This window comes from Sturnira hondurensis, unplaced genomic scaffold (assembly GCF_014824575.4).
Source record: "Sturnira hondurensis isolate 20B ecotype Veracruz unplaced genomic scaffold, ASM1482457v3 Scaffold0018728, whole genome shotgun sequence".
Lineage (NCBI taxonomy): Eukaryota > Metazoa > Chordata > Mammalia > Chiroptera > Phyllostomidae > Sturnira > Sturnira hondurensis.
The window spans coordinates 4,084,496-4,372,853 of record NW_028091359.1 but is presented as its reverse complement, the minus strand read 5'-3'; the positions used below and the strand labels follow the sequence as shown (position 1 = coordinate 4,372,853).

General features: G+C 46.6%; 3 protein-coding genes across 4 annotated transcripts; 2 read left to right on the top strand and 1 right to left on the bottom strand.

Annotated features, from left to right (window-relative positions):
• The first annotated feature begins 50,511 nt into the window (after positions 1-50,511).
• NSF (N-ethylmaleimide sensitive factor, vesicle fusing ATPase) lies at positions 50,512-189,903 on the top strand. Of its 2 annotated transcripts, none has more exons than XM_037069717.1 (21): positions 50,512-50,615; positions 70,378-70,463; positions 72,297-72,396; positions 75,497-75,536; positions 79,945-80,111; positions 83,569-83,676; positions 84,214-84,289; positions 87,091-87,246; positions 122,355-122,554; positions 134,353-134,518; positions 135,323-135,397; positions 135,600-135,787; positions 143,436-143,531; positions 147,310-147,466; positions 150,312-150,445; positions 160,544-160,610; positions 162,837-162,916; positions 184,001-184,135; positions 185,228-185,341; positions 188,416-188,471; positions 188,921-189,903. In XM_037069717.1, the coding sequence occupies exons 1-21, from the start codon at positions 50,604-50,606 to the stop codon at positions 188,964-188,966; spliced, it is 2,259 nt and encodes a 752-aa protein (XP_036925612.1). In that variant the 5' UTR covers positions 50,512-50,603; the 3' UTR covers positions 188,967-189,903. The 2 variants fall into 2 exon arrangements, with proteins under 2 accessions (XP_036925612.1, XP_036925613.1); XM_037069718.1 differs by having other exon boundaries at positions 188,416-188,475.
• A 4,559-nt stretch (positions 189,904-194,462) lies between these two features.
• WNT3 (Wnt family member 3) lies at positions 194,463-204,942 on the bottom strand. Its single transcript, XM_037070025.1, has 5 exons — positions 204,935-204,942; positions 204,476-204,717; positions 200,772-201,037; positions 199,696-200,183; positions 194,463-196,359 (listed from the first exon to the last, which is right to left on the bottom strand). The coding sequence occupies exons 1-4, from the start codon at positions 204,940-204,942 to the stop codon at positions 199,704-199,706; spliced, it is 996 nt and encodes a 331-aa protein (XP_036925920.1). The 3' UTR covers positions 194,463-196,359; positions 199,696-199,703.
• Positions 204,943-265,191: 60,249 nt separating this feature from the next.
• Positions 265,192-287,856, top strand: WNT9B (Wnt family member 9B). The gene is made up of 4 exons (XM_037070162.1): positions 265,192-265,304; positions 281,904-282,160; positions 283,554-283,819; positions 284,614-287,856. Exons 1-4 carry the CDS (start codon positions 265,225-265,227, stop codon positions 285,085-285,087), a joined length of 1,077 nt encoding a protein of 358 aa, XP_036926057.1. The 5' UTR covers positions 265,192-265,224; the 3' UTR covers positions 285,088-287,856.
• Positions 287,857-288,358: the final 502 nt, after the last annotated feature.

Here is a 288,358-nt window from a genome sequence, read left to right as displayed (position 1 = left end):
AGTCAGGAGCTTCAGAGGAATACCAGGGAAATAAAAGGCATTTTGATATATAAGCAATTCAGGTCAAAGCACTTAGTGTTGCCATAGCCTCTGCACTCACCCACCAGCTATGTGGCTCCAGGCAAGTCACCAGACCCCCTGAGTCTCCCAGGTGTGCTCAGGGGCTGAGGTGAGCATTCTGCAAGATGTGATCTGGGAATGCATTTGCACAGTTTAAAGTGCTCTGACGTTGTGGCCTGTCATAGGTTCCAGGGATCCATCTGAATCCTCTGACAATGTGCACAGTCAAAATCAAAGCTATACTACCTCCCTTGAGGGTGCAACAAGGAGCAAGGAAGTGGTACCTCAGACTCCACGTCCTCAGACTCTCCCAGAGCCTGTTTGGGCCTGTTTCCTCACCTGAGAAATGAGAGTGCTGGCCTGTTTCTCCAAGTTTCCTTCCTGCACAAGGGCCTCACAGGCCCGAGATTGTAGGACAACAGCCAAGGGGAAGAGGCTGGGGCCCTTGAGTAGCCTGCACTCTGCCAGGGTGGGCACTGTCTTTGCCTGGGCCAAGGCCGGGGCCCGCACCCTCCTCTAACCCAGCTGCCTACTCCAGCTCAGCCTCCAGCTCTGCCATTCTGGGGCACCACCGTTAAAGTGGGGGCACTGCTCCATACAAGAACCCAGATGCTGGAAATGAGCTCCATCCCCAAAAAGAGAGAGCTGAGGGAAAAAAGATCTGCCATCTTTCTCAAAATAAAAACAGAAGCAGATGGCTGGGAGGGTTTCTATGGTTAATTAAACATGCTTTAGTCTCTAAGTTAATTATAAAATGATTCCTGCAGGGGGAAGCTCTGCTTTGCATGGAGTGAGTTCAGGTGAATGCCCCGGGGAGGCTGCAGGACCCCCTTTACATTGCTCCTCAGCATAGATAAAGACCCTCCAGTCCGTGGCTCTGAGTGGCAAAGGCCACCCATCTGGGGTGGGGGCTTGGGAGCGGACAGGAGCCACTCACTTCCCCAGGCACCTGTAAGGAGAGAGGTACCACACAGCAGATCTGAGACTCTGCGATTTCCCTTCTGTGAACTGCTCCTCTGAAAATTATCAGAAACCCAGATAAAGATTTCCTGGGTTTAAATAAAGACAAGAATACTCACTGCAGCCTCATTTAGAATCACAAAAAAGTACAAAACTGCCTAAAAAAACTCTGGTACAACCAGACAATGAAATATTATATAGTCACCAAAATGGAGTTTTGGGAGAATAACTAATGACATAGGAAAATGCTCTGGGTATAAACTGGAAAAAGGAAGAAAAAAATGTACATAAAGCACAACTAATTTTATGAATACTTGCACACAGAAAAGGGCACATCCAATGTTAATAGTAACTTTTCAGAGCTAAGATTCTATGAGATTGTATTTCTTTCTACGTACCTTTCTGTATTTTTTTTGATTCTTTGGAATGAACGTGTATTACTCTCATAAGCAGGAAAATAATAAGAAAAAATTTTTAAATGCCAGAACCCCACATAATGGATTTCTGAGTAGGCCTCAACAATTTTAGTATACCTCCTTTGAAGTAAATTAACTTACTGAAATATGAGCTTCTGGGATTAACCAAGATAGGCAGTAACCTACTTTCTAGAACTGTGGAGTTAAGCACAGAAGATGTTAACTGTCCACCCCCACTGGTGACGTGTGACATGGCACCGTGCTCTGTCAGCTATGACAACTGTACAGGACTCCGGGAGGGAGGAGGTCGGCATGAGTTCCTGGGGTCACCTAATCGGAGAACGTGGTGAGACCTGAATGCTAACGAGGGGTGCGTAGCCTTCCAAGGTGGGAGAACCCTCACAGCCAGAAGGGACGAAAGGACAACCAGGTTGACAGCAAAATCCCATTGTGGTCGAGCCATAGAACTGGACCCTTCTTGGCCTCTGAAGTCTCCCTGGAGTCCCCAGAATCGTGTAGGGATGGAGGCAGCCAGGCTGATCTAAAAGGCACGACTGACCTCCCATGACACATAAATTGCCACCGTGGGAAAGTCTGTCCCATCAGCACCAGGCCTCTCTCCCTGTTTCGGTGCCAGACATGTGGCTTAGCCACCAAACCAGGAAGAACAGCAAGATGACATCAACTCTGACTGTAGAGACAGCAAGGAAGTCCAACGCTGCCCAACCCGCCCCAGCCACCAAAGGAGACGAAGACATGTGGGATAAAGAAATGGAAATATCAGGGAGAGTTATCAGCTATAATGCAAAATGGTCTGTAGGAGACCAGAAGTGGGGAGGGGTCCAGGCCACACTGGAGAGACAGCCTTTTCATGTCTGCGGCCTTTCAGAACGTCTCAAGCAAAGTTCACAGCAGAACTCCCCGCCACTGCATTTAGGAATCTCCCCCTTTCCAGCTTCTGCTGCAGGAAGGAGCAGCAATGACAAGAAGTGCCCTCTGGTCTCTCTCACCACAGTCCCAGCAGGACACGGACTTGGCCTTTTCACCAAAATCTTTCAAAGCCGTTCATTTTCCTGTAGAAGGCCATCTGAATTTCATAGTAGAATCTGAAAAATGTTTATGACTCATGTTTTCTTAGAACATAGCTGGCTTCCTTGCAACGGATCTGCTGTCCACGTACAGGATGCCTGTCCCCAACTTCATGGTGACAAGTTGTTCTTTCAACAAGCAGATCATGACTTGAACCCAGAAATGTGTCCCAGCCTCAATGGTCTTTGGCTTTTGAACCATCACCACCCTTGTACATTGGTCTGTGACGTTCTTAAATTGGTTTCTCCCCACCAGATTTGGGCATGGGCACATCCACTGACAGACACATTGAGATGTCCTGAGACACCAGCCAACAGTCCCGTTCTTGGGACATTGCCACTCCCCTGGGCCAGCACCGTGTGGCATGGTGGTGCAACTGTTTGAATACGTTGTCGTGCTTATTAATGGGGAAAAAATGAGCAAAAACAGAAAGATGAAAGTGTAGGAATTATGAATAAGAAATAAAAGTTTTTATGAACTTAATAGAATTGAAACTAAGGTAAAAACCCTTGGGATGCTACAAGCAACAAATCTTGGCTTCCATCAAGCATTCACTGGTCTCGAGCTGGTTGATCAGACTCACTCACGAGGGAAAGAAAACAACAAAACCTTAGAAATGAATTGTCATCGTTTGTGTCTTAGAGACAAAATATAATGAGGAGTCAGTTACTTTCTTCAGCTCTCTGAGTCTAGAATCTGCCTTAAAGTATATAATAATCATGAACTAGTGCTTTAAGTATATTAAATCACTTAATTCACACAAGAACCCTATGAGGTAGTGACTATTCTATTCCCATTTTTAAAAACTCGAGGTGCAGAGAGGCATCTCAGTCATACACCAAGAAGCGGCAGATTCATGCTCGTGCCACGCAGGTCCTTGTCCGTGTCCTTAACCGCTTGGCACACTGCCTCTTGTGTGGTGTGAGGTCATCCTTCATCTTTGATACGTTTAATAATTGTAGACATTTTCAGCAACTTATTACATGTAAAACTACGATCAAGTTCCACTGACACAATCCTTGAGGGAACCTCCTCTTTTGTTGCTTTTATCTTTCATGAGCAGGCTCTGGTCAGCATTCAGGCCCAAGTTAAAGCAGGATTGGGGAGGAATTTAGGCAAGACCAAGGCAGGAGGCATTTTCATTATGATCAAGGCCCTCAGCACATGAACAACCCTGTTTGTATTTAGGAAGCCAAGTTCAGCTCCATTTATAGTGTACAAGATGCACACACGAAAACTCCTCTATAAGAAGTGGCCCGTGCATTTCAAATAAAAAATGTAAAAGCCTTTGGGAAGGGGCTGTTGAAACGTAGGATGTCCACGTGGGGCAAATGATTCCCCTGTCACTGGGAACACTCCCTGTAGCCTGGGGTATGGCTGTCACCTGAGGCTGGTCCACCTTTAGGTGCAGGGAAACTGAGGTCTGCCTGGGAGAAAGAAAAGGCTAGAGGATGCACTTGCCTGCAGGTCAGATCTCAGAGCTCGTTCAAAGTGAAGGGGTGAGCACTTCTTCAGGGTGAATCCTTGAAGCCCTTGAATTTGGAAACCAGATTTTGTGGAAGTAAACATCCTCGTGAGTCCAGTTTGGATAACCTGGTACCAAGTTATACCCTTTTATGGGTCCCAGGCCCCTTTGAGAAGCTGCAGACACTCCAGGAAAAAAAATGCACACGAATACATGCCCACATAATTCAACATACACAGTTCTCCTGAGAACACGCTCCCCAGACAAATCCACGACCCCTCCGCAGATTAAAGAGTGCCTGCAGAGTGTAGGGGCATTTGGGACGGAAGCCAGAAGGCTCAAAGAGCAGAACAACTTGGGTCATGTGACTTGTCCTCTGGCTGAATGCCAGGTCCAGAAGGTTACAAAAGGTCTCTTCAGTGCCCATCAGAGCCCCTTGCAAGCTGTTCTCATTCACACTCTCAGCATCTCTGTGAGAGGCATGGGGCGGCGACCTCATTCCTCCCGTGGCCATTCAGGAACGGGGAGAGCTGGATGTCTTGTCCATCTGTCCATCCTGGGGCCTGCCCTATTTGCCTGTCCACACACCTTGCCCCTCAAGCTGTGCAGACACCCCTACTCCATCTGCCTTTATGCCTAGGGTAGGAGATGGTGCAGGGGAGTGGGGGTGTCTACAAAAGGGTCTGTTGAAGGGGACAGTGCAGACTCGGGGAAGAGTTTGGAGGCCTTCAGTAGCAGAAGAAGGCCAAGCTTCTCAGAGTGAGCACCAAGGGGTTCTTCAGGAAGGTGAGGCAGGGCAAGAGTGGGGCTGCAGGGAGCTCCCTGGGGTGGCACAGTCACCTGTGAGCAGGATCTAATGGGGGCTGTCAGGAGGAAGTGTGTGACCTGAGGGGAAGGCACTGAGGCGGGGCTGGGGTCACGGCTAGGGCAGAACCCACAGCTTCCACAATCAGAGAGATGTAGCTGAGGAGCATTCCCTCAAATGTCTGAATGGGGCTGTGGAGGAGGGGTCCTCAGAGGGTGTCTGTCCTCGCCTGCAGGAGAGTTCAGAGGCCACAAGTGATGGAAAAGAACACAGACTTCTGGTGATTACTAAGCAGCCAACTCCCCAAGATTTTTCCAGGTCCTGGTTTCTGGCCCTGTGCTCCTGAGGTGACTTTCCAGGAAGGACACCAGCTGGGTGTGCTACCATTTAACCCAATTCCAACACTATCTGCCTGGAGATAATGTCAGATCTCGTAGGTTAAAAACTCAGTCCCACAAGACTACCCCCACTTCCAGATGACAATTGGCGGTCTCACGCTGTCACCTGTACTTCTGACCAACTGGCTATAGCTGAGGTTCCCACAAACCCTTTCTTGGCTTCCATAATTTTCTAGACTTGCTCTCAGAACTCAGGAAAACACATTTGCTAGGATATTATGTCATAAAGCACATGAAAGACACAGAGAACAGCCAGATGAAGAGAAGTGTAAGATGAGGTCTTGAAGGGTCTGGTACTCTGGAGCTTCTTTTCCCATGGATTTGGGGTGTACCGCCCTGTTGGCACGTGGATGTATTCACCTAACTGGAAGCTCTCCAAACCCCGTATTTTGGGGCTTTTCATGGAGTCTCCATCATGTAGGCACGGCCAATCATGAAGTCAATTTCAGCCCCTCTTCCTTTCCCAGAGGATGGGGGTAGGGCCGAAAGTTTCAAGCTTCTAATCATGGCTTGGTCTTTCTGGTGACCAGCCCCCTAAAACTACCCAGGAGCACACCAAGAGTCACTTTATTTGAACAAAAGACATTGCTCTTACACATGAAAATTCCAAGGGATTTAGAGCTCTGCGTGAGGAACTAGGGACAAAGAACAAATGTTAGAATAAAAGATGTCCCTGGTGTTCTTATCACTTAGGAAATTTTGTAAGAGTTATAGGAAACTTAGAGCTCTGTACCAGGACCTGGGAGCAGAGATCAATACATTTTTTCTATGATTTCATAACAACAAACACTTACTATCTTACAACTTCTGCGAGTTAGAAATTCAGAAGCAGCTTGGCTGGAGTTCTGGCTCAGGCTCTCTGATGGGCTGTGGACAAAGCGTTGGCCAGGGCTGCGACCATCTGAAGGCTTGACTGGGGCCGGTGGGATCCACTTCCATGATGGCTTAGTCACATGGCTATGGGCCAAAGGCCTCACTTCTTTGGGAGCTATTGGCAGGAGGCCTCAGTTTCTCAACACATGAGAGTTCCAGACCATCTCTTCACCGGGTTTCTTGGGCACCCTCAAAACCCAGCAGCTGGCTTGCCCTTACCGTGAATAATTCCAGAAAGAGAAGACAAGCACAGCACCTTTTAGGACCTAGTCCTCGAAGTCAAGTGTGCTATTTCCGCTTATTCCTTGCATTAGAAAGGAGTCACTAAGCGTACCCACACTCGGAGGGAGGGGAAGCAGGCTCTCCCTCTCCAGGATGGAGTGGCAGAGAATCCACGTATGTATGTGAGACGACCACACCTGAAAATAACTCCCCTTCCAGTGCCTTTTGGCTCTTCCTACTGAGACCAGAAACAAATCGGTGAGAGATGGTTAGCAAGTGGGAAGCTCCTCAGCACCTGGAGGCTTTGGCTGAATGGGAACAAGATATTTGTGTATCTGAGGACACTTGAGAGATCTCTGATGGTTTTAGCAAATATTCCCTGGACGACACGGGTGAAGGCACCAACCTGCCACCCTACTGGCCCCTTCCTGATTTCCTGAGTTGGGTTGGGAGGGAAATGTTGCTACATGAGCAGCCAAACCCACAAGACCCAGACAAGTTTCAGGGACAGTTGTTACAGTTTGGGGCTTAGCTGACACGGAGCCAGCCAGAGTTTTGCCCCTGCTATGAGAGAGAATCCCTGCACCCATTAGGGACCCTCCTTGCCAGTATTTCCCATCATCCCTGGTGGTGAGAATCACTTGGGTTACCTGCTTAACAGGCAGATCCCTGGGCCCTAGCTCCCACCTACAGCATGAGAGTGTTCAGATCAGAGGACTAGTAATCTAGATAGTTGACAAGTCCCCCAGGTGACTCTTATCACCAGGGACATTTGGGACATTGTGGGACTGACAGAAAGAGGACAGTCGATGAGGGTCGCAGCTAGCTTCAATGACTGAATCCATGCAATGGGAATAACCAGGCTTCCCACAACTGCTTAGAGGCAAGCCTGGAATGAATGGCTTCTTGGGGCTCATTTCAGCCCAGAGCTGAGAGGAGGTAAGAGAGAGATTTCAGTAACTGGAATCAGTAAACTCCTTGGGGAAAAAAGATTGTCCTTAAGGCAGATAAAACATGCCTGCCTGCCTTTGCCTTGGGTGCTGGGACTCATGGAGGAGTTGATGTCATGGGGCCCCCGGATCCCCCCAGGGCTGCCCACCCACTCCGCAGTTTTGACAGGGGAAAGAAAGAAAACTCAGCTGGGTTTGGCAGCTTTCCCAGCACCAACCCAAGATGCCTCTGAACAGAAATAAAGTCTGCCTTCTCCCTCCAGAGACTGGACTCTCCTGCTCCTCTGAGTTAGCCACACATGTGTGGACCAAGAATATGCTGGGTGGACAGATGGAGGAAAGATGAGAGGGGAACCCAAACCAGGCTGTGGGGCAAACAGTGACCCTTGGACCAGATCCAGTCAATGGCTGTTTTTGTAAATACAGTTTTATCGAAACAGAGCCACACCCATTCATTTGCATATTGTCTGTGGCTGTTTTGTGATACAAGAGAGTTGCATAGTAAGGATAGAGACCACATGCCTGGCATAGTCTAAAATGCTCACTATCTGGCTCATCACAGAGAAGTTTGCCAACCCTGCAGCGTGGGGAAGAAAGGGAACTGGACTTTACTGAAGGGACCCTCGAAGCCACAGAGGGCAGGATCCTGGGTCCCTGAGAAACTGCCTGGAGTGGTGTTTTCTTACTGGCCTGGGGCTGTTATACGAGAATGAAATAAACGCCAGCATTCTTTAAGCTGCTGCATGTCAAGGCCTCTTTATAGTAGCTCAGCTTCAGCTACATTTTAAATCCTGGCTCCAGCACTTCCTGGCTTCGAGATGACCTCTCTAAGGCTCAGTTTTCCTATCTGTAAAACATGAACACTGACCTTATGGGTTATTGGAAGGATTAAATAAAATATAAACCCTGGCTCAGAGTAGGGGCTCAAGAAATCCTAGTTTTCTTATTCGCTACCCACTTCAGGTGTCCACAGTTTGAGAGAGAACATCATTCCTTCCCCTTAAGAACTCCACCTGCTCAGGAAAAGCAGGTCACATCCTGAGATGCCAGAGAAAGTTGCTAAAACCTCTAGCTGCTTGTTTTGCTCTTAAACCCAAAAACCTGTTTTCCGGCTCCCACCCCCTGCTGCAGATGAATACAGTTTTCTTTTATTTGGAGGCTGGCACAGCTGTTCACTTGCAGAAGTGTCCTTCTCAACTCCAATGAGCCGATCTTAGAGCTACTTTAAAATAATAATCTCTCCGGGTGGGGAACCCTCTGGCTGGGCTGGAGGTTGAGGAAACCAGCTAAAGTGGCCACCCACCGCTCGGAGGGGCTGAACACAAGCACTTCATACCAAGGTCAGTAATTATAGGTTCCTTCTTGGCTTCATCTAGTGCCAGCTGTGGAGTGGGGCGGCCTCTTCCCCCTACTGGCAAAGAGTAGGTTGGTTAGTTCAAAAGCATGTTTTGACCATCTGCTGAATATTGAATTCTGTGCTAAGGAGCTGGGGAGGAAGGAAGGAAGGGGAGTGGACACAATAAGAAATGGACCAAGAAATGCCTCTAGCAGCAGCTCCCTGTAGGGCTCAGCTGTCAGCTTAGGGGTAACTGGGTTCTGAAGGTTTAGGGCTGCCAGGGGCCCTTCATTAAAGCCCTTTCCACAGCTGGCTGATCACCCTGTCACCTGGACAGATGTTACATGTACAGATTCTTAGCTCTGCCCCGGGCCCACTGAAGCAGATTCCCTGGGGTGGGGACCCAGGACTCTGTATTTTCAGCATGTTCCCTGAGTGATTCTGGGGGTGCCACTGCCTGGCACTGGTCTGAGGATGAATTTTGAACAAACACGACTCTGTGTAATAAGAGGAAGGACTGTGTCAGCCACAAATCTAGGTTTGAATTCTAGGTCCAAGGCACAAAAAAGACAGTGTAAAGGAAAAAATTGGTAAGGTGAACAATATAAAAATGAAAAATATTTGTTCTTCAAGAGATACTATTATTAAAATAGACAAGCTACATTCTTTTTTAAAAAGACTTTATTTATTTATCTTTAGAGGAGAAGGTAAGGAGAGAGGGAGAGAAATATCAATGTATGGTTGCCTCTCGTGCATTGCCTGCCAGGAACTGGCCTGCAACCCAGGCATGTGCCCTGACTGGGAATCGAACTGTGATCCTTTGGTCCTCAGGCCCATGCTCAATTCACTGAGCTAAACCAGACAGGGCAACAAGCTACATTCTTATAGAAAATACTTGCAAAGCATACGTCTGATAAAAGACTGATGTCCAGAATATAAAAAGAGCATTTAGAACTCAATAACAAACCAGTCCAACCCAACAGACAAGGACTTTTTTAGGTGGACAAAAATTCACCAGAGAAGAGATACAGGTGGCAAATGAGGAGATGTTCCATGTTAGGAAATTGTAATCTGAAACCACAAGATACCACCAGACATCTATGAGAATGGCTTAAATCAAACCCTGGCTCTACTGAATACTGTCTGTAAAAGCTCTAGCAAAGTGCTGGACCACCCCATGTCTCAGTTCAAGAGCATTTTGAGAGAGGGGTAATGCCCACTCTGAGGGGTTGTGAAAATTTTATGAAATGATCGTGTCTGGTTTATAGCAAATACTGAGTACATTTAGTTCCCTTCCTTTGCCCTAACTTTTCTTCTCATACAAGGGACCTGGATCATTTACTCAGTTTCTAACTCTTCATTTAGATTCAATCTAAAGCCTAATTATGTTGTTCACTTTCAAAAGAAAGGAGCTGCTAAAATAAGTCCATGATGGCAGAGGGAAAGGAGAGCCAAGGCAAAGAAGGTATACCCACTCTCATTCATTCGTTCGTTCATTCGACCTACCAAGCCCAGTTTCCTGAGCACCTGATGCCTGCAGGCACCCTACTTGGACCTTCATGAAGGAGGTAACTTCAGAAGCTCGAGGAGCTTATGTTCCTGTGGCAGACACGGAAACATTCTATTAGCCAGTGCTCTCACGGTTGCAAGTAACAGAACCCCGGTTCACACCAGCCTCAGGACACTTACTGCCTGGGTTCCTGGGGAGGTTTCTGAGGAACAGCAACAGGAACTGGAACCTCAGGAGCTCACACTAGGGGATCAAATACTCAAGACTGTCTCCAGCTGTGTCTCATCTCTGCTTGTTTCCTCTTTCTTTACCAGGGCTTGGCTCTCTTGCACAGCAGATCGGCATTCTCTACAGGCTGGGCGACTGCACCTGGCAACACCTTTGCAGGTCCCACAAAGGAGAGCTTCTGGGTCTCCCAGGGGAGGATTCTGATGGGCCCAAATGAGTGAGTCACACACCCATCTTTAAAACCAATCACTTTTGCCAAGACAGGTAGTCATGTGCTCTCTGTGTTTGGGGTCCCCAGAAAGCAAAGCCAGAGACAACTTGCATATGAGTATTAATTTGGTTGGTGACTGCAGGAAGTAAGAGTGAGGAGAGGAAAATGGGTGATGGAAAAGCTAGGGAAGGGTGACTTACCCAAGCTGGTTAGCCCTGGAAGCTGTGTGAAGTACACCACAGGACTGACCCTTGAAGGGCAGAGGCTGGGGCATGCGCTTCTCCCCCATTCTTGTCCCCCAGTGGTTGAGGATTGCTCCTTCCATTCCCCTACCCTTCCAGGCTGCCCTCATGCAGGGATCGAACCAGCTTCCTAGGCTTCAAGGCCTGGTGGCAGCCACTGCAGATGGAAGGAACTGTCCAACAGGGCTGTGGCTGAATCAGAAGTGGGCCAAAGAGATGAGATGTGAGACACGGGGGCATGTGTCCCAGGTGGCCAGGAAAGCAAAGTCTGATCAATGAAGAAGGTGTGGGAAGGTTTTGGGGGGCAGATCCAATCAGTTTCCCCCACAAACTAGCACACCCCTCTACCAAGAGGTTGCATTACAATACAACAAATAAGATAATAGTACAAAGTACCAGGGGGGAGGAGAAGTTCAGATTCTCTCTCTCTCTCTCTCTCTCTCTGTCTGTCTGTCTTCTTATCCATGGATATGCTTACTGATTTTTGAGGGAGAGACAGAGAGAGAAACATTGATGCAAGAGAAACATCGAAGAACCACCTCATACGTGCCCTGACCGGGCACCAAACCTGCAACCCAGACATGTACCCTGACTGGGAATCGAACCCACAACCTTTCAGTTTATGGGATAATATTCCAACCAACTGAACCACACTGGCTAAGGCTCAGAGATTCAACTATGGAGATACTGCCCAGGCCAGGGTCAGCAGAACCCAGATCATGTTTCTCACTCAGCCCTTCTTAAACCACTCTATCTCCATCTGCCTCTCCTCCCACCCCTCCACCAACAGCTGCCTGACTAGTGTCTTCTCACCTTCAGCTGCCCCGGCTCCTAGACTTTAAGCAGTGATGACAGGTTACCCATCTGCACCTGCTCTTCCCATTCTTGTGCAGGGTAATGGAAAGGAGACATATCCCAGCTGGATATTGTTTTTTTCTAGTACCTCCTGGGAGGGGAGATGAGTGTCTCTGACATCACTAAGAGAAAAGAAGCAGATGCTCAGAATTTTGAAGCAGGGTCCAGACCTGCCTTCAGCCTGACCCAAAAGTCCAGGGTGAGTTGTGTCTATGCGGCTTGAATCCAAGCATGTAGGGGTGGGCCTTAAAAGGATGACGTCTAGGTTCTGCCTTACCTGGTTTCGCCTTTCCAGGCTCCAGAATCTTGGCTCTCTAAGTCGGGCAGGGCCCACCTAGAAGTGTTTCTGAACTTGGACTTCATGAAAAGTAGCAAGAATTGATATTTCAAATGACTGAACCCTTCCAGACTTAGGATGAGAGGCCAATATAATTAATTATGCAGAAAACATTTTGATATCATTATTGGCCAATACTTACACAACATCTCCTGTGTTCCAGACCCCCTTCTGAGGGCTTATTTAATCATCACAACCTTATGATACGTAAAATCATTATCTCCCTTTACCGATGAGGAAATCAGGTTCCAGCAAGGTTAAGTGGGTTGCCTGCGGGTACACAGTGAAAAAATGGCCCAGCTCATCGCCAATACCCTCTTTTGCCTCTCAGGTGTAATGAGCAACCATGGTAGCTAATAAAAAACCCATGGTCAGGATTCTGTTGGAAGTATATTTTGTTCTTTATTTTGTGGGCCCTGGGCCTCCTGTTGGAGACCCATGCTGTTTTCACAGTACAGAAAGATGGGGCTTTAGTGTTATCTCCAGACCTTTGTTGCTATTTGCAGGTTGGCTCATCCTCGGTCTGCAGGGGCTCAGAGTTCACCAGAGCACAGGTACTTTATCGACAACATTCCAGAGAGGTTGGTGCCAAGTGGGTGCCCCACAGTCTGCATAAAGCCAGCTCCTGATGCATGTGGGCCAGGGGCATCCTTCTTGGTGCATCGCTCAGCTCTTTGACCTGGGTGCCCTGTGATGGCACTGCCCACATGAGACCACGTGCCCACCCTCCCTTCAGCAGTAAGTGAGCATGAGAGGGGACTGATCTTTGGACAGCAAGAGAAACTTCCTGATCCAAATAGATCCTCCACTAGACAGAAATGTAAATGTCTCAACTCCTCCTGATTGGCATCATTAATCATCCTCCAGCTTCAACAGCCCAAGAGTGTTTATATTTAACCTCCTGCCTTAACCAAGACCTGGTGGGGAGTGTCATCAGTCAGAAAGGTGAGGAGGAGTGATTGAATCAGACCTCTGGGGTCTTCATAATTGCATGAGCAGCAGCCAGCTGGGAGGGGTCCTAAGGGCTGAGTGAGAAAAGCAGGCCAGGTAAGCGGGTCGTACTATGGAGGAGCAGTTCAGAACCACCACCTCCAGGACTTCCTGTGAGTCCGGCCCCATGAAGAGTAGCGAAGGAGGGAGGAAGATGGAGGGAGAACTTAAACCTCAGCAGCAGCAGCAACTTATCCTTCTCATCCAAGGGGCGAAAATATTCTGGAGCTACTGAGCCTTTCCAGAAAGGGTTTTAAGGTTTGATTATGTCCCCACTGTGAGCACCTGCTGTATCTACATCTTGTTCCAAGACAGAATCTGGCTGGGAGACAAGGACGTGCACACCTCCACCCCCCACCCGAACACACTCCCCACCCACCACCTACCTGGCAAAGTCCTGCCCACCCATCAAGACTAGCTCAAGCAACAGGGCTCCCTGGAGCATCCTCACCCACCAAAACTGTACCTGGCAACCCTGATGTCCAGGTCAAGGACAAAGGTCAACTTGGTAGTGCCTGATATGGCTACAGGTGTGGGAAGCAAAGGACAATGAAAGGATTCACCTGGAAACGTCCTATCTTAAGTAATTATTCTTCCTATCAGGTCTCTTACTGAGTAGGAGGCATGTCCTGTCATCAGGTAAATGTAGCAACGTTTTTCTGTTATAAAATCTAAAAGCATCCCCTCACAATGTCACACCCTCTATATTTGGCTGATCCGAGGCAAAGCTCTGGTTGTCTGAGTTCCATCCCTGCCAATCACTGCCCACCAGGAGACGAGCGTTTCCCATGCGCTCTGAGGCCCCTGTGCGTTCTGCCGTGAGCACAAGCACTCTGTGTTTAGCCTCGAGCCTCCCCTGGCCCCAGGGCAGCCAGCTTCCCGAGGGCAGGGGGTATCATCTCCAGACCTCCAGGACATAGCCCAGGGCCTGGCACAGGGCTGGAGCAGGGTCTGAGCTGACCAGATGTGCTGAGGGTCGGGGGTTATGTCGAGGAAACCACAGGCTCAGATAGAGGACGAACCAAGAGGTGACCAAGACATGGTCAGTTACCACTCATGACGGATGAGGCTGGAGGCCACATATGAGTCAGCCAGAGAGAAAAGAAGGTGACAGGCCTCTAAATAGCCGTCCTGATTCGGAGCAAAGCCATGTGTCTCTGGGAGGCAAAGGGGCCCTGAGCCCCACTCTGAGGGCTTATTTAATCATCACAACCTTATGATATGTAAAATCATTGTCTCCCTTTACCGATGAGGGAATCAGGTTCCCGTCACGCGGGTTCCAGATCCAGGCCCCGTCTGCTCAGATGAGCATCTCCTCACGGCATGCCAGCAGATGCCTCATCCAGGAGACAAACTGTAGAAAAATTATAACCCCTTGTTGGGATTTCTCCCACGGCACTAAAAACAGCACAGCAGTCCCACGCTCTCTGTATCCAGATGGACTCCACATCCTCTCCACCCCACGGGGGCCCGAGGGTGGAGCGGACACTAGCCTGGGAGAGAGTCCCCAGGGAAGGACAAGCCTTGAAGCTGGGGGATGAGTGGAACCTCCAGGCTGGGTTGCAGCCGTGGAGCAAGATCGCAGTGTGCTCTCTGTGCCACCGCCGGGCCACCCCAATCCCAGGGAGAGCTAGGGGACAGGGGCCTCTGCCCTTGTATGTTGATGGGATGGGTCAGGCATGGGTAGATTAGGGCACATCAGCACCAGCCGAGAAGCCAACACCTTTTCCCCAGGTGGCCCAGCTAGGAAAAGATGTCTGAACCCTGAGAAAGTAAGTAGAGAGGCTAAGAGCACGGCTTGAGAAGCCGGACTGAGATAAATCACAGGAAAGCACTTGGTCAACACTACTATGCCGTGTTATTACAGATGCAAAGGGTGGCATCAGGATTCTGGATGCAGTTATGACACCTGTGACTTAGTTAGGGGGACCCCAACTTGATCTCTTGACCCCCTGGCTCTCCCATTGCTGAGTCCAACATGCAAGGACACAGAGGAGCCCTTGCCTCTCCCTAGCCTGTCTCCTCCTCCCCACCTCCTCCCTGGGCCGTGGGCAGGCTGCCCAGCCCATCAGGCAGAGTGCCCGCCACACTGTCAGACACCTTGGGTCCAGGGCTGGCAGTAAGGGAGAGGATGGAGCGCATGCTCTGGGGGACACGCTGCTGCATGCGAGACTCACGTGGAAGGGTGACAGTGATGGGCAGGGAGCACAGCCATCCCAGCCACACTGACACACCTCTCCTCCCAGAGCAGCTGGCTGCAGGGCCGAGGGGCACAGGCTCCCCAGGAATCCCTGGGAGGGTCTTGTTCACAAGTCCCAGCTGGGCCGACCACAGCTTCCTGTTTCCCACTAAGTTAAATGGAAGCTTCTTAGCCTTCCTGCCATGCCCTCCCACCCCCGTCTCTCTTCAGTGTTTATTAGAAGTCACTTTCTTTTCAGTATGACTGGCAGTACCTACTGTATGCCACCCAGGGTCCTATGCACCCAATGCTTAGGCCCCACCCCCTGAAAGTCTGATAAAACTGGTCTGGGGTGGAGCCCAGACATAGGTATTGTTGGAAAACTTAACAGTGATTTTAGTGTGCAGCCATGGTTGGAAATCCCTGGTCTCTGAGCCCTTCCCAGTTATGTGCTTCTCCAGGAGTCTACCCCACGCGGGCCTCTCTTTATAAATAAAGTTTTATTAGAACACAGCCACACACATTATTTACATCTTGTCTGTGGCTGCTTTCAGGCTACACCGGCAGAGCTGAGTAGCTAATATAAAGACCCGAGAGCCCTCAGTCCTAAAATACTTCCTATCTGAACTTCTACAGTTGCAATGGCAACACTAGTTCTCATTTTCCAGCAGGGATAGGAGGGAGCAAGAAGGGTCAGGATCTGCTGTCCATGAAAGCCAGGTCTTTTCTACTGCTGTTTCCTCAGTGCCTGGTACAGTGTCTCCTACACAGGAGATACACAAATGATCTGTTGGATGAATGGGTGGGTGGGTAGGTAGATGGGTGGGTGGGTGGACAAATGAACTCAGACCAACCTTTCCTGGAACCTCACACCCGCACAAGCACCCTAGTCATGCCTCCACCTCAGAGAAACTGCAAGCACCGTACAAGAAGGCTGAGTTGAAGCAAGACTGGGCTCCCCTGGTGAGGCCCAGGACCTAGAAAGGTGCTTCAACCTGAAGACCCCCCTCCCTCCAGCCCCGAGCATCCCTCACTACCAGCAGCCCTGTCTGCAAATCATGAAAACGTCAGCAGTCTTCTCAGCCAGGCACTCTCCCCTCGGTATCTTTGGCACTGCACTGCAGGCTGCTGGCTCCCCGCCCCCGCCCCCCCCCCCCCCCCGCACCTCTTTCACAGGAGCAATCCCTTCGCACCCCTCCCTTCCTCCTTCCCACAATTTATGGCACATCCCAGGAGTGTGATACAACTCGTAATACATTCCAGCCTGAGAAGCTTCCGGTCATGGCTTCGGGGGGAGTCTGTAAATGATCTAGAGCAACGGTTTTCAACTGGTGTGCCACAAGGATTTGCAAAACACGCAATACCTGACTATTTAGAGAAGGGCACTGACCTCTTTTCCCTTAGATTGTCAAATACAAAGAACACAGCCAACATAACAATAGCCATCTAGTGTGAATGAATCAAAATCACACCTATTTTTGTTCACATAGGCAAAATATACATTTTTTTAGCGTGCCACAGAATTTTAGTAATTACTTTATCCGTGCCACAAGAGGAAAAAGATTTAAAATTGCTGACTTAGGGACCTACCTCTCCCTTCCTGTAAAGCCAGAACCCTGTGCGCCACGTTTCCTGGGGGAGGGTGCGGGCATGGGAGCCTGATCACAAACCCCCCTGGTCCACCCACTGCAGTCCCTCCTCATTTAATCACAGGCACCCACAAATGTATAAATTAGTGCATTATCAAATAAAGAATTGCTGAGTCATTGAATCCACATGCTGCTGGACCATCAAAAGTGAGTCTCTCCAAGCCACAGCGTAGAAGTTTTGCTGAGTCAGCACGAAGTCCCCCCCACCCCCCACTGGGCCATGCCTCCTCCGACGCTGCCCTTGCTACTCCCGGACCTTCCCCAAAGCCGAATACCACTCTCACGTCCAATCCATGGGTGTGCGGTGTGAACCTGATTTTATCAGACTCTCCTCACACTCTTTGAATAGTTATCACTATATTGTACCGAAGTGGAAAGGGAAGTTCTCAGGGGTCCCATCGCCTGACTCGCACCCCAGTGTTTTTGACCAGAAGGCTCATTCGACCTCCTTCTGGATGGCCTTCCAACCTCTGGAACGAGCTAACCTTTTCTCCCTTGGTGCAGCTAGACCTTCCTTTTTTACCTTCCTTTCATAGGACTCTCTATGGGCACCTAATCCCCTAGACTAGAGGTTCCACACAGGTCGATAAAAACTGTGTCTAATCTTCCTCACATCCCCCTGCACCCAGCACAGTGTCAGGCTCATTGTAGGTGCCAAATGGGGGCTTTGAGTGAGTCCATCCACAGAAGGTTCTTGCTACTTGCCAGGGAGCATGACCACCGCAAGGGCCGTCCTCATAAAGGCAAGTGCATTCTGAGATCCAAGTTTCCATCTCCTTTTGGGTACCTACCTCACTCTAAAGATGGGGGTGGCCCACATTCCCCACCCTGCCAGTGGTCCAGCTGCAGTCATGGGCTGCCCACCTTACCCTGCCCCTAGCCTGGTCCAGAGCGAGGATTTTTGTTCCGGGTCCTGAACCCATCAGAGAATCATATGAAAACTCAGGCTCCTTTCCCCAGAAATAATTGGAAGCCTGGACACATGACATTTTTTCACACATGTGAAATTTAGCATTTATCGGTGAATTTGGTTGTTTCCCAAAGTTCATCAATAAAGTGCTTGAAGGTATTTAGACCTCAAATTAGAGAATGGTCTGAGAAGTTTGGGAAGCAACTAGTGTAAATAGCAGAGGGCGGGGCACTGGGGTTTGGGGGTAGAAATGGGTCATAGTGAACCCCAGAGGGAAGTCCAAGCCAGACCTCCCAGACCTCCTCTGGCCACCCTTCCTCCCTCAGCCCAACTTCTCTGGCCGAGAAAGCCTCCACCCTCCCTGACAAACGCTCTCTGCCAAGGAGGTTTATCTAACGTGAGTTGTTTTGCATTTGCTTCATTAAAAAGCCTTTTAAAATTCATTTTCGGGTCTATGTGTTCAGTACAGTGTGTCTCCATGTAAAAATTTTCAAGTAAATCACTTTAAGGAGGTTGATTATTTCTCCTTCTGCCCAGGCTTGCCACCCCCCGCCCCCCCCCCCCCCCNCGCCCCCCCCCCCCCCCCCCCCCCCCCCCCCCCCGTCAGTGCAAACTGCGTGAGCACATCATAAACCATAAAGCCAATTCAGGGCTCCCAAGACCCCAGACCTGCCTAGTTCTCTCTGTCACACCTAAGTGGTTGGGACCCCTGGTTAGTATCTGCACAGCTCAACTGGAGACGTCAGTGTCCAACCTCGCCCCCAGACCCATTCCCTGCTGACCTTGACCACAGCGACAAAAATCGCCCTTCACAGGGGTTATTTTTTCAACTTTATAGATGGGGGAAAAGAAGCCCAGAGAGATAAAGGTGTCCTGCAAAGTCACTCAGCAAACCCATGGCCTGGTTTTACAACTAGACGAGAGGGGCCTCAGGAACCTCTGCAGGTTTGTGGTTTTCTGCTGCTTAAAAATTCTAGGAGAAAAGAAAACTGTCAGAGGTGGTGTGCAGAACCTAGCATTGGTCTGGATTTTTCCAGACACTGCAGTTCCGTCAGCTCCCAAAGGCCCAGACAGTGCTGGGGACAACTGTGGGGACAGGGCTGACAGCTGGGCTCCAGACCAAGCGTTCAAGTGCAAGCTGCTGACTCTGCACAGTGAGTCGACCTCAGCCCCGTGAGAGGAGTGATGTGTCTGAGGGAAGAGCTGCGGCCAACAGCCGAGCCTTCTGTTGCCCAGCAGGCTCCTGCGCAGCTTCTGCAGGAAGACGTCCTTTGAAGCAAGACAGAGAGCCGCACAGATTTCTTTTCTGAGCACAGGGGTTTGATGTCCACCGATGACCACCTGTGTCTTCAGGTCACACACGGCCCCGGGCTCCCATCTGGCTTTCTGTGCCCATTCTCCATCTCTTCCTTTGCCCTGAGGCTGCCTATGTGGGCTCAGGAGCTCCTAGTCAGGATCAGCTGCTTAAAGGTCACAATCAACTGCTCGTGACCTAGTCAGGTACCAGCTCCCTGGGCTGATATCAAGCTTAGCCTCTGAGAGGCTGGTAATGAAAGGCCCAGCCCTGTGCCTTGCACATGATAACCATTCAACAACTTTTCGATGCGTTAAAGAGTAGGAAAAACTCACAAGGGTGATCTAGAATCTAGATAAGCAAGTCTGTTGGAGAAGATGCTTTGGGACTTACTGGTTCCAAACGCTCAATGGGCCCACCCCGGCCAGAGGAGGAAGCCAATGAGTTCATGACTGAGGTTCTCCACTTGCAAGTCCCCTTTCAAGCCTTGGACCTACTTTTGTGTCCATAATTTGGAATTATTTTTCTTACAGAAGGTACCTGACGTAGTATAAGCTTCGGGCTCCACAAAATCTGGATCCACCCCTGGTCCTGGCCCTCTAGCTTTGCCAACACTGAGGCCTGAGTATCAGAAAGTTGAATTCTAGAGTCTACTCTAGGTAGATTCTCAAAGATGGGACCAGAAAGATGATCTGGTTCATCCCTCAAGCAGGTAGATCCATCAATTCCCAGGGACCGTTTTCTGAGGGATCTGCAAGGGCAGATAGATGTCACCTCTGAATTGTCTGTGCATGTATTTGACTCCTTTAAAGTCAAGAAATTCCTTTTTATGTACAACTGTTGTTTCCTACATCAGTAGAACAGTATTTCCTCTTGGCCAGGTATTGTGCATATGGAGACCATATTGCCTCTCCTCTGAGAATATTGCCATCTCCCTCAGAAAACCCGGTAGACAGATGGCTGAAACAAAGCAGTATCCTTACCACGCTGTATCCTCCTTCAGACCTCACAGGAGGACCACATTTCCCATCCTACCTTGCAGGTGATTTGGGACCACGTGACCGAGTTCTGGCCAATGGATGTGGGTAGAAGTGATATAAACCACCTTCTGCCTTGGCCTTAGATCTTGCATGATCTTCCAGTTCTCTCTCCCCTTTGGCAGAACTTTGGAAAGCCTTGTGTTTCAGATAGGTCAGCTTGGAGATGGATGTAGACTGGGTGCTGTGGTTACCTCTTGGAGGGAGCTACCAAGCAACAATAAGATGATGTAATGAGGGAAGAAAGAAACGTAGCCGTGTTAAGACACTGACATGTCAGTGTTTGTTACTGCAGCGTAGCCTAACCCACCCTGGTGCATACAGTCTTAGTCTCTCTCCTCCCCTCCTCTCCCTCAAGGTTCAGATGCCTCTTCTGTGGCAACTTAGAAGTTCATACCCACACAAAATAGGACAGTTGGGGATACATCAGTACAAAAATCACTTTTTTAAAAAAGACTTTATTTATTTAAATTTAGAGGGGAAGGGAAGGAGAGAGGGAGAGAAACATCAATGTATGGTTGCCTCTCATGCATCCCCTGCTGGGAGTTGGCCTTCAGGGAACTGGCCTGCAACCCAGGCATGTGCCCTGACTAGGAATTGAACCACGATCGTCTGATTCACAGGCCTGAGCTCAATCCACTGAGCTACACCAGCCAGGGCACAAAAATCACTTTAAAGAAAATTAATTTGGATGCATCACTAAACCATCCCTGAGCTTCCTCTCCCAGTCAAACAGCATCAACACTTTCAGACTTTCCCCTGGATCCGAGGTCCATCTCTTTGATCATCTCAGGCTCCATTCTTAGGATGTCCTTCAGTTTCCCACATCTCTTTTAAGAAGCAGTGACCCAGGCTAGAGGATCTGTCTGATAAGAAGAGAACCCATAACATACTTAGTATAGAGTACAGGAGAACTCCTCTGGGCCCTCCTCACGTCTATAGCTGCAAAAATCACAATAGAGCTTGAAAAGTCACATTTCAGGTTAAACCTGGCAAACTAAGTACACAGATTTCTCCTTGTAGAAATTTTATTTTTCAATTACAGTTTGCATTCAATATTGTTTTGTATTAGTTTCAGATGTACAACAAAATGATTAGACCATCATATACTTTACAAAGTATTCCCCTGATGTTTCCAGTACCCACCTGGCACCACACATGCTCATTACAGTGTATTTCAGTGTATCATACAGTGTATGCTCATTGACTGTATTTCCGATGCTGTACTTGACGTCCCTGTGACTGGTCTGTAACTGCCAATCTGAACTTCTCACTCCCCTCACCTTTTTCGCCCACTCCCCTGACATCCCTCCCCTCCGGCAACCAGCGGTCTGTTCTCTGTATCTATGAGTCTGTTTTTGTTTCTGTTTCTGTTTTGTTTGTTTGTTTATACTGTTCTTTAGATTCCACATATAAGTGAAATCATATCATTGCTTTTTTCCTGAAATTCCACTAAGATATGAGTTAAGGAGTAAAAAAGGTATACACCCACAAGAATGAAAAGAACGAGAAAAAAACCCCAGCATAAAACAAAAAGTGTCAACAAATTTGGGGGAGATAGAAAGCAGGTGGAGGAATGATCGGAGCTGAGAAATCTGAACGCCATGTGCCGAACGCCATGTGCCTGCACAGGGGGCTGGTAATGAGAACAGAGGCAACTCAGCTGCCGAATCTTGGCCAGACACTGGGACTGCAGGCGCCGGGGACTGCAAAGACAAGGACGACTCCCAGGACTGGAGACTGGGCAGCTGAGGCCTAACCGGAAACCAGGGGATCCGTAGAAAAATGTTCCAAGTTCCTGCCCGTCTTCAGTACAGTCAAGTGAACACCGCTCCCCTATCCTGGCAAGGCATTTATTCAGTAGAGAAACTGAGGGTCCAAGACCAGATCAACAGGAACAGTGGGAGAGAGAGGCATCAGATGGAGAATTAAAGGAAAGTCTAGCTACACACGGTCGTTCCCTCAGGCTCCTGTGCTATACATCTACCTCCAAGGTTCTTAGCAACCAGGTCTGCACTATCCCACCCAACTCATCCGTCCCACCCAGAGAGGAGGCTGGTGGATTCTTCTCTGGAGGAACTGAATGGCCCCTGGAAAGATACCAGGCGTCTGACATTTGGGGAACCCCCAAAAAATGGACCTCATATAACTCCTACGGTGAAGCTTATTGATTGACAAATGATACCTATGCACACAGAGTATCCAGACAATGGGTTTTTAATAATATTTTACTCTTAAATAATAGTGGAGCACAAAGGAAAACCAAGAACTTTTGTATCTCTGATACAAAAGACAGAAACAACCCAGCTGACCAACAATCAAAGAGATGACTTTGGAGGAAAGAAAACGTCAAAGAAATGGTCATTAACATCTGTGGAGACATAAGGGAAGACACCGTATTTCACCCACGAAACTAGGGCAAAGGGCTATACAAGAAGGAGCAAACCAAACTGGACTGTGATATTGGTGCCACATCTCTGAACATTTACTACAAATTGTTGAACCATACACTTCAAGTGGATGAATTTTACAGTATGTAAATTGTGTCTAGAAAACTGTCTTTTAAAAAAAAGAATAATCCAAAAAAGAGGAGTAGGCCCTAGGATATTGAAAATATCCTACCAGAAATAAAATAGTCGGTAGAAGGGTTTGAAAGGTAAGGTCAAGGAAATCCTTCAGAAAGGGGAAAAACATAAAGACATAGAAAATATGAGAGGGGAAAAAATAGAGAAAGTAGAAAACCCACCTTGGAGATCCGGCAAAAGGGCCAGAGGACAGAGAAAGCGAAAGGGAGTCATTATCAAAGGGGTGGTACAAAAAGAGTTTTCACGACTGAAAGACCTGCATTTCCAGATTTTAAAAGCCTGTGGAGCACCCAGTGCCATGAATGAGCAAAAGCCCACCCTGATTTCGTGGTGATGTGTATAAAAAACAAAGACCTTAAAAGTTTATAGAGGGGGTAAAAAACAGATTGTGAAAAAAAAAAGAATGATCAATACCGAGAATGCCCTCAGACTTCTCACTGACTTTCATTCTAGAATCAGAAAACCAGGGAGAAGCAAGTGAAACGTTACCCCTCTAGCCTGGTAGAAACAACAGATAAACAAAAACACGTCTTTGATGAGACCAAAAAGTGTGTTTCTACATTCATTTCTTCCACCTGTCCCAAAGACCCCCGCCCCCCCCCTAATTTCATGTAATCATTTATGCATCCTGCTTTCCTTCCTTCCCCTAACACTTCCTGTTCTCTCGGCCCAGTTGTCTCTCTTTCTTAACTGGCCTTCACAGAGAACAAAAAGAATTTTCTTCCTAATTACTTCCCTCATTTGTTAAGCTGTTTTTGTGTTCCCTGTTCTTCATTTCGGAAGGAAACATGTGGAACACTTCATGTGCCTGCATTACAAAATCGAATTTGAACCACTATTTTGTTTTGCCCCTTCTGCAGTCGGGGAGGCCTCTCCCTGTGTTCCTGCCTGTGAAGCCCTGCCTCACTGCCTCACTGCCACCTCTGGGGGGCGCAGTTCACACGCCACGGCTCACCTGAGACGGGAAGAAGAGGAGGCCTAACTAGTTCTGAGCTCAAACTCATCATGTCTATGTACAGACAATTCCGAACTGCTCTCTCCAGTTCATTAGGAAAAAAGAACTTCGATTTGTCCTCGGTAGGAAAAGGCCTCCTCATTCTAGATCCTTCTAAACCCTGGCCTCCCGCAGAAGCAGGTCTGCTGCTCCAGGCCAGGCATCAGCAGGGGGTGGATCCTGCTGGCTGCCAAGGCTTGTGTGCAGGCGGTCGGTGACAGCAGACAGCCCATTCTCCAGCGCACGTTAGCTGAGTGTCAGCCATGTGCTCGGCCCTAGGTCTAAACAAAAACTTATCCTTCACTGTGTCCACTGTGGTAGTAAATGCACGAACTTGGCCTCCGAGCAGCGTGGGGAAAGGGGTGGGGAATTTCTCCCATCAGGAGGAGGTGACCTGGGAGTTGAGTCTTGAAGGACACACGAGACACTGTCAGATGAAGAAGGTCTGAGGCAGAGGAGGGCAGGCTCTGCAGGAGGGATGACCTGTGCAAAGGCACCGAGGTGTGTAAGAACGTTCCTGGGTGACTCTGGTGGATGGGATATGATGGGGGCAAGGGTATCTCAATTGTTCCCTCAGAGCTCCCCAGGCCCCCATGACATCTGTCACCCTGTCTGGGGCGAGACAGCAAGTGTCTGATTCTGCACAATTCCACAGTGAGTGACAGCTCTGTCATTAGCAGGGCAGAGGCACGCTGTCCCTGAATGAGGAGCTCCTGGATTGGAGAGCTGTGCTGTCAGCCACCAGCCCCACTCACTCCCAGACTGACTCTGGCCTTCGCTGCCCCTCCCCCACAATCACCAGCTCTCTCTGTCTGGAGGCTGAGGGCAGTAACGGCTGTCTTTTGTGGGGGATGGGAGGCCAGCTCCGTCGTAGCTACAGTAAAGCAGCAGTGTGAATAGATCACAGCACTGACAAGCTGTGCAGCCTCAGAGAGTCCACGCAGGGCTCACTGTATATTCCATCTCTGTGCCCTCAATACCCTTGCCACCTCCCAGAGGCCTGACATATGGCAGGCATGTCATACAGGTTTGTTGAATAAATTCTATGCTTAAGAGAAGAAAAAGGAGCCCTGGCTACTGTAGCTCAGTGGATTGAGTGTGGGCTGCAAACCAAAGGGTCTCTGGTTTGATCCCTGGTCAGGGCACATGCCTGGGTTACAGGCCAGGTCCTCAGTAGGACCCACCTGAGAGGCAACCACACACTGATGTTTCTCCCCCTCTCTTTCTTTTTTCCTCCTCCTCACTCTAAAGTAAATGAATAAAATCTTTTTTAAAAAAGCTACTGAAAAATACATATGTTTAAAAAGACAGAGAAGAGAAAGGAAAGTAAGAGAAAGAGACAGAGATTGACTGATTTTTAAAAGGGAGAGAAAGAGATGGGACGCTGGGGCACCAGCACAAAGCAGTGGCAGATCGCGCCCTTGGAGCCTGTGGTAGACGCCAGTCCTTACATGCAAGCGCCGTACCTGCACTAACTCGATGAACCCTTACAAGAACTCCACTTGGCAGTTGTGAAACTGCGGCTCAGGAAGTTGCCTGTGGCCACATCTGGGAACCGGTGTGACCCCAGGCAGTCCGCCTCAGAAGCTGGAGTGAGATAAATACCGAAGCTGGCAGGGAAGGGTCTTCAGAGGACACTGAGGAGATATGGAGTCACCGACGAGGAGGGAGACACGGTCCCAGTCCCCTCGTTTGCTCAACGCAGGCTCTGGCCCTCAGGCCTCTGCACTGGCTTCCTGGAGACCAGATCCTACACTCACCGGCTATTGCAGATACTGGCCTGAAAACTGCTGGTCAGGGGCGTGGTAGTCTCCAGTGTGGTCTCCAGGAGGCCTCGGCCTCCACTGCCAGTTGCAGGTCAAAGGAGCTTGGCTCTCAGAGCCTCTGACACCATCTATTTTTTTAATTTTTATTTATTCGTGTTTAGAGAGAGGGGAAGGGAGGGTGAAAGAAAGGGAAACATCGATGTGAGAGAAATATAGATAGGTTGCCTCTCACATGCACCCCGACCAAGGACGAAACCCACAACCTGGGCATGTGCCCTGACCGGGAATCGAACCCATGAGCTTTTACTTTGGGGGACGATGCCTGACCGACTGAGCCACACCAGTCAGGGCTGACACCCTCTATTTTTGCTGTAAAACAGTAAAACAGCTGGCCAGGTGGTTGGCTTACTTCACCTGGTGCCCAGATTCCTGCCAGCACAGCTGCCCAGGAGGGTGGCAGAGTAAGGCTGGGCTTTCAAGCCTTACTTTCCTGTTCCCACAGGGCTTTCAAGAGTCACCAAGGAGCCCTCCTCTCCAGAGCCCCCCATCACTCCCCTCCCACAGGCCTCCCTCACTAGCTGTCCTAGTCTTCTCCCTGGTCGGATATCTGCTGCTCCACTTCAGTCTCACTGTCTACCAGGCACTCTGCCAAGCTGCCACGTGACTCATTTCAGTTAGTCTTCACCGCTGCGCCCTAGAGGGCAAGTGTCATTCTCTTCTTGTTGGGACCTCTCTTCACTCCCTGGTCCCCTACCCCACTGGTCACGAACGTGCTGGAGGTGGGGCTGGGATTGTGACCTGGCTGTGCTGGAGCCAAGATCGGCCCGTCAGCCTGGGCCTTTATCTTCTGAGCGCCACGAGGGGATCCTGGGGCCTACTGTCTTTTAGCAATGGTTTAGGTCCTCTCTCAGTGCCTAGTTTCATTCTAGAAGGGAAACAAAGTTAGAACAAGGATGGCCTCTGGCCTCCCTTCTGTCCCAGGTGGGTGTGCTAAGATGCTTCCAAGGAGGTGTGCTTGAAAGGATTGTAGACACACCTCCTGCTGCAGTGGTTCCTACAAGTCAGAGGTCACAGCCAGGCAGGAGAAGCCAGGGCAGGAGAGACCTGAGCAGGAGGCCAGTGAGCCCACTGCTCTATCCACTGGAGAGGGCAGAAAAGGAGAAATAGAGGATCACTGATTCGGCAGGTAAACTGGCCCTATGAGAAACCAAACTTGACAGTGGGGACCTTTCTGGGGGCAGACACCCAGGACAAACAGGGAGTGGAAACCCAGGCTAGACTCACCTATTGCAAACTCTCAAGTTCAGTCCCCCCCCACCCCACCCCCAGCAGATTAGTCCCTAGGAGCATTCTGTGGGCCACAGCGCCACCTGCAGGGCAGCCACGCAACAACCTAGAGGGTACTGGAGCTGGTCCTAAAAGCTATTTCAAATTCGATCAAGAGGCATTCCTGGTAGGGTTGTGGGTGACAAAACAGCAACACATACAGTTGTTGAACGTGCAGGGCACTCGTGTAGACACCCCTTTCCAGCAGCCTTCTAACTGACCCAGGTCGATAGGCTTGTACCTATTCTGTCAAACGAGAAACTGGGCCTCAGAAAGTTAGAATCTCCTAACCAATCTTTGGTAGAGCCTGGCAGGATTCCAGCCCAGGCTCTTTGACAAAAACAAAAACAAAAACAAAAACAAACAAAAAAAACACCCCACCTCTGTGCTCTGTAGCTCTATGGCTGTCGCTCCTGTAGCAGAAGAAAGAGAAGGTGTGAGGATGCTGGAAGATGAAGCAAAAATCCGCAGGTTGGAAGGGTCGAGATGCAGAATTTGTGTCTTAGCTCTGCCCGCCCCCCGAGATGACTGTTCCCCTCAGGTGTGTCAACAGTCCACTGAGCTGCTTAAAGGGGATTACCAAGGGCGGATGTGGGTTTTCACGCATCTCAATAACTGGGGAGGTAACTGAGATGTTTTTCTCTCTTTAGTGCCCATCCCAGCAGTAAGCCCTTCTCAACCAGAAACAGGAGGCTAAGGCAGTTCACCCTACTGAGGAGATGCTTAAGTTGTCTAAATTCATCATTTTTTTTGAAATTTGGTTGGCCTCCAAATTCTTGAGCCTGTGTTTACGGAATGAATACGTGTAAGACATTTAGCAGTGCCTAAAACATGTAAGTATCTAATAAATATTAGTTGGTATTATTATTATTATTATTATTGAATCCCTGAAAGTCAAGGGTTTGTAATAAAGTATAAATATAACAAAGGCAGGCTTGAAAGGCTGTATGTTTCAGTGCAAGAACACCAGGGCAGATACAGACCCACTGATTAAGGCCCATGACATAAGGTTAATAAAAGACTGAAATCAGTTAAAGCCTTTTTGGCCTAATCTCCTTCCGCTTCCTTTGTTAAAGAGAATGACCTTCAACCCGGAAAGGTTAACAAACATGACTGTGAGGTCATCAGGACCCAGGACAGGTGATGCAGTGCTCGGGGGAGCCCTGCTGCTGCACAGGAGCTCTGCCCTCCTCATGCCACCTAAGCTCATCTGAGACCTTAGATGTGATCGAGGGACCCCTCTGTTAAATATCCTGAGAGAACAGGAAGCTGAGTCGGGGGGCGGGGGGTGGCGCGGAGGAGAATTAGTTATGGGAGATGTTCGAGAAATCACACATCGGTGCGTCTGATGCTGACCTGTGGTCAGATAGATTTTCAGCTCAGAGCCCGAGGCAGCAGTTTGCTGTGGAAGGATCTGGGCCCAGGTGCCCAGAGCTGCATTTGAATCGCGGGCATGTGGCCTCCATCAAGTCACTTTATCTTCTGGAAACTTGTTTCCCCTTTGCAAAGTAGATGTAATACGTGTGTGTACAGATTAGAGATGATGTGTACAAAGTGCCTAGAATGGTGCTCAGCATGCTCGGTAAATAGTGGCGATTACTGCTCTACGGCTGTGGTTATTGCCGCCTGTATCGTTACTGGCCCTCCCCAGTCCACTGCTTTGGGTGCCTACTTTGCCTTTCTCTTCCAGGCCTATCATTGGCTGTAGTCCCTGTTTCCTGAGTCGCCCTGTTTCCTGAGTCGGGGGTGAACCCCCCCCCAGCCCCGCCCAGGCCCACCCCAGCCAGGGCTGCGCCTAGGTCCGTGGCATGGAGCAGCAGCACCACCCAGTGGCGAGCTGGTTAGTGGCCTCCATGGTAGCTGGTCTGAAGACCGGACACCTTGGGGGCCACCCAGTTCAGGGCTCCGTCCAGTGCGTTCCTGTGCCACAGCATCCTCCTAAGGCTTCCCCATGACGTGCATTGGAGTAAAAGAGAAATGAAATGCAAATCGGACAAAAGTTCTGCCATGCTGCTCCTCAGAGACCACAAGGTGACACGAGAGCAGAGTTTAAAAAGTGTCCCACGGAGCCAGAAAGGAGATCAGAGGTTAGTGGTTGTCTAGGATGGGAGAGTATGAGAGAAACTGGGGAGTGACTTCTACAGGGCACAGGGTTTCTTTCTGGGGTGATGCAAATGTTCTAACAATCGACCACGGTGATGGTTGCACAAATCTGTGAGTTTGCTAGAAACCACTAACCCGTGCACTTTGAAATGAGTGGGCTGTATGGTATGTGAGTTATACCCCAATGAAGCTGCTGCTGAAAAAGGTGAAACAAATATCAGATTGTCAAAGGAAAAATATCATCAGATATTTTTGGTGAAATGCTTGGCAACCTCTCTACCAGATACCTGTGGACCAAGGACCCAGGTCACGATGGGTGTCCGTCACACCTCACTTGAAACCTACCTCAACAGGAAAAATATAAACCCTCCATCCTGAGTAACTCACACGTAAATATTCTCGGCCCTGCTAAGACATTATTTAAAATATATTAAAGTACATGATCTACAATATATAGATCATGTAATTTGATCTCACAATTTGTAATTTGTCACCACAATTGACTCACAGAGTCCCCCTACCATTACCCCATATTCTTGGTATCCACACAGAGCTATGCCCCAGGTAAGCCTGGGAACTTCCTGTCCAGGTGAGGAAACCAGAGGTCAGAGGTTCAGGAGTCTGACCGAATCCAGCTAGTGGATGGGCAGAGCCCTCATTTCAGCCTCAGCCTTTGATCCCAGACTCAGAACTCTGGCCATTTTGGTGGGTGACCATACACCCCACTTTACACCCATTGTCCCTGCGTGATTATTAGTGTGTTACTGGTAGCAGTCCTCTCCCTCTTGAGATAATAAATTTCACGGTGGCTTAACTGTGGGGCAGTCCGTAACTCAACTGCTGCCCCGGAACTGATGCCGTGGTCAGCACAGCAGCCCCTCAACCCCTCCTGAAGCACCCGCCCAGAATAGACGCTCCACAGAAACAGAGAGCAGGCTAGTGGTTGCTGGGGGTCTGGGGGAAGAGAGAAATGGGGGTGGATGCCAATGGGTCCAGGGCTTCTTTGGGGGGGATAAAAATGGTTGAAAATGAGTAGCAGGGGTTGCACAACTTTGTGAATATACTGGCCACCACAGACTTTTCAAAAGAAAAGGGGTAAGGACGGGACACAGCAATGTGCTCTTCTAAACAAGCATCCCACCTTGTCTAATTCGCACTCACCATGGTTACAACAGGACAGCAGGGAGCAGGGTCAGGTGAATAGAGATTAAACATAGCCACCCCCCCTCCCACTTCTCCTATAAACAGTGCTGATCCAGTTGCGGTCAGCCCTGCTGTTTGCACCTGGGCACCGAGGTAGCCCAGAGCAGGGCACACAGAGGTCTGAGTCATTTAGTCCCCACAGCCCTCTGAAGTAGCATTAGCCTTATTTGACAGTGAAGCAAACTGAGGCTCAGAGACAAGGAGGTTTAGAGTAACTGGCCTGAGGCCAGCAGCTAGTGGGGGCCACAGCTGGGATGTGACTGTGGCTTTCAAGGGGGAGCCAAGCTTCTGCTCAAAACCACTACACTAAAATGTCCCCCCTTATCCCAATTCACCAGCCCCAAAATCACAGAAAGAGAAAGAGTGTAGTTGGAAGTGTCATGGAAGTACCGGTGAGGAGTACCGCCAAAGGCCTAGGGCTGGGGTGGTGCCCCTGTGGTTGTCTTTTGTACCAGCGTCCTGTGAGTTTTTAACAGGAAGTCAGCTAAGATAGATAAGGAAAGGGATTTTAAAGTAGTTCAAAACACTCAGAAAAACATGGCTGCCTTCTCTTCCTTTCAAAGCAAGTTCTTTATTGTTCAACCAGTCAGCAAGAGTTCAGTGGAGCTTAATGCTGTATTACGTACACTGTAATAAGCTTAAGTAAAGCATAAGACACAGTTCCAGCCCATTTAAGCATAGAATCTAAATATTTCTCAGAAATCACTCCATGGGTAAACATGCAAGTCTGGACTGACTTGCCTGTATTGCAGTGAACGTTCCTTAAAGTCAATATTTTAAAGAAAAACATTACATCCCACATTTGTCGTGGCAGGCAAGTTCTTCCCAGCAATGTCAACTTCATTGTTATCCATACACAAGATTTACGTTTGTGAAAACTCACCTTTGTTAAAATTCACCTCGGTAATTTCAATAGACTTTTTAAAGAAAATTTAAAAGGTAGAGTAGTAGAAACATGTACAAATTCAGTAACAGCTGTCCAAACAAAGGACTTGAGATTACTGAGAGAAACTAGCTCATCTCCAGGCCATTTTTTTAGTGGAAATGAGATAGCAAGTTTATTTATTTATTTTTAAACCACTTAAGAATTGTTATTCATTACAGTTGTCCCAATGTTTCCCCTTTGCCCTCCTCCACCCATGTCACTGCCCCCCGGTCAATTCCCGCACTGTTGTCCATGTCCGAGGGGCATCCATACACGTTCTCTGTCAGTTCCTTTCTGTTCTTCCACCACTATCCGGTCCCTCCTCCCTGCTGGTCACTTGCATTTCTGCGCCTGACATTTTGACGCCATAAGCATGTTTCCAGGTGGGACATTACCGCCATCCAGAGGGTGTCAGTACCATGGACAGCGGACCAGACTGGCCGTCACAGCACAATTTTGCACCGACTCAGGGACAGTATGTTGGGAGCGGAGGTGGGGGTTGCTGGGAATTTTGTCCCCCAAATTAGCCCCTTGATTCTCTCACACACCCTCAGAACTCACAGGTGTGTTGTTCTGAACAGAAACTAACCGAAACCGTAAGTTGGACTGAGATGCTCTACACAGTAACAATTCTGTCCCAGGAGCAAACCTCCTGCTTGGAGTGGAACACTCAGCACAGAGCAGAGAGGCGGGAGCAGCAGGCTCAGGAGGCTGAAACCAGAGGCGGTGACGCTAGGACACAAGCATGACTGTCACCTTGCTTCCTTTACCAGACCCTTTGCTCGACCAGTGGCCCCAGTAAAGAGCTTCAGCCTCATGCTGGGTTACTACCCCAAATGGTCTCTCTTCTGGCAAATAAGAGGCAAATTTGGGAAGGAACTAGCACAAGGGTTGGACTGCACAATTTTCTGCTGTTCATAGGTCCTGGATACTCTAATGAGAAAAGACCACGGATTCCTTGAAATAAAGCATGTTAAACCAGGAAGTCTGGGCTAGAATATAACTTAAGGGAAAAGTTCAAATCTGAACTTCACACTTGCAGTGAGCAACTGGCTTTTCTCTCTTGATGATCCTTTGCTTTAAAGCGCTGAGAAGTGAGCTGCTGGCTCTGGCAGTGACGGGAAAGAATGACAGCTCCTTCCTTCTCACAGACACCACGGTAATGGGACCCCAGGTGAGCAGACACCAGATCCAGGGCTGCACAGCGGAACTCGGTCCCCACGCCAGCTCTCCTCTTTTCCACCATGGAGGTCACTCTGGCTATCGTGCATCCAGTAAGCCCTGAGGATTCCTCCATCAACTGTAGGAATGATCACTGAAGCTATTAAAATCAGAGGTAGTGTTAAAGGTAACGCTGGGTTTTTTTGTTTTTGGGGGGTTTTTTGTAAAATGTAAGGCTGGGTTTCTATAGCATGTATAAGGCATGATATGAGAAAGCTGCCCCCACCTCTAGCCACACATGCACACTTGGCTTCTCATGCACATGCACACCCACGCACATGGAAGAGGCCAGCTGATTTCGCCACAATGCACGGGGACTGAACTGCTTCCAGTCACTTCTGGGTTTTGAGCTGGTTGGGAGCCAGTCCAAGGCTTCGTGAAGCCCAGCTCCACTGATGGTGCAAGAAGCCGGGATGTACCTGCAGAGGGAATGTGAGCCAAGCTTGTCCGTTATCTCTGCTGTGTTCATAGCACAGCACTGAGAATATCCTTGAAAGAAAATATTCAAGAGTCAGTTTATCATGTTATGACCATGTAGTGAAATATTACACTCTTCTCTCAAAACTGCCCCAATTCACAGTCTTATCTCAGCCGGTTGCAACTCTGGCCTTCCAGATGCTCAGGCCCCAAACCTTGAAATCATCCTTACTTTTTCTCTCTCTGGCAACTCTCACAGCTCCACATTAGGAAGTCCTACAGGCTCTACCATCTAGTCTCAGAATCTGACCTTTCCTCTCCGTCTTCACACTACACCCTAATCCCACCACCATCGTCTCTCACTTGGGCTGCTGACATAACTTCCTAACTGGTCTCCCTGCTTCTGCTCTGGCTCCCCTAAAGTCTATTCTCAACCTTGCAGTCAGTCAAGGAAATCAGGTCAAGTCGTTCTTCTATCAGAATCCTGCAACGGCTCTGTCTCTCAGGGTCAGGGTTGGAGTCCTTATGACGGTCTGTAAGGCCTTCACAACCTGAGTTCCTGTGACTTCTCCAAGTTGTCCTGCTTAATCTTTTTAAATACAGTGCTCAGCACACATTACTGTATTATAACATCTACTTATTTAGCATGCTTTTTATTATCCATCTCCCCTAGTTAGAATACAAACTTCACGAGGGCAAGAATCTCTATCATGTTCTCTGACGTATCCCAAGTGCCTAGGACTGTGCCTGGCACTTAGTAAGCTTACACTAAGTTTGAATAAATTAGTATTAAAGAACAAGGTAGATCTGATATATGGATATGAAAGGACCATCAAAGATACGCTAAGTGAAAAGGCAGGTTGCAAAACAGAATGCGGAATATGATCTCCACAATTTAAATATGAGTATAACCATTTCACTGCTTAAAAAGGCAGAGAAAGTCATACCTCTGCAAAGAGGCAAGAAATTTAACAATGTTTTATCCTGATGAACGGGGCTAAATATTTCACTTCACTCAACATCCTGAACTGTTTGCATATTTATAGCATGAACGTATTCTGCTTTTATAACTTAAAAATTGGTTATTTCCCCTTTTTTGGAAAGTCTACTATGTTCACTAGTGAGAATCTGGACTGACATCAAACTTAACAATAGGGTAATGATTGAGTAAATGATGAATCCAATCGCCCCTTGAAATCAGGTTTACAAAGAAATGGATGAAAAGAGAAAATGCTTTCAATGAATCTGAAGTGAGTGAACAGTTTGGTTTCAGTTGTATAATGCATTTATTTGTGGAGGAGAGTGGAATGAAACATCAGAACATAACCAGCATTGTCTCAGGCTGGTACATTCCTCATGATCCTACCAGTTCCTCCAACTGAGGGTGGTTCTGCACTTGGCTCTCCTCCTGCTCTTTCACTGCTTATATTACATTTCCTCCTCCATGACAGGCCCCAGGTGATCTAATCATTTCCCCTCACTGACTCCCAACTCTGTGTCAGTGCTGCCTGCCGTCCCTAGGACCGTGTGGCTCCCCTCCTGCTGGACTTCAGGTCTCTGTTCAGATGGCATCTTATGAGAGAGGATCCTGGCCCTTCCCCATCCATTCTGCCTCCTTCTCTGCTTTACCTTCCTCCACAACACTTCCACCAGACACAGTACGTATTCGTAACTGACTGACTCTCCTCCAACAAGGATGTCAACTCCACAAACACAGGGACTTTTGTCTGTTTTGTCCACTGATAAGTCAGCAAAATTTCAGTCCCAGTATTCAGAAAGCTGACAACACAACTCTTTATTTGCAAACACCTAGAAGAAACTGCATCCTTGAGCTCACAGTCCATCAACATTATATTTAGTTCTCGGGCCTCACTGATCCAGTCTCTGTCATTAACTGTCAACCACAAAAATCACACGTGCAAAGAAATCATGAGCATGTTAGTAACCTGAACCTGAAAGTGGCAGTTGTTTATATGTCCTGACAGCGTTTCCCTGCTCACATGTGTGGTTTCACAGACAGCAATCATGGGTGAAGGCCAGGGGAAGGGGTGGGGGCCGGGCAGAGGTTGTCAAAGGCAGGAAATGGGGGACCCCTTCAATTGTGTCGATAATTTTTCTAAAAGCAATCACACGGAAGGATAGATAATCCCAAGACTTAGGAAGCCGACTGTACACTCCACTAAAACCCATCTTTTTCAGAAGTATCATAGCCTTTCCCCTGATTATATAAAATATGCAGAGAAATGGCTTTTAATCACTCATTTTTGATCACTTCATTTCTATATCATGCCTGCATAATACTAAAGTTCCAGTAAAAACTCTGGACAACCCTGGCTGGGTAGCTCATTTGGTTTGATCTCAGGCCAGGGCTCATATGAGCAACAACCAATGAATGAACGCATTAGTAAGTGGAACAACACCTCTACCTTTATATGGATCCTTATCTGAGGAAGGAAAGAACCTAGCATCAGACTGACTGCATTTCTTAACTAAAAGAACGTGGGCAAGGTAAATTGACAAATGAATAGTACACTGTGATTTGTTTATTAAAGGGGGGAGGAATATATATCTACACCTTGCATTGCATGAAATATCTTTGGGAAGATATACAAGAAATAAAAGTTTCTGCCTACAGGAGGAGAGCTGTTTACTATATACTTTTCTTGTTAAATTTTGAACCATGGAAGTGTATTGCCATTTAACAAATTAAAATAACCTGGAAGCAAAGAAAAATCTTTCCATGTGAGAACTAACAGACTATTTTGTGCTTTCGATGTGATATAATCAACTAAGAAGTCACATAATACTTCAAATTCTAATCCACACAGGTGAAACCTATACACAGTTAAGTGTCCTAATACAACGCTAAGAACTTTCATTAAGTCTCTTATTTACCATGCTTATAAAGAAGGAAATTTAAATTTAAAAAGACAGCCTGACCTTTGATAAATTGGCAGAAAAAATGGGGACGACATCCAAGACTGCTCCTGTCTGAGACATCTAGACCCACCACAGACAGCACGTTCATTCTTCAAATAGTCCCCATTTGCTAATTTCTTAAAGAGTTTAAGTAACCCACCCCACAGTTCTAGAATATGGCCAGATCCCTACCACCAAAGCAATAGTTACTGAAATTCAGTAAAATTGGGTTTATTATAAGTAGAGGATGATTGAAAGCAAAAAGAGATTTCTACTTGGTGATTTAATGAGCCAAATATGCATAAGGTAGGCAAAAGGAGTCCTGATGGGAAATGAAAACCTCTAACATTTAGGCCCTGTGAAAGTTAATTTTGTGTGCCAACTTGCCTGGACCACTGGGTGACCAGATATTTGGTTAAACATTACTCTGGGTGTGTCTGTGAAGGTGGTCTGGATGACATTAATGTTTGAATCAGTGGACTGAGTAAAGCAGACCGCCCTCCCCAAGGTGGGTGGGCCTCATCCAATCCACCGAAGGCCGGGAGAGAGCAAAAAGGAGGAACAAGCGAGAGCTCGCTCCAGAACTGACTGTTTGGGGCTGGGACGGTGGCCTCCTGTCTTTGAGATGGAGCTCACGCCGGCAGCTCCTCTGAGTCTCCAGCTCGCCAACTGCAGATCCTGTGGCTACTCAGACTCCGTAACCATGAGAGCCAATTTCTTGTAATAAATAGGTACTGAAGGACTGGGTACTAAATATGACAGAATTATTAATTTTGGAGGTGTGATAATGGCATGGTGATTATGTTTGGAAAAAAAAACACAAAATGCCGTATCAGCTAGAAACAACCCCTGAAGAATGTCTGAGTCCAAAGCTTCACGTCTGGGGTTTCCTGGGATGTACTCTGGGCCAAACGGCAATCAACGGCTGTTGAAGTTGGGTGATGGGTACAGGGTTGGGGGGCGGTTATTTATCCTTTATCTCTTATTTGTTTTACATTTCCCACTAACAAAAGTTAAAAAAGATAAATGCACTCTTTGAGGAAAGGCATTCTAAAATCTTTAAGCTGAGAAAATAACTACCGCTAAGTGCTGAAGCTAATAGCCAATATAATGATTTAAGATATAGCTGACTTGGGTATCGGGTCTGAAAAGACCAAAAATATATCTTTACTATGAAACACAAGCAGTGAAAACACCACAAGCAATACAAACTTAGAAATTAAATGACTCCATTTAGATTCTAAAACGTAATTTGTAGATGCCATATGATTATGATCGTACATGAGAATCAGGGTCCAAAAAATATGTGAATAGTTTATGAACAGCTTGACAGGCAATATTCTGTGAGGTACCCATTATCCAAAATATGATCAATGAAAAAAATTCAAATGGGATGATAGGGTGTGGTGGGGGTGGGGAGAGAGACACATTAGAACCCCATCTGTAAGAAACCAATGATAAGGAAATACAGGAACAATCTGGGATGTTCATGCCTATTCCTGTGCTTGCAGAACAACAGAATAGCAGGGAGAAACTGCGACCACACAGGATGCCGGGATTTTGGATCTGGGGTCGCAGCCAACGCTGTTCCTCTCTTGCCTTCCAGAGGCATGATTTTTAGACGTTCTCCATCATTGAAAAGAGTGTACTGAATTCAAAATCTTCAAAAGCTGGTACCTCATCTAAGGCACACATACCTCTCAAACAAATAGTGACATTCATCAGGATAATGATTTTCCAACCATTTCTGGATTAAGAGAGGTTCCCTATGTAGGACATTAAAGCCCCAGTACTTTCTCTAGAAATGCAGGAACCATTTCCCCAAAAGAAACCTCCCCAGGAAGTGTAAGTGGGCCACCTAACGGAAGGAGTGGCCGAGGGTCTAAATAAAGCAGAGCACCGCCAGGTCTTGCTTCCGGCAGCCATCTGCAGACACATTTAACATAAACGATTCCTTACCTTTGGTGTCCTTTGTGGAAATAATGTCTCCACAAAGGTCTGGTTTTGTAATGGCTACAAAATGACATCCCGAGCTGTGAGGCTGATATTTTTTTATATTCCGCCGTTTCCGCATTGAAACCTACATTGAGAAAATGTGTAATGATGACTTTTGCCGGTTGAACAATTCAAAATAACTTCAGCTAACATTTGGCCAGCTTTAACATTTGGACTTTTTATTTCCAAAGCAGCTTGCTAGTCAACGATCTGTAGCTTCCCAACAGAACGTGTTAGTCAGCTCGCTCTCCCACTCACCATGACAGGTGTCTCTCTCAAACCTTCCCTACCCTCTCCAATCTCCCAACTCGCGGTTTCCCTCCTTCACTAGGCAGAAGATCTTACCGTATGTTTCAGAGCAAAGAGAAGCCTTTGATGCGGCTGACTTCCACTTTCCACGACACAATGTAGAGACTTCCTACATCTTTTCTCTCGGAACAGAAGGGGGCAGCTATTCTGATGCTAATCCCCGTCCACCTATGTGCTGGGTCCAACCCGCTCACACATTGTTTGGAACGTTTCACTGTTGTTTTCTCTCCCACTGTCCAACTATCTCCAACCTGTTCTTCTCTGTGTGCTTAAGTCTTTTATATCTTTCAAAAAAAAACCCTTCCTGGACCCCATATTGTCCTTCACCTTCTACCAACCTCTATTTTCCCCTTTTCAAACTTCTCTAAGTTTAGCTACATTCACTGCTTTGTCACCCCTCACCCAATAGCACCTTAATTCTGCTTCGTCGTGTTCCACAGCTGGTCTCGCCAAGGTCAGCAGTGATCACCACGTCAATAAATCCAACAAGTGTCCTCAGTTCTTTTGTAATTTGATTTTATATCTGACACTACTGCTCACACCCACCTTGAGACTTCCTTGGCTGGTCATTTTCCTTCTATTTCCGTGGAGGCACCTTCTCAGTCTCCTTAGTAAGATCAGCCACATTTAACTGATCCTTAAATGGTGGCGTTCCCATGACTCTGTCCTGCCCCAACTGTTCTCCTCTCTCCACACCCCCCATTCGTTGGTATTCAATTCATTCACCAAACATTGACATGTGCTGGCCAATTACCATGAGCCCGGCATTTGCTAGGCACTGGGGTCAGGGTTGAGCAAGACAGACATGATTTCTCCTCCTATTTACGCTGTTGGGAGGAAGAGAGGCAGTGAGTAAGTGACAAAAAATGTGCTCGGAGTTACTTAAAAGTTCTGGTTGCTACTGAAATTTATAAAAGGGGAAAATGAGTCCGAGGAATTAGAAAAGGTGTCCCTGAGCAATAATGTTTAAATTGAGACTAAAAGAATGAGCTGGCATTAGCTTGATAAGGGGGAGGGAACTAAGGAAGGGGGCAGGAAAGCATTCCACAGAAAGAAAATGCATAAAAAGAGGTCCAAACCCTTTGTCTAATGCAAAGTAAGTTGTGTCATGGATGTGATTTTACAAAGGTATTCACCAAAATTGTAATAGAGTGTTTTTAAAACTTGTTTATATTTTTCTACGTGTATGAAATTATGGAAGCATGAAGTATTTTTGCAACTGGAGAAGACCGAGCAATGGTGCTATTTGCATTTGAACTACTAACATTTTAAAAATTGTGTTAACAATTTCTCCATCTGGTTTCCTCCTTCTTCAAATGTTGCAATCGCTGAAGCTCCTGCCCACATTGGAAGCTGATCATTTGGTTCTTGTGTCTAATCCAACATTCAGAATACTCTGACATTCTGTGCCATTCTATGGAGCCTATTCTCACTCAGGGATTTGGATCTAGAGGTTGTTCTTAAAGCAAAGATTACGTTCTGTCAAAACTGCCTTTGCAAAGCCCTTAAATAGCCCACAAAACACAGCTGTTCCGTAGGAAGACGGGTCTACAGCATTGGAACAAATCGGATTCTTCAGTTGGACACCAGCTCAAGCAGTTAGCTTGAACCAGAGTGAAGAAGGAAAAAATCACACTGCATTTTTAAACACTAAGAGCATACACGGAGTTGAGAGGTGGTGCTTCCACTTAGAAAGGCCAGCGGAACAAAGAATGACTGAGTAGATAACAGCAGATTCCCAGCAACCATCTCAGGCTTAGGCTGGGATACGTGCTAACTGAGAGGAAAGGAGGGCATGCCTGCCCTCACTGTTTTAATCATTATCATCTTTTTCTTTTTTGCCAAACAACTAGGGTTAAATCTGCTCAACCAAACTGTGTTCACATGACTCCCCTGCAAACCTAGGAATGTGCTAGAGATGTTGGGGATCAATTAGTTCCAATTATTAGAACAATTAGTTCTAATTAGTTCCAATTAGTTCCAACAATACTGCTTGATTTTTGAGCTCTAAGAGTTTACACTCTCAGGCAAACACAATTTTCGGGAAGAAACATTCAATACCATAAGCAGCATGTAAGAGCAAGCTAAACTGTAAATTGGTTTTGCCCCAGGTCGCTAACACACCTATTGCAGGGATGGGAGTCACGGTCTCTCCCAGCTTCGACTTATACAAGATGGTAGTTTTTCCTGCTCCATCCAAACCCAGCGTAAGAATCCACATCTCCTTTTGCCCAAGCAGACTTTTGAACAGTTTTTCGAAAACATTCCCCATTGTAATTGAATTCAGTTACCTGAATGAAAAGAAAAGAAAGCCAAGTCAAATCATTATTCTTTGCGGAGATCTACAAACAACATATGTAAAATACAAGTCTCTGTTAGAAGTGGCTCCTAGTAAAATTTTTAAATCATTTTTAATTTTTCAGTTACAGTTGACACACAATATTGTATTAGTTTGAGGTGTACACTGCAGTGAGTAGACATTACATAACTTACTAAGTGATCATCCCGATAAATCTCACACCCATCTGACACCATACATAGTTGTTACGTGAGTTGATTATATTCCCTATGCTATAATTTACATTCTCAGGACTATTTCTTAACTACCAATTTGCACTTCTCAGTCCCTTCACCTTTCTCACCCATGCTCCCATCTGGCAACTGTCAAAAGGTTCTCTGTATTAGTCTGTTTCTGTTCTGCTTGTTCTTTTATTTTGCTCTTTAGATTCAATTTAAACAATCTTAAGTACAATTTGGCCAATAAGGAGTCATATGCCCCCCCGCCAAAGGGAAACTCAACTGAGCCTTTTGATGCCTTACCAGAAAGTTTTCTTCTCTACCGCAGCATCTAAGTGGGGTAGGGAGCCGCTGGTCTCAGTGCCACCACTGCAGCGGCAAGCATCAGTCACCCTGAGTACCGAAGCACTGCCACAATAGACACGTCTACACGCTCTTGAAATGAGAGCTTATGGAGCAGAGAACTAGTTTGTTTTATACGTGTGAAGCAGAGTCCTTAAGTAGTTGCCTTTGGCTAGCAGACAATATCAATAGCCAGAAAAGAACCTAAAATTTTTATTTTAAAGATTTTATTTATTTTTAGACAGAGGGGAAGGGAGAGAGGAAGAGAGGGAGACAAACATTAATGTGTGGTTGCCTCTGGCCCACCCCCTACTGGGGACCTGACTTGCAACCCGGGCATGCGCCCTACACAGGGAATCAGACCAGCAACCCTTTGGTTCCCAGGCTGGCACAATTCACTGAGCCATACCAGCCAGGGCAGAACCTAACATTTTTCGGAGGCGTGGAGATACAGCATTGGGAAACTGCACTGACAACAGGGAAATCAACTAGGGAAGAGTTGAGGCCATACGGTAGCATCTGGTGTTGACCATCACCTTACTCTCAACCAGTTTAAAACCAATTTATTGAAATATAATTTATATACAGATACAAACATATGTGATAGCTGTACAGTTTAATAAAATGCCATGAACCAGATCAAAAAGATGACTACCAGTGGCCCAGATCTCTTTGTACTCCTTCTCAGGCATTACCTTCCATCGCTGTACTGATTTCCAAAAGCAAAATTAGTGCAGGATAGATTCTACAAAGGAAAGCAGAATAAAGAAAGATAGCTTTGCAGAAATTTACAGTCTTTTAACAGATCAGCCTATTTGCAATGTGAACTTGATATTCTGATTAAAGTCTTAAAACTAGTACTGTGTTCACACTTCTAACCAAGATCCTTGAAGGCTACAAAGATTCTTCAAGAAGAAAGTAACAAACATCCTTGCTCTAACTAATAGGATTTTCCTAACCAAAGGAAAGCTTTATTCCTGGGCAGAGCAGAGGGAAGAGGCAACAGGGACAGCCAGTCTCCCATTCATCTGGCCCCCAGTGACCTCAGAGGGGTGGTCACCCAATTCCAGAGGTCCTACTTCTGAAAGCAGAGGTTTTCTACAGTAATACAACATCATGGATGAGGTCCAAGCACAGGCCATTCTATTCCACGACCAGAGAAAAGGAACACAGCTCTTACAACGTATATAAATGAGGTATAGATAAACCACTGCAGCCAAACAATGATGCATGCTTTAATCGTTCATAGAAGGTCCACATAGAAAGTATATGAAAGTCCAGGGCATGGCAGCACTCCAAATCCTGTTGGGCGGTAAAACTAGAGATTGCTTGTGTTCCATTCTGACAGGAAGACAAATCTCACAGACAAGAAAAACCCGTAAGGAGCATGCTGTGAGAAGGAGGGCACTCCCCACTTAAATTTCCTGAGAGGCAACTACTCATGCCGGGTTCCCCCTCCCAACTATACATGGTACACCTCCTAGGTTCTCTCCCTCCTGCTTCTCTTTTTCTCTTCCTACTCATCCTCGAAAGGCGCCCAGACCGCGCCGCGCGGAAAGAGACCCTCGGGAGGAAGACGTTGCCCACCCCGGCGCCCCTTTGGCACGTTCAAACCCCACGCACTAACTGTCCCACAGACAGACACAGCGGCGAGACCTCCAGGGCACCAGGTGCGCGCCGAGTCCCCAGGGAAGGCCTCCAAATGCCCTTTCTGCCCTGCTACCAAGCAGCTGCCTCTCAATCTGACCACCATCGGGAAAGCGGAGGGCCCCTAGAAGATGCTCCAAGCCTCTCTCGGATCCCCGCAGCCCCCGCCCTACAGAGGACGCCAAAGGGACGGGGAGCCCAAGTCCTTTCCGCGGGCTATACGCTGCTCTCTAGGTGCCCTGCCGCAGACGGTGCGGAAATGCATCGAGGCCTTGAGTGCTGCGGGCCCTTCTCCCTGCCTGGGCCTCCGTCGCGGTCACTGATCGCTGCTACCTGCCCCAGAGCCCTTAAGATTTCCGCTCCAGTCCGCTACGTGGTGCGTGAATGGGGGGGGGGGGGGGGGGGGGCGGGGGTCGCCAACAGCAACCAGTACGCCTCTTGGAGCTTTCGCACCAATGACCTCGGAGTTTCGTGAGTGACGACAGGTCTGGCCAATGCAAAGGACAATGAGAGGCTGGCGGAATGAGGCCCGCCCCTCGCACCTTAGCAACCGCCTAAAGGTCTGGAAAAGCCGGATTCACCTTCCAGTGACAGCTCCTTGCATCCAAGTGAGACAAGCTCACGTGCCCTGCCCCAAAGCTGTGTCAGACCAATCAGAAAAGAAAAGGCATTTCCTGATTGTTCTGTCAATCAACTCGGAAAAATCTTAAGGATTGAACCCTTGGAGCGTTCCGGCCAACCGGGTGGGAACATATGGGCGGTACCAAGTTCTTCATGCTATTTAAAGAACTTTGCTGGGGTGCAGCTAAAAGTCGAAGCTAGTTTGGGGCGACGTTTTGTGCAGGAAACACCCAGACACTGACACCGAGGTTAGGCATAAGGAAGGCTTCCTAGTCAATCTGAAGCTAGACTGCAGCCCTGCCTCTAAACAGATTTCAACAGTTGGGGGAAATATGATACTAGCCACCTGCACCTTCCTTCACATGTTGCACAACCACGGCCCTCACTTCCTGAGAAATTGTCTCAATAACTCATCCCTTAAACACCAACTTGGCTAGCTAAAAAGGTCACAAACTCCTGTAAATGGTACATGTGAATGGGAAAGGGGCCACACACTAAACTTGACAAGCTGCAGGGGTATGGGAGAGGGGCGGGCAGTGCATGGCGTGCCTTACAAACTGGGAGACCAAAAGCAACCACAGAGGATGGTGTGAATACAACAATTCTTAACTAAAAGCAGGTCATGGTGGTCAGTTGCCTGTAGCTTCCTTGGCAAAGGTTAATCTTTACCTTAAGTGAGCCTGTCTATTGTCTTTGTGCATTTAGGATTGCATACCTTTGCAATGTCAGGGTAATTGTATTTTCCAGACTTCTGCTGCTCCAAAGCACCAGACCACAAAACCCCTCATTATTGTCTTGTCACCCCATGCCACCTCTGGGTACTGTAGATGTTAAGTATTAACTATCTTGCACCCACCAATGTGGAATTGTGTGTCTCTTTATGTTAATTTTACCCAGTCCTAGAGGTTTCCCTGCTTGGATTTCTTCGGCTCCTTTAATGTACCGCCCTTAGATTTTATGTAATCCTCCTTATGTGTCTTCCTTTCATTCTAAGGCATTAAATAAGCTGCAAAACTGCCATTCTTTGGAGCATTTTCTCAATTCATTTCAATTTTTCCTCCAGGTATGACCTCAAAAGTCGGCTCAGATAAACTCTTACAAGACTTTACTATCAGCTGGACATTCTTTCACTGACACACAAAACTGAGATAATAAAAAAAAACTAACATCCATTGAATACACAATCCTCATATGTGCAGGCAACTATGTCAAGGTGTTTACAGCATAATCACAATGCCCCGTCACTCAGAAACTATCATTCCATTTTAAAAGAGGAAAATTAAGTATCCGGACAGAGATTCAAACCTTGGTCTGTCTGACACTTTAATCTTATTTTTTTAAATTTCTTTTTAGAGAGAGGAAGGGAGGAAAAAAAGAGGTAGAGCAACAGCAACATGTGGTTGCCTCTCTCACACCCCTACTGGGACCTGGCCCACAACCCAGTCCCTAGACTGGGGTTTGAACCAGTGACCCTTTGGTTCCCAGGCTACAATCCACACCAGCCAGGGCTAATGCCTTAATCTTTTTAGCCAAAAACTTTTATTTTTGATCACAGTGATCATATATATGAGGGTAAATGTAAGTACATCTGAGAGGTTTTTCTACACAGTTCCTTAAAAATTAAAGTAATATTTTTTCTGACTACAAAACATTAAACAAAGTCATTTTTATGCTCTTATGTTTAAAAAGAGGGGATTACATAGTTCTTTGGACTTTTCAGTTTTAACAAGCTGTGCCCTGAGACTCCTGCTGAACGACAGTGCCCGGATTCAGTGAGACACTTGAGTGGCACCGAATCTCGCCACAGTCATCTCCCTTCTGTATGTGTGTTCTATCTGCGATCAGACTTCATTTATTCTCACATACACATTGCATGGGAGTGTGCAACAAGTATTTTCTTCATGATACACAGCTTCCAGCTCTTTTCCATTTACGGTAACTAAACAATGAAATATATCAATAATGATTTGGTCTCCCGTATGTCTGATAAGGTGGTCCAATTTTCTTTTGTCTGCACAAAATAAATTCTTTTGACTCTGCATAGACTGATTCTTCTTGTCCAAGCCTAGCTTAACGCTAACCCAGAGAGGACTTGAGGGCTCATTAGTCACAGAAAAGATATTAACAGTAATGATGAGAGGTACTGCAGGTGTCAATCCCTATCACTCTCCCATAGGTCTTCACCTGCAAGGTAAAAACAGGCATCCTCAGCATGATCAGGTAATTCCAAAACAGGACTGTATTCAAGTTATAGGCCTCAGTTGTAACCTTGGCTGGTACAGGCACCGAGGACAGCTCCAGATCCGCAAGCACTCATCCCAGCCTGGCTAGCAGCCTGCGCAATGAGGAGAACCACACTGATCCAGATGGACTCAGGGTGCGCCCTGAGCAGCTGCAAGTGGCCCCCGGTGCGCCCTCTGGCCTCAGGCACAAAGTCATTTTTTTTGATATATGAAGGAAAGGCAGTGAGAGAGGGAGAAGGAGGACAAAATTAAAAAATCACTCATTACACTATCATCCAAGGGCAATCACTGTTACCATCTATCTGGTTTATTTCTTTGCAGTCATTTTTCTATACAATTTTTACATAGTTCAGGTTATGAATAATTTTTTATATTTTTATTTATTTATTTTTAGAGAGAGGAAAGGAGGGAGAAAAAGAGAAAGAAACATCAATGTGTGGTTGCCCCTCATGTGGCCCCCACTGGGGACCTGGCCCACAACCCAGGCATGTGCCCTGACTGGGAATCGAACCAGCAACTCTTTGGTTCACAGCCTGCGCTCAATCCACTGAGCTATGCCAGCCAGGGCCAATTTTGTTTTTTTAGTTAATACTTTAATTTGAGCATTTCCACATTACTTAACATTTTTCTTCAGTATTTTTGATAGCTGTCTATATTCCATCATGTGGATATCCCCTGATGTATTTAACCATTTTCATGTAATTCAACATTTAGATTATTTTAAAGTTTTTCTATTATGGATAGTGTTGTAGTGGGGATCTTTTTTTTTAGGAATAAATTTTAAAAGTGGAATCACTGGGTCAAAACATGAAGATGTTGAAGGCCCTTGATACGTATTACATTGCCGAAGTGTTTTCTGAATAGATTATAAAATTTACCTTCCCATCAACCAAGTGAAAGTCATGCTTCCCTTTGGTAGACTCTAAAAAGAGGGTTATTAGTGTTCATTTGCTATATTGATAACCAAAAGAAAAAGTATCTCATGTTAAATTGTTATTTCTTTGATTATTTATTTTTTCCAAATGCTTACTAGTATTTTTATTTCTTTTAGTACAAATGATCTATTCATGCTTTTCTGCTAACTTCCAAGGCAAAAATGTAAAGTTGTTTTGGCAGCAACTATGAAGGTTGTTTGAATGGATTCATCCTAACCTGAAGAAAAGGAGAAATAGCAAAGATAAGATTTTTATCTACCATTGTCTGTACCTACAGAAGGAATATTGATGCTGATAATAGGGCTTTATCCTTCCACCCCTCACAACCTGAGAATATGCGTTACTTTCCCAAGACATGCATTTTGCCTATAAATAAAACAAAGCCCCTGCCCACATGGCATTCAATTGTTAAAGGATTACAACCATATAGATACACACACATTTTATATACATATATGTTTTATACATACATTTCATATTTTAAATAATAATGTGCATGGAGAATATGGAGGAAGGCTAAAAGAAAATAAAGCTAATGTATTAGTGATCATATTCAGGAGGTAGGCTTGTAATTTCCTTTAAGAGAAAATGTTGTACTAATTTTATAATGTAAAACTCAACTAACTTTCTTAAAAACACAAAATTCTGCCCATTAGGAAGGAAGTTTAATTGAAATTATAATAGCTCCTCATGGGAAGTTTATGAAGCTCAACTGTGGTAACTCATAAAGGTAAATTGCTCATGATGATATTGATTCAGTAAGATTTTTCTCTTAATAGAAAACACTCCTGGTCAATAGAACATTATTTGTCTAGCATGGAAAGTACAAAGTGCTCTTAGAAGAAGCAGTGAGATCATTTCAGGCTGAGCAACATCTTATCTGGAGACAGCTCCCCATCTCTAAGTTAGAATTTAAAACTGGTTAATAGTGTTCTCGGTGTTAGTTACACAGTTCTTGGCCGTGGTAACTGCTGAGCCGGGTGTTGAATGTATTAGCTACTCCACGATAATTATCACATCCAATTCTCATGTGAAAACATTGAAGTTTAGAGAATTTAAATGTCACACAGTATACCCAGGCCATCTTCACCCAAGTATCACTTAGTTTACCCCCCTATTCCGGTCACACTTCTGCTCGAGGGATATCTTCTCTCTCTCTTAGGAAGCCCTAGAAACAGCCCTCCAGGAAACTCCCCCTTAGGAGAAACCTGAAGACACACCTTCACTTTTTCTCAGGGGCCCTCCAGAGAAGCAACACAGGGGAGCTAACACAGTCATCCCAATCAACCGCGGTTTGTGGGCCTCTAATGTCTTAAAGTTCTGGGAAACACAGCCCCTCCCAGGAGAACTCTGACTTCCTTTTCTCAATACTCATCATGGTTTCTTCAGACCAATATCTGAACAAGCCCCTGCCAAAGAGATGCAGGCAGCTCTCGGGATCCACAGTGTTAAGACGCAAGGTTAGGCAGCCTGGCAAGTGCACGGGGGTTCACCCTAAAGGATGGTCTGGTTTCCATGGCAACATTCATTCCCTTCCATGAAGAATTCTATCATCTCTCCTGCCCACTCAGATTTTCTAGAATGAACTGATTTTCGTAACTATAGGTGCTTGTTCTTTATCTTCCAAAGAGAAAAGGCATACTCATCTGAAAGAAAAAAGAAAAAGCAAAGACACTGACTGCAGCTAGAATGCTGCATTGCATCAGCTGGTCCTCCTTTCTTTTAAATTCCACGGCCTTTCTCCATTTTGCTCTGTTCTCTAGCCTTATCCACCATTTTTGGGAAACAGGTTTTCTCTGACAGAAAACAAACAGATGGCAACTCTGTCTTCCTAAAACTTGCTATGATGGGGCTGAAAAATGAAGTTTTCAACAAGACTCTCTGAAAGCCTGGGCTTAGGCTGGGTATGGCTAACCTGTGGGTTATGAGTGGAGGGGCGAGAATAAGGGCTGCTGTCCACATACAGCTCCCCGCAAAGAAGTCACAGTCTCTGAAGTTTTGCCATTAGAGATCTGTTTCCTTAGGTTAGGCATTGCTCTCCCAGGCAGCATTCCTTCAATCGCATAGACTACTGTGAAGAGTAACTATTAGGTTACTAATGTTGAAAGAACTTAAAGAGAGGAGGTGGTGCAGAGGGAAGGCTATGAAGGGGGCTCTGAAGACCACGTTTGTCTGTTTCACAATGACATTTCCAAGAGGGGCAGTGCAGGCCCTTGCCTGGGTTCTTGCTCCTTCCTGGGCCAGGGTACCTTGTCTAATGATGCATTGAAGGCTGTGTGAACTGGGGGAGTTGTGACCAGAAAAAGGGGACAGCAAACATTTGTTGTTTATTGACTGTCTCTGCAAGGATTGCTTAGAAGATGATGCCAAGTCAGCTCCATTCTGAGATGACCTTGAATGAGTGCAGCACAGATGGGATGCAGAGACACGTGACAACCTAGAGCAGTTTCTCCAAATCTTCCCCTCCAGCTGGATGCTGAGCATTTTAAGTACCAGAGCTCATGTCTGCCTACAATTTCTTTGGTAGACCCTGCAGGGCTATGCACATCATTTTATTTTATCGCATGTGTACAATTCATGAGAGGATACAAAAGGCCCCTTATTATGGGTAGATATGCTCATAAATTGACACACTGGAACCTCCAGTGTGTCATGACAATCCCATGACAATTTCTTAAAGATAGGACATTTGCATGTGTGCTTAAGTCTGTGCAAACATTCAAATATTCTAGCAAAAATAATCGGGATAGCACATCCTTATCCCCTAATGTCCGCAGTTAATGTTTCTCTCTAACTCCTGGTTAGAGAGATTAAATACATTTTCCCTTGTAATATAACTTGCCTATTAAACTCTGATTCACCTGTGATTTAGTTAATATCTGATTTCTCCAACAAAGCACTGTGGTTCTCAGGTACAGCACGAGAGTTTATGAAACTGGCTTGAACTTTTCTTTTGTCCCTAGCCTATCTTCAGGTCACTTTTTGATTTTATTAGTTCTTAATTTTATTTATTTATTTTTTCCTGTTTTTAAATTTAATTCTTGTTCAAGTACAGTTTTTCTGTCTTGTATTCCCAGCCCTGCCCCCCCAGTGCTCCCCACCTCCCTCCCATTTCCACCCCCCACCTTAGTTATTGTCCATGTGTCCTTTATACTTGTTCATGTGAGTCCTTCCCCTTTTCCCCTGTGATTCTCTCCCCTCTCCCTTATTAGTTCTTAATTTTAAATCACTAAGCATGCCCAAGTCTTCTAATTCTTTTTTCTTTCCTTTCTTGTGTTGGAGAAAATATTTTTTCTAATTAACGGTGAAATAACAAATCCTATCATTTCTTATTGTCTTTTATAAATGTAAGATAGCAGAGGCAACAAAAAGCATCCGAGAACCTATTTGGCAGAATCGATTTTCTTGCAGGGTCCCATTATTATTATCATCTATTCTGAGGAGGACGATAGGGATTCCAGTGAGGAAATGGAACTGCAGAAAGGAAACAACATTAAAGTTTTTTTAAAAGGATGGAATATAGGGCATATTATCATACATTCAAATTCCACCATTTAGACCATCTAGAACAAAACGACACTGAGGAATGACAAAGGTTGTCAAAAACACAAATCACTTTATAAAAAATTACTTTTAGAGAGAGAGGGAGAGAAACACCATGTGATAAACATCGGTCGGTTGCCTCTGGTACAAGCCAGAGGTACTCTCAACCTAGGCATGGGCCCGGACACGGCATCCAACAAGGGACCTACCACTTTGCAGGGCGATGTTCAACCAACTGAGCCATGCCAGTTAGGGCACGAATTACTTTTATAAATGAAAATAAATATAAAATATTTAATAAAGTAATATATTAAAATATGGAAATAATTCACTTTTAAATTAGAAGAAAATATTAACTTTAGTTTTTCAGGCTATACATAAGCTAAAAATAAATGCCAACTTCCAGGAGCTAGGAAAACAAGTCCGGTTACAGAGAAAAGCCTGAATTCACGCAGAAAATTTGAATTCAGAGCCAACCGCTCATTAGTGATCTTCTCTGGGTAGGACTAGAACCCACGCTGGGAGTTCATATACATTTCCACATTTCAGTGGGTCTAGAAGTATCAAGCTAAAGGCCATTAAAGGGCAAAGTGCAGCTGTCAAAACGATAAGCAAGGGCTCCGGGACGAAAGTCTCAGAAACCTTGCTGCAAAGTTCGGCGCATACCGCCAGCTGTGATGAGATTAGGAAAAGCCCTGCAGAAGCTCGCTGGCGGACACGTACACCCTAGAAATACCACTCTCAAATAACCTGAAATTCAAAATGGCGCCCGCGCCCCGCCCTCCCACTGAAGCCCATGAGCCCGCACGCGCCCTGCGGGGTGGGAACTCCAGGGCGGGGACGAGCCGGGCGCGTGCGCGGTCTCTCAGCGGCTGCGCGCCTGCGCGAGGGCGGGAGGCAGACGGGGGCGAGCGCGGCGGGGGCGGGCTCTGCTAAGCGCCTAGGAGGACCTTAGGAGCTGGACGTGTCCGCGAAGATGGCGGGCCGGGTGAGTGCCGGTCCGGGAACCGCAGCACAAGGCGGGGGTGCTGGGCTTGCCGGCACTCCGATGTCCGGACGGCCCAAGGGTGGGGAAATGGGTCTGAGCAAATGGGGCATTGGAGGGGGCAGCAGGCCAGAGCAGGGCTTGAGATTGAGAAGGGGGAGCGGTGGCAGGGGAATAGCCCTTCTCAGACTCCATCCCCCTAGGAGAGCTCGAGGGGAGGTGAACCCCTGGCTTCCAGGGTTTCCTGGGTCTCCTTTAAGTTCCCTTTTCCATACTTTGGGGCTGTACCCCTCGCCCCTGAAGGCAGCCGCAGGGTTGTGGACGTCCCATCCCCGTCTGATGGACTCTGGGGGGTTCTCCGCACCCCATTGCGAGGGCTTATTAGGTGCAGCCTCCGGAGTAACTGCGGAGGATCCGTCTGCTGCATTGGGACGAGAGCTGTGGGAAGGGGCATTAAGAACCCATTTCTGGTTCTTCATAGTGAGAGGTCTTGGGAAAGGAGGAAGGAGTGCAAATGACTAGTGTTAAAACCCCGGCTGTGTGGGGGACCCGTCACTGCCGGATCATGCACTGTCTTTAGCGTGGATGTCTTTAGCTTGGTCTGGGGGTTTAGGGTATCGCATTTTGCTTTTACGACTGCTAGTCGCGTCAAATGCAGCAGAATGTGTTGTAGTTTCAGGGTTTTTAATTTTACTTCCTCCTCTAACCTCTAAGATCGCAGTGTAATATGGGTTTGGCGAGGGGAGGTAGAGCTGGTTCTGTGCTGTATTGCAGAGTGCGTTGAGCTGTAAGCTTTCCGAGGGATGGATCCTGCCTAGAGATTACACTGATCATAAACCTGGGAACATTAACTGCGTCATTAGGGGATAAGGATGTGCTATCCCCTGATTATTTTTGCTAGAATATTTGAATGTTTGCATAGACTTAAGCACACATGCAAATGTCCTATCTTTAAGAAATTGTCATGACTGTAAAGGTCATTTAATTCTCTCTTTCTCTTCCTTTCCCCCATAGCCTCTCCTTTTTATCTGTGGCTACTCTGTCCACCTATGTTTCAGATTCTGTCTTTCCAACCCCAGGAACCCCATTTTAAAATACTCAAGCTCTCCTATCTCAAAACAAACCCTCCCTCCACCTCCACACTTGTCACCTTTTCTCTTTCCACTTTACAGCCAGAAATCGTGAGTAGAATTGTCAGCATTTATTGTCTCCCATTTTTTTTACCACCTGCTTACCCCTCAGCCCACTGCAGTCAGATTCTGGCTGTGTCATTCCGCTGAAATGTGTCCCTAAACTTAATTGACATTTTTCATTTCTCGTCTTGCTTCATGTCTCAAAAGCATGTGGCATTGTTGACTGACCATTGCCTCTTTCATGGAAAACGCTCTTCTTGTGGCTTCTGTGAAGCCTTGCTTTTGCAGACTCACCCTCCTCTGCCCTGTTATTCAGTGCATATGTTCCTCAAGGCTCTCTTCTCACTCTCTATTTTCTCCTTGGCCAGTTTCTTCTAAGCCAACAGCTTCAAATTCTATCTATATGTCAGTGATTTTCAATATTTTACTCCCAGTCTAGAACTGTCTTTTAAGTTCCAGATCAATATGTCAAACTAGCTAGTTTGACAAAACTAGGCACCTCAAATTTAACTTGTTGAAATGCAAACCCACTATCTTAGCCCACCAATTAGTACTTTTCCTGTGTTTCCTATTTCAGGGAGTGGCACTACCATACATGCATTTATATAGGCCAAAAACCTGGGGTGGGGGTATGGATGTCATCCTTTATACCTATTCTCTTTCACCACATCCTTCAAACTGACTGAGTTCTATCTGCACCTGCCCACTGCCCCAAAATGTATTAGGACCAAAGAATGTGGCTTGGGGCATTGTTGCTTTACATTATACCCAAATCACCCACTGGACTGGTCATATGAGTTCTGTCATTTTAGCATCCTATAAATTTCTTCAGTCTCTACCTCTCCATCATCTTCAGTTTTCACCTTCTTTTCCTGAACTACTGTCATTTCTGGTCTGAACTGTTGCAGCCAGCTCTGAAGTGGTCTCCTCAGGTCATTCTCCACATTGATTGTTTCCTTCTGTGCCTATTCAACCCCACCTTTGATGGCATCTCATTACTTTTGGGAGAAGACCACATCTGTAATTAGGCCTGTAAGGTCTTTTGTGGTTCTGCTCCTGCTTCTCTCCACTGCCCTCCTCACTCTGTATGCTCGGGTTATATAAGCCTTTCAGTCCTTTGAGCCCACAGTGGCTTCTCTCACCACGAGGTGTTTGCAGGTGCTGTTCCCTTTCTTCCTCATGTTGTGCTCCCAGCCATTTCCCTCCCACTCAGATGGCTCAGCCCCTCAAAGGAAACCTGTTCCAGCCCCACACTTCCGGTCATGATCCTTTGCTGTATGCTCTTGAGAAACTGTATTCCTTTCCTTGGAGATTTATTTGTTTGTTATTTTAAATTTATCAGTGTGATTGTTTGCCTCTTCCATTAGACTTTACCTTCCATTAAACTACGTTGGGTTTTTACACAGTTTGCACACTGTCTGGGACCTAGGTGCTCAATACATATTTTTTAAAACGTGAACCTAATTTCTCTGTGAATATACTAGGGATAGAGGGCAAAAAGCTAGCCCATTTTACTGACATGTTAAAAAGATTTTTCTTTATATCGAGTTCCATGTAAATTATATGCATAGATATTATTTCTGCTGCTTAGAGCTACATAGAACTAAACAACTTATTTTTCATATGATAGCTCTTCAGATATTTAAAGACAGTTTACATGTTTCCTCAGATTTTCTCTTTTGCAAGTTAAATATCCTTAATTCCTCCCATATTCTATGTTCCAAACTCTTCATCTTTCAGGCCACCTTCCTTCAGAAACACTCTGTCGTATCATTGTTTCTTCTCGAATGTGCCGCATGCAACATAGTGATCAGTGGGGAATACACTTGAGCTGTGTATGTTCTCTTGAGCTGGACAGTACTATTAGTAACACAGGGTAAAATTGTGTTTGCTTTTTTTCTCCAGTAAATCACAACTTTTGGCTCCTACTGAGCTTATAGTCCACTAAAATACTAATATTTTTTAAAATCAGCACCCCCTCCCCTATTGTAGGTATTATACGGTTGTTTGGTTGAACCAAAATGTAAGGCCTTACATTTATCCCCTTTACAATTCATTGTTTTAGGTCAGGGAATATCTGCTACTTGTTGAAGGTCTTCTTCAGTTTTAATTCTTTCCTGTTATGAAACACAGTAGCTTTCCTTTCCAGTTTACTAGTAGTGATTCCCATGTCTACATTCAAGTCCTTGATAAAAGGTCCTTGAAATAGCCCTTGACCATGGTGTTAGAGACCCTCTGCTAGGATGACACACATCAGTGCACTCTTGATAATGTACTTTACCTAGAACTTTTTGGAGATTGCTGTCAAAGTGTAATTTTCAAAAACCATCATATTTTGGAAAATCTGAACACCTTTGGTCCATCTCCGATTGTCTTATTTCTTCTGATAGGTATAATTTTCTAGTAAGGACCTGTCAGTGTTTAGCAAATAGAGAGTTAGCCTTGTAATACCTTTAAAATGGGTTCTATGTTTCTTTTTTGTGTGAGAAAAAGGTATTTTGAATTATTGCTTTTGCTTAGTTTAGTTAATTTTGGCATTCCAACATCATCCTGTAAATGGCATTTGTATTCACTATGCCGTCAAACTTCTGTGTCTGTGTTGTGTCGCTGTAACACTGTATCACTGGTTTTTGCTTTAATAGGGTTACTTGCCTGTGGTATATCTTGTCCTTTGCCTTTTCTGGCCGGAAAAGAAAGCATCCTATTTAGTTAATCTGGGAAATGGGCTGCAGAATAAAATGTGTGATGATACAGCATTGAGAACATCAGAACTTGATTAATCCCTAAAATATCGTGAAGTCCATAATCTGAAAAAAGAGTCTAAAAGAAAAGAATTTTTATCATTATTGTTCTAGTGTATTTATTATATAAGAAAAATGTGGAATGATAAGTTGGATACATTTTATAATAAAATGATCAGTTGACTTAAATTTACCTGCTTTCCTTTAGCCTTTCAAAAATGTTCAATTAAGTAATAAGTTCTCTCAGCTATTTTAAAATTTTGCTACTAATAACACAGATTCTAAAGGTATAATTATTACTACTTACATTGAATGTGGATACTTTAAGATGAGCTCCACATTCAGACAGTTACTACTGCCCCAGGCCTCCGCACCATCTTTTAGAATTCCCATGCTCTGGAATCATGGAATCAGAAGTAAAGAAAGACTCTGAAACACAGCCTTAATAGTTTAGGAGAGCTGCCTCTAGGTAAGGCGAGGCTCCTTAGTAAAGCTTCTCTATGTGGTGTTGCTTTCTAGGCCTCTTATATTACCACCACCACCCCACTACTGAAAAAAAAAAAAAGAAGAGGAGAAGAAAGGCTTTTCCCATTGTTCTCTGTAATCATCTTTTCAAATTGCTAGGAATCTCACTTACTGGAGATCCAGCAGTTCCTTTCTAAAAGTATACGTGCATTAATGCAAATAAACCAGTGGATCACTTTCTTCCTCACCTGGTTGAGGTGATTTGTTGTAAAGAAATAGACTATGATGAATGTTGAATAGGCCTCTAAGGGAGAGAACTCGCCTAGGAGTAGAAAGGTGTGTAGAAAGATGCTAGAGGTAAAATTTACCTAATGCAACATTTTGGCTACACAGGTTAGTGTAATAGTGTCAGTTAGTATTTTGAAGCAGGTTTTGTAGCCTAGTCCAGGAACCTACCCACTTAGGCTTTATGGGTGAGTGATATCTTTACCAAATAACCGACCTTCAAGTGAAGTTTTGGAGCGCAAGTTATAAGTTGGAGAGAGCTCATGTACAATACCACAAGTCAAAACAAATCATATAAAATGTTTCTTAGTCCCATTCTCTAAATCAGTGTTTTGCTAGCCAAAGAGTATCAACTTTCTGCAATTTTATATGCAGTAGTTACTGCTTTTATACAGGGTCCGGCACAAATAATGCCCCTTTCTTATGAGCTGGTAATCTATACCAAATCTTTTATTACAAAATCATAAGCACGTAACTCTGTAACATAACAATATCACACTCAAGCACACCATAGGGCATTTTAGGTGACATGTTCAAATTGCTGTCCATCTCGTGCGAGATGTTCATGTACCAACCACACTCAGCTTAGTCGCTTCTACCGGACCCTGTATATTACTTCAGTGGAGATTGTAAAAACTGTCTTCAAGTGCTCTACATTTTAGAGAAAAATTGGAATCTTACTATTAAATAGCTGCTTCTTTCTGAAACCCAGAGGAATGTGTGCTTAAGATGGATGTGTTCTTTTTTCCCCCAAGTATTTAAATCAAGATGCAAAGGTATAAAGTGAAAATATATTTATTGTTCTACTGTTAAAAATTCCTGAATTGGCAGAACAGTAACCGCTGCAAACGTCTATATTGACAGTACCCTAGATACTTGCAGTAATGCTGTTCTTAAGGGTCCACACCCCAGGCATGGTGTTTTAGACAGTAGTCTCTCAACAAGATCCCTTTTCATACTGCAGAATTAATGTCCTTGGATGGGCTCTGAGGCCTGACTTACATGGCCTTCAGTTTTCTAGTGATTTAATCTCTAATGTCTAACCTGTTTTGTTATGATGAAAACTAAATATTCCTCATGTGATTATAACTTTCTATAAGCTCTGTGCATTTCAGAGAAATATACTTTATATACATTTTAAGAGATTTCAAACATGCTAAGTACGGAAAATGACATAACATATATATCCTTGTGCTCACTCTCCAGATTTAAGTGTTAAGATGCTTTGATATTTGCTTTAGATTTTTAAATTTTTAGAAATTAAAATGTTACAGTTCCAATTGAATCCCTTTTGTATCCCTTCTTTTTTTCTTTCTTTTAGAACCTGTTATTTTTGGGATTTAATTTGATTCTTTCATCACATAAATAATATGAAATTTAATTTCATATCAGTCGGCTGGGAAGAAATCTGAAATGTTTACTATGTCTGATTCCTCCCTCCCTCCCTTCCTTCCTGTAGACCCTATGTATCCCTTCTTTATTCCACTAACCTTTCCCAGAAATAGCCACTGTCCGAAAGTCAGTATAGATCCATCCTCTTTATGTCTACGTATGTGTGTGCCCATAAAAATACATTTTATGTGTATATAAAATGTATATAATGGTGTTATACTCTGTATTTCCTTCTGCAACCTGCATCTTTTCATTTAAAAGGACACTTGAGACTTAGTCATGTTGATATAGAGAGAGCCAGTTCATTCTGTTTAACTACTGTGTCCCGTTCTATTCTGTGAATATACCACAATGATCTGTTTCCTCAGCAGAGGGAAACTTAGGTGGTTTCAAAGTTTATTTTTCTAGAGTGCACATTATACATGTCTCTTAACATATATATGTAAGAGTTTCTTTAGGATATATGCCTAGAGATGTACACATATGCATTCTTACCAGCAGTATAGGAGTTTCTGTTACTTATGTCCTCCCCAGCACTTAATATTATAGACATTTTTTTTTTAAAGATTTTATTTATTACTTATTTTTAGAGAGGGGGGGAGAAACATCAATGTGTGGTTGCCTCTCACACATCCGCAGCTGGGGACCTGGCCTGCAACCCAGGCATGTGCCCTGACTGGGAATCGAATCAGCGACCCTTTGATTCTCAGGCTAGTGCTCAACCCACTGAGCCACACCAGCCAGGGTGACATTTTAATTTATACAGTATGATAGGTGTAAAACAATCCTGTTATTTAAATTTGCATCTTTTCTGGTTACTAGTGAAATTGAGCATTTTTCATATTGATCTTTGGGATTTCCCCTTCTGTAGGTTACCTTTGTATGTTCTTTGCCCATTTGAGCTATTAGCATTTTTAAAAAACTGATTTGTGGAGCTTTTCATTTTGCAGGGTGTAAGGGTTGCTTGGATTCTCATCCTTTGTTAGTTGCAAATAGCTTCTCTCAGGGTGATTATTTTACGTTTATAGTTTTAGATTTAAATTTTATTACAGTTACAGTTACCTGTTTTTTCCCCTCTATGATTAGTATGTTTTTAAATAACTTTTTTCACACATTGAAGTCAGAACAATTTTTTTCTAAAAGGTTTAAAAGTTTGCTTTTCACATTCTGGTGTTTAATTCACCCGGAATTTATTTTTGTGTTTGGTGTGAATGAGGAGCTAATTTTATCTTTTCTGTATGTAGAGTCATTTGTCCCAATATCACTTACTGAGTCTGTCCATTCCCCCACGGATCTGTACGCCAGCTCTGTTTCATATCCAATCTATCTGGACGCTGTTCTGTTTCATTCTTCTGTTTATCCAAACCACTGCTTTAATTACCATAGCTTTAAAAAATATTTTTCAATTACAGTTTACATTCAGTATTATTTTGTATTAGTTTCAGGTGTACAGCATGGTGGCTGGACAATCATATACTTTACAAAGTGGTCCCCGCGATATTTCCCATACCCACCTGGGAACCACACATAGTTAGTTATTACAGTCTTCTTGTCTGTATTTCTTATGCTGTACAATCACCATAGATTTAAAATTATTCTTGCTCCCTCCTTATTTTTCTTCATTTGGCATTTCTTGGCCCTTTTTCATAAGACTTTTAGGAGCAGCTTACTCCTTCCTCTTTTAAAAAATTATCTTTATCTTTAAATTTAATTTCTCTTTATCTATTATTATTGATTTTGACCTACTTTTTTTTATATTAAGCCAAAAAGTGCTAATAATTTACCACAGCTTTGGGCTCCATAGACTCAAAACCAAATGCATTTGCATCAGCTGTTTATGAGTAATGCAGGGTATTTTGGTCTTTTGCTAAATTCAGAATGAAGTGCTAAGTTCTGATGTATTTTGCACTAAACATATAGATCTTTGGTAATGGATAAAATGGGGAAATTATTAATTTAAGATAAGAAATAACCTGTCATTTTTTAGATCCAACATTTACTTATTTTTAAATCACTGAATAATGAAGAGTAGAGTTACACTGGTGGGTTGTTTAATTGTAGGTGTTTTTAGTGTGACGTGTATGTGAACAAACAGTTTCTTGGCTTGACATGCAATGAAAATAGTAATTATTACTAATTCTTGGTCTTCCAAAGAAAATCTGTTAGGGGATTTAAAATTTGTAGTTATCATAGTTACTTTTCTCCTAGAGAATAATATTAACAAAATTTTGTGAGAAGAGAGCAGATTTAATTCCCTCTGTTTGAACAGAACGTATCATGGAAGTATGAATAATTTTTGAATTCATGGATGAACATGTATTTCTGAATACCTTAATAAATAATCATTTGGTCAATGTCTGTAATTTGAATTTTAATGTTATATTCTCTGCTAAGGTATTGAATACTCCACTGGTGTTTATTCTGTTATGTAAATCATTAATAAGATAGCGTAGATAAAACTTTAAACAGCTACTGGACTCAGACGCAGTCTTTCCTTCACCTACAGATACAATCTGATAACTATTTTTTTTGTGTGTATAGCCTTCTAATCAATTTACTACTTATCAAGCATCAAAATAAACTAAATTATATTTACCAAGTTAAATGATAAAATTGACTCAAGAGCATTACTCAAGTCACTTTTCCACATATTTTCTCTCTATTGTAGAAGGGAGTGAACCTGTATGTCTGTTTTTATGAAGTTTATTTCTCCTTAATTAGTACAATGATTTCTCAAAGTGGAGCCAGTTAGTATCACTCGAGAACTTGTTCAGAATGCAGATTCTCAGGCCTGGCCTCGGGCTGATTAAATTGGAAGCTCTGGAGCGGGGGAGCCCTGCAATCTTTTAGGAGTTCTCCAGGTGATTCTGACGTCTGGACTGAAGCTGAGAACCGTGGACATAGTGCAGTATTTTGAGCACTCCGATTTAGTTCCTTATAAATTGTTGGAGATTTTTTTCCAGATTTCTTTACAAATGTATACTCCAGCTTATTTCTAGATTTCCAATTACTGTCTTTTCTTCCCTTCAATACCTTCTATATCCAATTTTCAAACATTTAACAAAGCTTAATTATTTCTTGCAGTATAGTAGATGTTGTACCCTTTTTGACCTTCCCATAGAAACAATTTAAAATGCTAACTATAGTTAATAATGTATACTTGAAATTTGCTGGCAGAATAGCAAATGAAAAAAGCAAATGTTCTCTTAAGTGTTCTCACCACACACCCGCACACAGAATGGTAACTCTGTAACTTGACTGTAGTAATCATTATACAACATACACTTATATCACAACACCACACTGTATGCTTTAGGCAGAACTCCCTAAAGCTGAACATATGCTGTGTATGTTTATGTCCCCGCAATTCTACTCGAGGCCGGGTAGTGTGAGGTGGGAATGTATTCAAAATACATACATATATTATTCAAAGACATGTACACACATGTTAATAACAACAGTATTCATAATTAAAAACTAGAAGCAACTTAAATGGATAAATAATGGTGGTATATTCATATAATTATATACTATAGGGAGCGATGAAAATGAATGAACTATTGCCACATGCAACAACATGGATGAGTATTATAATATTGAGGGGTAGAAGTCAGACACGAAATAATGCGTGATGTATGGTTCCATTTGCATAAAGTTTTCAAAAACAGGCAAAACTGAATCTCTCATTTCTCTCGGGTGATAGGAACGAGGTAGTGCTTATCTGTGGTTGGGGTGAAGGTCTAGTGAGTGCAGGGCAGCATGGAATGCCGGCAAGGGCTCTCTTGTACCGGGTGCTGGTTACCTTGGGTGTGTTCATTTTGTAGAAATTCATTGAGCCAAACACTTACAATGTATTTACTTTTCTGAATGTATTGTTTTTCTTCAATAAAAAGTTGAATTAAAGAAGTGGTAATGTTTTTTTTTCTTAAACTGTGTGGTAGCTACATGGTGTTTGTTTCATGGTGTTTGATATCTTACACACCTTTAATAAATACCTTATTCTTATTTAGTATTCAAAAACTGTAAAAAGTAACCACTGCTTCATTGTTAATGTGTATCTATAATGCCCCAGACACTGTGTTTCGAGCATGTGCACAGAGCATAGTGCCTGGGACATTGTCAATATATGTTAACTAAGCATTCTGCTGAGTAGAATTAGGCTAGTAATTCCTTTTTGCCTTCTAGCAACCAATTTTGACTCAGTTATTGGTAAATAATTACTTGTAGATAATAACGTTATAAATAATGCCAATATATTGTGCTTATTTTTGGTATTATCAAGCTGAATTTGTTAAACTGTTGAAAAACTTGTCAATATTATGGCATGAGCACTAACCATCATGAATTGTTAGTATGTTGTTTTTAAATGTGCCTCAGATGAACATAATCAATTTAAATAAGTATAGTACAGACTTATAGATAGACGAAAGTCAATAGATTTTGTAGCTTTGAAGATGTGAAATTTATTCGACCTAGTTTTCAGGTGTCTTGATTTTTTTTTTATTTGCTTCTGAACAACTAGAGTCACAGCTAACTTTGACATTAAATCTTGTGTTCTTTCCTTTGTACCATGCGGCCTCTTGCTTCTCTCCTGTACCTTCACTTTCTGCTTTCCCGACATGCAATGCCCTGCGTCTTGCTGAGGGAAGAGTCCTCGGGTGTGACACACAGGGGTTGGGACTGGGGGGAGGCTCTAGACTTTGGCTCTTAGTTCTGATTCCTTCTCCAAGGATTCTTCTTCTCCTCTTCACCCTTCAAAAGAACATTGGTGGCAAATTTTCACCAGGATGTTGGGAATTAAAAAAAAAACTTCATAAACATTGTTTTAATTTCTTTAACAACATTTGGAGTAAACTTTTCTGAGAGCACTAAGTTACTAAATAAGGATATTTGAAATTGAATGGTATTTTACTGTTTTGAAAACACCTTCACAGATCTTTTCTCACTAGGTTCTCAGAACAACCTTATGAGCTGTTCAGAAAATTTAGTTCAACTAACAGAAAAATCCACAGCTAACATCTTACTCGTGAACACTGAAAACTTCCTCTTGAAGATCAAGGACGGGATGAGGACATCTGCTCTCGCCTCTGCAGTTCAGCGCTCTGTTGCAGGTTCTGGGTAGGGCAGTTGAGGAGGAAAAAGGCATCAGATTGAAAAGAAATAAAATTATTTGTGGATGACATGACCTTGTATATAGAAAATTCTAAAGAATTTACTGAAAAAAAAACTGTTAGAGCTAGTAAATGAATTCAGCAAAGTTGCAGGATACAAGTCCCATGTACAAAAATAAGTGCATTTCTATTCACTGGCAGTGAACATCTGGAAATGAAATTAAGAAAACAGTTTAATTTACAATAGCATCAAAAGAATAAAATAGAAATAAATTTAGCCAGGGAAGTGCAAGACTTATACACTGAAAACTATAAAGCATGCTGAAGAAGTTAAAGATCTAAATAAATGGAGAAATGTGTTCATGGATTGTAAGACATAATATTGTTAATATAAGATGACTCCCCAACTTGATCAATAAATTCAATGCAATGCCTATGAAAATCCTAACTGTTTTTTCCAGAAATGGACAAGCTGATTCTAAACTTCCGATAGAATTGCAAAGCCACTTTAGCCACAGCAGTCTTGGAGAAGAAGAACAAGGTTGAAGGACACACTTTCTAATTACAAAACTTACTACAAAGCTGGAGTAACCAAGATGTTGTGGCAGTGGCATGAGGACAGTCATGTAAACCAGTGGAATAGCATTGAAAGTTCACAGATAAACCCATCTACTTATGATCTACCAATTTTCAATGAGGGTGCCAAGGTCGTTCCATGGGGGAAAAGTATTTCTAACAAATGATGCTGGAACAACTGGATATCGACATGCAAAAGAATGAATTCAGACCCCTGTCTTACACCAGATACACAAATTAACTCAATGGGTTAAAGATCTAAATCTATAAAATTCTTTTTTTTAAAATATTTTATTTATTTATTTTCAGAAAGGGGAAAGGAAGGAGAGAGGGAGAGAAATATCGATGTATGGTTGCCTCTTGTGAGTCCCCTGCTGGGAACTGGCCTGCAACCCAGGCATGTGCCCTGACTGGGAATCGAACTGCGATCCTTTGCTTCACAGGCCCGCACTCAATCCACTGAGCTACACCAGCCAGGAAAAATTCTTAAAAGGAAATGTGAAAATCCATAGAACCTTGGATTAAACAGTGATTTTTTTTGAGTTACACAATATATAAGCAATCCAAGAATAAATAGATAAATCAGACTTCATCAAAATTTAACACTTTCCTGTATCAAAGGATCCTATCAAGAAAGCGAAGACGGCCCACAAAATGAAAGAAAATATTTGTAAATTATATGTCTCTGATAAGGTCTGGTATCCAGAATACATAAAGAACCCTTACAACTCAACAGTAAAAAAACAACTCGATTTTAAAATGGACAAAGGATTTGAAGAGACATTGTTCCAAAAAAGATGGGCAACTAACAAGCACTTGAAAAGATGCTTAACATTCTAGTCATTAGGGAAGTGCACATCAAAACCACAGCGAGATACAACGTGACTCCCGGTAGTGTGCTGCAGTTAAGGCAGTGTTGGTGACAATGTAGAGCAATGGGCGCCCTCCTTCACTGCTCCTGGGGGTGTGAAATGGTGCGGCCATTGTGGGAAACAGTTTGGCAGTTCTTCAAAAACTTGGAATGACCCAACAGTTCTACTCATAGGTATATAACCAAGTGAGTTGAAAATACATGTTCATATATAAACTTGTACATGGATATTCATAGCATCATTATTGATAATAACCACAGAGTGGGATTAGTCCAGTGTCCATCGACTGGTGAATGAACACATGATACATCCATGCAGTGGAATATGATCCAGCCATGAAAAGGATGAAGCACTGTCACATGCTACAACTTGATGCTACGTGAAAGAAGCCGATCGGTCAGAAAGAACAGATCGTACGATTGTATTTATATGAAATGCTCAGAGCAGGCAAATCGGAGAGACAGAAAGTAGATTAGCGGTTGCCGGGGCATGACAGGAGTCAGGAATTGGGACCAACCGCTGACAGATACCCAGTTTCTTTGTGGAGTGCTGGGAATGTTCTGGAATTGGTGGTGATGATTGTGCTACATAGTGAATATACGGAAAAGCATGGAGTGTACATTTTAAAATAATGAATTGTATGTTATACAAGGTGCGGCAAAAGTAGGTTTACAGTTCACATGGAAAAAGACTTGCAGGTTATGATTATTACAATAGCTTTATTAACTCAGTTTTGCATGCTCACACTGTAAACCTACTTTTGCCCCACCCTGTTTTAATACATAAAATTACATTGTCTCAGTCTGTTTGGGCAGCTGTAGCGAAATGCCTGAAACTAGGTTGCTTATACACAACAGAAATTTATTTTTCATGGTTCTGGAGGCTGGAAGTCTTCTGAGGATGCTGGCACGGTTGAGTGTGGGTCCTGTGCTGGATCACAGACTTCTCGCTGTGTCCTCTCTTGATGGAAGGGATGAGCTAGCTCTCTGGGGCCTCTTTGACAAGGATACTAATCCCACTCATGAAGGTTCTGCCTTTATGGCCTAATCACCTCCAAAAGGCCTCACCTCATAATGTTACTACCTTGGGCACTAGGTTTTCAACATATGAATTTTGGGAAGACACAGACCATAGCAGAGCTCTATTTCAAAAAAGGCTAATAGCAAGTTCAACTGCTCTGGCTGGGTAGCTCAGTTGGTTAGAGCATTGTCCCCATAGGCCAAGGTTGCAGGTTCGATCCCTGGTCAGGCCACATACGAGGATCAACCAATGAATGCATGAATATGTGGAGCAACAAATCGATGTTTCTCTCTGTCTCTCCCTTCCTCTCTCTAAAATCAACAACAAAAAGTTCAACTAATGTGTATTGCGTGTTCATTGGGTGGACAGGCATGCCAGAGCTTAAAATGATGGTGTTTAACTACATAGTGTAAGATAGATAGTGATAAATAGTGAGAAAACTGTTGAAGAAGCACAAATAAAGGAAATATAGGAACCAGGGAGTTTCACACATGACTTTGCAAGATGGGTAAATGGAAGGCGTTTGGAATAGGGAGTTGAAGCAAGAAGAATAGTGTGAACAGAGGCGTGGAGTTGGGAATATGAAGCACATAGGGTCGGCGGGGGGGGCATTGAGGTAGATGATGCAGAAAAACAGGGGTAGATCCTGCTCAGGAGTTTTGGTTTTATTATTTAGAAATCGCATTTTTAATTTTAGGTCTTGTCTGGTGGCAGAGAGAAGACCAAATTGGAGAAAAGAAATTAGAGTCAGGGAAACCAATTAGGTTATTGAGCAGGGGCGGTGGGGGGGGCTTGTCTGTGTTTTTAACTTTTTATTATTTATTATTTATTTCTTAGGAGAGAGGTAATATGGGCTGAACTAGACCAGCAGTCATGAAGGTGGAAGGGAGGACTGAAATGCAAGTGACAGCATAGAAGCAGATTACTAAGTCTTGCCCCCTCCCCCCCCCCCCACTGTGGAGCAAGAGGTTAGGCGGTGAAGGAAAGAATGACCCTGAAATTGTGAATTTGAGTGACTTGAAAGGATTAATGATGGTATTAACAGAGAGCCAGCAGATGGTGAGAGAAACAAAAGAGTGAACAGTGTGGAGAGGAGGCACCGCTGAACTTGGCAATTAGAAAGTCATCGGTGACTTGGAAGACAGCAGTTGAGGTGAGTTGTTGCTGGACTAAATTTTGAATGATAGTTACGGAAGATTGCTGTAGGAGAAGAAAATGGGAGGCGAGAGAGGGAGACTTGAGAAGCTTCATTGTGAAGTGAAGAGAAAAAAGGTTGATAATTTGAGGTAACAGGTGAGTTAAGGGAATTTTGCTTTTTAAGTCACTGTGAGAGGTGCAGACATGCCTCTAGGAGGAGAGAGACCTGCGGCAGTGACCAGGATGCACAGGAGAAAGGACTGGTGGGTTGGGACCAGACCTGCAGGTGAAGAAGGGTTTGCCTCCCCTGTATTTGCATCCGTCTTCAGTCATTCAACATTATTTGATTTTACCCGTGTTGTATGTATAGGTAGCTAGTTTCTTTTTAGTTGCTGGATACTGTTCCTTTGTGTGGACTCTACCGCAGTTCGTTTATCCATTCACCTGCTGGTAGGCATTTGTGTTATTTCCAACTCGGGGTTATTGTGAGTAAAGCTGCTGTGAGCATTTGGGTGCAGCTGTGGCTCTGCTTGCGTTTCTTCTGACTGACTACTTCATATCTTTGCCAGTATTTAATGTTGTCAGCCTTTTACAGTTCTCTTCTCTTCTCTTTCCCAAAAGACCAGCATGGGAAGTCGCTTTCATCTTTAAGTTTGTAAGGGAAGTTGAAGGCCCTGGGGGTATGAGGAGGCTCATCTCTGTGAACAGCTGGGTGATGGTCTGAGGTCGGTGATGCGAAGGGTATCTCTAGAGGCTCTTTGAGAGAGAGCTATAGGACATAAAAAGTTTAATTACTCCTACCCCATCATGTCTAGTCCCTCATGACTTCAACATTTGAACAGAAATAATTATTATAGGAGTCTATAGCCCAGAGCGACCCCGCAGGCCTGGAGACAGGGGTTACTGACGGCCTTCCGCCCCTTGCTCGGCACCGGCACCGGCACCGGCACCGGCACTGTCCAGCAAAACCCAATGCAGCAACAGCCACTAGCCACGCGTGGCGCTCGAAACGCGGCAGGTGCAAGTGAAGAATTTTTAATTCTAATTAATTTTAATTTTGTCTATGTGTCTGTTGGTCACTTTATTGAACAATGCAGTTCTAAAGTGTTATTTTTCAGGAAAGATGGTCTTACAAGAAATATACTCATTGAGTGGGATTTGTCAGCTGAGCTGGCTCTGGGGCAAGTTTGCGTGTTCCCTCCCACGTCCCTGTCGTGTGGGGAGTTTGCGTGTCTCTGGAGAGCCGTCCCCAAGGCCTGCAGACCCCAGACAGAGGGAGAACTGGTGGACTCAGGACTGCCGCAGTGCGGGCAGGGGCAGGTTAGTTGGTAACCAGCTCTCCAGGTCAGGTACTGTGGGTTTTTTCTGCTGAATTTGCCCCACTAAATTCTTTAGTGAACGGGAAAGCATATACTTTATCCAGTTTTTAAAGTGAATCTTTGGACAAAATTATGTCACTTAAATTCAAAAGCTGTATATAGTGTCACCCAGAGGAGTCCTGGTTAAATCCCCAATTTTTCAAAGAAGAGAAACAAATTCTCTTTCTGTCTTTTAAAAGCTCTCAAATAAATAGTGATATAATCACTTCCACTAAAGTTTCATTCTTTTGAGTGGGAATGAATTAATAATTTTTTACATTTCAAATTGTTAATGAAAACATTTTACAGCCTTCCGACAGCTAAATGTTCTAGTCACTCAGATTACTAAACTTGTATAAAATTGCTCATCAGTTTGTATTTTCGTTTCTTAGTAGCTGCATGGGTCTAGTGGCTGGGCTCTTAGATTATTCATTCCTAGAGGCAAGGTCAGTGTCAGAAAAACAGGAATTTTCCCTTGGCATTACTGTGGTAAGTAAACAGCTACTATTTTGGGGACTTACGTTGTGATGAGAAAATGAGATACCCTGCTTGGCTTACCATAAAAACACAGATGCTTCTAGATTCCAGCAGGGAGGCCTTTTGCTCACAGCATCTGTTTTAGTTGGCCAGATGGATGACTTCTAAAGAGTTTTTCACTGTTTTTTGAAGGACACCACCTCTTTGACAAGTAAACAAGTTTACAAATGGAAAGGTTAACTTAGCATCTTGTAATTTTTGTATTACTTTGGCCATATCAGTTCTCTGTCATTTTGGGCTATTAGATAGTTAAGTTATATCACTTCCTAAGTAACCTTGACATGTTCTTTGTATGCATTATTCTTTGACTTGTTTACTTTGCAGTTGAGATCGCTTTGTGTTGGTCCATAAGTTCATTTATTCACACACGTTTGATGAGCACTGACTGTGTGCCAGGCCCTGTACTGCCCCTGGAACCGCAAACTGGGGCAGAACTCAGTCGCAGGTCTTGAGAAGCATACTGTCTTTTAAGCAGTGCAAACGTGTGAACAGACAGGAAGGTAAAAATGCAGGTAGGTGCCTCCACTAGAAGTTTATTCGGTCAGTTTTGTGGGGAAGGCAAGGTCAGAGTGGTTGCCTGAAACTGCAAATAGTACCAAACCCTGTACATACTGTGTTTTTCCCTATACAGACACACCCAGGATAAAGTGGGTGCAGTAAGAGATTAACAGTAACTAATAATAAGACAAACAATTACAACAATAGACTGTAATAAAAGCGACGTGAGTGTGGTCTCTGTGGGTTTAACTGAGACAGCTCAGGGGTGTCTGACGAGCAGGTGGCAAGTGTGGTGCGGACGCACTGGGCAGCGGGAACCGTTCAGGTCCTGGGCAGGCCAGAGGGGGCCGCACAAGATTCCATCACGCTGCTCAGAGTGGCACACAATTTAAGACTTAGGAACTGTGTTTTCCTGGAATTTCCCATTGAATAGTTTTGGACTGCCATTGACTGTGGGTAACTGAACCTGCTGAAGGCAACATGCGGACGAGGGAGGACTGCTGTAAAAGAAAGCTTTGTAGGTGAAGGGGTCCCCAGGGTGGGTGGGAAATGGAAAAGCTGGGCACGTTTTGGTCAGGGGGTTGGCCCAGCCGCCACCACGGGCAGGAATACCGTCTCATTCAGAAAGCAAACTTACGGCCTAGACTTCATTCATCGCCTGTTCTGAATTAGTGGTTTCCAAACAGTTTACTGTGTATCCCCTAAGCAAGGAAATGTGTTGGTCATGATATCACACGTATGTATATATATTTATAACATATACTAATAAGTTATATACATAATAAAACATATGCCAAAAGAAATAAAGAGGGTGAGCCCAAGATGAAAAATATACTCTTGTTTTTTCTTTTTTTATTAATAATAAGGAAAGCAAAGTGATGCTTCATTTTCTCTTCATTATTCTAGTATTTTGTGATCAGTTTCTGAATTCAGTTTATTTTATCTTGCACACCCTTCGGTTGCACGTACTCCCACCTCAGAGACCACTGTTCTAGACAACTGGGACGACTAGATCAGAACTGGCCCTTAGTGGAGGGGTGTCAGACTCATTTTCACCGGGGGCCACACCAGCCTCGCAGTTGCCTTTCAAGGGCCGAGTGTAATTTTAGGGCTGGGTGAAGGTAACTGCTCCTTAACAGTTAAGGGAGAGCTCGGTGCTACTGCAGGGTAGAAACAAGGTGCCGAGCCGGATAAAAGAAGGTGGAGGGCCGGATTCGGCCAGTAGGCCTTGCATTTTCCACCTGTGCCTTAGTTAAAACAAAAGCAAGGCAAAAAGTAATTTATTTTCCTCCATAAATTTGTGCTTGGGAAACAAATTGTAGATTCTGTGAGCAAAGAATCAGCTTTGGCTTGAGATTTGAAGAAGGGGCACTTTAGTCATGAACTGACTATGGGTGTCATATTTTACTAACTAGGAAACTTTAGGGAATGGTGGAGGGTTATTGGTTAAATATAGTATATGGAGGAATGTTTTGCTAGTTAGTGTCTGTTGATCAAAAATTGTTACTTGCTTTTTAAAAGATATATACCCTGTAATTGTCTTTGTGGAGAGGTATTTGGAAGATGGTTTTCTCAGTCTGCAGGAGATATGGTTCATAGCCACTTGGGATCTCTTATAAAGAGATAGTTTTTAATAGCCAACTGCTGGAAACAGCATAAGTGCCCATCAGTAAGTGAGTGGATCAAAAAACTGGTACATTTACATGATGGAATGTTAAGCAACAGGAAGAAAGAAGGAGCCCCTACCCTATGTGACAGCATGGGTGGAGCTGGAGAGCATTATGCTAAGTGAAATAAGCCAGGTGGTGAAAGACAAATACTATATGATCTCTTCTGTAAGTGGAACCTAATCAACAAAACAAACAAGCAAAAATAACCAGAGACATGGAAATAAAGAACAAAATGACAGTACCAGAGTGGAGCAGGAAGGGGGATAACAGGGCAAAGAAGGGGAAAGGTCATCGAGGAACATGTATAAAGGACCCACCAACAAAGACAGTGCGGGGTGGAGAGGATTGAATGTGGGAGGTGGGGGTGGGTAGGGCGAGAGAGTAATGGGGGGAATGGGCCCAACCATTGAAAAAAGAGTAAAGAAAAAAGATAGTTTTCATGATGCACTTTATCAAATTTCTTAATTTACTTCATTGTGTTTGAATCAGTCAAAATTCTTCTCTTTGAAGAGATGGAAAACCAACTCAAATAAAGCTTGAGCAAAAAAAGAGAATTTCTTGGCTTAGAACCAATGTTCAGGACTCAAGACCTTTACCTTGGTTGTCAGGTCTGTGTTGCCTTTGCTTTCTCTGCGATAGTTGATCCTCTCTCAGAGCAGGAAGTCTTCCTCCACGTGGTAGTGAGGTTCGGGAGGATGCCTTTCCTCCGTCACCGGTCTGCGTGCCGTCCCACGGGTGGAATGAGACTCTGTGTGGCCGTGTGCGCTGTGACCGGCACACCCACAGAGCACGTGGAATGAGGAAGGAACTGTTTTCCAAAGAAAGGATTTGCTCTTACCTTATGACGGAGTGCTGGGGGTCAGAAACAGTTGTTTACAACAGGTGGTGCCGCACAGAGGCTAGGAAGGCTTAAACTATTCTTCTTGCTTACAAAAGATCATTTTATTTTCCTAACCCTTGATTTTTACAGAGTATGCAAGCTGCGAGATGTCCTACAGATGAATTGTCTTTGACCAACTGTGCCGTTGTGCATGAAAAAGATTTCCAGTCTGGCCAGTGAGTATTTAACCTTGTTTTTCTGCACTTGTTAGGTGGTATTTTAGAAAGTTCTAGAGAGCCCTTATTTTTTAGTAAACCTAAGAATAATTTTGTATTCCTCTTGCTTACTAAGAAAATGGAGATAAGAGTTATGTATTTCAGTCTTTACTGTGTTAAACTTTTGTAACTATAATGTTTTTAAAATCATGCATTGCTTTTTACAACTTTCATTTTTTTAATCGATTTTCTTAGCAGAACTAAACATACTGGTTATACGAATAGTGTGGTCATTAGGTTTTTGGCTCTGGAGTCGGTTGTCTGAGTTTGGGCTCTGACTCTGCCAGTTACGAGCGTGATGACTGTGGATGAGCTCACCTGTGAAATGGGGATGAGGGTGGTATCTTCCTCCGCGTGTTTGTGAAGAGTGAGTTAAACAGATGAAGCACCTCGAGCAGTGCCTAGCACGTTAATGAGTCCTTGGGACATGTTTGCCATTTTGATCGGTGCTGCTGTGATACTGTGAGAGACATGAAAATTTGGAGATGCACAACAAATGTAGGATCTTTGCAAACGCTCTTCCTGGTCATTTATTTTAACTGATTCACATCACCCACTGCCAGAACTTCTGAAGGCCCTGCACTTGGGTGCCATCCACGTACTTCTGAGGCCAGTAGAGGTCAGGAGATGAAGGGGCGGCACCAGAAGGCAGGCTAGGGAGATAAGGAACAATGAAGCAGGATTTTAACCGAACCTTTCTCTGTATATTGTTTTAAAGCTTTCTATGAAATACGTGAGTTTCCCAGAGTTAGAATTGGTAATAATCTGTGGCTGTCAGCTTTAGAGTAAGGGCTGTACTGTGTGATCGTATTGATACTGTTTTCAGTTCTAAAACTTCTGTGATGCTAAGTGGAACGCGGACCTCCCCACACACAGACTGGAGTGTAGATAGTCTGTGTGAGAGTGTGTGTGGGATTCGTCCCCAGGTGTCGAGTGTGCACTGTGCTCACGGCGGGGCTGCTGGCAGTGCGCAGCTGTGCGGGGCTCGTGCGCCGGTGGTGAACTGGTGTGCGTAGAAACACTGACTGTCGTATTAAAAAATTTCAGCATCTTCAAAGATAATTCAAAAAAGAAAGTGTGTAACAGTTTGGAGCTTCTGTCTCACACCCAGTTCTTGGTAGTTTCTTAGGATAAGAGAATATTATAAAATGACTATATTTTATTTGTTTATGGGTGATTTCTGAGCAGGGCAAATTAGCACAAAACGTTTTGAAGTAGTAAATGTTGATATCTATATGAAAGCTGATGTATTTTGTGAAAAATATTTTTGCCATTGTTTTAGTTTTACGGATTGTTACTGTTTCAACCTGTTGTGCAAGTCTGCAAAGAGATTTAAATACTTGTCCTAAAAACTAACTTTTTTTGGTTCTTTTTCTGCTTCTTCTATCTTTGATTCTCTCCCCTTTATTCTATTTTGGAGGTGAAATAATTTTCAGGAGAAAAAATTCATCTAGTTTTTAATTAATACTAAGGACTCCAGATTACTGTTATCAGTTTTATGTAAAGTGAAATGTAATGAAATTAATGTGTTGGGTGGAATGTGCTCTCTTGAACCTGGTCTTTGTTCTGTTTGCTGCATGTTTGGCCCAAGGTGCTCCTTATGCCTGGAAAGCATGTTGAATTGCTGAAGTTTTTGGAAATGACATCTGTGGTCCTAGTCCTTCAGGACTCTCCTGTGAGGCTGTGTTTTCACCTGGCGCTCACCGAGTCTCAGCGGTCAGACACCAGCACACGTGAAAATGGTGTTGTTCACCCCCTCTGACATGGAGTGCTAACTGTGTTTCTGTCCCTCAGGCACGTGGTTGTGAGGACCTCTCCCAACCACAGGTACACGTTTACACTGAGGACCCACCCATCCGTGGTTCCAGGGAGCATTGCGTTCAGCTTACCTCAGGTAACTCCCGTGTTGGTTTACTCTCTCCCATTCTTGAAAGTCGTAGCGGAATGCGTTCATTTAAAGCAAGCATCAGTCACCCCGTGCTGTACAATGCACACTGAAGAAAAAAGACCTAGGTAATAACGTGGAATGTAAAGACATAGCCTTGATTGCCAGTTTTACTGTGTCTGCCTTTTATTGCCTTAATTTTTTCCTAATTAAAAAATATTCAGAAGTAATATCAGCTATTGAATAAGGTGTCAACTCCCAGGGTAACAGAGAGGATATAAAAATAACATTTAGTGTAAAATTGGCATAAATGCAGGGATGTCAAACTAAAGAATATGATCCGAGCAATTGTTTTCTCAAATTACAACCCCACTTGCTGGACTCTGGTAATGGCTGGGTGGGTGGTGCTCACATCTGTGACTGTTGGTGGATTCTTCAGAGGGAGATGACCCAGCGCTGCCCCAGGCACATAGGACACAACCTTAGGAGCACCACAAGCACCGGTCTGTGTCCTTCTCTCCCTTGTCTTGCTGAGACTGCTATTCCCACAGCCTTGTAAATACTACCCCTAGCTGCTTCCAGTATGCTAATAAGCCTCGATTTACTCCTCTGAAGGTTTAGGGAAAGAGATCAAACACTCATTTTGGGGAACTATTAAATATCTCCTGAAGCTCTCAGAAATTAATGGAAAATCTTCACTCACTGTCCCCTTTTCCCTGTTTGGGTGCATTTCCATGATCAGGACTACTTTTCTATATTTTCTATACTTTCTATACTTTTCTACTTTTCTAGTGTTTCTATAGGTCAAAGGTTTGGGATATTCCAGGGTTTGTCAGCTTTCACATAGCTCCATTTGGGAACATGCTGGTTAGAAACAGCGTTTCTATTTCTCCTTTTCTTTCTGCTATTAGAAAAAAATTTTCCAGAATTTACTGTGGGCCAAGTACAAGCCCAAGTACTTTTACATTATTCACTCATTTAATTCTCGAAACAACCTCATACCAAGATACTATTATTATCATCCTTTGAGACTATCTTTGGGACTGAAGTACAGAAGCTGAATGTGGCTTCTCTGTGACCCCAAGTCTGGGCCTAACCAGCATGCTGCTACGTTTCAGGTTGGCTGTGGGTGGGATGGGGTGTTTCAGAAGAGGGGTGTGAAGGGCAGGAAGGAGGGAGACGTGACCGTGGTGAGAAAGCTGGAAGGGAGAGAACTTAACATTGCGTGAATGTAAAATTCAGCATCCTCTTCACTATTCACTACAAACCTGTGATATTCAGATGGGTAAACAAACTGTTGACTTTCAGCAAAAAAATTATTTTTCTCACTGATCTTTGCAGTGTTATCAGTGATTACTAATTTTGAACGTATTCCAAGCCAGTCCCGAATTCCTGCCTGAACACAATCTGGCCTGCCTCCGTGTATTATTGCTGGTACAACCAGTTATGACCCGGGGAGAAGCTAACACCTGGCTGCAGAGGCCTGAAAACCCTTTGGCTAGTACATGATGACTAGTTGTCACCACCTGATTATTTGGATTCCTTCGGTTTCAGTGTGAGGGGGACTTTGCCTTCAAGTCCCCCCCCCGTCCGCCACGGATGAAAATAAACACTACCAAGACATGATCTGCTTGGGGAGGAGCGGTGGCCAGTTTCTCAGAGGAAAAAAGCCAGGAGCCCCTTCTTCCAGGGGCTTTTATTGGGTTGTAATACACAGGAATACAGGGCGGCAAGGATCAAAACAGTAGATAACATTTCAAAGAAATCTGAGGGCTTAGTCTGAGTCAGAGTCTGTCAGGAAGGGGGTTTGCAGAAACTTTGGGAGACATACTCATGTCCTGCTCAGACCCTTAACACATGAATGGAAGTACTCTTAGCAGAGCAGATTTCACAGGTTTATCAGGAACTCTTTGTGATGCCAGATTCTTCCCTAGGACACTCAAGGCAAGGAGCTGCACCTCTCCCCAACAGGTATTCAGGCTTAAGGGGATTAGAGCCAGGAAGAGCTTCTTGAAGAGGACATGGGGACTCAGGCTATATCACATAGCTGGGGACAAGGGTCCATTGTTCCCTCTTTGTTGCAGCCCCCTGAGTCCTTCCATGATGGCCTCCCAAGTGATCAAGTCTGGCTTAGGTTGCCCCTCTCTCTGTGAGGAGTCTTACCTGTCATTGACTTCCGACCATGCTTTGGGGGCAAGGGGAGGAAACTGAGGCAGCATTCGCTACCAGAGACAAGCCTTGTCTCCTGTGGCCCGCATTCCGGAGGTCACTCACTCATCCTTAGCCATGAGGGGTAGTTACAATTCCTGAGACCAGGCAGAGCAGTCCCCAATAAGTGTATATTGTCTGACCAGTTTTAATTTGAGGTATGAACTGTTTTTTTTCTCTTTGCGATGCTGTAACAAACAGTGTAACTAACCACAGTACATTTAGAACACTGAAATATTATCTAATACTACAAAGACCTGGAGGAGTATTAAATTATCCAGTGGTGCCAGCTTCACTGTAAAAAGGCACGCTTTGTATGTTTGGGGTTGAATGTTCAGATACAAACTGTAGCGCATAAGTTTCCTAGACTGCTGTAGCAAAGCACCACAGACTGAAGGCTTATGGTGACAAGTTCGTTCTCACAGTGCTGGAGGCTGGAAGTCTGAAATCGAGGTCTCAGCAGGGCCACGCTGTCTCTGAAGGCCCTGGGGGAAAATCTATTCCATGCTTTGCTTCTCGTGTTTCCAACAGTCCTTGATGTCCTTTGACTGGTAGACATATCACTGAGTCTCTGCCTTCATCGTCCCCTGATTTTCTCCCCATGTGTCTGTGCCTTCTTGTCTTCCAAGGGTACCAGTCATATTGGCTGAGGATCTACCCTAATTCGATATGACTGCCTCTTAATTTGATTCCATGTGCAAAGACCTTTCTTCCAAATACAGTCACACTCACAGTTGCCAGGGCGAAGTCTTTGACGTGTCTTTTTGTGGGATGCAATTCAACATATAAGAGATACCATGTTTTGTTCTTTGAATATGTTCCTGAAATTCAGAGAAATTCCTCTTCATTTATCTAACTTTGATTGATTTGGCTTTGTCTTTTTTTCTCTTTTATTTTACAGCGAAAATGGGCTGGACTTTCTATTGGGCAAGAAATAGAAGGTAGGTAAATATTTTAGCCACCTGAGAAAGATTTTATTTACGACTTTCTCGTAGTTACGGAGATCTGTACACCTTCCTATTAATGGTGATTAGGCCCCTACACGTTCATCACAGTTGTGTCCCTGGTTAGGTCTAGGAGGTGGGAGAGTAAACAGCTGTGGTGCCTGCATCCCTACCTCTTTATCTGCCTGCTGTTCTGCCTGGAAGCTACAGTCTAACAGGGGAAAGAATATCCACGTATTCATAACTCGCAGAATCTGTACGAGGTAAATACGTGCACAGACATTATCATTAGGAACTCGTGGAGAAGTGCTAAGATAGAATGGGAGAGGACGAATCCACTGCAGACTGGGAAATGAGCCAGGGAAGCCTTTGGAGGCACTGGGGTTTGGGCATGGCTGTTTTCGTACGTGATGGTGACATTTTTAAGGAGTACATTTATAAAGTAAGGAGCCGTTGGTACAAATAAAGGTACAAAGTGTCAGTTGCACAGGATGAACAAGTTGCGGTGACTACAGCTAATGGTGTATATTGTTTACTTGAAATGTGCCAAGAGGGCGCAGATGAGACACAAGATTTACCTTAAGGGTTTTTTTGTCTTTAAAGTCTGATATCCTCATTAGGATCTTTTTTGGAATTGGTCACTCTGTGTCCATGACCTGGGTGTACAATGGGTTGTTATAGTATGTAGGTTTAAGTTTTCTTTTACTTCCACAAAGTTTTCTTAGATTATGATTTCAAATATTAATTCCAACCAGATTGTTTTGATTTTCCTCTCAGGGGCTCCAATTACATCTATGTTGGACCTTCTTTGCCTGCCTTTCCTTGTAACCACTTTCTCTCTGTTCTTTTAAAATTGTTTCTTCATCTTATTTTTATCATCTTGGTTGTTTTTCTGTCATTCTTTGCTGCCTCTTATTAAATATTAATTTGAATATATTCTCTCAGGCACTTTGTGATTATTCTTCACTGCTGAAATAGTTTTGTCTTTTTCTTCAGTTTCTTTCTTGAGTTTAACAAACTTCATTGCATTTCTTGTGTTTTTCTATTTGTTTTTGGTTTTTAGTATTCTGATTTTAGGTGTTTTTATCGTATAGCTAAATACTTATTTGAGTTAGAGGGAACTTAAATATTGGGGTTATCTTTAGCTGGCTTTGTGTTTTTCTTTGTGGAAGTAGTATGAGAGCTAAAACTTTTTGATTGGGGATGAAAATAAAAGAAATTACTTTAGATATGGGAAGCTGGTGACGAAGGTTATATAATTAGGGATTTCTAAATTTGCCTGAAAAACATTTGGGGAGTATGTTTTTAAAAGAGACTCCTGGGCCTCTCCCCCGGGTGGGGAGGATGGAGTCTGAGTCCTGGATCTGAGTTTTTAACAATCTCCCTTAAGTGGTTCTTATGAGCCGCATTTTGGGAAAAACTGACATAAGCGATTCCCTTAATTCTCACCCCCCCATCTGCGGCACAGTGAGCAGCTGAGGCAGCAGGAGAGGTCGGCACAAAGCGGAGTCAGCCAGTGCCCGAAGCAGGGATTCTCTGTTTGCAGACATTAGCAGAAGTAAAAGTGAACACTTGTTAAACCTAATGAGAAGATAGATATTTCCTTAAACTTCTTTTTCTAAATATGGAGTAGAGAGTGAGCTTCAGTTGAACTTTTAATGTACATAAATTTTGTTTTGAAATGCTGTGAACATTCAAGGTTGTGAATCTTGATGAACTGAAATGTGTTTGGTGGCTTCAGTTAGTTTTAAAGCATTCTTCTGCTACCGGCAATGCTTATCTTGATTGTAGAGTCAGCCCTTTAAAAGGTGAATCCAACAGACTTACGGGCAGAATTATAAAACCCAGTAACTGGGTGGGACTAAGCTGGAGCAGGTTTGAGACAAGGAAGGGCGTGGGGGCCTGAGGGATGTGGGCGGTGCGGCCCTGAAAGTAGCTGGTTCCACGAAAGGAAGACGTGGCCTGGACAGGGCGGGAGTGGGTGTGGAGCAGAGGACGAACCCAGAGAGTCCGGAGCCACAGCTCTATCTGCAGGGGGAGGATTTCTTGGTCAGGTCAGTGGTTTTACTCTCAGGAATCTTCTGGAGGAAGCATTTCGTCTTCTCTTCATCCGGAAATGCCGTATTTTAAGTGTTACAGGTTGATGTTCCATTAATGCGTTTGGCCATTATAGTATACCTGTCACTATGATATCTAAGTTTATTCAAAGCATGGGTATAATTGTTTTTACTTATAAAAGTAGGTTTATTAGTCTTTGACATTAAATTGTTATTAGCCATAAAATAAGAAAACATTTTCAGCCTTCTGACCCTTTTGTGGCACCTGTTCCCTCGGGGGCTGATGGTGGTGCTGCCAGTGGTGCTGCCGCAATTCTGTCCCTGGCACTGCCCACAGCGTGCCTCCCACTGTCAACAGCCTGGTCCTTTCTGTTTAGGACATTGACCTAGATCAGATGCACATGAAAACTGCAGTGAGTAATGATGATTTTTTAAAATATTTTATTTATTTATTTTTAGAGAGAGGGAACAGGAAGGAGAAAGAGTGGGAGAGAAACATCAATGTGTGGTTGCCTCTCATGGGTCCCCCATTGGGTACCTGGCCTGCAACCCAGGCATGTGCCCTGACTGGGAATCGAACCGGCGACCCTTTGCTTCACAGGCCCACGCTCAATCCACTGAGCCACACCAGCTAGGGCTAATGATGATATTTTAATATGCTTATTCAAAGTCCTTGCTATTGAGATAATAATACACATGTATTCATATGTGTGTAGACACATAATGTATATGCAGTGTGTCATTATAGAATTGCTTTGCAGTCTTTAATGCACAAAATGGTATCATATTATACAAATCTTTCTGCAATATACTTTTATATTCAATGATATGCTTTAATGGGCCATTCATCTGTATTAAATATACAGTTTTTAATTGTATAGTATCTCATATTTGTCATATTTGATTCATCATTTCCCGATCAGCATTTTCTCAGTGTTTGAATACTACAAATAATGCTTTGATGAAACTCTCTACTGATCTGCTTTTAAGCAAATGTTCCAGAGTCTTTCTGGAACAGGCACCTGGAAGTGGAGTTGCTGAATCAACTAATTCAGACTCACATTAATGTTGCATCCTGTACACATCTCCACGGTGTGGGGAGATGGCTGAGCTCTTGCTTATGGTACTTAGCGTATAACCTGCACTTTATGGGGCATGTTAGGAAAGAACAAAACATCCAAAAGTGGAGGAGGCAGGAGAGGATTCTAAAACTTCCCGCAGAGATTTGAGATGTGATCTTCAGTACATATTCTATCTCTTATCCTGGCTTTCTTGTTTGTTTGCTTTTGAAGATGTTTATCTTTAAATATGTATATCTTCCTTTAAGATAGAAAATCAGAACATAAAATATGATTACACAAGCAATCTTATTCAAAGGATTTACAGAAATCCTTTTACATAACTTGAGTAGTGAGTCTATAAGAAATAAGTTTAGAACATAATTTAGAGGATAAAATCATGAAGATTTATCCAATCCAGTCTTCTTATCTTATAGATGTGACATGACAGATCAAGGCACTAAGAGCTAAATGATTCTTCCAGTTACTAACAGACTCTCCTGTTACGAAACAGACTCCAAAGTTTGTCTTTTCTCCTTTGTTATTAGCATGGAGACTATGGTAGGTTTTCTTGTTTGTGTTAGGTGTTTTGCTGTTGTTTCATTTAAACAGTTCATGAATATATTAAGCATCCTTCATATACTGTTAGGTGCTGTTAATACAAAGATGAGTTAAAAACATGTACAGCATGGGTAGAACTGACTTCGGTTCCTTGCATGTAGTAGGTGCTCAGTAAATATCTTTATAGTATTAAAAAAAGAAATGTCTGACTCTGAGCTGCTTTGAAGCAAACCCCTGTAGTAAGCAGTATTTCTGAAGCCATTTATTTGTTTGTTTGTTTGTTTGTTTAATTTGGTCCTGCAGCCTATTGTTAGGGCAAAAGAGTCCACACACCTCCCACCTTAGCTCTTTCTTGTGTCAAAGAAAAATTTGTTTGGAAACAGCATTCTATGTCAGCATCACTGGTACGTCAGATACTGTCATTTTGAGAAGGTGCAGAGGTCTTTAGGGGGCAGCACTGGGCTGTGATATCCCAATAGGAGTAGGGTGAGGAAGAAAAGTACAGGCGTGTTGTTCACTATGTTCTAATTACTTCAGATGGGGAAGAAACTCCCAGGGGTTACTGCTGTGTTTTAAAATCTGCGCCTGTGCCCCTCAATGAAGGCCACGAAAGCCACCTTTTGGGCAGGTTCTGTTATGATTTGTTTAGGTGAAACGTTTGGTTACTTGAAACACAGCAAGTATTTGGTGTCCCTGTGATTTAAAACAATGCTTCTTTCCCCCACCTAGTGTCCTTATACACGTTTGACAAGGCCAAACAATGTATTGGCACAATGACTATCGAGATCGATTTCCTGCAGAAAAAAAGCATCGACTCCAACCCTTATGATACGGACAAGATGGCGGCAGAATTTATCCAGCAGTTCAACAACCAGGCGTTCTCCGTGGGACAACAGGTGGGTTGAGATTTTCCTACATTGCTTTCACCTCACAGGCATCCTAATCCCCGCAGCTGTCCACAGTCGTTCTACTCTGAAAACTCTGAGAGGAGCTTTGGTGTATCTAAGATGAGTGATAGTGATAACAAGTGAGGAAAATGTTCCCCCAAATTCTAAAGTCCCTTTAGGCTGCCCGGTGGCATACATAATTGCAGCAGCTTTTCCATCTGTGAATTTGGGAACACTGCAAATTTCTTACTGTGTCCTAAAAAACTTTTTTAATATTTTATTTATTTATTTTTAGACGGAGGGGAGGGAAGGAGAAAGAGAGGGAGAAACATTAATGTGTGGTTGCTTCTTGCACGCCGCCAACTGGGAACCTGGCCCGCAACCCACGGGCAAACCCTGACTGGGAATCAAACCAGCGGCCCTTTGGTTCACAGGCTGGCACTCAGTCCACTGAGCCACACCATCTAGGGCTGTCTCAAATTTCTTATTTTGCTTATTGTAGGGCAAACAAGCCCTACAAATTTCTTATTTGTTTGTCTTTGTGTGTCTTTCTCTTTTACTGATACATTTCTGTAGAAAAGTAGCTCTTAACTTTTTTTGGTTATGAACCTCCTTGAGAATCTTAAGGAAATTATGAATATATATATATATATATATATATACACACACACACACACACATACATACATACATACATACAGGGTTTTCTATAGAACCTCTGAAGCCCTGCTTTGCTCTCTAAAATGATATTGTTGATGTCGGCCCTGTGTTTGGACTTCAGTTGACAGCATATCGTTAACTTCCCAGGAAGAAATTCTATCCTTTTAAAATTATACTAGTAAAAAATGTGTGAGTTCATAAATTGCTATTGGTTCATACGCATAAATACAGAACTAACCATTGCTCTTTACCCCTGTGTCACGTTTGTTTCCTTCTTGTGACTTTTCTTAGTCATTCCAATTCACCCTCCCACCTTGGCTCCATAGCGGTGGTTCTCAAAGTGTGGTCCTAAGGTCTCCGGGGAGCCCTGAGGCCCCTTCAGCAGCTCTGCAAAGTCAAAACTACTTTCATATTAATACCAGGATGTGCGTCTTTTCCTCATTCTCGTGCGAGCAAACGGAGCTCTGTAGGTGCTCGTGCAGCACGTCCACTGCGGAAGCTGCCCTGGTGCCTCTGGCTTCATTGAGAGGTTTATGAAAATGTGACCATGCCACTCTTCCAACTTGTGATTTTTTATTTTGGAAAATAGAGACTATTTTAGAAGTTAAAAATATCCATGATGGGCCCTGGCTGATGTAGCTCAGTGGATTGAGTGAGGGCCTGCAAACCACACAATTGCGGTTCAATTCCCAGTCAGGGCACATGCCTGGGTTGTAGGCCAGTTCCCAGCAGGGGACTCACGAGAGGCAACCATACATCAATATTTCTCTCCTTCTCTCCTTCCCTTCCTCTCCAAAGATAAGTAAATAAAATATTTAAAAAATATTCATGATGGATTTATTAGTTATATTTAGATTGATAAGTAAATTTTAGTTTTTCTAAATTCTAATATGGTAAATATTAGTAGATATAACCCATGTAAACAAAGGCTTTTGGGGGTCTTCAAAAATTTTTGGCTTATAAAGTGATCCTGAGTCAAAAATATTGGAGAATCCTTGCTCGGAGCATGCCGATCTCCAGTGACCTCCCTGGACCGTGCTTGCAGTCTCTCACGTGGGGAGGTGGGTGAGTTGGGGAGAGAAGTGGCAGAGGGAGGGAGGTGTCGGAGCCAGAGGGTGACTTCTCCCTTCTCCTGCGCAGTGCCACAGACGTGGGACAGGACTAGGGGTCGGGTAGGCCACGCATTATCGTGTCAGACCTTTGCAAGTAGAAACTGAATTACTGATGGACGGGAAGAGGATACGGTGCGTTTATTATGACTGTATTTCGCCATGTATGATGCGCACATTTCAGGGGAAAATAAGGATGCACATTATACGAAGGTGGTACCTGAAATACCTTGTGTCTGTTCTTGCATTTTGTAATTGTTTGTTACATAAAATTTCTTGTACCATAATATGTTAAAAATAAATGCTAAAATTCCTTTATAATACAAAAACCAAGTATCTAAATATAAATAAAGAAAAAGCTGGATTAAAACATTAAAATGAAAGATTTTTTCCCCTGAAAGTTCGGGTCAAAAACGTGGGTGTGTGTTGTACATGGGAGCACATTATATGTGGGAAAATATGGTATTTTTAAGGATACTAGAATCCTTAGTATTTATCAGTGAACCTCAGAATTTATCTTGGCTAACCTCCTCATTTTGCAAATCAGGAATTTTAGGTCCAAGGAAGGTAGATGACGTGCCCCTGGCAACACATCCAAGGGTGTAACTGAGACAAGAACCCACTAGTCAGTTGACCCACTAGTCAATTAATTAAACAAGTATTTATTGAATATCTGGTGTGTTCCACTATATTAAGCACTGCAGATCAACAGTGAACAAAATACACATAATCCCTACTCTCATAGACCTTACATTCTGGTTTGGGGAGATAAGAAATAAGAAAGCAGTGTCATGACCTCTGAAGTACTTTGATGTCAGTAAAACAGGATGATACACGAGGGAGCCACTGTGCTGCCACTTGGGGTTAACTGGTCCGGGAAGGCTCCCCACGAGGCCACTCAGCTGCTAATTGGTTGACTGCCTGTCCATTGCACTTTGGACTTTACTGGGTTCCTCTGGATTCCTCCACTTTTGGGCTGGTAGTTGAGCTCAGGTCACCTCACTAAACTTCATTGTTTTTACCTTCTCCTTTAGCTTTTCTATTTTAGTAGAAAATGTTTTGATATTTGTAATTATTTTAAACCTAATAACATGCAGACATCTATAAACCCATGAAAGAAAATCCTCCCTAATACAGAGAAGAAATAAGGATCTTACTCCAAATCATTGTGCTGTGTATTTATTCCCTTTCATGGTAGGTAATAGTGGCAGGATGGACAGCCAACTTTGCCTGTGACGTTTACTGTTACAGCTCAGCACGTAGAAGAGGGCCTAGCTCATTGGAAGGCACTAGATGACTGCATCAGACGCTGTGGTTACAGAAAAGCCTAAGTATCTGGTCACAGACCCAGGCTGAATCATGGCACAGCCACTCACTGTGACTCTGGGTCCTATGGCTTAGCCCCTGTCTGGACCTCAACTTCCTCACTAGTCAAAACTGAGGGATAATTTCTGTTTCCAAGAGAGTTTGTAAATACTAATTACCTAACCCCCTAGTTGTCAGCGAAGAGTTGTCAATAAGTGTTAGTTCCCTTTTCTCCTCGTTGGTTAGGTGGGCAGTTTGCCTGTGGAGCAGATTCAAGAGGAGCACACAGGACAGAGTTGCTTTTCTGCGTTTGGCAAACATTGGTGATGAGGTGCCAGTCAAGCCAGTTTAACATAGAGCGATTTTTCTGCCCTGACCTTTTTTCTGCATAGCTTGTGTTCAGCTTCAATGAAAAGCTTTTTGGCTTACTGGTGAAGGATATCGAAGCCATGGATCCCAGCATCCTGAAGGGAGAGCCTGCGACGGGTAAAAGACAGAAGGTATGTTTTATTTCTAATAATTTGTATTAGATAATCTTCATGATGTGAATTGTGCAGATGAATAGAATTTTCTACCCATTCTCTTGTTCAGTGATTTCTTTCTCTTTTTTTAGGCATATTTTTTTAAATTTATTTATTTAATTGTTCAAGTCAGTGATTTCTTTCATACTGTGTATTCTTTCGTTTACAATGGTAGGGAGAGGAAATTGCTTTTATAGTTAGCATTATTTAAATACAGGATAAAATACACTTATTTGCAGACCTCATAGTTTGGAATCTATAATCCAAGTTGAATGAAGATGATATGTATTGTAAGTAAATAACAGTACAACAGGCATTATAAAAAGATATATGCATTGAAATAAAGAAAAGAGGAACAACTGGAAGGTAGTTATGACGAGACTAAATGTAACTTAGGTGATAGTTTACAGCTTTGCTCTGCTCGAGAGACCTCTTTCCCTTTGTTTCTGGCTTTGCTTTGAGAAGTCTGGAAGTCTGCTGTTAGACTACTATACTAATTCTTGTCTTTCTGCACAGATTGAAGTGGGGCTGGTTGTTGGAAACAGTCAGGTTGCATTTGAAAAAGCAGAAAATTCATCACTCAATCTTATTGGTAAGACTTACAGTTTTCAGGAGGTTCTGAATGAAGTGGGGTCATCTCCGTTGTTGTATGTGACCCAGTTACCGTGATTTTCGAGTGGGGAGGAGAACAGGGACCACCTCCCTTGGGAAAGCATTTCACAAAACCACAATGTGCTAACGAAGAAAAAGTTTAAAACCTTCACTAGACCAGCATTGTCCTGTAGAAATATAATGTGAGTCATCTATGTAATTTTTAATGTCCTAGTAACCACACTATAAGTAAGGAAGAAGATACAGATAAAATTAATTTTTAAAGTTTTTGTATTGGGATAAGTTTAGGTTTACAGAAGATTTGCAAAAGTAGCTCCAAGAGTTCCTGTGTACCCTTCACCAGCTCCCCGTGATGTTACATCCTAAGTAACCGTAGTGCAGTCACCAAAACTAAATTGTCATGGTGGCATTGCTACTAACTCAATTATAGACTTTGTTCAGATTTCACCAGTTTTTTTTTCACTATGTCCTGTTTCTTTTTTTGTTTTAAGATTTTATTTATTTATTTGACTCTCACAGGACCCCTCCTGGGCACCCGGCCCACAACCCAGGCCTGTGCCCTGACCGGGAATCAAACCAGCAACCCCCTGGTTCATAGGCCCATGCTCAATCCACTAAGCTACACTGGCCAGGGCTCACTGTGTCCTATTTCTGTTTCAGGGTCCCACATTGCTTTTAGTTGTTCCGTCTCCATAGTCTTCTGCAGTCTCTGACAGCTCCTCAGACTTTTCCTGGTCTCCATGACCTCGAGACGTGGTCAGTTATTTGTGGAGTGCCTCTCACCTGGCGATGTGTTCAGTGCAATACTAGCATCACTTCTGTTAGTGACTGAATTAAATGGTGAATGTGTAGGCGAAGAAAGTCTTTCCAGCGGATTCACAGTTCAGTCAGACTTTTACATGAGCCTTACTCTTACTGTATTAAACTGATGCAGATTTGGCTGTAAGAAGAGTGACTCACCAGTAACTAAGGTTGATTCTTCTCCAGTAGAAACTAGAGAACTTTCATTTGTTGCACATTACCGTATCCACGGTCACTTAACTTTCTGAGAATGTGTGGCCTTTTTTCTTGATCATAGATTATTATTACCTCTTATTGTTATTTTCTTAGTTATGAAGTAAAATACTTATTTTATAAAATATGGATAGACACCTAAAGACAACCCATGCAACTCTAAAATTTTTAAATTTTTATTTTAGTACTATTTTATAATTTGTTCTTTCTGCTTAACATATTTCAAGCATCTTAATAAATACACCTTTTCAACATAATTTTTGATGACTATACATGCCATTTTATGGATGTAGGATGTATCAAAATCTGTTATAGATCCATTTCATTTTTACAGTGATTTCTTTGTATTTTGTGTTTCGTACACCTTTTTAACAAAAGATATCTTGTCCCAAGGGCATTGTGTGGCTTTCATACAATGTGGATATTTCTTTTTTTAAATAGTTGCATGTCATATTTATTTAATATTCAGTTTTTAAGATATTTCTTCATACTTTACCTTATGTACAGAGGATTAGATGTATAGTAAGTTATCAAGTTTCAAATGTCAATATAGCAAGTGCAGACAAGACAGTGAACTGAGATACAAGAAAAACTAATAGATACAAGAGATTTTTTTATAGAATATACTAGGACATAAAAATGGGCTTACCTATATTATGAATTAATGCTCCTTTTTTTATTGTTGTTCAATTACAGCGGTCCCAGTTCCCCCCCCCCACCGTTGCTCTCCCCTGCCCCACCCTCCCTGCTCCCTCAGTCAGTCCCCACCCTGTTGGTCATTAACATAGGTCGTTTATACATTTTCCTTCAATGTGGTATTTCTAAGTAATTCATGCAAAGGTGTGGTTGTTAGGTTTTTCCCATTGAGAAATAAAATTGTGTCGTGATTTAGCATGCAGTAAGTTTGGCCACAAGAGGGCAGTAGAATGTAAGAAAACTATTTTCCATAGCTTTGTAAAGGGAATGTCAAGTCCACAAAACTCTTAACCATAAAACTGCCATTTAAGATAAACTTTTTCTAGTGCAACCTTCTCTTCTCTAATTAAAAAACTGTAATATTACTTTCTTTTTTATTTGTAGCAAAGTGTACTAAGGAGCTTTTATTCTTTGTGTTTGTGTGATCATTAATGTGATTCTCTTAAGTTACTTTAGGTGGCACTATGACATTTAAGTTATGTAATTTTTTTGTCTGAAAGAATTGGAAAACATGAATTTTGAAATCATTAAAGACTTTAGGATGATTTTAGACTTTTGTGTACAAGTGAAGAAGAGCAAATAAGACGTTAATCTTACTCAGGCTGAGGGGTTCTCTGTTCAATTATAAACTTAATTGAGATAAATATAGTGTGTATTTTTAAGTACACTTGCTATAGGAGCCTTGAGAGACTGCTAGATTTCAGTTGCATTTCTGGCACCCAGTGTTGTCTTCATCAGATATGCACAGGGTGTTTCTTCTAATCAACTAAATTAGTTAACGTGGTTAGGATTAAAGGTTGATGAGACCAAGCTCCATGGGTTGATTACAGATGGACTACAGCACGAGTTTAGCGAGTCACTGCGACAGTGTTTTACTGAGCCCCGCACGGGGACCAGACAGAACCGTCCACACAGCAAAACATCCTCATTAGAAAATAGCTAAGAGCATGGTGTTCATCTTTGTATAAGGGTAGCTTCTCTTTGTTCATTGAAGACGTCCCGTGAGCTCTGTGTTTTTACACTTTCCGGTGAAGTTCTTGTTTCACACTTGATTATCTCTGTTTGACATAGGCAAAGCTAAAACCAAGGAGAACCGCCAGTCTATCATCAATCCTGACTGGAACTTTGAGAAAATGGGAATAGGAGGTCTGGACAAGGAGTTTTCTGATATTTTTCGACGAGCATTTGCTTCCCGAGTGTTTCCTCCAGAGATTGTGGAACAGATGGGTGAGTTTAAAAAGGAAAACTTGATAAAATCTCATATTGTTAAGAAGAAATAAGTGTGATGAAGTCTCTTTTCAGTAATATTCTGAAATCATTCTTCAGACTGGCCAAAGTATTTTTTCTTTTAACTTCTTTTTAAAAAGTTTTCTAAAAATTTTTGAAGGGTTAGAATTTTTTGAAATTACATTTTAAATTTATGAGGAGATCATAGAAATATTTGTAGGTTTGCTCCATTTTACTTTTTATTATTTTTTTAAATAATTTTTTTGCTCCATTTTATTTATTCAAGCATGTTTTTCTATTGGACATATTTGGAAATTGTATTTATTTATGAATGTTTTTACATAGGGAATGTTTAGAGATTTCGCCTAACTCTAGAGACCCACTGTGGGTAGGCTTTACTGAACCCACCGAGTGATCATCTATTAGACTGTGGGCGTTTTCCAGTGTTAGCTGCTGCATCTTTGTGGTGAGCGGTTACATTACCTGACGAGTACATCTTCATACTTAGTAAGTGGATACTTGGTTTTTAAATTACATAAGTTTGAGCCAAGAAGACAAATGCAAGGTATACATAGGAGTTTCCATATTGCATACAAAGAAACGCACTATTCATTGATCACTTTCCCCTTGAAGGTTTATTTAATTTATCTGTGTGAAGTGGCATTATTTGCCCCAGTGGAAGTGCTGTTGTGACTGTTTTGCTATCCATATTATAGTTTGGATTGGAATGTGAGCTACAGAATATCTCAGAAAGGAATTTGTAACAACAGCTTCTGGCAGATGTAGTATAAAAACAGTCTCCAAAAAAAAACCTGAAGGGATATGAATATATTACTTCTCTTACCCCCATCATTCTTTATTTTTAAGTTGCTACTGGAGATAAAAGTATATTCACAATGGTGGGGATAAGAACGGCTTTCTAGGCCCTAAGTGCCCGGTCCTCTCAGCCTTCTATTGTTGGTAGCTTTTCTGCCTGGCCGCTCACTCTGGTAAATTACAGGCGCAGCACACACCTGCTCACTGGGTAAAGGTCGAGCTTGGAATTGGATTAAGAGAAAATGACAGAGACCCTCATCACCTGAGTTTTATACACCTTGAAATGGCAATGACATACTTTTTTATCTGAAAGATCCAAAGGCCAAGTCCATAAAAAACAATTTTAATCTGGAAAATAGTAAAAAAGCATGATAGTTCACTGTCTTGGCAACGTATATTTGGAGGCACAATAAATCCATAAAGTTTATTTGATGAAGACATGGAAATATCCTTTAAGCACACTGTGGGCGTAGGCAGACATGACAGGATGATCCCAAATGTTGTACGTCATTCCTGTAGAATATTTTTTTCTGGGCTTCAAGAGCGAGTTCTGGTACAAAAAGTCATGATTCTGTTTCTTTGAACGTTATACTGTCCAGCCAACAAATAGAAGAATAACCGCTTCTGTAATGCCATATCTTTTACTTACATTATAAATATTTCCTCACAGTGGGAAGCTATGGAGGATTCGGTTATTCAGACACTAGACTTGTGTTCGGGCCTTATTACTAAACGCTGCCCCTTCCGGTCTCTGTCTGAGGTGGGCGGGTGATTCGGAAAGCGTAAAACTCGTATTGGTTGATTTGTGGCCTCGCCAGTTGTCAAAGAGTTTGAAAGTAAACCAAAATAGATAGGAGATTTCTGAGTGAATTCACCAGTAGTCTCTGTTTCTGCAGTCCGTATCAAAATCACTTGAATTATAATAATTTGCTTTTGTTTCTATTAACGTGGTTTTTGACTAAGGACCGTGGACTTGAATTTTGTTTGTGAGTGCTACTATTTAGGACCCCTTTTATGTATTTATTCTTCTAATATCTTTATTCTAATTTAGTGAAACAAAAAGAGTTCTGTCCTTTAAATTTTTTTATTGATTGATTTGAGGGAGCGAGGGGGAGAGACACAGTGATTTATTGTTCCACTTACTTATGCATTCGTTGGTTCATCCTTGTGTGTGCCCTGGCTGGGGAGTGAACCCTCAACCTTGGTGCATCAGGATGACGCTCTAAACAACTGAGCTACCTCAACAGGGCGAGCTCTGTCCTTTTTTAAAAGTAATATATTTTTTCTCGTCATGGCTTTTTGTCATCCAGAAGCAGGTGCTATCAGTTTGATTTAAGGAAAAGTAAGTATAAGCTACCTTGGCTTTGAGCTGGATTGAAAGGATTTTCCTTATTCTGAATGAAGATTCTCGGTGCACTAAAGCGACTTTGTAGAAGGGCCGTGCAAGTGTCACTCCTTGTTTTCTGATAGAAGCTTCTTTTTTCCCTTGACTTTGGAGGAAATTCCACTGTAGAATCCGTACTGGACTCCAAGTCCAGTGTGGTTATAAAGTTGCCCATTGGGCTTCAGTAAAGACACATGAAAGTGCAAATTGCTCCTTTTGGATAGAATGTAAAACAACGCTACGCAAGTCTTTTTTATATTTATCCTGTGATCTTTACCCTGCCAGGTGGAAACAGATTGGCTGATTATTTTTTCCTCACCCTTTGTTGACTAAATAGATAAACCTTTGTGGTTGTGCTATTCATTTGGACACTGGATACAATTTGTTAAATTAATTCAAATAAAAACCAGTGATTAGGAAAGAATAATTATGGAGGGGTTTTTTAATTTAAGTAGAGAACTTTTTTACTTTTGGCTTCAGACCAAATCACTATCTTTACCATGAAGTTTAGAGTTATGTCCTCTTTGTACCCAGGAATCTTAACTAAAAGGATCTTTTCGCCTGTGCATCCAAGTTGGAAGTGCACAGCGAGATAAATTTAGAATTCTCTTTTGTCATGCTTATGAGACTGGTAATTGTGCATCTAGGTAGTATAGTTCCTTTTTGCTTGTAAAGCTCCAGCTGCTTTTCAAAATTGAAAGCACAGTTTAGATACCGAGTGTTGCTGATGAGACGCAGGAAGACCGAAGGACTAATCAGAGGCATGCAGCTGAGAAGTAAAATTGGGGATCAGATGAGGTAATGTAGATGGAATAAGTTTCCTGTACTGGGTGGGGCAAAAGTAGGTGAACAGTTGTGCGCTCAAAAACCAGTTTATCCTTGAATTACTATTTATTAATTATTGTATTATTTTCCACATGAACAACTGTGAATCTACTTCTGCCCAACCCTATATGTTTGTTTCTTCCTTGAAATACTTTCAGTTATGTGGTACAGTCCTTCCTCTTCTAGTTATACTATTTTTACAGAATTAAAATCAAGAAAAGCCTTGAAGGGAGAAAAGTAGTTGAGTACAGTCCTGTAGACAGAGGAAGAAAGGCCACGGGTAGAAATAGGAAAAGGGATTATTTAGCGGGGTGTCAGTTTAGACTTTTGCTTTTGTTGTTGTTGTTTTCATCAGCGTAACGATTTATTTTTCCCTTGTGTGTAGCATGTGGACTCACCCAAACCCCTGTGGGGAAGCTCCTCCTTGAAAGTGTCCCAAAGCCTTGGCAAAGAAAACCGGGCCAGTGCCCTGCGTGTAGTGGGTACCAAAGAGCTCTCTGGTCAGAATGTCCTCCCGCCCCTGCGATGATCCAGGTGTAGTTACGAATGACCTCAGGTCCTTACTCTGTCGGGTAACAGGTACCTGCGGGGTGAGGGCTAGGAATGTGCATCGAGAAGCAGACTTGGGAAGCGCAGGTGAACAAACCCAGCAGCTGAGCGCTGCCTTGAGCACACGCAGATGTCAGCTGCGTCTGTCCTTCCGTTCAGAGATGCGCCGCACCTCGTCCTTTGCATGCAGTTTCGGAGAGTGCTCGGGGGTAAACAGTTGATTGCCTCAGTTCTCACTGTAGCTCTTTTGTTGGCAAAGATAGAATATCTGCAAAGAAACTTCATTTTTCAGCACCCTTGGCAATTACTTCTAAACTGTAAATGTCAGAGCAAAAACACACAAATCCTTTTCAGAGAACAGTGGAATAATTGTTAAAGAATTAGCATCCCTTGGTGTAATTTTAGGACTCGGTTCACATATATCTAAAGAAAGAGGCTTTGGTAGAAGTTATCCATTTTAGAACCAGAAGGAAAAGGGTATGGAGACTTGAGTCTCAAGCCTCACACTGCCCTGTGGGGGATCTGTACTGTGTAGATATCCGGGGTCACCTGGAGGGGCGGGGGGCCACTCGTCCTGGTCTCATGCCCCATTCTTTCAAACTGACTGTGTGTTCTCTTTGGTCCCCTTTCCTCTGTGCCTCCCTAAGTCCATTATCAATCTGTATTTTTAAGGTTTCTTTCAAAATTCTAGAGGAAAGCAGCTCTTTTCTGGTACCATGAGTAAGACTGCAGTTACTCTATGAGTGGAGCTGTCGCGAGATAAGGAGCCTTTCAATCACTTGCAGACATCTTTCAGATGCTAAGAACAGCACCAATAGCACAGAGTGGAAGAAAGGGCTCTGAGGTTTTGAACATGCCCTGTTTGGGAGAGAGGGAGTTCTCGCCAAGACTAACATAAACACTGACACTCTTAAAATGCATTTTCACACCCCCACTCATAAGCTGAGATTGCAATTTAAATGGGGGTTAAGACATCTAGCCGAACTCCAGGGCTCTGTAAAAGGAACCCTAAGGCTAAAGAGCTTATCTGAAATTTGAAAAAAAGAAGCAAAAAATGAAGCTTTCTGACATTCATCTTTTCCCCTTGTATTAGTCATAACTTGCTTTCCAGCTATATTTTAGGCTTTGAATGCCAACCTGACATCTGTTCAAGTCTGCCTGTAATTTATTAGGAAAGGAAGAGAAAGCAATTGCTCACTGGTTAGAGATGCAAAACTTCCCCCCTGGTTTTCCACAGAGTGCTCGTAGGTGATAGTTAGACATGCGGAATGCAACAGTTTAATAATTTACTAATTCCAACTTCAGGTTGGAAAATTTATGTATGTATGTATATTTTTAATTTTTTGATATATTTTATTGATTATGCCATTAGAGTTGTCCCATTTCCCCCCTTCATTCCCCTCCACCCTGCACACCCCCTCCCCCACCATTCCCCCCTTTAGTTTATGTCTATGTGTCACAAGTTCTATATTTCCCATACTATTCTTGCCCTCCCCCCATCTATTTTCTACCTACCGTTTATGCTACTTATTCTCTGTACCTTCTCCCTCCTTCTCCTCCTCCCACTCCCCTGTTGCTAACCCTCCATGTGATCTCCATTTCTGTGACTCTCTGCTCCTGATCTAGCTGTCTGCTTAGTTTGCTTTTGGTTGTTAATAACTGTGAGTTTGCTGTCCTTTCACTGTTCATAATGTTTATCTTTTTCTTAGGTAAGTCCCTTTAACATTTCATAGAATAAGGGCTTGGTGATGATGAACTCCTTGAATTTGACCTTATCTGAGAAGCACTTTATCTGCTCTTCCATTCTAAATGAAAGCTTTGCTGGATAGAGCAGTCTTGGATGTAGGTCTTTGGATTTCATGACTTGGAATACTTCTTTCCAGCCCCTTCTTGCCTGTAAGGTCTCTTTTGAGAAATCCGCTGACAGTCTGATGAGAACTCCTTTGTAGGTAACTGTCCCCTTATCTCTTGCTGCTTCTAGGATTCTCTCCTTCATTTTCATCTTGGCTAATGTAATTATGATGTGCCTTGGTGTGTTCCTTCTTGGGTCCAACTTCCTTGGGACTCTCTGAGCTTCCTGGATTTCCTGGAAGTCTATTTCTTTTGCCAGATTGGGGAAGTTCTCCTTTATTATTTGTTCAAATAAGTTTTCCACTTGTTGCTCTTCCTCTTCCCCTCCTGGTACCCCTATAATTTGGATGTTGGAACATTTAAAGATGTCCTGAAGGTTCCTAAGCCTCTCCTCATTTTTTTGAATTCTTGTTTCTTCATTCTTTTCTGGTTGGATGTTTCTTTCTTCCTTCTGGTCCACTCCCTTGATTTGAGTCCCAGTTTCCTTTCCATCACTATTGGTTTCCTATGCATTTCCCTTCATTTCAATTAGTTTAGCCTTCATTTGTTCCTCTAATTTGTGACTAAAATCAACCAGTTCTGTGAGCACCCTGATCACCAGTGTTTTGAACTGTGCATCTGATAGGTTGGCTATCTCTTTGTTCCTTAGAAGTATTGGCTCTGGGGCTTTGAGCTGTCCTTCTTGAGCCATAATATTTTGGTCTGTTTGCACCTGTTATGTATGAGGGGCTGAGCTTTAGGTGTTGGAAAATGGGAGGTGGGGGGACCCAGGTTGCTGGGTTGTGATGCAGTAAGTGGGGACGGAGTCAGAGAGGAGCAATGGCATTTGTTCTGCTCTCTCTCAGATTTTGGTCCCCTCTGCTGCTTCCCGCAAGCAAATTGGGCCCTTTTGGTGCCGGCTCCCAGGTGTCCATCCTCCAGGACCCTGTGGGTTTCTCCCACAAACTCTCTCTGAGCCCGGGAGCTTCTCCTGGCACCTCAATCCTGAAAGTTTTTCCAATTGGTGCTTTTAGGCTTTAATTCCCGGCACTGGGGCCCTGGGTTGCGCTGTCTGTCTCACTGTGCCCTCCTATGCCTGGTTTATTGGTCTGGCTGAATGGTTCGTTGTTGTCAGACTTTCATACAGTTCAATTTTTCTGTGTTTTGGTTGCGTTTTTGTTACTAAACCTTTGTTGTCTTTAAACTTGGTTATGGGAGGAGGCACAGTGTTTCCACCTATGCCTCCATCTTGGCTGGAAGTCGAAATTTATATATTTTTTAATTGGGAGAAGAAAATGTCTTATGACCATGTGATTTCTAAAATCTCTAAAGCAGAATTTAGAGATCAAGCACTCCCCCTAAAAAAAAAAAAAAAAAGCTACGGTAGGTGCCTTTCTATAAATTGAAACTTTTAACCGTGAATTAATTTTCCCATTGGTTTTGATGTTTTAGGTTGAATTTACTTCTATTTGAATAGAAATAATGTGACTGTGCTTATATCTCAGAGTCAGATTATATGCAAATTCGGTTGGCATTTTGAAATTAAAGACAGACTATTAGAAAAAAATCTTTGGGTTACCAAGTTGCCTATAGAGTCAGCAATGGATTAGACCTGCTGGCTGCTGCATGCGGGTTCTATACAGATCGATAGCTGGGTCACGGCGAGGTTGACATCTAAGTGTGACTCCAGTGAGGACGTGGTGAGCAGACTGTGCCGCAGCCTCCCCTCCTCACTACAGGAGCAGGTCGTGAAGGGACCCCGCTCTACGTGTACAAATGCTCGTTTCAATGAAGGAAACCTATACAACGAAAAGTAAATGTGTTACAAAAGCCTCTGCAGACACACCTGGAATTGAAAAAAGCTGTTTACTCCTTTGAAGGAGAAGTTAGGATGGGAAATACAGGGAGGTTTTTGGCTTTTATTCTGCGTACTTCTATGTCTGAGTGTTTTACTGTGGTATTAGACTTCTGCTTGTGTAATTGAAAAAAGAAACAAAAAGATAGTATCACAGGCTAGTTCTCTCTCCTGGTAGTACCACTGTCAGCACAGCAAGGGAACGGGGCCATCAAGAGGTGTTTTTGAAGAAGGGCTCGGGGTAAAGACCTGGATTCCCAGGGTGTTGATGGCAGTTCCTTACAGATGCAGAAACTATAGCCCAAGGTCACTAAGCAAGTCACAGGCAGAACTGGGACTAGAACGTGGTTCTAGCTCAGAAACCCTGAAGCAGGGGAAGGAAATGACTGAGTGTGTACGAATAGTGAGAGGCAGAGCTGGGGTTGGAAACCATGCTGTCTGGTTCTAGAGTCTGTATTCTGAACCACCTTTCCACGTACTGAGAAACGAAGCTAAGAAGTAGACAGGAAAGCCTTGAATTTTATGTCCGAGAACATCCTATGATGATGAGTGAGTAAGTTCCACTTTTGCCCTCCCCCCACCCCAGTTAGTTGTAAAAGAAGTTTACAAAGCTTTTCTTATATAAAGGTTCTGAGAACTCAGATGTAATAGGTTTGGGAGGTGAAAAGGAAGAGGACTGTTTAAAACACTGAAGGGCTGGCCTCGCCCCCTACCGTTTGCTGTATGCATTTATGAACGCCAGCCTCAGCACTCAGAAATTATCCAGTACTGCAGAAATTTGCTGAAATGCTACAGAGCGAGTTATGAAGAGGTAGTTACAAACTACAGCAATCCACTCTTTGTGTTTAGATACCAGATGTGACAACTGGGTCATCTTTCGTCTGCCAAACAGTCAAACTCATCCTGCTTCTTCATCCCCTTGACATCCTCCTCTTCCTCCTCCTTCCTTCCCTCCTTTTTTTCTTCCCTTTCTTTATTTTAAGGTAGAATCATTTTCCAAAACCTCAGTTTTTGTCAAGCCAGTGAGTGCATTGACTGAAAGCATGAAGATATCTTTATCCGTTCAGGTTTTAAAATTTGAGTAGAGAAACTGTCTCAATTGCAATTTCTTACTGTCTTATTTCTAGCAGATAGTCTAGGACTTGAGTGTGGCAAACATCAGTATCTTGGCCTTGAGCAAGAAGCATAAGTGCTCAATATATGAGAGTGAATGAATTCTGTAAGACGTTAAGGTTTATAACCTGATGTATTCAAATTGTCATGAGCTCAAGAGGTGTGACAGTTGGTGGTAGGAGTGTAACATCTAATAACTCCAGTCCCTTTCTTCATGTGTTTTGGGCACCAATTTTAGCACAGTACAGGAAGGAGGTAGTTGTTAGAAGTGCTGGTTTAAGTAAACTGTCAACTTTGAGGTGGAACATTAGTGTCAAAATAATCATTTAGAAGTTACCTAACAAGTGATATCAAAAGCCAGCATATGATAAAATGTCAAAGAAGTGGTATAGTTAATAAGTCGTATAGGAATGTTAAGGGAAAATCACAGAGGACTTCATTGCGGAGGCAGAGGTTGGGTGAGGCCTTAAATGTTGAATGGTTTTGGATAGGGGAGGGGAAGGGTCGGTTGTCCATATCCTAGGAAGAGTGACAGATGAAACAAAGTGTATAAGTCCTGCCTGAGACCCGTGGAGCATTGCTGGGAAGCAGCAGGAGATCATATTTAAAATTCAGTTGGGCCCTCACTGGGTAGTTCAAGGCAGTGTCTTGCAAACCGAGGGGCCGCAGGTTTGATTCCCGGTCGGGCACACGCCTGATTGCTGACTGGGGTGTGGGAGTGGCAAGTAATCAATATTTCACACATCAGTGTTGTTCTCCTCCTCTCTATCTCTCTCACTTCCCCTCTCATAAAAAAAATAAATCAATAAAATCTTTTCAAAAATAAAATAAAATTAGGTTGGGGTTGAGTTGAAGAAAGCTGTGACTCAGAAGTGAGGACTTTGTTTTGTAAGGACTGTCAGCCTTGCAGACAGGCTCAGATGCTTCTCCTGTGCCTCCCCTTACCTTGTATGTGACAGTGATTAACAAAATTATATAGGTTTCAGGTGTACAGTCTAATAATACATCACCTATATCTAGCTATGTTCTTAATATTTTGTAATTACTCATTTGCACAGCACTCGTAAGGCAGTTTCTCAGCTGTAGCATTTTTGACATTGTAGTCTGGGAAGTTCTTCGCTGGGGCTGGGGAACTGTCCTGTGCGTTATAAGATGTTCAGCAGCGTCTCTAGTCTCTCCCCACTCCGTGCTGGTGGTACCCTCAGCCCCCCCAAGAAAAAGTCCACTCCCTCGGGTATCAGAGTCACCCTGCATTGAGGACCACCGTTCTGAGGCCTTCCTTCTATCCACGCGCTGTTGACTTCAGGGCTGTTCAGAATGTGTTCCACAGACCAGCGATTTTCAACCTTGTTCATGGCACACCTAAACTAATTACTAAAATTCTGCAGCACACCAAAAAAAATTTTTTTTGCCACTCTGACACAATAAATAGGTATAACTTGATTCATTCACATTGGATGGCTGTTGTCATTTTTTAATTTGACGATCTAAGGGAAGAGAGGTCAGTGCCCCTGACCAAACAGTCAGGTATTGCACATTTTAAAGTTTCGTATGGCGCACCTGGTGGAAATTGCTACTGTCAACCATTGCTACCAGCCCATGGTAAGATGAGTATTGAAGCTGAGAGTAAGAATTTAGAACTTTTAAAACAATTTATCATTACTACAGTGTTTGTTATATTTTACAAAAACATTGGTCTACAATTGATTGAAACTGAAAAGAAAAAAATGAAACCAGACTGTGACAAAGTCTGACAGGTTCTACCCTACATAAATGTTTGTGAAATGAATGCAGTTTTTGGATAAGTGACTGTTGTGGGAAGTCACTGGGGAGTTGTCAGCAGTGGAATGAGGAGTTGAAGTCCCTGTTCTCGGATAATTAATGTGGTTACACTGCGTGAGAAGGACCGCTCCAAAGACGGGACGCAGGCCCGAGTGGTCCAGGAGAGCAGTCGATTCCAGGGGTCTGGTTGTGTGGCGCTCAGAACCTGGTTTAGGGTGGGTGGCAAAGGGAAGGGAAGATATGAAAAAGGCAAAACTTGCAGAATTTGGTGGTTTGTTCTTGTGGTAGACAAAACTGGGTGTGAGACTCAGGTCTTGGTAAGAAAGTGTTAGTAAAGGCCCTGGCTGGTGTAGCTCAGTGGATTGAGCACAGGCCTGTGAACCACACGATCGCAGTTCGATTCCCAGTCGGGGCACATGCCTGGGTTACAGGCCAGTTCCCAGCAGAGGACTTATGAGAGGCAACCATACATTAATATTTCTCTCCTTCTCTCCTTCCCTTCCCTCTAAAGATAAATAAATAAGTCTTAAAAAAAAAAAGAAAGTGTTAGTAAAACCAGGAGGGCCTAGTGTGGGGCTTGGAGAATATTACTGCACGTATTTTCACCGCCACACAAAGGAGCTGAGCCTGAATCAGAGATAATAAGAATTACTAGTATTTTTATTTACCTATGGGTAGCTCACGTTTCAATCAATCCACACACGTTTCAGAAGTATGCCGTTGACTACTCTTTCCGGAAGTACCCTGTTGGTCTCTGTCACCCCAAGGTGACAGATTCCCTTACCTCACTGGCTGTCCCTGTTCAGGCTCCTTCTATGTCCTTTAGCATTGGCAGTGCTTAGGGGTCTCTCCAGCACCTGCTCTTTTCCTCACCCAGGGATTTCCATTTCCCCAGAACTGATCACAGCTGTCTGTAGCTTCAGTTAGTATCTTTATGCCTTTCACCCCCAAATATGTATACCCTGCCTCAGTCTCCCTTTTGAGCTTTGGGCTTTTAGCAACATAACCTGTTGGCTATCTCGCTATCACCCCAAGTGAGTTCAAAATTAAACTCGTTCAACTGCTCCCTCCATCCTCCCTAAACATGCTCCTACGTCTGTGTTTTCTGTAGCAGGCAATGCTCTAGCGGGAAATCTGGGCCCTTTCTAGAACTCGTGTCTTTTCCTCACCTCCCCTTTCCAGCCAGCCACCGAGCAGACTGTCTGTGCTGTGGTCCCCTGCACGTCTCAGACCTGCCCCGTTCTCTCCATCTCCCCCCCACCACCACCTTCCTCCAGGACACCATTATCTCTTGCCTGAATTGCTCCCTAAAGCCTTCAGCCTTGCCTTTCTCTAATCCATTCTCCACACTGTAACTGGAGCGATTTTTATAAAAAGACAAGTCTGATCCTGTCACTCCACTGGTTCAAACTCTTTAGTAGCTCTCCTTAACTCCTTCCATGGCTTACAAGGCCTATGTGGTCTGGCCCCTGCCAAATGTTCCCGCCTGTCAGCTTGTGCCCCCGCCCCCACACTCTGGGGTCCAGCCAGTCTGTGCTATTTTCAGGTCCTCTAGTTTGCCCTGCTACTGTCTCTCACCTACTTCTGTGTCCAAGTTTGTTTGTTCACCATCTTTTTATCCAACTCCTCCCTTTAGGCCGCAGCTTTGGTCTCAGTTTTTCCGGAGTGTTTTTGGCTTTCATGTTCCTCCTCTGTGTTCCAATAATTCCATATATTCTTTTATGCATTATTGTACTGTAGTATAATTGCTTATTACATGTCTGTATGACATTCCCCTCTCCCCCATGTCTGTACCCCCAGAGCATAATAGAAATTCAGTCAGGAAGAGGCCTTGCTCCTTGTCAGTACTGTGTTTTCTGCTCCTGGCATGGTGCCTCGCTCGTCATGTGAGTTCTCAAGAAATGAATAAAGGCCAAGATTATCTTAGTCGTAGAACACTTAGTTAGAGACCCAAGTGCAGCCCTCAGTATGCCTACCATGTATTGGGGAACAACACTGTATTTGCCATCCCAGAGCAGTATCGCATAAAGCACAAGGCACATCGTGAACCAAAGTTGCAAAGTAGACAGTGCAGTGTGGGGGAGCAGCAGATGCACCGAGGGGTACGGGCCTGAGCCGCATCCTTCAGAAGTCAGAGCAGATACGATCGTTATAGTTCATTACTAAATCTGTGCAGCTCCTTTTAGTTTCCTTCTTAATCTAGGAAAGAGCTTTTGTATTGACCTTTTGTATTGAAATGGAGCTAGATGCCAGAAATAAGGGGGAAAGTATTTTTGCTTAGGTTCTTGTCACCTGCTCTGTGCCTCCAGAGGAAATGTCATTCTTACGTGTGGCTGCTATAAAAACAGTGTTCAGATGTGAAGGCATCAGGTCAGTATAGTATGTATTGTATGTGTGCATACACATGTGTGTGTGCGTTTTCTTTTTTCATTAAGATTTTATTAATATATTTTTAAAGAGAGGGGAAGGAAAAGAGAAAGAGAAGGAGGAAAACATCAATGTCAGAGATAAACATCAATTGGTTGCCTCTCCTACATGCCCTGAACTGGGGACCTGAACCCGCAATCTGGGCATGTGTCTTGATGGGGAATCGAACTGGTGACCTTTCAGTTACTGGGATGATGCCCAACCAATTGAGCCACACTGGTCAGGACTCTGTGCTTTTTCTATTTTACAAATTTTAAGAGTAACTCATCCTCATAAAACAACACAGGTATGCAACAAAAAGTGGTGTCTCCCTTCATTTTACCCACCCCAGTTTTACTCTCTCTCCTTGAGGTAGTCACCAGAAAGAGATCAACGCGAATCTGTCGGATCTCTTCCTAAACATTCATACACATATGTGTTTTGGACTGTGTGAACTCTAGAATGTATACATCTGTTTTTCTGTGTGTTTATTTATTTATTTAAAGATTTTATTTATTTTTAGAGAGAGGAAGGGAGGGAGAAAGAGAGGGAGAGAAACATCAATGTGTGGTTGCATCTTGAGCAACCCCCACTGGGGACCTGGCCCACAACCCAGGTGTGTGCCCTGCCTGGGGATCAAACTGGTGACCCTTTGGCTTACAGCCTGCGCTCAATCCACTGAGCTACACCAGCCAGGGCTATTTATCTGTTTAAATAGGATCACACAAGTCCCTATTCTGTGACTTTCTTAAGTATCTTGGGCTTTTTTTCCATGAAAGAACATGTTGATAACATTTTATTGTTTAAAAAGATAAATAGAATTAGCAAAATCCTATCCAAATAAGCCCTATAGCAGTAAATTAGCATCTCTTCCTCAGCAGTAAAAAGATTCTTGGGCCCACCAAACACAACTGGCGTTGAGTTGAGCATTACCACCTCTCTGGCCCTGGCCCTCTTAATGTGGTGGGGCCTTCGACCCTGAACTCTGTGAGCCTGGACACCCTTGCCTGCAAAGTATTTACTTTATAGGGTTATTGTCAGGGTGGTATTGATATGTGTAAATTTTCTAGCACCGTACCTGGCTCACTATAAAACACTCCCCAGAGGTATGTGGCTGGTATTATTACATTGCCCAAAGGTACTTTTATAGTTCTGTAAAAGGCAAAAATCTTTAATCCATTCCCTTCAATCAAATGTTTAGATGTGTTTTCTTATCTTAAACTTTTGTTGCTGTTGAAAACAGTTAACACGCCTTAGATTATCCTCTTGTGCAGTTTTGTAATTACCTATTTTAAACAGTGTTTGTTGATAAGGTAGTCAAGGGGACACTTAGAAATATTTTTTCTTTGTTTGTGAACTCATACCTTGGCTGATTTATATTTACTTTTTATCACATTCCATCAGCGAGGAGCTGATAAATGTTCTACCACGTCTATAAATCTTGTCAGTTTCTTGTATGTGATATACTGACTTGGAAAAACAACTGTCTTGACAGACACAATGGAGAACAGGATGTTGGCAGAAGGGAAGTGGAGGAAACAATGAGCAATGGTGTTGGTGAAGGGCTGCCCAGAACCTAACGAGTCATACTTAGGAGAGGACTTCCACCGTGACTCACACAGGACTTTTCTCAGAGTCCATGTGATTGGTTACTTGGAACAGTCTACCTTTGATAATATGTCCATAATTTTTTAAAAATACCCTGCAGGAAACTTGAATTTTGCTTTTCAATAATTAACATTCTTTCAGGTTTTTCAAAGTTAGAGAAGACAGTAGTGAGTCCTTTCCACACCATTGTCCTAATAATGTGAAATTAGAGATTGAAAGTTGTTTTAGATGAGGTATCCAGTACTCAAAGGTTTATGTGTGACTTTGTTCTTCACTAGCACCTCTGGCTTTAACACAGGATCTTTTCTCTGGGTAAGTAATAGTTTTGAGTCCCATTCATATTCCAGAGTGACTGAAAACTGATGTCTAAAGATACAGTAGCTTGAACTTCTGTAGTGTGTATACATGTATTTACTCGAATTTATACACAATGATACCATTTTTTAGAAGTGCTTTGATTTTTAAAAATCTATCTAGAATCCTGTCATGAGGGAGAAAACTTAGCAAGACCTAAGAGTCTTTTGATAATGAGTGGTTACTGTAGGATAAACCTATAATTAGTATGCTGCTAATCCACACATCAGATAGACTCCGTCAAATCTCAGCTATACATAGGAGAATTATCCAAATTGCAGATTATTAGTGCATTCCAGGGACATTTCCGTGGTGAGCCACGGTCTCTTTCTTGCCACTTTTTCTGTGTCACTGGGCTTCTCTTTCCAAAGAGCTTCTTTTTATTGGCTCTTGCTTTTCTGTCCTCCTTGATTAGGACAGAGAAGCTTCCTCTGTAACTTTTCATTTAGGGCCTAAATTTTAGGCAACCAACTGTGGCTGTGATGAGCTCAGAAAAAGAGAGGGAAGACTCACTTTACTGAGTTACAGTTTTCTGTGGTATGGCTTTTCTTTTCTGGCTGTAGAAGACTGACCGTATGTGGTACTAAAAGGCATAGAACTCAGCTTTTCAAAATTCAGATTTGTCCTGTAAGTGGAAATGGCTCCAGGTGGGATACTGTGTCAACATTAGGAGAGAAAGATGATAGTTTATTTTTAAATATTGTATTTATTGATTTTTCTTTTTAGAGAGAGGGCGAGGGAGGGAGAGAAACATCAGTCAGTTGCCTCTCACATACTCCCAACCCAGGCATGTGCCCCAGTGGGGAATTGAACCAGTGACCCTTTGTTGCCGATCTGTGCTCAATTCACTGAGCCACATCAGCCAGGGTGAAAGATGATAGTTTATTGCCATAGTCCAAAGATTGAATAATTTTCTCCACTTTATCTAAAAAGTAATTTTTAAAAAATTGAATGGGTTGAACTTGTAGTTGAATAATTCTGTTGTTAGCAACTCATAAGATTTTGAAGGGAAAGGTAATTTAGAAAGAGAGGAACAGCCCTGGCTGGTGTAGCTCAGTGGATTGAGCACGGGCCTGCAAACCAGAGAATCGAGGTTCGATTCCCAGTCAGGGCACATGCCTGGGTTGCAGGCTGGTTCCCTGCAGGCCAACTCCCAGCAGGGGATGCACGAAAGGCAACCATAAATTGATGTTTCTCTCCTTCCCCTCTAAAGATAAATAAATAAATAAAATCTTTAAAAAAAAAAAAAAGACAGGAACAGAGTAAAAGATGTTGCCAGTCCTTTCTCAGACACTGTTTTTGCTCCTTTTGCTAGTAGACCCTTTACTTTCTGCTCTCAATGGCTGTTGTCAAAGTATAAAATTTTCTCAAAAAGATTGCCACCAATTTGCATTATCTGGTAATTATCTGTATGAGAGAATCAAAAGTAAACAGTATATATGTAGATAAAGAAGATTTAAATGCATTAAGATAGTTATATATTTTAATCAGAATTAGACCGTGTTAGGGTGGGAGACCTTAGAAGTTACTTTGTCTAACATTTCCCAAATTTACTTAAGCATACTTAACAAAAATACTTACAAAGCGATACACCTACTAATAATATTCCAAGGAACACTAGTTGGAGAGACGCTGATCTTGTCCACGTCATTTTCATTTTATGGGTGAGGACACTGGGGCCTCCGAAAGGCGAACAATTGACTTAAGCTAAAGTCATAATAGAGGCTAGATTCCAGGTTGCCTTGCTCCCAGTCTGGTATCCTTTATGGTTCTTGATTCAACCACTAAAAAATGATTTGATTTACTATTATTATGATTATTATTAATTCCAGATTTCCCAACTTGGATGTGAAGCTGTACTTCCCTTTCCCTAAGTAAACATCACTACTCTCTGGAGTCGGAGTCCTTTCCTTCAGTGCTGAGTGGTGATTTTTAGATGTCATTTGCTGTCTGTGATATAACTGTTTCCCCAGATGCTTTCACCATCTCCCGATAGATTTCTTACTGAAATGAATTCCTGAAATGTTCTAAACTTTGTTACATTTGTTAAACATTTTTCCCATCCCACAGATCGTATCTCTTGCTAGTTACCTTTATTTTCTAGGTTTTTTAAGTCATATTTTCTCCCCTTTTGTTTTGCATGTGTTTTCAAATATTGACTTCATGTTTTTAAGAGCCACTTTTTCTGCTGTTTTAGATTAATAGCAAAATTAAGGGGAAGATACAGAGAGTTTCCATGTATTCCCTGCCCCTACACATGCATAGCCACTCCATCAGCGTCCCGTACTAGAGCGATGACCTTTGTCACAGCTGATGTGACCAACATGACACATTCCTATCAGTGATGTGTCCATAGTTTACCTTATAGTATACTTTTGTTGGTGCACATTCTGTCAGTTTGGACAAATGTTTAATGATGTATATTCATCATAATGGTATCATACGGAGTACTTTCACTACCCCAAAAATCCTCTGTTTTCCGCCCACCACACCCCCACCCGTCACGGGCAACCACTAGTCTTTTTACTTTCTCAGTAGTTTTGCCTTTTCTAGAATGTCATATAGTTGAAATATTGTAGTATGCAGCCTTTACAGACTGGCTTCTTTCACATAATAATGTGCATTTAAGGTTCTTCCATGTCTTTTCATGGCTTGATAGCTTACATCTTTTTAGGGCTAAGTAGTATTCCATTTTCTGGACATACCACAGTTCATTCATTCACCGACTGAAGGACATCTTGATTGCTTCTACATTTTGGCAGTTATGAATAATTATGAATAAAGCACCTATAAACATCCACGTGCAGGTTTTAGTATAGATTTAAGTTTTTGACTCCTTTGGGTAAATACCAAGGTGTACCATTGCAGGATCATATAGAAAGAGGATGTTAAGTTCTGTAAGAAGATGCTAAACTGTCTTCCACAGTGGCTGTATCGTTCTGCATTCCCACCAGCGGTGAATGCGCGTCCCCGTGTTCTGTATTCTCCCCAGCATGGGTGTCATTCTCCTCGTTTCTCTAGTGGATGTGCTGCGGTGTCTCAGTTTCGTTTTGGTTGGCACCCCCTGTGCTCCGTAGAGCATCTTTTCCATGTGCTTACTTCCCACCTGCACGCCTTATTTGGTGAAGTGTCTGTTTCAGTCTCTCAGCCATTTTTTAATTAGTTGTTTGTTCTCTTGTTGTTGAGTTTTAAGAGTTCTTTGTGTATTTTTCATAACAGTGCTTTATCAGATGTGTCTTTTGTAAAGGAATTTTCTCCCAGTTTGTGACTTGTCTTCTCATTCTCTTGGTGTTTTTTTGTCTCAGAGCCGAGGTTTTTCATTTTAATGAAGTTCACCTAATTAAGTATTTGTTTCATGGATCATACTTTGGGGGTTGTATCTAAAAACTGTCACCAATCCCAAGGTGTTATCTTCTGTGAGTTACATCATTTTGTGCTTTGCATTTCGGTCTGTATCCGTTTTGTGTTAATTTTTGTGAAGGGTTGTGGTATTTGACTTATAAGAAATATGTATTTGGTCATTCAGATGACCAAAATACATTTCTCAAATATATTTGGTTTTCATCCATAGGCCCTAGTTCACAGCTTCCAAAACACAGGGAATTTCCTAAGTCTTCAGAGCGATAATGGCACCTTTTGTATGTTAATAATGTCTGTTGGAAAGCACCTAAGAATGGGGGCTGGTTGCCAGTGGAGCCAGCCCTGTGATTAGAGGGTTACAATTTTTACTCCCACCCCCTGACCTCTGGGGAAGGGAGAGGGGCTGGAGATTGCCTTAAGTCACCTATGGCCAATGATCTAATCAATCATGCTTGTGTCTGAAGCCTCCATAAAAACCCCAAAGGACTGAGTTCCCCAGAGCTTCCGTGCTGGTGAACACGTGAAGATGTGGGGAGAGTGGTACCTGGACAGGGCATGGAAGCTCCACACCCTTTCCCATGCCTTGCCCTGTGCATCTCTTCCATCTAGCTGTTCCTGGGTATATCCTTTTACAATAAACCAGTGCTCTAGTAAGTAAAATGTTTCTCTGAGTTCTGTGAGCCAATGTAGCAAATCAGTGGGAACCTCTGATTTATATGGCAAGTTGGTCAGAAGTACAGATAATAACCTGGATGCAACTGACATCTGAATTGTCATTGGAACCTCTGATCTATAGCCAGTCAGCCAGAGCGCAGGTGGTAATAGCCTGACCTCTGACGTAGTGGGTGGGGGGTGGTGGGTGGATCTGATGCTCTCTCCAGGTAGAGAGATCAGAATTGAGTTGAATTATCAGACACCCAGCTGGTGTTCCAAGAATTGCCCATTGGAGCAATTCGAGAATTCTCAATTCTCAAGAATTGCTTGTGGGGGAGCTGCTAGTTGGGACACTAAATTAATGGTGTAAGGTCTGTGTCTAAATTAATTTTTCTTTTGCATGTGGGCGTCCAGTTGTTGAAAAGGTTATTTTTGCTCCATTGTATTGCTTTTGCTCCTTTGTCAAAGATCAGTTGACTGTATCTGTGCAGGCAGTTTTCAAATGCAGTCTTGAATACTCCTATTTTTTTTTTCTGCTTTGCTTTTTTGGATCATTCCTTTTTCCTTGTTCATAACTTTAGTAAATTACACTTAAACTATAGCAATAGCTTAATTATCTTCCTGGCCTTCAATCTCCTTCCTTCCCATCCTGGAATATTTCAAAGCTTACTCTGCAAAACTACCTATTTTGATTAGAGACTTACAGAATCTCAGCATTGGAAGGTGAAAGGTTTTCTTAGTCTCCATCAAGGAAGAAATGCCAATCAGCCACAAAGTTATGCAGTATAGAGCTTTATTGGGGTTTGTGCACCCAGGCGAGGGTCTCCGGTCCACAGAATGGGGCCAAGGAAGTTGTACCCAAGCAGGGAATGTGGCGGGGTTTTATTTTGGTTGGCTCTCTTCGTGGGAGCTGGGGATTGGTGCCTCTTGAACAGAACGGCAATACATCATTGGTGGTTCTCCTTGGACTCAGGTTGCTATGCGGATATCCGTTTTGGCAAAGCCCGCCCTTTTGGCTCTCTGGTTTGATGTCAACCGTCCTTTCCAGGTTGTAGTTCAGCCGCCATTTCTGGTTGTAGTTCAGCTGCCATTTTGTCCTACCCCGCCCATCCTGACAGAAGGGATCATAAAAGTCATGTAGTTCGAACAAGTGTCTTTTGTTTGAATTTGCTCTTCATAAATGCCAAATAACTTCTGCCAAGTTTCTTAGGCTAAGCTTGAATTCCTCCAGTGACAGGAAACTCATTTTCTTTGAATGCTGCAGCCCATTCTTTGGGCAACTGTAAGTTTGAGTTCCTTGTGTTAAGGTAGGATGTGGGTACTTGCAGCTTCTCCTGCATGTACCAGTTCTCCCCCTAAGACCATACAAACAAGAATGACCCTACTCCATATCGGAGCCCTTTAGAATGCTCTTCTGTCCAGAATAAACTCCCCATAAGATTCATCTTTTCTCTTAGCTAAATCTCCCCTTGTGGTTGGTTGCTCCAGCCAATCCTTTTGTATCTTGATGTTTAGCCCTTTACTCTTCTATTCACATTTCTCTGAACCTTAACATTTGTTTATATTCACCTTAAGTTGTGAAACCCAGAAATCAGTGGAGTACTGTGAGTGTGGTCCCTGTAATAAAATAGACCAGAACTATCCATCCTTTGTTCAAAACATCTTTCCTTCTTTAAATGCAGGCTGAAATTGCATTAACAATTTGACATCCACATTCTGTCTGGACTCGTGTTGAATTAGCTGTGGACTAACATCCACAAGTCGTCTCTCATAAAGCCCTATCTTCCCTGGTTGTATTTAAATGCAGGAATCTTGCATTTATTCTTAATGACTTTTATCTTGCTAGAATAGCTCTTTGCTGCTCTACAACTACAGCTTATTGAGAAACAAAAATTTCATTCTTAACAGCTTATGATTTAATTGAGACTATAGAACACATATACTAATTAGAATAAAAACCTAAGAACTCTTAGAAGGCAATTTAATGTAGTGTCAGTTGTGACTGTGAATACTGTTTTTCAACGTGTCCTCTGGCCTGCATTAGAATCACCTGGGGGCCTGGATAAATATTCAGCTTCCCGAGCTCCGTTTCCTCAGCTCCACTCTAGGCCTAATGAGTTCCGATTTCTGGGAGTGAGGCCTGGAAATCTGCATTTTTAACAACCTCCATTGGACGTTGGTGCTCATTAAAGTTTGGCAGCTGCTGCTGTAAGTATTGAAGATTAGAACCCACAGATGTGATCAGAGCAAGGTGATAGTAACAGATGCGGTCAGAAATAGACGTTGTTAGTTAAGGAGGTGATTTCTGAGGAACAGAAGGACGTGACTGATGGTGCGAGTGGAGGGGTCCCAGGTCTGGGAAGAGAGTAAGTTGTCTGCTAGAAAAGACGAGATATTGGTTAGTCTGAAGCAGGGACCGTACAGAACAGCAAGTAAAGCACGCTTAAAGCTAAAGGACAGAGGAAAAAAGAAAAAAGGGAAAGCTGTAAAATTCTGAAACCAATGAGCATAATGCTGCCAGGTGGCAGCAAGGCACGACCTGCCGTGGAAGCATGATCTTTGTCGTCAAGAATTCACCAAACACCTGGCCACACCCTAGGAGGGAGTGTGCAAGGGTGGGGGTGTCTGCAAAGATTAGTTTGGAGCGTTGCTACACGTACCCCATCTTTGGTTCTAGACTATCTAATGAGAAGATCTCTATTAATAATCTCCATTGACTAATTTGGGTATAGACCCGTCAGGTGGTAGACATGTTGCACAGCTGCTTGGGGCTCAGGGCACCGGCCCTTTTCACTTCATTGTAACGCAACTCAAAGTGCTCTCGGTGTTTTCAAAGTGGTGGGGCAACAGCAAGTCTGTGCTGGACAGAATGATACCCAGAGAATGGATCATCAAAGACCTCACTGCTCAGAGGGGGTCAGAAGCTGTGTTTTTAGTTAAGTATTTCCTTCTCTTAAAGATTTGGTAAGCAGGCAGCTATGCAAATGTTAACAGTAAAGTGTGTATAATAACCTGTTTTAGACGATGATTGACAGCCTTTGAAACAAACAAGCAAGCAAGCAAAAGGCTCCCCTGTATTATGAGTTGAGGGAACTTATGCTCCAAGTCTTTATTTCTTGGCTGGAAAATTCACAGCTGTTTCTTAAATAATCATATCACGCTAGTAAAATGGTAAGTTGAATAGAACTAAGAAAATACTTATGATTCTAGGAGAAATTGGAATTAGGCAAACTTTAAAATGAAAGATTAAATGTTAATATTAATTTGTACTCGTATTTTCTACAAGTATATACACTACTTAAAAATAAGCATTCAAATCTGATTTGTGTAACTATAGAGAAGCTTGCAAGACTCCCGAATCCGTCCTGACTTGCCGCTAGTCTGTCGATAGCCTCACTCCTTGGCAAACATGAGGAATCTGTCTGCATTTGAACTGGAAGCTGTTTGGGATTCTCCTTTAGACGTCAGTTATTGGTCAAAACCCGCTTTCCATTTCTCTCCCTCTTCATAGATCCCGTTGCCTGCACAATGAATTACCCACTCCTCATCCGGATGCTAATTTGAGATCACTTGTGATTTATTATCATTCTGCTCACTCTTGTATAAAATTCCTGCTTGCTCTCATTTTTTTTTCACTTTGGATACCTAAAAGTTGACTGACAATTTTTCTTCAGTGTATCTTGCCTCAGATAAAATCTCAGGGAAACAGAGAGAATTTCACTGCTTTTTAAGGTAGACCTTAGCAAATATAAACTTGTCAGCTTTGGAGTAATGTTTGAAAGATTGCAAATAGTGAAGATTACTATTTATCCATTTTATTACAGAAGTAAGGCTATGTATAATATTTTTCATTGAGCTATTTTAAGAAAAGAGGTTACAATTAGTGTACTAGATAACACAGATGTTTTAATGTATCACTTTCATCAGAGGGACTGGATAAGCCCTATTATATTTGGATAAAGTTGTACTCTGTTTAGACTTTTAGATCAGAAATCATTTCAAGCTTTTTGGAGCACTCACCTTAAAACATCTTAAAGTTCTCCCCACCAAAATTTGTATGATTATAGTCACTGGATTGCGACACCTGAGGCTCAAAGCAGTATTCCGTATTCCGTACATTGTTGGGAGAATTGCTGATTCAAGTGAGACAGTGGCAGCTAGACAGTAGGTGAGAAGGCGTGTTATACTGGTCTGTCTCAAGCTAAGAGGCAAGGATGGGCTGTGGTGATCTAGCAAACACCCTTCTGGGTGACCTACCCAGAAATAGCCCCAGTTTATCCCAGTAGAACCAAGCCATCCCTGGGGAGTGCCCGCAGAGCAGGCTGCGGGCTCCCGAAGGGGAGTGGCAGCTTGCTAACATCCGGCAGTGAGGGACTCAGAGAGTGATTGCAGTTGGGAGATAGGGAGGACTGTGGAAGAGAAGCCCACATACTATGATAGAGCCGGCAGGGGCGAAGATGATGGAAGGATGGTACATGTGGAACTGATCGTCATGGCAGCTTGGTTGTTATGGATGAGCTACATATGGACCCTAAGTGAGCTTTGCAAGCTTGAGAAATAAGTATGAATTGAATGCCTAAGGCACAAGAGAGGCGGGCAGAATTGCGTCTGCCAGTAATGCACTGGGAGGAGAGGGTAAAGCCATGAAGGATTTCAGCTTGCCAAGCAAAGTCTATGTGAAAATGACGTGGTCCATCTCTTTCACTACTCATTTAATTTGAAGCTAGAGGTTCCTCAGTAGAATGAGGCTAGTTGGCAATATTTAAGTGACAAAAGAATTAGATAAAGTATGAGATGGCCGTAACAGTCACTCTCAGAAAAAATTCTGTAAGCAAAATAGTATTTAGTTTCAAGGTTTACAGTCACTTAACAGTTCTGATTTTCACATAACAGTTGGGAGTCCAGCTCCACTTCATCACTTCTCTACAGCAAGATGATAAAAAAAAAAATAAGCTACTATTACTTAAGAGCCAGTGTATATTAGCTCATAACAGATGCCAGGAAGAATGCTGAGTGCTTTATGTGCATAATGTTTAGTCCTTGTAGGAACCTTCTCAGGTTGTTGCTGCTACTACTTCTGGCCAGTAAGTAAAAGAACCAGGATTTGAATCCAGGCAGACGGACTCTTAAAAGCCCTTACTTTTAACAATGTTCGTAACGTTAAGTTTATATAATACAAAAGAATGTTCTTTATTTTGAGACTCAGTCCTGCCTACCTTTTGGTATTAATATATATATATTTAAGATTTTACTTATTTCTCTTTAGAGGGAAGGGAAGGAGAGAGGGAGAGAAATATCAATGTATGGTTGCCTCTCATGCATTTCCTGCTGGGAACTGGCCTGCAACCCAGGCATGTGCCCTGACTGGGAATCGAACTGTGATCCTCTGGTTCAAAGGCCTGCGCTCAATCCACTGAGCTACACCAGCCAGGGCTAAAATATATTTTATATGATGGTGGTGATAGATGTTAGATTTGATTTTTTTGTTATTGTTGCTGTTTATTTAAGAAATCTTTACCTAGCAAAATAAAAACTAAACAACTCAATGACAGCACTTCTGCTTAGGTTGTATTTGTTGTTGTTTTTTGTTTTGTAAGTTCTTTTGCTAGTTTGTGATATCCGAGTCTGAGGACCACGGGTCAGAAAAGTGAGGCTATTAGTAATTTTTAATGTTCTCTAGAGATTTTTTACTTGATTTATTTCCTAATGCATTTAATCCAGTCAATCCTCCCCCTCTCGCACCTGACCACAAATTGTACTTTGATCCTTTTGACACGGGTATCTACTGTGAATCATAATTAAAATGCAGCTTTGTGGTTCTTATCCAAGGGAATCATTAAATATACTTTATGATACAGGCCTTGTATTAAGTTCTTACAGAATGTAGTCTTCTAGTAAGGTTCCATTGTCTCATTAATCTAAGTCGTTGGTAAATATGGCATTACCATTTGCTCTGCATATTTCTTTGGCATTTTACATTATTTGTACCTTTAGTGATAGCTATTACTTGATGATATATTAGTAAACATTAATACTTTTCATTGGCAGTAACATTTGAAGAACAGAATGAGAGAACAAGAGGAACTCTGCTAGAGAGGAAGGAATGAGGGAGTCCAGATAAAGAAGCTGTCTGGCTTTTCCTAGTTGTAATCTTCTGTGTGTGATGTATTTATCTGTATGTTGTTGGCAACTTTGGTATCCTTGTTGGTGATTTGTTCAGTAACCGTATTATAGTACTGACTTCCTCATTTCCTTCACTCCTTCTCCGCCACCACTGTTTGGTCGTACCCAGACTTTGCCATTACCAGTAACCGCTTCTGGGATCTCAGTTTTAAGCGTCCTGCTCTCTAGCCACCTCCCATTTGTCCCTTGCTTACATCCAGCCTTCCCCCATGCCAACTCTAGCAAGTTTGATCCCATGGGCCCCTCCAGTTATTTACTCTGCCACTTCCCTGCCTTGTTGTCCTCTTTCCTCTTCACCCCGCGGAGGTTCCATGGCCTATCGTGTGTGTATTCCTTGCCTACACCTTTCATGGCCTTGCCCTTCATCTTCTATGTGTGTCAAAGCCCCAAGTGTTTCTCAGCTACTTGCCTCCTCTGTCTCAGTGCCCAGATTATTAAATACTGCTTAAGAAAAATACAAAACCATGCTGTCTGTTCTCACTTTAAATTGAAGAACCAAACCTTAAGAGGCCTTCAGTATGTCTTGGAAGCAGTAGTTCCTGGTGTTTCTTCTATATTTCCCTAGTCCTGTCAATTTACTTCCTACTCTCTGAGATGTCGTCTCCTCCATTCTCTTCAAACTCTGACACCGCCTCTTTCTTCCATCTTCACCAGCAGCCAATAACCTAGGATCTTTATTTCACTGAGAAAATAGAAGCATCCCTGGCCGGTGTGGCTCACTGGATTGAGTGCTGGCCTGCGAATTAAAGGGTGGCTGGTTCGATTCCCAGTCAGGGAATACCTGGGTTATGGGCCAGGTCCCCAGTAGGAGGGCATGCGAGAGGCAACCACACATTGATGTTTCTCTCCCTCTTTTTCTCCTTCTTCTCCCCTCTGCCTAAAAATAAATAAGTAAAATCTTTTAAAAAATGCAAAAAAAATTTTTAAAAAGAAAATGGAAGCAATCATCTTCCAACCACCAAATGTAGCACTTGTTGAATGGATGAAATAATATGGTACTCTAGAACTTTATTTACTCCTATATTCACATATGATTAGAAGCTCAAGTTCCAAAATTGTACATATAAATCTGTTTTTGGTTATTTTGGATTATGCTTTTCACTACCACCTTTCTTTTTTTTTAAGATTTTATTTATTTATTTTTAGAGAGAGGGGAAGAGAGGGAGAAAAACATCAGTCGGTATTCACCCCAACCAGGGCCCAAACCCGTAACCTAGGCGTGTACCCTGATTGGGAATTAAACCAGCAACCCTTCGCTTTGTGGGACGACACCCACCCCACCTAGCCACACAAGTCAGGGCCACCTTCCTTTATGCTGTTATAACCAAGAGTTGTTAATATGTTTGTACCCCATTCAAATAAAATTAGGTATTTTTAAGATGATTAACAGGAGCAGCGGTAAAGCAAGCAGTTAAGTAATTGAACACAAGACATTAAAGAAGAAATGCACTGTAACTATTTTTGATTATACTGTTAGCTCATGATGGTCCGTTCTTACGTAAGCTATAGAGGAAGGAGAAAAGGTGCAAATGACTTGGAAATGTAGATGAAAGCCCCAAACTTGTGGAAAATGGAGGGAAAATGTTGGGAACAAATTATATGATAGTGATGACCTCCCGCTTTTAACGAGATAATTAGTTAATACAATTGAGCTCTAAAAATGTTGACTTCAAATTAAATTAATACTGTTGTTTACCTCGTATCGCTAAACTTGAAGATTCAGTCTTGAGAAAAGGAGATGAGGTGGTTAAAACCAAAATAGTCAAGATTCTTATGCCAGCTTTGATGGAATATGTATTTACAGAGTTGAGTAGGAATCTGTACCTCACCTAACAGTGCAGGTTGCTTATATAATTACAACAAAGAGGAGAATCCCTCAGTGACCCGAGTGAACTTCATGTGCCCAGGTCACTTACCTAACGGCATCTGTCTGCTCTGGCTCGTTTCCTCACACAGCTTCCCAGTTCCCCATGTTCTTTCCAAACCTTTATCCTGTTTCCCAGTATCATCTTCTCATCCCTCACTTCGCAGATGACCTAAGTCCCCACTTCACATAGTAAACAGAACCCCACAGGCAGGACCTCAGCTTCCTTCCTCTTCTCCAGTTGACACAGTTTGTCTCAGAAGAAGAGATTTCCTTGTACTCTGTCTCCCTGAATCCCTGCTCTCTGGCCAGAGTTCCTGAAAGTGTGGTCTCTGTTCCTGCTTATGCTGCTTGGCTTCTTTCTCATACCTCCTCCTGAAATGATCTGACCAGGCCTAAGGCCCTGTGGCCCAGATTAGCAGGAACTTCCTGACATTTAAATGTAGTGTTCTTTTTTCCAGGCCACATCCTCTGTCTCTGTAGCGTGTGTCCCTGATGTCACATTCCTCTGCTTAAAATGTTTTGTGCCTTTTCGTGAGTGGAGTAGACATTGAAAAATATTGGACTAGTAGTTCTAGTATCTTTTCTGAGTTTTCAGCCTGTATTTTTAAAATGGACAATACTGCCTGAATCTCAAATGCCTTACAGCAAAAAATAAATTTGTTATTTCCTTTGCCCTCCTCTTGCCACCTTCTGGGTGCTCTTCTGGGGTTGCCCTCATTTTACTCCGCTGCCCAGACTACTTGCCGCGAGGTCGTCTCTGACGACCCTTTCTCTTACTCTCTTTCGTTGCCTCAGTTCTGATGAGTGTCTCCCACACCTTCCGTCCTTTTCCGACTGCTGTTGCCTATGACTCTTGCCTCTTTCCGTTCCTAGTCTCTGGTCTGAATTATTTCAGTAGTACATTTAAGAGTTTTTAATTTGGATTCCATGAACAGACCTCAGGGGATCTAAGGATCCCCTCAAAATTGTGCATATTTTTTGTGCCTGTGCATTTTCCTGGGGAGGTACATCAGATTGTTCCAGGAGAAAGAAGATGAGGGATAGAATGAGAGAAGATGACAATCCAGACAGGCCAGTTTCACCAATTTCTCCTTTTTCTTTGCCTGCTCTTTACTATTCAGTTCCTTAGCCCAGGGAACTGATCTCTAAGTAGTTGAGGGGGCATGTAAGACCTCAAGGGGGAAAAAGGTAATAGCAGTCAGTACAGTGTGGTAGTCAGACAGCCCAGCAGCCAGGGATCAGAGGCCCCACAGCATCAGACCCGCACTTCAAAGTCCTGGAGAAGCTCAGGAGGAAGCTGGGGCGTGAGCAGGGCCGATAGGAGGGAGGTGTCCTCCTGAACCCTCTGGTCCCGTTTGTTCGTGTGTTTCCAAAGCACTTGGAGGGGTATGAAAAGCTTTATTGGTGAAAATCCAGAGCCAGCCAGTGGGGCAGTGTCCCCAGAAAAAGGTGTAGAACATTTCTTCAATTGGACTCTTGTTTGCTAGTCCTTCCTCTACCCTACAACCGGACTTAGTGGGTTTGTTTTAAGTATATTTTATTTATATACTGTTACAGTTGTCCCAATTATTTTTCCCATTGCCCCCCTCTGCCCAGTACCCCCCTTCCCTGCACCAATCCCCCCACCTTAGTTCATGTCCATGGGTCGTACGTGTAACTTCCTTGGCTTCTCCCTTTCCTATACCGTCCTTAACATTACGCTGTCTGTTTTGTTCTTCCTAATTATGCTTCTTGATCCCTGCACCGTTTCTCCCTTTCTCCCCCTTCCCCCTCTCAGCTGATAACCCATAGGTGTGATTCTGTTCCTGTTCTGGTGGTTTGGTTTGGTTTTTATTTTTTAGATTCAGTTGTTGATAGTTGTAAGTTTGTTGTCATTTTGATGTTCATGGTTTTGATCTTCTTTTTCTTAAATAAGTCCCTTTAACATTTCACATAGTAATGGTTTGATGGTCATAAGTTCTTTTAGGTTTACCTTGTCTGGGAAGCACTTTATCTGCCCTTCCGTTCTAAACGATAGCTTTGCTGGATAAAGTCGTCTTTGTTGTAGGTCCTTCCTTTTCATCACTTAGAGTTATTTCTTGCCGGTTCCTTCTTGCCTGCAAAGTTTCTTTTGAGAAATCAGCTGAAAGTGTTTGGGGAGCTTCTTTGTAGGTAAATCTGCTTTTCTCTTACTGCTTGTAAGATTCTCTCTTTATCTTTAACCCTTAGCATTTTAATTATTATATATCTTGGTGTGGTCCTCTTTGGGTCCGTCTTGTTGGGTCCGCTCTGGACTTGTGTGTCAAGACACTCTCTTCCTGGGCTTGTGTGTCTATTTCCTTCACAAAATTAGAAAACTTGGTTTTCCTTTGTTTCTTTTTCAAATAGATTTCCAATTTCTTGCTCTTTCTTTTCTTCTGGTACCCCTATGATGCAGATGTTGGACCTCTTGAAGTTTTCCCAGAGGCTGCTTATACTACCCTCATTTTTTGGATTCTCTTTTTCTTGTTTTTTGGTTCCTTGTGTTCCAAATCATTGATTTGATTCTCAGTTTCATCCACTATGCTGTTTCCCTGTGCATTGTTCTTTATTTCAATTAGTGAATCCTTCATTTCTTTTTTTAAAATTATATTTTATTGATTATGCCATTATAGTTGTTCTATTTCCCTCCCTTCATTCCCCTCCCCCCTGCACACCCCCTCCCCAATTCCCCCCTTTAGTTTATGACCATGTGTCTCAAGTTCTTTAGATTCTATTCTATTCTTGCCCTCCCCCCTATCTATTTTCTACCTACCATCTATGCTACTTAGTTTCTGTACCTTCTCCCCCCTTCTCCTCCTCCCACTCCCCTGTTGCTAACCTTACATGTGATCTTCATTTCTATGGTTCCGCTCCTGATCTAGCTGTCCTCTTAGTTTGCTTTTGTTTAAGCTGTGGTTGTTAATAACTGTGAGTTTGCTGTCCTTTCACTGTTTATATTTTTTATCTTCTTTTTCTTAGATAAGTTCCTTTAACATTTCATAGAATAAGGGCTTGGTGATGATGAACTCCTTGAATTTGATCTTATCTGAGAAGCACTTTATCCGCTTTTCCATTCTAAATGAAAGCTTTGCTGGATAGAGCAATCTTGGATGTAGGTCCTTGCCTTTCATGACTTGGAATACTTCTTTGCAGCCCCTTCTTGCCTGTAAGGTCTCTTTTGAGAAATCAGCTGACAGTCTGATGGGAAGTCCTTTGTAGGTGACTGTCCCCTTATCTCTTGCTGCTTCTAGGATTCTCTCCTTCATTTTCATCTTGGCTAATGTAATTATGATGTGCCTTGGTCTGTTCCTTCTTGGGTCCAACTTCTTTGGGACTCTCTGAGTTTCCTGGATTTCCTGGAAGTCATTTCTTTTGCCAGACTGGAGAAGTTCTCCTTTATTATTTGTTCAAATAAGTTTTTCATTCATGGCTATTCCTTTTCCCCTTCTGGTACCCCAATAATTCGGATGTTGGAATGTTTAAAGTTATCCTGGAGGTTCCTAAGCCTCTCCTCATTTTTTTGAATTATTGATTCTTCATTCTTTTCTGTTTGGTTGTTTCTTTCTTCCTTCCGGTCCACTCCCTTGATTTGAGTCCCAGTTTCCTTTCCATCACTATTGGTTTCCTATGCATTTCCCTTCATTTCAATTAGTTTAGCCTTCATTTGTTCCTCTAATTTGTGACTAAAATCAACCAGTTCTGTGAGCATCCTGATCACCAGTGTTTTGAACTGTGCATCTGAGAGATTGTCTATTTCTTGGTCACTTAGAATTATCGGCTCTGGGGCTTTGTGTTATTGAGCCATGTTTTGGTCTGTTCGTGCCTGTTACCTATGAGGAGCAGAGTCCTAGGTGTTCACCGGGGTGGGGCAACTCAGTCGCTGGGTTGTGACTCTGTATGTCGGGGGTGGGGTCAGAAGGGGCAATGGCAGTCCCCTGTGCTGCTTCCTGCCACTGGGGCCTGCACAGTCTGTCTCACTGCTCGCTCCTTCGCTGGTCTATCTACAAGTGAATGTGTGACCGCGGTCAGCCTGCCGCCTTGCACCCTCTCTGGGTCCACCTGTTGCTACCCCACACCTGGGATCTGCCCACAGCTGCTTGCATGCCTGGGTTGGGGGATCTTTCCTGCCTGACCCTGCTCCGCCTCAGACTCTGCCCCTATTACCAGTCTGGCTGAGTGGTTCATTGTTGTCAGACTTCCCTATAGTTCAATTTTCTGTGTTTTGGCTGTGTTTTTGTTTACTAAAACTTTGTTGTTTTTTTTAACTTGGTTGTGGGAGAAGGCACAGTGTTTCCACCTACGCCTCCATCTTGGAAGAACTGAATCCTTCATTTCTGACTGGATCTTTTGTATGCTGCTGAGGTCCTCACTAAGTTCCTCAAACATCCTTTTAACCAGTTTTTAACTCTGCATTTGATAGATTGCTTATCTCAATATCATTGAGCTCTTTTTCTGGAGTTTTGGCCTGTTCTTTCATTTGGGCCATGTTTCTTTACCTCCTCATTTTGGCAGCCCCCCTGCATTTGTTTTGATGTATTAAGTACAGATACTTTGACTCCGTGTCTTAGTAGTGTGACCTAACGTAGTAGGTGTCCTGTAGGGTCCAGTGGCATAGCCTCCCCTATCACCCAAGCAGGGTATTTGAGGTGCGCCCTTCGTGTGGGCTGAGTACACCCACCTTTTGTAGTTGAGTCTTGGTTGCCACTGGCAGGTCAATGGGGGGGATTCACCCAGGCCAGTCTGCTGCAAGGATTGGCTGTGACCGCTTACCACCAACCTCCACCCTCCGTGGAGGATCAGCTGGGTGGGGTCAGGGTGCATGTGGTTTCCTTTAATTCCATAGTTGTCAGACTTCCATTCAATTTGGTTTATGATGTTTCTGATTGATAGTTGTTCTATATTTTAGTTATAATTTTGATGTGGTTGTATGCAGAGGCATGTCTGCCCGTGCTGTCATCTTGACAGGCCACTTAAAAATCCAGACTTGGTTTTTAAACACATATCTTTTTGTGTACCTTCCTTGATTAAAAACCTCGGGGTTTTTACGAAATGTGTTAAAAACCTCTGGGCATGGTGTCAAGGTCTTTCGTAGTTGAGAACCTGTGGGACTCATCTCCAGGTACTCCCCTGTCCTCACCTCCAAGGCTGAGGCACAATAGGTTACTGCTGGCTGTTTTGAGAGCATGGCTTCCTATATCCATACCTCTGTGCATTTGATCATTCCAGTCTCTCTACGGGATTCCATCTCCTCTCCATTGCTCAACCACGAACCTCCTACTACCCTACTACCCTTCAAGGCCCAGGCTGAATGTTTCCTCTTCCCCTGTGTCCATCCCTAATTTTCTGCCATCACCTTGATAGAATCAAGTCTCTCTTGGCTAGGTTCCAGAAACTTTCCATTCATATCTCTGATAATGTCATATTATATTGTAGATAATCTATTTTTATTTCTGTCTTTCCTACAAACCAGGAATGCCCTGCAGGTAGGGATGGCCTTTTTCACGTTTGTATCCCTAACACTTAGTTTCCTGCTGAGTCCAAACAGGAGCTTAATACACTTTTGTTGAATGGAATCACTTATGAGATTCCATAAGTGACTCACTTAAAATTAGAGACCAATGCTTATTTAATAAGTCAGAATAGGCTATAATAATGAGTAATAACAAAGTCTCATTTCCACTGCTTATTCAAGTAACTGCTTCCTTTGTGGAAGTGGATTTTGAAAATCTTCACATGTCAGTGTATATTTTGATGTGCTTTCTTGAGATCCTAAAAGTATTATAGTTCTAATGCACACCAGAGCTTCTGTGGCATTTCTACTGATGTTACATTGAATAGATTCTGTCATTTGAGAGATCTGTTTATTATATAGTAAGTTCCATGGAAATGCATTTTCTCTCTCTCAGACTTAAGGATAATATTTTGTGAATTGTTTAGCTATTTTATAAGATCTAAGTCAATTTAACTGAACATTTTCCACATATAAAAACAGTGTTAAGATGTTATGTTATGTGGTTTGCTTAGGTAAATTTGCAAAGTCCCACTCATTGCAAGTGTGTTTTTTAGGTATTTAAATTAGTTCAACTAATGAAAGTAAACACCGTTCTATATATTAAGAACTTTAAATAAAATTTTAAAAATGGTCTTCTCTTCCTTATTTTTCTTTGAGTTTTTTTAGGAAAGGGATCCACAATTTATTTATTCAGCCATTTATTGAGTACATATTATATGCTAGGCATTATGCTACATGTTTGCAACTTGGGACTGTGGAGACAAGAGCTGCCCTTGAATAGTTCACAGTCTAATGGAAAAGAAGAAGGTCTGTACACAAAAGATTGCAGTTTAAACCTTGGAGGAGAGGAAGGAAACTCGTCCTTTGAGAACCAATGTTGTTGTTGAGAATGGGTGTGTCTGCAGATAAATTTGTACATACAGAATCAGGGAGCTAAAGTAAGACCATAGTATTTTTTTTTTTAAAGTGAAGTAGGAATGTAGGTCATCTTTAAGAACAGCACTTGAGAAGAACAGTGAGCATCCAGATAATTACTAAGGGGAATGGGAGATAACTAACAAAAATAAGTAAAGGATAGCACATGATATTGAGGAAGCAGTGAGAGTAGAACTGAATGTGAACTGCATGGAATTGTGAGCATGGCAGCACAGTGGTTTAATAATCTCTGGCTGTGTTCTGTGGCCAGTGTGTAGGTGCCGATACAGCCGTATTGTGTTCAGGGTGTACGGGATGGGTACTCCAGGAATATAAAATTGCCATTGAGTTGAGAGTCCTTGAAAGAAAGTATGGCTTAATGTAGAAGGAACTGTGGTTAGGAAGAAGTTGATAAACTTGGAGAAAGTTAAGAAACTGGAGATGAGGCTAAGGCCTGGTACTTTATAAGTACTCGGCAAATCATTTTCTTCTTTCTGGCGCCCCTCTCCTGTTACCTGTTTCATAACCATCATCACTTGCCTCTGCAGGTGGTTTATATATAGGAATAGTTTCAAATCATGATGGTAGCTGCTGGCTTGGAGGGAAGATTACGAGGCAGGTTCCAAGGTCCTCATCAGTACCCCCCAGTGACTCGGATGTTGGCAGTGCTTGGTGGGATAGACCTCTAGAGAAGCTCAAGGCTTTTCCCTTTATCTCCCTGTCACTCATGCTTGAAGGGTGGGCCAAGGGCAAAGACATTTTACTGTGCCATGGTTCTTAGCACAGCAATTTTCTGTGAAGAGTTAAGCCTTCAAGGGGTTTCCACTAAGTTCCCCTAGTCTCTACAAGGCTTACCACAAGCACAGGTCTCATTGCTCTCAGTGATTTAAAAGGGAGTTCTTTTTGGCATAATGATAGAAGTAATAACCTTACTGGCAACCCAAAGAGCCTTCCTCCTCAGAATCTAAAATTTCTAGTAGAGTTAGTTGTTTCTTACGATTTCTTTTATGTGAGTTTTTAAATGTATTGTCATAATTTTTTCTTAAAGATGTAACTTTTAAGGCTTTCATTCCAAGTGAGAACACACTGTTTTTTTAAACCATACAATTTATATTCCAGATCCAGAGATTTTCTTTTTCACCTGTAATTTTTAGTATAACACTGAAATCTAATAACTCATTATTTCACAGTGTGGGGTGTTTTTTTTTTTTTGGTACAGGAGAAATAAAAAACTCATTTAAAAAGTCATGCATGTGCACTGTGAAACTAAGAGAAAGGTGAGAATTCCTAGAGTGAGTAAACAGAAACCACAGGTCATCCTAATCTTAAGAAATTGTGAAAATGCTTGTGTAGAGTTGGCTAAAGAAATCCTGGGACATCTAGATCATTAGTCTTGCTGTTTTGCTATTAATGATGTCTTTAAGGCATTAAGCAATCTTGTCTAGAAAAGAAGTTTCTTTTGGAACTTCATCAGGGTGGCTCTGAGGAGGCATGTGCCTCACTTGGCATTAGTCACATGAGGTAGAACATTTAACTTTATCCACAAAGTTTGTAATATCCATCTGGATCCTGTGGATTGCTCTATACCATCCAACTGTCTTTCAGTAAATATCTGTATGATGAGTAGACCTGTGATTCTTATGACTAAGATAGAGTTTCCATAGCCTACTGAATCATAATAGATTTGTCTTAGGTTAAATTCACCGAAAGACAGATCATTTTTTCTCCTCTGACTTTAAAAGTAAAGAATAATGAAAAATAAGTAATAGTTTCTAATTAGGTATTTAGTTCAAAGAGACAGAGTTAAAAGTATTTTTTCTAAATGGTAGTTCAAATATACTTTTCCAAAGACCTTTAATCAGCAGCTTTTGCTCTCAAATATTGGTACTGGTATGGGAATTGTTTCTGAATTTTTTTTAAAAAAGAGCTTCACTTGTTCATTCTTGTTCTATTCGTGACACCTGGATAGTAATGTAAGTTAATGGCATCACTGTATTTTTCATAATGTGCATACGAAGAAGAAAGAAAACTTTCCTTTAGATGTCTTACTTGGATTTTAGTTAGTTGATACAAGACGTTTTCTTTTCCTTTTTAGGTTGCAAACACGTTAAAGGCATCCTGTTATATGGGCCTCCAGGTTGTGGTAAGACTCTCTTGGCTCGGCAGATTGGCAAGATGTTGAATGCGAGAGAGCCCAAGGTGGTCAACGGGCCAGAGATTCTCAATAAATACGTGGGCGAGTCAGAGGCTAACATTCGCAAACTCTTCGCTGATGCTGAAGAGGAGCAAAGGAGGGTAATGTTCATTTAAGTGTAATTCAGTAAAAGTTTATTATGAATGAAACCCAGAGTTATGGTAGAAGACTTGTTCGTACAATCTATATTTTGAAAAACTGGAAGGTAAAATTCATTTAGTACCAAGTTATGTCACTCAGCCAGGATTATGGGGGATTTCCATGCTGCGAGCAGATATCGTTACCCACATGTTCGTAATACAAAGACAGATGACTGCGTAAGCCAGAAGTTTTCCAGAAACGGATCATGAATATGTTTTCAGGTGATGCTTTTCTTCCGTGGTACTTCCAGAGATTTGAACTCATCCTTTGGGAAAGGGAGAAATTAAATCCATAAAGGGACCTGTAGAATTATATTTATGTTAGGTCCATGTGCAGAAAGCTAACTTATTTACCACAAAGCCAGCTCAGTTGTAGAGTGACTGACTGGTATGAGTTGGTAAGTCTCAAAGGCAAGCTTGATTTAGGTCTTAGAAAAAAATAAGATTAATTAAAAATAAAACCAGAGTTTACTTATTGTGATGCTTAATTTTATGTCAGTTTGACTAGGCCTGACAGGGTGCCCAGACATTCAGTTGAACATCATTCTGAGTGTGTTTGTGGGGGATATTTCTGGGTGAGATCACCATTTAAATCAGTAGACTGAGGAAAGCAGTTGCCCCGCCTAGTGTGCGCGGGCTCCATCCAGTCAGCTGAAGACCCAAATAGAACAGAAAGATCTGCAGATCTTGGGACTTGTCAGCCACTCTAATTGTGTTCCTTGTAATTAATCTTTGTATAGCTAGCTGGGTAGATTGGTAAATAGACATCTCCATCTAGATCTGTCTAGATACATAGATTTACATGTGTGCCTATATATTTTCAGGTGACTAAGGATGTATCTTTGTTTGTTACACTGAGAAGCCCAAACTAATTCACTAATATTGCATATTTGTTTCATTGACAGAAGATTCAAAAATAATGCCATGGGATTTTTGTTTCTGGCAATATGGTAGATTAGGCAACTTGGAAACCTTCCTTCTCCAAACCCCTTCGCATGCTGGGAAAATGTAACAGATCATTTTAAATGTATCGTTGAGTTCTCAGGGAAGAAAAGGAGATCTCTGGAAATGAAAAGAAAACTCTGAAAATTAGAATGGTAAAGATATGAGCTGAAGCTTCGGTTTCAGTAATGTGTGAGTTTGGGTTTTAGCACCCACTGAGGACAGAAAATGAGTCCTTGGACTCACTGAAGGTATGGACTAGGCTCTGGAATCTTCAAAGAGGTTGTGTCCTCAATGAAAAGAATAGACTAGAAAATATCTGCCTGTCCTCACAGAGAAATAACAAGAACATTAGCTGTCTACCTGGGTTCTAAATTAGGAGCTGAGGAATCTCTCATGGCAATTCTAAACCATGGATCCTCGATTAATGCTTAGGATTTTTTTTTTAAATACACGCATCCCATCTATGGTCTGGGGCCCACAAGCTGAGAAAATAATTTTAAAATGAATACTGTACTAATGGTACCACAGGAGTACCCCAGGGAGTACTCCAACAGCCCAGGCCACAAGAAGTTCTCATAAGGGAAGCTAACATAGCTTCAACAAATGGGAAATGTTATCATCAAAATTTAAAGCTCAGCAACCAGATTAAACATATGCCACTAGTGATAGCTGAAGAGAAAAGTGATAAACAGAATAGATCTAAATAAATCACCCAGAGTGTAGCACAGATGGAAACAGATGGAAAATATGAAAGAGAAGTTAAGATAACAGTTAAAATGAGAAGTCCAAATACAAGGAATAGTGTATAAGCAATATTCAATGATAGAATGGCTGAGAATTTTCTAGAATTGATAATGCACATAAATATTCATATTCATTAGCACCATGAGCCCAGATAGAATAAATAAAAGTTATTTTTAGACCCATTGTAGTGAAACTGGAACATGTAAAAGAAAGAGAGAAACATCTCAATATCAGCAAAAAATATATGATGATGACATACAAAGGGAGATCCATTATGTTGACAGCAAACTTTTTTAGCAAGAGAGATAGCAAGAGAGATCGGGAAACAGTGGAACAGGATCTTCATGGTGCCAAGTGAAAATAACTGTCAACTGAAAGTTTTATACCCAGTTCAATTCTCATTCAGGAATAAAGGTGAAATAAAGAAGGCAGGTTTTTTGTTTTTGTTTTTTCAAGCAAAGACTAGTAAAATTAGTCATAGAAGTTTGTGGGAAGAGTATGAAGGAGGATGTACAATACTTGAGACTGGAGGAAATTGGACCCAGAAGGAAACAGTGGATGCAAGAAACAGTGGTGAGCAACGAAATATCTGAAGATACAGATAGAATCTGGAATTTCTGCTTCTGGTAGTGGCAGATTAGGTAACTCGAATCATGTCTGCCACTGAAGATTACCAGAAAAGCTCAACAAAATATTTATTTTTTGCTTGAATGCATCAGAGAGCTTACAAGATCTAGAAGAAGAATTGAGGCTCAAAGAAAAAGGCCCTGGTATATGGAGGCTAAGGGAAAAAACAGTCACTGGTTTTCTGGAGATATTGGCCAGTGCTGAAGTTAGCTGCTGCACAGCCATGCTGCCCTTTTGATAGGCCAGGGGGAGAACAGGGGTGGAGGGTAGAGGGTTTGGCCCACAAAAAGGGAACCCCTGATGAACATGCCTCATTTTGAGTTGGGACCCTAAAGGGCTACACCTTAGGAGCAAGGGTTAACTAGAAGTAGACATGCTGTCAAAGAGGCTGTAGGTTGGCTTCGATTCATGACATTCTCTAAAATTAGATTGAGGCTTCCTAAATCATTAGTGTCCCCAGGCATCTGGCACAGTTGTAGATACTTCCTGGAGGAAGGTAATATCATGCAAGGCCTCAAATTATTTCTGTAGTTTGCAAATGAAATGAAATGCCTGGTGTATAATCAAAAGCAGTCAGACACAATAAGAAAAAGAAACAAGAGATGATATAAATCGGGCCTCTAGATATTGGAATTCTCAGATAAAGACTTTTAAAATAACTATTCTTATCACATGCAAAGATTGAGAAATTTGAAAATCTCAAACAAGATTGAGAATTTTGGCTGGCAGAGCACTGGAAACTAAGAAAAAGTCAAATAGGAATTATGAGAATGAGAAATTTAGTAACTGAAATGAAATTAACTCAAGTAGATAAGTTTAAATAGGTTAGACACACCTGAAGAGAGAATTGGTGCACTGAAAGATGTTAGGCAAGAATAACCAGAGACAAAGGATGAATGAAATGAAGAAAGATAGAAAACACCATGAGAAATCTTTAAAGTTCCAGAAAGTCAGGAGGAAGATGATGGAGCAAAGCCGTATTGGAAGAGGAAGTGGTTTAGTACTTTCTGAAACTGATGAAGAACATCAGTCCATACATTCCAGAAGTGATATGAACCTCAAGCAAGAGAAATACCGAAGAAGTTTACATCTATGGTTAATCATCAGTAAACTTCTGAAAACAAAACAAAAACAGAAAAACCTCAAAAGCAACTAGAGAATAAAGAAAGATTACCTTCAAATAAGCAGCAGTTAGCTGGTGGCTATCTGTTCAACAGAAACGATGGAAACCAGAAGCCAGCTGAATGCCATTTTTAAGGAGCTAAAAGAGAATAAATGGTCAACTTAGAATTTTACATCCAGTAAATGGACAAATTGCCCTGTATATATGCAATAGAAGTATTTACACAAGAATAAAAATAAACAGAAGATGGCTGTACACACTTGTGAATCTCACAAATAAATGTTGAACAAAAGAAACTAGACAAGAAGGAATACTTCCTGGATGATTCCATTTATATACAGTTCAAAGTTGTGTTTGGCATTGTGTGCTTAGGTAGTAAAAGTATAAAGGAAACTGAGAAATAACTACCATAAAAATCAGATTGTCTTTCCTACGGGAAATGGTGGAGGGCTCTTGTTCCGGTTATGTGGGTGCTCATTTTGTGACAATTCAGTAAGGTATACATTCATGTTTTGTGAATTTTCCCTCTATGCCGTACTTCATAACAGAAAAGTTTAAAAGAGATAAGTGTAAGAAGCATTCACTGTATAAAAGAACAATAACAATGGTCAATATGGTTTCTTAAGAACTGAGGTATGGAATAAAACACATGAGAAGTGGAATAAATTTTTATAAGATTCTTGTATTATTAGGGAAGAAGATAGTATTATTAGGGAAGAAGATAGTAATGTTAATTAATATACAACTTTAGATCAGATGTATATGTGAAAATTGTGTATAGCTCTCAAACTTTTCCAAAGTATGAGGAGAAGGTGGGGAGAGAATAAAGAAAATTCAGATTATTTAGAAGGCAGGAAGGGAATAACAAGACAAGGAAAAAAAATGTCAAGATATTGAAAATATAACTTTAATAAAAAATTTACAGCAGTAACTAAGATAAGGTACCTAGAATTAAGCCTCAAAGGGAAGCTAAAGGGAAAAAATTATAAACATTTTTGAAAATCTTTTTTGTAAAAGCTGCCTTGACATGGGTAGCCCAGCGGGTTGGGCGTCGTCCTGCAAACAAAAGGTCACCAATTCAGTTCCTGGTTTGGGCACATGCCTGGGTTGCAGGTTTGTTCCCGGTTAGGGCCCATACAAGAGTCAACGAATTGATGTTTCTCTCGAGTATCAATGTTTCCCCCCCTCTCTTCCCCTCTCTCTAAAAATGAATAAATAAAATTTTTTAGAGAGCTAATAAATGGTAAAATAGAAAATATTTACATGTGGAATACTGACAACATCGTAAAAATGACAGCTCTGCCTGTATTACTCTGTAAATTCAGTGCCTTTTCAATCAAGTCTAAGAGGAACTTTTGGAATCTGACAACTTGGACTTTTGTTTTTGTTTGGTTTTCTTTTGATGCTTTGAAAGCCATGAAAATTTCAAAGCTATGAAAATTTTGGAGAGTAATGAAGACTTTTGTCATCAGATATCCAGATTTACTGGAAAGTTATAATAATTGAGACAGGGTACTATATTTATGCAAAAACAGACCAAGGAAACAAAATAAACTCAGGAAGAGCTTACTGTATGAAGAGTGAAAGTATTATACAAATCAGAGGAGAAAGAGTAGATGATTCTTTGAATGCTGAGATCAGTGGTTCTCTAAAAAAATAAAATAAGATGCTGCCCTGGCTGGTGTGGCTCAGTGGACTGAGTGCGAGCCTGTGAACCAAAGGATTGCTTGTTCAATTCCCAGCCAGAGCACATGCCTGGGTGGTGGGCCAGGTTCCCAGTGAGGGGTACGTGAGAGGTAACCACACATAAGATGTTTCTCTCCCTCTCTTCCTCCCTTCCCCTCTCTCTAAAAATAAATAAATAAAATATTTTTGAAAAATAAAAAATAAAATGCTGTCTCTGTCTCACAACATGGATTTGCAAAAACAAAACTTAGAAGAGAAAATATTTTTAAAAGAAAATAGGCAGAAAGCTTTAAGAATTGAGACTAGGGAAGAATTTCTTTATTAAGATACAGAAATCAGATCCACAAAAGAAAAAACATTAATTTGGCTACATTAATATGAAGAAAATTCTGTTTGACAGATTACACTAAATACAAATATCTCAAACTGGAGAAGGTATTTGCAATAAATGTAATTCTCAAAGAATTGGCATCTTCTATAATAAATTCTCTGTATAGCTCCTATATGATGAATAAGACAACTTGAGATGGTGAACACGCAATACAATGTACAGATGATGTGTTATATATTGTACACCTGAAACCTATATGATTTTATTAACAAATGTCACCCCAATAAATTCAATTAATAGATCATGAATAAATAAGAAAAAGACAAATACTACAATTTTTAAAAAACTGGCAAAAAATATGAAAGGCAATTCTTAGAAGAAGAAACCAACTGAAGATAAGCAAATGAAAGGTGCTCAGGAAAATGCGTAATAAAAGAAATATTCCTGGCTAGTGTGGCTTGGAAGTCTTAAAACTGAAAGGTTGCAGGTTTAATTCCCATTCAGGGCACATACCTAGGTTGCAGATTTGATCCTCAGTTCAAGTACTGATCCCTGGTCCTGGCCCATGTGGGAGGTAAGGAGTTGATGCTTCTCTCTTGCATCAGTGTTTCTCTCCCTTTCTCTCTCTCAAAGCAATGAAAAAAAATGTCCTCAGGTGAGGACTAGAAAAGGAGAGAGACATTATTTTATGCACAGCCTGGTGGAAGTTGCAAAGACTAATACATCAAAAGTTTGTGAGGTTGTAGAGAAATGGGGCTTCATACCCTACTAGTCATAGTAAAATCTAGAATATACCTAGTGGGTCATATCTTGCAGATTAATTTGACAACATTTGTTGAAAATGAAGATGCATAAGCCCCATGGCCCTATTTCAAGACAGCTATCCCAGAGAAACACTCTTGAACTTGGCACAAAGTGACATGTATCAAGATGTTGATTGCTGCCCTACTTGTAATGGGAGAGAAAGCAGAAACAACCTGGCATCTAATATTTTCTCTTAAGATTTACCAAATCTAATCTACTTTATTTCCTCCTTTTTCTGATTTTTGTTGATAGTAAAAATAAATGTTTAATATTGTCTTTATAGCAGCCTTTTAATGTTTCAAGTCTGCTTGTTGAGCACAGAATTATTTCCATTTTACACTAGAGGGTTTTCTCCCTTGCTTCTCTATGTCCCATTAAGTTCTTGGTCATGTTCAGATCTCCAGCCTTTTCCACCACTTTGGTTCTAGCAGGCATGGATCCTGGTGTATGGTGCAAGTTCAGTAACTGATCTAAACTCTTCAGACAGTTCTGGGAACCAATTCAGTTATACAGTTGATCCCTAGTACCACATATTTTCTGCTTCAAGTGTCTTTTTAACACTCAGTATACCAAGAAAAATAGTCATTACCATTTACTGTCTGGATTGAAAGAACTTTTTAAAAATTATTTTAGTTATTTTACAAATAATTTACAAATGCAAGATTAAAGAGAAGTAGAAGTCTATTAAAATATTTAATAAGAGCTTAAATACAACAAACCAAATTTTTATTCCATATTTTCCTGGTTTTGAAGACATATTACACATGCCCAAAATGGGCAGGAGCTTTTGAATGTAATTCTCTAATTCAGCTGTTCATCAGTTGTCATGCGTGAGCTTGTGTATACTGCTTCTGAGTTTCACTTACATGTCTAATAAATTGCAAAACATTTTTGTTTTTAGATTTGTATACACTTTTTAGAACGGTCAATCCAGTTTTTTTATGTCTATGTCACCTGTTTCTTCTGGTCATCTCTCCATAGTGCCTGCCTGCAGCATGTGTCTCCTTAGAAACCACAACAAGTAAATTTTGATGCACAGCTGAAGTAAAAGATGGCAAAATAATTCCGTGTGTCTTTTTAGAAAAAGGAGGCGGCCTAGTTTCTTGTCACAGTATAGCACACTGAAGACTTGTTGTGAATAAGTAACTGGATAAAAATGTCATATTGTTTTCTTTTTGGCCTTACAAATATATTCACTCATTTTTGAGTTTGAGAAAAACTTGCGTAGAATGTCCTCATCTGAAGGCACACAGTCCAAGGTTTTACTCTTAGTGATCAATCTCACCATCTTCATTAGAGTCTCCAGTGCTGCTGTCTCACTCTGTGCATTTAACTTCCGATTCGTGCAATTTTGAAGTATCTTTATCGGTTTTCTTTGTCTGTTTGTTTCTGCCATTATGGCCAGGGAATTTAAAACATCTGAGTTCTCAGCTGTGTTCAGTTAAAACTAAAATCAGGCGACAAGGCTGGTGGATGGTGTCTCCACCAAAGATGATGTGGTACTTTGGACAGACACTGAGAAAACTGGGGGATGGATGCCGTAGTGATATTTATTTCCCTCTTGCATTGTTCTCGGCAGCTTCATCACTTCTCTTTTCTTTCATCTTTTTTAGCGTAGTTGAGAATTGATGAATACTGATGACATAATTTCTAGAATGTTGAAGTAGCATAATATAGCTTAAGATTTATTAAAAAACCCAGTGGATCTGTATGGTAATTGTCAGATGAAATGAGTGTTATTTTATTTTATTTTAATATATTTTTCTTTTTGGTCTGTGGAAGACGTCTATGAAAAAAAGAAACTTATGCCCTGACTGGTGTGGCTTAGCAGATTGGGTGCTGGCCTGTGAAATGAAAGGTCACCAGTTCAGTTCCCAGTCAGGGCACATGCCTAGGTTGCAGACCGGTCCCCAGTTGGGAGTGTGCGAGAGGCAACTGATGTTTCTCTCCCTTCCCCTCTCTCTGAAAATAAATAAAATCTAAAGGAAAAAAGTCATGAGATATTAATCTTTATAAATAAACTTGCAGATGGTTTAAATATGACACTATTAATGATAAAATTGAGTTGGAGAGAGTTTCTAGGTAGGTGTTAATCATAGCCAGCTTTTTCAGTTATACCTTTCTCAATTCTTACATCCAGAAAAGGCTTGGTACGCTCAGCTAATGACCCCATGGAGGGTGTATGTGTGTTACATAATAAAGAAAAGCATTACCTCTGTGATTCTGGCCCATCCAGGCTGACAGAGATGAGCACTTGCATATAGGTCAGACTAGTTAAATATAGAACAGTGGTTTTCGAAGGCTGTTGCCAGGAGCTTGGCAGCATCAGCTCTGTTTCTGTGGAGGCAGACTTTTCAGATGGTAAGGACAGAGCTAGAAGCCAGCGGATTGAAGAGGATTGCATTGCAGGAATTTAAACTCTTTGGTAAGGAGTTTATTGATGAGTCAGCTATATTAATCTGTGAACATTAGTTCTGACATTACCTGACTCCTAACTTATTGCAGTGGGAACCTGGCTTTATTTAAGTAGCACACCTGTAAAAATTGATGTTATTCTGCTGACCGAGTTGGGGGAAGGGACCTGATGACAGGTCACAAGATTAGTATGGCTCTGAAAAGGTCAGAATTGTACTGAATTATGTTTGGGACAGATCGCTCCTGTGATCATTTAGCCAAACACAGTGTTCCTATTGTCTCTGGCTTCCCTTCCACGGAGATGATTTTTGAGGTTGGCCTGAGAAGGAAGTCGTGATTCCAGTGGCAACGAAAGGCACATTGACAGCACCATTCACACGTTGTAGCAGCTTTTTGTCTCATGCTCTATTGGCAGACAACCTCGAATAAAAATGTTTAAAAAAGTAATGTAGAATCCCACAATTTTAGTCACAAACAGGCATCTGCTTGTTTTGAACTGAAGACCCTACCGTATAGAAGTGTTACACTAGGGTAACAAGCTAAGGTTGTAGTTTCAATTCCTCATTCTCAGTCTTGAATAGTTTTTGATGTTGAATTTTTTTCAAATGGCAAGCTATCATTTATCATCAGACATCTGTTCAATAACTATGATGATATTGAGAAATTAATTTTTTCAGATTTGAATTTAGTTTTTAAAACACTTGTGGAAGGACAACAATTTTGTAGGTAAGGAAGAAAAAATAATACCTAGTTAAATTTTGGAAACCTTAATGAGCACATGACTATCAATCACCTTACATAGTAGTGCCTTAAAGAATGAATAATACTCCAAATATGAATAATAGAGTGTATTATAAGATTTTTTTCTCTGTTTCTGTTCATTATTATGAAGTAAAATTGACTTTCTTCTGGTGTACAGTTTTATGAATTTCAGCAGGGGTATAGTTTTATGTAACCATTGCTAAAATCTAGACACAGAACATTTGCCTCTCCCCCCAGAACTCCCTCACGCTGTCTGCCATTGCACTCCCTGTGTCTGCAGCCTCTGGTCCCTGCCCATCTGTTCTCCGTCCTGTGGGTGTTTCTTTGAGAGAAGGTTGTAACCTTTCGAGGCTTGCTTCCTTCACCTGGTATAACTATATCTTTGAGACTCATCCAAGTTGTTGCATGTATCAGACATCCCTTTTTATTGTTGAGTAGTGTTCCTTCACACAGATGTACCGTGGTTTGTTTAGCCATTCACCCACAAAAGGGCGTTTGGGTTGTTTCCAGTTTGGGGCACGTAAGAATAGAGTTGCTGTAAACTAAGGAGTGGAATTGCTGGATCAAACAGTGTTTTATCTGGTTTTGATTTTAAAAAGAAGAAACCAACTCTGTATATTTATATTTGTTTTAGACCCAGTCTAATTTCCTTAGGTCATTTTCGGAACTGTTTCTCTTCCTGCTTCTGATAAAACATTTTATCTGTCACGTTATGTTTTCTTGGTCCCCCTTTTCCTCAGGTTGCCTTGTTTGCAGGCCTCTAGCAAGTTGTCTTCAGGAAGTTCATTGCAACAGCACACATAATACTGAAAACTTAGACATTGTTAAATATCCGTACTGAGGAATTAGTGTGGAGTAGGAGAGTTAAACTATAAAACCAGTCATACAATGAAATATGGAACCATTAAAAATCACAGTGTATAGTTGTGTTTACAGGCATGGGAAAGAACTTAAGGTAATGTCTAGACTGAAAAAAGCAGGGTACAAGTTATTTACATAGCATAAACTGAATAACCTTAGTTATTTCTAGCTAGTTGAATTTTAGGTAATTGTGATCTCTTTACTTTTGGGTTATTTTTCCAAATTTTTATAATATCATGTATTTTGCAATTAGAAACAAAAACAACCATTTAAAATTGTTTTAAAAGAATAGTTAACATTCAAGGAAATACTAGATACATTGAGTTCCCAATTTTGTAATTAAAATACATTTAAAATATAGAAATAAATTTGTAGAACGTTGATAGAAGATATCTTTAGGTGATAGTATAGTTTATTTTTAACTTAGCCCTACAACTTTTGCTCAGCTAACTTCAAATACTTCTATAATAAGTTTTTTAAAAACCTATTTTAAAAAAGATTATATTCTTGCCAGATGTTTAATGAATACCAACCAATATAATCCTTAATCTCATTAGGCCCATCTTATATTATCCATATGTTGTCATACATATTTAGCTTCTGTTTATTTTCACCTGTTATGTTAATTCCTAATGTTTTAGTTTAAAATTTTTTTCTTGGCTTCTAATAAGAGACTTAATTACTTAAAGATAAATTGTTGGAGGGTCCATTTAACTTAACCTAATCAATCATTGGCATTTAAAAGTATTTGTATCTATTAGAGTTTTTAAATATATAAACTAATTTATTTCAACAATGACTATATTTAATAAACTAAAACAAATCACTGTGCAGAAGAAACAGCACCCCCCTCCTGACTATGTTCTTTTTATAAACTGTCTTTATTCTCACTTGACTGTTAGGAGAAAATAATGTTTTCATGTGATATAACTGAATATGAATCATGCTCAATTCCTGTCCCCATCTCTGCAATCCCTAGTGGACCTCTGGGTAGAGCTGCCATTTAGCTACAGAAGCTGACAAACAGATGAACATTAGACCCACTATTTCTGGGACAATCCCCTCCCCAAAATTCAGGGAAAATGGGAGGGAGTTGCCATTCACTGACTTAAGAATAGCATCTGATAAGTATAAGAATTCTTTCAAATAGTGAGATAAGAAATCAATGTAAAGGAACAGTTAGTTGTATGTTGGACTGTTTACTTTCATCGTGTATAATATGGTGGGGTTTTTTTATGGCTATTGAATAAGAGGTTCTGGGATGTGTTTGCAGAATTTCAGGAATGCTTTTCCGATACCTTTGAGTAGGCAGCACCATAACTAGACTTGCTATATGTATTAGTTAACATGGAATGGAATCTATCTACAGGAAGCTTGCTTTGCTTTTTTGATTAGTTTGTTTAAAATCTATTCAAAGTATTTGAATTGTATGACCTTTAATATCATTTCTTTCCCTGCTAGCTCGGTGCTAACAGTGGTTTGCACATCATCATCTTTGACGAAATCGATGCCATCTGCAAGCAGCGAGGGAGCATGGCTGGCAGCACAGGGGTCCATGACACTGTTGTCAACCAGCTGCTGTCCAAAATTGATGGTGTGGAGCAGCTGAACAACATCTTAGTCATTGGTATGTTTGCTCTGAAAAAAAAAGTACTATGATTTCAAAAACATAAGATACGTAGGTTCGGAATTAAGATCTGTGTAGGTTGTAATTATACTACTTTGCCAATGTTTCCAAATTAGGATCAAGCGATATAGAAGAATTTGACTATTTTGTAATGTGTAGCCTTCATCGGACAAATGAAAGATGGGTGTTAGTGACTCATGGGTTTAGGCATATAGCTCGCCGGGAGAGTGCAGTGTGGTGCAGTGGTTTTCAAACTGGATCCTATAGGCCTCCAGGGTCTGTGAGGGCCAGGGAGTGAGCTTCAGATCATGCATCCTATTATAACTCCATCTTTTATGTGTTTAATGTGCTGAGGTTCTTAAGGCGGCATTCTGCGGCCAGGGGGTGGGGCGCGAGGAGGAGTCTGCTGTTTATGAAGCTTGAAACCCATTGGCCTGCACACAGGGAAGGGACTTCGGGGTCGGATGGATCAGGCTCATGTGGCCCCCACCCCACTTGGACAGGTTACGTGCTCTCTCTGAACTTTGCTGTTCCTTTTTCAGTAATTGAAGTTTTCATTGTATTTATATTCCTTTGACTCGTACAGTAGTGAAATGTCAAAGCAAAGTTTCCAGGTATTTTCATTAGAGCAGATGAAGAACAAATGATATTTTTGTTTGAGAATAATTTGGTTTTCTGTTTGACTTTTATAAGGTGTCCTCTTAGCTTCTAAGATAAATTATTACTCTTACGTCTACTTAAGGGACATTTTATCCTGGTTTTGAACTGTGATCATTTGTATGTTGTTTCAACACCTGTGCTCAGGAATGACCAACAGGCCGGATCTGATAGATGAGGCCCTCCTCCGACCTGGAAGACTGGAAGTGAAAATGGAAATAGGTAAGAAGACCTGTCCCCGATGGCCTGGGGGTGGGGGTGTATTTAGAGTTCATTAACAGGAGCAAAGTCACATAACTCAATAGCTTAATGTTTGTTAGAAAATTTGTATGTCATGAGAAGCAGATGTTTAATTACATGTTTGAATGGCTCTAAGAAAACACTAGGAGTAAAATAATCTCTACTTTATTTTCAACTTTACCAGGCTTACCAGATGAGAAAGGTCGACTACAGATCCTTCACATCCACACAGCGAGGATGAGAGGGCATCAGTTACTCTCTGCTGACGTGGACATTAAAGAACTGGCCGTAGAGACCAAGAACTTCAGCGGTGCTGAGCTGGAGGGCCTGGTGCGAGCAGCGCAGTCCACCGCCATGAACAGACACATAAAGGTCGGTCCAGTCATCCCGCAGAGTGGGAGCCTGCAGCCCCACACATATGGTGCCAGTGTTCTCTCTCTCCTTTCACGTGTGCCAGGGGCTGGGCTGATGCTGACTTTTGATAGAAAAGATTCATGGTAAAAGGAATAGGAATTGACTACCAACTGCTAAATCTTCAGAGCAACAGGAAAAGTCTCAGTAGCATCTGTCACATGGTGACCACTGACCCCATCTACCCGAGGTTTGCCTCCATCTGATACATGTGAAGATGAAGATTTTGAAGCATTTTTTAAATCCTTGTGCCGTGTTGAATTGTAACATATTGTAGGAAGTTGGATTTTGTCCCTACATTCTAGAACTACAGGGAATGCTTCATTCAGTAAATAACCGGCATAATTGCTGTTTTTGAGGTTTGAAGCTGGAGACATGAAGATAGTAAATCGTGGGCTCTCCCCTCAGGGAATTCAGAGTCAGGGAACCGGACATGTGTGCCAGTTAGGACAATCGTATGTTGATACTCTGGTAGAAATTTGAGCATACTTTTATTTTGATAAAGTTTGAACAGTACATTTGATCCTTCAGCATCCCTTCTCCTCTTCAGGTTTTAGTTATCTCCTCTAGGTACATGGCTTCCAGGTTTATGTCTTACCTCTTAAAAGTATGTCACCCACTTTCAGTTTATACTAAATAACTCTACCTGGATGTTCTATCAGGTTTCATTTAATGTTTCAAAAACAAATTTGCTGTCTTTGTTTTAAGATTTGTTTATTTATTTTTAGAGAGAGAGAAAGGGAGGGAGAAAGAGAAGGAGAGAAACATCAATGTGTGAGAGACACATAGATCAGTCAGTTGTCTCTCTGACGCCCCCAAATGGGGACCTGGCCTGCAACCCAGATGTGTGCCCTGACTGGGAATCAAACCCGTGACCTTTCAGTACACAAGCTGGCACACAATCCACTGAGCCATAGCAGCCAGGGTGATTTTTTTTTTACCTGCTTTTTTTTGTTGTTCCTCTTTGGCTGATATCTCAATTTTCCAGGCTTAAAACTTCAGGGTTATTTTTTATTCCTGTCACTCTATTGTGTCCAACATCAAGTCATTTGCCAAATTTTGTCAGTTCTGTCTTGGCAGTGTCTTTCAGTTCTCATTGTCACTGTCTACCTTCTCTTTTATGAGTCTTCTTATTTCATATCATTCTGCTCTTCAGAGACTTCCAGTGAGTCACCTTTGTCTCCGGAACAAAGTACAGACTTCTTAGCCTTTGTCTTTAAGGTCCTCTAGACCTCAGGTCCCAAGCTAGCCTTTCCAGATGCGTTCCCACTTATTCTCCATACATCTCAGTCAAACTGAAATATGATCAGCAGGCATGAATTTGTTGTTCTATTTCCCTACCTTTTCTTCACTGAGAGTCGTACCCTCTCTGTTTATTTCTCTTTTCAATACCTGGTCTGTATGCCACCACTTTCTTCAAACCTTTTCTGATTCTCTCTTTCAAGAATGATGTATTATCTTTCTGAAATAGTAGTGTATCCTTTGTGGTACCTTTGGTTCGAAACAGACCTATTCGGCACCTACCATATGCCAGACACTGTGCTAGGGGTTAATGCTGCAACTGCAGATAAGTGAATCTCCTACCTTGAGCAGCTCACAGTCTGCCCTGCATATAGAAAGGCCATGGAAGGTAAGGAGGGGAAAGGTGCCAGATGTGGACAGTCGATGGGGAGAGAAGAACCTTCACGGAGGAGCTCCTCTGTGGATGTGTCTCTTGGTGGGGTCAGGCGTTTTAGGAAGAAGGAATAATACATGCAAGGGAACAGAATGGCGTGATATATTAGGGTAATTCAGCATCGCTTCAGCATAAAAGGGAGGCAGGGGAGGCAGAGAGAGAGATTGCGAGGAGACTAAAGTCAGAGACTGAAGCGGGATGGAGCACAAAGAGCCTTTTATACTGTACTAAGAAGTATGGACTTTTTTCTGTGAGTAGTGCTAAGCCATTGAAGAGTTTTAAGAATAGAAGTGACATAGTGTTAAAACAGAAGATCACTCTGGCAGCTGTGTCGAGTGGAGTGTTTAGGGGAGTGAGGTTGGTGACACAGACAAGAGAGGGGGACTTTTATAACAGTTCTTGCAGGAAATAATGAAAGCCTGAGCAGTTAGGTTGAGTATATTCTCATTATTTAGGTACATTCTAGCAATGATTCTAAACCAAATGGGGTCGGCAAACTGGCCCATGGGCATATCTGGCCAGCCACCAGTTTTTATAAACAAAGTTTATTTTAACACAACCACACCCACTCATTTACATAGTGTCTGTGGCTGCTTCCATACTATAGCGGCGGAGTTGAGTATTTGCAACTGAGACAGCATGGCCCGCAAAGCCTAAAACATGTACCGTCTGGCTCTATGCAGAAAACGTTTGTCAGCTTTCAGCCCATATCTTATTCATCTCTGAAGTTCCCACAGCATCACAGATAGGTTTAAATACTGAAAACATTGTAGGTATTTAGTCCATATTTTTAAAGTTAGTAAACTTATATGTGTATTCTGAATCAAACTCTAAGTCACAATTTCCCTATGTAATAGAAATGATTTTGTTTTAGCGCAAGAATGCCATACTGGAGAAAGTTACTTGAGACAGACAAGAAAATCCCCTTTAAGATACTGGAGACCCGGGAGGAGGAGACTAGTACCACTACTTTTTTTTTTTAATGCCAAATGTCTGGGTAGTGGGGGAATACTATATTGGGTCCTTTCTTTACAAAGCAAATTGTTCCTTTCTTTTTCTTTTTTCTTTCCTTTTCTCTCCTTGCCATATGAAATGTCTTGGTAAGAAGTGATGGTGACTTTAAGAAAAACTGTGTAAATGATGTGAAAATTGCTCCCCATCTTACTGATCCTTCCCCTCAGACCAAATCAGTGCTTCTTGATAAAGTCCACAATAACTAGATTGTTAGCTATCAGATTTTTCACCTGCATTAGCCTCCACATTTTTCTCTTATTTAGTTATTTGCCTTTTTAACCACAATAATCTTATCCCAAAATGTCTCTACGCCATCGTCCCCCTAAGAAACACGCTTTCTTTAAGCATGTATTAGTTGTACACTCAAAGCAATGAGATGTGGTGGAGAGATCACATATTCCATAGTCCCGAGGCACGGCTTAGCCCTACACTTCTTTCCCTTTTTTGTTTCTGCTCCGTTAAAGGGCAATAACTACCTGTGTCTGGACTTCTGTGGAAAAGAAATAAAATACTGTATGTGGAAGTGCCTTAATCAGGGGTGTCCAACCTGCAGCCCACAGGCTGAGTGTGGCTCAGGATGGCTGTGAATTCAGCCCAACACAAAACCGTAAATTTACTTAAAACATTATGAGGCTTTTTGGTGACAGTGTGTCACAGTGTATTTAATGTGTGGCCCAAGACAACTTTTCCTCTTCCAATGTGGCCCAGAGACGCCAAGAGTGTGGACACCCCTGTAAGTCGTTCTTTACATTTTTGTTACTGGAGGGTTTGAGAGGATACTGTACATCCTTTTCAGTGTCTGAGTTCCTTTGTTTTGTTGACTGTTTGCAGTTATCATTTTTCTAAGTGTGCAACTAATATGTTAGTTACCAGGACACAGAATATATTGTTGTTCAGATTTACAAGTAAGGAGTGGTGTGAAGAGTGGACATTATTTCCCTCACTGTTTCCATGTGGTTGAATTATCTTTAATTTAAACACCAGATGATGCATATTGACTTGTGATCATCACCTTTTTGTACCAAAGAGCTTTAAATTTTTTTTACAGTATCTGGAATATCTAATACAAAGGACTCTTAGGCAATTAAAAGAAGGGAAAGATATGTAAGGCACTAACTCCACCTCCCAGAAGACATAGTACTAACATTTCTTTCTTTTTCTGCATTTTAAAAAACCTATATTGTCAAAAGTTCTTTAAGCACTGTTTCCCTACTAAGACTCCTCTTCAGCTGAACAAAAGGCATCCAGTTTTAGTTATCTCTTGTAGTGACGGATGAGTAAGTAATTTGAAACTCGTGATTTAAAGCTGGTGTAGAACTTATACACAACATTCAACTATTTGTTATGATGTTCTTTCTTTGTATTATAAAAAGCCGATACTAGTGTGTTTTGCTTCCTTTTCAGGAGATTTAGGTTTAAACAAAGTCAGGTGGACTGAACTAAACAGGTCTTCCCTGTTAAACTGTTCTCTCCAGGGTTCCACAAACACCTGATGGTCATGTCACTTACAGGTGAACCCGTGTATGTGATCAGGTAAAATTCATGTGACAGTCAGTTGTTTTTTATCTTGAAAGGAATTTCTGCTCCAGGTAGAGAAGATTCATAACCTAAATTTCTTCTGCTCTGATCTGTTGTAAAGGAACAGATTGTGGACATACGCACACACACTTCACAACTGAATCAAAGCTCCGATTTATGTTTGCAGAACTTTAATAAAATTATTTATTTTCTGTAGAATTTTGATTGATTGAGGTCATTCTACCCTTAATTTAACAGGAATGATAAGAACTTGCAAAGGTCAGATTTTAAAGGTTATGAAGTTTAAGGGTGACCACTGATATTTGCTAGTGTTGAAGGACAAGTTTATGAGTTCCTGCAGGTATAAGCTGAAAGGTGTTGCCTCGTCTGTACTGATCAGCTGTTATCAATTAAATGCAAAGGAAAGTTGCACTAATTCGGTCGGACAAATGAGAAAAGGTTTTCCAAGTGAGTAAAAATTCAGAATTGCAGAATTTAAAAAAAGGTTTTACTAATTTGATAAAATAGTAAAAAAAATAGCTAAGAGAAAGCCTTAGAAAACTTCATGGTTGGGCATAACTTACAGTCATAGTACTGTTGATTGTTTATGGTTAGGTAACTTTTAAAATTCTTAGAGTATATAAATAAAACTCGTTCTAAAGTAACTCTACCCCTTCTATCTTAATTCATTTTTAATTCATTGGGTGAGTCCTTTTTACTAGTAAAAAGACAAGCTGCACACCAGTTTCAATCCTGAAATCTATCATAGTTTTTGGCAAACATTGAAAGATAGATAAGATTTTCCCTCCATATCAATATGTGTTTATGTCATTTCAGTTTCACTATAAGAGGAAATCAAAAATATAAAACATCATAGTAAAAATTTAGGGCTGTATAGTGAGAGGACATTTAAAATGAGTCTGGCCCTGGCTGGTGTAGCTCAGTGGATTGAGAACTGGCCTGTGAACCAAAGGATCGCGGTTCGGTTCTCAGTCAGGGCACACGACTGGGTTGCAGGCTGGTCCCAGGAGGGGATGGATGCATGAGAGGCAACCACACATTGATATTTCTCTCCTTCTCTCCTTCCCTTCCCCTCTAAAGATAAATAAATAAAATCTTTAAAAAATGAAATAAAATGAGTCTGGTAGCTTCATTGGGATTTTAATACTGGAATCGGCTTCTTCATATTTACCTTAAAGTTTACACCAGGTAGAATTTTTTTTTTTTTTTTAGATTTTATTTTTTTACTTTCCGAGAGGGGGAAACGAAGGGAGAAAAAGAGGGAAAGAAACATCAATGTGTGAGAGATATATGAGTCAGTTGCCTCTTGTTTGCCCCCAACTAGGGACCGACCTGCAACCCAGGCATGTGTCCTGACTGGGAATTGAACTGGCAACCTCTTGGTTCACAGGCGGCCACTCAGTCCACTGAGCCACAGCAGCCAGGGCTAGAATTCTTTTAGACATCAAAAAGTCTTGCTCAGCAAGAATTTTAAGACATGCAATAGCTGACTATTTAGTCAGGGGCAGTGACCTCCTTTCCCTTAGATTGTAAAATTAAACAATGACAGCAGCCTACACAATAGCCATCTGCTGTGAATGAATCAAAATTGTGCCTGTTTTTTCTGTTAGATTGGCAAAAATATTTTTTGGCGTGTTGCAGAATTTTAGGAATTAGTTTATGTATGCCATGAGATGAAAAAGGTTGAAAATTGCTGCTCTAGAGGCTAGGACTGTACACAGTACTGTTATAAAACGGCTTGCCTGTATCTTCCTATGTACATGGAAATCACTTTTAGGGTAGAGAGCCGCGTGTATTTTGCAAATTTGGTTACTCTGTCTTCTAGTTTCTAGTGTTGCCTGGTTCTTTCACAGGTAACCTGTTTTTGTCTCTCAAAAAGGTTCTAGGACTTTCTCTTCACCTCCGGTACTCCAATACTTCACAACACTGTCTAAACAGATGTGGGTTTCTTTTCCCTTACCCTGATCAGCGTACACTGAACCCTGTAAACTGAAAAGACACAGCTTTCTTCAGCTGTGGAAAATTTTCTTTTCTTCCATCTTTGTGTTTCCTCTTCTGTCCCTCTCAGACTCTTCTAAACTCACTGTTAAAAATTTCTGGATTTATCTTCTATGCTTTTTAACCTTCTTCTCTAACTTTCATTTCCTGGGGTTTGGGGCAGGAAGGGAGATGAATAAATTTATCCTGATTCGGTTTCCTGACAGTTCTTTTTATCTCAAAAAACTGACTTTAAAAAAAAATAGCCTGTCATTTTATTTGTCTCAGCAGTCTGTTCCTAAAGGAACATGACTCATATTTTATAATAATCGATGGAAAGTTGATGTTGCTTAACATACTTTTGTTTTATAATCAGATTTTTTTAAAGATAATTTTTTGTATAACCATAGTACCATTTTAAATATTAGACAGGCTTGCCCGGTGCTATTGGGAGTGAGCCCAGTCGCATTAAAAAACGCGTTGGTATCTCAGTCACTCATCAGGCCCAGGCAGCTCCAAGTGCTGATAAAGGCCTGGGTGCTTCTGCAGATGTCTGTTCGAAGTGTCAGCTCCAGGTGCAGGAAGCGGAATATTTGGAGCTGGCACATAGACTCTGGAGCACAAAGTATGAGTGCAAATGAAAGTTGTAGGGCTTGGTCTCCTAGACAAATGTTTACAAACCTGGTTGAGCATCAGGCACTTTATAAAAATACAAATGCCTGGACCCTCTTAACTCAGAATCCTGAAGCGGGTGGGGCTGGGTATCTGCATCTCTGATGACTCTAGAGGCTATTCTGATACAAGGATGACAGCCACTGTTCTTAGATACACTCTGTATGTGTTTTCTCCTCCTCATGCCCATTCCCAAAGAAATGGCAATCCAGAGTTCTTTGGTGCAGACGTGTCATAATGACTAAACTGGTACCCACTTAGTGGCCGTTTGATTTGCTTCTAGTCTTCTGTTATTATAAATCACTACAGTAATATAACTTCGCACACATTTGTGAATATATTTATGGGGTTAATTCCTGGAAGTGGAATTGTTCAGGCAAAGGCATATGTGTTTATGAATCTGAGAGAAATGTGAAAATACGCTTTTAAAGATCTTCAGGTGTGCCCTGGCTGGTGTAGCTCAGTGGTTTGAGTGTGGGCCTGCGAACCAAAGGATCATGGTTCAATTCCCAGTCAGGGCACATGCCTGGGTTGCAGGCCATTTCCCAGCAGGGAATACATGAGAGGCAACCGTATGTTGATATTTCTCTCCCTCTCTCCTTCCCTTCCCCTCCCCTCTAAAGATAAATAAATAAATAAAACTTTTAAAAAATCTTCAGGTGTTACATTCTTAGGCTGAAAAATGTTCTTAAATCTTAGAAGTCCTTACATTTTGTTTTTATTTCTAACTAGGCCAGCACTAAAGTCGAAGTAGACATGGAAAAAGCAGAGAGCCTGCAAGTGACAAGGGGAGACTTCCTTGCTTCTTTGGAGAATGATATCAAACCAGTGAGTATAAATGCTGAGTGATGCATAAGCCAAAAATAATAATAATGATTCAGGAGAAAAATAACTGCCATTTTACCCAGGACTATGGAAGGTTATAGCATAGGTACTTTTTAAATCAGAAAATCTCAGTATTAGAAGGGTCTAGTACAAGAAACATTCAAACAGTAACTCTGATGGCTGAAGATTAACCAATACTTACTTCAGTGTCTCTCATGACAGGGAGTTCGCCATCTTACATGCAGACCATCCTGTTTGGAGTCTGTGTAATTATTAGTTCTTACTTTATATTGAACTAGAATTAGTTTTACTGAAACCAAAATTTTTCCTAATTCATTCATCCTCTATATGTTAGTTATATATCATATAAAATTATATATCATATTTAAAATTAACTCATATTCTTCTCTCTCTCTCTCTCTCTCTCTCTCTCTCTCTACCTTTCTCCAACCTCCTCCAAGACATGCCATTTTCTTACTTAATACTTTTAGGTCCTTTAACTGCTATAGTTTCTAAGGTCTCTTAACAGTTCTAAGTGCCCTTTTTAAAAAAAGGTATCATTTTTTTAAATGCACTCAAAACTCACCAGTCATAGTCGGAGCTTTAGGATACAGTATAAGGGCATTAACCCATTTTTCTATAAAATAACCACTAATGTTTGGTTACTGTTCCTTGAGTAGCCATTGTTTGGAGTCCTGTATCAGCACAAAACTAAAGCACAGGTAGGCCTCTTAAAAGGTGTGCGTATTTGGTTTTCTTCTCCCAATGGACCTTAAAAGCAGAGAATTGAATTAGCCTTAGCCTTCAGTTCGTGACACACTGGTGTCATCGGTCTACATGGCATGTAAAATAAAGTGTGGTGCATGCAATTGGGGGCTTGCTATTTTGTTACGTATTTGATTAGCAAGAATCATCCATGTGGTTTCTGTAGCTATCCATCACTTGTTTTTATCGCTGGGTGGCATTCCACTGTGTGGCTCTCACAGTTTCTCCTGTAAGTGGGCATTTGGGATACTACCATTTCTTCATATTACAAGCAAGTGCTGCTATAAGCATTCTTGAACGAATTTCTCTTCGATGTATGTTTAGCAATAAAATGGCCGGTTTGCTGGATATATGAATGTCTGTCTTCAAACTGAAGAATTTCAAGCTTTTCCCAGTGGTTGAGTCAGTAAGCACTTCCCCCAATAATGTAAAAGAGATCCTGTTACTCTGCGTCCTGTACTCCACTTGGTGTTGTCAGACTTGGTTTTGGCCATTTGCTTAGATGTAAAATGGGATCTCATTCTGGTCTTGATTTGCATTTCACAGATTACTCATGGAGGTAAGTAAGCATTTCTTCATATGCTCATTGGGCATATGAGTGTCTTTCATGAAATGCTGTTCATGTATTTGCCTATTTTTCTGTTGTATTGTTTATTCCTTATTTTTATTTAATCTGTGTAAGTTTTTAGATATTCTTCACAATAATTATTTGTTGCAAGTGTCCCCTTTAAAGACAAAAATCAATTTGTTTTTAGCTCTGTCCACTTTGTTAATTATTATTGTGAATTTTAACTATAAAATCACTTTCAAAAGTTACTGAGCAATGGAAATGGTTAATCTTTTGCTGTTGTCATTTGTAATACTTACCAAAAATATTAGAGGCAGACTAACTGATCTATTCCAAGCTTTTTTTAATGACAAATAATTTGGATACAAGAAAGGGAAAACTAAGATAACAAATTTAAGTATGTAATAAGTTTCTTTTATTTATTCCAAGGGTTTGGGGGATAAGACAAAAAATGAAGTGACAGGATAAGTAAGGAAAGCTCGTATACACACTGTGCAGCCAGGGAGGGTCCCTGTTTCCTTGTTCAGGAACCTGGAGGCTTGCTGCTGCGAGACTGAAAATGCGTACTTGGAATAATTGAAGACGAAAGTCAGCCTGTCTGCATATTTCCTACAGCAGTATTTATTAGGCTCTTCCTGTATAACTTCTTACAGGGCCACTGGATGCAACAGGTCCAGACCAGGGAATGAGGACTTTCCTTTGTACTCGGCCATCAAAGGACTAGTGTGTGTGCAGGGGCCAAAGGGGGGGCTGAGGAGTGACTTGGGGCGAAGTAGTGGAGTAACGAGAGCATCATATACTGTTTAGAGACAGGATCACAAAGAATGATTTTCTGTGACGTACCAGTTCTAAAGAGATGTTAAAATTATTCCATACATCAGGTGGTGAAATAATTAACTTTTTAAAAATATGTTTATTGATTTGAGAGAGAGAGAGAAAGGGAGGGGGAGGGAGAGAAGCATCAGTGTGACGGAGGAGCACAGACGGTTGTTTCCCACGGGTGCCCTGACCAGGGATCAACCCCCTACCCAGGTATCTGCCCTGACCAGGAACTGAACCACAACCTTCTGGCGCATGAAACGACACTCCAAGTAACTGGCCCACCTGGCCAGGGAGAAAAATTAACTGTTTGAAGGATGTAATAACTTTAATTCTCAAGATATGTAGCCTTTACATTAGTTACACTGAGTGATGTTATGTTTTCCTACTCATTTCTTTTCCTGTTAACCTTATGAGAATTCAATTCAATTAAGTAAATAATCACTAAAGTTACTGACTACTTTTGGCAGCTGATTTGGTGGGAGTTCCAATTTGAGATTAGGAGTTGAAAATGAAGAGGGATGTGATTTAAACTCCAGCATGTAGTGAGCACAATTAATCTTTTTCATAGAGCCCTGATGGGTTGGGCTGGGCATCGTCCCGCAAAGTGAAAGGTCATCGTCAGCTTGATTCCCGGTCAAGGCATGTGCCTGGGCTGCTGTTCCAGTCCCAGGACTAGGCACGTACAAGGCAACCGATCAGTGTTTCTCTCTCACATCAGTGTTTCTCTCCCTCTCTTTCTCCCTCCCCTCCTCTCTCTCAGTAAAGTAAAAAATAATTATTACAAGCCCTGGCTGGTGTAGCTCAGTGGATTGAGCACGGGCCTGTGAACCACACGATCGCGGTTCGATTCCCAGTCAGGGCACATGCCTGGGTTGCAGGCCAGTTCCCGGCAGGGGACTCATGAGAGGCAACCACACATTGATATTTCTCTCCTTCCCTTCCTCTCTAAAAATAAATAAATAAACTATTTTTAAAATAATAATAATAATAATAATAATTACATATAGTAATTGCTTTTATTTTCTTTTCCTAGCCCTTAAGTCTTTCATTACAACTGATTATTTCTACCTCACTCGAAATCTTATACTTACACACATATACTTACCTTGGTTCCCCTACCACCAAGCTGATGTGAACAGGCTCTCCTTATTACCATTTTACATTCCCATTTTAATACGTGACACCTACAGTGACAGTTAGGATAGTGTCTTTGTCTGCCTCACCAACTGTTTCTAGTTTCTAAGTGTATAATAGTTTTTTCTTTTTCCGTTCTTAACAGAAGGCAACAAGCGATGTACTCCTTACAGAAATAAGCATATTAGAATGTACCCTGTCTCATGGATTACGACAGTTTGGGCTCTGGTAGAATCTGAGCCTAGAATCTGTTGTTTTATTCCATTGAATCACACAAAGCAACTTCCCCCCTCCCAGTTGGGTAACAAGTTAAACGCAAAATTATAAAACAGCAGATTAGGTTTAGTTTTGCTTTTCAGGCTTTTTACGTTAATATGGGAATTGCTCAACACTTTTATTGTGTAAGAGTTATTACTCATCGTTTGTATCTTTAAATGTTCTAAGTTTTAATATAATGCTCAAAATGCTTTAAACTATCCTTTTCTTCCATAGGCATTTGGCACAAACCAGGAGGACTATGCAAGTTACATTATGAATGGTATCATCAAATGGGGTGACCCAGTTACTCGCGTTCTGGAAGACGGGGAGCTGCTGGTCCAGCAGACCAAAAACAGTGACCGCACACCATTGGTTAGCGTCCTTTTGGAAGGTGAGAAGAACTGATGGGATGGCATTAAAAGTAAAACAAACAAACCAAGGCAGAGTTTTTACAAAGTTGTTTAGCACATTCCAGAAAAATGACTTTGTATTTCTAAAACTGTTCGTCATCTGAAAATAGTAAGCCAGTATATACATATCAGTATTGTGCACAAGTTAAAGTCCCACTGGGGATAGAATGTTTCTGATGAATGACAGCAACTGGTTTTCTTATAGGATTGTATACAAATTTCTTTGTTACTTAATAGACTGTGCAGGACTCCTGGTACTCAATTCAATTAAATAAATACTCACTGAGAACTTAACTAGTTGATTTGTATCTTAACGCTGCTGCTGTGAGACAGTGTACACTGAGTCATAGAGAAGCCGCTTAAGGATACAGAGGCACCCAGAGTTCAGTTTGGTCGTGAAAAAGACCTGTAAACAAATTCCTAACTATGGTGTATGAATGTGAAGTGTGTGAATGCAAGTCATTTTGCCCATCAGTAGTGAAGGTAATTTAGTTTAGTGTTTAATTTAGGTGGTATTTAGAGGTGGTGTTTAATTTAGACTTTGAAGGATCAGTTAGGGTTTTACCAAGCAGACAAAAAGGAAAGGGCATTTTGTTTATTTACAGTAATGACTAGGACAACAGAAAAATTCAGTGAGTCCACAGGACAAGGGGATCTGACCCTTCCCAGGGGCCTGCAGATGGGCTCACCGAGGGGCACACATGAAGCAAGACCTGAAGGACGAGGAGAAGCTGGCCAGGCAGAGTGACCAGGGAAGATGTGTAGAGGGACCAGCAGGTGAACAAGCTTTGGGCAGGAAGGAGATTGAAGCAGAAAGGGAGACTGGCCACTCATGAGACTGAAGAAGTAGATGAAGGAGCCAGTTCATGCAAAGACTTGTAGACCATGTTAAAGATTTAAATTCTGTCTGAGGGGCAGTGGGAAGCCCTTTGTTGGGTTTTAGGCAGTGAAGTGACACGACCAGATTTGTATTTTCAAAACATCACACCTGCTTTGTGATAGAGAATGTATTGGAAGGGCAAAAGAAGATACAGGAGAGGCCACTGGTTAGACTCAGTTGCATTCGTCTTCTCAAGAACTGATTGTAGTTTGAAGTAACAGTGCTTGTGGAGTTGGAGGTAAGTAGACCATTTTGAGAAATATTTAGGAAGTAGAGTAAAAGATACTTCATATTATTATAATTATTGTTAATCATAATTGAACTACCATTCTCTGAATTCTTACTATTTGCCAGTCATTCTACTAGCACTTCACACATTTTATCTCATTTAAACCCCACTTGAGTTTAAGATAAAAGCTGCTGTTGTCCTTATTTTGTAGGTAGGGAAGCCGAAGCCTAGAAATACGAAGTAACTAGATGCATGGGAGAGGCCTCAGACGTGGTCCTCAGGTTCCTAGTACACGTGGCCTGTGTACTCAGAATGGGGGCACTGGTGGAGAGGCAGGTTTGGGAGGAAAGATTGTGAGCTCAGTTTTGGACACGTTGAGTTTGACGTTCCTATCGGATAAGTGGACTGGACGCGTCGAGTGGCCCGTCGGCTGCGTCGGTCTGGTGCTCCAAAGAGAGGTCTGGCTGCAGGGTAGGTCCACGAGTTGTCAGCACACGGACTGTTGACTGTGTGCGAGTGGGCGGAGTCGCTTACAGACGGGGGCAGGTTAAGAAGAACAGGGGCCTAGAACTGACCTCTGAGGCACATCAACATTTAAGGACTAAGCAGCGAAGGAAGAGTTCACAAAAGAGGTAAGGCAGGGGGGGGAATGTGCTACCACAGAAACAAGGAAAAATATTTAAGGAAAGAGGAAAGCTATCAATTGTATCAAATATTCTTAAGATGCCAGCAGATAAAGTGTCTGTTGGATTTGGGGACATGGAGGCCATTGGTGACCTTGATGGTCCCATTTCACCGGGGGCCACATCAGCCTCGCGGTTGCCTCCAAAGGGCCGAATATAATTTCAACTCCTTAACAGTTAAGGAGTAGTTACATTCATACAGTCCTAAAGTTATTTTGGCCCTTTGAGGGCAACTGGGAGGCTGATGTAGTCCCAGTAAAAGTGAGTTTGACACCCCTGCTATAAGGGAATGGAAGCCACGGGGCTTGAGAATGGACAGCGAGTGAAGGATGACAGCAGCTGGAGCAGGCGTTTAGGGCAGTTCCCTCTGCAGGCAGAAGAAGTGGTGTTGAGGGCTGTGAGGAGAAAGATGGACCAGACAGGAGAGGGGTGCTGTCAGTAACGTCAGGTTCCTGAAAAGAAGGGAAGGAAGAGTTGCCTGGTGGGTGGCTGGAAGGGGGACACATCTGCCGTTGCGCAGAAGGGAAAGGGGAGCTGTGTAAATACAGGTTCATTTGTAGATTCGGTTGCCTTTACAGGGAGGTCTGAGTCTTTAGAATTCTAGCTTTTAAGTCGCATTTGTTTCTAATAAGGCAGTATTTCCCTGCCCCCACAGTCATCTCCCAAGATTATATTTATTTTGTTAGGCAGTTTGGTAGAACTAAATATAGATACTGATATGTATTTGAATGCACCCTTTTTTTTAAAGAAGCAAAAATCTTTGTATTTTATATATTTAGCCAGAAATGTGAAAGATTAAAACCATGTGAGAAAGAAGGAATGTATTTCATCATAATTTTGAGAAATGCTAATCAGTTCATTAAGTTTAGTTGCTAATAAATAAGAGAAAACACGTCTGCCATGAAACTGTGTCAGGAAATGTTAATGAGCAACTAGTTGAGACCTCAGTCCCTGTGGATAAAAGTTTAAACTTGTCTTGTTCCCCTTTGCTTAGCTTGGCTTTTTTCCCCTGACTTGCTCACGTCTTCACGCAGGCCCTCCTCACAGTGGGAAGACTGCGCTAGCTGCGAAGATCGCAGAGGAGTCCAATTTCCCCTTCATCAAGATCTGTTCTCCTGATAAGATGATTGGCTTTTCCGAGACAGCCAAGTGTCAGGCCATGAAGAAGGTATCAAGATTTTTACTTTCATTTAAATTTCCTATCTCTCGGATGTGTGTGTGCACGTACAGATACACCTGTGTGTCTGTGTGTGTGTGCACCATAGCAACTGTGTTCTTCCCAAGTGGGGCTACAGTATCAGCAGAATTTAGGAAGAAACAGCTATTGTAGACATGTTTAACTTTGTAATGAACTTTTATTAGAGTACTTTTATCTTCCAAATTATGTTTTGTTTTATACATATTACAATTTTTATTTCTTAAGTTCGTGTTGTTTGAAAGACAGACCCTAGTTGAGAGTGCTTGAGTAGAGTGGAACAAATTTATTTAGAATTTGTTTTTTAAGTTCCTTCAGCAACATACAAAGTCAAACTGTTTAAGGTCAATTAAGCTGACTGCATACAGAAGTATGTATCATTGCAAAGGTATTTCCAAAAACCCCTACAGAAAGAATGTGGTATATAGATAATAATCAGCCTGCTTGGCAACTTAATGCAGTCCCTCATCCTTCTTCCTTTCTCCTTGTGCCATTTGTCACCTTTCAACGTGGCTGCTTGGAGCCATCAGTGAGTTAGAACAATGTAGAAGAGACTCCTAGAGCTGGCAGGACTCGAACACCCTCTGGTCCACCTCAGGCGTTCCAGCAAGTGCCATGGAAGGCACCCGGGAGAGCACGTGGCTGCTCTTTAAAAGCAACGAAAAGCAATGATGAAAATTCTTAATGGCTGTTCCATCTCACTTGGCAGCCAGTGTTTCCACTGATGTTCTGATTTTATATGTTCCCAGGTGGTAAATAAATTTTATTTTGTATCTAATTGAAGTAGTTCTTTACTTAAATCATTTTTTTTTCATTCTTGATCTTTTGTAGATAAGAACTGACTCTGTGTTAAAGAGATATGGAAAAGTCAGACTCAGGGAAGTAAGCTTCAGAAGTGGAGTGCCACTCAGTGAAGACAGCTCAGGCGTTCCTCCACCACGCCCAGGGGCCCTCCAGGATGGAGTCGCTCCAGTTTTTCTTTAGGGAAGAGACTGAAAAAGAAAACCACATTTAAGAGGAAGCTGACTCCAAAACAATATGTTTGAAAAGTTAGTCTCTTGTTTGTGCAGATGGCAGAAAATTATTTCTGTAGGGGGCTTGAGGTGGATGGAGGAGGCAGAGGTTGGAGCAGGGTCCAGTTCTGCCCACTGAAATGGGAGAGAAATGTTCCCAACGAGGATCTTTGGAACTGAGTATGAGAGAGAGGGAAATGCTTCTAGACACAAAAAGAACTTAAATATCATAGTTTATTCTGTGTCTGGTGTGAAACCAACAGTATCCACTCGTGATTCTGGACAGAATAAAGAGGACCAATAATTTTTCTGATGTAGGCAGGGGTTAGTTTTCTTTGGTTTTTTGTTGTTTTTTCCTCCTCCTCTAAAGCAAACCATTAAGCCACTTCCTCTGGTGAAAATTTACATAGTTTTAGAATCATAAATTCAATGCCCTTGGAATCTGTGGTCATTAAGTTTACCTTTTAATTAACAGCTAATTCTGTTGGCATGTCTCTAACTCCATCTCTTCCTCACACTTGTCAAAAATAGTCGTCTTCTGTGCAGATGGTAAGTTACTCCATTGCTGCTCACCAGCTGCCAGCGCCTGCCTCAGATGTACTCTGAGATGTGAGTGGATGGTCTTAGTTTTTCTATAAAAGTTTTTAAAAAGTACTTTAGACTCCTGCAGATCAAAGCTGCTTTGTAAGTGTGAGATATTATCATTTTTATTATTTTAATCTCTTGCAAATTGACTTGAGGGGGGAAAGTATATGCTGATTTTGGAGGCTTAAATGGTTAAATTAATGGCATAATAACTTATGATTTAATCTTGAAATTGTTGAAGCCTTTCAAGGCAGAGTTTTAAATGAGTAGAAGGCTAAGGAGTATGAAAATAAGTGTCTATACAAGCTTATTCAAAATTGTCTCAATTCATGATTCCCTGTCTGGATCATCCATGCATTTTTCAAGTTACAAAATTATTTCTGCTTCAGCAGTAGAAGAAATACATATTCAATTTTTTATTTTCCTTGAGGAAAATAACATTGTTTCCTGAAACTACAGTACAGAACAGAGAAAGAATGAAGCATAGGTGTCTTAGAACTATATTAGAAATATTGCAGAATCTTCCCCTGCAAATAATTTTCACATTGTTGCCCAGTGATAGGCTGACAAAAGCCGGAGGGCGCAAACCAGCCTGGAGGTGCCAAGTCTTCCAGGTCGCTTTTGAAAGTGAGCTATGAACGCCATTCGTGAGTAGTTCTGATCTCCCTCCCCCACACCGTCGCCTTCCCTTCACCTGCAGTGTGCTGGCGGGGAGAAGATGTTTTAATGTCTTTTTTCAGAGCACAGATAATTTATAATCATTTTATTCTGGAGAGGACAGTTCTTTCTCTGTAAGTGTTTCCCCCATTCCACCCCTAGATGTAGTTTTTCTAATTGCAAAAATAATTAGAAACTGTAGAAAAGGACATAAGAAAATAAAAACAAGTCCATGTTTGCCCTTCAGCCTTCTCTACGCGGACACACACACATTATGTGTCAGGGATCGCATTGGCCATGTTGTTTTAAACCTGCTTTTTTCACTTAATATGTCACAGACGTTTTTTAGTGTTATTAAAATTTACCTCAATATTATGCTAAGCTAATAGCCATGTAGTATTCATTTAAATATTCCCTTTTTATTGAACATTTAGGTTGTTTCCAGGTTTTTTTCACAATTATAAATAATTATGCTGTAGAGCTACCAAACTATAGAAATTATTGCCCCCATCTTCTTACTAGAGTTTTCTTAGCATAGCATATTTTACTGGCTGAGAACCTAGGTTTAGGTTTCGGATAGATCCGAGTTGGAATCCCAGCTCCGCCACATTTACCAGCTCTTGACTATAAGCCTCTGTTTGCTCAGCTAGAAAATTAATATCATAGTAATAATAGCTGCCTCATAGAGTTATGAGAATTAAGTGAAATGGTAATTTATGTGAAGTATCACCCAGTGCCTGGGGATACAATACGTGCCTAATAAAGTATAGTGGTTATTTTCACTTATCATCATTATTGTACAGCACTTTTGGTTATTCCCTAGGATAGATCCTCAGAATTGGTACTGCCGAGGTAAAAATATGAACAATTTAAAGGTTTTTATACTATTGCTATCAAAACTCATATGTCAAAATAGTAATGATTTATAGGAGCCCACTTCTTTTCAGAAACTTGAGCTGAGTCACACCAGTCGCCCCGCCGTCCGAGTGTCGGTTTCCTTAGACCCTCAAGCACACTTGATAGTGAGCGGGTTTTTTTTTTTTGCTAATTTCATTTTTTTGCTAATTTAAAAGATTGGCACTTAGTTATTTCTTCAGCTACATTTTCATGACTAAATGCTCAATTTTTAAAGAGTTTTCAAAATGTTTTACAATGGTAGTAGTTCGTAAAACTCAGAAATATAATAACATTAATTTTTGTTAAAGAGGAATGGTCTGAATAGTTAATTCATAGAATATCTTTATATACCATTTTATTACTTAAAGTAAAAGATAAGAGTTTTTGTTAGTAGAGAGGGTCATTTAGACTTTGCTTTAATGAATATCTTTCACTGATATTCATTATATACAGTGAAAATGGATATTCATTTTCATTCATTTTCACTGTAATTAAGCAATTGATTTGTGTTCACATACGGATGGTATTAAAATGTATGTAAGTCGTTTATTCTCCATTAATTTAAAATTCACCTTATAGTGCCCTGAGTTTGATTATAAGCTCTCCCTCCACAGAGCGACCTCCCAGCCCGGCTGCAGCTGTGTGCGGTGCTGCCCGCACGGCGGGGCGGGAGTATGTTCCATTATATGAGACCTCAGATGCTTGAGGTCCTCCCAGGTCTCCTTACCCTATTTATGTTTGTTTTTTCAACCTCGTTTTATCTTACTGTTTTAACTCCATTATTTGTTTTTGCATCTATGCTTTTTAAAAATTTATTGTACTAGTTCTATTAGTGGCATTAAATGAACAAAAGAGCAAAGCAACAGAATTTTATTTTAACTAATTACCTAATCTTGATGCTTTTCAAGTTCACAATTAGTACTGAGAAGAAATAAACCAATCTGATGTGACTAAATTATTTGAATAAAACTAGGTAAAAATATTAGTGATTTATAAAACTATACCCATGAATAACATAATGTAGTCTTGCTTTTTAAAGGAATGAAAATTAATGGAAGGAATTTTCCTTTCCACTGGCTTTGCAAGAAAGAAATAATCTTCTTTGAATATCCTCCTCCTGTAAATCCCACTGCAGATTGTCGTCTGCACCGAACAGAACCATGGGGCCTAATCCCCCCTTTTCATGGTTCAGTCCGTACAAAGAGGAGAGCTGGAAATTGGATCTTTTGACAGCAGTTACTAAGCAACAGAATTTGGACGTTTTGGGTTAACATCCTAATATATCATGTTGCTCGTTTGTCGAAGTTTGTGCAGGTATTGACTGAGAGGAGAGAACACCCTGGAGGTGACTGCAGGTCCCTGCACGGCTCGGGGCCTGTTGTTTCATTTAAGGCCCCTTTGCCCTTTGGCATTTGTGTTTGTTTGAGACAACAAGGAAGATGGTACAGATCTTTAGTAGAACTTTCAGACCTTGTGACTTTTCATAGTATTAAGAATACCTCACTCTGTGGCTCGTGTTATATGAAAATGTAAGGATTTTTTCCTGAAAAGCAGGGAGAACAAATAAAGGATTTTAAGGTCATTCCAGGAATCGTTAGTGCTTTGCCAAAAGTTTAGGTCCACTTCCTGAGGCAGTTTCATTAGAAGACAGCTAATGTGTGCTTGGTCTACTCCCAAGTTATTTTTAGAAACTAGAGATTATTACTGATAGCACTGATTTGAATTTGCTCATTTACGTTTTTATGTGCTACCGAATATGACTGGAGTATGCTCTCAACAGATCGTTGACAGATTTACTGCGTTAGGGATTTTCTAAATCATCAGATTTGCACTAACTCGGTACTTCACGCCAACCACTTCAGAATTGAGATGAACTCTTTCAGCCCCCGAAGAAGCAGAGAATTTGGCTTCACTCACCTTAGAGCACTAACGGGGTTGTAGAAAATGGAGGCCAGAACCTACTTGGAACTCGCTTTACTGTGGTTTGTAACTCTGAGAGGCGAGGATTAACCTGGAGCTAATGCTGGCGTGTTCCCATTTGTATTCATGTAGACTTCGGAGTCTGCAGCTGCTGCCCCGCCCCTTGCGCGCAGGTGGCTTCCCACGTGTCGGAAGGTTCCAGGAGTGAGCTGTGTGCCTTGAGAGCTTGCCGTGTCTTTGAGGACTGTATTCAGACCTGCCTCCCACCCCTGTGTATCTGGAGCCCCACACCCCCTTTTCCTCAGTGCCCAGAGTGCGTCCAGCCTGCTCTTGCCGCCAACCCAGGCTCCCCACATTGTGGATTGTCTCTTAGGACCACTGCCTGCCTTTGCACACAAGAGAGGTGGCACCAGAGAGTGTCATGACAGCCTCGTTATGTCCACAGCCTGGAGACCGTGGGATTCCATTTTCTAGAAATGTTGTTCGTCTTCTAGAATAGTCTTCATTGTTCCCATGTTCACTTTTCACACGCCATTCCTTTTCACACTTTTTCTTCAATTCTTCCCATTTTTTCTTTAGCTTTCTCTTTCAGACTTCTCACCTGACTTTAAGACTATATACATACACATGTATCATATTTATATCCACACACTGATCATTTTACCTGCTCTACAGGAAACTCCCCAATAAAAGTAGGATGATCATACACCCCAATTTGCTTTGAGCAATCCTGGTTTTTACCTGTTGTTCCAGTGTGATTACTAACAGCTCTCCCCTTTCAAGTGTCCTGGTTTGCATGACAACTTAGGTGATCCCCTAGTGATAACCTCTCCAGCAAGAAAGGGCTTGAGCATTATACTTTCATCTTCATAAATAAGAGGATCAGAATTTAAATTAATTTTGCTAGAGCTTCCGTAAGATACAACCATTAGCCGCAGTTCAGCGCACCTGGGGAACTGTTGCGTTGGCGTCATCCGACCTGGAGCCCGCGCTGCCTATGCGTAGCTACTGCTGCGAAGTTGGGCACTCCTGCTGGGTACAGTGTTCCAGCCGGGACAGTTTGTGCAATTTTACCTTTTGCATCTTTTCCTCGAGTTATTTTCGGATTTATCTATCTAAAGTTGTGGTAGAACATCCGGAGTAATATGTAAGTGTCTCATGTGTATTTTAGTCTGGCAGCTTATCCCATATACTTGCCAGTTGAATCTGAGTGTCTTCTTAGTGACTCTGCTGGGGCCTGGGCTGGGAAGCGCAAACGGAAGCAGCTGAGATTAAGCAGAAAACAGGAATCCGAGGAAGTCTGCATGACCCTATACTGCACTTTTGACTAGATAAGGGAAGCAGTGTGTGAGAAGTGCAAGGGGTGTGTGTATTTAAATTAGAGCAAGTTGCTACCCAAAGGAGTTTCAGTTGACTGGTCAACTGAAACTGGTCAAGTCACAACTGGAATTGCACTGCCTTTGTCATGGTTCGTATGCTGTTAAGAGTTACCTGTGAGTGTCCTCTCCCCGTGATACTAATTAGTACATTAAGAGCTGTCTGTAAAAAAAACTCCCTTACATTGAATGACTGCTGTAGGTACTTTTTTTCTTAACGTGTTCTAGCCCATGCAGTCAACTGTGAAGTGATTTGTAATGCTTCATGAATCACAGCATCTGAGATAAGTTGGTGAGGCTACATAGCAATATTTAGACCCAAGCAATGTTCTTAGTGAGGTCCCTGTTGCCATGTAAACTCTGCATTGTTTTTGAGAAAGGAGAAGGGCCGATTTGGGGAAAATGTAGAAATGTATTGTCCTTGGGCCCCCATGGCTCTAATCCACAATATTATAGCTTGACAGAATTCTATTCTTGCATCAGAGCCTTTAGAAAAATTCTGAAAAATACTTGAAAGAACAAAGCATTGTTTTCGATGACTTCTTGAAATCACCTGTATTTATAAGATACCATATTGGCTGCTGTATTGGTTCAGTCTTCAAAAACAGCAAAGAGCCCTGGGGGAATTGCTTTAAGCTTTTCCATTGTCTCTCCCATTTCTCTTCTGCTTCGTCTCTCGCCCACCATCCCACCACCCGCCGCCCCAACATTGACACTCTTCACTTGATGCGTCATCTCTGTGTCAGTCCCCGCAGTGCTCCTGAATTTTCTCACCACCGTACCTTCCCATATTCAGTACGCTCTGCTTAGAACACTTTCTTCCCTGTTTTCCACTGGTAGCCCATCCTTCGGGTCTCCACTTAAACGTCATTTCCTAAATTTAGGAGCATAGTGTTGACTCCATAATCCCCGTAGCAGTCAGAATAAGCCAGGTTATGCTACAACAATGAACAACCCCAAAATTTCAGTAGCTTCACCCAAGAGAGTTTATTTCTTGCTCATGGTTCATGCCTGTCATAGTGGAGGCTGCATCTCACGTGTGATTCCGTGAGAGCCAAGTCAGGAGAAAGGGGGTATGGGGAATCAGGCCGTGACTCTTAAACCTCCTTCCAGAAAACGATAGATTTCCATTCACATTCCATTAACCAGAGCAAGCCCCATAATCGTTCTTGAGAGAGGGTAAGGAAGTACAGTCCAACCACGTGCCAGAAGGAGACCAGGCTGTATCTGGGAACCGCCCACGACCACCGCACCTCCCTCGCTCTGTGCCGCTGTATCATCTCGAATTTACTTCCTCTCGCATAATGTCATGCTTGTCCTGGATACATGTGATCTGCTTCCCCTACTCTAAGCTTTGTGAAGGTAGAATCATACTGTCTTATTCTTTACTCTCTTTATTACCTTCATTAATGTTTGACACGTAAAGAATATTTGTTGAATGAATAAATGACCCAAGACTCAGCCCTTAGCTCTTTATTCTCTGCCTCTACCACTTCTCCTTGAAGAGCTCATCCCTTCTCATGGTTTTAGCCAGCAGGGCCCGGAGGGCACTGTCCTACCCTGACTTCACCTGTGCCTCTCCAACTACGTACCTGACATTCCTACTCAAATTTAAATTTATTCCGTCAGTGAATATTCGCTGATTATTTTCTGGTAAGGTGTTGCATTAGGTGATGTTGAGGACACAGAGATTGTTAGGAGTACTTGCCACCCGAGATTCACAATCTAGTCTAATACAGGGAAAGGTACAGTGAACCCACAATATATACACTGTTTGTACACAAAAGGCTACCAAAGGAGAAGAGAGACAAGATAGATTCAGAATCTGTGTAGTTTCAGCCACTGACATCATTGAGCCAGTATCCTTAGTAAGTATTGTTCTGTGCCAGGTATTGGAGAATCAAGCAGTGACTCTTAAAGCTCCTTCCAGAAATGATACATTTTATCATTTTTATCTCCCTCACAGTGGGGAGGCAGATAGCTAAGGACCAAAGGGTGGATGGGGCTGTGACGCGGTGTGGGAGAGTGACTGAGGGCTGGAGGGAACGGTGGGGAGGAGAGCGGCCCAGCTCTTCCTCCCAGCACGCTTCCTTTGCGCCTCCTTTGACGCAGGCAGCGCAGGTGGATCAGTTCCACTGGGGAGGGATTTCCCTGTCAGGTTGTCAATGGGAGTTTGGCTTTTTGTTTTGGGGGTTTTTTTTGCGTCTTTGAAGGTGACTTTTGAGTATAGAAAAGACCATATAGCTAATTTAAGGTCTAAAAAATTAAAATTCAACATATCAAAATTATGGAAGACTTACTTTTTAAAACAAAAGTAAACTAACTTTTAAAAAGCCTATGTACATCTCTTTATAAGTCTAGAAAAATTTGGCAATTACTTAAAAGGGGACTTTTACAATTTAATATAATTTTAAAAAATATCTTAAACCCTATTTCCACACTTAAAATATTTTCTCTTTGAAGTACATCAGTTTTGGTCTAACAAAAATCATTCTAATTTTAAAGTATATAATTACATTTATTTAATAATAACTTAATACATAATATAGTTAATCTTAGATTGTCTTTACCATTTGCAAGGCTATTAAAATTATCTTTGACCTTCCAATGTAAAATTAATTATTCAATTGCATATTTTAAATTAAACTAACAAGGCTAATCTAGTAATCTAATATGGTAAATTTTCTTAATTGTTATAAATACTTTAAAGACCAAGTGTACACAGGTTGTCTTTAAACTTAGTATGAAAAATATTAATATTACAGGTTGATTTAGTTTATTTCTATACCTAATTTTTTATCTTGTATAGTTAAAAGATACCTACTAAGGAATATTGTACCTCCCCCAGCAAAATTGTGTGGGAGGGGGTTAGTCCTCCTTGGTGCACTGAGGTTATTTAACAACCAGAGAGGTTGGGGTGGGACGCAGGAGTGAATTCTGACAGATGACACCCACAGGGTGCACTGAGCCTCAGTCACAGTTGCTGGAAAAGGAATCCCCAGAGTTACAAAAGGGCCAGTCTAAGGCCGTGGGTGCTCATAAGACAATTGTCTTCATGGTGTCTTTGATTGGTTCTAAAGATAGAACAGATCTGTCTGATCCTTTATACTCAGCTCTAGTTCTTTTGTGAACACTTTGACCATTATGGTCTGGTTTGAGTTGACAAGCTTCTGTTCTTTCAGTGTTATTCCTGCCTGATAGGGCCACAGTTCTTATAGTGAAATGGCACCCAGTTACATTTGCATATCCTTTGTGGCTTCATCTGGCTCTTGAGCCACAACACTTAAGTCGTGCTCCTTGAAATAGGAGAAACCTTCACAACAAACTTGACGGAATTTGTCTCTTCTCAGCATCCCAGATATGACATAGCTCTGACCCCCTGTATCACCTTGGGCAAGTCATTTAACTACCTTATACCTCAATTTTTTCACTTTAATTGCAAGAACTATTTTCATTTTAAAATCCTATTATCTTTTAAATTCTAATTTAGTGTAGTCTGAAATATTGGTGTTTTACTGTGCATTGTTCAGGCATTGCTCAAGAGTTAACTAAATTTTATCTTCTTGGAAGTTGCCATAATTATGGAGAACAGTGAGATAATGAATGGTTTTGCTTTCTTCCAGATCTTCGACGATGCGTACAAATCCCAGCTCAGTTGCGTAGTTGTGGATGACATCGAGAGACTGCTTGGTGAGTCGTAACATTTGCCATCATACTGTCTCTGCCACCTTATAGCCAATGTTGCACAAATCATAGGAGAAAAATAACAGGCATTTATACACTATAAGGCAACACAAATGCCCTTCTTTGTCTGATAAGGGAATGTAACATTATCTCTTCCCTCTCTAGTCAGTGATGGTGTCCACGTTACGTATGCCTGTGATCACAACTTCACTTTGAACTGCTTTTGTGCAAGGACTCCTGCCTCATCACATTTTGTGCCTTCTACAGAGTTCCCTGCCCACAATAGATGATCAGTAATCTTTGTTGGTGGATGTATTTATTGCCCATTGCTCAGAGGCTGCACTTAGGAACTTTGACAGAACTAGTGAAAGGAGGGCTTACAACTGCCACGAGGTAACACCTGGGGCAGAACCCGCAAGCTCTGCGTTGCCTCGGTTTCTGCTCATGTAAAGCAGAGACTGCATCCTTTCCTCACTTCTTTCATAGAATAATTGTGAAGACTGAAATGGGGTAGTAATGTGGGAGACACTGTGAGAGTTCAAAGTGTGCCATAGTAATTTTTAAAAGTATTTACTAAACATCTCCTGTGTTTAATGCATTACTGCAGAATACAGAGATGAATAAGACAGTCCCTGCACCGAGCTCATAAGAGGTAATTACAAATAAAGTCCAGAAAAGTATTACTTTCACATCTTAAAGATTTTATTTATTTATTTAGAGGGGAAGGGAGGGAGAGAGGGAGAGAAGCACCAATGTATGAGAGGTATGTCTATCGGTATCTCTCACACACCCTGCCTGGGGGCCTAGCCCACAACCCAGGCATGTGCCCCGACTGGGAATTGAACCAACAGCCTTTTGGTTTGCAAGCCAGCCCTCAATCTACTGAACCATGCCAGCCAGGGCTTACATTTGCTCCATTGCAAAAATTAGATAATCTGGAGTAAACTTATTATTATAACAATGGCTCAGGATGTTGTAATAAACTTTGTTGAAATTGAACCCACCTGGTAACTTAATAAACTTCTGAAAATACTGTCTAACACCTGATTAATCCCTTCTTCCTTAAACTGTCCATAATGGTGTAGCTTAACGATCTCAAGTTAACTGTCTGACTACATTTTTCCCATGATTTTCAGGCTTGCTTTAGGTAGGTCCTGTTATTTTTTGTTGTTGTTTTCTAAGGCAATATTTGTTATAAAGCAAAGCAGGTGTATCTGTGAGGTCTTTTTAAGTTGATAGTTTTATCTAGTGACCTAGGATTTTTGGCCTGCTATTTTTGATACATTTCAGCCCAGTTTATAGGATTATTTCTTTAAAAGCTTTTAGGCACATACTCATAGCTCTGTGTACATTCCTTTATCTAAACACAATTGAGATGTGTGGTCATAGCAACACTACTATGTCAGGAATGTGTGCCCTCTGAGTATATTTTCACTCGTATGAAGTTATTATCTGTACTTGTTTGTTCATTTATTCAACAAGCATTTGCTGAGCCCTTTCAGTGCTAGAATTATTAGGTCTCAGAAAAATAAGATGCTGTCATTATAACATATATTGGCAAAATTAATGCCATGTAGAATGTGCCATTGTTCTGGATAATCAGAAAAGGGAAGGATCACTTTTGACTTCAGAGGGCTGGTTCCTGAAGGAAGCTGTAAGCACAGGGCGGGGGTGCATCGCAATGTGCAGAGGAAGTTCGGGAGATGGCATTTGTGCAAAATCTTAAAGGACTGCTAGACATTTAACAGGTGGGAAGTTCTTTCAGAAAGTTCTTTGTTCTTCACCATCTGAGGACGAATCTCAGTGGCTCTTACATCTTTTTGGTTACATCAGAGTACCTTTCTTACATTACTGTTACTTGCCATTTTTCCTTCTGGCCGTTTTCTAGTGTGGTGTTTTGTTGCCTGTGTACTTGGGGAAATGTATTGCCATAGTTTGTAGTGATCTCTGGGGAGTGTTTAGTAAATACAGCTAGGTTTTTCCTTCTTTTAAAAAATTGTCTCTGAATATGTCTACATGAACCCAAAATGTATATTTAGAAGCTTTTTAAAAAAATTTACAGATAAAAGTTCTTATATAATTTTATGCATTGAAGTTATTGAAGATTTTTTTCTTACTACTGTAAGTTGCATGACTGTTTTTAGACCTATGTTTGCTCTTGTAGAAAAATCTGAATGTTTGGAATATGTGCATTTCTGTATCAAATCTCTAAACATAGTGTTTCTCTTCCAGATTATGTCCCTATTGGCCCTCGATTTTCGAATCTGGTATTACAGGCTCTTCTTGTGTTACTGAAAAAGGCTCCTCCTCAGGTAAAAATAACACAAGGAACATCCACACAGCGTTTCTCCAGTAATTTGCTTATAACGGTACAGTCTCTCTAAATAAGATGGTTATCATAAATGTGTAAGAGTCTGTTGAGGAATTTTGAAAGGTCATCTGGTCTGGCCTTCTGTCTCAAGGTAAATGATTTTGACAATCAAAGAAGATTTTTATTCCTTCTCTGAAGATTTCCAAATCCCTTAGTTTCAGTTGGTATTCTGTTTTGTTTTTTAAGTTCCTCCATCTTCACCACCCCCTTCATTTCCTCTGAGAGATTCTATTAATATGCAAGGTATTCATTTGTTTCATTTACCATTTTATTGGTGTTTCTAAGCATTTTTATTTGGGGAAATGTATTTCCTATAGGCATATTTTTTTCAAATTTCCAGATGAATTTGAGTTATTTCTCTTCTGACATGTGGCATAGCTAAGGAGTGAGTTTGTAGTGAAGATCTGGGTTCATGTGGCTGCGCCTTTGCTGAGTGGCTGCTGGAGACTGGAGGTTCGGATTGCCCAGCACATTTAAAACTGACCTGTGAAGGCTGGTAGACCTGTTACTTTCGTAGAGGCTACCAGAGCATGTTTGGCTGGGACAAAAGACATGAACTCCCTTGACTGGGTCCATGTGCTGTAACCTTGAAGAAATGCTCCTCAAAGGCAGGTACAAAGGGGTTAAGTACTAATCTGAAAAACATCTTAATGCCTGTATGGGAATCTCACATTTGAAAAAATAAAGTGTAGGGGAAACACTCAATAGTAAGCTGGTAAGTTTGATTTTAATTTAACGTAAAATTGTGTGTGTGTTACACCTAAAGGAAAGGGCTTATCTTGGTGTTTTAGCATTTTAAAAAAATTTCTAGAAGAGTGAAAAGAAACATAACCTACAACAACCTTGAAATTTTACTAGATAGTTGCATTGTGAAAGGGTTTTTTGAAATCATCTTTCTATAAACTATATTCTTTCCAATAATTAGAGTTTATGCTTCCACTAAGGCTAAAGTTAGAGAAGTGAGAATATTTTTTTCTTCTCTGATTTCTAATATATATGCAATGTTGGTAGGACAAAACAACTCCGATATCTAAATATGTCATATGCAAAAAAATTCTTTTCTATGAAATCAGCACTTTAAAAATTATGAGACTGGGAGACTTTTTCCAGGCATTTAAATTTATTTCTTGTAATATTGTTTTTTACCTAAAAAGAATTTGTGCTGAAAGTTATTGGGGAAAGGGAAGAATAATTTTTCAATGGTATTTTTCAAACCACCTGTCCTTTACATTGTTGAATGCTAAACATCAGGTTTAGGGTTATTTGTAATCCAAAATAGATACTAATAGAAATAAACAGTACAGGAGGGATAACTGGTAATGACAAAAATATAATAATTTAAAATTTTTTAAAGAAATAAACAGGACCTATTAACAAATGACCTGCAACATTTTAATTAAACACTTAGGAATAACTGTTTCTGTTTTATAAAAATAAAAAGATTCTTGAAGAGGAACATTATCTTATGCTATTGAAAAATACAGATATTTTAGTGTCTCCTCATTGTGGTGGCATTAACTATTTTACTGTTGCTTAGTTTATATTTGTCAAGTCATGATCAAATTGAAAAGGTTAAAAAATAAGTTCAAAGGCCAATAAGCACATGAAAAGATACTCAACGACATTAGCTATCAGGAAAATGCAAATCAAAGCCACAATGAGATACCACTCCATGGCCACTAGGGTTGCTGTAATTAAAAATCAGCACTTTAAAAATTATGAGATTGGGAGACTTAAAAAGTCTCCCAATTAAAAAGTAATTAATTAAAAAGTAATTTAAAAGTCGGATAATAAGGGTCAAGATGGAGGCATAGGTAAACATGGCTATCCTCCTTGCACAGCCACAACAAAGACTACAACTAGACTACAAAACAGCTCTCACTCAGAATTGTCGGAAAATCAAGCTGTATGGAAGTCCAACTACCAAGGAATTAAAGAAGGCACACTCATGCAGAGATGAGAAAAAGTGGTCCCTACCCACAAGTGGTGAATGAAAATCAGGAGGGATACCTCAGGAGCAAGGGATCCCATCCCTACACCAGACCACCCAGTCCAGGATTCCAGTGCCAGGTAACTAAGTCCCCATAACTTCTGGCTGTAAAAATCAGTGGGGGTTGGAGCAACAGAAAAAAATCTGTGGGATTCTCAGGAGTCTCCTCTTAAACAGCCCTCAACAGATTTAGGACTTACGCAAACTCAGTCACTCTGGGCTCCAGCAGTGGGGGCGGCAGCTGGAGAGGCACCAGTAGCAAACGGGAAGAAATTGAAGTGTCTGACATCAGGGCAAGTGCCTGAGGACAGCTTCCTTCCAGACAAAACTCCAGCAGCCGAGCAGCAGCACTGTCCCCTTTCTGAGCCCACTTTCACATAGAGCCACAGAACAGCGACACTGTATCAGAGACTCCATCCACCTGGTTCACACAGGTTGCCCTGCCTAGGTCATTACCTAAGGCTCCTCCTCATCCAACTTACTGGCACACTTTTCTGCAATAGGCCATACTACTAAGGCAGGGAGTCAAAGCAGCTCTGCCTCATACACAGAAATAAACACAGGGAAGCTGTCAAAATGAGGAGACAAAGAAATATGGCCCAAATTAAAGAAAGAACAAAACTCCAGAAACTGAATAAAACAAAATGGAGACAAGCGATCTAACAGATGCAGAGTTCAAAATATGGGTTATTAAGAAACTCAGGGAACTTCAACAGCATACAAAAGACCCAGGTAGAAATGAAGGTGACACTAAGTGAAATAAAGAAAAAATTATAGGGAACCAACAGTGGAATAGATGAAGCTGAGAACTGAATCAATGATTTAAAGCATAAAGAAGAAAAAAAATCCAAAAAAGTAAGGATAGTTTAAGGAACCTCTGGGACATCTTCAAATGTACCAACATTCAAATCGTAGGGGTGCCAGAAGAAGAGAGAGAGCAAGAAACTGAAAATTTATTTGAAAAAATAATGAAAGAAAACTTCCCTAATTTGGTGAAGGAAATAGACATACAAGCCAAGAAGCACAGAGAGCCCCAAACAAGGCTAACGCTGAGAGGACCACAGCAACACGCATCATAATTAAAATGCCAGAGGTTAAAGAAAGAGAATCTTAAAAGCAGGAAGAGAAAAGGAGATAGTTACCTGCAAAGGAGTTCCCATAGACTGTCAGCTGATTTCTCATAAGAAACTTTGCAGGCGAGAAGGGACCAGCAAGAAGTATTCAAAGTAATGAAAAGCAAGGACCTGCAACCTAGATATGCTACCCCGCAAAGCTGTCATTTAGAATGGAAGGACAGATAAAGTGCTTCCCAGACAAGGTAAAGCTAAAGGAGTTCATCATCACCAAGCTATTATATGAAATATTAAAGGGATTTATGTAAGAAAAAGAAGATCAAGACTATGAACATTTAAAATGGCAATAAATTCACAACTATCAACAATTGAATCTAAAAAACAAACTAAGCAAACAAGCAGAATAGAAAGAGGATCATAGATTTGGAGATCATTTGGAGGGTTATCAGTTAGGAGCAGGAAGGAGAAGAATGGGGGGAAAGGTGCAGGGATTAAGAAGTACAAATTGGTAGGTACAGAATAGACAGGAGGATGTTAAGAACAGTACAGGAAATGGAGTAGCTAAAATACTTACATGCACCAGCCTTCGAACCAAAGAGTCACCCATTGGATTCCCAGTCAGGGCACATGCCTTGGTTGCAGGCCACATTCCCCAGTAGGGGGCGCAGAAGAGGCAACCACACACTGATGTTTCTCTCTCGCTCCCTGCCATCCCCTCTCTCAAATAAATAAATTATTTTAAAAAATGACTTATATACATGACACATGGACATGAACTAAGAAGGGGATTGCTGGAAGGAATGGGGGGCACCAGGTGCAGGGGAGCAAAGGTGGGAAAATTGGGGCAACTGTAATTAAATAATCAAAATATATTTTTTTAAAAGTCAGATAATAACAAGTACATATAGAGAAATTGGAACCCTTTACTGCTGGTGGGAATATAAGAATCGTGCAGTCTTTGGAGACTGTCTAGCAGTTTCTCAGAAGGTTGAGCATAGTTACCATATGACCCAGCGATTCTACTTCAAAATATATATCCCAAATAAATGAAAATATATGCCCATCCCAAAGCTTGTATAGGAATGTTAATGGCAGTATTGTTCAGAACAGCCAAAAAAGTGAAAACAACCCAAATGTTCAAATAAAATGAAGTGTGCTATATACAATACATACAATGGAGTATTATTCGACAATACAGAGAAATGAGTGCTGATACATGCTACAGTGTGGATGAGCCTTGAAAACATGCTAAGTGAAAGAAGCCAGTCATAAAAGACCACATGGCATGTGATTTCATTTATACAAAATGTGTAGAATTGGCAAATCTATAGACAGAGTAAATTTGTTAGTGGTTGCCTAGGACTGGGAGGGGTGGATGGGAGAATGAGAGGTGACTGCTGGTTGGTGTGGGTGTTCTTTCTGTGTGGTGAGAACGTTCTAAAATTGATGAGAACATGTGCTGGTGGTTTCTCTTATCTGTGCATAGACTGAAAACCACTGAATTGTAGACTTTAAATCAGTGGACTGCATGTTATGTAAAATATATCTCAATAACATGCTTACCAAAAAGAGGCGGTTTCAGAAGCTACTTAAATGATGAAAGGGGAGCTACACAAAAAGCCAGAAGTAAGGAGTATGCACCCAAGGTGTCTGGCCCAGCTCAGGAGAAATCTCGGAATCTGGAATTGGATCATTAGAAGGGGATATGGAAATTTGTTACTCTTAGGAATGGAAAGGACGGCTATAGGAATGCGTGGAAGTAAGAGATAGATGTGGTTGCTTTGATGGTTGGAAGTGGCAGGGATTCTCATTTAAGAGAATACCAGCCTGTCCTTGATCAGAGTTTGGTGGTTCTGATCTGGACTGCTAAATGACCTCCTGTATGAGTGAATCGGTGGCAGGAGAAATTATTGTTTGAAATATTTCTTGTTGGCAAATATTTTAACAAAATTAAAATATGCTTTCTCTGTATCACCTTGCTTTTTAAAATTAGTTTGTATTCCTTCAGGAAAATAAGGGGAAAATTTCAGGCTGATCAGTGTCAAGACTATTCAGCATTCTAGAATAGGAATGCTTAGGTTTTTTAGTTATTTTTTCATTAAATAGGAAAAGTATGTGAATTTGAATATTAAAAGTAGAAATGCATAGATGGTAGAAATTATTGTTTTATAGCTATCAAGAAACAGAAAAGTTGCAGGCATTTTGCTCTGAAAAAAGGAACCGTACATATATACAATAGGGTAATCATATCAGTCACAGAATCCTTAATTCTGCATTCGTTGTAATTCCAGTTTTCACACAGAAAAATTGTGAGCATGTGTGCACATGCTCAAATAAAGGGATCCCTTCAGGGGCACTATGTTGTTATGTATCAAGATATTCTCTTTTCTACTTCTCCCCCTCCCCCACTCCCCTCCTTCGTTGTAAATTGGCTTATTAAAACAAGTTCACAAGCCTTCCTTTTTTCCCTTTGTGATTGCTTGGGTCTTGGATTTTCAGTGTGGGACTAAAAATTCAAGTCAGATTTCAGTTACTAGGATAATTTTCTTTGAATTTTAAATTTTTCTAAGTAAATGCATAGATTTTTAATGAATCTGGTATTCAGTGGATTTGCTTTAAATGTAGCTGGAGAGTTAATTTCATGATTGATTTATTAGCCTTTTGAAAGTATAAAAAGTGGTATCTGTAGTTCATGAAGACTGAAAAACATCATCACATTTTGTTTAGCATCTTTTTAAAACCAATTAAAAGCTTTTCTAAAATGGATTGAACAGGAGAAAATAAAACATGTTCCCTAGGTCTTTATTCCAATCAAGTTTCCCTGTGTTCTGCAGGAGAAGAGATCGAGGGGGGATAGAGAAATTGAAAAGGGCTGTCCCAGCAGGGAGCCAAGCCTGAGAAAAGGGCTGCTCTGAGAACTCAGCAGTAGCAGCTAAGAAAGCTCCCAGCCTGCTTCATCTACATGCAGAGTCACACAAGGCATGGGGGTGCTCACCGTCACCACAGAGGTTTCACATGTGCTTCCCTGCTGATTCCTGTGAAAAGCTAACAATTGGCTTGGAGGGTAAAAGACCACTGCAGCTCGCCCGCCCCGAGCTGGACGTACAATTTGCCCAGTGTTAGGAAATGTCCGGCTTAGCGATGAGAGGCTGGAAGACACCCCTCCTTCCAGCGAGAGTCCTAAAGCCGGCTCTTTTACTTGATGACACTGGGGCTCTTTTCAAGTCGCACAGATTTATGGAAGTTGAGGGGAATGTGCTTTTCACCATCAGGAGGATGAAAGCCCTGGTCTTAATGTCAAGGAAGCTGCAGTAGAGAAGCAGCAAGGCCAGGTAAAGCATCCCACAGCCTGCCGCACCAGTGACTTTATTTTCCTCGTAGATTGCTTCTGGGACCTTCCTTTTTGGGTGGGGCTGGCGGGACACAGGATAAAGTGCCTGAAAGGGAATCCTTGGGTAAAACGACGTGACTTCCCAGTTTCCTCAGCAAGTGTGAGAGTGGTTAAGCCCATTGACTCGGCTGCTTTCATGCTGGGTTTGCACTGGGAATCGCACTGGAGGACCACATCTGTGTGTGCCAGAGCAGACTTGTTATTGATGGAGAGCCATGCCTAGTTCACGTCAGCGCTTCCCAGCCTTTCTCAGGCCATGGCATCCAGAAGACCAACACATTCGATGTGGTCCTTGGGTAGTGGGGCAAGGCCGCTCACAGCTGCCAGAGATGCAGCCGCCAGCCCAGCCTTCCCAGAGGCAGATGAGAGCTGGTAACAGTCCACCGGAGACTCATATGCAGCAAACCGGTTGTAAAACTCTTTGGAAAATGTAAACTTTTACAACAGAAGATCACTCTAAATTCACAGCAAAATTGCTAACATCAAACTCAGACCTCACAGTTGTTAGAGTTTTAGCTGAAGTATAAAGTTGTTGAAGAAAATAACTCCTCATTGCCCTGGCACCTAGGAATGTCATCTGATAAGAAAGAAGTCGACTTCAGAGCTGGGGCGGGGGCACTGTCCGAACCAAAGAGAAACTGTTTGTAAACACCTGCTGGGAACCCAGCAGACGTGCTTGTTTCTCCATGGGTTCACTTTAACACGACCACTTTCTAGATGAGATTGCTTTGTATGTAGTCCTTGCGCGCCATCCTCACACACTCTTACTTCAGAGATGTTATTAGGAAGTCTTGGTAATATTAAGCAACTCTTTAAGCCTAGGGTTGCTTTAGCAAAATAAACAGATAATAGAAGAGACTCCAGATTGAGCAAGCCTAAACATGAGTATCTTCCCATCTATCTGTTCAAAATTATCCCTGGCTAACGACTACAATGTGACTCAATAAGATATATAACTACTTTAGGAAAGAGGTTTTAGTCGCTTTGCCAGACACATTCATCGTAATCACTGATGTCGTGGTGACTCTTGCATTGGACTTCTTTGTTGTAAACAAGCTGTCGGATGCTTGACCATTAAATGGCCCAATTTCTCCATTTATTAAGTCAGTAACATGAGATAGCTACTATATCATATAAAATTTTCTATAAATATACTTTGCTTAATAGTAGCTTGTCCTATAAATTCTGTGTAAATAGAACTTACACATAATACACATACAGCCACACACTGCCTAGCAGCTTTTTGGCCTGCGATGGGCCACATATAGCACAGTCGTCCCACACGACTGCAGTGGGGCTGAAAAGTTCCTATTGCCTAGTGACGTTACAGCGTCATGTAGTAGCACAAGGCATTCCTCGCGTGTCTGTGGTGATGCAGGTGTAAACAACCCTACTGTGCTCCTCGCTGTATAAGAGCAGAACACGTGCGATTACAATTGCAGGCTCCGCCAGCCGGGTGTGTGTAAGTGTGCTCTGTGCTGTGCGTGCACTGACAAGTCCCTTGACGACACATGTCTCAGAACGTGCTCCCGTCATTAAGTGGCACGTGATTGTATATGGAGAACAACTTCAAACACATTAAAAAACAGTAAAAGAAATTTGGTGAGTCCTTTTATAAAAACATAGCTACAGATATTTGCTGAACAAAACATGTTTTCAAAATAGGATGTTTTGGTAGAGCATGTCTATAATAGGTATTAATGAATACAAGAAAGTTATAAGACATAGATATCATTTTCAGATAGCTCAGAATTATCTCAATTTTAATCATCTGAAAAATGCTATGATTCTGAGACCAAATATTCTTTCACTGCCAGAATGCCTTTATCTAGCCCCATCGCCTTAAATGTATTACCATGACGCAATGTCAGTGGTAGAAAGGTGTTGATTGTGGTATCATAGTATCCCATGGGGCCACGAATCTAGTTACAGGGGCCGTCTCTGCAGAACTGACTCTTTGTGTTGGACTCAGTCAGAAAATCTAAGATTGAGTCTCAGCTCAGCTGTCTTCTGGCTATATAACCTTTGCCCTTTGTGTCTATTTCTTCGTCTATAAAATGGGGTAATTCCTCCTTCCTTAGCTATCCCAGTGAGGGCCTTTCTTCCTTTCTTTTAACCTATTGAGGCTGTAGAGATAACATTTGTTGAGTGCACTTTCTGAAAATGGTGATTCTTAGCTACGTACAGAACAGACGTTGGCAGCGTGATTAGCACAGGAGTTGGAATTCAAAGACTCAACTCCAGGCTCTTAACTTCTGAACCTCACTTCTCTCATCTGTAAAGCAGAAACAACAGGAATATTTAGGTTGGGAGAATTAAATAGGGTGAATCTTCATTGTAGTTCTTTGTAAACTGCAAAGCACAGCTCGGTTATTAGTTTATCATTCACGTCAAAGAAAATTCTCAGTCTGTCTTCACACACACACACACACACACACAAATGTCTAAAATCAGCAAAGTGACCAGCCCCTATCAAAGCGCATCTCCATGGGCTACTGCTAAAGAAACCAGCGCTGGGACTGTCAGCAGGAAGAATGCAGTGGCTTTCTTTTTCCCTCCAGCTGCCGGCCGGCCGTCCTGCCCCTGCTGAGGCTGCCTTAGCCGGCCCTGGGGCAAGCGGAAGAAGGGGCCAGTTTCTGGAAGAAGAGGGGTAATAATCGGAAGGGAGGACAGGTAGAAATACCAAGTGACAGCAGTCAGACGAAAAGCTCTGGCCGCCCAGCTAGTGACCTATTATCTATGTAAACCGGGCCTATGTCAGCAACTGCCTGTGTAAGTATCAAATCACCTTGCACTTAACCCTCAGTTATTCTTATGGTGTGATTTGAGTTGTAAAGAAGAAGGACTGGAGCGAGTGTGCCAGAGCGTTCTTTGTGATTGCCTTTATGTGAATGGCCTCCAAACTTTGAACACATACTCCTACTAGTAAAGAATATTTTACCTCATCCTCCCAATAGTTTAACACAGCTATTATTCTATAAGATAATGTTCATTTTAAAACATATACACAGAAGGAAATTTTTTAAAGAACGAAATTAAAAATAAAGCCGAAAGGTAGACCTAGTGTTTCTCAGTCTTAAAGACAACTGCCGTGACTGAGCCCTTGGCTCAGTGGACCGAGCGCCAGCCTGTGATCCGAAAGGTCGTCAGTTTGCTTCCCAGGCAGGACACGTGCCTGGGTTGCAGGCCAGGTCCCTGGTTGGGGGCGTATGAGAGGCAACCACACATCGATGTTTCTCTCCCTCTTTTTCCTTCCCTTCCCCTCTCTCTAAAAATAAATCAATAAATAATTTTTTAAAGACAGTGGCTATGACTTAGATGGTAGGAATGAATATAGGTGATTTTTTTTTCTGCTTTAATATTTCCTGTGTTTTACAAATTTTCTATAATAAGAATTTATTACTTTATGGTCAGGAAAAATAAACCAATGGGTATACTATTATTTTCATTTTTAACTTAGCATATCTGTTGAAATTCTTTCATTCTAACCCTTCCAATTAATTTGCTGTGACTGAGTTACGTGAACCTGCCTTTATCTCTAAGCTCGTCTATGTAATAACGTTTTTCACCTTATTTACTATTTTAAGGCCGATTTAATGTAAGACACTTGTGGGCCTGAAAGTAAAGTGTGCAATTGCCTCACGACCCCACAGTTGTCCTTGGAAACCCACCTGACATTCGGCTCAGGGCTGTGCTTCCAGTCTGGGCTTATGACTGTTGAATGCCAGTGTGACTAAGGTTGACAAAGACAGATGGTGACAGTTGTATTAAGTTTCCTGGAAGAAAGATGGGAAGCTTCTTTTCCTCCCAAAAATATTTCTCTTGACAGGCAAGTCTGCAGTATTACTTTAAGGAATACGTGCTTTTACCAGGATGTGCATTTGTTCCACATGCTAGAAATACAAAGACGAATAGGACGCCATCCCTGCCCTCAAAGAGCTCAGCGTCCAGGACCATGTGTTCAGTTGTGCGGTTTGTGCTCAGATCGAGTGGCAGGCGGGGTGGACACCCAGCCTGCACCCTGCTCACCAAGCCGTCCGCTCTGGTGTGCAGCAGCATCTGCCCTGAGTAGGGTTGCCAGACTTAGTAAACTGAATATAGGTAAACATTTCACATTTCAGAAGGACATCAAATAATTTTCTAATGTGAGCTTAGCCCATTCAATGTGGGGGGCATACACTGGGGCTTTATCTGGCAACCCTCTGCCTCAGGAAGAGGGGAAGGGGGGCCTTTTTACTCATACATGGTGCTGGGCCTGTCGGGGCAGGGGCCGTCACATGCACCCAGACAACTGCTTTTCTCTAATTCATCCACTGAGAAGGGTATTTTTTCTCTAAATGGCACCCTGGGCAGGTGGGGTGCGTTGTCCCACCTGCCAAAAGCTTGCAGGTTCGATCCCCTGTCAGGGCACGTACAGGAGGCAACTGTTCGATATTTCTCTGTCATGCTGATATCTCTCTCTCTCTCTCTCTCAAATCAATAAACGTATCCTTAGGTGAGGACTTTTTTTTTTAAGATTTAATTTATTTATCTTTAGAGGGGAAGGAAAGGAGAGAGGGAGAGAAATATCAATGTACGGTTGCCTGTCATGCACCCCCTGCTGGGAACTGGCCTGCAACCCAGGCATGTGCCCTGACTGGGAATCGAACTGCGATCGTCTGGTTCTCAGGCCCAGGCTCAGTCCACTGAGATGCACCAGCCAGGATGGGTGATGAGGACCTTTTTTAAAAAGAAAATAATTGCTACATATATTTTGGTGTCTGAAGCTAAGTATTGCACACACTATATTAATCAGTACGGATCATCATCCCGACCATACTTGGCCAGGTCAGCAACATCATCAGTAACAGTAAGAGCTGTTAGAATGTATTGGACTGCCGTGGTAGTCGAACCCTGGGCCCAATGTGCCGTTTTTGTCTTGTTTTTGAATTTTTGGACCTCTTCTTGTTTTTAATGGTTTCGCTATGAGTTGTACTAGTTCCTGCCTCTGGCAATTCCCCCTCCTGATTTGCTGCTTCTGGTCATCTGTGAAGGAGAAAGGGAGCCACCTGGGCTCAGGAGTTGTTTGTGGAGGGAGAGGAAGTGGCCAGTGCAGAGAGCTTTCCTGTGAGCATGGCCACATTAAGACTGATGCGGGCCCCTTCCTCTGATAACTAGAAGAAATGGAAGTGTTATGTTTCAACTGTTGGTGTTTAAAATACTTTGTTTAACCTGAAAGGTCTTTTTTTCTGATTTTAAAAGAAAGAATACTTTTGTGTCTTACGGGCCCTTGTTACTGATGGGTAAGTGGGCACTCCCTGTGGGCAGTCCCCTGAACCCCACTTTATTTTGTGTTTTGCTTTCAGTCCTAGAAGTTTGAGGATTTGTGCATATTCCTTGTGTTTTGACTGTGTTCTGGATAGTTGAAATCATTTGGCAAAATGGCCTCCAGAGAAGTGGTGTGGTCACTGGGCAGGTGGGCTCCGTGTCCTGAGAGGTCAGGGCCTGAAGCAGTGATCTGGGTTGTTCAGGGTCAGATGAGGGCTGAGTGTGGGGACCAGGCAAGTTCTGAAATACCTGGAACATGAGAGATTATTGCAAATGGGTAGGAACTCTGGAAAGCATTTTAATACAGAGGAATACCGTGGATGAAAAGCGCAGAGATAGAAATTAAGTAAAGAATAGGAAAGTTGACCTGACAGAGCAGAGGGGTCATTTCCGGGCATATCCAGCTAAAAGCTGAGAGGAGGGGGGAAGGAGAACTGCGGGTGCCGGGCCGAGGGCTTTGGCTTCACCACTGGGCATCTGGCTTAAGTTTCCGGTGGGAGAACACGTCTACAAAATGATTCCTTTGGCACTGAGTATCCTCGGGATACAACTCTTATTTTCTTAATGTCTTTGGCCTTTGTCCTAAGAGCTCAGGGATCATAATTTCCAGGTACTATATCTCACCTAAGTAACTCAGAATTAGGGATCAGCGGTTGCTGGTGTGAGTTAGAACGACATGAGTAAGAACAGTGGGCAGCAAAGCTCAGTGAGATTGCAGTGAGGCCTGAACTCAGTTTCCTCTCCCTCCCGATGTAGAAGCTTCAGAGAGGTCACTTCACCTCTCACCCCAGGTTTCTCAGCTACAGAATAGCCAACGAGGGAGGAGGGAAGGACCAAGTAGCCTTTAAGAGCTGCTCCAAGTTAAAAATCTGATGACTCGGTATCTTTCACAAATTGCTACTAAAATATTCTTTAATATTACAGAGTGGGCTGCTTGCCTATAGTAATTATTTACAGTTATTTGGGGTGACGTTTCTCATTTTGCATCCAGTCTGCATCGGGAGTTCCCTTCCTTATTGTCCTCTGCCCTACTTGCGATGGTTACAAAGACGGAGACTAAGAATTTGCTTCAGGGGGAAAAAAAATCTAATGGAGAATTTAAGTGTAGTTGCCTGCCTAGTTGTAGCATGATTTATTTGAAACATCCTTCCTTTGGTATTCAACTTAAACATTTAACTACCCCCCCAAAAAGTTGCAGACATCTGAGCATGAGAAATCAGAAATGCACACGGGATATGCAGAAAGGCCCCACGCCTCTCCCTTCCCCATCCAGACTGCTCGTGGGTTTTTTTGTTTTGTTTTGTTTATATTTTTTTATTTATTTTTAGACAGAGGGGAAGGGAAGGAGAAAGAGTGAGAGAAAAACATCTGTGTGTGGTTGCCTCTCATGTGTCCCCTACTGGGGACCTGGCCTACAACCCAGGCATGTGCCCTGAATGAGAATCGAACCGCAACCCTTTGCCTCACAGGCCCGTGCTCAATCCACTGAGCTACACCAGCCAGGGCTGGTGGTTTTTAATGGAAGTCAGTTTTTTCCCTTGGTTTGGGGAAACTGAGACTTGTAGGGGATGCTTAATACTACTTGTTATCTTACTGGTTTAAATTAACAGCTTCCAATGAATCTTACCTTTCCTCTGTTAGAGAAGTCTGCATTATCTAATTGGTAGCTTGACTATTTACTGATCAGTTCATTAACTAAAAGAAAGCTATAGCAGCCTTTGCATCTACTCACATTGTAAACAAAGCATACATGCTATTCATTTTGAATTGTTTTCTTAAAAAGTTGTTGCTATCATAGCATTCAACACTTGGGGCTCAGAGTACATTTTCCCGTTGAACCCTTGGTATAATGTGCGTTTTCCCAGGGCCAGATGAGAGGACGTGACAAAGAGTGATCTGCTACCCTTGAAGCCTATGCCGAGATCACCATTCATTCATTCATTCAACACAAGTTCATTAACTTTGACCATGTGCCAGGCTGGCCCTGAATGCATCAATAAAACCAGACAGATGTCCTGCCCTTATAAAGGAGGACTAGCAATAAGCACAATAAATAAGTAGAGGCAGTAATGAGTAAAGTATTTAGTGCATTTAAAGGTGATTGGTACTGTGGGGGCAACATGAGGATGAAGGAAGGTGAGGAAGGGGGCATTGCAGTTTTAAATGGGGCTGTGGGAGGCTCTGTAGGCCTTGTGGAGAAGGTGACATTCAAGCAGCACCTTTACTGGGAGGGAAAGAACGTTCCAAACAGGGGGAACCGGGAGTCCTGTGAGCTAGGCATGCAGTGCCAGGAACCGCCAGGACATGGCTAAGTGGAACATGGCTCCTGCCCCAGGGACTTGACAGGCTAGAGACAGGAAATGCAGCAATAAAGTTGTTCAGTAGAATTGTTTAAAATGTCTCTATTGAATCATGCAAACTAAGTAAAAAATGTGAGCAATTATTCCCATTTCAAGAATGAAGCTAGGGTAAGTGACGGACTGAACCACCTCTTACCGAGAGCGTTTTCCATGCCCTCTGCCCAGAACTGACCGTTCCCTCTGTGTCACTGCCTCTCACCGAGGGCCCTCACCCTCACCGCCGCCATGGCTCCTCCTGGGGGTATTTGATCTTTAGCTTCGGCCCGCCTGGTCCTCACTGTAACCCTCTTCAAGCTGAAGACTGGTGTTCTCATCTTCCCCCAACACAGTGAACCCAGGCCCTCTGGAAGGACGAGTTCTCTCCGTGTCTTCTGCTGCTAGTGCCCCATGTCCTTGGGGAGGGAGGAGTTCCCAGGTGTCCCTCTGCGCGCCCACTGGACTTGGTGTTATGCATTCTTGACGTCCCAAGTAAGCAGAGGACAATTTTTCAGGCTCCCCTCAAGACCCATTTGTTTAAACCCTTACTTCCTTTCATTCTTGCCTTCGGTGACAATAATGGCAAAGACCCCCTCCCCCAAGCATTCTTCACCTAATTCCCTACTCTGACAGGTACGAGCAATTTTTAATCCCATTTTTATGGTTGAGGAGGGGACAGGTCCTGAGAAGTTCAGTGATCTAGCCAGAGTCACACAGCTGTGGGCGGTGCCGCCAGTCCTTTTCCTGCCACCTATCTATCCGTCAGGGGACCTGCCGGGGACGTGCCGGCTCCCTTGCTCTCTGCCAGCCCTGGGCTTGCATTGAGAAGCACTGGGGCAGGGCTCGGACCCTCCTGGAGTGCTTCCTCTTAGAACCGACAAGTACCTGATGCGGCAGCTCCCTCACTGGCTACCAGACCATCCTGTGTGCAGCCGCTAGAATCAGCTTTCTCTCTTCATCATGGTTCTTCCTCCTCAGTCTTCCTTTTATTGCTGCCCGTTCCCCGTCTCTCTAAAAAGGACTCCATGACCAGCCCTCAGGGCTTTGGCTCAGCGGCCCCCACCACCCACACAGGATTTAGCAGCATCAGAGCCCTGTCCCTTCTCCTCCAGGGGCCTCCTCTTTGTCGGCGTCTCCACACTTCTACAGGGATCTTCCCAGATGACCCCACTCCAGTGAAACTGTCCCCACATGCTGTGTCCCTTCAGCCATTATGAGTTTGTCCTTACTGATGGGTTACTTGGTAGTGGCCCCTGAATATTTATATGCTCTTCCCAGCTAAATTGTAATCACTTTGAAAGCGCAAACCAAATCCCATCACTCCCTAAGTACCTGAATGCAAAAAATTCCTGTTCATGGTCTGATCAACTAATCTATTTTCTCTTTTAGTTACTGGGCTTATAAACTCTTAAGATTCTGAAGTTTTTCACAATTCTCGCAGTCGTAAAATAAAGAGTAAGGCCGCCAGCACACAGGAGTTGGGAGTTGCACTTTTAAACTCCTTAATCCATTGTGGGATCTCCAATTGTTCACAGTTAATTCTTCCTCTCAAGGGTGTATTACATTTGGTCCACGTTGAATGATACAGAAAGAATGGTCTTTCTTTACTGCATAACTGACTTTACTTTTGTTCACAGGTTAAAATCAGCCCTTCCATTTCACTGCAGTGTTATATTGGTGGCATTTTTATTTAAGAAGAAAAAAAGCTTTCTTCCATATGAACTTTTGTTACAAATCAGTTTATTAGGGCCAGTCAATGGGCAGGACCTATGAAAGGGTGTGGATTATCTGGTTAGTCCTTTGTGCGGCAAAAGGCTTAGACCCTGCTTAGTGCTAGGCTCATTCTTCCTCATGGAAAGAAGTGTTGTTTTTTGTTTTTTTTGAAGGATCAACACCTGACTGAGCCCTGCCTTTTTCATGGTAATGTTTTCACCTGAGTTGCTTCTTATGGCACCAAGAATTAGTTAACTAATACTTATTTAACCTTGGAACAATGCTCCTCGTAATCCGATTGGCAGATAGTCATTTTATTTAGGCCCTTTCTTTATTGCAGCGGGGCCAACAAATCTCAGTAAAGAGGATGCTGGGAACAAATTTTCCCCCCAAATGTTCTCGCTGTACTTCTTTTCTTCCCATCAAGGGGCACGTTTTGGCACAGTGGACTTAAGACTGGTAGCCACACACTAACAAGTTGGACTTACCCTCTTGGGGTGAGCTCTGAAACTTGTGTTTTTACTGTTTTATGCTGCTGGCAGCTTATAATGGGGTTTATTATAGTAACACACTCAGCTGCTTTTTGTGATAAAGCTTCCTCATGAGCATCATCCCTCCACTAATTAATATACAAAATGACCCAGCATAATTTAATCATTTCGTAATGTTTTTTGGTGTTTTTTTAAAGGTGATGCTTTACAAGTCAAGGCCTGAACTTGCCTGGGTCGTGACCTCTCTGCAGTGTTTGCAGTCTTGTTAAACAAAAAGAAAAGCAAAACGTAAATTAGCATCTCTATTATAAGTTGCACTACATTTCCCAGTCTTTCAACACTCCGAAAAGCCAGTCACTGTTAGCTAAGAGAAAGGTTCACAGGGAAAATGGCAGTTCCAGCTTTCTGGAAGGAGTGGGGAGCTTCCTCCTGGATGCCCTCCCTCCAGGGCCTTCTGTGCAACAGGAGCGAGGTGGGGAAGCTTGAAGTACGGGCTGTGGAACCTTACAAGCCTAAGGGGAGAAAGAGAAGTACCACTCCCTTTGAATGTAGTGAGGATGTTGCAGCCTCTGTGGCCTTTGGCATCTGTTAACCTTCAGGAATATGTTTCTAAGTTTACCCCTAGAATTCAGGGTTGAAAAGTACTTAGAGTGTGGGGTAAAAATACCACTTTGCTGTTTCAGGAGATATTTCTAAGTCTGTGTGTATTCATAATTACCCTAATATCCCAGGTTCTTTTTTTTTTAGGTGTTATTTATTTATTTATTTTTAGAGAGAGGGGAAAAGAGAGAGAACAAGAGCAAGGGAAACATTGACGTGTAAGAGAAACATTGATCCTTTGCCTCTCACATACCCCCAAACGGAGGTGGGGGGGCGGGGGACCTGTCCTTCAACCCAGGCGTGTACCCTGATTGGGAATCAAACCGGTGACCTTTCGGTCTGCAGGCTGGTACTCAGTCCACTGAGCCACACCAGCCAGGGCAACACCCCAGTTTTTGTCATTTTGCCTTTGGACTTATGTATTTCTGCACTTTCTGGCTTCGAATATCCTTTACCTTCATCGTCCTAATCAACCTACGCATTCCTTAAGACTCAGGTCAGGAATTACCTCCTCCCTGACATCCTGTGATAACAGCGCTGCCTTTCATATTGCATTGCAATGTTCTCCTTTGCATCTGTCCATGGATACAAGGTCTGTTCCATATTCATCTAGGACGCAGGTAACAAACACAAAGCCTGCGGGCCGAATCTGGCCGGCCCTCTACTTTGTTTTATCGGCCCAGCACCTTGTTTCCACCCGGCGGCAGCGCCAAGCTCTTGCTTAACTGTTAAGGAGTAGTTACGTTTATACAGCCCTAAAATTACATCCGGCCCTTTGGAGGCAACTGTGAGGCTGACACCCCTGCTCTAGGAGCTGGTAAAGCTCCGCAGATAATGTATTTATTTGTATTCCATTTGTAGCTACTTGATTTCTTCACTCGTAAAAACGACTTCCCTTCCATCTGTATATATCACAGGTATACATCTGTCCCGTAGACTCTGCACAGTCACCTGATACGCCAANCCAGCACCTTGTTTCCACCCGGCGGCAGCGCCAAGCTCTTGCTTAACTGTTAAGGAGTAGTTACGTTTATACAGCCCTAAAATTACATCCGGCCCTTTGGAGGCAACTGTGAGGCTGACACCCCTGCTCTAGGAGCTGGTAAAGCTCCGCGGATAATGTATTTATTTGTATTCCATTTGTAGCTACTTGATTTCTTCACTCGTAAAAACGACTTCCCTTCCGTCTGTATATATCACAGGTATACATCTGTCCCGTAGACTCTGCACAGTCACCTGATACGCCAATCATTAATTATACCAGAAAGTCTCCGCTTTGTTTTCTGACGTGTCCTTGTAGTGGCGTTACCCAATCTTGGCACAGTACGATGGACAGAAACAGTGAGCAAGACTGAGACGGGACAGTGTTTACTGACAGTATGATGTTTACAAAACCCAAATTGAAATTGTTTTGGCCTCTTTTCTTTAATTTTGTAAAATATTTTCCTACATTTATTTTAATTTCCACATAATTATTTCCACATTTATTATAATATCCTGAGTTTCTAAGATCTGTGAATACATTTAATGATTATATTAAAAGCTTATCTATGGAATGAGTGTGTATACATCTAGTGACATGAGTTTAAGATTTATTCTTCTTCCATTTTCCAAGTAAATATTTTTTTAATGTGTTTTTCTTCGTGAAGAAAAGCAGCATACTCTTTTGGATTCTGGATCTAGTTTCCATTCCTGGCTCCATCTTTTATTAGTTGACCTTGAAAATAATTACTTATTTCTGTGAGACAAAACTTCACCAGTAAAATAGAGATAACGCTAATACTTAATTCTCAGGATTATAATGAACATTAAATGAGAGACTGCAAATAGGAGCAAATGAAAGTTTCTGTGTTGGACGGCGAGGTACTCAGACCCCTCCCCCCATCTACCTCCAGTACGCTGGGAACTAGGCTTCGCAGTCCTCGAGCAGGGCTCAGAAGGTTCTTCTGGGAAAGAATTTACGCATCCTGACCTTTGAGGGACCCCCAAGAATCAGCCAAGTCTTATCTGATCATCCTTATCCTGTAGTGAAGCCCTCAGACTCAGAGCTCCCACTTATTAGTTTAACTCTTAAATGTGATGAGTTATCAAATAAAGATACACTCTTAAGGAAAGCCTTCTTCAATGAACAAATAGGAAAAACCAGACTCAGGAAACAGACAAAGCAGAGAACAGAAGAAAACATTTTTTAAATCTGTAGTATTCACAGAGATCTAAAATTAGGTATTGTATCCTCAAGAAATAGGATGAAATAAAAAAGATTCAAGAAATAATAAAGAGCTCTTAGACATAAAAAAATGATAGAAAAACATTAATATAAGGGTTGGAAGATAAGGCTGATGCTAACCTAAAAAGTATTAAAGAAAAATAAAAACGAAGAGCAAAAAAAAAAAAAAAAGGAAAGAAAGAAAATTAGAAAGTTACAAGTAGACCAGTATCCAACTAATGGAGGTTCTGGGCAGGGGTGGGCGCACAGGGGAAAGAAAATGAATGGAAGGAAATAAATAAATTTCTTAGAACTGAATTGGCGTTTCCAGTTTATAAAGGGCCCATCTAATGCTAGCAGAATGAATAAAGAAAGACTTATCTCAAGATACATAATTTTGAAATGACAGAATCTAGGGATAAAGAAAAGTTCCCTTTAAAATTGTATTTTAAACATTTAATTAGAAACAAAGATTCAGAAAATCAGAATGGCAGAAGTCTTCCAGCCCATAACACTGAAAATTAAGGCTGTGGAGCGGGGCCTTCAAAATTCTGAGGGGAGGAATCTGCGACCTGGCTCCCCACACCTAGCCACGCTATCACACATAGACTGTGTGTACAATATTAAGGGTGGACTAAAGGCATTTCCAGGCATTCAAGGAAATGTTTGAATTTTTACCTCTATTATATCACATTTCTGAGGAAGCCTTTGAAATAGATGTACCACAAAAAGAGAGAATTAATGAAGAAAAAGGAAGGCTAGGAAACGGGATTATAACAAGAGAGAGGAAAGTTCCAGACTGCAGCTGTAGAACAGGCCTGGAGAGCAGTCGGTTCCGACTGGGCCCTGAGAGCAGGGAGCTCCGGCAGGGAAATGGCTTGAGTTCCCTCCCGTGTCTGAAGGCACTGAAAGGGCGCTCGCGGTTGTGTGTTTGGAGGTGAACTTGCAGTAGGTGCCTGGTGAACTAAGCAAAGCGGGGAAATGGCAGCGAGTAACTCCAGCGTAAGCACCATGTTTCGCAACAAGGGAAGTTAATACTAAACTACATGGCTTAGCTGTAAATCACATTTATATAATCATAATAAATATTGAACACAGATTTAACCAAAAACTGGAATAACTGTTAGATGGATGAGAAGGATATATTGGTGTTGGGGAGGCGAGTAAGTACTAAATTAATATTAAATATCCATTTTCCATACTAGGAAGTTAATAAATAATATTGAAAGATGAAAACAAAAATCTTAAAATAATAGTGCAACCTTGTTATTTAAAGACAAGGAAGTAAGTACCAGAAAGAAAGCTAAGAGAATGGCCTCTGGAGAGAGGAGGCCAGGAACGGCGGCATAAACCTGGTATAATTTTTAAACATCTTTTGGGATGGAAGATAAAAATTAAATTAAAAAATATTAAATAAGACAATTACGTAAAGCACTTAATACCATGCCTTCACAGTTAAGTGTTCTAGAACATGTAAAATATTATTATTATTACCCTACTCCTCAGAATAGCAAAGCTTTGCCAAGTGGGTGAACACTGACTTCATTCATGGTTTCATTTTCCCGATTCCCATGATACATACACCATGTTGGTGGTGAAAAGTGAACTACAAACATGTACTGAAGTGTCTTGGCTTGTACGCCTCCCTGATTTACTAAGCCGTTATTTTATGGACATGAGTGAGAAGAAGGTTGTTTCCTCTTTCTAAATCGTGTTCCAAAGAAGTGTTGCTCTTTCTGAATCGTGTTGTTGATTCTTCTCTTTTGATTTCAGGAGGACAGGTTTGAATTTTTTTCTCTCTTGCCTAATCATTCACATTTCTGCAATTACATAAGTGGGTATTGTTCAGGCCTACCCTATCGAGTGTTCTAATCAGCTTTATCCTGTGCATTTCCCCATGTTTCCTCTCCGTGATCAGGGCCGCAAGCTTCTCATCATTGGGACCACTAGCCGCAAAGACGTCCTGCAGGAGATGGAAATGCTCACTGCTTTCAGCACCACGGTCCACGTGCCCAACATCGCCACCGGAGAGCAGCTGTTGGAGGCTTTGGAGGTGAGAATGAGTCAGTGGATTGCTCACTGTTTATAAGAAAGGACTTGAGGCTGGAAATAATATGAAGGGGTGCCAGACATCACACCTGGTGTTTAGTTTCGCTGTGAACCTAGAATATGGGACCTGGGCTCTCCCTCCGGGTGGTTTTAGGAATTAGAAGAAGGAGAGATGACTATCAGTGAGAATGTATTTCCCACTTCTCGGCATGGGCAGCACACAGGCTGCCAGGAGCGGGTGCCTCTGACCAGCATGAGCGATACACGCAGACATCGCGGACCAGAAATGTGGGGTGGTGGCTGGGGAGGTAACGTGCTCCATGTGGAAAAATCGGTTATTCGTAGTAGCTTCCATCCCCTTCACTTGTACTTATTTAATGAATGAGAACAATGATTAAAACCTTTAGGAACTTCAAAAAAGCTACAGAAGTAAAAGGAACTGATTCATGAACAAGTTTATAATACAGACATGTTTTCTTTTAAGGATAAGACTTTTAAGGATAACAAAGTCTTTAAAAATTAATTCTTTATTAACCTTTTGATGGATGTCAGTATGTACAAGTGACTTGATAAGACCTGTTAGAAAGTTGTATCTAGTGACTTGTTCAGCAGTGGTGAAGGCTTCTTAAAATCCTCAAGACCCGAAAAAGTGGGGCTACTCCCAACAAAATGGAAATTATTTATATGATGAATGTCTGCAGGTTACCTGCTCACGCAGCTTTCGTGCCAGAGCTGGGGAGAGAATTGCAGTTAGCCTGCTCTGACGCATGCAGGTTTGTTCCTAGAAAGGAATGTTAAAAATTTGAACTGATATTTATTATGGGTTGGAGCTATTTTCCCCCCCAGCAAATATACCTCTGAATTATATTGGAGGCTATAGGAAAGCAGAATTTAGAGTACCAATTTTCACTTTCATAACTATACCTAATGGGTTTAGGAAGGTCAGATTAGATTTTAAAATAGGAGAGAATCCTGTCAATTGGAACTGGACAACTAGTCTTTGTCATTGTTCTTTTAAGGATAAGTGTGAAAATTAACTAGTGTTGTTGATTCACTCACTATAGCAGTGCTTTCATTATTTCTATTGTTTTGGTAGCTTTTGGGCAATTTCAAGGACAAGGAACGTACCACAATTGCACAGCAAGTAAAAGGGAAGCAGGTCTGGATAGGAATCAAGAAGCTGCTAATGTTGATTGAGATGTCCCTACAGGTAAGTCACTTCCTCCTCCGTGTGATTCAGACACAGAAGGTTTATGTGATGCCTAGAGGTTTTATATTTCCTTTTGCTGAAGTTCTAATTTGTTATAATTTTTTAAGATTTTATTTATTTTTAGACAGAGGGGAAGGGAAGGAGAAAGAGGTGGAGAAACATCAATGTGTGGTTGCCTCTTGTGCACCCCCTACTGGGGACCTGGCCTGCAACCCAGACATGTGCCCAGACTGGGATGTGAACCAGCAGCCCCTTGGTTCTCAGGCCAGTGCTCAGTCCACTGAGCCACACCAGCCAGGGCTAATTTTCTTATATTATTTCCAAACTGAAGTTGATATTAGTAGCCTAAGATCAAACAGTAATTTATTGGTACTTTTATTTCTCACTGAAAATTCAAAAGCAGAAGAAAAGATTATTATAAAGTTATTTTTAAGTTTTAACTAGAAAGGACTTCAAAGAGCAATTGTTCCGCTGCTCCTCATTTTAGCAACGAAGGTAGCATGTCCCACAGGTTGTTAGTGAGTTATCCGAGGTCCCAGCCAGTTGATGGAGCGGGGCTGACGTTACCGTCAGAGGTCAGGAAGCTACCACACATACACCAGAAAGGGCCTGGGAGACTGTTGTAGGGGACAAAGTAATTGGGTTGTGCATAGGAGACCTGGGCTCTGTGTATGGTCCCTTGGCCTGGGCTCCTAGAAATTTCACACCCACTACTGTAGGGTTCAGCACCCATAGAAAACTGAGCCCTGGGCTGCTGCCTGGGCAAAGACAGATGAAGCTACTTTGGGACTTTCTCAAGTCTGCTGGCAACTTACCTTTCCTCATCTTGGAACTCCACCCCTCCATGTGCCCATCCTGTGTCTTCTTGTGCTTATCAAGTTAGATAACAAATGTGTCCTCACTAAGCTGAGTTCAGCGACCTTGGCCAACACTCACAGTGGAAGCCACAGTCTCTGGAACAGAGCCAAACACCACAGAGCAGGGTACTCGGTAAACTCGCATTGAGTGAGCCTCTCCCAGGTCCGAGGCTACCTTCTGAGCACGTGCATCACGGCACAGTCCTGCCATTGGTCAGGGTGAGCAGTGGGTGGCGAGGTGAGGTTTCAGTTACCCCCAAGATAGGCTCTTACCACTAACAATTGGAAACACAAAGTGAATGCTTTTTCATCTTTGCTGGTGAATTTATTTTAAAATAAGATTGTGGTTTTCAGAAACCTAAAGTTCAATCTATTGAACTTTCAGCTGGACTGTTTTTAAGCCAGTTTATTGATTTCCCATTTTGAATAGTGAGTTAAAGTTACAGACTAATCATTTCACATAGGGTTTTTCTTGGTAAAGGCGCCTATGCAGATGTATCGGCCCTTTCCTTGGAAAAAGATAAACCTGTCAGATCGGCAGCTCAACTCTTCATTTTTTTAGTTTCAGCACAATTTTTTTCCAGTAATTGCATAGAAGAAACTATGTGGGTTTTTCTCCCGAATCCCTGCCCCTTCCTCTTCCTTTCATGCCTGCAGGTCAGTGATCAAGTTAATGCCGCTTATGTGTGTGGGGTGGACAGTGAAAGCCGGGCAGCCGGGCCCGGCCTCTGAGCTTGAACCCCTTCATGTCAAATGGATTTCGTGCAGCTGAGTGAATTCTCTTTAGATCTGCCTTAGAGAGCCTGAGCCTAAGTGAGGAGGCATGTAGTTTAGCAGAATATAAGTCATGTTACCTCTCTGTTCACCGCACACAATTCTGTTAAAACTTGCACAGTGCTGAGGATCTGCTCTGACTGGATGTCACCTGAGGGAATAAAGTCATTTATCTAGATTACTTTTTTCCTCCCTTTCTCTTGACTTTTAATTCCATTGCTACAGGCAAGCCAGTAAGTCGTTGCTCACACATATTAAATATATTTAATGGGCAAAGACCTGCAAGTACTGACTGCAACTGAGCTCCAGCCAGTTCCACTTTTTTTAAAGAAGCTGACAATTGATTCATATGTAATTCTATTCCCAAAGACGAAAAATGTTTCTTTTGTTAGCTATTCACACTTTTTCTTAGTCCTTTGTAGTCTGACCTCTTCACTTTGATACATTTGAAACTTCTGCTCGATGTTTTTCTGTGATAGAAGAGATCTTTAAACAACAAAAAAAAAGTGGTTAGAGGGGAATCCAGTTGCACGTTCACCCACAGCTGCGCCGAGCATCCGAAAGCCACTCCCGGAGGGCAGGGAGTTCCCTCTTGGGAAACAGACTCCTGCCCAGAAACATTTTTTAAAGTTAGGTGTGTTTCTTGCAATAAAAACTCATCTTAAGGAATTAAAGATGTTTTTAATGACAATTTTTTTGGTACTTTCACATCTCTGGTGAGTGGACCAATGAAAATAAAGTATAAGCAAATTCATATAAATATGGATTCAAGGTGAAAATTGGCAGTTACTCATGACGACCAGAACCAGAAGGCCCCCATCATTCCTTAGGCTCACGGCTCTGACTGTTCTCGTCCACAGAGACCTGATTATCCAGAGGTCTCATCGGAGGAGGGGGCCCCATGCTCATTTTTTAGTTTCAGCACAATGGTTTTCATTAACTGCGGAGCAGCAGCTATGGAAGGGAGACCAAGGCTAAGAAGAGCTAGATTATTGATCATAAAGACTGAATAAGCTATTTCTTTAGTTGTTTAGTCAACATTGATTCTTCAAGTTTGGTCTCACTTTTACGCCTTAGATGAGTCCTGTGCCTTGGTTGCCATTTGAGTAGCCGTGAATGGCCAGCGGCCGGTCTCACACTAGTCCTCACAGGCACGCAGCCCCCTCACACAGGGCCAGCTAAAGGAGCACGCGCTGAGGTGCCTGGGAATGGTCACCTCAAATACAGCAGTTCTCCATGATAGGAAATCCCATTCAGTTCTCTTGAATGACGCAGCCCGTTTTCCTGTGTGTCAGAATACTGGTCAAGGAACGGGTAGCACAATTCTGCGACTCAGCAAAAAAGCACGGAGTCTGAAGCTCAGCATTTCCTTGGCATGAGTAAGTGCATAGTTATTAGAAGGCACCACTAACCCCTTGTCCTTATTTCTTCTGATGTATTTAGATGGATCCTGAATACCGTGTGAGGAAATTCTTGGCTCTCTTAAGAGAAGAAGGAGCGTAAGTATGTACAGCACTTAAGACTGTCCCCTAGACTCACCAATCTCTTAAATTCCAGTGCCTGTTCTAAGTGTTGCTCTACAGTGCTTACACATTTAAAATCTCAGACTTTCCTTGGACAACTTTGTCTTCATTTATAGAATTTTTCGCTGTGTTGTAGGTCTGAGAGACCAAGCAAGGAAGTTGGGTGTACTGTTGGTTTGCTCTCCTTGTCCTGCTTCACAAAACTTCCTTGTCACAATGCAGGAAAAAACTCAATGGTACATACTTGTTGGAACCTGCTTTTAGATGCATGGAGCTGTGGCCCTTTTCTTTTGTGACTTGCTCGTCTAATAACATGCATAGTGAGAAACTTAGAAAAGCCATTAAGAAGCTCGTAATGATTTTGTGATGAATGGCTTTTTGCAGACCCTCATCTGTTGTTTGTGTTTTGGGCATTTCTTTTTCAGTAGCCCCCTTGACTTTGAAAATGAACTATTTGCAAACACACAGTGACCAAGGGAAGTGACCAATGTAAAGAGGCCTGGGATCGTCACTGGATTCACTCAAGATCCTAAATGAAGTGAAATGTTCCCTACCTTCAAAACGTGCTCGCGCCGCATGATCAGTGCAATCAAATCCCTTCCTTGTACTTACCAGGATATTCTGCCACTTTGTGGAAGGTACAAACATGCTTTAGAATGCTCTGCTTACTTTTCTGTGCAAGCTAAGATGATTCCTTCTTCCTCAGTCTTTACGTGTGCAAAATATACTGTACTTGTGAACACTACACATTCTAAGCTCTCTACTTACCCCCACCACCCAAAAATTCTCAATAAATGTGATGATTTTTGCAAGATGATTTTGCAACTTCTAACAGTTGGCCTGTTGGAAGGAAGACTTTAGACAGATATACCAGGAACAGGAACAGAGGAAAGGGCTCAAAGGGATTATTTTACAACCTCTGTGTGCTAATGCTAAAGGTAATCAGGTGTTTGGTTCGAGTTCTCCCAGAAAACTGGTTGTTATCTTTGCCTGGAGAAACAGGCCTTTGGGTTTCTAAGATACTACTCTCAGTTATTTTCAGAGATATGTCCAAGTTGCAGTCAGGAGATCTTTCTCAATAGAAAGTCAGATTATTACTATGTTGGCTATGACATCCCCTTAATGTAACTAATTCCCTCTGTGGTGACAGGTATGCGAGTCATTTCTACCTGGTAGTTGTTGTTAAAAACATGTGAAAGATGTATGGGAAAAGCGTACACCCCTAAAAAGGAAGGAGTTGTTAAAGAAAGTAATTAATAAACCTCTTAGTACTAATTAGTGTCCAACTCTAAATGGGTCAGTTCCTTAGTATAATATTAAAGGCTTATTAGCATCACCAGTTTTCTTTTTTCCTAAAGTTAATGACTTACTTAGAACGTATCCTTCATTTTAAATTATCTGCACTACCCAGCATCTAAAAAAATAAAGTAAACCACTTTCCAGAGCTCTCCCCTCTGTCCTTACCAGCCATTCTAACCCATTCTAACGCGTTTCCTTTACCCTCTACACGCTTCTTCTAGAGGTTTTGTCTTATAACTGAGTTGGAAGGAATTTAAACAGGGCATCGTGTTTGGTCGAGAGACCTATGGAGCGTGTCCCCCTGTCCCCATTTCTGCTGGAAATGTGAGGACAAGCCATCAGAAGCCACCTGGATGTGCTTGGTGCCCCCCCGAAGGCCTGTTGCCATGGTGGCACTGAGCGTAGCTGTCATCTGTCCCTGTGGTAGAAGGCACGTTGTCCCCAGACACTGCTACCTGCGTGTCTGTGGTGGACTTGTGTGTCACATCCACTGTGTTTCAGCCTTTCATCGCTAGCTTATTCTGTGGCTTTTCAAAAAGTGGGTTCTGTTGTGAAATTTGTGATCCCTGGTGACCAGCGCCCTGGACTTCCTTGTCCGGTTTAGGTCCTCTTGCCTCTTCTCTTCCCGTGAAAGCAGCACACATTGTATTCACTTTTGTCTCCTATTCGGTGAGGTTAATGTCTTTGTGTTTTGTCCAAAACTATACTGAAAAATATAAATATTATATTGTTTAATGCAAATGAAGGAATGCAATAAAGAGTATATATACTTGAAAACATCCTGTAGACCAGTATTTTCCACCCAACAGTGTGTGTAACTGATACGAACGTGTGAAGGTGCCCGGGAAAGGCCCCCGGGGGTCGTATTGTAACCGCCCTGAGGAGTTGGCTGCTCTTTACCTCAGTCTCTGGTTTTAACTTTTTAAAGTATAGTTGTTTAAAAAGAAAAACAGATCAGTAGCATTTTTAAGAGTTAGTACACAAGCATCTTTATACTTATTTTACTTATTTCACCTTATAAAAACACTGCAGTGCACCAAAGCCGTTATGGGGTTAAACCAGAAGGAAAACTGTTTCTCAAGTAGAGTCACTTCCTGCTCTGAACGCTCGACCAGGGGCTCAGACAGACCCGGTGGGGTTTCTTCACTTGGTTCGTCGGGCGCCCCGCATCCTTCTCTGCGTGCTTCTGTGCTATCAGAACTCTTGGCCTAAACCCTGAGCCTCAGGGTGGGCTCCAGTTCGGACCAAAGGCTGCCCAGAAAGCCAGCAAGGGTCTGTGGGAAGGGCCACCTGCAGAGCTTCCTGGGGGGCAGGGTCGGCCCCCAAGAGCTGCCCACACCCTCCTGGGAGGGGGACTGAGGCCACCCTGGTCCCAGCACGGCCTTGGAAAGGTGGAGTCTCAGGGCTCAGTGCTCCCAGCGCCCACGCTGGGCCGAGCACATGCGAGACTGAGCGACAGAGCGAGGAGGCTCCAGCCAGCTGCTGTCCTGCTTCCCTTCATCTGTGGGTAGCCTAGTAACAGGCTGTTTTTTCCTATTAAAAATATATTGATTCAAGAAGGAAACATTGATTTGTTGTATCACTCAATCTATGCATTCATTGGTTGATTCTTGTATGGGCCCTGACCAGGGATCAAACCCCTAACCTTGGCATAACAGGACCATGCTCTAATCAACTGAGCTCCCTGGCTGACAGGCTTTTTTTTTAAATTTATTGATTGATTTTACAGATACAGAGAGGGAGGGAGAAAGAGAGAAATTACTATTTGTTTTTCCACTTATGTGTGCATTCAGTGTTGCTTCCTGTACATGCCCTGACCCGGGATCACACCTGTCATCGTGGTGCATTGGGACAATGTTCCAACAAACTGAGCTAGCTGGCCAGGGCTTAATTTTTTTTTTCAGAAGATGTCATTAAAGCCTCAAAAAAAAGAAGCTTTTAAATTTATCCTTTCTAAATTTGTACATCTTCACTGAAATACTTTTTAAAATGTTAACACAGAAAACTGCATAATGGTGGTTAAAACCTGAGATATGTTTTGCTATTTAAGGCTGTTTTTTCATATCCTAAAAATTACAGTGAACAGCCTCCCCTTAAGTTTCGGCAACAAGTCATGCAGTAGATTCAAGTGTGTATAATAATCAAGTCCTGGTAAACAGGCTTGTGGAAACATTGAGTCAGCTGTAAACAGCCAACCCAGCCCAAACACAGAAAGGTGAAAGCAAGATTTCATTCTCCTTGCCTGGCAACTTGGTCCATGTGCCTTTTCAGAGAAGGGACGGGGAAGAGTGTGTGAGAGAGTTCAAAAAAGCATGGGATTTCAGAAGTTACTGCACAATGACTTGAAGTTTCTCATCAGCTAGCAAGTAGTGCTGAGACCTGGGCCTGGAGCAGACCCACGGGGTGTGTGTGTGGACCACACGGCACTGAGCTGTGGGGATGGTGCCGTGATGGGCACATCCCCAAGTGGTAAAGACAGAGTTTGCAAGGACTCATGTTTGAAAATTTCCCAGGACCGCCTCCACAATATTGCCTTTGTCTCACTGCTTTGGGAGTTTAAGACTAATGGGTAGATCATTCTTTACCTTCTAGGAAGTTCTCCAGTAAGCCAGGAGAAACGGTGACAGTGTAGTGGCCATCGTTTTGCTGAAAGGACTTCACTTGGGTGTGTGTGCGTCAGCCGTGCACGTACATGTCCACGGACCAAGGTCGGCACGGGTGCCCCGCCAGGTTGTTGGGAATCACCCCTGGAGACACCTGGGATAGTCCCCCTCCCTCACCTCTCCCCCTGCTTTCTCCTGGCCCTTTGTTTTGCCTTTATTTGTACCTCATCTCTCATCCTTGAACTCTCTCCCACACACACCCCCTTCTTTCTTCTTGAAATAGTACTGGTTTGAATAATATCTTCTTATCATAGTATCTTTTCTTCCTTTTGGATTTAACTTCCTCCTGTTTTTAGATGTTTATCAGTATTTATTATGCTTATTGAGAAACTGAATGTTCAAGCACTGCCTTATACTGTGTTCTCTTTAGTCATAGAATAGGATTACTCAGAGAGAGGATTACAAATGGCCTTGGTAAGTATGAGTAGGGACTGTTTGGATGCTTGGCAATCTTATAGGTTAAAAAAAGGAAGTACCCAGAGCGCCGGGGTGGATGCGTGTTAGCCTGACATAAAAGCTAAACCCCACAGCACGGCAGCACCATGGGCAGGACGTGGGGCCAGGTTGCGTCCTCTCCACATCTAACTCCTTGCACAGCTGACAGAACCATTTCTGTGGTTTCAGCTCTTCGGGGACTAAACACACCCACGCTGTGGGCAGGGTGATGTTGGTGAACTGCTAGGAGCCCTTCCTAATCTGAGGTTAGAGGTCTGCAGAGAGCGCTGGCGGCCCATCTCCACCGTGCCGAGCAGACCGCTTTATTGTTCCGTTACCTTCTTTTTGTGAAATGAAGGAAATAAGATTCGTTCCTAATAAAGGGAAATCAAGGGAAGGAAAGAAAAATATTCTTACTGTGCCAAATAAACTGAAAATGGCATTATATGGGTAGGTCTGAAGACATCTTACGTCCTCGTCATAAAACCAAGTTACAGCATCTCATTGTTGAGAAGGCGTGGCTTGTGAGCTTCAGGGGAGTCCTTCTGAAACTGCAGTCCAAGGAGAGCAAGCCTTTTTCTAGAATCTAGAGCCTGCCCACTGGTGGGTCCCTTCTGCCCGGAGCTCTGGGTGCACCACCTCTCCTGCCCAGCCTGCCCTCCTGTCCTTAGCTCTCAGGCAGAGCCGGTCGGGGAAGAGCCACTGCAGTCAGGTTGGTTTTTAGTAGAGCGAATCCTGTGCCCCCAGCACACGGCGTTGAAAACATGGGTGAGGAAGGGACTGAGTCAGTGGCCAACTCTGGTCTGTGGGCCTTGAGCCCCATCTTTGCGTGTCTGGGAGGTTCTCTGGCGCGCTGGGAGTGCTGGAGTCTGAAATTGGTTACTGCCCAATTCGCTTATTTTTTTTTTTTTAAGATTTTATTTATTTATTTATTTTTAGAGGGGAAGGAGAGAGGGAGAGAAACATCAATGTATGGTTGCCTTTTTGTGCATCCCCTGCTGGTAGTTAGCCTGCAAGGAACTGGTTTGCAACCCAGGCATGTGCCCTGACTGGGAATCGAACCGGGATCGTCTGGTTCGCAGGCCCGCGCTCAATACACTGAGCTACGCCAGCCAGGGCTCCAATTCGCTTATTTTTAAAACTAGAAATTCTTTGTTAGAAGTTGTTTTAGAACCAAGTAAGCCCGTAAGAAAGTCCTGGAGTAGATCAGACCCCACGGTCCACGATGTCTTGATGATCTTGCTTAGAGAACAGAGGAAATGAAAATTCGGGCCACTAACTGAGGAGTGGAAGTTGAAGCTACCACATTCAGACCTTGATATTGGCCTCCTGCGCGTTAATCCGGAAATTCCACACATTGTACAATGTATCCATTTTTTTTACGTTTTTTACCTTCTCTTTAATGACTTAACAGAAAAAAACTGCATGATGAAATATAGTTTCTCCAAATATATATATATTTATATAATATATAATCTTAGTTAACTCAAAGGTATATACATTGTATAATAAATAATATTTATAAAAAGAGACTTTTTGGATATAAAATCAAAAAGATCAACAACTTCTACAACTTTTTACAAAACTTTGGATACAGCAGGTTGGTAGGAAATTCCCATTGGATGCTATTCCCTGACTACGGCGAGAAAAATTACAACGCACTCGACGTACTGTTATTAAATAATTACTTGTCAGCTATTTGCATACGTCCCAGAAACATGACTTTATCACTTTTAATATAGAATACATAGATATGAAAAGACTTTGAAAATTTGTATCCATTCTGCTGAAATAATTCTCACATAAAGCAAGCATTATCCGGTTGACATGATTTAAAACTTCCCAGTCTAAGGTGAGCTGGGGGGCATTTCAGACTCCGGGGAGGGGAGGGGAGGGGACGCGTCTCTCTAGCAGGGCTCATCGCCAGCAGACTCGGTTGCAGGCGAGGCTTCAAGATGGTGGTCTCGGCAAACCTGCCTGAGCGAGCAGGGAGATCGCCTGACCCAGTATCTCAGGTCGGCGTTTGGTGGACCAGAGAAAGAGGGAGAGAGGAAGAGAAAACTGTGCTGTGTGCTACCCCTGCTGCATGTCTCTCTGGTGCTCCTTGGACAGAGCTGCGGCTTGGTCCGTCCCGTCAGATCCGTTTGCCCCCGTGTCGCCAGCTTCCTCTAGGACACAGAGAACCACTCACTGTGGACCAAGAACTCACTGTGAGTGCTGTTCCCAAGGGAGCAGGCGACTGCTGGCCCAGCTCTGAGCACCTAACCCTGGTCCTCGGGAGCTGCACAGGCGGATGCTTATCAGCACGCAGATGAGGCCGGGAGATCCACGTTCCAGAACCCCTCGACTCTGTTCCCTCACACAGGTCAAAGGGAGGAGAGGATGCAGGGAGACCTGTCCTGACTGGAGGGGAAATGAAAGGATCATTTTTGCCCTCCCTGTCTACAATTCTAGTCTGGAAATTGGAACTTCAGGAACGGATTGCTACCCTCTCACTGGCCCTCTATCTAATTCACCCTAAGGTGACCTAGAGTCCAGCTGCTCACTTGGTGGTGTTCTGATGGAGGTTCTGCAGGCGAGCAGGGCTGGGAGGGACTGAGTGGCCCCTTCCAAAGACACCACTCCTCTCTGCAGGAAGCCATTGGGCTGGAGAAGCCTTGCCCCCTCCCCCTTACACAGCCTATTTACAAAGGGGACTAGACACACACACAAGTACTGCATTAATGGTGAAAACTGCAGAGGGGTAGAAAAGGGTTTTGAGACCCGACTGCAGCTCACAGGAGCCTCTCGTGCAGAACAGGGTTACGGAGACAGCGAGGCCGAGGAGAACAAACAGCTGCTCTTCAAACAGCTCACCAGGTCACCTAGAACTCCTGGTTCTTCAAAACTGAACACCCTACTCTAACCATTGCCTTGGGCCTCCTGCCTCTTCATCCTCACCAAACCTATGGCTTTTATCAGATTGTGAAAGTGTATCAGACTGGAACGGGAGTAGACAGAGACGAGACCGCAGGGGTGTCCTGCTTCGTAACTCCCGCCGCATAGGCTCCCTGGGACACCCCCCCTCGGAAACAGGGTCTTGCCTGTGCTGATACCTTTACCACCAGGCAAAGAGCTCGCATTAGCCCAGCCTGTTCTGTTGGAGTAGAAATTTTTTTCCATTTTTATTTTCTTCCACATGTGCAAAGATAAGCCTCAGGTCTGCTCCTATCAGACCCTAGAGAAGTAAAAATAAAGCCCCTTCTTTGAAAACCATACACCATCCAGAGTAGGGTGAGAAACTGAAGATGAGGGAGGGAGGGAGGCCTCCGGGTCAGCAGGCGGGTTGGGTCCAGGTCATTTACCACACGTGCATCTGGCAACAGTCCAGATTCCTTGGCTGTCCGATGCTGAGGGCCGAGCTGAGGTCCTGCTCCCCGTGGGACTTCAGTGAATCTGCCCAGCCACACTTCACCGTGCCCAGCGCCCTTTGCAGAATAAAGAGGGAGAATTAGAAACATAATTGCTTTCCCAGGGAGGCCACCCATAAGGGTCACGGGCTGCCAAGAGGAGATCCCAACATCTTTCTTGTACTCAGAGGGAACGGGGACCTTGAGAGGCTTTTCCCTGCACCTGCTACACCTGGGGCCCACAGACCGGCACCCAAACCCCACCTCCCTCGCCTTCTAGCTGGGGGCTTGGGTGCAGGGAGGCCTGCGGCGGGTGACTGGCTCCCCCAGTGTAGGACTCTGTCTTCTACAGAGACCAGGCAGGTGCAGGGCCCAGCTGCCAACTCAGAGCAAACTCCTTGTTATGGGGCTATGCTTTTTGTATCACACCAGATAGTTTCAGAATGCACTGTCCAAACAGGAGGAAGTCTATTTAATTAAAAAATTACGAAGAACTCCTGCTCGTGGGCACACCAATGTGTACATTTTATTTCCTCGTGTATTTACACCTCACCAAGGGTTGGTGGCCCAGAGAACTTTCCCAGCTTTCCCAATCAAGTTGACGCGCCCTGGGGGCCAAGAGGACCAGTGTGAGGCCGTTCTGCAGTGACAGAAACACTCAGCGAGGTTCAGGGGACGGGCCTGAAAGGTCTCACAGCAATTTAGTGACAGGTCCAGCCCCAGGGGTCCACCAGACCACCTGACTGTTGTCCAAAGCCCTCCCCACTCACCATGCTCACAACATTTGAATGACAAGGAATAAATCTGGTATTTGCCAGGTCAGAAACCAGTGGCTAGCCAGAGACTTTGGACAGAAGCTGCCCGCGGTGGGAGAGGTGTTTTCCCCTCATGGAAGTCTGGCCTTCCTGTGGCAAGACTGAGCCATTTTGACTGAGTCTCCCCCCTGCCCCAGTGTGTGGAGGGCCCCGTGGCTCCCTTCTGTCTCCTATATGCACTGTTGAGACAGTCAGGGCGCTTGAGAGAAAAGTTAGAGGCCCCAAACCATACAAACCCTGCCAGCCTGTTTCCAAAGTTCCCATTTTGCCTGCAGAGTCCATGTGGGTGAAAGGACAGGAGAAGGTAAGGGGGTCCCAGCCTACGGCTCCAGACCAAGCAGCAGGCCTGGGGGCAGCTGCTTCGAGGTCAGCCTGGCCCCCAGGAGCCCCTGCCACCTCCTCGAAAGCACCTGGACCCTGTGCTGGGGCTCCTGGGGGCGTGGCCTCTAGTCCACACAAAAACCCTGCGATGGGGACATAGTTCTTATCCTCAGTTCCCACGAGAAGAAGGCTGGGCTCACAGAGGCCAAGCCACTTACCCAGAATCACCCCACAAAGGGAGCAAATCCCCTACTTGTCCCAGACTCAGGGCTCCAGAGTGTCCACACAGGAGGGGCCTGGAGGCCACGATCTACCTGGATGTGGTGTCTTAAACCATGTCTAGTGCTTTACTTAAGACTGGGAAACACCATTCTGTTTCAGCGGGGAGACGGGGCGGGAGGAGAGCACTGGTTCTTAGGGTCGGTGTTAGTCCAGGGGTCGCAGGCCAGGGGCTTTCCAGACACCGGGGGCCAATGCAGCCCCTCCTTCCCCACTTGGCAGATGGTTTACCTCAGCTGCCCACCAGGGGAGGGGACACGCTGGAACAGAGTTCCAAGGGCCTGAATCCACAGCACCCTAGAGCCCCCAGTGGGGCCTGGTGATACTGCTGTGACCTCCACAGGACCCCCCATGGGGCTTTTTCTGGAGGTAGAGGGCTGGGCTCATTGTCCCTATCTGTGCAGTGGGCAGGCTAGACAGATAGCCCTCTGTGCAGGGTTGTCCTTCCACGGTCCCCTCTCAGAGAGTCCAGAGCTGTCCTGATGGGTAGTGGGGACACTTGCCTCTGGCCAGAGTGCGCATCAGAGGAGCATGGCCACTATGCTTTCAAACATTCCTTCCACCCTGACAGGCCACAGTGAGCCTGCGGGTTCTCTCTCATTGGCTGGATCTTCTGTGGTTCTCAACGAACCCGCCCAAGTGATAACTCCACTTCACTGCACGTTGACCACTGTCACATCACAGCTCCCTGACAGCATTTGCCACACCTTCTATTAGTACTGTAGTCAGACAAGCAGCCACAGCTCTTGATCCCCTTGAGCCTCACAGAGCTGCAGCGAGGCCCCCATGACTGCCCCTCTGTGAGGACCAGGAACTGGGCTGCAAGGTGGGAACCACCTTTCTAGACTGTGCCCGACTTGAGCTTCACCAAGGGGGCTCCCCAGATGGACTGGGTGAGCCTCAACCAGCACTCACCCCACGATGCCAGGCTTCTCCCCCGGCCCAAGCATGCACCCCAGCTCCCAGGTGCCCTGTGTGGAACAGCCTGAGACAGCAGGGTGCTCAGCCCTAGCCAACAATGACCCGGGCAGGCAACCACTCTGCCACGAACCAGCCACCGTTCCCAGTGGTCTTTGTTCCTCATACCACCTCTAGGGAGGGGGACAGACAAGGAGACAGGTATGTAAAGACTACCTTGTCTGGGTCCCACAGCTGGCAAGTGCTGGGCGCTAGACCAGGGTTCATGCCTCTGTGTACTAGACACCTCGAGGCAGAGAAGGGGGAGAAAGGGCCCACGGGCCTTAAAACCTTCCACCTCCAAGACTCTAAGACCACCCTTCATTAATCTTGACCTATCCTGGGGACCTATGGATCTGAGAGCCAGGCACACTGTCTCCCACGCTAGGCCACCTCTGGGAAGCTTGGCCACATAATCCACCCGTCTTTGATCCCTCGATTACTCACCACCGTCACTCTGAACTTGGCTCCTTCCTCCTCCCCATCACCATCCATAAACTCAGTGAGAGTGCACCCCACTCCACCCAAGCTTCAGATCTGTCAGGATATGGGCTTATACACGGCTTCCCCCCACCCACCTCCTTGAGGGTGGTAGGGTTTATGCTTGTGCAAAAACTTGTCCTCTAAGCTCACGGTGGGTGCAAAATGACTCTGCCCCAGGGTTTGCAGAAGAGGCTTTTCGGCCTTCTCTTTCACACAGTTGAACCTCCTCTTTTTACAGGGAGAAGACTGAGACCCAGAGAAGTGAAGAAACAGGAAGTTAGGGGCAAAGTTGGCACCCGAGGTCAGGACTCCCCATTTCCAACCCCACGGTGTCCCTCCGCTGTATCCACAGATGCTCCACAATGAGAGCCAGCGGCCGTACAAAAATCTGACCTGGCTCGCAACTGATCACCATATATAAGAATTTTAACCAGTTGTTTGCAGCCTCTTGGAAACTTGTGTCCCGGGTAGCTGAGAACTAGAACAGGGTCATCCGGAAGAGGAGAGGGGCAACACCCCACCCCCACCCCCCGCTGCCCTCCCCACCCTGCCGCCCTACCTGGCTCCCTACTTGCAGGTGTGCACGTCGTAGATGCGGACGCACTCCTGGCAGCTCACGTAGCAGCACCAGTGGAAGATGCAGTGGCATTTCTCCTTCCGCTTCTCCGTCCTCGTGTTGTGGCCGCGGCCGCAGCACAGCAAGTCGCAGCCATCGATGCCGTGGGAGGTGACATTGCAAGTCCGGTCCCTGGTACCGAAGGAGCCCGTCTCGGGGTTGGGCTCGCAAAAGTTGGGGGAGTTCTCGTAGTAGACCAGGTCCCTCTCCGTGGGCGGCTTGAAGAGCGCGTACTTGGCCCGGAGCGTCTCCACCCAGCCACGGGACTCTCGGTGCTTCTCCACCACCATCTCCGAGGCGCTGTCGTACTTGTCCTTGAGGAAGTCGCCGATGGCGCGGAAGTCGGGCTGGGCCCACCAGCAGGTCTTCACCTCGCAGCTGCCCGACAGCCCATGGCATTTGCACTTGAGGTGCATGTGGTCCAGGATGGTCTGGGAAAGAGGAACAGCGGCTGGCCCCCAGCCGGACCCCACCTGAGGGCACACCTAGACCCTGCTGCTCTGCCTGGCCCAGCCCGGCCCCTGCAGCCTTCTCTGTTCCTACTCAGTGCTAGGATGAGAACTGACTGAGGATGGATAACACCCCAATTATCAGCAGAAATCACATCCATTTCTGAAAGCCATAATAGGGATTGTGATCCACATTTAACACATGGGGAAACCGAGGCTGGGAACTTGAGTGTCTCATGCTAAGTCGAGCAGCCATAGGAAGGGGTGTAAGTGAGGTCAAAGCCAGGCCACGGTCCTACACAGGATGGGCTGCCAGTACCTGCCCCATGGGACCCCCACGCTCCCCACTGAGGCATCCCCGGGATGGTGGAGACCCAGAACAGTCCAAGGATAAAGGAGGGTGAGCAGAGGGGGTGACCGTGGGGTGAGGCGGGTGGGGGTCCAAGCCTGGCCAAGGGGAAAGAGGCAGAGCAGGGAGCCCCGGGCGCACAAGGGCCCCTGGAAGGGGTTGAGGCAGTAGGGGCCCAGACGAGGTCAGGAGCGGTCCCAGAAAGGGCGGCTGCGGCTCACCGTGCGGCCCGCCTCGTTGTTGTGCTTGTTCATGGCGGAGCGTGCGTCCGGCCTGTTCTCGCGCGCGTCCGCGAACTCTCGGGACACCAGCACCCCGAAGTCCGCGTCCTCGCTGCAGCCGCCCCACTTCCAGCCCTCGCCGGGCGGTCCCTTATGGTGGGAGTCGCAGCCGCAGATCGTGGAGGTGCCCTCCGCGCAGGAGCGGGTGACCGCGAAGGCCACGCCGGCCGAGGCGATGGCGTGCACGAAGGCCGACTCGCGGGTGGCTGCACGGAGGGAGTCAGGGAGCATGGCTCAGGCCCGGTCCTGGGACTCGGCCGCGCGGCCTCCACCTCCCCGGACGGGAAGGGGAGCTCGCCAGTCAGGAGGGAAGAGGAAGGAACCTGGGGGCGTCCCCACTTTACTGGATGAGCCAACTGGGGCCAAGGCCACTAACTGATTTAAGTACCTGGCAGACCAGAGTCGCTTAAAAACAGGGGTAAAAATGGTAGCCCCGGCAGGTTGCTGAAGCGATTAGGGGCCCTGCTGCCCTAGCGCTTCCCAGAGACTCCAGCGCGGGCCTGAGCCCTCGCAGTCCCGCGAGCCTGCCGTCGGGGGCGGGGGGGGGGAACCCACAGCCTAAACCCACTCGAGTCCACCCATCCCCACTTGGATGCGCCTGGGCAGACCCTTTCCCTTTCTGATCCTCCGAGATGCGCCCCACCCCCACCCCCCAACACACACACCCAACAACTTCCTCCTGCCACCAGAGCTCCTGACCGAGGCTGGTGTCTCGGATTCCGTCTCCCTTCCCTTTCTCCACCCAGACAACGCCGAGGTTTGGGGCTGAGAAGGCCACGTCCCTCCTGGGAGGAGGAGGACATGGGACAGTTCCCCTGGTTCTGCCCCCAGGGTCCAGCGAAAAAAAAGAAAAGATTCTCAGGCATGTTCCCCCAACTTCACTGTAATGACCGCCTTTGGGCGCTGTTAGGGGCCAGATTCTGCCCCCCAGGCGCTGTGTCCTTGTAATCCCGTGAGGCAGGACCCACTCTGGGTCTTACAGACCCATTCTGCTAATGCGGACTAAGGACTGGGGCGGCAAAGGCCTGAAAGACCGGCAACACCACCATCTCTCCTTACTGGAGAAAGACCCAGAACAGGGACGGGGCCTGTCCCAGGCCGAGCGGGTTGCTAAACTCGGGGCTGGCCCAGAAGCCCGGTGCCCCGCGCCTAGCGCTGCGGAAGACGGTGGGACAGACAGGGGACAGACGGTCGGCAGACAGGGGAGCCTAGCGTCCCCTGGCAGCAGCCACCGCCTCCTGATTAGAGGCCCCAGCGGCCTCGCAGGCCCCGTGCAGCGGAGGGGCCGGTCCGCCTGCTCGGAGCGGGTCGGGGGGAGCGCGCTGGCGCTGGCGCCCCCGCCACCAGGGCGGACTGCGGGCCGGCAGCGGCCCAGGCTTGTGGCGCTGCGCCCGGCTTCCGACCGGTGGCAGCACCGCCCCTCCCGCCGGCCAGAGCCCAGGGGCGAGGGGCGCCGCGGGCCAGGGCCTTGTTTCCGGCCCGACTCGCGGCTTCTCGCGGCGGCGGCGGCGCCCCGACCCCGGGCCGCGCTCGGTTCCCAGCCACGGGGACGCGGGGGCGGCGGGGGCGGGGCGCGGATTAGCCTGGGAGCGGCGCTGACAGCCCCGCTGTGCCGGTCCCCGTCCGGCGGGGCCCGCTGGGCCACTCAATCCGCCTTTGTTCGCGCGGTGTCACACCGCATTACCCGCATAATGCGGCCGCCGGGCCCCGGCCGCCGGGCCGGCCGCCACCGCGTAGCAACGGGCGGCTCCCGCGGCCGGGCCGCGCCCCCGGCCCCGGCGCCGGCCCGCGAAATCCCCATTGAAGCGGCGCCCCCCGCCCGCGCGCCGCGCCGAACGGCCAGAGGGCGTGTGAATGGCGCGGCGGCCGCAGCGGGCGCGGGGCCGGGCCGCGCGGTGGGGGGCGCCGCTCCGGCTCCTTTCCAGCCGCCTGAACCCCTCGGGGCGCCCGCCTCCGGCCCCGCCGCCGCGCCCCACTCCCCGCCCCGGGCGCCCGCGCTGGGAGAGCCCCGCGTTGGGGCGTCGGTGCCCGCAGGAGCTGCGCGCCCCCGGGCCGACCGACCCCCCGCCGCCCGGGCCGGGAAGCGGTGGAGGACACCGGGGCGCGGGCGGGGACCCTCTTCCCGGGGGCTGAGCTTTCATCAAACCCCTGGCTTACCACCCCCTCCTCCAACACACAACTGCCCGCTTGCAATTTGGGGGTGAAGCCATGTTCTAGAATCGAGGTCTCACAACGATTGATTTAAACCGGGAAACGCAAACGCGAGTGGGTGGTAAGCGCAAAGGCCCGACTTCCACTGGCCAACGTCCCGGGTGGGGAAGGGCAACCGAGGGTGCGTCGGGCTTCCAGGGAGCGCGTCTGGACGCCAGGCCGTTTGATTCAGCGCTACCTGGCCCGAGGTGGGGCGCCGGAAGGCGGGGAGACGGACACGCCAGCAAGGTCGGGTTTGAAATGCAAACCGCCGCCACTTGGCCCCAATTAGAGGCCAAACCTTTTGTGTAAACAAGGAATAATTAGCTTTGGTAACAGAAGCGTAAACAGAATCATCATCCATTGATTCGCTAATTGCCCTTCGGTCCCACGACAATAGCCTCTAGGTCGGCCTTGCTCTGTGAACCTGGGGCGCAGGTTCCGGGGGGCTGCACTGTAAGGGGGGACGGGGAGTCAACTTCCCCCGACGCGCTCCCGGCCCATACCCACCCCCGGGCCCGCGCTGGCTTTCGCGTCTTTTCTCTCCGCCTGTAAATGCGGCTCTTCTAACCGGAGGGAGGGCGCGCTCGCGGGTTGGACTGGCAAAGCCCTGTCGGTGGAGGGAAGGTTCGAGTCGCTGTGGTTTAAGGGGCGGTAGGTCCCCGGGCGCCAGCTGGGACCCCTCAACTCCCGGACACCGCGGTTGCTCAGAGAGTTGCCCGATGCCGCCCAGGACTCACCGGCCCCAAAGTCCCCTTCTGGGGAGCAGTTGCCCCCTCGTCCCTCTGACCAGGTGCCTTCGGGTTTGAAGTCCAGCCGTGCGACCCCCTTCATTAGAAGCGCAGCCGGTGAGGCTCCCAGGTTGCGAGATGGCTGGGAACTCACCCCGAGGCCAGCACCCCCTCCAGATCCCACCACAATGCCTGGGCACAGGCACCGAGGAACGTTCTCACCGAGGCCCCTGGGAGCAGTGCAGTGCCGCCAGCACCAAGCAGCTTTCTCCGCTCCAGAATTTTCTACGTATGGGGGATATAGGAGTGACAATGCCCCCACACCACGCCAAAACTACACTTGAGTAACACTTAACGACACAGCATTGGGGAAATGTCACGAATGTCCACATCAAAGCCTGGGGGCCCCCCGCTGCCCCAGCTGAGCGGGCAGGAAGGCTGCAGCCTCCTCCGCTGCTCTGGGTCCCTGCATCCTCGCGCATCTTAAGGATGCCCGGCACTCAGCAGCACCTGGGAGGGTGTGGCAAACATAGTAACAGCCTGGGTGGGTCCAGAGATGGCCCTGACCCGCTTCCGCGGATGTCCTAGGTCATGACCAGCTTTATTACCCTCCCCTGAGGACCCTGGGCTGAGCTGAGGCGCCCCGTGACAGAACGCAACAGAACAGTCGCTTCATCCTGATGCCCCCACCCACCCACCTCCTGCCCCGCCCAGAGGCAGTACCTTTGTCAAGGACGGGCCCGAAGATGGCCAGGCTGTCGTCTATGGTGGTGCAGTTCCAGCGGCGGCCCCGGAACTGGTGCTGGCACTCCTGGATGCCCAGCTTCACGCCCTCGGCCACACTGGGCATAATTTCGATGTAATTGCGACAGAAGCGCAGTTGCTTGGGGACCAGGCCTGGGATGGAGCCGCAGAGCAGAGGTTGAGAGCCCAGGGATGTGTACTGCTGGCCCAGGGCCAGGGACCTGCGGGCACACAGAAGACAGTGGCTCAGCAAGCCCAGCGCACACAGCCCAGCGTGGGCACCGTTTCTTGCTCATGGGCCCTCCTGGGCGGGTGCAGCCATAGAGGGCCCGAGTCTGAGCCCAGGCCCTGGGAAAGCTGGCCCCTGGGGCTGCCCTCGAAGAGCAGGGTTCTGTTCCAGGCAAAGCCAGCCTTGTGACATGGACACGTCCAGCTTACAAGGGCATGGGGACCAGCACCAGTTGGGCACCCTTGGGGACCACTGCAATACCATGAAAAGAAACCAGGACTGGGCAGATGGTACTGGGTGCCCAGGTCAAGTTCCTCCCACGCTCTGGGCCAGTTTCCCTGATGGGCACTGAAGAGTTTGGTCTGGGCAACCTCCCAGGGAGTCCAGGTTTGGGGGGCCACGTGAGACTTTCAGTGACCCACGGGAAGGTGTTTTTAGGGCCCACAGCCCCATCTCCGAAGAAGCAGAGAAGTCACAGGCCCCACAGGGAGCTTGCACCCAGCAGTTGGGTTCCTCTTTCCAAATCCACCGATGCCTTGGGAAGAGGGTCGAGAGACCCCAGGGCAGGTCAGGAAACACCACACAGATGCTTTCTGGACTAGACAACAGGGATGAACCAAACGCCTGCCGTTTAAGAGCTCTCACTACGTACTCGTGGTGGGCACCAGAGAGGGGCGTGGTGCCCACCGGCCTGGGGCTGGCTCTGGGCTTCGTTGCCAGGGGGATGAGGTGGGCACCCCGTATTTTTATTTGTTAATTCATTCTGGGGGCAGGGGTTGGGAAACGAGCTCTCAGAGTGTGGGTGGTAACTTACGAAACATTTCCAGATCTTCAGCATCAAGCCCTTTTGAAGAGAAGGAAGGGCCACCTGCAGGCCTGACTGACCTACCACTGAGAATGGCTATTCCTGAATTCCTCCGTGCTGGGCACTGGGCCGAGTCTTTCCCTTGGCTTTGCCTGACTTCACCCTTCTAACTGCCCTGTGACAGAGGATGTGATCAGACGGCTTAGCCTTGCCAGTAGACAAACCAGCCCAGACCACAGAACTACTAAGGAGCTGCTCACTGGACCCCATGCCTTCGGACTAGCACCCTGAAGCAAACCCCACCCCCACCCCGCCCATCCTCTGGGCAGTGCCAGCCTGGGTGCTGGGAGTGGATGTTCCTGCAAGCCTGGCCTGTCTGCACCCCAGGCCTCAACACTGAGCCCACCCATGCCTGGGTGGGATGGAGCGGGTCGGCCCAGAGGCCCTGATGAGCACATGTTACACAGCTCTTGACAGGGCCCAGCAGGCTGCCCTCTCCTGCCCTGCCCTGTTTACAGTTACAAACAGGTTAACGTGCTCACCACGATAATCAAATCCCTATTGCTTATTATGTGCCAGGCTGGTTCTGACTGCTCGCTTCCTGTAATCCTCACAGCAAGTCTGTGAGATGGGAACTTCACTGTCACTAACATTATCCCATTTTATAGATGAGGACACTGAGGCCAGGGAGCTAAGTAACCTGCCCATCTGCAGGACCGCAAACTCTCAGAGTTGAGCCTCCCTCCCTACCTGGGCTGCCTCTCTGCGTGCTCTCAACCAGCAGGTCCAGCCCTGTCCCAGCAGCTCTGCGATCCCTGGGGAGGGGAACTGAGCCGGGGTCCAGTGCAGATGGCCCGCCTAGTGCCATCCTGGGGGGGAGGCTCAGGAGCGAGACCCCCTTCTCTGGGAAGAAGCCCAGGCCTATCCAGCTCCCTCCTCTGACGTTTAGGACCCAAAGCCCTATATGAGGACAGCTGGAGAGGGGAGCTGAGGCAGGACAGAGGACACTGGCCACAGCTGTGTTTGGTCGTGAGTATGGAGCTGTAAGAGACTCCAAAGGAGTATGGTGGCGATTACCTGCCCCCTCCCACACCCTCGCCTGGGTCCCAACTATCCCAGAGCAGCATGGGGAGAACTGGCACCCAATTTCCAGCCTCAGTGTCCCTCCCCTTGGCTCAGAGTACTGCCCAGTTTCCCCACCACAAGTGCCAGGGTCCCTGCCCGTGTCTGGAGGGGCAAAACAGCCCTGTGGTGCCCACACTCTCCATTAGCCTGGCCCTCCCTTCTCTTCTGCACACTCCAACCTGGACAGGGCCGTCCTGGGATCACCTCTGGCACCAGGTGTGCTTGCCCCACGTCACTCCCCATTCACCAGTCTGCTCACCAGCCAAGCCGAGTTCTCAAAGCTCCAGCCTCCCTTTGCCCAGAGAGATGAATGTGGAGCCTGAGTGGCACTCAGGGGTCCTTTCTTGCCTCCTCCCCCCATTATTTTTCTTTCTCCTTCTCCTCCCAGCCTTTTCCCTGCACCTCTTGTCACCCCTGCAGGCCTGGGTACCCTCAAGCTAAGTGGGAGGCTGAGCCCTGGATCAGAATCAGAACCTGTGAGAAGAGCCCTAAGAGAGTGCAAAGCAGAACCCCCCCCAGAGAAAACTGACTTGCCCAAGGCCGTACCAGGCGTACAGAGCCTCCTTAGCCGGCTACCACTGCGTGGAGCTTGGGGAGGGGAGCACTGAGGGATGGGTAAGCTCCTGCTGGCACTTCATTTCCTCTTAGTGAAACTGCTCCTCATCCCAACCCTCCAAGGGGCTCCCTGCTTTCTAATTCCATCGGCTCCCTCCCACAGGGTCCCAGGCAGCCTGCCCAGCCCAGCAGAAGCCCGAGAACTGGGCACTGGCTGGCATGGCTTGGTTAGCCGCAAAGGCTAGGGTTACTCTCAAAACATCTCCCCGTAGGGAGATGCCATGGTCCCCTCCCCTCCCCTGAGAGTCACAAGCCCTCCCTGGCTGAGTCCTCCCTACAACCAAAGTGGATTTTCTCTTGTTCTCTGCAGTCATATTCAACACTGGCAATACTGACAGCAACCATTTACCTAGCACTTACATGCCAGGCACTTCACACGTATTATCTCATTTAATTCTCACAGTAGTTCTGTGAGCTGGTGCTATCATCCCACTTCACCGATGAGGAAACTAAGGCACAGAGAAGTTGGGCAACATATAGGAGGAAGTTATCATAATTCTGACCCTGGATCCACCCGAGTCTCAGTGCGATGTTCTCTGAGGATAATGCCCAGCCTTGGAGAAGAGGACCTCATTTTCCTCCTCCCCCAAACCCTGTCTCCTTCGGGCTCCCCAGATCCAACCAATTGTGTGGCCGGGAGACAGGCTGCCTTGGTTTGATTCCAGCTCTGCCGCTTCCTGGCCGTTGATCTCTAGCAATTTGCTTAACCTTTCTGTGCCTCAGTTTCTTCATCTGTAAAATAGACATAAAGGGAAGCACAAATGATATAAACCACTTGGTACATAGGGAGCACTCAGTAAATGGGGTTCGTTGTGGTCATCATGTGTTTAGGGGCTGGCACTTTGTCCCCTGCCTGTCATCAACCTCATTGCTCTTGGCCTCCCACTCCTGACTTAATAGAACACATCACATTTTGAGAGCCAATTGTGACCCATCACTGGGAAGGACGCCTTGGAACAGAGCAAAGCTGCCCCCTGCCCGGAGCAGGGTGCCGCAATCTGACTGACTGTTAAAGGTGACCCAAAGGGCAAAGGCAAGGACGTAAAGGCATTTCCACGATGCTCCATTCGAGATCTGGACATCCTGCCGGTAATTAGCAAGGGCCTCTGCGGATGAAGGTGTAGCTTCCCGGGCTGGTGTTGGGGCTAATGTGGCTACGGCCATGGGGTTGATTTCTGCAGGACAGCTGCCCTCCCGCAAACGTGCCCTGCCACCCCTGACCGCGAGCCAACCACCCACACACTGCTCACGCCTGAAATTCTACCGCCCCAGATTCACAGGAATGTAACTCACAGCTCCTCGTCCCCATTTCTGAGGTGCTGGGTCCCCTGGGGGGGGGGTCACACAGCGAGCCTCGCTCTGCTCAGTCCTTCATGCCAAAGTGTGAGTAGCTTTGATTAGACTTGTTCAGGCTGCTGAGTGGCTCACAGCCCGGTTCCTTCCCACCTCTGTGCCCTTGCACACGCTGAGCCCCTCGCCTGCGGTGCCTCTCCACTGCCCCAGTCCCCGCAAGCACCCTCCCTACCCTCCAACCTCCGACCCCTGGGTTGCCTCCATTCCAAAGACTTTTATGGGCTCTGCACAGAAGCAACCTCTCGTCCTTCTGGGTTTCGCCTCTGCCTTATCCGAACCTTCTTGTCTCAAAGTGCTGAACTGATTTATGCCCAGTTCCATCTGGCTGTGCGAGTTCAGTTTCCTGAGGCTAGAGGTGGTGTCTCCTTCCAGTCGCCCTCAACACCTCCTCCACGACACACGCACACCCAACACACGCCCACACACAAACACACAGAAACATGAGCATATTTGGTTTACCAATAGGCCAGGTACATGACAGGTACATGCTGATTCTCAAGGGAAACAAGGAAGGGACAGCCCTGGCCGGGTGGCTCAGTTGGTTGGGTGTCATCCCGTGAGGAGGAAGGTCCCCAGTTTGAGTCTCAGTCAGGGGCACGTGCCTGGGTTGTGGGTTCAGTCCCTGGTCAGGGCAAGTATAAGAGGCAACCGATCAATGTTTCTGTCTCACACTGATGTCTCTCTCCCTCTCTTTCTCCCTCCCTTCCCCTCTCTTTACATAAATATTTTTAAAAATATTTAAAACAAGTGCCTCCCCAGTCTGCTCACTGCCGTCTTGCAGCCCCTGTCCAGCCCACCCCCCAGGCCTCAAGGCACCCGGAGGTTCCACCTACACACAGAATGAGACTCCTGTTCCGCCGAGGAAGTGCCTACACTTCGGACCTGAGAGGTTGGCTAGGCTCCCAAGGGGGACAGGGGCCCGCCTGGCACTGGCAGCTGGTGAGGGGGAGGGTGGAGGGCTTTGCCAGGCCTTCCCAGCTGGGCAGGGGTTATTTATACCCAGGTCCTGGCCCTGCCCTGCCCAAGGGCCCTGCCACCTTCCCCTAAAGACAGCTCATCTCCACCCCAACCACCCACCATGCAGCTGGGCCGAGAACAGACGCAGGCAGTCAGGCGGATGGGCAGCAGGTGCCAGCAGGCAACAGGCTGCTTATGAGACCTCCACATCGACCTTTCAGGACCAAATCCCCTCTCCAGATAGTCTGGACTTAAATACTGTGCACAGCCTCTACCGAACCCCCACCCCACACAAGGTTATTCACCTCTTCCAGCAACACCACCTCTTCCCTGAGGGCAGAAGGTGGGCCTTCTCCGGGGTGCACGAGCAGATACACCTTTTAACCCACCAGCCTGAGTGCTGAAGTGACGTACACACAGCAGGTGGTGAGACAGTGACCAGTGCCCCACGCCCTGTGTCCTGTCCAGATATGCTGAGCCACCAATTCTGCCACCCCCACCCCAAGCAGTGACCTGTCCACAGCCAGGCTGTGGGCCGCAGGGACAGGGGGTGCACACTGTGCTGTCCCCACCATATTTCCCTCGAGGAACCGTTCGAGTTGGAGTCCTGGAACCAGTCAGGTAGCTGGTCCTGCACCCGAATTTGTCTATATGTTTTACCTTGGACCCTCCCGACATTACAGGATTTGAGAGACTGGAGGGGCTCAGGACTCATCCAGTTCAGGATGTTTCTTAACTGTTAGCCATTTATTCCAATGGCGCCACTTCTTCCCTTCTGTCCTACACAGAAAACCTGAGAAGAGGGGCTTTAGAAAGCTACACATGGAATCACCTTATGGCCCAGGAGTTCCCCTAAACCAAGACCCATGAGAACAGAAAGCAGGGACTCGGATGCTGACACGACAGTGCACACAGAAACATTCACAACGGCCGAAAGGTGGAGACAGCGCACGTGTCCACCAACAGGAAAATCAAGGACAGGCGAGGTCTGTCCACGCAGCGAGCACTACTTGGTCGTGAAAATGCTTACCCCCATGCTTCCACACAGATGAGCCTTGACAACACCATGCTAAGTGAAACAAGCCAGCCCCCAAAACACAAATATTGCACAATTCCACTTATACGAGGTACCAAGAATAGGCAAATTCATAATGACAGAGAATACATTAGAGGTTACCAGAGGCTGGGGATGGGGCGGGGAGTTATTAATTAATGAGTACAGAGTTTCTGTTGTGATGACGAAAAGTAACAGAAACAGATGATTGCACAACGTTGCGAATGTACTTAATGCCACTGAATTATGCTCTGAAATACGGTTAGATTGGGGATGAAGGGCCTAGAGCCCGTCCCTCAACTTTACCCTTACCCTCATCGGTGGCCCCTCTGCAGGATGCGATCTGAGAGTCACGGGTTGGATCCCTCCTCTAGACAGGAAGACTGGGGCCCAGAGAGGACCTGTCACCCCCACCCCTCCACACACTCACACCACCAGCTTTGGAACGCCTCCCTCCAGGCCCCAAGGCCACGCCTCCCCCAGTCCTGTCTTTCTTAGTCACGGTTCACATGCCCCCGCCTTCTCCCATGGGGAGTCCTGACCGTCTCTGCTAGTCCCAGACGGCACTCCTGAAAACTCTGACCCAAAGAACTAGCGTCATGGGGGCTAAGCGCAGCTCCGTGACTTCCCAATCCAACCCTCCCGCACCCCTCTCAGGACAGGCCAAGGGTAGGGCGCTGCCTCTGAGTCCAAAGGAGCACAGGTGGTCCCGTTGTCCACTGAGCAGGTCTAGATACCCCGGGAGATGCTTTTCATTAAAGAAGCAGAGAGATCTCTGTGGACCATTCTCATCAGCCACCGGTTCATTCACTCGGCAGGGCATGGATGTGCCGTCTGGCTCTCACATGCCTGCCGCTGGGCTAGGGGCACCCTCGTTAGTGTGTGGGAAAGGAAGAGAAGGGAAGGCAAGGGCAGGGAAGGAAAGGGAAGGGAGGAGAAAGAATGAGAAGGGAAGGGAAAGGGAAGGACGAGGTGCAAGGGGTTCCCATGTTGAGCTGGGACCCAGGGGCCAGACAGGCGTCAATGAAGAAGCGACTGTAAGAGCTTGTGGACCCAGCGGGGTCCAGGCCTCCTGCTGCCTTGCCGTCTTGACTCAGTCCCAGCCTTGCAAACTGGGGCCCCTCAAGGACAATAATTTTGTGGAGTGACTGAAGGTGCCTCCATCCCTTGGGAGAGCAGGTTAAAATCTTCCCTTGGTAAACAAATTCATTCCCTGCCTCTTCACTCCAGTCCCACATTTGAGTGACCGCTGAACTGGACAGAGTGCAAGGCCCCGACCACGGAGATGGATCAAGCCACGCCCACAGAGCACCCAGACCAGGAGGCCTCTTTCCATAACAGACCAACAGGTACTTTTACGGCACCTGCTAGGTCTGGGCACCATGAGGGCCATGAATGACTGACAGAGGTTCCTGAGGCCCTTGTGACTTAAAACCCAAATAAGCACCATGCCAGGGAACACATGGGCCTCAGGAGGAGCTGGAGTGGCAGGGACCAGCCCCAGGCAAGAGCCAGGACAGGGACCAGCAGCCAGGCCACCCGCCTGGAATCCAGGGGCCGTACAAAGGAACGGTGAAGGGAACAGGGAAGGGGGAGCAGTGGGAGCCAAGCTTTGTTTCAGCGATCCAGGTAGCCAGGGAAGGTTCCTGAGCTGGGTTTTAGAGCATTGATCTGTTAGACAAAATCTAACGGTAAAATGGGGCCAGGGGTCTGCGCTAGAGACCAAAGGCTGGGAAAACAGCTGGGAGGCCAGTGTGACGGTTTAGGCTAAGGAGGCTCAGGCCTGGCTGCACACTGCAACCCCCCCAGGGTACAGGTTTCGCTTGCTGGGGACAAGCCTGTCAGGCAGGTGGGGCTGAGCACCACCCAGCTGGGTCTCAGGACAGTGGCCTCGGGAGCAGAGAGGAGGAAGTAAGGGTGAGAAGCTATGAGTCACATGGAAAATACAAGGAAGGAGGAGAGGATGACTAAGGGGGACCAGGAAGATGGAGATGATGTCAACCAAGAAAGGGAATTTAAGAGGTGACACAGGCTTGGGAACAAAGAGAAGGAATGTGGTGGGGTCAGCGCGACCTCCGTGTTCAAACTGTGCCAAAGGTGCTGAGCTGGAGCCCAAGAGAAAGACAGAGGCCAGAAATTCAGATTTGGGGATCTTTGTCCCGGGGCTCACAGTAGAATGACACCTCCTGGGCACACGGANTGACTAAGGGGGACCAGGAAGATGGAGATGATGTCAACCAAGAAAGGGAATTTAAGAGGTGACACAGGCTTGGGAACAAAGAGAAGGAATGTGGTGGGGTCAGCGCGACCTCCGTGTTCAAACTGTGCCAGAGGTGCTGAGCTGGAGCCCGAGAGAAAGACAGAGGCCAGAAATTCAGATTTGGGGATCTTTGTCCCGGGGCTCACAGTAGAATGACACCTCCTGGGCACACGGATAACATGAGACAATCCGGAGCCTCATACGGATGTCTCATGCTGGAAGTGGATCCCAGGGGTGGTTGGAGCTTCGCGGGGCTCCTCTGGGAGGGAGGGCGCCAGGAGGGGGCCAGGGCCTCACGCCCAGGGGCCAGAGCTTCAGGTGCAGAGGTGGGGAGGGCTCTCCTGAATCCCAGCGGGAGGCAGGTTGGTCGGGCCTGGTTCTGCCAACACTGGCAGGAAGCGCCCAGGTTTGGCTTCTGCTGCCAGATATTCTCGACCAGGTCACAGAAGTGTGGGGCCGACATACTTGGAGAGAGTGCGTCATCTCGCTCTTCCTTTCCCTGGCTCCGCGTTTGCCCTCACCTCCTCCTGGCACCCTGCACCCTCCGTCCACAGCCATGTCCTCCCGGGGCCCGGAGGGGACCTCCCAGCCTGGACAGTCTCTCCCCGCCCGAGATGGGCAAAGCCAGCCCCCGTCTCGCCCTGGACCCAGGGTCTGGGTCTCTCCCTTAGGTTGTCGTGACTGAAATCTGGGCCTTTGGACGTAGGTTGCCCCTTCCTGAATTTATCACCTGTACTGTGTGACCAAGATCACCATGAGCATGGCAGGAAAAGGAAGGTGGGGTTGAATGTTAGCCAAAGGGGGTTATTACAGGCCAGGGGTCCACAGTGCCATGGGTGAAGAAACCCACACCCCCCCCCCAAAGAAACCAACGTGAAAAACCATTTCCTCCCACTGGGCAGCAGCCCCTGGGAACTGGCCCTGGGTGGGGCGAGGGGTGGGTGGGTAGTCCCACCTTCTTCTCCCTCCCTCAATCTCCAACATAACTCACTGGCCCTACTGGCCCTCCTGTGAGTGGCTTTGACAACACCCCTTGCCCCTCCTCCCCTGACTTCTAGGGGTTACCTTCCACGAAACCTGTGGAGCCCTTAGAGAAGGTGAATTGGGACCACCTGAGAGTCTGGAGGGCCCCGAGAGAAGGGTGCGGGTAGAGTCTCAGCGCTGAAGGGGTCCGTCAAAGGCTGAGTTCCCAGTCAAGGAGGCGGTGGGAGTGCTGGCCCTGCGCTCCATCCTGGGGAGCCCTGTGGGATGTTTCTTTGGGGAGAAGAAGGAAGGGAGGGGAGGGGAGGGGAGGGCGGGGCAGAGCCTCGGCTGGAATGTTACAGCTTCTGTTCTCCAAAGCAGCTCCCAGAGCGCCTGGCCTGCGGCTCCCGGCTGATCTGATAAGAAGTGACAAGGCGGCCTGAAAAATGTTGAAACCTGTAAAATGTTTAAACCTGTTTTTGTTGTGTTGGGAGCATGAGGGTTTTTTTTCCCCCTTCAATTTCATAGGAAAGTGGAGTTGATCAGAGAGGAGCAGGGGAGGGGGGATGGGAGAATGGGATTGTTCCCTTCAGCCAAATTAGGGGGTGGTGGTGGGGTGCAAAGCAGGATGGTCAGACCTGGGGTGGGGGACGCCTGAGAAAAGGAAGAGGAGGAGGGAGGAAGGGGTCCTGAAGCTCTGGCCTATCAGCAGCTCCAGCTAGGGTCCTCCTTGGGGCTGTGTGCTCCCCACCCCACCCCCGGCACCCCAGAAGACACAATGAGCCATGGCTGTCTTCCTTCAAACAGGCACTGGCCCAGAAGAGTCACCAGGGGCCACAGATGGGCCTGAGCCCCAGTGGGTGACAGGAAGTTAAAGGGGGCCAGCCCTGGGACCTCACTCCTGAGACCCCCTCCAAGGGTCTCCTGAGAGGCACCAGGACCTCAGGTGGACAGATGGTTACCGATGGAGACAACGTCCAAACGCACTTGCTGTGCAGAGTCATTGAGAAGTCACAGGTGAGCCCCAAAGGTCTCACAGCTGCTCAGTAGAGTCCTCCGCTCCGGAGCTAGAAGCCGAGGTGCAGCCTCTGCCCCAGGCGCAGGGAGAGTTGGCATGCTCTCTGTTTCGCCTGTGAGGCCGCTGTGACCCAAAGACGGTCAGTGACTGGCTTGAGGTCACAACTGGCTTGAGTCACCATTGGTTTTGGGCAACGTTACCCAAATTCCCTCCAGTGGGTCCAGTCTTTCCAACTGAGAGATACTGAGCATTCTAGAAACCATGGTGGAACCAGGTATGTCTGGGGTGCCCACTGCATATAAAGCAGATGCTTTAAAAAGTCCTGTTTAATAAAAATCTCTGCCCGAGAAGCTGGTCTCGCTGGTCTCTTGCTAGATGGAAGAGGCAGGGGATGGGGGCGGGACCACGAAAGACTTCCTTCAAAGCGCTCACTGGGGTGTCCAACCTGCTGCCCAGGGCTTCATGCAGCCCAGGATGGCTGTGAATGTGGCCCAACACAAAAGCACCAATTTACTTAAAACATTATGAGATTTTTTTGTGATTACATGTTGCAATGTATTTACTGTGTGGCCCAAGACAGCTCTCCTTCCAGTGTGGCCCAGAGAGGCCAAAAGGTTGGATGCCCTTAAAGCATTCTGTAAACTGCCACTCACATTGCTTGTTCTACCACCGCATCACGCCGTGGAACACCGGAGCTGGGTAGAGCACGGGCATCATCCAGTCTAGTTCCATGGGGCAAACTGAAGCCCAGAGGGATGGTGACGTGACTTGCCCAGACCTCTGACCCTCCAGCCAGAATGCTGTGTGTCCCTTCCACCATGCCTCCCTTCTCCGAGCCTTCGGTCCGAGGGCTCGGACTTCGCCGGCACACGTGTATTGGGAACCTAGTGCGTAAGAGGCATAGCCTCCGCCCACCTCAGGCCGCGCCCTCAGGCAGGAGAGACACTCCCACAGGTGGCCACTGTCAGTGGCAGAGTGTGAGAAAGCCCATTTGGGGTGTAAACCACAAGGAATGGGACTGCCGAGGGGAGAGGGACTGACAACAGCAGGGTGGACGTCTATTAGGGGACATTGGGGCTGGGCCTTGAAGTCGAGTTCAGCTCGGACATCTTTTACCCGGAGCTTTGCCATTTGTTTCTCCGCCTCCCACTCTCCCAATCACATTCTAATCTAACCCTTTCCTAAAGCATGTTTGCGTCTTTAGCTCATTTCAGCCTTGTAACACTTCTCTCCACCCCAACTCCCCGAGCCCCTAAGTTCTATAAGGCAGGGGTTAGTCTCCCATTTTACAGATGTGGAAATGAAGTCTTTACAGGGTTCGCTTGCTTGTTCTGAGAAGCCAAGTCTGCTGGGCTCCTGCGCTACTCTGCCCTTCGAGCCCAGTTCCGGTGAAAGATGAGCCATAGCCTGCCCAGCATTCTTGTTCACTTTGGACTCCTACTCCTCCATCAGGGTCCCATTTTAAAATACCCTCTCATCGTGTCGCGTTTAATCTGCACTTCCCAGCACTTATACACACCGCGGCAGTGACCTTAAACGCATTCAGTGGAATTGTCCATTTACTCTCTCTCCACTAAACTTGAGTTTCTTAGAGAAGAATGGCTTCATTTTTGCATGCTGAGCAGACTACCCGGTTCACCAGTGGAATCGGCATTCTTGCTCCTCTTGTCACACTGGACTGCTCCACCTTTACCCCAGGCACTCTCCTACCCGCCCCCCTCTGGACACCTACCCGCCCCCCTCTGGACACCTCCCCACCCAGATCCCACAGGCTGCCCCCAGGACAAGGTAAGGCAGGTGCTTGCCCTGCTAGTTCCCTGCGCCTGGATTCCCAGCTGCTGCTTCCATGGTCTGGGGGTCCTTTGTCTGACTCTCAGGAAGAAGCCCAGGAGGGCTGCTTTGCTGGGAGCTCATTCTCTGAAAAGCCAGAGCCAAGTGAGTGTCTTAACAAACTCAGCAAACATTTGCGCTGGGCCAGGCCCTACGCCGGGTGCCAGGAGCACAGACACACACATGGGGCACTCCTGGTCTTGCAAGAACGCCCAGCTCAGCCTGCAGACTGCCCCCAGGTAGCCCATCCTCCCCCACTACTGGGCCCAGATGCCCACCCACCCTGCCTCACAGCCAGACAGCACTGATCACCCCATGGTGAGGGCTGGGAACTCCAGGACTTCACCTGTCTCAACTGTCCCACCCACCTCCTTGCACCATGCCTTTTGGAGGACCAAGGTCATGCATTTATCAGCTGCTGCTAAGGTCAAGGACGCAGGCTGTGGCATTAAGGCACTCAGATCCCTTGGGCTGGTTTTGAAACATACAAGCACCTGGTCTCCAAAGTCAGCCTTGCTGGAGCAGACTCTGGAGAAGAGACCAAAAAACTGGACCATTAAAAACCTCCTCCAGGGTGTGACAGAAGCACAGCATAGATGATGTGACACAAAGTACCCAGCATCCTTAGGAAATTCTCTGGCCAAAGCTGTTTCACCTGAATCTCACCAAGCTTTGAAAAGTAACTTCCAGGAGTCAGGAAAACAGGAGGGATAGAGGAACAACCCCAAGGGCACTACAGGCGGTGGGGGTGGGGGCGGGGGGGGGCAACCAGGCAGATTCAGGATGTGAGAGGGTCCACAAGTTCTGCAGGCCTGACTCCCCAAATACACCAGAGTTGTTTTTTAAAAAATTGTGTGTGTGTGTGTGTGTGTGTGTGTGTGTGTGTGTGTGTTGGGGGGACAGGAGGGGGATGAGTGGAGGAATACCGTAAAATGCTAAAATAGTTGAACCAGGAGAAAGGTATGCTGTATGCATAGTCGTGCTATTTTTTGCTTCTCCGATTGATGATTTTCATAAAACTTTGTAGGAAGAGTAACAACCCAAGCTCCAACCAGGTCGTGGGGACTTGTGGAAGACACGGACACAGCCAGGAGCCGTGGCAGAGGCCCTGGGCCTGCCCCGAGGCAGGTGCGCAGGGGCGCCGGGGCGCTCGCCGCCTCCCCAGGTGGGTATTTCCCCGCATTCCCGGGAGCGCTTCCTCGCGCCGTGTCCCCCGACGGCGCTGAGCACGCACAGGTGAGCGCAGCCCTGCCCGGCACCTGGACTTTCCCCACTCGGCTTAGGGAGGCTCCCCGCAAGTTCAAAGCGGCGGCTGCCTCTCCAGGCCCCCCACCCCATCCGCAGGCGAGGCAACCGGAGCGAGCCTCAACATCTTCCTTTGCGCCCCTTCAAATTCATCAGCCCCGAGTCCTGCCTGCTGCCAGTTCCTCCTCTGCAGGGTCGCTGCATTCACTCCCCCGTCCTTTCTTCTCAAGAGCTCATTACCAGAGGCGCCTGGGTTTTGCAAGCATTTACTCAGTACCTATTAGGAGCTGTATTCCGGGTCCACGCAGGACCTCATTAAATGTTCCAGCACTCAGAGGAGCAGGTCACTGGTGCTTAGCCCTGGCTACACGAAAAACCATCCCCCACTTGTGGGGGGACTGAAAACGGCAGATACCTGGGCCCCAGCCCCAGAGAAGCAGATTTAATTGGTCTGGGGGCTCCCTCCTCTCAGTGGTACCCTCCTTTCGCCATTTTAAAAGAAGGCAAGGTGGCGAAGCCCTGTCCTAGGTCACAGACAAAGCTCACAACCTGCCCATGGTCGCACGCGCTGGCCCGGGGACAGCAGGGCTTCCTCAACCCTCTGCGGAGAAGGTGAGGGGCGCCTTCTCTGGCTCAAAGCATCAGTGCGTCCTTTCCAACCAAGGCGTTGTCCACCTCCCCTCATAAAGCAGCCCACTCCTTCGTCGTGTCTCTCCTGACCTCTCCATAAGTCTCCATCTTCACAGCAACGGAGGCGAAGCGTTTACGACCCAGTCAAGTGTTTGGGCATGCCCCTCCATCGCATTCGGGAGGTTGAAATCACGCGCCTGCCAGCCCCCGCACTGGTGTTTTACGTGCGTCACAAAACACACACTAACATCCATTGGAGAAGACAAGATAAAAAGTCTTTCAGAAGAAATCATTTCCTGCTGACCCCCTGCCCCCACCGTCGACCTTCGCACCCCCAGGTTTTACTGCCCTGGTTCCCCTTCCGCCTGGTGTCCGCTCCTGTGCTGGGCCGGCCAGTGTGTCTGGAAGTGGGAATTCACTCTCCAAGACCCGTCTCCCACTGGAGCTGCCCATCTTTCTCGGTTCTTGCCCACAACTACGTTTTGCTCTGGGTCCAGGACTCCGAGTTCCTCACTCCTCTCTCCCTGGAGATAGTTTTGCTCCACGAGTCCATGGCGCAGCCCCCCCTGTCTGCTCACCTCCTCTCGGTCTCTCTTCCCTTTTTGCTGCCGCCCCCACTCAATGAGCACACACCCTGCCCCGCACCCCACCAGGCTGGGCGCCCCCCCACAAGTGCCACAGGGGATGTCTCTGTTTTCAACCCCATGTTCTAGACCCGTCCGTTACAGAGGTAGAAAGGAATTTCTTCCAGAGGAAACGCACTTTGAACAGAAAGTGTAAAATCATCACATGCACTCACACACAAAGGGCAAACATTTAAAGTAAAGAGGATTTTAATGATCAGTTTCTCTACAAAAAGGCGGCACATTCAACACGAGAGGCAACGTACCCGAGCGGAGAAGCGCCAGGTAAGGTTCGCTGAGGGGCTGCCCTGGCCTAAGAGAAGGCGAGAGTCACCGCGGGCGGGAGGAGGTGCTCACCAGACACGGGGCAGGTGAGGTAATGGGGACACTCAGAGCTGTAAACGGCGTAAGGGGGAGCGCACACCCAATGGTGAATAATGCAATGGGCGGCGTATTTATTTGGGTAGAGAGTGGTTAGTAAGGTTATGAGGAAATAATTTCTGAACTCTCCTGGAAGCAAGGTGGTAAGGGAACCAGTTTACTGGGGCACTCAGAAAGCTTATTAATAATAATAATAATAGCTAACCAGTGATAATAGGTAACTGAGCCCTGACCAGTGCCAGGAGCCACGTAAAGCCCTTTACATAGAATATATGTAAAATATAAATTTATATATTTTACCTATATAATTTGCCACAGAGCCCTGTGAGGTCACCAGTATCCCCATTTGACAGGGGATGCCATGGGTTCAGAGAGGCTTGCATGATGCCATGGGTGATGCCAAGTAACTGGTCTGGGGTCACGCAGCCGGGCAGTGGTGGTGCCCCCATGGCTGACAGAGCAACAGGAAGGAGCACGCTGATGAAGGGCTGAGTGGGGAGGGGGAAATGCTCGGGCCTGTCCTGCTCCCCAGGCTGCTCTCTGGATTTATAGTCCCGTAAACTCCAACACGAGGGCCCCTGCCTACTGATCTTTTCCCTTTTGGGTGTTGTCGTGCATGGATCATCCACCCCCCGAGGTTTACTTCGCTGTGTCTCAGATAAGGCCGGACCCCCACTCGCGGCGTCCCCACAGGGTAGCGGGGCGACAGCTCAGTCTGAGGCCCGGTGGGATTTGCATGTGAGACAGGGCTTTGGTTTCGGGATCTCTTCCAAGAAGCCCAACCCAACAGATGCGGACAGATGTGGGCATGGGTTCCCAAGAAAGGTCAGGGTCCGTGACTCGTGTTCTGGCACCTTCCAGTATGCAGAACATTTCCCCACAGAGCATCTTGGCTCACCCTCTCCACAGGCCCAAGAGGTAGTATTGGCCCTTCCCCGCTGAGGAAACGGAGGCTCACACAGAGGCCTGTGGCCAGTAAGTGGGGGTGCGGGTTGATCCCCGCTCCCAAATCCCTACTGCTGTTACTTTCTTCTCTGCCTAGATCTCGCCCTCCAGTGCTAACCAGCAGGTTGCACTTATTAAGCACCCACTGTGTACTCTGCACTGAGTGGATACCTAGTAGAGCATACAATGTAATGCGCAGGCCATAGGTACAGGGACAGAGGATGAGAACGAGGAGGGAGACCAACCAGCTCACAAGCCATCCTGGTGGCAACAGGGAGACCAAGAGGAGGAGGACATAGAGTGGGGTGGGGACAGATCGTTTGTAGGAGGTCAGTGGTAGACTTTTGTGCCCTGGGAGAAAAGGGAGAGGCAGGGTACTCTGGGGACATCCACGTGACACAGCTGAAATTCAAGGAGCAAAGAGCAAGGGAGGCCAAGGTCCCAGGTGACAAGTTTAAATCCCACCTGCGGTGAAGTGGGGGCCACCCTTGGCCTGAAAGGTGCCCAGGTCCTACACCGGGCTGGCCCCCCTGGGCAGGAGTCCATCAGAGCTGGAGGGAACACTGGGGTCCGTAGCCCCAGTTTGGGAGTGTGGCTGGGGCCCTGTGGGGCTGAGGAGCTCAAGGCCTCGGCCAGCTGTGGAAGGGGTTCTGCCAAATCTTCGTGGAATTCAGGTCCTCCTTTGTTCACAGAACGCACCGTGCCGCCGTGGAGGAGATAAAAATCTAAAATTCAGCACCTTACCAGATTCTCACACTAGTGGAGCTTTCAGCAGAGCGGTCTACACATCCCCAGGGACCCTCTCCTCTGCCACTCCCCTCCTCTCACGTGGCCTGTGACCCCTGGTGAGAGAAATCTCACCTGCCTGCCCGCTCCGTCCCTCTGAGCCGCCACTGTGACTCGTGTCTGTCCCCAGGTGCTGAGGGAGTGGCTGCCCCTCTGCCCAGATGAAGCCCCCCAACCTTCTCTGCTCCAAGAAAAACAGCCTACTACCTGCACATTGCCCCCTCTCCCAAGACCCCCACGTCTCTGTCGTGTGGCCAGCCTGGGGATGGTGCTAGAATAGAGCCCTGGCCACTAAGGAAGTGACTTCTGGGGTTCTCCTCCTAAGTGGGGGAGAATGGGGTCCAAGAAGGCCGGCTGGCGCATTGAGAAGGGATTCCAGCATTTTCACCTCAGAAGTCAGGGAGGGCTCCCCAGTCCTGAGGCCATTATGACCATCCCTAAGCCCTGGCTGCTGACCCTGCGCAAGTTTTTCGTCTTTTGCCCGGATAACCTTCCTGGGTAGAAGCGACCGCAGGCATCCTGCCTGCAGACACTGCCCAGGCACACACAGGAGGGCCTGGGCAGGGTGCTGCGGGTGGTGATCCTGAGCTGAACACCAGGGTCTCTTGGCCCGTCCTGCAGCAAGGCGGACTCACCAGGCACCCCGCCACATCTAGCTCATCGGGCCTACCAAGAAGGTTCTGGCAACCCTTGGCCTCTCCAATAATTTGTTCTCACCTTCTGATACACGGTCTCTCATGCACACACACACATATGTACAACACCGTCACACGGGGACATGGAGTGCTAACAGTCGGCACTCGGCAGGGCGATGACAGGTAAAAAGAAGTGGAGGAGCCGCCCAGCCCCCGAGAGGTAAGCAGCACCCTCAACTCTTCCAGACCAGGACTGGCTGGACTGGCTGCTCTGGCTGCCCTGGGTCCTGGCGCCTGTTGCTACCGCCTGCTGCCGAGTCCTTTTGGGAGGCCTCAGCTTCCTAATGGGAAAAATGGAAACATTGCCTGCTTCAAAGAGGCTGGGGGAGGAGTCCTTGAAGTCATGCAGGGGAAGCTCTCATCACAGTGGTTGCTGTCACTGGAAGTGCTAACACAGGCCCAGGCCGGTCTCCCAGCCGGGCACTGTTTCACGCGCTTTCCACCTCTGAACTCATTCAATCCTCCAACGACCCAGTGAGGGAGATGCCATTATCATCACTCCCTTTTTCCCAGGGAAACTTAAGTGCCAAGATTCAGCGATCAGCCTGAGGTTATGCTGATAGAGACACCTCCTGTCTGGCTCCGTAGCCTGCGGGCTTCCCCACAGGGCCCGGCCCTCCCTCTGGAGGGAGTCGGAGAAGCGATCCATCATTCAGCAGCTGGGGACCGAGCCCAGGGAGGGGACTGTGACATGGTCCCTGCCCTGCAGCAGCTCCCAGTCTCAGAGGGAGACAGATTGCCCAGAAAGAAAATTACAGGAGGCCTACTGTGGAAGTGATTCATTCTACCAGAGGTGATGGGGGTGGGCTTTGTGGAAATGCTGTGGACAGGGTCTGACCCTGGCCAGACAGACCTGAGTCCCCAGGGTCCAAAGACCGGCTGTGCCTCGGTCCTGACTGCCTGACAGCAGAGGGGGTTCAGCTGGGCGGCTGCTCATTGGCTGATTGGTCTACTCCTTCCTTTCTTCCTTCCTTCCTTCCTTCCTTCCTTCCTTCCTCCCTCCCTCCCTCCCTCCCTCCCTCCCTTCCATCGTTCATTCAGCTTGAGCTCCTGTGGAATGGGTGGTGGGGCCGAACTAGTGCACACGGGATGACTTCAAAGTCAGAGGAAGCGCAGCCAGATTGCTGAGGAGAAGCCGGCCACAGGACAAACCGACAGGAGAGGGTGGGAGAATCCTCCAGTTCACATTTTCCAAATGGGTGATAGTGGCCAACTGTGGGGGAAACGGGCTCTGAGGTTAACTACGTTTAGAAAACAGCTTAAACCAATGAAGACAAGGGTCATCCCTGCAGGGCTTCTCTGTGGCTAATATGCTAATGAGATGCAAATTGCTCATGAGCACCATTAACACAGAGGCTGGAAGTAGCAGGTGGAGGGGTGATGATGGGAAGGAGTTTTTCCATAGGGAAAACTATTTTACATGGTGGAGGCCCAAGGAAGTGGAGCTCTGCCCCAGGGCGGGACGGAAGGACCAGCACAGAGACCCAGCGGGAGACGGCTGCCGTGTCCGCTTTCTGCTGCGTGCTACGGAGCTCTGCACTCTTCCTCCAGAGGGAAGGAACCCAGTGTTTGGATAAAGGTGTAAAGTAAGGGCTCCCCTTCTGGCCTCTCCTCAAGTGGCACCTGAGAGATGTTATTCTGGAACTCAGGCAGGGTGGCCCCCTGGGACGCAGGGCAGGGACACGCACCCTGGCTCGGGTGGGACGGGCCATCCCAGAAGGAGTGGATCATTCCTGGACTGTGGGCAGGGCACTCGTGGCCCATGGGGTGCATCAGAGGAGCAGAAAGGGGAGGGGTGGTGAAGGCAGAGAGGGGAGGCAGGGGAGACAAGTCTGGAGATCTATTAGCTAGTTTTGCCCGTCCCCAAATGGCCAGTGATGCCCTCTGGCCCTTAGACAGACAGTATGAGGAGCTGGAGGGACTGAAAGCTGAAGTCAGGGAGGGTTTCCAGCAGACACGCCACACAGGCCGCGTGCTCTTCCCAGCGCCTGTGTTGACATGACTCTGGGTCCCGGACCTGCTTCTGCTGCTCGTGCCCTAAGACCCGAAAGCAGCTCCACCTTGGCCAGCAAAGACCATGGGTTACGTGTGCAAGCTGCCAGACCAACAAAAATGAAGTCACTTGATCCCAAGTGTCAGAGCAAAGGCGAGCGTGCCAACCGGCAGAGCCTCTTTGGAAAACAGTTGGGCATCCACTTGCAAAACCAAAGATCCACATACCCTGCAAACCGAAGTTCCATTCCTGGTAGGTCCCCCAGGAGTACTTCCCCTCATGGGCATCTCGAGACACCTGTTCACTGACAGGAGATGGGATAGATGGGTGGTATGGGCACACGATGGACTATTATACAGCTGTGAAAAAGGAACTCCAGTGATACCCAGTAACATAGTCTGAAATTGAGAAACAACGAGAATGGAGAAAAGCAAATTATAGAAGACTACGTATAGTATACGCCAATTTTATAATGCTTAAAAATAAGCTAAATGAAACTTCTACTGGGTAGGTATTCTCAGCTGGGAAAAACTGTTATCTTAAAGTAATGGTGCAAACATTCCAAATTCAGAATGTGGTCATGTCTGGAGGGAGATGCGGGATGGGGTGGGAGGAGCCATAGGTAGGTTGGTGACCCTGGTCACACTCTGGTTCTTCAAGGGCATGGTGTGGCCTGGGTTTTCACCCTGATATTATATCCTGCATATCACATGGTACGTTTTCTCTCTTCTGTGTCCACTATCCCACAGCAAAAAAATATTGGTTAGCAATTTGCCCTCAAAAATATTTTTAAGAACAAAATGTACTACGTGGCCTCTCTGTACCTCAGTTTCTTCCTATGGCTCGACAGGCCCTCTCATGGGAAGGTTGGAAGCGCGTGGTGACCTCCATCCTGCCTCGGCCCGCATCCCAGCCAGGCCTCCCAGTGTGCAGGCGAACTTACCACGCTAAGCAGGGCTGTCGCATGGCCAGTGTCTACGCCATTAACCGAGGCCATATTAAGTCCATGCAGACCAGTCCTTGGAACCACAGTCAATGCTCCAACAGACGCCCCATTTGGTCTACAGCCGTCCCCCCTTACTCACCGGGGACACTTTCTAAGATCCCTAGTGGATGCCTGAAACTGCAGAGAAGACCAAACCCCATAAATACTATGGTTTTTTCCTATACACACTCCTGTGATAAAGTTTAATTTATAAACTAGGCACAGTAAGAGAGTAACAACCATCACTAATAATAAAATAGAACTATAACAATATACTGTAATGAGTTATACAAATGAGTCTCTCTCATGCAATTTCAAAATATGGAAAATCTTGTGAATTGTTTCTTTTTGAAATTCCCCATTTGATATGTTCAGACCATGATTGACCACGGATAACCGAGAGCATGCAGAGCAAACCTGCAGCTAGGGGGGAGCATCGTGCCCCTCCCTTCCTGAGAACTGCAGGTCCTGCGGGCTGAACAGGACACCAGGACACAAGGTCAGGCCAGAGCCCACATGCTCTGGGGTCCACTGAGTCACAGTCTCAGTGTGAGTCACTGAGTCACATGCCCGCCTCTCACTTCTCTCCTCACCCGGGCTAGTTGGATGGGACAAACCTGGATAATGCGCATGGCTTTTCCTGAGGGCGGCCTTTTCTGTTTCAGGAGAAACTCAGATCTTTACCCTCCAAGGAAGCCTGGCCTGGGATAGAACATTTTGAGAGCCCTCGCTACATTGGAATGGCCCTTGGAAATCCTCGATTCATTCAGTGCTTACTCACCCTTATCTCGAGTCCTGTGTACTACTTCATTTCAACCTCACTTTTCAGCTGCCCTGAGATTAGAATCTTTACCCCTATTGTACAGATACTGGCACTTTAGAGAAACCACCCACAGCCCCACAGCTATAAAGCAGCACAGCTGAGTTTTACACCAGGGCCAATTCAGGCCCAAGGGCCTACCCTCTTCCTGAAACACCAGGCTGCCTCCAGCACAGAGGCTAGAAGCTCAGATCTGGACCCTCTGGGGCATCAGAGATAAAGGAAAGAAAACGCTGTCCCAGGGAGTGGGAACCAGCTGAGCCTGGACAGGAGCTTGATTGGAAGAAGCCGGGTTCGTTGGCCAACAACCAACAGAAGCAGCACTGCGTGCCTGCAGAATTCAGACTCACTGGGGATACAAAGATGTACAAAGTGGAATCCTGCCCTCAAGGGGGTGGACAGGCTAGTTGGGAAGACACGACAGGTGCGCATGAAGAGGTAACTAGTGACAAGAGCCAGCAGGTCTTCCCAGGAGGGCCTCGCTGAGGCAATGGGCATCCAGCTGGGGTTGGACGTCTGGGCCTGTGACTGGCAGGTGACTCACCTGAGAGGACCTACTGTGTGGCCCCTGCTATGCTTGGTGATGTGGGTGCAAAGAAAATGGGACCTGGTCCTGCCCACAGGGGCCTCAGAGTCTAGTCAGTAAAACAGATACGTCCTGAACGGTGCTCAGCTGGGGCCAGGTGCTGAGGGCAAGCTGCAATATGCAGACTCCCTGGAGGACACGGGATCTGAACTGTCCTTTGAGGAATGAATGGTAGTTCCCAGAGGGCATTCCAAGAGAAGGCAGGGCAAATGCAAAGGTCTGGAGGTGGGAGGTACTATAACAACCACACAGATAATAACACGAGATTAACAGTGGCAAACTGTATGAGCCTCAGGCCCAAGGCCGTGTCTCACAGCAGCCCTCACTTTCCGGAGAGAAAACTGAGGCTCAGAGACATTCAGGTCGCCCAGATACTACAGAAAGAACCAGCTAGATCCTGGGACAGATGCCCCTAAAGCCCAGGTTTTTACCCAGACAAGGGAAGACAGGTGGGAGGGTGAGGAGGTGAGGGTGGGAGGTGAGTTAGGGTGGAGAGTTTGGAGGGAGCTAGCTCGTGCAGGGCCCCACGGGCCACGTAAGGAGCACAGAGCAACCCAGGCAGAGCTCCTGGCTGAACGCCCTTCCAACCTGGCCGTTTAAAACCGGCTGAACCCACCAAACACGAAGGAAGAGCCTCTGAGGCCGAGAATAAGTAAGGCAGGGTTCCCTGTGTAACAAAGAGACTTGAAGTTAAGAGGTGACAACAGACTCCAAAGGAGCTTAAGTGTGTTGCTAAGGTGAAGGCGGTCCAGCCCTTTTCCAGATCCCGCGCTGGTCAGATCCTGGAGGGCTCCGTTTCCCACCCAAGCCCCCACGCCCGGCTGGAACACCCCCCCCCCCCCCGATGGGCCCAGGCGAGAGAACCCAGTGAGGGCTGACCTGCCATGCACCGGACATGCAACAGTATCATGTCGGGTCAACAAACTAGCAAATACAACACACTGTATTTAACCCAGGAAACTACACCCTTACAATTTATGTGCTTTCCTGTACGCAGACTTCAATAAGTAAAAAATAAATCCTGTCAGCTCATCTTCGTCAAATGCCGTATTTTACCGTGTATAATGTGCACCCATGTTTTTGGCCCAAATTTTCAGGGGGAAAAATCTCTCATTTTAATTTATTAATTCAATTTTTTCTTTATTTATATTTAAAAACAAAACTGATTATCATATTCCAGGGTATTGTTTTGCATACAGATACCATTATTACTCTCCACAGTAACACTTTTAATGCATAAGGATAAATAAAATAATTATGCCCTGACTGGTGTAGCTCAGTGGATGGAGTACTGGCCTGCAAACCAAAGGGTCTCCAGTTCGATTCCCAGTCAGGGCTCGTGCCTGGGTTGCAGGCCGGGTCCCCAGTAGGGGTGCATGAGAGGCAACCACACACTGATGTTTCTTTCCCTGTCTTTCTCCCTTTCTACCCCCTTCTCAAAAAATAAATAAATACAATGTTTTTTAAAATAAAATAAAATAATCAAAAACATTTATGTAGATACGGAATGAGTACTACCCATGTATAATGTGCATCCTTAATTTTCCCCTAAAAATTTGGGCAAAAAAAAACTATGCATTATACATGGCAAAACACAGTACCTAATTCACCGCCTAGGAGGGGCGGCTCTCCAGGGAAGGCTGTGCCGGGAAAGTGGTCAGGAGGGCCACCCCCAGCCTGTCATCCGCTCCCCAGCCCATCCCATCCCAGGCACTCCCTGAACCCCCAAGGATGCTGAAAACAGCCTCCCCTTGGCCACCTCTCAGTCCTAGGGCCAGCCCCCCCCCCCCCCCCTGCTCCAGGCAGAGGTTCGCACAGCCCAGAAGTTGGCTCACGGCCATTTGGGTAAGACATTTTAGGGACCTGAGTACGAGGGGCATGGTGGGGGGGGGGTGGAGGGTGGGCTCTCAGCAGGCACAACTCCTTGGACCCCCGCCTCCTTGCCCTGTGGGGAGGGGCTAAATCGAAGGGCCCGGGGCAGGTCCCCCTTTGCCCTGGTCTGAAAGCAGTGCTGCGGGCTTTAACGCTGGTGAAGAGGTGCGGAGAAGCTGGCAGGAGAGCCAAAGGGGAGAACGGCCCTCTCCCTCTTTCCGTTCAAGGTGTGCAGGAGGCTGGGTTCCGAGGGGGGGATTGCTCTGGAAAAGGGAAGGCTCCGTGAGAAATGCACCTTTGGCCTTGAGTGCAAGCTGAACATCTGCTGTGATGCTCACGTCCACAGGAGACCAAATCAGAGAATCCGGGTTCTGGCTAAGTCAGAGGCCAAAGGTGCAGACAGACCTAAGGAGGAACTTCCTAACTGCTGGGATGTGGCAAGCCTGGCTTCAGCAGTTGGTGTCGTGGTTGGAGCCCTGCGGTCTTCCAGCGGTGAGGACTTGGACAATAAAACGTCTCTCTTGAGCCTCAGTTTCCTCCTCTGTAGAAGCGGGTAACAAGAGCATCTGTCTCCAGACGCCTTCGGGAGGAGGAGCTGGGGGGCGGGCTGCATCTCCTCAGCAGGCAGCATGCATGGCCCCTTAAATCCTGCCTCCCAGCTCCTTGCTTGGGCTCTGTGAGCCTCGATTTTTCTCACAGATAAAATGGGGATGAAGATGCCAATCTTGTGGGGGCTATTTTAGCCTCCAGGACAGGGCCAGGGTCATTGACTCCATCCTTACTGGTAGCTGAGGAAGACTCAGAATCTCTGCTGCAGAAGCTTCAGTGAAGAGAGAGAACCACTGGGCCTGTGGTCCAGCCTGCTCCTTCCTGAAGTTCAAGGGCAGAAGCCAAGAGGAGGTAAGAAGCTACTCAGAGCTGAGAGGGCACCAGAGCATCCTCACTGGCCACTCTCAGCTGCTCCTCTTTTGAGGTTCCATTGGTGGAACCCTTCTACGGTTTGCTGATGGGGAGGGCCTGGATGGCAGTGAGGACCCTGGTGCTCGTCCTGAACGACCTTGGGCCCAGCCTCCCCCTACCTTGCCTTCTGTGCCCTACAGTGACAGCAGTTCTCAGGAAGGCTGCTGAGGTGGGAGGGGAGGTGCGAGGAGCAGCCCAGATGGGGAGTCCCCAGGGTTGATGCTACCAGGGCTTTCTGTCACCTGCAGAATGGCAGCAACAGTGCTGGCCAGCTTCCTGGGCAAGGGCCTGTGGGAGGAACCAGATGTGAAGGGAGCTGGGGAAGAGGAAAAGCACGATCATTGGCCAGAAACAAGAGAGTTTCCCAAGAGGGAAATTCCGTACCAACTTCAAGTGTTGAATGAAGCAGAGCATGGGGAAGAGAAAAGAAGGTGGTCTCCCCAAGACGAGGCTTTTGCGCAGAAAGAGACAGAAAGAAACTGACTAGAATTCTTATAACCCAAAACTACCCAGTCAGGGCCAACTCCCCAATACAGCAAGATTTTTTTTATTTATGTGTAGCTTGCTTTGTCCAGATAGGATTTGACGTGGCTGAAGGCAAATATTCAGTCCAAAGAAAACAAATATTTATCGAGCATCTACTATGTACCTCTAGGCATGGAGACCACAGCAGTGTGCAAGACATGTGCCTGCCCTCAAGGAGCTTATGTAAAACTCACAGAGGTAAATAATAGAATGAAATACAAAATCAGGGTCAAGGTGAAGAAGGCAAGTGTGCCAAGTCAAGGTCAATACAGGAGCAAATATTGTTCTTCAAGCTTGATTCTGGGTTTCCTCACAGCCAGGAACTTTATCTCAAAGGACACGCCATGCCAGTTCCTCAGGGAGAAATAAAGCTACATATTGAATTGTAAAAACTCATCCCTATCCGAGATACTGACACAAGAATTGATTTGGGCCAGGAAGAGGATTCTGTCTGGTCACTTTCCGGTATGTGTTTGATGGAGACCAGGTGCCCAGGAGCAAAAAGGATGAAACAGAATGATTAAGCTCCTAGCTGGAAGTAACAGGCGGGGCCAGCTGCCCTACACCCTCCTGTTTCACAGGTGAGAAAGCGGAGGCCCCGGAAGCAGTGGCTTGCCCGATGCCCCCGCCCGCCCCCGCAACGAAGCGGTCACCTGGCCACTCCTGCCAGCTTCATACAATGGCAGCTTGAGGACATGTGGGGAGCTTGCCAGTGATTTGCACATGTTCCCAACTAAGAGACCTCCCAGATGTTTGGCAATAGTAACAATAAACTCAAGGCAGCAGCTCTTTAGTTGAAGGTCAAATGTAATCTTGCCTCAAAGCCATCCTTTGAGAAACAAGGTAGAACAAGGAAATTCTCACCCCAGATAAGAAGTCCACTGTAGTGCCTGAATGGTGGTAGAAGGAAAGAGCTCTGGGCAGAACACGAATCCAGAGAACAGGCTGCAGGGCCTGAGTCCTCATCTGTGAAATGGGCGCTTGGGCTCCCTGTGTGAACAGGGACCTGCCCAGAGACCCCATCAACAAGCACACTGACCCTTCCTGGGTGGAGAAGCAAGTCTTGCCAAGTGCGATTTTTAAACTAAAGACTTGGACAGACAGACACCCGAGCGGAGTGTGAGCTGGCCAGCATGGGGACAGAAAGAATACACAGACAGGGGACATGTGTAAACGGAGCTGGGATGGAGAAACTGAGACCACGGGGACGAGGGGAACCGAGACTGTGGAGCCAGGCTCACCTCAGCCTCCCAGACGGCAGCCTCCCAAGCCCCATCCATTGCTCGGGCTGCAGCCGGCGTGGCCTGAGCCAGGGCCCTGAGGCCCGCAGGGGGCACAGGCTGTGCTCCGAGCCTCAGGGCACACCCGGGGATGAGGTCTTCACTCATTCTGCTCATTCATTCTGTTCACAGCACCATCACGATTCACATGTGCAACCAACACGCTCAAAACCCACTTTTGTCCATGTGCCTCGACAGAGTGTCTGACACGCTGCAGAGTTGCGTTCTTGTTTATTGACCCTGCTGAACGCTGGGCACCAGGGCAGGGGGCCCTGGGGCGACTGCAGCTCAGGTTTTTCCTGGTTGGGGGCGCATCTCGTAGTCTAGCAGAGGAAACTAAGGCCCTCAAAGCCCATAGGAGAAGGCAGTGGGCATGGGACACATCTGTCCCATGGGGGTGGGGGCAGGAAGGAGGGAGCCACGACACCTTCCCAGGGAGGACAGTGGTTTGGGAATCTAGGTGGGCTTCCCGAAGGAAGAGCGCTTTGATCTAGGTCTGGAAGGCAAAAGTAGAATTTCAGCAGTTCCATGTGAGGAGGGCGGGAAGGGGGCAGTGATGCATTTCAATGCCCAGGCACAGAGGGGTTCTGAGGGACTCATGGGGAGGGGGTATGCAATGCACACCTGACAGGCAGGTAGAGGCCAGGCCTAGAGAAGCTTGGTGCCAGGCAAGTGGGGAGCCAAAGGAGGTTTTAGAGCAATGGGGAGAGACCCTGAGAATGCCCAGTGTGGAGGACAGGCAGTGAGGAGCTGGGCGGGCGGCTGCTGGGCCACCGTACCGCCACCGCAGCCACTGTCTGCATTCCTCGCGGGCCCAGCTGGCTTGGGCAGATAAGTGGAACTCTGTGCCCAGGGGCAGGTTTCACAGAAGGCCCCGACAGGCCTGGGGACAGAGCTAGGTGCTAGGTCCCGTTGACCCAGTCCCTCCTGTCCCCATCCCCACACACGTACTCTTTCCTCCTGCTTTCCCAGACCCGCTCAAGTGAACGGTCTCCCAGTCTGAGGCCTTACCCAGGTGGTTAGGGTTTCCTGGTGACCACAGGCCTCAGAAGAGGCCTTCTGGCTCCTGGCCCTTTCCCACCACTGTGGGAAAACTGTCTCCCACCACTGTCTCCCACCACTGTGTCCCTGCTTAACAACCCTACTCTGTGTCCGGCTGAGCCCAGGTCAGGCCTGTGGTCTCTGTATAAAGGTGGGAGGGCCCCCAAGCCCGTACCCTGAGCTGTGACCCTGGGTGCACCCTGTGACCTCTGCTCCCTCCTGTGGGCACTCCCCACTGTGCCTCAGGACCCCCAGGAAAGAGCTGAGAATCCCCCTGTCTGTGGCCCATTCCTTCCTCCTTTTCTGGAAATGCCAGCTCCTCAAGAGAGTCCTGACGGGTCTGTTCTGGGCACCCTCTGACCAGCGGCTGGCTGTTGGTCCACTTTTCTGGTAGGACCAGCCCTGATGGTAGCTGCTCTAGGAAAAATGCGATGCTTCTCAACGGGCTTTCATAAGGAGTATTCCTCCTACAGCTCTTAACAGCTCTGCAGGTAGGCAGCACGAGAGGTTGTTACTCTCATTGTCCATTTTGCAGATGAGAAAAGAAAGGCCTGGGGAAGGTAGAGACCCATCCATGATCTCACTGCTGTGGGAGTGTAAAGGTCGGTCCCTAGCTCTCCCACCCTGTCCCGAGGCAGCTCTCAGGGACCACCCCCACCCCTAGGCACAGATTATCCCAATAGCTGGGTGACCACAAGCCAGGATGGAGATCTCAGAGCGGGAAGTGCAAGGCCGTGGGCGCGTCCATCTCCCCTGTTTATTGAGGCTCGGAACAGTGAAGGGACGCGGCCTAATGTTACATTATAACTAGTGTCAGGGCCGGGTCTCAGGTCCCCTAACTCCTTGCTCAGAGACCTCCCACCAGCCCACACCGCCCCCTCTTGTCTCTGAGCATACTTTCACAGCTCCGTCCTTCCCCTGGACGTATGGGTGTGCCTGGAATTCATTCCACACACAGAATGAGGCCATTTGGAGAAGGTCTGCCTCAGGGGGAACCAGAAAGCTGTCTAGTGTCCCCATCCTGACCCCTGCCAACTCTTCCCGGCTGTACACACCAAGCTGCAACCAGATAGACTCTGGGTCAGGGCTTCCCTAGCCCCTGCCCCCAACACACCTTTCTAGCCTCAAGAACTGGAGGCGGAGTTTTTAGGCTTTCAAAGCTGCCACAGAGGCTGCCCGGGAGCTCAGAGGCAGTGGAGAGGTGTCAGGCTGGTTGCCGCATGGGTCAGAGGGACCCAGGTGGCACTACAGCAGGTGACTGAACAGATGGGGCTGCTTGGTTCCACTGAGATAACGAACTCCCTGAGACGTTGGTTTAGGAGGAAGATAGGGAGGTTTCTCTCCCCCGGGTACAAGTCTGACCCTGCCTGGAGAACCCTTCCAGAAGGCGGCCCTGTGCCCACGTACCATAGGCTGCCTGACAACAAAGAAGTCACTTTCGACCTCTGAGCACAGAGCTTGGTCCCCAGCACCCAGCCTGTAGCCCACTGAGACCAGAACGACAGAAATCAGCACACTCGAGGGAAGGCCGCAGAAGCACCAGTTGGAGAGCCACTGGAGAGAAAGTGTAGGGTTGCCACCCTCAGGAAGGTTCTAGAAACCCTCTGCCAGGTGAGTTAGCTATTCACCTTCCCTGAAGCAGGAGTGATCTCTCCCAGGCAGCCCTGTGTCCCAGGACCCTCTGTGACCCAGACCCCCCCCCCCCCCCCGTGGAGGGGTCCCAGGAGACAGGACTCTGGCCTCTTCCCTTTTTCCCCACCCTCAGAAACCCTTCCTGCTCTCCCAAAGATGTAGTCTCTCACTGAGAACAGGGCACTTCCGCTCCACCAGCAGGAGAAAGAGGGATCCTGCTCGGAGCTGGGGCAGCTACAGGGAGGGACGAGGCCTGCAGGGGGAGGGCGTAGAAGTGGGTCCCCTGCTGCCGCCCCACTCATACATCCACCTCCCAAAGAATGTAATTAAGCAGCAGGCCTCTGCCAGGAGCCAAGCTTTCTGCCTTCCGTCTATAAATCACCTTCTGAATCATCTCTCAGCTCCTGGAGGAGCAACTTCTGCTCAGGCTGCTCCAGGCGGCCCCAGTGCCACTCCCCCTCCGCGAGCCTGCCTTCCCTGCCCCTCCCCCACCGGGCCGGGGTGGCTCCCAGTCCCAGCTGGAAATGGCAGTGGCTGCAAGTCTGGCAAACGGTGTGGTGGGAGGAGGGTTAGGGAAGACTCCTGGGTGCCCTCCTTCCCCTCCTTTCCCCTTTTTGGGCAGGCAAAGAGCTGAGCTCAGTGTAGCCTGGCCTAGCTCTCTCAAGTTAAGACTAAAGCTACAGGCTTATATAGTCACCAGTACTGAGTATAATGGGGCAAGTCGTCCCTGAGGATAAGGAGAAAACTGAGCCAGGTGGGGCCAATCTGGGAGGGCTTCTTGGAAGAGGCATATTTAGCTCCAGGACTTAAAGTTGTCAAAATAGCTCGCATACAGGGGTAAAAGTAACATTACACAGTAACATTACAGGGGTAAAAGTAGCATTGCATAGTCCTTCCTGTAGGCCAGGCATTATTCTAAGTGCTTTGCATGTATTCACTCATTTAATCTTCACAACCACCCTTTGAGGTAGAAGCAGTCACTATTCTTATTTTACAGATGGGACTCAGAGAGGTCGACCTGCCCTAGGCTCCCCAGGGGGTACATGAAAAGCCAGATGCGAATGTGGGAAGGCGGCAGAGGGATGTGAGCGTTTGGGGAAAGTGAGTTCGGGCGTGCAGGCAGGCTGGCTTGGCATCAGGGGAGCAGACCGCTTTGGGACTGAGGGTGGGTGGGGCCCCAGGAAGTAAAGGTCTGGGTGCCTAGGCCAGGCTCAGAGTGTCTGAATGGGCCTGGGGTAGGTAGGGCAGGCAGGCTCACAGAGAGAGCGGCACTGGGGCCGCATGGAGCTTCTTCATGCTTCACAGCAATGAGCCGTGTCCCTGTCATAGTCCTGTGGACACCCAGAGGCAAGAGCGACCCCTCAATGTGGTCCAGGGAAAGGAAGCCCAGAGGAAGACAGAGATTTGAAGTGCAGAGAAGGAAAGAGATTCGCCCCTGGGTCAGTCGGAGGTAAGCTCAGAGCTCAGACACAGGTCTCCCCACTCCTGGCTCGAAGCACTTCCTAGCTCGGGAGATAGATAACAGGAGCATATCCACGGAATATCTGGATGGCCCTAACCTTTGAAGGAGGTATACTTCCTCCCCCACCTAGAGGCAGGGTGTAGAGAATGTCTTTCCCTCCTTGGTGGCTTTAGAAAGATTCTGTGGTTCACAGCAGGGTGGGTAGAAAAGCCTAGAAGACCTGGTCCTCCTGGATGCCTGGGCTCACCCCATTCTGAGGTCAGAAAGGTCCTCCTTTCCCCCCACTCTTCCCAGAAGGATCTGTTGGCTGCGTTCTCCTCTGAAAAGAACCACTTCTCCTTCCCCAACCCCAGGCTGCTTGCCCCTAAGGCTAGACCGAGGAGAGACCAATTCAAAGTCTAGAGAAAGCCTCAGGGTCATAGGTCTCCTCCCCCACCTTGTGTCCATATCACCTTTTCAATTCTACATCTGCCCAAGTACCATGCAGGTTTATTAGCATTAAGTTCTGCAGAAAGCAGGAGGGAGACACCTGCTTGGCTGAGTCTGTTCACTGGGGAGTTCCACTGAGAGCCCTCCCTGTCTCCATCAGTGACTGAGCAAGCACCCAAATGCCGGAGAGTGGGCGCTGGTGGGATCTAGCTGGGTTTGCCAGCTACAGAAAGGGAAGGCGGAATGCCCACGAAAGGACTGGGCACCACTGTCTAGCTCCTGCCCCTTTCAACCTTCCGCACAAAGGTCTTCCCACTGGGCAGCCATCCCTCAGCGGAGGTCCTCAAGGCCAGACTCCACCCATGGCTCACCTCTGAGCCGCAGAGCTGCTGACAAATGCTATGAAATTCTAGGAGAACTTTCCCTGACAGCTGCCCCTTCCCCCTTGCCTTCCTCAAACATTAAAGCAGGTTCTTCCAAGAACATCACTCAGCCCCAGGCTCCTGGTATTATTAAAACATTTGACCTGTTTTTGTTCTAAGCGAAAAGGGTCCTAGCAGAAGAATACAAACAAATAAGCCACAACTTTTGCTCCCTTGCGACACCAAGCTCCGCCCACAATAGGTGTGGGGTGGTCAGGAGGGCTGTTAATTCACTTCCAAGAGACCTGGATTGATTTCCCTGCCACATCCCCCCAGGGAAAGTCCTGCCCTGAAAGGGAGACCACCCGCTTAAAGCCTGGCCATCTGATCTGGTATCTGCCCATCTGTCTGTCTGTCTGTCTGCCTGTTGGATCAACAGCCTCCAGCCAGCTCAGCTCCTCACCAGCCCCAGCCCCAGCCAGCTGTAATTCCTGCCTGTTACAAGTGTTAACACCTGGCCCGGGGCCTTCCTCCCCCGCAGTCTCCAGGTGCCTCCCTGGGCTCAGCCCACTGACCCCCATGGGGTTTGACTGAACATGTTCACAAGCCTCTGAAAGGCAGGGGTGGGAGTGGGTGGGGGAGGTAAGGGGACACCTGACAGATGGGGAAACTGAGGCAGGGCTTAGGGCAAGCACTTGAGTGGGGGAATGGATCTGAGGAGGGTAGGGGGAGAGTTCAGGTGTGTATCCCAGCTCACTGCCCTTGACTTCTGCAGAACACTTTCTCTCCCAACCCCAGCCGTGAGGCAGGGCCGGCTGGTAAACTCCAGGTGAAAGGGGAGAAAACAGAGGCCCAGGTAGATGGGTCGCACAGAAGTGGGGTGCACCCCCGACCCCCAGCATACGCCCCTTCAGTCAGGGCCTCTGCCTCTGGAATGTAGTAAGCACTAGGCTGGGCCCTAATAACCCAGTTCGTTTCCCCCCCAAGAAGGAGAAGAAAGACAAGTTCCTCCACCAGGCTCTAACTGTGACTGACAAGAAGAATTATAGAAATCAGTGCCTGCTGTCACCTCTTCCTGTCCCAGCTCTGCCACTACTTGGCTGCAGGGCCCTGGAGCACGTCTTCCGTGAGCCTCTCTGTCTGAGGCCCCTCACACTGCGCCTTCTGGTCTACCACCTCCCAGGGCTGGGGGGCGCAGTACAGTGCGTGGAGATGGGGGGGCATCCCTGAGGGGTGTCACGGATAGAAACCCCAGCTAAATGAGGTCCCCTCTAAATCCCTCCTGGGGAATGTGTTGAACTGTGTGGGCCAAAGTGGGCAGCGGTGATGGGGCTCAGCCTGCCCGGGGACAGAGAGGGAACAGGAACCCGAGGCCCATCCACTACACTGTCCCCATCCCAGCCCAGGCCCTGGCCCTGAGAAAGTGACCCACCCTCTGCCCCAGCTCCAAGACCAAAGACAATAAGTCTGAGAGGGGAGGGCTGCTGACCACAGTCCTCAGGCAAACAGGATAAGCTTGTGCCAAGGAAGGCTCTGCACTCGTCAGGGCCCAGCCCAGGTTCTGGGTCGCAGGTCCCCTGTGCCCCCCAGGTCCCCTGTTCCCCTCATTAGACTTTCATCTCCTGCTGAACTGTCCCTCCAGGACCAGGAATGCCCACTGAGCACCCAGTCTCAGTATGTCACTCATGCCCATAGATCACGTGTGTGCAAACATATAGCCACAGGCCCAGCCATGATCGCTGGCACTGGAAGACGGAGTCATAGGCAGACCCAGACATAACACTCACATTCGTGCTCACATACATATGACACAGGTCACGCGTACAATCAGGTCATGGCCATGAACACAGGTACCCATGCACAAAGACATCTGTGGGGCTTTCCCCTTATAGTCATGAAGGCATGTGCACATGTGCACATACATCTACACACAACACTCACATACCCAGTCATGAATACAGTAATGCAGTGTCATAAGCAAGCACAGGTACTGACCTTGACTTAGGCATAGATACTTTTAGGCTTCCCATCTCTTTCTTACCTGCCCCCCCCCAAGAATCAGCCACTTGCTGACACTTTTATGCAGACATAGCAATAACCCCTGTCATGGGCCATGGATTCCCCTGGGCATATCTTGCATGAAGTTCACATCTATGGTCACCCAGTTGCAGACACAGACACTACTATACATAGAAACTCACTAGTGTACAGATGACACCCCATAGGTTTATAGACCTAGAAAGCACACACACAGGTCTCTGCTCAGACAAAGCAGCATCCTTGTCCTTCCAAACCACAAACAATCCACGTATCCAGCATTACATGAGGGCCAATGCTCTTGCCTTCCAGGTTTTTCCAGCATCTTTCTATTGGGCGGTTGCTATCTAGATGTGCCCCCATACACCATTATATACCGACCCCCACCCTCCCCATAGGCACTGCCCAGGGAAGTGCCTCCTCCGGTTCACAGGGTAGGGGAACCTGGACATCTAGCTGGCCCCTGCGGCCTGTGGGGCTCCACACCTTCTCTTCCTACCTTCCCCCTGGCCAGGACCCCTGTGAAGGCAAAGAACATGGGCCTAGTAAGGGGATCAGAAGAGGGTCAGGCAGGGCCACAGAGGCAGGACTGACTTCCACAGTAACCTTCCCTGCCACAGGCAAAGTCCCCGGCCTGGAATCCCCAGATGCCCAGGCCAGCCCCACCAACTTCTTTATGTCCAGGAGGCCTCAGGCCAGCCCAGTGCCAAGGGAAGGGTGGGCTGGGCAAAAAAGACTTTCCCTTGGGTGTCTGTCCTAGGAGCACCTCTAGGCACCTTCCAAACAGAGATCCTCGGCCATGCGCTGCTCCTGCCCCCATCCTCGCCCCCAACACCCAGAAACAAGTGCCCCCACCCCCAAACAACTGGAGGCAGACTCAGGGTGTGGCCCCCCAATCTCCTGGCTCTGCTCCCCTATCCCTGGCTGGAGAGGGGGTGGCAAGCCAGGGAAAGTGGGACGTGCAGGTGGCACCACACCCTGGTGGTTCTCCTCTCCGACTTTCACCCCAGGGGCCACAGCCCTTCTTTTTACTCACAGATCCTAAATTCTTCTCACTCCCCTCCCACCCCCCCAGGCCCAGGCTGTCCCATGTCCAGGAGGGGAAGATTCTTTAATTAAAGTTTTCCGGAATGCAGGGGCTGGAGACTGAGGAGAGGCGGGTGTAATTTAGAGAACTGGTTTCAGTGTGTCTTTTCCCTCTCGCCTCTGGGACCTGCCGGGGGGTGATGGGGTTGCTCGGAAAACAAGGGGGACTCCCTGGAACTGGGGCCCCTAAAGGGCTGTTTATTCCCTGGTCGGCTCCCCCATAAACGCAACCCCTCCCAAAAACACCGCGCCTCGTTTCCCAGCCTTATTTACTAAAAATGTCTTTTGTATCTGCATTTCTCGGGGATGGAATTCTCCTTTCCCTGTCTCCCTTTCTCCTCGGTCCTCGGTTTTCCAAAAGGAACGAACTGAACATGGAGAATTGGGGTTTTGGTCAAAGAACAAGCCCACCCCCTTCCGAACAACCACATTTTCAAGGAGCCCCCCTTTCGCCAGGGTGGACAAGCAAGAAATGAATAAAACCCGAATTCAATGGCATCTTGGATCAGCAAATCCCACATTCACTTCTGAGGCTCAAGATTAATCTAGAGCAGAGTGGGGGGAGAGTCTGATGAAATCCCCCCCCCCATTCCCCTGCCCCTGGGATCCCTGAAGCCATTGGAGTCTGCAAAAGGGGGTTATTGTGAGGAAATCTCTTGACGGAGGCGCCGGCAGAGGTGGGGGTGGCAAGGAACAGAATGATTTTGCCCACGAAGACCCCAAAATGGAGAAGAGGCTGGGCCCCAGGGGCAGCGCTGCATTTCCAGAGACCCAACTGCAAGCAAATGGAGGGTCTTTCGGGCCCCCAGATTGGGATGAGTGGAAGGCTATTAGGATCTAAGAACAAGAGACCTTCTGAGACGGGGAAAGTCCTCCAGCCTCTGCAGCGAGTAGCAGGGAAAATGGTGATTATCAGAGGAGCCAGGAGTTGGATTCTGAAGGCGACACCAGCAGAAAATCCAGGAGGGGTGGCCGGGTGGGGGGCTGGAAGGAGGCAAGGAGAAAGGAGCCCCAGCCCTGCCGGATTCCACCCCCAGCCAACGCGCCCCCCGCCCCACCTCCCCGAGTCTCGGCGAAGAAATCGGGCCGCGGGCAGACGAGAGGCGAGTCTTACCACCAAATTGGGTAGCCGGCGAGGACCCCGGTGCCACAGAGCAGGAGGCCGAGGAGCAGCCCGAGCAGGTGGGGCTCCATTAGAAGCGGCGCCGAGGAGGAAGTTTGCCCCCGACCATGAAGAGGGGGAGCGACGCCCCCAATAGTTGGAACAAAGTCCACTTGAGATTGGAAATGACTTTCGGGCTTGTCAGAAGCGCACCTCCACCCGCGGCCGCCCCCCTCCGAGCCCAGCGCGGAGCAGCCGGGTTTGAGGATGTCAGCGAGCAGCCAATCAGCGCCCGCGGCCTAAGGTAAGAGATGAGTCTGTAGTTCAGCCTGTCAATCACGCGCCCCTCCCGCCCGGCCCACGAGTCGGGCTCCGGGAAGGGCATCGCCCTGCAAACTTGGGCGAAGCCCGCGCCCCGGACTCAGGGAGGACTTGGGGGGGTGGATACGGCCCGTTGGACCCTCTTGCTGGCCCGGGACCTCCGCGGCACCCCACCAGCCAGGGTTAGGGAGATGGAGGTTTGACCGGGGCGTTCACGTGGTGCCGGGTCGGCGTGGGTGCGGATGGGTGGCTCCTTTTCTCTCGGGCGACCGTGACCCCTTGGGGCTTGGGCCTTTGAGGAATCGACAGTAGAAAACACTGGGATGTTTCCAGAAACCTCACTCCAGCAGGACAGGATCCGAGGGTCGCACAGGGGGGTGAGAAATGCAACCCCTCTCAGCCTTCCCGAGCCCGCGAGCCACCAGCCACTGGAACCCGGCCGCAGGCGGTCGCTTCCCGGGTGTCCGAGAGGCGCGCAGAAAGGTCCGCGGAGGCTCGGTGGTCTGGCTGCGGGCGGCGCCCGGGGACAGAGCCGAGTGTCATTTGAGTCTTTTGTCAGGGATCAGATCGGTATCGGGACCTCCTGCTGCCTTTGCATTTCCTGCAACTGACACCAGAAGCCAGTAGCATTTCCTGCTCTAGAGCCGGGTCACTTTCTCCTCCTCGAGGGGTTCAGGCCCGGCCTCCAGCTCGGTCAGAACTGCACCACCCGCAGTCCCGTTTGGGTCTCGTGGATGCACTGTTTGGGGTTGGGCGAAAGACGGGAATTAACAGGGGTCCTCGGAAGACCCTGCTGCCCCCCAGGCATACGCACACCCCAACTTTCCTGTCTGAAGCCCCTGGCTCCAACCTGGGGTTTGGTGGTAATGTGTCTTTCCCCAGTATGGACACCAAATGCACCCAAATAACCCATCCCTCACCATAGGCTAAAAAAAAAAAGTCCTTCCAAGCCTCCTGGGTTCTTTCTGTCTTCTCCCTCTCCAGAGTCAAGGAATTAGGTCTCATCCCTGAGTGGTGCTGAGATAGAGGGCAGATCCTGGGGGGACTAGGGGACTAGGGCCCCCTGTCACCTGGGCAGCCTGCCCCCCAAGTCCCCTCCCTGGCCACCCAAGGACCCCCCCAGGCACTCGGGACCCTGGAGCAGCTCTGGGCCTGAGGTGAAGAAAGCAAAGCCAGTGAGAGTGGGTCAAGGACCGCTGCTCAGGGAACCTCAGCAGAAGGGGCAGCCCCAAGTCCTGCCGAGGCCGGGGAGGAGGGCTTTCCACCAGGTGGGGAACACGGCTGGAGGAAGTTCATGTCAGGGGGCCAGACATTTCTGGCCTTTGATCTGGGCCACCCATGCCCACCACTCCAACCCGCTGGCCTTGCGCATCCTGACAGCTCTCTCCCCACACGGCTGCTTCGGGGCGAGGGGAGCTCGGGGAACTGCCCCCCGGGGGAACCAAGGGTCGGGAGAGCCGCCTGGGCTTGTCACGGCTTCTGCCGCGTTCCTAGCCCGACTGGAGGGGGTGGGGTCCAGGGAAAGATGAAAGAGAGGAGGGAAGGGAAGAGAAGGGAGAGAGAGTGCAGGAGAGGGAGTGGGAGAGTGCCAGAGATGCTAGCAGAGGGAGCCCAAGGAGAAAGAAGGGGAACAGGGGGAAGGGGAGAGGCCGAGAGGCAAAAGGATGAGCAAAAGAAAAAGCCCGAGGAGGGCTCTGCCCAGGGACAGAGGACGGGATGGAGCCTGTGGAGATGCCCTTGTGGTGGGCCGACTCTAGCTTCCTTGTTTCTGATTCACCTGGAAAGGGGGTCACAATGGATCTGCCATTGTCTTAACTGCTCAGCCCCAGGGCCTCGGCTCTAGAGGTAGAGAGCTCCGCACACACATCCCTAATGGCCTGCTAGTTCCCACCCGGATTTCTGTCCTACCCAGCAGGGGCTCTCGGCTGATTTTCTGATCAGAGGTGCCTGCTGGACCTCAAATCCTGCCTGACAGCGTGGCGGGCTCCAGAGCCCCGTAATCATCTTTCTGAGAGCCGAGGGGGGCCCCCTTCCCTGGCCACGGAGACATCACTATGGAGTCAGTGTGGCTGGGGGATGGGAGCTAGACTAGGCGACCTCTTGGAGTCATTTCTGGACCCCAAGATTCCACAGGTGCCAGCCCTGGACAGTGGGGGCAAAATATCTCTGAAGCTGCAGGTGGGGTATTTGTTGACCAAGAGGTGCCCAGCCAGTAGCCCTGGGCCATGTGGGTAAGACTGGTCATTCCCCGATGACCAGTATCCGTCCCTCCTCCAGGCAGCCTGGGAGCATAGGGAGACCCAAGTCATGAGCCCCAGGAAAGGAATGGAAAGGAGGCCGGGAAGCAAGTGGGAGCAGGGGGGAATCCAGACTTGTGCTGGCCACACAGCCTGAGGAAGTAGAGGGTGAGGCAGTGTGGGAACTTCTGTGTGGCCCCACATGGCCCCTGGAGAATGGAAGCATGTGTGGGGATTTCCCCCCACTTGAAAGCTACCCAGAGGAGGGGATTCCAGATCCCTTTCTCCTCCCCTGCCAGGTGTCCTTCCTTCAACACAGGCTTAATTTCCTTCCTCCTGCCTGCCCAGCGCTGCCGGTTGGAGCAGGGGAATGGTCCCTGCTGGGAGGGGGAGGCCGCCCCCGCGCCACGAGAGAAAGGACAAAACACCTAACAGGCACCCTGGACCGCAGGGTGGGTTGCATTGGATGCGGAAAGAGTTAAATTTAAGCTAGAGTGGGGAGATGGAGGCTTCCGCGAGATGATCCCCCGAGGTGGACCCTGAATGGGAGAGCGGCTCTTGAAAGAGGTCAAGTAAGGCCGAGAGGGCCAGAAGCCTGGGGGCTGCCACGTGGGAAGCACTTTTTGTTTTGTGTGCGAATATTGGGGACCTCCGACCTGCCTATCTCCATCCCACCCCCACCTCTCTAGCTGCCTCCAGGTTCCTTTTGATGTGCACTCCCCAGGGGCACGCATTGGGCCGCTGTGGATTCAGCGCCCTCCACCGCGCCCCCTGCGGAGGCGCTGTCCAGACAAAGAACCCGACCGCCTGGCCCCCGCCCGCCCGCAGGGGGCTACCGGTCTGTGGAGCGAAGGGAGGAGGAAGTCTCCGATCAAGCTTTGTGTCATCCAGTTTTGCTGGGAACATGCCGACGGCTGCTGGGTGCTGCGGCGCCCAGACTAGCCTGGGGACGAAGAGAGAGGGAAAGCGGCTGCAGGCGAGGGAAGCGGCAAGTGCGAAAGGCCAGAGGCCTCATACAACACGGGGAACCGCAGGAGGTGGAATGGGTAGGGCCTCCGCACTCTCTGGCCCACGGAAAGGGGCTGTGAAGTTTATGCTAAGAGTTATAGCAGCCTCAGACTGTTTCAAGTGAATTCCTTGGAGGCCACTAGAAAGCTGGGCAACCTGGAGGCGGGAGGGTTATTGCGTGGGGTGGTGAACGCAGGAATTAATCGAACAAGAATTATTTAAACTGCCCAGCGTAGAGGTAGCGCCCTGGTAATGCGGATGGCTTGCACAGGGCAGGCTCTCTGGTGAGCAGCAAGTGTCATTGGAACACACCGAAGCGTCCCGCGCCTGTCAGGCTCTCCGTCTCCTGGCCCCGGCGTGCCCCCTGGCGGTGGTGCTGATAAGAAGCAAGCAATGATGGGAGACCCTGCCCCTCCCCTTGGGCCGGAGCCCACGCCTCTGTTGGTGTGCAGCCCGGATCTTTGGGGATCTGGGTTAAGTAGGCATCCTCATGAGTGAATGCCCTTAATCTACTTCACAATCCCTGAGCTTAGTCAGGGATAAAGTGTGTGTGGCTCCCCTCTCCTCCCCACTCAGGTGGCTCCCTTGGGAGGCGGCCCCAGATGCAGGAGGAGAGGTGAGGCTCGAGTGGCAGGCTTGCACTCCTGGGCACCGCCAGGCAGGGACCCTGAAGCTGCAGCGGCCTTTCCTCAATGAAGATGAGTGAAGGAGTGAAGGCAATGCCAGGGTGATGTCACTGAGTCCTTTCTGGCCTGGCCCACCGGCACCCCAAGATCACAGGTGCCACCTGTGGGAATGCAAGGGGTTTTCCCTGTCACAGTAGTCACTTCTCAGTCTTAGTCTTAGTCATCTCCAATTCCCCAAGGGCATTTGGGAAAAGTGATTTGGGGTCAAAGTCTTTTAAAAGGAAGGGAGCAACAGAAAGCATGGGGTGGATAACAGGCAGCACTGGCCAGCTGCCAGTTATCTTGGAGCCTCCTCCACTCCCACTCCCGGCGAGGAAGAGATAATGCTCGTATCTCACAGGGAGTTGTCAGCGTTAAATGAGAATGGCGCTGACAGAATGCCAGACCGAGGATGGTGAATAGTAAATGTTGGGTTCCTTCCTTCTCTCCTAGGGGCTGAGGAACAAGCAGGCCTCCAGGGACTCCTTCTGCCCCTGTCAGCCTAGGCTAATAGGCAAGGGGTGCATCCTCAGGTGCCCAAGAGCCTCCTCAAGAAGGATCTACCCCCCAGAAACCCACCTCAAAATCTCCTCTTCAGAGAGGCTGTAGTACCACTTGGTGCTCCCCAATCCCGTCCCTCTGCACCTCTGATTCCCATGTATTTTTCTGCAAAGCCCTTAAATCTGACCTTATCTTACTGTATGACACAGTAAATATATCTGTTAGGATGCTCACTTCATGTTGTCTATTTCCTACTCTAAAATCTAGAGCAGGTCCTGTGGACTACTGAAACCCCAAAGCCCAGAGAAGGGGTTTTGGCACATAGTAGGCCCTTTATAAGCATTGTTGATGGCTGGCGGAGGGAGGAAGCAGGGGCTGAGGCTTCAGAGGGAAGGACTGCTGTCTCATGTCTGGGTGCCTTACGGTCCTCTGGAGTCCTCACTTCCCGGGCCTCCAGAGCTCCCTGCGCACCCCAGCATCCCTGCTCTGCTTTTCGGCTCCCGCTTCCCTCCCAGGTGACACCCACCCACACTGCTCCAAGTGGGTGAGATCAGGGGCTGGCAGCCTGGCTGGAAGTTGCTGCTGCACAGGGCACCTGGGGTTTGATGGGTCCGTGTTCCCTCTTTTCCCCTCTTTTCCTCTCTCTCCCTCCTTTTCAACCTTCCTCCATCACTCTTTATTCTGCCTCTGTCTCAGAGCCCCGAGCCCACCCCCAGCTGTGGTGGGCCTTCCAGAGGCCTTGGGGCTCTAGCCCAAGGTCAGTTCCTGCCAGAGAAGTGCTCCTTCCCTGGGAAAGTAGAGCCAGTCCTCTGTGTGGCTGTGTGTGTGTGTGTGTTTGTGTGTGTGTGTGTTTGTCTGACAACGTGGTTTCTCTTGGTGAGGACTACGGCCCCCAGTTTTCCTTCCACTTCCTGGTGGGTGGGATGTAACCAGTCATAGGAGGGGAGGGAAGCCCCAGATGCAGCCCAAGAGCCATCCCTGGTTTCTCCTGTCTCCAACCTCAGCCAAGCTACGCCACCTCTCCCCCCTCACTTCACCTGGCTCCTAGGGCCCGGAAGGGTTTCTGCCAGTCCCATCATCTGCTAATGCCCCCTTGGTACCTGCTGTGGGTGAAGCCTGGGGGTGAACTCTGGGGAGGATGGTTCATCCTGAAGAAGTCGGCCTTTCTCATTAATAATCCACCCATCCAATACCCCCCACACATGCTGCACACAGTAGGTGTTCTATGCGTGCAAGGGCTGGTTCGTTCATTCACCATTCACTCCTTCATTCATCTTCATTGACGCAAGGTGAGCACTCATGACCTTGTGATGCTGGAGAGGCAGATGATCAGATGGACGTTTCCTTAAAACCAAGAGCTATAAAGATTCTATCTCAGGGGTCCTGAAGAAAAGACTTTGGTGGTGGCACACTAGGGAGATGGGATAGAATGAGCCGAGTACCTTTGAAGATGGTGCAGAAATTTCTGGTCCAATCCTGGTTTGCACCATCCAGACCTCTGCCGGCTAACGTTCCCCCCACAGATGAGTGCAGCCTTGGGTTCTGGGAGCCCAGACACAGGGATGGGGGCCCAGTGGGTGGGCATTGAGCTCAGAGCTGTCTTATCAGCAGGGGTCAGGGAAGAGGTGGCTGAGGCTGGGGCAGGTCCTTGGGCAGAGCAAGGGTACCTGTCTGGCATTGCCCCACACCTGGCAGAGCCCATCTCCTTTGCTCCTTCACGTTGGCTTCCAGGTGAGGCCTGAATAGGGTTCTGCATGTTCATCTGGGGAGATCCTCTGTCTGAGAGGTTGTCTTAGAGCCCATGTATTGCGCCACCACCGTTACCCCAATGAATCCCAGCTCTACCTCTTACTGTGTGACACTGGAAACATCACCTGACCTCTCTGAGCCTATTTCTGCACCTGAAAAAATGGGAATAACAACACCTGCCTCCAAGGGCTGTTGCCTATTAAGTGGAGTGATGTCTGCAGAGTTTAAAATGGCACTAGAGACATTTCAAGTGATAGGTGGATGCCCCTTCCATTCCTTTATGGAAGTCAGCTGTGTTTCTTGAGCCTCTCAGGGGCGAAGTCTTCTATTTGCGTTTAGCGTAGCTCACACTGTTGGCGGTCCCTTCTTCCAGGCTGGCAGAGACCCAAGTTTGTTCTGGTACCTACCCCTCCCCAACCTAACCAACCCTGAAGGCCCACTCCCCTCGCCAGGGATTGGTTTAGGTGTAGGCATGTGACCCAGTTTTGGCCAATGAGACATGAAGGAAGGTCTGTTGGAAGGTACAAAAGTATTTTCTGGGGGAAAAATTTGGGGGGATTCTTAAAATGAGACTAAGAAATCCCCTTTCCCTGCTTTTAGACACCGTCGTATCTGGGTGGGACGCCTGGAGCTGCAGCAGCCGTCCTGTGACCGCAAGGAAAGCTGCGGGAGGAGGAGGCTGATAGTGGAGGAAGAACAAGAGAGAGAAAGAAGCTGGGTCTCTGGCACCAGGGCCGACACCGACACGTTAGCTGACCCCCGGGAGCGCTGCCTCGGAGCTTCTTGTCGTGTGAAATCATACATCGTCCTGGTTGTTCAGGCCACTTCTAGCTGTTCCGTGCACCCTAAGTCCTCCCAGTTGGAACCCGTATCCTGCTGCCCATGGCGTCTGCTGATTGACTTACACATTGCGTTGCTTTCATTTAAGGCTGGTTAGGCTTCCCTTTCTTGGCTTGGGGGTTCAGTTTGGATGGGGTAAGGTTGTCGTCGACACCTGGAGCTGAAGACTCGCTCTGAGACCACTTTGGGGTGGATGGGTGGAGAAAGAAGGAAATGACAAGAGACGTTGGAGGCTTGAGGCGGGGTTTTAAATTAATCCAGAATATAGTTGCATCTGGTGCTGCCTTTTCCTTAGCAAACAGCAGTATCTTTTAGGGGCGATGCAAATGTTGGAATTAGATAGTGGTGATGGGTGAACAACTTATTGAATATACTAAAAGCCACTGAATGGGACACTTTAATATGGTGAACTTAATGATGTGTGAATTATGTCTCTATTTTTACAAAAAAAGCTTCAGCAGCTCCGCTGCCCTCCTTTCTCACCCCCACCCCCCACCCCATGATCTCAGCCCTCCCTTCCCCAGCCTAGGGGAGAAGCAGCCGCACACATCCACACCAGGGGTTGCTCCCGGGGGCAGAGGACAGAGGGCTGTGTTCTGCCTTCCACCCACACTTTCAGGCCCCTGTGTGTGAGCCTCACTCACCCTCCGACCTGAGGGTTTACTAGGGGCAGGGTTTACTAGGTCTGTCCCCACTTGGCAAAGAGCCCCAGGTTACAGGGAGGGTGTCAGAATACCGCCATGGGGGGAGCATGGGCTCTGTGATCAGACAGAACAATTTCAAATCCTGGCTCCGCTGCTTAGCTGTGGATTTGGAGCGAGTGATTTAGACTTCCGTGTGCCTGTCTTCTCACCTGGCAAATGGGAACTCGAATTCCACAGCTCACAGGGTCAGCTGGCATAATTTACCCAAAGAATTTGGAGGCCTATAATAGACAACAAATGCTGGTACCTTTAGACCAGGGGTGTCAAACTCATTTTCACTGGGGGCCATGTCATCCTCGTAGTTGCCTTCAAAGGGCCGAATGTAATTTTAGGACTGTATGAATGTAACCACTCCTGAACAGTTAAGGGAGAGCTTGGAGCTTCCACCGGGTAGAAACAAGGTGCGGGGGTGGGATTTGGCCTTTGGGCCTGGTGTTCACCAACCTGTGCTTTAGACTCATTAACCTGTGACCCAAAAAATGGCAAAATCTGGACCAGCCTGTCTGATGACTGAGGGACCATGGTGAGGTGATGACGCCCCCAGCTCTTCTGCTTTCCTTCCTCCCCCTCCTCACTCACCCCTGCCTGGACCCTCCCAGGACCTTCAGTCCTTCGTTTTGCACACTAGGGGGTGGGGGGCCTGCTAACATGAGAAATCGTTTTCTGATTCTCAAATCAGAGAATGGGGCATAACCAAAACATTTTTATTTTTAATTTTTTTTTTCTGCTCCAGAAGTGAGGGCAGCCTGAAGTGTTGCCTGGCCGAGGTGGGAGCTCAGTGTGCGCTCCCGGACTAACGCTGGTGCTTCCCAGAGGCCGGCGGGGCCTGTGGCTGCCCCGTGGGACGAAGCACGGTGTTAAATAACTTTAAACACAGTGAGAAAACTCATTTATTCATATTCCCTGTCCCATTCTCCTTCACTCCTTCCGAGCACGGTCAAGGAGAGAGACTGTCTAGTGCTCATGCAACTCTTGCTAAGATTCCTGTCTAGTAAAAAGAGAAGTTCATTCAGAGCCTTTGGCTGGGGATGGGGGTCAGGGGATGAGGGGACAACAGTATCGGGTTAGAATGAAATCACGTTGTTGAAAGTCATAGTAATCTAAAGTTCCCTTTTTAGTTGAAGTTATTGAAAACAAAGAGAATCAATTGAAGAAAAGTGTTAAGAAAATAGCAGACCAGTGCGCACGCAGCTGGGGCATGACTGTGGCATGGAAAAGCCTAGGGCCTGGGAGACTCGGGATCATGGGAATGACTGAGCTGCGTGCCCTGCGAGTGCTGGCCTGTGTGGTCAGGGCATCTTCTCGGTGGCTGCTCCTGCTGGCAGGCATAGGCACGTGACCCAGTTTTGGCCAATGAGACATGAAGGAAGGTCTGTTGGAAGGTACAGAAGGTGGGCTGGGGGTCCTGGGGGCGAACTAGGCCGTAGCTGGCAGAGCTGGAGGGCCCTGGAGCTGGAGCTGGAAGCTGCCCTGTCCATGAGTTGAGAATCACCCAGAACCAGCCCTGCCTTGGTGTGTCAGATTGGAGACTTGGGGCCACCCATCCAGCCTTATGAATCTGTTGGCTGACAGGGTAGCCCAGCACCAGGCATCTGTGACCCAGCCACAGATGTGGCCGTGCTGGAAGGTGGAAGAGGAAGCTAGAATGTCCCCCAGCTGTCTAGAGGGGCTGGGCAAGTCCTGGGTCACGCCCCAGGCCTGGCCTGATAGAGGCCAGGAGGGCCTTAGGTGGCCTGATTGAGCTCAGACATCCCTTGGACACTGCAGTCAGGGCCCAGAAGGTCAGGCATCGGCTCAGAGAGCCTCCTGTCTCCCTCCAGTAAGGAGCATAAAGAGCCACAGAAGAGGGAGACCAGAAACCAGGGTGCCAGCCCCAGCTTTCCCCATCTGGCTGTGTGTCCCTTGGCAAGGCACTTCCCCTCCCTGGGTCTCAGCGTCCCTCTAGATGGAGATGAGGAGCCCTTCTGGTCCAGACTCTCATGGATTTGGTGGTCTCTGTGGCCCATCACCCTTTGTGTCTCCGTCCTTTCCAGGCCAGACCAGGACATTGGGCCAGAACTGGCTGCAGGCCTTTGGCTGGGACTGTCCTAGCCTTCAGACCCAGGCCTGTCCTTCTAGGTGGGGGGTTGCTCGTGAAGCCCTATCAGGGCTGGGCAGTGCCCAGGGGCACTACTGGCATTAATGGAAGAGGCAGACCTGAAAGGCAAGGGAGGAAAGGAGAGAAGGAAGAGGTGTCCGGGGCGGGGGATGCTGTTCTAGTGGCTGCCCCTCCCGAACGTGCCGAAGGTTGCCAAGTTGAGTTTAAGCCTTGGTTCCAGGACACAAAGCCTGTCTCTGGGGGCTTGACCTCTCAGAGCCCCTACCCCCAGGGCCGGCTGGCTGAGCGGCCCCAAAGGAACTGGCCCCAGAAGGGCCTGGTTGTTGGCTGCAAAGTGGCTGGGAGGGAAGTTTCAATGATACACAACACAAGACCCAGGGGGGGAAAGAAAAAGAGGGGGTGGTGGAGGAGAGAAGGGAGGTTGGGGGGAGAAAGAAAGACCTCCTGCCAGGCCTGTTGCCAGGAGACGACTAGGCAGCCAGAATCAGCTCTGCTCTTTTCACAGTTGCCTTTAAGCACCGAGAGAAAGCCCTGGCCATAAAGGGGGACATGTGTCGCTGGGTGTGGAAGGCTAGCCTCTGCAGTTAGGGGAGCCCTGGCCCCCGCCCCCGCCACTGCCTGGAGGGAGCCCCTCTTGCCCCCGGCCCTGCCCCTGCTCCCGGGGGTTATGGATGAAGGAGATTGGGCTACAATGCAACGGAAAAGGACTCAGGGAAGGCGCTGGCCCAGGCCACCAAAATGCCACAGCCATCTCTGGGCTGAAACTCATCAGCCAGGGGCCCCAGGAAGCTGGCAGGGGCTGGCGGACACAGGGAAGCCAGGGAAATCCAACATGGCATGTCCATGGAAAGTATTCTGTTGGCTCGGGGTGGGTGACTGGCACTAGGGGTGTCTAGGAATCCTTAACACAGGACTTAGAAGGGCCGGCTGGGGAGCTCACAAATCCCCAACCTGCACTCTGTCCCCTTGGTCCTTATCACACATTCCAGAGTGGGAACAGGCTGCTCTAGACTGTGCCTTGGCACCTGGGGACCCTGTCCTTGCAGCCTAGTTGGTGACGCATCTGTTTCCACGAAGAGTCTGCCACACAGTCACAAGAGGAAGCACAGGGTGAGGGCTGTTGGGAACTTAAGTGTCCCAGGCCCTGGCTGTCAATCAAGAGACACCCAATGTGGGGCTTTTGCACAGCACACAGCGTAGGGGCTAACAGTTGACAAGTCTACATGTGCGTGGACGCTGGGCTGGAGTCCGACCAACTGTATTTCATTCAGCTTGGAGTAAGGGCTCCTTCCATGTGGTGTGCTTTTGCCCAGTGAACACGGGCTGCGGCGATTTCTGTTCCTCCATGCAGCAGTTAAGTTGAGAATGAACAGTTCCTTCTGATCCGGACATTGTTGAGCGTAATCCACCAGTGGACATAAGCCTGTTTGCTTCCTTCCTTGTTAATAATTAGCTGACCATCTACGGTAACACCTGGTGTGCCACTAAGGCCTGAGTTCTAGTCCTGGGTAACACCTGGTGTGCCACTAAGGCCTGAGTTCTAGTCCTGGGATCGTGACCAGCGCCCTGGGAAGTATCAGTGTTAGGTTAGGAAGAAATGGACAGCAACCCACACACCCTGACTCTCTGGCTGGTTGTCTGGCTTCTGGGTGAGCTGCGGGGCACTGCCGGAGGGAGCTCGTCTGAGCTGGAACTCCTGCTTCCCGCTCAGGGAGGGAGGCAGCCTGCGGAGTGAAGGAGAGAGAGTGCGGGAAATAGCTCTGGGGAGGTCAGTTCTGGACAAAATGGAGAAATGGTCGTGTCTTCAGAGAAACCTCTTCTTCCGCGTGCTGAGCTGTTTTCTGCGGGAGCCAGCTCTGAAGAGAGGAGAGGGTGAGACTGCCCACGAGGAACTCTGTCTTTTTGAGACTGTTGTTGGGGAGGGCAGCTTTTCCTCCAACTGCCTTTGCATCTTCTTCCCGCTGAAGCCTGTGTTTTTACCAGTTCTCAAGTCTTTCCTCCCCCCCCCACCCCCCTGGGCCAGGACCCGCCCCAGGGGTAAAGACTTGCTTCCAGAAGGGCCAAATCTCCATGAGGTGCAACCAAAAGGCCAAATTTGCCAACTCAAGAGGGGCTGGTGGGGGGAGGGCGGGATGGGGGAGGGGCCACGGCATCCTGGGCGGGTGGCCAGAGGGGTGGGTGATGACCTCCAAGTGGGCGACAGTGGTCTGGCGGGATGAGGCAGCAGGGATGTGTGAGGCGAGGAGAGTGGGGCCAGAGGGGGAACCGGGAAGCTCTGCAGGGCCCTCTGAGGTCTGGCTGGGCTTTACAAGGAGAGGTGTTGGGCGCCTTCCGTGAGAAAGCCCGGCTCCCTGGCTTGTCACTGACTTTTCATCCCAAGAAAGGCCAGGAGCTCAAGGAGGCAAACACCACTGGTCCGGCTCAGCCCTGTTCTCAAGACTGGGCACGGGTTTAGTCCTCACTCCCGGCCTCCTCCCTGCCCCTCTGCGGTCACACCTCTCCCCCATCCACATGACCCAGTCTAAACTGGGAGGAAGGCCTCTCTCTCTGCTCTCTCAACTCTGCAGCCTGTTATTCCCTCATAACCCCTTATGGGCTCCTCCCAAGGCCCCTCCCACCCCCACTCACACTCTGTGGCTTCTGCATCTCTGGCTGTAGGGGGAGAGTTCCTGTAAGCCCACCCCAACCACGGGAACATCCCCTGAAATGGCCATCGGTGAACTCACCTGTCAGCATCCCTTTCCCAGATAGTACTAAACCCCCAAGATTGGTTCCTCATCACTCTTGTTTTTCAGATGAGGCAGGACCACGAGTTAATCTCTTAGGTCCACACTCACCTCCTCCAGGAAGCCTCCCGGACTTATAGCCCCCTTTGTGCCTTCTGGCTTCTCATCAGTGTAGTGATTCCTGACCCCTAGTGGCCCTCAGCAGTCACCAAGATCGTCTCCAAAGCTTAAATGTGGTGATCAGGCAGGTTTAAGGGAGTGTATGTGTAGTGTTTGGTGTGTGTGTTGGGGGTGGGGGGGTGGGCAGGGGCACTCTCTTAATGCAATGGAAGAAGAGACCTGGCGCTTGGAGGGAAGAAAGGAGGGCCTAGATCTTCTTGTCCTGCTTCGCTTTCCACCCTCTGTACCCCCTGCCCTTGACCATGAGGTTGAAACTTCGCTGAACCACAGCTCCTCCCCAAGAGGGAGATAGTGAGGCAGAGAGAGGACCCTTCTCTCTGGGACAGGCCCTCTCTGTGGGATTCCTCAGAGCTGAGGTCCCACCTCTGGGAGTCCCCAGACCTCAAAGGTGTGTGTACAAGCCCAAAACAGGGGCCCGTGAAGATGGTCAGGGTCGCAGTGACACCTGCTGGAGCTTCTAGGAACAGCAGCTGGAGAGATGCCGCGGAGTGTTGGGGGGCAAGGGGGGCAATTAAAAACACCTCACTGCAGGTCTTGGAATTCTCCTCAGATATTAAACCCTCCTCCGCTTTCCAGGGAGAAGCACAGAAAGATGCAAAGGGGACGGACACATCAGAATTCCAACCGCAGCTTCCAGGGAAAGCCGGGGTCCCAGGGGTGGGAACTGTGTATCAGAATTGTATGCCAAACTCGATTGACAGAGCCTGGTTTCTAGGGATGTACCCAGAAGGAAGTCGGAGATTATTCTTTGCATGTTTGTGTGAAATGGAGTTTTAAGGGCACAAACTCTGTAAATCTTTGTGTTGTATTGCGTTGACAAGAGGAAGAAAAGTAGGTAAGGCTGCAAATGTCAATGTTTGAAAGCAGTCCAGGTGGCCATGGTTATGCCTGTTTCTGAGAAAACTGGGATGAATAAATAAGATAGGAAATGAAGCAGCACAGTTCCTGACATCTGGTGACACTCGGGATGTTGGGACAGTTCTCTGATAGAATGAAACCTGTGGCGGAGGGAGGCATCCGCCTCCCTGGAGAGCCAACATGGAGGTGAGCAGTTGCCCAGGGCCACCGCGTGATGTCTCGGTTGGAAGCCACCAGCTGACCTGTGTTCTAATGCACAGGTGTGCTGCTCAGTAACTCCCTGGAATAAATGAAAAGCCAGATGTGCAAATAAAGAAATCCAGGGATAAAGATGCCAGACTGTGAAGTAACCCTTCATTTCAGGAAGAACCCAGTCTAGGACTCTTGCAAGTACTTCATGCATCATTTGTTTTACCCTCATGCCCCTTTATGTGGCTAACCCGCCCCTACCTGCCACATTGGGCAAGAGAGCTTACCTCCCCCTGTAGCCAAATGCTTATGTTCCTTCTCCAGCTGGAGTGTGGGACATCAATGGGAAAATACTTCAGGAGGGAAATGGATGGTGGGGACTGAGCAGGCACCAGACCCCGGTCCTGGCACAGGAATAGGTTTCCACGTAACCCTCACTAAGGCCCCATGTGAGAGCTGACACCACTCTCACTTTACACACTAGGGACTTGTGGCCCAGGAAGGCCATGAAACCTAGCTGAGGTCACAGTTCTAGGAGGCGCTGGGGTGTGAACCCAGACCCACCTCCCTCAGAAGCCAAGGGTGAGAAGTGACTCCAAAGGGCTGAGGCTGGGGACACAGAAAGGGGGTGGTGTCCCTGCCGGGAGGTGCATGGGGGAAGATTCTGAGGGACAGCTCATGGCCACGAGACTCAGTTTCCTGCTCCCATCACAAGGAGGACTGACCTCATGTACATCTTTAGGACTGATGTGCAGCTGTGCAGAGTGTGCACTGAGGAAAGGTACCCCACCTACGGGGGCACCCTTCACATCGCAGGCATATTTGCAGTGACCTTTTTCTGACGGTTGGAAGTGGAGTGCTTGGAGGAGGAGCTGTCTGTTTCTAGATCACTCAGAGGGGCTGTGTGGGTGGGCAGTACCCCGCCAGCTTTTTCCATTCGTACATCCCATCTACCCCTGGACCATCATCCAAGGGAGTGAGCAGGTGTCGGGGCAACTCCGGGTCAGAGCCTGGGAGTGGAGGAACTTGCACATTTTCTGCCCCATAATGTTTCTCCCAGAAGTCATCAGGGGCAACAGGGAGCAAAAGCCTTTACTGTACCAGTCAGTGGTCCTCTTGGTTCCTCTCAGAGATATCTGGCTGAAGATTCAGACTTCTGGTTTTCCTGTTGGAGAACCTTATCACTGGGGATGAGGGAGGGGAGGGAAGGAAAGAGAGGAGGGAAGGGTCAGGAGCTCAGTGGGTGAGTGGAAGGTGCAGAACAGGGGTTGGCTTTTTTTTTTTTTCACATCTCAGGTCCATTTTTTAAAATGACCTTATATTGAATAGATCATTTGGAGAAAGGAGGAAGCCCTTCTCCCAATACCACCAGGAGAGTTTGGGGACCTGAGATTATTTTTTGGAGCATTGTTTGTTGTAATAAGCATGTGAGAATATCAAGCTTCAATGCCATTTATAAAAACCTGGATTTACAAAACAGATAAATTGTCATGGAGCTCTGTGCAGGAAGGGTTGATTATTCACCATATACAATAGTTCACAAGGGTTGTTTCCTTTTATGATGAATTTCACGTGAATTTCCACAAGTCACAAATACTATAACTGTTTATCAAATGCTTATTCTATCAGACATGCAAATACCTTTGTCACCCTGCTTCACAACACATACTCTGTCCCCATGACCACAGCCAACTGGACCAGGTGTGGATACCTGACCCTCGGGCAGCTGGTCTACAGCTGGCCAACAGCCTTTGATGCAAACGTCACTGGGCCCCAAGGCTGAATGGCCATGGCATGGCCAGGGTGTCAGGACAGCCATGGCGAGCCACATGCAGGCTGTAAGTTCTAAGGAGCAAAAAACTAGGAGTTAATGAAAACAGAAGCAGATAGACATGCTCAGAAAGAGTGCAGGGTGAGGACAGCAGCCCAAAGAGCAAGTGAGAGAGGCAGATCAGGTACCTGGCTCACATTGGGGGGGATTGGCGGTAGTGGGGCTGGATCACCCAGCTGCTCTGCCTTTTCTGTCCACTAAGAGCACCCTCCTTTCCTATGATCTCTACACAGTCACTGCGTGCACGCCCATGCTGCTCACAACAGGAGGCAGCGGGTGAGGAGGCCTAAAGCTGGGAGGGTCACATCTAAGAAAGAGGGCACCAAATAGGAGAGGGATAAGACCAGAGAGACCAGCTCAAGGTTCACCGGAAGTCTGGCCAATCAACCTTGCCAATTATTCAGCACCTGCTATGTTCTGGGCACATTTTACACATTATCTCATATAATTCTCACAAGCCCAAAGTGTAGCTTCATTCCTATTTCATGGCTGGGGAAACAGAGGCTCCGAGAGATTTTAAATGACTTGCCCAAGGTCACCCCAGTCAGGACGGAAAGCCCCAAAGTCAGCATGGGCATCCTGGCTGTCCAGGACCAGGGAGACGCTGCCGAACTGCTCTGCAGGGGGCAGATGAGAAAGTCACTCATCAACAGTCAGCACCTGTGAGAGTTCAGCCCTGGTCTAGGCACATCTGGGGCGGGGAGTGGAAAAGTCAAAAGAGAGAGTCCTCTCTGTGGTCCCCAAGATCTTGCCGACAGGCCAACAAAACCCTGTCCTGGAAATGAAAGCCATTGAAACACGTGGCTCCTGGAGGCAACAGGGCTTCATACATGAAAGGGCTCAGGGGCTGCACTGCGGGCCGGCTCCCGGAGGAGATGGGCTTGTGAGGCCGCAGGGTCTGAAGAGCAGAGGAGGAATGGGGGCTTGCGGGGAGCAGGGCGGGGAGAAAAGGGCCCTCTGGGCTCAGGAATGCGGGGTAGGAGAGAGGAAGGTTGATGCAGGGCTTTTCTGTGTGAGGCGTCAGGACAGGGGGACCTGCATCCCGCTGGCTCGCTAAGAGCCCTAGAGCAAGTCAGTCCCTCCCCTGAGCTCTGCGTTTGCCGAGTGCAAAGTGAAAGAGCTGGGGGGCGATCTTTCTGGGCTCTTTCTGCTCTTCCTTGGGGTATCTCCGGTCTCATAGAGAACTAACTGCCTGTCTAGCGCGGAGCATCCTCCTCCACCCGCGGCCGCTGCAAGCAGCGACCAGCAGGGGGCGCTCCTGCTGAAGGCTGGCTCCCGCGGCCTCCCTCAGCATCTTCTGCCTGGCCAGGGTGTCAGGACAGGAAGGTCCCCCCTTCTCTGTCCCTCCCAGGCTGCTCCCGTCACTTGCCTTCCCGCACTGCCCCTCCCCACCCCACGTTTGGAGATTAGCTGTCTGGAAAGTTCCTGGAATCCAGGTTCTTGGGCTCCGGTTTTTGTGGCTCCGTTTCCCCGTGGGCAAACTTCATCCTGTAAGGAAGACATGAGCAGTTGAGGTGGGGGGCGCTGAGGGGAGAGACTTCCAGCCACAGGCTGAAGTAGGTGTCCTGCCGCTTCACACCCCATTCTCTTTCTCAGGGCAGGAGATGCTGCTTCCTAGGCCCACGAGGGAGAGCCAGAGGCCCCCACCCTCACCCCCTGCCCCATTACAGTTTGCTTTCAACCTTTACTGAAAGTCCTTTTTATGCAAAGCTAGGAGTAATTTCTGGATTACACATGACACCTGGCACAGTGAGTGATGCTCTTATGAAATGGTTGTTTTTTTTTAAATCACCTGGACTCTTCTGAATCACACTGGAAGGTGTCCACATCCGTCCTCTCGTGTCTCACCACTGTTCTGTGAGGAAGACAGATCTGCAGTGCTATACCCATTTTACGGGTGAGGACACTGAGGTCACAGAGGCAGTCAGGAACAAGGTTAAATTAGGACCCAGGGTTCTCACTCCATTTAACTACGTATGTCCCATTCATTGTAGTCAGCATCCCTTATTGGAGGAGTGTGGTATTGCAGCCAGGTCAGAGTAGACACTGAATGCCTGTCAGGAAAAGGTAGGAACATCCTTGATGCTAAACCGAGAGAGGGGGTGACTTGGGTAGACCCTGACATTGGAACTGGGGGGTGAAAATGAGATTCCAGAGCCAATAACACACAGTGGCAAGGTTCAGCAAATCTCAAAGACATTTCCTGCTCCAAAGTCCCCAACACCCCTTTCAAATTACTTCTCGCTCCAAAGTTGAACCCAATATAGCAAAGGAATGCTCTGTAGGGTCATCCCTTAGAATTCTAATGGCAGCCACTGGGAAAACTTGATTCCTTATCAAACATTTATGTGACAAATTAGCATGGGCTGTGCCCTAGCTGGTGTAGCTCAGTGGATTGAGCACAGGCCTGCGAACCAGACGATCGTAGTTCAATTCCCAGTCAGGGCACATGCCTGGGCTGCAGGCAAGTTCTCAGCAGGGAACCCACGAGAGGCAACCATACATTGATATTTCTCTCCCTCTCTCCTTCCCTCCCCCTCAAAAGATAAATAAGTAAAATGTTTGTTAAAAAATTAGCATGGGCCGTGTCATTTGGTAACATGAAGAAAGATGGAAAAAAATGACTAAGATCCATGTCAAATATCACTGCCCTGTGGTATTGGGCTAGACGCACCTTCCCTGGAACAGTGAATAAACTGTCCTCTCGCCCAGACTCCCATCTCATTCTACACTTTCTTCTCTTCGCTGCAGCACAGTGATGAACACACACACTTCTGGGTCCAGCTCCCCGGGGTCTGGTTGCAGCTCCAAGCTGACTCGCTGTGCCTGAGTCTCTTCATCTGTAAGGATTGACTTAATATTCCTCTAGGACTTCAGACAATGCTTTGCACCTTGGAAGTATTCCATAACTAGCTTACGCTTCTACAGAAATATCAATATGCTATATGTATTTATTTGCATGCAAAATAAATTTTCCAACGAACAGTGTGCTTCTCAAGGACAGGACCTGGCTTAATCATCTCTTACTCCCAGGGCTTAGCACCAGCTATTCAATCAAAGTTTGTTAAATTGAATATTACACACTCGTCCTTTACATGAAATGTAAATTTGGCAGTGAAATGGAGTTAGTTGCTTTTTTTTTTTTTGAGAAGTTAAACCTGAGCTTACTGTTTTACTCTTTCCCAGAAACAAATCAAGGTGTGAGCCCCTCCCCAGTTTAAAGAAGGACCTCCGGCTAAGCCAGTAGAGATCCACGCTGGGTTTGGGGAACATGCTGTGGTCCACCCGTCTACCAATCGAGACTTTGTCCACGAGCACCTGCTACAAATGTATTCGCACTGGCGGTCGTGAAAGTGCAACCTGGAGGAAGTGGTCTGTGATGGCCACCTCTTCCCACCGACCACGCAGGGAACTGAATTCCTCCAGCCACCAGTGGCCTTCTGCGCATCAAGTTGGGGTCCCTTTCCGCTCAGCCTTCCTTTTCAGAGACCAAGAAGCTCCTCCAGTGAAAACAAACTAAAATGATGTTGGGAATGCCTCTCTTCAGAGGCAACTCTTTAGGATGTTATTTATCGTAAATTCTGGATCATTTTTCATTTCTATTTCCTAAGGAAGTTGGGGGGGAGTTTGCTCTCTTTCTTCCCTCCCTCCCTTCATTTTTCTTTCTTTCATTTGTGCCTTGTGTGGAGCACCTTTCTGCTGTAAAAGCCTCAAGTACGGCAGAGTTTCGTCGGTGCGTAGCCCATGCGAAGGCGCTGTAGGAGATTTGCAATAGTCAAAAACACAGGAATGCCACTCGGTGCCGCCTGCTCTGCCATCTCCTTACCTTCTAATGCTCCTGGAAGTGGGAACCCGGGGGCAGGCATCTCCATGTGTGGGCAGAGCACACCTACACATACCCCCTGGCGTTTGTGAGTCGTCATAGGAAGACAATAGCTATGTGACATTGGGATTGTCCATCCAAATTGCTACCTACTTACCTAGCTACCTGACTGTGATTACTAGACAGAACTCCCTCTAGTTCCAATCATGCTGGAATAGAAGGCTCAACATCTTGTCTCTCGTGAAGATTATAAAACCAAGGGCAGGGTTTGTAGTCAGGTCTGACCTATTCACAAGTCAGTGTTCATTCACTCATTCATTCATTCGAATCTTTAATGATTACTTCACTCTGGGCTAAAAGCTCAGTACCACTAGGGGGAAAGGTGTGGGTATAAAAGAAACAGAGAACAGGCTTTGGTCCTTGAGAAATCTGCAAATCTATACATAGCAGGGGTGCCTAACATCCCCAAACTCAAGGACAGTGTGCATTCCTGTATCACTAGCTCAAAATTAAGCTGTGCTGGTGAAGTCTCTAGGGCCAAGGTGATGAGTGACCAGAACCAGGAGTAATCAGTCAAGGCAGGCTTCCAGGAGGAGGTGGTGCACCACAGCAGGTAACCTGCTGGCCTTGGCAAGGGAAGCCTGGCTGGGTGGGAGGGGGTGCTAAAGGGCACCCCTTTACTTTTAGCCTTCCTTGGCTAAGCTCAAAGATGCTGCTGTATCAAGGGCTGGAGAAGAACCTCAGGTAGGCAAGGGGCAAGGAAGGGTCATACCACCCTCCACGCAACACAAGCTCACTCAGAGTATAGTTCTGGAGTGAGGAAGATGAGAAACAAAGGCGAGAATTAGAATTGCCACAGGTGGGGTGAGCTCGACCGACTCAGGGGCAAGCTCCCCAGGGAGGCCCTTCGCACAGAACATGGCCGGATGGATGCTGTGGGGGGCCGTCTAGGGATGCTTCTCCCACCCAGCTTCCAAACAGCTTTTCTGCCAATGCTTACATTTCTGTCATTGAAGATTTATTCTTGGGCACGTGTCCTTCCCTCCTTTTAAGGAATTATTTTCCACTATAAATGTTGAGTATGTTTCTAATAGGAGCTTTGGAAAATGCAAAGAGGATAAAAACATTTTTTACCCACACCCTAAACCCCCACAGCACCCACTCATTTTTTAACATTTCAGTGTCTTTCTCTGCTATCTTTCTCGTTGTTGTCTTTGGGCCTAGCCATGAGCCTCCTACATGTGGGATTCCGTGGTCCACTTTCCCTGCTGAGCTTCAGTCCTGTTTCAGCCTGACGCCCTGGAGACATCAAGTCCCCATTCGCCAGGTGCCAGTGAGTTTCGTGACATTGAGGAAGTCGCCTTTCTGGACTCTAATGTCCTGCCTGTTCAGGGGGGACAGATGCCCACCCTGCTACCTCACAGGGCCCAGGGCCAGAAAGTGCAAGTGAGAGTCCAGGAGTCAAGTCCAGCTCGCACTTGCGGGGGTGGGGCAGCTGGAAGTGGTCAGACGGAACTAGTTCTAATGAGGCCACAGCAGAGGGGGAGGGATGGGGTAGTGGTGGGTGGTGGGAAGGACAGGTGAGCACACCTACCCCGAGTCCTGTGGGTCTCCCCCTGGACCAGCTCTCCTAAGCAGCTGTGCCTCGGGCCTGGCCGGGCGCTGGTCTGGCACCACTTCCTGTTGGGCCGAGTCCATTTTCAGTGCAGCCTGGGGTGACTGGAAGGAGATAGCCAGCCTAGAATTCCTCATTTCCACTGCTCGGGGCCTGGTGGTGAGCTCTGGGGATTGTGTGGTCGCTGGGCTCTGCCACGGGCCTGGGCATGGCTGGGGTTTGGAGTCTTGGGGGACTGGACAAATGGATGGTTCTGGAGGATTTGCTTCAGGCTGGGCCAGGGGGCAGAATGGAGGGGAGGAAGGGGAGGTCTGGAGGCACTTCGCAGCTAGACCTGATGCAGCTATTGCTTGCCTTTCAGCCACATGTCTGTAACTTCCTAGATGTGTGTGTGTGTGTATGTGTGTGTACACAGGGGGAGGGGAGGGCACTCTCCCTGAGAGTGGCTGCCTTGGGCTGGGTAATAGAGACAGGTAGCTGCATGTGGATGTCTAAGAATGCTTCTCCTGCATGCCTGTGTGGACGTGCGGGTCCAGGAGCAGCTGTGGGTCTGCCTAGGAATTTAGGCATCCATGGGGGAGGTGCAGGGGAGCCCGTGTGCCACTGAATGTCTGGGCTTGTGTTGTAGAGTGTCAGCGTGTGTGCGTGTGTGTGTGTGTGTGTGTGTGTGTGTGATGAAGCACAGGTCTGAGCCTGGGAGGGGTGGTTCTGCAGGCATGCCTTGTGTCAGTGCGATTCGTTCTATCCCCGAAGCCCCATAAAAAGGTCACAGGCCAAGGTTATATATAACCTGGCAACAACTCATATTTCCTGAGCACCTACTATGCACTAGGCCCTCAGCCAGGCTCTGGAGATAAGAGAATTAAAACTCAGGCCTTCTACTCAGGGTAGAGCGGAAGGTGAGAGTCACAAACCATTTATGGCCCAAGACCAGAAGTTCCTGAGGGCCACCTCTGAGGCCCTTCCTCAGGGGTCCCACAATACCACAATTGTGGAGATGATCTGTTTTCACCACCATCTCCCCCTGCAAACTAGAGACCCTGGAGGGTCAGCACTTAGAGGGTCCATGATGCTCTGTAAGAATGAATTATGCAAAGGCCTCTGTGAGTCGGGCTGTGCCTGGGTGGCTCCCAGCCAGCCACAGCCAGTCGTGAGCCACAGCCAGCGTAACCGTCCTGCTGGAGCAGGGCTCACCTCCTGCTACTTGCACCAGCTACTTAAGCTCTCAGAGCCTCCGTTTCCTCATCTGTGCAATAGGAATAACAATTGGCCTAACCTCACAGGGGGCAGGAGGCTTCAGTGAGCCTGTGTGCTGGGAGCTGCACACATACACCACGCTTGGTACATGGCAGCAACAGAAGCTGCCGCCTGGGCAGTTCCACGAAGCCCCATTGATCGAGAAGGCAGAAGCAGAACTCTGACTTCTCCATGGGCAAGCTGGGGGTCTCTCCAGCAGGCAGAGAGCAGCACCATCCTAGCATCAGGAGGAAGGAGCCCAAGGCTGGGGTCATGCCATCGGCTGGCGGGGCTGAACATCCATCTGGTTATCTCCTAAGCACATGTCTCACTGGCCAACCACTGACGTCTCTTCACTCATTGGTGCTTCCTCCAAATTCTTTGCATCACAGCCTTAACTGTCAGATGTCAACACATCACTTTTCCGAAGTGTTGAAAATGTGTCACTTTGAGAGAATGTGCTCCCCCTCATCCCCCACATTATCCAGACACGTGCATGCTTGGGCATGCTTGTGTGCATGGCATGTGCTCATGGGCGTGAGGACAGGATGCACAGCTGGGGCAGGCCAAGCTGGACCTGCTCCCCCCTTACCTGCCAGAACTCAGTGCCCACTGGGTGTGGCAGGGGCCTCCTCTCTGGCTCACACTGGTCCAGCTTGGCCTCCCCTCCTTGGCCTCATTGAGCCTGGTTCAAGGTCTTCCCAGTGGTAAGCTGGAGCTGACTCAGGCTGGCTTGTAGAGCCGCCTCTGCTCATCTCTTCCTAACTCCACAGATCAGGGATGACACCATATTGGTAGCTTGAGATATGTCTAGTACAGAAATTAGCAAATAATATAAATAAGACACCCCCCCTGCCCCCGCCACCAAATGCATGTAAATGCCAGCACATCACTGGTACTGCTGTGTTATAACAACAAATGGTAGCACCTGTTAGGCATTTGGCATCATTATCTGCACAAAAATCCTGTGAGATAGTTGTCATTATCCCCATTTCATACCTGGTGTTCATATTTACATGATCTGACTCCAGGTCTCTGACCCTCACACTGCTCTGTGTGCCTCAGTAAACAGAACCATGAGATTTGATCCGGCTGACACTCACCATCTCATCAATCACTCCGCTTATTGGACAGGGAAACTGAGCTCAAAGAGCCGCTCTGGGGGGGGGGGGGGCTTCCCCTGCTATCACTGCCTCATGCTAAGCTAACATCACAGCTGCCATCTTCCACCCATCTCCCTGCCTGCAATCACGCCCATGTCCACCATCACAGCTGCCATCTTCCACCCGTCTCCCTGCCTGCAATCACGCCCATGTCCACCGGGAAGCCAAGGTCGCTGTCACCTGATGTTCTACATGCATGGCTGATTTTTTGGAAACCTCCCATACACATCTTGACATTCGGTGCAAGCTGTATTTTGTTTTGTTCCATTTGACCCAGTGTTCAAGACTCTCAGAAACATTTCAAATTCTGCTCAGGTCATTTGTTGTCTGTCTTGTCTCCCTCCTAGACCCTTGCCACCTGCTGCCTTGGTCACTGCACCTTCGGTGCAGGAACTGGGGTTAAACTTTAAAAAAGAATAAGCAAGACTAAGCTCTGTGGCCTGGAAGTGCCCATCCTGTCTGACAGAGGTTCTGGCACCCACACACTTTGGAAAACAGGCCCCTCCCGGTCTCCCACCACCACCTTGGCTCTGCCTGCCCCACTGACTAGAGAATCGGCTTTTCGTCCCTGGAACATCAGCACTTTGTCAAACGCCCACTGAGGCCCACGCTGTGCGCCTCGTCCTTGACGGGCAGTCTCCCGTTCAGAAAGAGCTCTCTTGTCCCTGCTCCGCTCTAAGAGACCCGCCAGGGCGCCCTTTGCCGAGCGAGAGCGTCCTCCCAGCGATTACACGTGGGGCTCCCGCTCCGGGAGAGCAGTTCGGGGTCAGGACCAGACCCCGCCCTCAGAGTCCTGGAGCTGGGGCAGACAGCCGGGCGTAGGAAGGGGCCCGACCCCGCTCCGCTGCAGACTCCTGCCTGTAAGCCGGGACCCCCGTACCCCGGGGGAGAGAATCCCGCGCGTCCCACCACCCTGCCCCGAAGAGAGAGGCACAAACTCCCCGATCCCCACCCAGTCCTCCCATCCCTAGGCCCAGGGGTGCTTCACGCTGCGCCGTCGCGTCCTGGGGCGCACTAGGCGTCAGGTGAGCTCTCACCTAGGGCCGGGGGGAAGGGGTAGACGAGGGCGGGGCAGGGGCGGGACGGAGGCGGGACCCCACCGCAACGGGGCGGGGCGAGTCCTGCGGGGCCAATGGGGCGGGGGGGCTCGCCGCCGGGTTGGGGGGTGGCAGTCCGCGCCTCTCCCTCTCCCCGCCCCCCGTTCGGCCCCTCCCGGGTTTAAAGCCCCGCGGGCGGCCTGCGGCAGCGCTGCGAGCGCCGAGAGGCGCAAGTAGAAGAGACTGGGCGCCGCCGGCACCATGCGCCCCCCGTCTGCGCTGGCCCTGGCCGCGCTCTGCCTGCTGGCGCTGCCCGCCGCCGCCGCCGCCGCCTACTTCGGGTCAGTGCCCGCCGCGCCCCGGCCCACGCCCCCCGCCCACCTGCCTACCCCTCCTGCGGCTGCCGCGGGGCCAGCTTTGCCGTCCCTCCGGCCCCGTCCGAGACTCGAACTCAGACCTTAGCTCCAGCCGCACCTCTCGGTCGGAGTTCGCACCGCGAGCTCCGTCTCTGGCTTCCCGGGCTCAGATCCCCGTCGCACCTTCCACCGTCCGGCTCTTGCTCCCCTTCGCAGACAATCTGTCCACCCTTCCCTGTCCGAGACCTCTTCCCGCTCACTCCGCGCGATCTCACACCCTGCCCCACGGTCCCGGACTCTGCACGCGTCTCGGGCCCTTGCCCCGTCCGCTCTGGTGCGCCCCGTCTCGGCCGGTCTGGGTGTCCCCCCCGCGCTCTGATGCCCTCTCCCATCCTCACCCGGCGCCCTGTCTGTTCCCATCACGGGCTCTGTCTAGCCACAGCCTTCGCCTGGGGCTTCCTCCCCACCCTCTCTGCCCTCGCGGAGCAGAGACCCGGAGCGTTGGGTGGATGGGAGGAGATGGGTTGTAACGGAGGCCGGGGAAGGGGATCACGCAGATCCGAGAAGAATGGAGGAGCCCGCGGGCCGTGGGGAGTGTCAGCTGGAGACGCGGAGGGAGAGGGGGCGGAACGTCAGTTGGGGGAAATCTCAGCCCTGACGTCGGGCGAATTCTCAGGAGAACAACGAAGAGCAGAAAAGCAGGAGAGGAGAGGCAGTGTACGCAATTGGAAAGGGAGGGTCAGAGTTGGGCTGACACCTGGGGAGAGCATGGGGCGGGAACTGGTAGTGTTTAGAGCGCAAGTTACAGGGCAATTGATTGTACCTGCTTCTCTGACCCTGAATCGCAGGGACCGGGGTTGGGCGATGGGGTCGTGGGTGTGAAGGCACTTCCCTGACCTCCGCCAAAAGCCCCTCCAACTGTGTACAACCTGTTACTTTGAATCATGCCATTTTTTGTAATCTTCACTCCAAATCAGGGTGAGGGAGGTTTACAGTCTGACCACAGAAAAGGCAAGAAAACGCCATGCAAGTGACCCCCCCAGAGACTGCTGTTAAGGACCTACTGGGGAGGCCCGAGCAAGGGTCTGAGATGTCCCCCACAGGGCAGGCTAGAAGAAGGGCTGTGGGCTAATTTCCAGGTCATGGCCTCTGGTTCAAACGAGCCTGGGCTGTGGGCAATGGCTTCTCTTGAACTACGTGGAGGGGGCAAGCTCAAACCCTGGCTCTGGGCTCAGCTGCAGGTGACTTGGGAAGACCACTCAGCCTCTGGGCTGCAGAGATCCCTTTTGCAGAGAAGGGTAAGAACTTGGCATGACTGAGCCTCTAGATTCTCGTCAAGAACAGTGAAGGAGCGTGTTTGTTTCCCAACGATTTCAGGTTTGAAGGCACTGTTCTTGCCTCAGGAGGCAGGATATAACGGCACAAATTTTGGGCTTAGTTCCCAAATCTGCCACTTGCTAGCTGTGTGCTCCTTGCCAAATTACTTAACCTCTCTGTGCCTTGGTTTTTCATCTGTAAAATGAGGGTAATAGTGCCTATTTCATATGAAGATTATCGGAGATAGTGCATGTAAATCCATCAGGACAGCGTCTAGCACCTAGTAAATGCTCAACTAATGTTGGTGGTGATGATGATGATTTTTTAAAAAGATTTTTAAATTTTTATTGTTTAGAGGGAGGGGAAGGGACAGAGCAAGAGAGGGAGGATACATCAGTTGCCCCCAACCAGGGCCCAGGCCCACAACCCAAGCACATGCTCTGACCCAGAATCAAACCGGTGACCCTTTGGTTCACAGGCTGGTGCTCAGTCCACTGAGCCACAGCAGCCAGGGCATGATGAGGATGATTTCTGAGGAGGCCACGCACGGTACCTTGCTCTTCTATCCCTGACTAGGATTTCTGAGCTGAATGGAGAGGGTGAGGACAAGTAGGGCCTGCTTCCTCTGGGACACCAGCTCACTACCACACTTCTGTTTGTCTGGGTTGGGGTTGGGCCAAGGGCCAGGGAGGTGCCAGGAAAGGGGCTCCAGGAAGCCTGGGCTGCCCTGGTTGGTGTGGTTGGAAGGGTGAGGAGTTTGAAGCAGTGCCGGGGGCTAGAATTTGAGGACTGAGCTTGGGGACAGCCTTGGAAATGAGAGGGGAGATGGTGGGTTCAGCCTGAGTTAGGACTGAGAGGGGCCATGTAAGTATTGGAGCCACCTGTTCCAGGTTGTGAGCCTGGTTGGGCAGAGCTGGCAAAGCACACTCAGGCCACCACCTCCACAGTCTGGGGTGCAGGACAAATACTAAGGGAATAAGCTGAAACTGGAGCCTCGTGCTGTTACGTGTTTGGTCTCATAGAGCCTGGGTTCTCACTGGGGAAGCCTTGTTGCTTCCCAGTCAAGCCAAGGTTCCCTGCTTCCCAGCTTCCCATCAGATTTTGCTCTCTGGAAGAAATCTATATCAGTCATCCACACTGTAGTGAGAATGTGAGGCAATGTTCCTCTCCCTTCTCCAGGTCATTTGCTTTTATAAGATGAAGTGTTTGGGCATCTTGATAAAAGAAAATTCTAACAGCAGGAGAGCAGGTGAGGTCACTCTTATTGGGGTCTTCAAAAAATCATAGAATTATAGATTTAAGAGTTGGAAGTGACCCCCAAAGGATGTCTGCTCCAGCTCCCTGCTTTGAGCAGGTTGTGTATCATTATCCCCATTTTTGAGATGAAACAACCATCATTCCCAAACCACTGTGAGCTGGCAGCTGCTTCTAATCTACTGCTTTGCATGGGTCTAGAGCCCAATCCTGCTGAATGGCATGATCACCAGTATTGTAACTTACAAATAACTTCCGCATACAGCTCTTCTCCCAGCTGATCTGCAGAGCCATTCCCGAGGAGTACTGGGTGGGTATAAATAGCACCCAAAAGGAATCCAAGGGTCAGAAAGTTTCAACAACTCACCCAATGTCACACAGCGGATTAGTGGGAGAGACAGGATAGAAACTAGCCTGGGCTCTTTGCCCTACAGCCTCCAGAGCTGATACTGTGTGGTCACCCAGGGAAGCAGCATCTAAGGCCAGGTGACCCCCTTCCCTGCTTAGTCAGCTCTGTCAGATCCTCTTGGCTGTGGTTGGGTGGGTGAGGCCACAGCATTCTCCTCTGTCCTCAGCACGAGACCGGTGTATTGGGTCCTGCAGGGTGGCAGGGGGGCTCTGAGAGGACAACATATCAATGGTGGGATGGGAGGTAGACCAGAAGTCAGGGGCTCAGGTTCGTCCTGACTCTGGACCACTCTCTGCATTGTCTGTGGTCAGGTCACTTGCCTCCACCGTCTGTAGTACCTGGAGGTCTCAAGGTTCCCTAACAGGCTGGTCCTGGCCTACAAGTCTGGGATCACTCAAGGGCTCATGTTTTAGCTCAGTTGGCTTGGGAATTCTGCAAATGTTCATTTGTGTGATGTTTCATCAATGAGCATACATTGTCTTAAGTGACGATCTGGACACATGACAGGCCTTGCCATCCAGTACAGTCCTTAAGTCATACCAATGGCTTTGCAACTAGAAATAGCTCTTGGGAAAGCAATTTTCAAATCATAGTTGACTTCCATGATTGCTTTTTTTTCAAACATGTCATTGTGCTTTTGTTGGGTTTCTTTCCTCTCTAGAGATGGTACAGAGAATTTATGAAAGCACAAGCCTTTGAATCAGCTAGACCTGAGTCTGAGTCCTGATCATGCCTCTTGCTAACTGCGTGACTTTGAGCAGATGTCTCAACCTTGCTGAGTCTGGGTGATGAAAACGCTCATGGTAAAGGCTGGTGAGAGGCTTAATGGAGACCATGAATGAAAAGGCCCAATAGGTGGCCAGGCACATACTAAGTTCTCGCAGTACGGTGCTTAGGACTCTTGATGGGTGCTGGAGTTCTAGGCAGCATCTGGCGTTGTGGCGATGTGGTCATGGTAAAGAAACAAAACACAGCCTTAACTCTTTTCCCAACATTACATTCAGTAAAATGCATTGTTCCAAGAGCACACTTTGGGTTTTAACAACTGTCTCCCGCCATGGAACCACCACCCCAATTACTGTATGGGACCTGACCTTCATCCCAGAGGACCCCTGGGCCCCTTTGCAGCCGGGCCTCCCCGCACCTCGGCCCCAAGCCTCACTTCTCTACTTTCTGTCATTGTAGCTTAGTCTGGCCCATTGTAGAAGTTCATATAAATGGAGTCATAGGGTGTATAGCCTTTGCTGTGTGAATTCCTTTGCTCAAAATCACGTTCTGAGGTTCATCCATGTTGATACATCCATCCACAGCACGTTCCTGTTTCAGCTGAGGAGTGTGGACATATTCAGTTTGTTTATTCGTTCCCCAGTTGATGGACATTTGGGGTTTTTTCCAGTTTATTTCAAATAAACTGGCTACATCCATGTCTTTTTGTGGACATATGTTTTTCTTTCTTTTGGATAAGTATCTAAGACCAGATTGTTAGATCATATGGTATGTATATGTTTAACTGTATAAGAAGCAGTCAAATAGTATTCCAGAGTGGCTGTCCCACTTTGCACAGTATTGTGTGAGAATTTCAAGTCCTCTGTCTTCTTTAGGCCGTTTTAGTGGGTGTGCATTGGCATCTCACTGTGGTTTTAATGTGCCTTTTCCATTGATGAATGGTGTGTTGAATGTTTTTTATGGGACTCTTGGTCATTTTGAATATCTTTTCAACTGGGTGACCCTGTAGTTGTTTTCTTATCGTTGAGTTGTACGAGTTCTTTAATATTTTGGATACGAGTCTTTTGTCAGAAAGTTTTGGCCATATTTTATCCCGGTTTGTGGCTTGCCCTTTCATTCTCTTATTGGTATCTTATGAAGAACAGAAGTTTTTGATTCTGATGAAGTGCCCTTTTCCACATGTTCTTACATGGTTTGTGTGTGTCCTATCCAAGAAATCTCCACCAGAGGTTGTGAAGATTTCCTCCTACATTTTCTTCCAGAAGCTTTATAGGTTTGGCTTTTACGCTTAGGTCTATGGTTCTTTTTGAGTTAGTTTATATGGGTATGGTGTGAGGTAAGGGTCAGAGTGTTTTTCCTGTGGACACCCACCTGTTCCGGCACCAAGCGTTGGAAAGATAGTCATTTCTCCACCGTCATCTCTGCTGCAAGTCAATCGAGCCAGTAGTTGAGGGCTTGTTTCTGGACTCTCCCTGTGCTTATTTTTATGCCAGTACCACGCAGTCTGGCTTTACTGGGGCTGTTGAGTGATTCTTCTCTCAAAATTCTTCGGGCTACTCTGTGTCCTTTGCGTTTCCACCTGCATTTTAGTATCGACTTATCGATATCTACAGGAAAGCCTGCTGGCATGTTGAGTGGGATCGCACCAAATCTGTAAGTCCAGTTATAAAAGATTGGCATTCACATAATACGGAGTCTACCAATTTATTAGCAGGCAACCTCTCTATTTGGGGCTTTTAAAATTTCTTTCAACAGTTTTGTCACTTTCAGTGTGCAGGTCTTACAAATATTTTTTATAAATCATTCTTCAGTTTTTTTTAACTTGGATGGTATTTTTTTAATCAGGAAAACATTTTTAGGAATTAATTGGGTCCTGAGAAAAACAGGGTTGGAGGGAAGAAAGGGTAAAATAAATTGTACTGCTTTGGGTTGGCAGATTGTAAGCCAAACATCGCTGATAAGAATCACTGAGTTTAGGGAAAGAATTCAAGCTGCTTGGCCCTGGTGGGACTGTAACCACCCCCCACCCAAGAGCTGGGCTCTAACGTTCGGCTTAGAGTCAAACCAGCCTCCTCAGTGGATGGTGGTGGAGTTTCTGAGGCGGCGGGGTAGAAAAAGGAGGAGAGAGAAGCAGGTCGTGGGGTCTCCTGGACTGGAATCTCCTAAGCAAGAGAGGTCCTGGTGCCCTCAGGGTTAGGTGCTCAGGTAGAAGTCGGACTCAAGGGGAGGTGAGCCAGGCGCTGTGAGGGGACAGGCGCTGTGAGGGGACACCACCCAGGCATCAGCCTGAGTGGGACTGGAGGCAGCCCAAGGCCTTGGACTTGGAGTCACACAAACTGAGTTCAAATCCTTCACCCAAATACATACTGTGACCCAGAGCAAGTCAGTTAGATGCTCTGACCTCAGTTTTCCCATCTGTAAAAATGGGTTAATTTTAACCTCATAGAGTTGTTGTGAGGGTTAAATAAATATATATATAAGTGCTGAGTGTTATCTCTGTATAGGAGTCTAAGAAAGTTCATGAGCATCCAAGTTAAGGAGCATCTTTAATAACATCTGTTCCTTCCTCTCTTCATTTTAGCCCATTTATTGTATAATTTGAGCCCTTGCTCTGCTCTGCGCTTTATGTGTATCATGTCATTTAACCACTGGGACAGCCTAGGAATAGGTACAGGTGGGTGAAGGAAAAGCTCAGAGAGGCCAATTGCCTTGCCCAAAGTCACATAGCCAGTGGCTGACAGCACCAAGATTTGAATTCTAGTCTGTCACAGTCGGGAGCCAACCTGCTCACCCCTGCCTCCTGCACCTGTCAAGCCCCAGCTGACGCCTGCCTCCGTCTGGGCAGCTCGGACCCTCTGAGGCCTCCACTCTGTCACCCACACCTTTCCCTTGGCCTATATTGCAGGCGTCTCTTGTACTTCACGCCTTAAACTCTTAGTTTGTTCCCCAGTTCTTCATGTGCTCGTGTCTCCATGCATAGCTCCTTTGAGGCAGAGGTCTTGGGGCCCTCTTGTTATCTGAGGCCGCCCCCCAACCCCAGGCCTGACCACTGCTTCCTAGTCTGCAGTGAATGTCTGGGCAGGCAGTGCACTCTCCCTTTCACTGGTCCTTCCCCTCCCCCAGAACCTCCCTCTCTGCCTCATCACAGCTGCTCACACTTGGCCCTCTCCAGCACACGTTGCTTTGCCATGATCTGACCTCTGTGTGGGTAGGCGCTAGAAGCAAAGCCGAGAGCAGAGACTTGCGCCTGTAAGACTCCAGAAGTCAGCCACACCTGGCCTTCCATGGGAATCGAGTGGCAGCTGAGATGAGCTTGGGAGGCAGGGCTGCTGCCTCAAGGCCAGATCCCCTCGCTGGAGAGAAGACACTAAGGGTTGGGGGTGGGGAGGTGAAGAGTCTCAAAACAGCCAGGAGGGACTTAGATCCCATGTTGAGTCAATACTGGAATTTCCAAAAAACTGGTTTTAGGACAAGAGCAAAGAAGGTCTGCTTTCCTGACGGTTACAATCCCTTTGAGGCCAAATACAACTAGAATTCAAGAATTTTCTGATTTTAGAAAGGTAATATAATGCACATATCACCTATAACATCACATCCCTAGCAAGGTCTAGGGCAGCACCCCATAATCAGACACTTTATTTTTGCAGAAAAGCATCTACACGTTGGGATAAATCAAAACCAGAAATATTCTCACTTTGGTTCAGGTGAAGTCTCTGCTGTATGAGTTAATCACCACTAACAAAAACTTTGTAGTTTTCTGAGCTTTCTGGAGTTTGGAATTGTGGATAAAGGTTTGGGAACCTGCGGCAAACTTTCAGCCCCAAGAGGTTGTGCAAGATGCGTTTTAAAGAAAGACTTCTGACAAGTTCTTGGCTGGTCTTTGCTGGTACCAAAGGGAGGCCCAGGCTGCCCTGAGCACAGGTGGTCCCCAGGAACTGAGGTTCAGAAGAAGCCCACCTGGCTCTGCCCCAGCCCCCACAGGGGCTGAGAGGGCTGAAAGACTCAGGGTCCCTCTGACTACAGCCAGGCAGCCCTGAGATCTGGCATTGGGAGAGCAAGTACAAGCAAGCACTTAAGGGCCAGAGACGGGGTGGCCACAGGCATGCTCCTTCAGAGCCAAGGCCTCCCAGAGCCTGCAAGGCTGAGCTTGGGAGCCCAAGAGCAGGAAGGCCAGTAGGCAGGGTTGGGGGAGGCTGAGGGAGAGCCTACACTCTGAGCTACACTCTGAGCCTACAGAGAGCTACACTCTGCCTGGTGTTGGATGTCTGAGGGATTTATGCGGCCAGCAGGTGTCTGAGGAGCCCTTGCTGGGGGTGGAAGATCTGGGTTGGGGACAGGAGGACCTCAGGGGATAAGAAACCATGATCTCTGCCAAGGAGCTTACAGGCTTCTTGCAGAAACTGTCTGTACAGCCCTGAGAAGGGAGGAAAAAGTGCGAACCACGCAAAGGTAATAGAACTATATCTGCAAAAGTAGTAGAAGAAGAAAAGAAAGAGGATAGTTAAAGTGGGATGAGGCTGGCAAGTAAGGAGGGCTTCCTGGAGGAGATAAACATGGCATGTTAGAGCTGGGTGGGCCCTCTGGGTCTCGTTTCCCATTCCTGGGATTGTTGAAAAAGGCTATAAAAAAGTACAGGGGATCCATGAGGGGTTTGGGAACTGGGAAAGGCAACCCAGGTAGGGGTTAGAGCTTGGAGAAAGGCGTGGAGGTTGGCCTGAGAGTCACGGCTAGAGGACAAAGTGGAGACTGGCCTGGCCTGAGGAGCGGGGCCCTCTGTTACAGCCCTGGCTCACTCTGAGTCCCGGATGGTCCAAGGTGGGAAGTTGTTTTGGTCTTGCTCTGGGGGACCCCGCTCTGTTCCTGAGAGAGCACCCTGGGGCTGCCCTGCACCACTCTGGCCCTCCCCGGGCATACACAGGCAGTGACCCCTTGATGAAGTTAGGAGCTTCCTGCTCTTTCTGGGGGCTGAGAGGAGGGGTGTGGGCCCTTCCTGGGACCTGCCAGAGAACAAATGGAATCTGTAGCATGGGACATCTCTACATGGGGCATCCACAAACAATGGAACTGTCCTTGTCACAGAGTGATCACACTTGAGACATTCTCTAGGGGCCTGCCTCTTCCAGGACCCACAGCCCAGCCTGGCCTGCTGTCCATTGAGAAAGGGGTGGCCACTCAGAAGCATGCCAAACTAGTTAACTAGCTGGCCAACTGGCCATGGTTAATAGTGGGCAAAGTTACCCAGTCCAGGGGTCTGCATCCCGTGGGTGGAACAGAGTTGGATGGGGGTACTGTTTGCCACCAGGAGATAGAGCCTCTGCAATGCTCGCCTTTCCCTGCAGTCCCCACCCCATGCCTCCTACACTTCCTCCCCTAGGTCAGGGCTGGGCCTGTGAACCAAAGAAGCTGGGGAAACTTGTCTTTAGGGTTTCTGGCCCCCCTTTTTTCTACTTTTACTGCTCCTTTCTCCAGGCTTCTCCTTTCTCCGCAATCCCAGTGCTCTTTTTTTTTTTTTTTGACCTTTTTTTAATCTAGCAAAGTATGTTCTCAGGCACTGGTATTATATCAGACTCTCACACTTTAGTATGAATAAGCAAGCTGCTTCTCTAAAGTCAGAAGCTTGATTTCTGACATACAGCTGAAGAAAAGAATGAGTTTTAGACCATGGAAAAGTAGTCTTTTCAATGAAGAGTCCTCTCCCTTTGGCAGCCTAGGGGACCAGAGGAGTTTTGACTAGGCTTCCTTCTCTTCAAACCTGTCTTGTGTTCCTATCTCCCTATACATTTCCTTTGGTGATGGCTGATTTTGCTTCTCTGAAGCCGTTGAAATGAAAATCAGAGACCACCAGATGGCTTGACAGCAACAGCTAGGAGACCTGGGGCATAGTCCCAGCCCTGCCACTCACTCATTGGGTCACCTTGGCCATCAGTCTTACATGAACTCTCAAGGAACCAGGCAGGTCAAAGCAGAGACACTTGGCAGACCTCTTGTCTTCTCCCCTGCCCCTAGAAGCCCCTGGGACACCTCCCAGGAGCTATCAGGGCAAAAAAAACCCCTCTGGACTGGGTGATCTTGAAGGGTTTATGCAGCCCTACAATATAATAATTCGAATGGTATACATTTGGGTCCAGCCAGGTACCTGGGGGAGATGTAGAGGTGAGGGATTCCTTTGCACAGGGATGAATTTGGGACCCTCCATGCCACCCGATCCATGCATTTGAGGAGTGAAGGCTTCCTGTCCTCAGCTTTAGCCTCAGCTTGAGTGAAGAAGGAGAGAGACAGGAAGGAGGAAGGGGGGAAGCATTTCCTTCCCAGATGTTGCACTAGTTATGCTTTGAATACCGAGATTGTTGAGATGCAAAGCATGCTGCCCACTTAGCTCGTGAGCACACGTGTCCCACTGCCATCCTCAGCAGCAGCCCCATCCGCGGAAGCAGGGAGTGGAGCTGTTCTTGGAGAGACAAAGCCCACAGCTGGGACAGACTCTTTCTCTGAGCCAGGGATGTGGTGGGGGATGAGGCAAGATTCAGTCCTCAAGGTGGGCTCTGAGGTTAAGAGTGGGGGAGGTAGGAAAGGCTGGGCCGGGAGGGGCTGGGGGACCCAGACGGGAAAGTAGTGAGCCCTTGTTTATTTCAGTCTTCCGTGGGTAGACCTGCCATGAAGCTGATGCACAATAAAATCCTGAATATTAATGTTAAATGAGTGAGTGACTGACTGACTGGGTGAGTGACTGAGTGAAAGGTGGGGCTGGAGGGTGTTGGAGTGAAGGTAGGAAACAGATTTGCCAGGCTGCTCACTAAGGATACCTTCCTGGAGGAGGTGGGAGGTGACACTGAAGTCAGGAGAGGAGGTGGGAGTCTGAAAGACATAGGAAAGGGTGTGCTGCCGGTACATAGATGACAGTGAGAGGGGAGGGAGCCCAGGTGGGTGTTCAGGGGTTGCCCTCTGCAGAAGGGCTGTTAGCCTGGAGGCATGCATCTTCTTTTCGAGGGCCAGTCACTGCCCTCACTAACTCCCTCCTGCTGGGAAGAGGTTGAGTAATGGAGAGCATGGGTTGGGGTAACAAATGTGAGTGTGTGTGTGTGTGTGTGTGTGTGTGTAGGGGGTTTAATGAGACCTGGGAGAGGTGGGCTGAGATGTTTGAGATGAAAGCACAAAAGGAGCATTTACCATGTAAATGGCCCTGCGACGGAAGCCTGTTATCAGAGCATCTAATGGGGTTTTGTAGGGCCAAGGCCAATGCTCCGGGCAGAGCAAGGTTTTCCTGGTTCCCAGGCAGCTGCCTGCAGTTGGCATGGGCCCTGGTGCCAGGCACAGCTCCTGGCCCCTCTAGCTAAGGGTCCAGACATGCTGGCATGACCCGGTGCCCTAGGTACCACCAGTCTTGTCCCACACCCCCCACCTCTGGGGGGGTGCCATGTACCCACCACATCCTGGGGGTGGCCTCCTCTAGACCCATCACACCCTCTCAAGCAGAAACAAGAGTGTGTGTGTGTGGGGGGGGCAGACAGAGCCTGGGGCACCCCCAGGTGATGGAAAGTGCTCTCTACCTGCCAGGTCTGGGAGCTTCCTCCTGCCTCCTCCCCACTCCCGAAACCTCCCACCACAGCAGGAGGGACTGGCCGAGGTCAGTTTCTCACTCAGATGCGGCTGGGAGTTCTGATCTGGGTCCCTGAGCAGCTACTGACTCTTCCTTGGGGAGCTGGGCTGGTGCAAAACTTTCTTCTCTTTTCCCTGCCCCCTGGGGCCTCAGGAGAGTCTGGGGAACTCTCAGATCCAGCTGGGTTCTCTCCATACTGTGAGCTCCCTGAGAGTAGGAGCAGGACCCAGAACCCAGCACAGTGCCCGGCACATAGTAGGTGCTTAAGAATACTGCTTATCTAGAACTTATTATGTGCCAGGCACTGTTTTAAGAGCTTTACAAATGAGAATTCACTTCATCTTCAGGGCTGCCCTGAGAAGTAGATACTGCGATTACCTGCGTTTTTAGGATGAGACACAGAGGCAGAGTCCCTTGCCTGAGGTGGCACAATTAGTGAGAGGCAGAGATGGCTTTGAACCCAGACGGTCTGGCTCCGGTCACGCTTTCCCACTAGTCAACGTGTACTTGTCAGACGGAATGCACTCAGGGGGTGAGTGGACATCCTCGAGGTCACCAGTGGGTGAGGGCAGACCTGGGACCCAGCTACTCAGGTCAGAACAGTCTTGGGGGCCTGAGGTCCTTGGGTCCCCACACTCCAGCAGGTGATGGGTGATTGCTCCAGGATGAACCCCATTTCTTCTCAGGGGTTTGATGGTTTCTGGGGGTCCTGCTGATGGTAAACAAAAGTGGTCTCCTGAGAAGCTTTCCCCACAGAGAAAGGAGAAGCAAGAGGAGAATCTTCTTTTGCTTACTTCAAGGTCATCCCAGATGGAGCAGCTTCAGCCAAAACTGTGGGTGGGGTGAGCACTGGGGAATGCGAAAGGAGGCAGGGGCGGGAAGGGCCGGGAGTGGCCAGAAGAGATCTGGGGATGGGGGTGGGGGTGTATGTGAGATGAAGTCCTGAGGGGCGCCCTTGTTTTTCCCACTCTGGGGGGAGATAAGGTGGCCAGGAAGTGGCTGGGATGGTTTGGGGTCAAAGCCAGACACTTCTCATTGTGTGGGAATGGGGGCTTCCTGTCTCATTATTAACCTAAGGGTCACAGGCCAAGGGTGCAGGGGGCAGAAGGTAGAGGCTGGGGGAAAAGAAGGGAGGACAATAGAGGGTTGTGCACGTGGGGTTGTTGCTTTCTTAATGGGAAAAGAGAGTCTAGGAATCAGCCTGGGGGAGCAGGACAGGAAGCAGGAGTAGGGGAGACCAGCTGGGCTGGAGCCCGTGCAGCCAATGAGGGGGGTGATCCCAGGCAGAGAACCCTGAGGAGCTGGTCCCCCAGCCTGGACGAGCAATTAGCAAGTACGCAAGTTATTCGCCCTCTGTTCTTCAGTTCAGAACACTGGTCACTTGTTTGGCTGATAGCTCTGACCTCACCACGGAGTGAGCAGTGTCTTCTATTAAAACTCAGTTTGTCTGGATTCATTAGATTAATGAAGCTCACTTAGTCTCTGGTTTAATCCCCCGGGGTCTCAGCTAACTTTCAGCAATTGAGATCGTTGCAGAGGGGCCTGGTGGGTGGGGTTCTCAGGCCTGGGGTGCCAGAGAGCGTCGTGTGTTTGAGGGGAGCGGATCGTGTCCACTGACCCTGGAACAGACTGAAACCTGCACCAGCTAGAACTCTTCTGAGGTCCAGGAAGAAGCCTTCCCTAGCAGCTGCCCTGGGATGAGCGTGCGGGGGGAGTTCCCAAGCACCGTTTAAGGAAATGCCTTGAGGTGTTTTCTAAATTTGATGCCATGGCCCTATTTCTTCAAAGGAAGTATGATCCTAAACTGCAACATAGAAAACAAATAAGAGGGAAATTGAGTCCTGGAGGGGTTCCCAGCTGCCTTCCTGGGCCCTGCAGGGCAGTGCCAGGCAGCCTTCTTTGGGAGCAGCCCTGGGCAGACCAGGCCCACTGGGGCCTGAGGCCCCCTTGCGGTTGGCTGCCTTTCCTGACCATTAATCGCTACTAAGTGTCATTACCGCTAATAAAATTAACCGACTTTATACTGGACTCCTGGGGCCATCAATCACAGGGTCTATTACACAAAATTAAAAAACAAAAAAACAAAACATGTGCCCGTGGATGGGGAAAGGGAGCCTGGCTCCCAATGCAGCCCAAGGGCACGCTGGGACCGTACAGCTGTCACAAGGTCGAGGTCAGGGGCAGCAGGCACCCTTGGTTAGACAGACCAGCTCCAAGCCTTGGCACGGTCCTACAGGCAGGAGTGTCTCAGGCAAGAACGCGGCTGACCTCGGGAAGACCCAGGGACCCGGGGCTGAGGAGGGTCCCACGTTCTCTGTCCCACTCTCACCTCTGCTTCTATCGATGCTTTTGGTTCGTTCCCTCTTTGGACCAGCTCTCTTTTTTATCACCCAAGTTACTGGCCCAGTCCCCCAAAAGGAAAGAGAGAAAGCAACTGTGTGCTCGCTTACTTCAAATTTCAAATTCCCAGAGAAGTGACTGCTGGGCCCGGCTTGGGTCATGTGATCCTCGTTGGTACAATCAACAGGCCAGAGCAGCAAGGTCAAGTGGCATAAAACGATCTACAAGGACCACGTGCTAACCATGTAGATAGAAGGAACACATAGGCAGCCAACCCAGCATTTGTCCACATAGTAATTTAAAGGCCTGAGTAATAAGCATTCAAAATGGTAGATATATTATATTATATCATATGATATCATACAATATAGCTATGATGCTATAACAATAGCTATTATTCTTTTTAAAAAAGATTTTATTTATTTATTTTTAAAGAGGGGAAGGGAGGGAGAAAGAGAGGAAGAGAAACATCAATATATGGTTGCCACTTGAGCGCCCCCTACTGGAGACTCGGCCCGCAACCCAGGTATGTACCCTGGGAATGAAACTGTTGGCGACCCTTTGATTTGCAGTCCAGTGCTCAGTCCACTGAGCAGCACCAGCCAGGGCAATAGCTATTATTCTTGTGTGGCTCAGTTGGTTGGGCATTGTCCCACAAAGCAAAAGGTCACTGGTTCGATTCCCAGACAGGGCACATGCCTGTTTTATAGGAGGCAACTGATCAATGTTTCTCTCTACCTTCCCCTCTCTAAATAAATAAATAAAATCTTTTTTTAAAATGGCACTCGAGACAGGTCTTCAAGGGTATGTGGCCCTACTGGTCAAAATTCCCATCACTCCTTGCTTGTTCTCTCACTTGTCAATCAGCTGCTACAAGGAAAGTCCCAATTTCTGAAACACAGGAAATATGTCAGCAAAAACCAACCCTCACACCAGCCTCCGGGGAAGCGGGGGGTGGGGGGACATTTGAAGGGCTACATGGCAGCTGCCCCCTTGCTCCCTGCAGTCCCCGAGTGGCCCTCCACACTGGAAGGCAGGCAGGGTGGGGCCTCCTCTGCTGGACTCGACATCAGGCTCTGCCGTGGACCTGCCAAGGGTCAAGCTCTAAGGGTTTCCTGCCAGGCTGCAGGGAGGGGTTTGGGTGTAGACCTGGTGGACTGGAAATTTACCTATTTGCCCCCAGATTAATGATTAACGGGCCCCTGCCCTCACCCCGTCTGGGAGGGGAACCCAGGGCCAGGCCGGGCCCAGAGGAGCCTGATAGCATCTGTCTCTGCTCAGAGGTTTCAGAGATACGCTCCGTACTGGGTTGGCCACACCTGATGGGTCTGGAATCTATGGTCACTTTCTGGGGGCTCCTGGGACCTGGCCAGGACCCATACCCACCCAGACAGGGAGGGTGTGGCATCAAGCCAGATGTCCCCGGCTGGGGCAGGTGGTTCCAAACAGGAGAACTGTGCCCTTGTGTCCATGGGACGTGGGCCTCTCTGACCCCTCAGGGCTTGGCCAGGACTTGCCAGTGGCACATGAGCGGGAATGACAAGTGCCACATTCGAGCAAGAGCTTTAAGAGTCATTTCATGGTTCTGCCTTTGCTCTTTGACCTTGGCCATGAAGCCAGTATCTGCCAGAAAGGAGCTGCTTCCACACACACCGAGGGCTACCAGGGTCCGTGACAGCGAAGCTCTTGAACTCGTGGAACCGTTTCACTGCGAGCTTCTGGGGAGAGGTGAGGTGAGCTCTGATCCTAGTCCTCAGCTGCTGCTGCTGCTGCTCCGCTGGGTGACTCAGGCTAGTTGCTGCCTCTTCCTAAAACCCATGTTTCCTTATCTGGACAAAGGGAAGACTCTGCCCAAGTTAAGGAGTAAAGTGTCTTGTAAGAGAAAAGAACTTTGAGAAACCCAGCTAACAGGAAAGTGAACAAACATGTCCCAAGCACTGTGGTTGGTATTTTCTGTGCAATCCTCCCAGCAGCCCCACGAGGTAGCATGGATCACTGTTTGCACTTGCCAGAGGAGAAAACCAAGGCTTCAAGGTCATATAGCTGGGAAGTCAGGATTAGATTCTGGCAGCTGATTCCAGAATCCATGAACTTTGGGTATGGTAGAACAAGAGGTCTGGGGCTCATGACTTGATAGAAATTCAGCTCCTTCACCTTCATTCACCCCTCTCTCAGTCTGTCCATCCACCCACCTACCCATCCTTCCTTCCTTCCCTCTTTCTTTCCTTCCGTCCATCCTTCCACCGATGAAGGTATTCCCCAAACATCTCTTTGTAACAGGTCCTGAGTGGCCAGATGGTTGGAGATCTATCTGGAAATTATGAAAATCGGTTAGGCTGGCGTGGGATTTCTTGGGCAGTGACATACGGAAGGGAGAGCAGGCTACCAGGGACGGGGCCTGGGTGTCTGCTCACCATCTACGGCTCTCTGCCTGCCCCTCTTAGGAATGTGGCCTCCCCTCCAGGCAGCCGCCAGTGCTGCACGAAGTATTTCCCAAACTTCCCTGATCACTAGAAGCCGCTCGGGTTTGTGGTAAATGTACAGATTACCCAGGCCCCACTCCGGACCCACAGAAGCAGAATTGCCATGTGGATCCCGGGAATCCGTATTTTTAATAAGCACCCTGCCTGATTGTCATGATCGGGCAAATGTGGGTAGGAGGGTGGGAAAGAAGAGCAGAGACTCTGGCATCTGGAAAGTGGGTTTGGGGTCCTGCACTAGTCCTTGTATGAGCACCTTTGTTTCCTACTCTACAAAATGGGACTATAACTCCATGGGACTGGCCTCCCTCCCAGAAATAATGAAGCACCCCCCCCAGAAGGCCCCCTTCCCCTTACCTGCCCACGTCCTTGGGGATTGTCATCCTTCTTTGTGTTACCCACCCCCACGCCTTATCACAACCCCTAAGGGTCACAGGTCTCCTTTCTCTTGCCCTCTCCAGCCTGACCGGGCGGGAGGTCCTGACGCCCTTCCCAGGGCTGGGCACTGCGGCGGCCCCCGCGCAGGGTGGGGCGCACCTGAAGCAGTGTGACCTGCTGAAGCTGTCCCGCCGGCAGAAGCAGCTCTGTCGGCGGGAGCCTGGCCTGGCTGAGACCCTGCAGGATGCTGCCCACCTCAGCCTGCTCGAGTGCCAGTTCCAGTTTCGGCACGAGCGCTGGAATTGCAGCCTGGAGGGGAGGACAGGCCTGCTCAAGAGAGGTAGGGGGAAGGGCTGGGGGAGGGCTGGGGGGAGGGGGGCTGGCAGGGTGTGGGGAGAGGAGGCGGGTTGGGAGGGAGGAGGGCTGGGGGTTTTCTGTGCTTCCCATACCTCTGGCCACTGCACTCCGGCCACACTGCCCTTGTGAACCCAGCACAGTCCCGAGTGAGAAGCATCCTGGGAGTTAATGAGGCCCAGCCTTCCGTTGGTTTGGGTGGGTGGGTGGGTGGGGGCAAAGGAGCAAGGAGGACACAGGAGGAGGCACAGCCCACCCTGGAGAGTCCACAGATGGGATGGGTGGTCCCCTGGTTCCATCCCTGAGCCTCCTCTGCATACACACACACCCCAAACTGGGTGCAAGAACATACAAGTGTGGAAGGCGGTTGATAGCTGGCCAAATACCATGAGGCAGACCAAATTTGTTTATTTATTCATTCATTCACCTGTTTCTTTGTTCACCACATCCACTGATTCGTCTTTCCCTCCCTACTGCGCTCCCCCATCCCCAGCATCTCTCCATGTCTCCACTGGCCATCTGTTTGTTTGGTGAGGCTCACGGTGAGCCAGTTACTGTGCTGGACGCTGGAGGCACAGAGCTGGTCAAGACCCCGTCAACTCTCAGAAAGCATGCAGCCTATGGGTGGAAACAGGTCACCATGTGACTCCATCACCCAGAGGCAGGGGCTATAACAGGGCTTTTACGAAAAGGCAGCCATGGCACAGAGCAGCAGCCAGCCCCTGTGGGCCAGCTGCTCCTTGAGGCTGGGGCGAGCCTGGGCCAGAGCTGATCCCACCCCCCAGTGTTGCCAGCACCCCAGTGTGCTGGAGAGCAAGCAGGAGGCAGCGGGCTCGTGAGGGTGGCCAGGTTTGGGGCACACCCTAGCAGGGCAAGAGTTGCAGTGGTTCCAGAAGTGGGTGGATGGTCAGTCTGGCGAGAGACCCAAAGTCACTCTGTCATCGGGTGCACTCCACAATAGGCAGCAGAGAATGACATCTGAAGATTATCGTGGAGCACAGGAGGCCCACCGGCGTATTTCAGGGGATCTGGGGCTTCCAAAGTGATTCAGTCCAACTTGTTCACACATGGACTTGGAGGCAATATCAGCGGTTCGGCCCCAGCTCAATGCCTCACCAGGTGCCTCAGTCACCTCTCTTGGCGTCTCACTGTTTTCTCATGGGTTCCCAACCTGCCGCCTGGTGAATCCAGGCATATACTTCGCAGTGAATTAAAGTCCCATTGTAAACAGCAACTTGCAGCCTGTGTTCAAGGGGCAGGTGGCAGGGCAGTGGCCCCAAGCTGTGTCCTCAGGTTCACAAACCCCTCATCCTGCGCACCTGGGCAGCCTGTAAGCCCACTCTCCTCCTCTCCCCCGATCTCCCTGGTGCCTGGCCCAGGTTTCAAGGAGACAGCCTTCCTGTACTCGGTGTCCTCGGCTGCCCTCACCCACACGCTGGCCCGGGCCTGCAGCGCCGGGCGCATGGAGCGCTGCACCTGTGATGACTCTCCGGGCCTGGAGAGCCGGCAGGCCTGGCAGTGGGGCGTGTGTGGCGACAACCTCAAGTACAGCACCAAGTTTCTGAGCAACTTCTTGGGGCCCAAGAGAGGAAGCAAAGACCTGCGGGCACGGGCAGACGCCCACAACACCCATGTGGGCATCAAGGTGAGCATGTTCCTGAGTGGCCCAAGGCCCTTCCAACCAGGGAGCTGGTCTGTAGGAGGTCCTCCCATGCCCTGCTCCTCGGCACACACACAGCTATCCCAGGATGAACCCATTCCTTCGACCAGTATTCCTGGGCATCTGCTCTAGACCATGATCCGGAAGAAGGGAAGGGTCCTGGGTGTCACTGGCTCTGGGTAGCAGGAGGAAGTCAGGTGGAAGTTGGGACCAGGCCATGGTGAGGCAGGAACACGTTGGAGAGGGGTCTCCGTTCCAAGGGCTAGCCTTGCTGGAGGTCCTAGAAGCCAACATAGTTTGAAAACTTACAAATGGGAAGAGGAGGCAGTCCAGAGAAGGGAGTTAGCTGAGGTCACAGAGCAGAGGGAGGACGGAGAGTAAAAAGTGTCCCAGTCTATTGGACGGGGAGGCTGGGACAGGCTGGAGCTCCAGTTCTTTAGGAAACCGAGTTCTGTGTTCTGCGCCCTCATCACCAAGCTGGTGTAAAGTGCAGCTGCTGTGTTCACACGGGCAAGTTGTCCACCACACAAGAACTCTGACCAAGGGACAGGGCTGGGGCTGAGAGCCTGCCCACACCGCTCTCACAGAAGCATGCATGCCGGCATCGGGCTGCCTCCACCCAGGGGACGAGAAGCCTTGGGCTAGTTTGCACGAAGGTGCCGCATGGCTAGCCACCCCATCTGCTGGCCACTCCCCTGCCATGGTCCGCATCCTGGGGGCAGGCTCAGGCTGTGGGCCCTGGGCCTCTGACCACACCTCTATTCTGCCTCTCCTCACAGGCTGTGAAGAGTGGCCTCAGGACCACTTGTAAGTGCCACGGCGTGTCGGGCTCCTGTGCCGTGCGCACCTGCTGGAAGCAGCTCTCCCCATTCCGAGAGACAGGCCAGACGCTGAAGCTGCGCTATGACTCAGCTGTCAAGGTGTCCAGTGCCACCAATGAGGCCTTGGGCCGCCTGGAGCTGTGGACACCTGCCAGGCCAGGCAGCCCCACCAAGGGCCTGGCCCCCCGGCCCGGGGACCTGGTCTACATGGAGGACTCACCCAGCTTCTGCCGGCCCAGCAAGTACTCCCCGGGCACAGCGGGCCGAGTGTGCTCCCGGGAAGCCAGCTGCAGCAGCCTGTGCTGCGGGCGGGGCTATGACACCCAGAGCCGCCTGGTGGCCTTCTCCTGCCACTGCCAGGTGCAGTGGTGCTGCTACGTGGAGTGCCAGCAGTGCGTGCAGGAGGAGCTCGTGTACACCTGTAAGCACTAGGTCTGCTCTTCACCGTGCTGGCTGGGCACTGCCGGGACCCCCTCGGTACCCGGCTCCTTGAAGCCACCTGCAGGCATGCGCTCATCGGTGTAAGTGCCCGAGCATGCGCACTCCTCTCTCCATCGGGCCGGCTGTCTTCCCCTCCCTCAGCTCTCAGAATGAGAGGTGCGGGCCCTACCCCTGAAGCCAGGGTCTCCAGCCTTTTTCAGGACTTGGAACAGGAAGGCAGGGTGGGAAAGATGTGCAAGGAAATAAGGAAGACCAGGAGGAGGGCAAGACCAAGGTTCAGAGCGGGGAGGGGGAATCTCCCACCGTCTCAATTCCTGGGATAAGTGGTCTTGAACCGGAAAGAGGCAGGAAGTTGAGCTTCTGGGTCAAGAAGGCACAGGGAGGCAGTGTCTGCTGGGATGGGACGGTCCCTCCTGTTGGGCCTGCTCAGGTCGCAGTGAGCCTGGGGACCACACACCATCACTACCCAAATGGCTTTGCTGTACTAGAGATGAGGGGAAAGGCCAGGTGTTGGGACCTCTTGGTTTGGAGGGCAAAAAGCTTTCTGGGCATAAGTGGACCTAAGTCAGATACACACCCTGGAACTCTGTGTCCTTGACCTTGTTTTAAAATATGCCTGTGCTGAGGCCTCATTCTTGTCCTAAGAGCTGCAATCCACACCCACCCAGCCCTGCTCAGTCAGAGCACCAGCGGATGTAAGACCGATAGAGAGAGCCAGTTCCCAGGGTGGGGCTCAGATGGGGCACTGAGGTGGCACAGGGATACAGTGAACCCTTCCTGTTTTCCCTGAGACACAGAACCTTCAGTCCCAGCCCAGGAGAGGGTCATTGGCCCCTGGTGCCAGGCAGGGATGCAGCAAGCTCAGTTTCTCAACCTCCCTTGGAGCCAGCTTTGGTCAGCAGACTGATGGCTGGGGTTCCCTCCATGCGGTGAGGTTCAACACAGTTGACATTCGTGATTCAGGAGAGATGGCATATGCCTTCTGATTCTGGTTACACTTCTACTCTTACAGCTACTCATCTAATTAAGGTTTTGCCCTGGCTAGAGGTATAGGGACATGAAAAGTCTTTGCTAAACCTGGTTTCTTGGGGGGGTCTCTTTATTTGCCATTGGCCCCACACTCTGGTTCTACCTGAGGAACAGAAGTGACTTTGGTAGTTTTCTCCAATCCTGTGGACATTTTCAGTGCTACCTACCAGGCCTTGTATGGGCGTAGGAGAGAGAGGCTGGTACACACACACACACATGTGCGTGCACACCCCATGGACCTGCCAGGCGGAAGGTTCCCGTTCAGCAGCACACAGCCCTCTGGTTCAGGACCAAGGCCTTGCAGGGATCCCTTTTCTGGAGGCTGTGTGCTTCCCCAGAGCAGGGCTCAATGCCAGCTGGAAGGAAGTGACCTCCTCTGGGATGCCCTTGGCCACTTTGCTGGCCCTACCACGCCCTCTGTCAGCTTCCTTTCTCCCTGAACCCAGAGTTGCTGACCCTCGGCTGCAACAGGAAACTTCAGAATCAGCAGAATGCTCAAAAACTGTCCATGAAAGCCCCAGGAAGAAGCCCTGGGGGCCCCCTGAGACCCACAAGGGTGAAGAGGAGCTATCCAGTCCTCAGTGGACGGGGGAAGCCTGCAGGATGCTGGATCTTTGGCTCCAATGAAACCCCTTTCTAGACTGACTGCTGACCCAAGCAGCTGGCCCACGTCTTGGCAGAAAGAGCAAAACGGAGATAAGGCTGGTTTGCTCGTCTCTTTCCCACACCCATCGCATGGAGATGTCCTCTCAGTTGGCTGATTTATCCTGCTCCTCTGATCCTCAACACTGCCTCCACTCTGGCACAGCCTGAGGTTCAGAAAGAGGGGTCCTGATCCACCAACACGCCGCCTGCACCCCAGCCCCCTGGTCGGCAGTGTCAGGGGTGCAGGAGGACAAAGGGCCGACTCTGAGGGACCAACACCATGGCTGGCAACCAAAGCTGACAACCCAGGCCAAGGGCACGGGGGCAGGCTCTGAGGGCCCCTCGGCCTGTAGGGTCAACCCTCTCCAGCCCTCTCCTCTTTTCTCCTCCCTTGATCCCTCTCTTTCTCTTCTAGTTGCCCCCAAAGTTCCACCTCAGCCCTGCCGGGACCCTGGGGACCAGTTACCACTGACCTCTCATTCTGTATAGCTTTAAGGGAAGCACTCACAGGGTAATTGTTGTCTACCTCACATAAAGAGAATAATTTATATAGCTAAGATATATGAGAAAATATTTATGTTATTTATATAGTTTCTGTATTCTATGGGCAGCCCCTGCGGCAACCCCCCCACACCCCGCCCTTCTCCGTGAGCCCCAGGGGCCTTGATCCCCGTCCTCCTCCTGAAACCTGTATCTTCCCTGCTCTCCTAGGGCCCAGGCCCCCTCTTTTCCTCTGGCGGAACTGTCTTGCTCATAATAATAATGACAACAAGGATGACCACACCTCACCTTTGTGAAGCACTTTCAATCTTCAGAAACACTTTTACCCCTTTATGCTCCCTTGCCTTCCCCATTATCCCTGCGAGTTGGTGGGGCCACATCGCTGGGCCCATTTTACAGCTGTGGCCCCGGGGAAGCAGGGCTGTGCTCAAGGTTGCGCAGAAGAGGTCCCTTCGGTGACTATTTCCTGAGCTTCTCCACAGGCCAGGCACCGTCGGAGCTGACCCAGACTGAGCTCAGGGGCCCCAAAGCCTGGAGACATCCCAAGCCCAAGGGCCCAAGGCAGAGGCTGCTGCCCTGACCGTGTGCAACTTGGGCCAGGACAGCACGTTGACAGTTTCCTAAGTGGAGCTCTGTGTCCCACAGGCTAGGGCTGCCCTGGAAGTCTAGAGGGGCCAGGACAGGGTGGGGGCCACGCTGGGGGCTCCACCACCGGCCCCCCCCTTCTGCCTAGGCTGCCCGAACCAGTGAGCAACATCACAGGGCTCCCCTCAGCCTCTGGGGGGCTTGTTTGCTCTTATTTGTTTTCCTTTTTAAAATGGATTATTTGCCATTGGCTATCTGGCTTTTCTTGTAAAATCAGCTGCGCTGGCAGAGTGGACCTGCATCCCCACTTGGCCACGGAAGGGGAGCCCCAAAAGACAGGAGGCACGGGGCTCCCCATTTGCCAAGTACCACCCACCTCAGCCCACGTTACTCTGGCTCATCCTCGTGGCTCCCGTGGGCACGTCATGTGCATCCCCTAGTGCAGATAAACCCAGCCTCCCCCGGTGTCCTCTATTGCCCGCAAGACAGATGGACAGACCGA

Coding starts and splice junctions, on each gene's coding strand:
- NSF (XM_037069717.1), top strand. Junction 147,467..150,311: donor GGTTAGCGTCCTTTTGGAAG/GTGAGAAGAACT, acceptor GTCTTCACGCAG/GCCCTCCTCACAGTGGGAAG. Junction 162,917..184,000: donor TGAAAAAGGCTCCTCCTCAG/GTAAAAATAACA, acceptor CTCCGTGATCAG/GGCCGCAAGCTTCTCATCAT.
- WNT3 (XM_037070025.1), bottom strand. Junction 201,038..204,475: donor CGGGCCCGTCCTTGACAAAG/GTACTGCCTCTG, acceptor CCCTCCGTGCAG/CCACCCGCGAGTCGGCCTTC. Junction 200,184..200,771: donor ACAACGAGGCGGGCCGCACG/GTGAGCCGCAGC, acceptor CCTCTTTCCCAG/ACCATCCTGGACCACATGCA.
- WNT9B (XM_037070162.1), top strand. CDS start 265,225: ATGCGCCCCCCGTCTGCGCTGGCCCTGGCCGCGCTCTGCCTGCTGGCG. Junction 282,161..283,553: donor GACAGGCCTGCTCAAGAGAG/GTAGGGGGAAGG, acceptor TGCCTGGCCCAG/GTTTCAAGGAGACAGCCTTC. Junction 283,820..284,613: donor ACACCCATGTGGGCATCAAG/GTGAGCATGTTC, acceptor CTCTCCTCACAG/GCTGTGAAGAGTGGCCTCAG.